We start from the raw sequence: 288358 nt of genomic DNA on the forward strand, positions 1-288358 counted from the left end.
AAATGCACATTATGAACCAACCAATAAACAAAAGAAAACACAAACATAAAATGCACTGGTAAATAACCCACAGTGTTATTCTATGATTCTCCATTTACTGCCCTACTTTTGCTTTGGAGATGGGGTCAGTGGGTGGGATAATCATAGATTTTGTTACTTCAAGGCAATGATGTGACTGGGAGGCAGATTCCACAACAAACATTTTTTTTTAATGTACCAAAAGCATTCATGTGCACAAGTGCTCTCAGCCGCTTCTTAAATGGCTCCAAGGCAGACAAAAAGGCCCTCTGTTTTTCTCAGTAGTCCAGCATCTTCTGTTCCATTCGTTTTTTAGTGCTATTGACTTGAATTCAAGCAGTCATTCTCCTTAAAGACATTTTCATTCTGAACGAGTCTTGTTCTTCCGGTGGCTCACTTCTTCCCTCCTCCTCCTTACCCAGCTATTAGGCAACTGGCTACTTATGATTTAAAGCAATGTCGTGCAACAAGGCGTGTGACAAGGAAGCCGGACTGGACAGATACTCAAGAGACCAGGGCCTTTGATGGGCTGACAGCCATTAAACGACTTAACGGGGTGGTGTGTGGGGGGGAGGGAACTGCACTGTTCTTATCTGTCAACAACAGCAGAATGCAACCTGAGCACAGGAAAACTTGCTTTCAGAAGGGCCACTGACTCTTAACAACGCAAATTGGAATGGAAACATGGAATAAAAAGAGCACAGTGAGATGACAACAACATGCCCAACAGTCCCCCAAGAGGCATTTTTGGAAATCTTCTGCCTCTTCCCTTAGTCTTCCGCATGAAAGGAACCAACACAAATATAACCATCAATGAAAGTGGCTCAGACAACAAATCTTCCTGAGGAAGAAAAGCCTAGCTTACAAAACCAGCAGAACTCTCAAGGGCTGTCGTAAAACCATAGAGAATCACCAATTCCTGCATCTACTCTATGCTACCGTGTTTCCCCAAAAATAAGACATACCCATAAAATAAGCCGTAGCAGGATTTCTAAGCATTTGCGCAATATAAGCCATACCCCGAAAATAAGACATGGTGATAGGCGTGGCTATGCAGTGTACCGGCGTGGAGCGGTAAGGCGCTGTTCGAGGCGGGTGACGCTGCGAGCTGCCGCCACCGCCGCAACCCCCCGGTTGAAATCCAACAGCTCGCGCTTTGGGGAGATGGGAACCTCGGGGTCTGCGGGACGTGCCTTGCACTGACTCAGCCCCTTCGCTGTTCGGGATCTTTGGCAGGGGGTGGGGGTGGGGAGAGGTTTGATTCCCTGCGCACCCCCCAAACAAAAGAGGCTTCGGAAATCACCTCCGCTCTTGGCGCGTTTGGGTTGAATGACCAGCTGGACAGAGGCTCTGGAAGACCCCCCTTGCTTGCCCACCCGCCCTCCGGGAGAGAATCATATCGTCGGGGGAAGGTGGGGATTATGAGGAGGATCGGGGCGCTCGCCAGCAATGGAACAAAGCCAGATCTTGGCAGCGATCCTTAAATCAGTACAATGCAGGAATTGGGCAGCTTCCCTCTCCACCTTCCTGACCCAGTGGGGTTCGGGTGAGATCCAAAGGAAGAAGAGCGAGGACTGCCTCATCAGGTAAAAACGGCTTCTTTTCTCCGTCTGCAGATGCTTCCCTTCACCATCTGTTTAAAAGGGAGGGAATTGTGTACGGGGTGGGGGGAGAACCGGGGGCATTTCTGTCTCTCAGTATTAAGTTGCAAGGGGGGGGGGACCAGATGCGTGCAGGTTCGGTTCTGTGTGACTGTAAAACGGGCGAGGGGGACCTGGGGAAACTCTCCAGGCTGTCTGTGAGAAAGTAGCCTGCGATCCCGAAGCCGCTTACGCCAGAGTCGGTGCTCTGCAGGGCAACGCCGCCCGGCAGATTCGGCTTGGCGGCGTCAGCTCAGGTGTCTACCACGGCGGGGTTCATTTCCCATCGAGCAGGTTTAGTTAAGAAGACGACTTAACTATCTTTGAATAAATGTAGATTGTTAAATAAAAATAAGACATCCCCTGAAAATAAGCCATAGTGTTTCTTCTTGAGGAAAAATAAATATAAGACAGTGTCTTATTTTCGGGGAAACATGGTACTTCCAGGCTTTCCCTGGAAGTGCTGTAGATAGGGAAGCCAACCACCAGGTGGTAGCTGGAGATCGCCCACTGTTATAACTGATCTGCAGGCGACAGAGATCAGTTCACCTGGAGAAAATGGTCACTTTAGAAAGTGGAATTTGCGGACCAGGCGAGGGGCGGAAACATCGCGAGAACGCACCCACTCATCCTGAGCAGAACTGAAATGCTTCCAGCGAACCAAATATTGGAGGGAACCATGATGGATATGCGAGTCCAGGATTTTTGCGACTTCAAAATTCTCCTCCCCCCCCCCATCACAGGTGCTGCAGGCGGTGGGTCAGGATGCCACTCCGGGGAGGGAACATGCAGTTTCAATAGACTGACATGAAACACGGGATGAATTCTCCTTAGAGACTTGGGGAGTGAGAGTTCTACAGTCACTGGGTTGATAATCCAGGAGAATGGGGAACAGACCCACATACTTGGCACTGAGTTTGCCGCACGGGCGGGTTGAACGTAGATTTTTGATGGACAGATAAACTAAATTCCCCACCCCGTACTCTTTACCTGGTGAACGGTGTTTGTCAGCTTGAGCCTTATATTTACGTTTGGCTCGTTCCAGATTTTTTATCAGCCACGGCCAGGTTGTCTGAATCGTGTGCACCCATTCAGCCACATCGCCACCTCCCTCCTCCCCTGAAACCTCAACATGGCTGATGGGGCCAAACTCTTGTCCATACACAGTTTGAAAAGGGCTAAATCCAGTGGGCTGGTGCACAGCATTATTGTAAGCATATTCAGCTAAGGGCAACAGTCCCACCCAATCATCTTGGTGGTAATTAACATAACAGCGCAAGTAGCATTCCAACACAGCATTCACCCGCTCTGTTTGGCCGTCTGTTTGGGGATGGAAGGCACTCGACAGTCCTTGTTCCACCCCAACCAATTTTAGGAAAGCTTTCCAGAATTTAGCCACATATGTGCTCCCGCGGTCGCTCACCACCTTGCGCGGAAAACTGTGCAATCAGAAGACATGTGACACAAAGAGGCGGGCCAGTTTTGGGGCAGAAGGGATACCTGCGCAAGGTACAAGATGTACCTGTTTCAAAAACAAATCCGTGATTACTCAAAGTACAGTTTTCCCCTCACTGAGGGATAGATCAGTCATAAAATCCATTGCAATTACATCCCAGGGTCTAGTGGGGGTTTTCAAAGGTTGTAACAGCCCAGGCGGCTTGCCTTGGGGTCTCTTGGCAGCAGCGCACACTGGGCAACTGCGGACAAACGAATCCACGCCTGATCGCATGCCCGCCCACCAAAACTGTCTCCTCAGCAAGTGTAATGTTTTGAGAAATCCAAAGTGTCCTGCGGTCTTAGCTCCATGAACTAGACCCAAAACCTCCCCCCGCAGCATTTTAGGAACATACAACTTTGAATCTTTGTACCAGCAACCTCCGCATTCAATCAAAAAATCAGGGAGGGTTTGGGTGGAGAGCTCTGCTTGGCAACTGCAATGAAGTGTTTCCTTGAAGGAATCACTAAGCCCCTCCACCTCCTGCATTCTAGGAACCATGCTGGCAGGCATCTCGGAGGTAGGAGGGGCCGGCGCCGTTGAGGGGAGCAGGGTGGATGGCTCGATTGGGAGGTCGGGTCCCCGCAACCCGGGACTCGCACCGGTAGGCTGCACGGGTGGAGGAGTCCGTGCCGGTGAAGGAGGCGAGGGGACTAGAGTGGATGGCTTGAATGACGTGGTCGGGCGTTGGGCTTCCCCCCCCTCCGAAGGCTGCAGCATTGGGAGCCGGGTCTGCGACCAGGTCTGAACTGCCAGGGTGGGCAATAAACCTCTTTGGGCAGGGGTGAAGAGAGACTCAGTGGGACGCTCGACCTTGGTAGGATATTGGGGAAGCCTGGACAAAGCATCGGCCAGTAAGTTTTGCTTCCCTGGCACATGTTTCAATATGAAGCAGAATTGGGCAAAGAAGTCCGCCCATTGTACCTGTTTTGCGGACAGTTCGCGAGCTCCCGTTAACGCCTCCAGGTTTTTATGATCGCTCCAAACTTCGAACGGGATTTTAGACCCTTCTAAAAACTGTCTCCACACCGTGAGGGCATGTTTAACCGCGGCAGCCTCCTTTTACCAGATCGGCCAATTAAGCTGAGATTGCATGAACTTTTTAGAGAAGTAAGCGCACGGATGCAGTTGACCCTCCCCCCTTCGCTGCAGCAGTGCACCTCCCATGGCTACTTCAGACGCATCTACTTGGACTACAAACATTTTTTCACCATCGGGGTGTTGTAAAACTGGTTCGGAGGTAAACAGTTGTTTGAGGCTGTCGAAAGCAGTTTGACATTGGGGGATCCAATTTACTCTGGCTGTAGGCAAGGTGGCCACGCTTCCCTTTTCTTTAGTTTTAAGGAGGTCTGTGATGGGTAACGCAATCTGGGAGAAGTTGGGGAGGAACCCTCTGTAGAAATTTGCGAACCCAAGAAATCTTTGAACCTGCTTACGTGTGGAGGGTGGTTCCCAATTAATCACGGCTTGCACCTTTTCTGGGTCCATTGTAAGTCCTTGGTGTGATATTATATAGCTCAGAAAAGTCAACTGTTTTTGGTGGAACTCGCACTTGGACACCTTAGCGTAGAGCTGATTGTCTCTGAGATGTTGCAACACTTCCCTAACCAGGGCGATATGTTCATCCATGGTCTTAGAATAAATAAGAATGTCATCTAAGTAGACCACCAACCCCTTGAACAGCAGGTCATGTAGGATCTCGTTAATGAGTTGCATGAAGACCCCCGGAGCCCCTTTCAATCCAAAAGGCATCACTAGAAACTCAAACATGCCAAAGCAACTGGAGAAGGTTGTGAGGGGCTCATCTCTTTCTCAAATTCTGATTCTATAATAGGCTTCGACCAAATCCAATTTGGTGAAAATGCGTCCCTCCTTTAGTTGCCCCAAAAGATCCGAGATCAGAGGAATGGGGTAGGCATTGGTTTGGGTAACCGTACTGAGTTTGCGAAAATCGATGCACAAACGCAAGTCACCAGTTTTCTTACGCACGAAGAAAGCTGGGGCCGAATAAGGCGCGGTAGAGGGTCGGATGAAACCTCGAGCCAGATTCTTGTCTAAGAACTCATGGAGCACTGTTCTTTCAGAAGCGCTCATGGGGTAAATTTTGCTTTTCTGTAGTTTTCCATCCCCCACCACCTCAATAGCACAGTCTGTCCTGCGGTGGGGGGGTAGCACATCACATTCCTGTACATTAAAGACATCCACAAAGTCCTGATACTCAGGAGGTAGTTGAGATGAACTAGAAGTGTCTGACGCCAGGGCAGGAGTTGATTGGATTACGGTCTTGACCGCTACGGTGTCGTTCACATATCGGGTTGGAAAACGTTAGAGTCTCGGCCTCCCAGTCAATGGAGGGGCTGTGTCCCCTTAGCCAATTTATTCCCAACACCACAGCATAACGAATATAACCAGTGTAGGCAGGAAAGATCAAGTTCTTCAAATTTGGCTTTATCTGGAGAAGTAAGAAAACACAGGGTTGTCTCCATCTTACGGAACTGTAAAAATCTGTTACTAAAATTCACCTTTGCAGCTGCTACAATGCTAGAAAATTTCTTGTAGATTTCCTGATGGCTTGTATGATTGTCTGCAAATGTTGTAGAATTTTCTAAATGCTTTTTTAGATGGGCGGGGCCCCAGACAAACTGAAAACGGGCGGGGGGCCCGACAAACAGCTGAGCTACCCCACAGCTCAGCTGAGAGGGGGGCGTGGCAAGGTGCTCGGCCACAGCCTCTCGGTCCAAACTGAAGACGGGCGGGGCCCCGACAAACAGCTGAGCTGCTCGGCCACAGCCTCCCCCGTCCAAACTGAAGACGGGCGGGACCCCTGACAAACAGCTGAGCTGCCCCACAGCTCAGCTGAGAGGGGGGCATGGCAAGGTGCTCGGCCACAGCCTCCCGGTCCAAACTGAAGACGGGCGGGGCACCCCGACAAACAGCTGAGCTGTAGCCACAGCTCAGCTGAGAGAGAGGGAGGGGCTTGCCCCGGGTGCAAGGAGAGGGAGGGCGCCAGTGCAGGCTTGGGGAGCATGGGCTTGGGGAGAAGGAGCACCGCCCTCAGCGCCCTCACCACGGCAATACGGCACAGCCCTAGGCAGACGCAACGGGTCCGTGCGTGCCCACAGAGAGGGCTCGGCATGCCGGCTGCGGCACACGTGCCATAGGTTCGCCAACACGGCCATAGGATTTTCAAGGCAAGAGATGTTTACAGATAGTTTACCATTGCCTGCCTCTGTATAGTGACCCTGGTGTTCCTTGGTGGTTTGCCATCCAAATAGTGACCAGCACCAACCCTGCTTAGCTTCCAAGATTTGGCTATCCTGGGTATGCTGCCTTAATTCATATACCTATTCTCCATGAATGTATCCATTAAAAATGTTGGGAGGACAGAAGCAGTTATTCCAGATTCTTTAACAGAGCTTCCCCTAGGAGTCTCAAAATTATTGCTGGGCCATCAAGCAACAACTTAAATTAGACTTTTAACGCCAAACATTTCACTGCAGAAGTGTAACCGTGTTGGAGGCAAAGTGCTAATGTATGCACAGTGTGCAAATCTAGTTTCAAGTGTTTGCTTTAACAAAAAGGAAGAACGATTTGATTTTCAGATGCAGAGAGCTCACATTCAACAGTGCAGATTTATTAATACAGGCTGTCATACATCAAACTGTAAGGAAGAGGGAATTTGGCAGGTACCGGTATATTCTAACTTTTGCAAGACAAGCTCAAAATGTACTTGTAAAAGGTACAGGAACCTATGTGCCAACTCTAATGCTGGAAGCCAAGTTACATGACAACACAATATTATTCAGAAGAACTGCACATAATTTGGTGTGTTAGTCCCCCCCTCCATGAAAGGCGCATTAAGTCCAGTTAATACAAAAGAAAAAAGCAAAACATGTGGAACCTTTAGGTTTATGTAACATCCAAGGATAGGTGCTGCACACCTTTTCTTTAATGAAGTCTATTCCCTCCTACAAATACACACTGATACATTACTACCCAGCTCTTTCTCGCCCAACAGGGTTGCCAGGTCCCCCCTCCCAATCGGCTGGAGGTTTTGGGAGGGGGTGGGGTTTGAGTGTTAAATTGGCTGCGGCGATGAGGCGCTTCCGGAAGTAAAACCAGAAGTGACATAATTATGTGCACGCGCACCAGATCACCGTTTTGGAGTGGCTGGGTGGACTGGCAGGCAATAGCCCACCAAAACCACCCGCCTGGCAACCCTATTGCCCAGGGTGGGGTCCATAGCCCTGCACCTTCCAGGTCCTCCTTTCTATCAACCATGCCTGAGGAAGGGTGTCAGAACTCAGAGAGGAGGGGGAGTTGGCAACACCCCTAGACCTCTCTGGCCAGCAACCTTTCCCTGACAGACATGGGATAGGTCTGGCCCTTTCTCCCTGGCCCTCACTGGACTGGCCTAATAAAGGTCTGTCTGGGGATTAGCTGACCCTTGACTCCCCCAATGCCCCGTCTTCAGGGGTGGGCTCATGGTGATAGAATTGAATCTAAGCCACTCACCTTCCTGGCTGGGCCCTCCCCTGTCCTTAGGGTTGCCAACTCTGGGATGGGAAATACCTGGAGATTTTGGGAAGGAGCCTGAGGAGGGCGGGGTTTGGAGAGGGGAGGGACTTCAATGCAATAGAGTCCAATTAACAAAGTGGCCATTTTCTCAAGGTAAACTGTTGGCCGGAGATCAGATGTAATAGCAGGAGATCTCTAACCACCACCTGGAGGTTGGCAACCCTACCTGTCCTGCCGCCATCCACTGAGGTTTCAAGGGTGGGGTTGCCAGCCTCCAGGTGGTGGCTGGAGAACTCCCACTATTACAACTGATCTCCAGGCCACACAGATCAGTTCACCAGGAGAAAATGGCTGCTTTGGAAGGTGGACTCTATGGCATTGTCCTCATTGAAATCCCTCTCCTCCCCTTCTCAGTTCACCCCCAAAATCTCCAGGTATTTCCCAACCCAGAGCTGGCAACCCTACTCTGTAGTGCTTGGGCAAAGCTGTCCCCTTATGGAGTCTCTTCTGGAGTAGATGAGTGTGGGGTGAGGGTGGCACCCCCTGGACAATACCAAGTTTTGATTTGTCCTATGGACTAGGAAGAGCGCCAGGCATGGAGCTATCAGCTAAGCAGCACAGCGAATACCCTATAAACCTGAAGAGTTTTGGTTTTTTTAAAAAATGCTTAGGGCAGATCTTTTCATAATCTTTTCATGGGTCTTTTGGAGGATGCATGAGATTATCCGTAGCAGCAGGCAAGTTTGCAGCTTTGCATGAGCTACCTGTTGGAGACCCTCCCCGACCTAAGACCTCTTCAGAGGTCCTTCTATTGACATCAGCAGCTAGGGTTGCCAACCTCCAGGTGCTAGCTGGAGATTTCCTGCTATTACAACTTATCTCCAGGCGATAGATATCAGTTTCCCTGAAGAAAATGGCCATTTGGCAATTGGACTCTATGGCATTGAAGTCCCTCCCCTCCCCAAACCCTGCCCTCCTCAGGCTCTACCTCAAATACCTCTCACCAGTGGCAAAGAGGGACCTGGCAACCCTATCTGCAGCCCAATACTGTTCTAACTTGGTATCCTCTGGACCCAGTTGCAGTGAAAATGCCAGAGTATAGACATCTTGGGTTAAAGGTTAAATTAGCACAACCTCAGCACTTCTGTCTTTGTTCCTTGTGCTCTGGGAAAATATGTGCTGGCTGGCATACTTATCTAAAATTAGCAAGTTTAGAGGAAAACACACAGTGTGCTAGGACTGAGTTGGTTGAGGGGGGCAATAACAGTACATGGAAGAAGTTACAATTTACAATTGCTTATTGTTAAACCAAAATCACTGCCCAAATATGGACATAAGGGTGTGTGTGTGGGGGCTTATAATAAACTAACCAAATAAGGGTACAAGGAGGTGGACTTAGTAAAACGTGATCCTTTTGTAAATGTTATATAAAAAACCTGACAGGTGGGTGTGCATTGGAATTCGGGTGTTTAAACCCTGACTTCCCCTTTATTTTAATAGTGTAATAAATCTTCTCTATTTCTGTAATAAATCTTCTCTATTTCTGGAGTCTAACAGGTTGTAAAAATTGGGAGTAGGGTTACCAACCTCCAGGAACTAGCTGGAGATCTCCTGCTATTACAACTGATGCCCAGCCAATGGAGATCAGTTCACCTGGAGAAAATGGCTGCTTTGGCAATTGGACCCTATGGCATTTAAGTCCCTCCCCTCCACAAACTCCACCCTCCTCAGGCTCCGCCCAAAAAAAACCTCCTGCCGGTGGCGAAGAGGGACCTGGCAACCCTAATTGGGAGTGGTACACAAGCCAGGCCTGGCCTATTTGGACTACACAGTCATGGGTGCCTAGTCTTCCTTTAGGTTCTAGTTTGTTCCTGGAAGGGGGAGGAGCATCTTCTTTCACATACCTTGTAAACGTTTAAAACCGAAGCCTTACAATTTAATGTTTTCTCTCTACCAGGAACACTTTCTCTGCACAGTAAATGTATACAGATGCTATGGGTAATACATTAAATACATGTGGTATCAACAGACCAGACCCTAGCGCTGTAAACTGCGTGACTCCCACTATTGAACTAATGCCTCTTTCTAGACTAGCTGGGGCCATAGAAGCTCCAAGCTGCAGCCTGAATTGCCAGTTATGTATTTGCCAAGTCATAAACTAAATCTTAGTGAGGCTTCTGTGGAGATCCAAGACACAATCCATCAATGCTGCAGCATTTTATAAACACAGCTCTTGTTACATGCTTTCATGTTGCTGCTTGCCTGGAGCTCACAGTAGCTGGTTTTCTAACCATTGTGTATAAGGTTACTCAAGGTATGTTTACTATCCTGGTTTCACAAATCCAAGAATACACTCTCCTAAAGATATAAGAGGACAAGGATTCCTCCTGTGCATTTAACAGTCCTACAAAAGTCAATTTGGCAAATGGAGCTTTTTTCTTTTTCATCCTGTGAATAACCCTACCCAATTATTCCTCCTCTGCACAACCAAGATCCACTAATTCACACATGCATTCAGTTTTACCCGCCACTTTTTTATTGCACTGTTCTCTAATTCTGGGATCCAGTTCTGCTGCATTTTTGTTATATGCATTACATGGTTTTTATTATATTTTTTAAAAAATTGTGTAATCTGTCTCGAGTCTTGGCTGGAAAGAGGAGCTATAAATGAAGTAAATAAATAAATTATAGGGAATTGTGTAGCCCTCCTTTATTCTTTTGTTTAAAAAATAACTTTAAACAAGAACTTAGGCTGCAGTATTTAAGTACCGCTCAAAGGGAGATGTAACATTAAAGTGTTTGCTATTTCTATAAAGTGTTTGCTATTTCTATATCTTGCAATCTGAAAGTATTTTTTCTTCTTTTCCTTCAGCATTAAATAGTGGGAAACCTTTATGAATACATGATTATTAGTGTTGGCAACCTCCGTGTGAGGTAGAGTTGCCAGGTGCCTGCTGGTGGCTGGCAAACCCCCGGTAATGTGCCCCTCTGCCCGCTGAGCAGCTGAGGGCCGGCGGGCAATCGTGCACGCGGGCACCGATGCGGCACTTACAACCGCAAGTGCCACCTTGCGAGGAGCCTTAGAGCACTCAAACACTTAGTTTGAGGGGGAAAGGGTCACTGCGGCCCTTTACCACTCAAACTCCTAAGGCTCCTTGCGAGGCGGCACTTCCGGTTGTAAACGCACACACACAAGATCAGAAACAAAACCTCCCACCGAAGGTGAGTGGGGACCTGGCAACCCTATTGTGAGGCCTGGCATTCTCCTAGAATTATTAGAGCTCTCCGGACTACAGAGAACAGTTCCTCTGGAGAAAATGGCAGCTTCAGAGGGTGGACGCTATGGCATTACGTCCCTGCTGAGCGCCTTCCCCCAAATTCCACTCTGTTTAGGCTCCACCCCTGAATTGCCAGAAATTTCCCAACCCAGTGTTGGCAACCCTATATTTTGGATCTGACTTACTACAAGTCAGATCAACTGGATTCAGAGATGGATCTGGTCCATGGGGTGCTGCATTGCCATCCCTGCCATGGTTTTAATACCTACATTGACAGTGTGTTATTTGCTAGAAAGTTCATCTTATATTCTAACAGCAAAGTCAGCCAAATCTGAGGATACTTAAATCTGGAGACTGGAGCTGTGAACAGGCAAGACAGACCTTTCTACAAACCTAAAAAACACCCAGGTTTGCAAAAAAAAAAACAAAACACTAAATAAACCAACACATTGGTGTTTTTTTTTTTTTAAAAAGCCCCAAAATGATACAAGGAGCACCTGTAGCTTTCAGGCAGTTGCTCTGGGACCAGCAGTGGTGGACACTGGGAGTTGGTCCAGGCCTGGCCATAGCAGCAGATGCCAGGAGCCTGTCCAGGCCCAGATGTGGTATTGGCAGATGTCAGAGCTGTTTTAGCCTAGTCACAGCAGCAGCGGACGCCAGGAGCCATTCTGGGCCTAGCCACAACAGATGCCAGGCTTGGAGCGGCTCCTAGGCAAGTTGGACATAGAAGGGGTGAGGGGAGAATGGGGGTGACAACAAACACAATCAAGAAAAAAAGAGAATTAAGAAAAGGGGAGAGCTCTTAGTTGCAAATACTAAACATGCTATATGTTTACAGCAGAGGTACACAACTATTGTGAATGATAGGTAATTTAAATTTCTGAAATTGAAAATTTCCAACAATTAGAAAAGAATGGTTGTCAAGCCATGCCTGGCAGCCCTAGAGATATTATTTCAGCATATCACCAATGTTGATGATAACCAATTCTGTTATTCTTTTACTTTTATGGTAGAGATGAGGGTTAATGAAAACTGTATCCTGGAAAGTCAGAAGCTTCGATTTGATGTGTTTGTTTTTGCAAAAGGGATCTATGGTTCTTCCCACCCAGCAAGTCTGTGGAAATTCCAGGCCATGTCAGGCAATGAAACCTACATCTTGTGAGCTAGGTGTAGGATTTGAGGATGGTTATAAAGTAGAAGGAGCAGCAAGCCTCCAGTCATAACTATGCGTTGAACATTGTCATGATCCATATTGCCAAAGTAAAGGAAGTAGAGGCAGTTTTTTTTAAAGCAGCATTCAGATAATAAAACAAAGCATTCACAATATTAAGTAATAGGCTGGATAGTGCAACAGAAGTACAATATCCAGTGATATGTGGATGGGGCCATGGTTTGATTAAACCCCACTTTCTCATGGGTCTAAAATGCATGGTCACTTAAGCCTCCTTAATTCCCTGTTTAAGCCAGGATTCAGCGAGGATTGAACGCACATTCGGCAAAACGGATGCGTATAATCCTGGCTGAATCCTGGCTGAAACAGGGAATAAAGGAGGCTAAAGCGACCATGCGTTTTTGCCCATGATGTCTGACGATGGGACCATCCCAACCGTGATCTGTAGGAGGGTGTTGAACCAGAGATGCTAAACCGCAATTTGTACCTGGCTGGTTGACTTCAGTTCATACTAACAGCGGTTTGCAGAAATTCCAGATTGTACAGTTGCCTTGCTCCTTGCATCCACTTGAGGACAGTTGTCATTCCCCACTGGCCAAAAAATCTTGCTGCTCCTGGTCATTTTGGCTGTCACTTTCCCAGGGCATCTCCCCCCTCCTTTTGCCCACATCTGAGCCTGTTTCCCATATACCACATGCCACCACTGTGAATGACTCACTTAATAGGAGTGTTTTGTCTGCAGGAAAATGTAAAAGGTGACAGGACAAAAGATCTCGCTTAATCACATGTTTTTATTCTGTTTGACTACCTTCACAAGACTGTCAAAAGCAGTCTGCAGCCTTCCTACCACCACACCTTTCTTCCCGTACAGATTGGGTCTTATTTTGGCTAGACTGGAAATGTGATCTGTTAGGGAGGGGATCAAATAAAAGTTGCTTATCAAATCAACCATTATTGAAAGCATAAAAGCAAGCCAAAAGTGGGGGTAAATGCAGCTGATGACTTATATGTGTAGTGTAGGGTTGCCAACCTCCAGGTGGTGGCAGAAGATCTCCTGCTATTACAACTGATCTCCAACCGACAGAGATCAGTTCACCTGGAGAAAATGGTCGCTTTGGCAATTGGACTCTATGGCATTGAAGTCCCTTCCCTCCCCAAACCCCGCCCTCCTCAGGCTCCACCCAAAAAACCTCCCGCCGGTGGCGAAGAGGGACTTGGCAACCCTAGTGTAGTGTTCTTCTGAAAGTGGAGTCATGGGTAGGCATGCATGGACATGCCTGGGGGGCACTTGCAACCCATTGGGGCATGTGTATGTGAAAGTTGTGTACCTCCCAGAATCCAGTAAAATTTCAGGGAAATTATACCCAGCTGCAACCTTCCAGGGCAGTTTGGGGCGACTTGCAGCCACTTCCACATTTGTGTTCAGGCAATCAAAATCTGCGTGCCATTTTTGTCTACTGCACTGACCTGTGCCATGGTTTCTCCCTCCAAGAGACAGTTCTTGAGCCAGGGTTCAAAAGGACAGAACAGCAAGACTCTGGTCTGATCTCAAGACCAGAGAGGGGAAAGCCGTGGCTCAGTGGCAGAGCATCTGCTTGGCATACAGAAGGTCCCAGGTTCAATCCCTGGCATCTCCAGTTAAAGGGACTAGGCAAGTAGGTGATGTGAAAGACCTCTGCCTGATACCCTGGAGAGCCGCTGCCGGTCTGAATAGACAATACTGACTTTGATGGACCAAGGGTCTGATTCAGTATAAGGCAGCTTCATGTGTTCAAGACTGGAATCTTCAGGAGCACTGGGTTGTAACTGGAAGGAGACCCAGAGTGAAGATACTTCGGTCAGCTCTGCAGATGTGGGCCTGGGATGTGGGGGGGAGGGAAAACCAATCCAAGGGCTGTCTACCTGTGCATCTCTGTCCAATGCCATGAGCAGGGGCAGCACCTCAAGAACAAAAGAGCCATTCTATCATTGCGAGTCCCTGTCTGACCCCCAACACACATCTATCCAAACACAAACTATTCCTTCTCATATGCATGCACCAGGTCACCCTCTTTGGCAGAAAGGGCAATACTTTCAGAGCCGGGAGAAGGTATCTCATTCAAGAACGCTGTTGCCAGGAAACTATCTTCTAACAATCATTTCCTATTAAGGAAACATAGCCATTACAGGAGATGAATATTCTTTTGTCAAAGGCCCAAATTCCCATCAGGTATCAGTTTAAGCAAACCATAGAGATTGATTCACCCCTAGAAATCAGACATCAGACTTATAATAATATGGACCAGGCTTCAGGCCATGTTGGTACATAAACAGTTTTGGTTACATTTGAAGAGGACTGTTTGGTCAAAATGAATTTAATTTGGTTTTTGCAACTATGAATGTGAGGGTAGTTTTATGCTATATAAGTAGATAACATTGGCTGTACTGAAGATCAGATGGCACTGGAGAAGAGATATTTGTGTGTGTTATGTGCCATCAAGTTTCTTTCTGACTTATGGTGACCCCATGAATTAATGACCCTCCAAATGCCCTATCATTAACGTCCTTGCTCAGAGAGAGAGAGAGACTGAGAGAGACTTTTTTTGCCATTAAGTCACAGCTGACTTATGGCGATCCCATAGGGTTTTCAAGGCAAGAGGACGTTCAGAGGTGGTTTGCCACTGCCTGCTTCCACGTCACAGCCCTGGTATTCCTTGGAGGTCTCCCATCCAAATACTAGCCAGGGCTGACCCCACTTCCTTTCTGAGATCTGATGAGATCAGGCTAACCTGGGGCTATCCAGGTCAGGGCCAGAGATCTTTACAATATTATTATTAGCTTAATTTATAGCCAATCTTTCTCACTGGTACCCAAGGCAGGTTACAAATATGATAAGATTTAGGCAATCAGCAAGCAAATTAAAACTGTGGTAAAACATTTGAATTTAACAGCAAAGATTCTTGATAAAAGAGAATAATGCAGGGGGCTGGGTGGATTCCAGATATGAAAAAAACTTCAATCATCCAGTGAGCTGAGTACAAAATATGATAAATACAATTCAGTTTAACAGCAGAGATTCTTAATAAAACAAAGTAATGCAGTAGGTCTGGGATTGAAGAACTGGAAGAACAGCCCAAAGGGGAAAAAAAACATGTATAAAATTATTGGAAATTAACACACACATGAAGCTGTCTTATACTGAATCAGACCATTGATCCATCAAGGTCAGTATAGTCTATTCAGACTAGCAGTAGATCTCCAATACCAGGGAATGAAAAACAAGGTTTCACTTACCTGTAACCCTTGTTCGTCGAGTTGTCTTCTGTGCAGGCACACATTGGGGACTGCGCACACGCAGGCCAGCCATCGGAAGATTTCTATAGCTTCTAGTCACTAGATAGGGGGCGCCGCGTCCTCCGTGCATGCGCACACTTTCCTACCAAAGCGACGCAACATCGGAGGTTGGCGCCCCCTATCCCTCAGTTCTTAAATTTGCCAGCCGCATGAACTCCTGAGAAAAAAACAGAACAAAATTAAGAAGCTCATAGCAGGGCAGGAGAGTGGGATGTGTGCCTGCACAGAAGACAACTCGACGAACAAGGGTTACAGGTAAGTGAAACCTTGTTTTCGTCTTTGGTCTTCTGTGCAGTCCCACATTGGGAGATTAAGTAGCTACTCACTATTGTGGAGGAGGGTATGAGCAACTAGTCAAACTAGGAATGTAAGACCGCTCTTCCCACATCTGCATCTCTTCTAGATTCAGCATCCACCGTGTAATGACGGATGAACATGTCGGGTGATGACCACGTTGCAGCTCTGCAGATGCCAGACAAGGGAACACCTCCACGAAGCGCTGTTGAAGTCGAATGCGCTCTGGTAGAATGGGCACGCAGGGAACCGGGGCAACAGACACCAGCTTGTCGATAGCAAAACCTGATTGTCTGGACAATCCACCTGGAAATAGACTGAGAAGAAGCCTGGAGACCCATCTTGGGCCCAGCAAAACAAATAAACAAAACAAACATTTTCTAATTTCCTTAGTACGCTGCATATAATAAAGCAAAGCTCTCTTTAAATCCAATGAATGGAGAGACCTCTCTGCATCTGAAAGTGGATTAGGGAAAAAAACAGGTAAAGATACGGACTGAGTTAAATGAAACTTGGACACCACCTTAGGTCTGAAGCTAAAACTAGGCCTAAGGACTGCCTTATTAGGGTAAAACTGTAGAAACGGAGGAATTGAACTTAAAGCTGCCAATTCCCCAACCCTTCTAGCCGAGGTAACTGCCACTAGAAAGCAGACCTTCTGTAATAAATGAGCCATAGAGGCAGAGTGCAATGGCTCAAATGGGGGCAACATTAGTTGAGATAGCACAAGAGACAAGGACCATTGAGACACATGTCTAACAACAGGGGGGGAAAGATTATATAATCCTTTCATAAACATCTTAGACGTGTGGTGCGAGAACAAGGAAACACCATCAACCCAGACATGAAACGCTGATACAGCCGCTAAGTGAACCTTAATAGAGGATACACTGAGGCCTCCATCCCCTAGTGATAACAAATACTCTAACACCGTAGGTAGAGGGCATGACTGAGGTGGAAAACCACGCTCTAAAGACCATTTAGAAAAACGTTCCCACTTGGTCGCATATGAAGTCCTAGTGGACAACTTTCTACAATTAAGGACCACAGCCAGAACCCTGTCCTTAAGATTCAACCCGGGGGGAATAGGAGCCAAGCTGACAGGCGTAACTTGTGAGGTTCTGGGTGACAAACTGTCCCGGCTAGTAAGAGGTCCGGAGCAGTTGGTAACTGGATCAGTCTGCCTTCCGCCATCTGATACAAGAGGGAGAACCAAACCTGCCTTGGCCAGAATGGGGCAATGAGAATGCAGTGGGTCTGCGATTTCTGGATCTTGTCTAAGACCTTCACCATTAAGGGTAGTGGCTGGAAAGCATAGTGAAGACCTTTGTCCCAGGGAATCAAAAAGGCATCCCCCAAGGAACTGGGATCAAGTCCCGCCCTGGAGCAAAAAAGAGGGGCTTTGGCGTTGCTCGATGTTGCGAATAAGTCTAGCACAGGAAAACCCCACCGCTGAAAAATTGGGAGAAGGTAATCCCAATTGAGGGACCACTCATATCTTGGTAGGAATACCCTGCTCAACGTGTCGGCTATACAGTTCCTGACGCCCGCTATATGAATAGCGTGAAGAGACACTTTGTTGAGTATTGCCCACTTCCAAATTCTGGTCGCTTCTCGGCAGAGTGACACAGAGACCGTGCCTCCTTGCCTGTTTAAGTAGTGCATCACAGTTGTATTGTCTGTTTGCACAAGCACACAACAGCCATGCATTTGGTGAACACCCTGGGGGCTGTAGATAAACCAAACGGGAGGACTCGGTATTGGTAGATGCTATTTCCTGCTACAAAGTGAAGGAATTTTCTATGTTCAGGGTAAATAGATAAATGAAAATAAGCATCCTTGAGATCGATAACAATAAAACACCAACCAGTCTTTAATAAACTCAACACATTAAGAAGGGTAAGCATACGAAATTTTTGCTTAAACAAGAACTTATTCAACTGACGAAGGTCTAAAATGGGTCTAAGACCCCCATCTTTCTTGGGGACTGCAAACAGTCTAGAGTAGAAACCGGGGTCAACAGTATCGATGGGGAGCTAGTCAACTGCCCCTTTCTGAACCAGGTTGGTCAGTGAGGAAACCAAACTTGGGTGCACCACAGAAGATGCTCGTGGGGGAGGGCCAACTGGGGGAGTAAACCTAAACTCTAACCGGTAACCATACTGAATAATGGAAAGAACCCAAACATCTGTGGTGATATTCTCCCAAGCTGGCAGATAAAGGACCAACCTATCCCCAGGCTAGCTTGGGGAACCTCCCTCAGTCAGAAGGCTGGTTTAGGGCCTTGTTTCTGCGGGGATTGCGAACCTGTTGATAGGCCCGGTTCTTGCCAGGTCTGCACCTATTGCCATGCTGATAACCTTGGTAGGCGCGATTCTGCTGCTGCTGTTGGCTATAAGCCCCAGATGGAGTTTGCTTCTGAAAACGGTTACGACGAAAGTTCTCCTTGTAAGGGAAGCGGTGTCTATAATACGGCACAGAGGGAAGGGCAGTGACACCCATGTACCTTGCAGTCTGCTTCTGCTTCTTGAGATTCTCCAAAGTGTCATTGGTGGCAGTAGAGAAGAGAGTTAAACCATCAAAAGGTAAGTCCTCAATTTTATTCTTTGTTTCAGGTGTCAAATTCGTAGAACGCAACCACGCAAAACGGCGAAATAGCAGCTGCCATGCCTCTAGCTGAACAATCCGCAGCATGTCTGCCTGCATTCATCTGGTGCTTGGCAAGCTTGGAGCCCTCCGATGCCACAATCTTAGCTAAGGATTTTTCTTCCTCAAGTAAGTGTTCAATGTAAGTAGACATCCTGTTCCACAAAAAGAGTTGGTATGCAGCTATAACAGCTTGGTAATTACCAATTCGAAACCCCAAAGCGTCAGCTGAATAAGCCTTTCTTCTAAGAACGACAATTTTTCGACTGTGCTTATCGACTGGGGCAGAGTGCCCTCCTTGTCGATGCTTAGATTGGACCTCTGCTGTGATTAGCGAAGAAGGTGCTGGATGAGAGAACAGGAACTCACAGTTCTCAGGCTGAACCCTATACAGGTTCTCAACCTTACGGGCAGTACATGGGATAGAAGATGGTTTTTCCCACACTTTTTTTGCCATGTCCATGAAATCAGAGAGTATTGGAAAGGCAACGGTGGTAGAAGATTCAGAATACAAGGCTGAAAGGATCTTTTCCTTTGGTTTAGGGTTGGAGGGCTGAATAGTAATCTCCAGAGCTTTAGCCATCCTCAGCATTTGTTCCGAGAAGGAACGATTGTTATCTGTGGGCGAAGATGCAGAAGCGTCGCCCACTACATCATCAATTGGTGATTGATTAGATTGCGTATCCGAGCCCAACTCTGAATAATAGGACCGAGATCCATGTTCTGATTCTGTGTCACTATCTTGAGTAGAAAAATGCGCCTCCTTACGTGGTGCCAAAGGTTGGGTGGAAGGCTGGATAGGGACTTGGGGCCAAGGACCCGGTTGCATCTGAGGGGGAAACCACTGAGGATACATCCCATATGCGGGCCACTGCTGCTGTGGCTGTGTGGGAGGCCACTGGGGTTGTTGTTGCAATGGCCACTGCGGACCCCACCAAGGTTGCGGGGGTTGAAATTGCTGCGTCAGAACCGATGGGCCCGGTACCGAAGAAGAGGAGGCTACTTGCGTCGGAACCAAAGGATCTGTTCCCCCAAGCTGCAGGCTATCTCCAATGGAGAGGTCAGGGAGGTCCAGTTCCGACTCGGAATCGAGCCCCACAATAGGTGATGGCGTCCGGGGGGGAGGGGGGTAGAAAGTCCCTCCACTAACATCGGTTCCGTAAGTGTCGGTGCCGAGAGTTTGGGAGCCAGACTCTTGGAGCTCTTAGGACCGCGTTTCTCTTCACGCTGCCCTTCTAGGTGCTTGGTCTTAGCCTTCACCTTTTTATGTGTCAGTTCCGAGGAAGCCCTCTTATGTGCCGGTTCCGAAGCAGATCTCCGCTCCTTAGCCTCTGGGGACCGAGAAGATTTTCTTTTCGAGCTTGGGGTCAGATCCGATCGGATGGAACCGACAGACTCGGATCTGGAGACGTGCTCATGCGTGGCCGATTGGGACGAAGCCGGCAAATCAGAGCAAGTCAGGGCTCTCTTATACAGGGCAGCCTGCAGGGACGCAGCTCTATTAGAGCGGGCTGTCGGTGTAAACTGGACGCATATCTTGCAGGAGCCCATCTTGTGACCTTCACCCAGACAGATAACACAGAGGGTATGGTCATCCGTCTTAGACATTTTCGAGTCGCATTGGGCACACCTCTTGAAAAGGGCGTTCTGCGCCATTGCCGCGGTTGCGGCGAAGAAAATATTTTTATTAAAACTCACGGTAGTTGTAACTATGAAGACGACTGAAGCTTGTAGAACCTTCCTTCAAGGTGGCAAAGAAAGAACTGAGGGATAGGGGGCTCCGACCTCCGACGTTGCGTCGCTTTGGCGGGAAAGTGTGCGCATGCGCGGAGGACACGGCGCCCCCTATCTAGTGACTAGAAGCTATAGAAATCTTCCGATGGCTGGCCTGCGCGTGCGCAGTCCCCAATGTGGGACTGCACAGAAGACCGAAGACGAACTGGGACCTTCTGCATGCCAATCAGATGCTGTTCCCCATAGCGCCACCCCTGTCTGGGCATGCTATAAATAATATGAGAGGTTTTGCACTCCATTGGTCCCAGGCAAATAAAAGATACCAAGATAAGAACAGCCAGCATGGTGTAATGGTTAATGTCAGCAGACTCTAATCTGGATAACCACGCTAGATTCCCCACTCCTCCACATGAAACCTGCTGGGTGACCTTGGGCCAGTCACAGTTCTCTCAGAACTCTCTAGGCTTAATTTGCTTCACTTACCTTGCAAGGTGCCTGTTGTGGGGAGAGGAAGGGATTGTGATTGTAAGCCGATTTGAGACTCCTTAAGGTAGAGAAAAGTGGGGTATAAAAACCAACTCTTCGTCTTCTTCTTTTCCAACTCCTTTTCCCCACACTTCTCAAGCCATTTCTCAAAAGTAAGCAAATTGGAAGCACAGACATTGTCAATGTTAATCTTCAATGTTAATCAGCTGCTTCTAGCTTTGTCTAAAATAGTATTTTTGTATTAACACAAATGCTTTGTGATGACTAATGGCTATGGGCAACAAACAAAGGGGAAACTGAATGCAAATGTGTTCAAACCACATTAATTACACATAAGGCATGATACCAGCTCTGGCTCAAGACATGTCACCCTGAATGTAAACAAACTGCTTACTCATTTACAAAAACTGGAGATACTATTCTGTGATCATTTTTCAAAATGAGTATGTTTTTTTTTCTATTGGAGTTTACGTCACTGAAATAATTTTCTTTCTCTTTTGCTGTTACTAGAAAATATTGCTGTTTGAAAACTTTGTTCCTAATTTTTACTTGAATATCATAATGTATTGCTGATCAGGAATTCCATCCTTTAAAAAAATTATTTTGCCCTGGATGACAAATCTGCATCTAGAAATGAGCAAGCAACACTGTTTCTTCTTTTGGACATCTCTGAAGCATTAGATACACAACACGTTCAAATTCTTCCAACTGCCAAACTAGATTTGAATCTTATCATGAGCTGTGATGCTTTGGAGAAGGGGCTGTGGATCAGTGGAAGAGCCTCTGCTTTGCATGCATAAGTTCCTAAGTTCGATTCCCATCATCTCCAATTAAAAACCAGGCAGTAGGTGATGCGAAAGACCTCTGCCTGCGACGCTGGAGATTAGTCTGAGTAGACAATAGTGACGTTGATGGCTAAATGGTCTACTTTAGTATAAGGTAGCTTCATGTGTGCATAGGGTTGCCAACCTCCAGGTACTCTAAATAAAGACCAGCACGTAGGCTTAATATACTATAACCAATGCAAAGTTCAACCAGTACAAATTCTCAACACATTATAGGGCTGTTGAAAAAAAAATTTGGTACAGTTCAGCTTCGGCAAAATTCGGCCCTTTTAAATTCAGGCCGTGCCGAAGTCTGAACTGCCCTGCTTCGGATCCCCGAAATTCGGGTGAGATCCGGAGTTTGGGGGAAAATTCGCCCCCCGCGGGCCTTCAGGGGGCTTCCCTGAAGGTGCGGGGGGGGGGCCTTTAAACAGATCTGCGCCTCCCAGCTGGGGGTGGTGGGGCTTCCCTGAAGGCACGTGGGGGGTGGGGGGTGGAACAGATCTGTGCCTAACAGCTGTTAGGCACAGATCTGTTTAAAGCCCCCCCCCGCGCCTTCAGGGAAGCCCCGTGAAGGCGCGCGGGGGGCCCTTTAAACAGATCTGCGCCTAACAGCTGTTAGGCGCAGATCTGTCCCCCCCCCCGCGCACAGATCTGTTTAAAGGGGGGGGTGGAACAGATCTGTGCCTCCCCGCCGGGAGGCGCAGACCTGTTTAAAGCCCCCCTGCGCCTTCATGGAAGCCCCGTGAAGGCGCGGGGGGGTGGCCGAATCTGCTGAATTTATTTGCCAAACCCCCAAAGTCGGCAAATTCAGCTCCCCTGTTTCCCGCCTTTTTTGAGTTTGGTTCATCCCGAACCAAAAAACAGCCGAATCGGGGGAAATTCAGCTGTTTTTCGGTTCGGGACGAACCGAATCAACAGCCCTAACACATTATAAGTACCACATAAATCATTTACTCCTTATATCAATCAATATATTCAGGCATTAACCTCATGCCTAAACTTATCTAAATCCCATACAATACACAAAATACACAATTATACAGAAGTGTGCTGGCTAGCTGCCAATGCTCAGGTCTCCACTTGTAGTGTCTCTAAGATACTGCTCCAGGTGGTTGGCAACAGCAGGGAGAGGGTAAAGCAGAGTCCAAAGAACAAGTCCGTTTGTCAAAGCCAGAAATCAGAGTCCAGTACTTGCCAAATCAGAGTTACTGTTTGTAGTCCAGGTAGCCGGTCGAGGGTCACAGAGAGTCAGAGGTCCAAACAGCCAGTCCAAGGTCTAAAGGCACAGAGAGTTGTTTAGGCATGGGAGGCAGCAGGTGCTCAGGTATGCACTGTGTTGCTTCCTCGGCCCTGGGCTGTTCAGCTGAGGCTTTTCTGACATCTGGCTTCTTTGTCAGTCCTCCTGCTGTGAGGATTCACTGTTCTGCTGCTATTCCAGCACACGTCAGTAGGCTTCCAGCACTATGTTGTTTAGCCACCAGTACCTTTCTCTGCTGCTGCCTCCGCCTGTCAGCCTTTGCTGCCTTAGTAGCTTGAGGGCTTGCAGCTGGACCCACTGGATCCAGGCTCTGAGCAGGACGGGGTTGGTTCTGCCATGACTTCTGACTGCTGTGGAGAGTCACCAGCTTCAGGGCTGTCAGCCTCCTCGCCAGGCTGTGCTGAATCAGGCCCCACTTCAGGCTGCGAGGTCAGAGGCAGCTCCATTGGGGCTGAATTCTCCTGGTAGAGTTCCTCCTCTGAGGAGGACCCATTCTCCAGGGACTGCCCCATGGCAATAAGCTTAACTAAGCTATTTCGCACTAAACCTAATCAGAATACAGCCATCAATCTGGAATGTAAATGCAACTGCGACTATTCCACAATTCCATTATAATAGTCAGGCGCACAGTTCGTCAGGTAAAGTCTACGGTCTTCAGCTGAGGAGCAACGCCCTCTAAAGTTCACAAGGCAAGGACATGCAATGGATCCCAAAATCACATTTCATATGCTTCATCAGCTTGCCAAAATGCAGGTATTTGGGGGGCCATTCATTTACAAATTGTTAATGATGCTCCTGGTCAGGCACCGTTCTCACTGTTGTAGAAATCATATTCATGCAAGCCATATAAACAACTACATTCCCTAAATTTCTCCACCCACTACAGAACCCTACTATGCCACACGCAACCCTCTTACATTATGTCTGTAGTAGCATCTGAAATTGACCAACTTTATGTCTATAGTAGCATCTGAAATGGAACAAGGTCTCCTTTCTTCTGCGGTGGTACACTAGTGGAAGGACACCTGAAGTTGGTCCATTTCAGATGCTACTATGGACATAATGTGGTAGGAGGGATGCGTGCGGCATAGTAGGGTTCTGTAGTAGGTGGAGAAATTTAGGTAATGTAGTTGTTTATATTGTTTATATGGTTTGCATGAATATGATTTCTATAACAGTGAGAATGGTGCACACTCAGACCAGTGGTTGTTAACTTGAATTTGTATTTATTATATTTATTTTATCTGCTGCATTGTGCCAGTCTGTGTGCTATTGTATTGCAACCTCCAGGTGTCATGGTCTCTGACATAAATATGGTATTTTGTGAACATGTGCAGAATAATTCCATGTAATTCCATATGTAAAAGCTTGAATATAACATGCAAACTGAACCACAAGCTACAGAGGCTTGTATAATGAAATGCTTGTGTAATGCAAATGTCTTTAGAACAGACTGACTGAATTCTCTCAAGGTCAGCTCTATCAAGAGCTAACTAACTAAGTTACCCAAATCTTATCCTTGAAGGGGAAGAAAAGAGCACTTTCCTTATCCATCAATAAGATGTGACTAAAATCACCTTTCTGACTCTGATGTCAGAATCTCACAAGCAGAACACTTTTAGCACATTAAGATATCTTGAGAAGGGTAAGAGTGCATTAATAGCTTAAACTATGCTTTTTATAGCTCAAAAGGCATTAAAGTTCTCTCAAGATATAGATAATGTGCTTTCTTGCTTTCTGTAAGATATGCAGCTGACCAGATGTTTATAAAGTGACAAATGTAAACAATAATTGTGTTTTATGAGTTATTCAGTTAAACATTGTGCTACAGATTTCTAAATGGTCTCATTTAATGCGTATTGTCCTAATGAAGAGGATGGTATAAAAATTAAGTATGTAACATGATCATGAAGATCAGAAATAAGTGTTTATACTTTAAGCTAAGTGGACTGAAAGGAAGTCCATATATGGACATAAGGAGCTGAGCAGCTGCTACTAAGCCATTTCTTCATTGCTCCTGATATCTGATAGAGGGAATAAAAGGTGTCCCTCTTGATGGATAAGAAAGAGGGGATAAAAGATTTCTCTTTACTCTTAATGAGTCTAGAAACAGTATAAATACAGCCCCAGTAAGCTCAGAGGTTTAGAACCTTCCAAAAGGCTCTCAGAAAAGGCTGAATGGTATGTATGGATTAAATACTTTACTCTAGACTTTGTGAATTAGATACTTTGAACTGAATCAGAATAATTTGACTGTTATATTTTATAAGTTGGATTTTGAAACTGAATAGTATGTAAGACTTGCTTGCTCTTACTGCATACATTACTTTTACTGCATACATTGCATATATTTACTGCATATATTGAAATACATACATTGTATTTTTACATGAGTTTTTATAGAAGTATTAAAGACTTGATAATCTGCATTTACATATATTTTACTAGAAGTATATCAATAAAAAGACTTGCTTTTTAAAAGTATGTAAAGTTGTTGAGTCCTTCTTACTCAGTGATTGGCTGAATAAGATACCTTCACTTCTCAGTAAGTTGGACATTCTAAGAGCCTGTCATTCGAACAGCACGACCTGCTTCACAGGTACTAGCAGGAGATCTCCTGCTATTACAACTGGTCTACAGCTGATAGGGATCAGTTCACCTGGAGAAAATGGCTGATTTGGTGATTGGACTCTATGGCATTGAAGTCCCTCCCCTCCTTAAAACCTGCCCTCCTCAGGCTCCACCCCAAAAATCTCTAGGTATTTCCCAACTCGGAGCTGGCAACCCTACCCCAATGGGCTAAATAGCTTGTGATGTCATTTTGGGTGGAGAAAATGCCATTTGGGGAGGCTTAAACAATATTTTCCCCTGGTTTTGTTCCAAATTAGCATTCTATGCTCTGGCTATTAAGAAAAAATCTAGGATCTTCACACACAAAACTAGCAGTGTCTCATCTTGTATGCCTTTACTTGTCCCTAATCCATTTCCCCCGTGACTGTCTTTGTGTGAATTTAATACAAATGGTGCTTTTAGACTTTATTTTCTTACTTGTCTGTTTACTGCCTGGAGAACAGGAAGGGTGGGATAGGAAGATAGGCCTGTCCCGGATGCTTAGAAAACAAAACAAAACGTTGTACTTTTGCGTTAGCATGATAGCACATGTGATACTCTGATATCTAAAAATATAGAGAAGCAAGAGTATGAGAGAAGAGCAAGAAATAAGAGAGAGAGGGAGAGTAGCAGTTTATAGGCTTTTTCTGTTTTAATACAGTCCTTTTAACATTAGGACATAATCAAATTACAATATCTTTAAAATGCTTAACAACCATCTCATAAAAGGGAATGCCTCTAGTTTCATGAACTTTATTAAAGCAACAGAGAATCAGAACTGGCAATATGGCATTGTGTCCCACATAATAACAGGGAGAAGGGGAGCAGTCAGCCTTGTGGTGTGGTAGTGTTACTTTAAAAAAGATTAGGGCTGACATGTCCTCCTTCTCTGAGGAAGGGATGGCATAGCTTTCAAAGAATGAACTGAAGTAAGAAAAAAGCAAAACAAGACCAAAAAATAAAAAAAAGTTCCAGGAAATAGTTGAGAAGAAACAATTCGTTTTGTTTTGTCTTGTTGAAGGGCACTTCTGTGCAGGAATGCATTCAAGCCATTACCAAAGTAAAGAAAAACAAAATTAAAATGTAAACCCTGTGACACTAAGCAAGCTTCCTCACCAGGAAAGAACAAGGATAAAGGCTCTTGGGTTCTAATAGCTGGTGCAGTGAATCCACCTGACATAATCTAAACTAGGAAGAAAACATTCTGAAAACTTGTTTAGCAAAACTAGAGAACAAACCATGTGAATTGTCTTTGTAGCTTTCCTGAATTTTACTGAATTGGTCTTACCCTGCACTTCCGGCATTTTATGGCCTCTTAACCCTACTGTTTATTTTTTTCCCTTACAAATATACGCATAGTGAGAACACACCGAATCTGTGTGGCAAAGTAGGCGCTAGTCCACAAAACCTTATGCTGGAATAAAATCTTGTTCGGGGTCCCCAACCTTTTTGAGCCCATGGCTGCCACAGGAGGTGGAGCCAACCACAAAAGAGGTGCTACGGGAGGTAGAGCCACACACAGAGAGGAAGCCCAAATGCAGGGGGAAGGGGGTAATTAAAAAAAACTCTGGAAAAGAGGAGTAAGAGAGAATAAAACCAACACTGTGATGGCAGCTGCTACTAAAACAACATTAGTTTAATTTGCCCAGCCAACTGGATCTCCAGTGGCCAATAAGAAGCCATGTTGGGCAAGTGCCCAACCTGGACCCACCCAGTTTCTAACAACACTTGGTGGGCACCAGGAAAGGCATTGATATACTATGTTGGGGTACTATGTTGGGGACCCCTGATCTTGTTAGCTTTTAACCTGCCATTCAACTCCTGTTTATTTTAATCCAAAAAAGAAATGTCTGATCTGGAGAACCAGGTTTGATTCCCCACTCCTCCACACGAGCAGCGAAGGCTAATCTGGTGGACTGGATTTGTTTCCCCACTCCTCCACATGAAGCCAGCTGGGTTACCTTGGGCTAGTCACAGCTCTCTCAGCCTCACCTACCTCACAGGGGGTCTGTTGTGGGGAAGGGAAGGTGATTGTGAACTGGTTTGATTCTTCCTTAAGTGGTAGAAAAGGTCAGCATATAAAAACCAACTCTTCTTCTTTATTTATCCCCCCATGCGCATACACTCCCAGACTTCTCAGGACATAGCTTTACAGAACAATTACAAGATTATTTCATAAGGAAAGGCCTTGTGATTATATCTATTGTACACACACACACACACAAAGTGTATGGATGGGAGATATGATTTTTACATGAAAAGGGACATGTAGGTGAAGTGCACTGAACCAGCCTTTGCTTCCTTTTCTCCTTATGTTCTGCAACTTCAGGAAATCATTATCCAGCCTGGCTTTGGTGCTGAAGTTAAAGTCAGAGCCTTTTCCATTATTTACAGCGAATGCACATACATCCTGCATGTGCATGTATACATCTGTATGTAAGAAAGAGCTGATAGGCATTCATTTTAAAAAAAAGTCTGGATAAGTGTGGGGTTAAAATTGGGTATTCAGCCATACACATACTGGAGTGAAATCAAATCATATTTCTCTGGTTGGTTATCTCCCGCCAAGCTTACAAAAACACGGTGAGAGTCTCAGAGTTGTTTCCAAACAGGGAAAGTACAGAACGCTGGCACTTGCTCAGCGATGCCCTGCAGAAGCTGAAAAATAACCCATTGCCATTGGGGGCAGAGGGAGAACACTGAGCAAAACCTCCACATGAAAGCAACTTACCGGTAGATGTTTATAAAACACTGCAGGAATAGGAATAGGTGTATTGCTCGTCAGCAGTAGGCATTATCATAAGCATTATAACAATGCTGATACCTCTGACTTAATGTGCTCCCAAAACACAGTGTGCACCCTAATAGGGAGGATAATCACATTTCCTACCCCCAGTAAAAAAAACGTGCAACTTAAAAATGCAATGGAAATGAATACTCTTGCAACAGAAGCACTTGCTTATGGGAAAGTGTCTGGTTTTTGTTGTTGTTGCTTTTACCACAAATGAGTTACAATTAATTATGCCCTGCAAAAAGTAAGCCGCTACACTGTAAAGATCATTTAAAGGAGGTGGGGGGGAGGGAAACCTTCAGCCCTACAGAAAAAAGTGCACCGGCTCCATCCAGTGGAAGAAAAAATCCCTACACACTTTCTGCTGTATGCTGGAGGTTCCCGAAGAAAAACACCCTGGTTGGTAAAGGCGAGCATAGTTCAATAGAGAAGCAATAAATACTGATAGTCTTACAAGGCGACTATTTACTGCAGGCCACACAATGAAGAAGCCCACAATCCAGATATCTGTAAGTAAAATAAAAATAAAAAGACGGTCAAAACAGCCTGGGTCATCTCCTTAGCCAAAGCTCTCTCTTCTGGTTCTGCTTGGCCAGAGACATTTCCTGACACTTAAGCTACAGTAGTTAAGACGCATTACCCTTTCCTTGTGGCAAGGGGATAGACTGGCTCCACAGTAATCAGAATCCAAGCATATAGGACACAACCATTTATAAATCCTGAACTCATTACATGATTTCTACACAAAAGAAGAAGACTTGGTTTTTATATGCCGACTTTTCTACCACTTAAGGAACAATCAAACCGGCTTACAATTGCCTTCCCTTCCCCTCCCCACAACAGACACCCTGTGAGGTAGGTGGGGCTGAGAGAGTGTGACTAGCCCAAGGTCACCCAGCTGGCTTCATGTGTAGGAATGGGGAAACAAATCCAGTTCACCAGATTAGCCTCCGCCGCTCATGTGGAGGAGTGGGGAATCAAACCCAGTTCTCCAGATCAGACTCCACCCCTCCAAACCACTGCTCTTAACCACTACACCACGCTGGCTCTCTAAAAAGCTCACGGACCTGGCAGATCCAAAGCCTAACTTGGGGAGCCATGTCCAAGCCCAATCTAAGCCCAATTAAGGTTAGCCTTGCCTAGTGGGATCCAGCCAATATCCTCAGGTTATCAAGTCTTATGCGCTGCAGGTCGTAAATGCATTAAAATTAAGGACGTTAGGATTGCTCACTGCAACATGGCGCAGTGATAGGAATGCAGATTCCTAGTTACCTAGTTTTTTTAACAACCCATCCCCCCAAAGTTTGGCATTTTGGACTGAACCTGTGGACTCACCCATTGACAGGATTGTTTTTAAATTAGAATGGGTAAAGTCAGAGTTCTTTTGGTGAGTGTTTATTGATGCATTTTCCACCCTTGGGCAGCACACACCAGGGCAAATCAGGGGCTCTGCTGACAGAAGGAAGCTGCCTGTTTTGAATACTTTCCTTGTTCAAACTGCAGACATTTCCCCTTGGGGTAGTTAGTCCCACAGGGCATGGAAATTTTAGGACAGCTCTTATCCTGTTCTCTGCAGAGTTAAGTTTGAAGATGCAAATTGGAGTTTTAGAAGCAGTGCTTAACATTTGCTTTGTGTGTGACATCCATTGACCATTTTTTCTATTTTTAAAAGGAGTGTTTTTTAACCAATAATTTCCATCTATCAGAGAGTGATGACTTTTAATAGGAGTCAGTGCTTAGGGATTTATCTGTGAGTATTACTGGAATAATTTTCCTATTTGCTATGTACAACCAGAATTTAGCTGGGCATTTTGTGCAACTGTGTGGTATATTGGCTCTCTGCTATGGTAAATTCCTTCTCCCTTCTCCCAAACACAAGTTTTCCAGAACAATCTTATTATGGTAGTCTTGTAAGCATCTTGAAAGCACGTGAACAGATGAAGCTGCCTTATGCTGAATAAGACCCTTAGTCTTTCTAGGCCCGTATTGTCAACTTAGACTGGCAGCAGCTCTCAGGGTTTTAAGTTAAGGTCTTTCCGATCATTTACTACCTGATCCATAACTGGAGAGGCTGGGGATTAAATCTGGGACCTTCTGCATACTCTTTAAATGAGCCCCAGCCCCAGCCCTGAGCCAGCTCAGTGTATTGGTTAGAATATTGAACTAGTAGCAATGTTGCCATTACTACGTAGCTTGCTACCCTCCCTTTGTTGGTTTTTTTGTTTACGGCCGCATGCGCTCGAGCAATAGATTACTAGATCGCTAGCGGGAAAAAGCCCTTATGTCGCCATACGCTTGAGTCCCTCTCCCCTGCAAACACTGATTTGTCATTAGCTGTAGCGTGTTTTTTTTTTAAATACGTCTCCAGCCCCATGGTGGGATTCTTTCATTTCAACTGAATGGAGTCGCCATTTTACAATCAAAGAGAATCACACAGCTGTCTGCGAAGTGCCACCAGATAAAGAGACAAGAGCAATGAACCCTCTGGAAGCCTTAACAGTGGCATTGCATGTTCTTGGGCTTTTTATGAGAAACTCTATCCCTTTGTGTTTGATCTACCTCTGTTGCATGCGGCTGAACCAAAGAGTACTATCTGAACAGAGATCCAGGCGAAGATGGATAGCTTGCCATTGCACCTCACAACATTTCTCCCACTGTGCATGGATGAACTGGTATGCCCTGGCTGGTGAGCCTGTGCCCTATCGCTATTGGGTTTACCATAGAAGCTCTGACTGGTGGGATAATTGTGTACTTGGAATTTGGGGCAACAAGCAGTGGATCTACAATTTCCAGATGACCCGTCATACTTTTATGGAAATAATGGGTGCAGTAACAGGAAATCTGAAGCGGCAGAAGACCAACATGCGGGAACCGATAACTGTGAAGAAGCGATGGCCCTGGGTTACCCGGCCAATGCGAACACCTATAGGGAAGTCTGCCATCAGTTTGGTGTGGGACTTGCACCGGTTGGCAAGATCATCTGAGAGGTCTGCTTCACCATGGAAATTGAACTGTACCAGAAAACTGTCTGCCTGCTTGGACACCGAAATCACAAAGGTAACTTTCCAAACCTTTAAAAAAGAAAAACTAGCGTCCCAGTTTGGATTGGATTTAGTCGGCTGGGGATGCCCCACTGTGTGGGTGCCGTCGATGGGACTCATCTGGCCATTCATTCACTGGGCGGAAAGGTGGACAAGTATGGGAACTGGAAAAATTACTTATCCATTCTGTTCTAGGCAACAGTAGACCATTCGGGGAGATTCATTGATACAGAGATTGTTTGGAGCAGAAGGACCCATGACGCTTTCATGTTTGCCAACTCTCTTGGCTCTGCAGAGCAATGGATTTCGGAGTTTTTATCCCAGAGAGTTTGCAAGTGGAAGAAAGGGTGGGCAGAGGGCTTTTCCTTTTAGCCAATGGATGAGTTTGGAGGTGAAAGAAAGTGTTTGCAGAGGGCTTTCCCTGCCTCCCCTCTGGCTGGACACCTGAATGTCAGAGTGTTAATTTCCCCCTCCCCATTTGCTATTGTTACACTCCCAAGTTCCAGCTTCTAAGTTCCAATGGTCAAAAGATAACAGTTGGGTCTTGACCCAGTAACCTGGAAAGATGCGGTGGATTAAGAAGTGTTGCTGGAGGCTCCAGAAATGTTGCTGGAGGCTCCAGAAAGATTTTGAGGTGAGTTGGCTGAAGCTGCTTGGGGATGTTGGAATTCCCTCATGTGGGAATCTGATGTGGGGTAGTGTATTGGCTGCCATGTAAGAGAGCCTGTTTGCCTAAATAGTGCAATTTCTGGACACACCCACACATCCCAAGTCCCCAATGCTCTCTCCTCCAGAGGTAACCAAGCCAGGTAGTGGTTGCCCTGGAAACTCCTACGACTTGGAGATGAAGGGCACACATAACAGTATCTCCTCATTGGAAAATGTGATTTTCACCTAGACCTCACTCCAGCAAGTGGAGAAGACAGAGCTTCTATCCCGGGGAACCCCTCACTCACTCTGGAAGGGTTGCCTGTGCCCGCCATCATGATTGCTGATGGGGTTCTGGCTGATGAAGCCGTTTGCACAACCAAGGGTCAGTATATTTGCATACACTGAATTTCCTTCTAGGCAATGGATGAGTTTGGAGGTGAAAGACAGTGTTCGCAGAGGGCTTTCCCTGTCTCCCCTCTGGCTGCCCACCTGAATGTCAGAGTGTTAATTTTCCCCTCCCCATTTGCCATTGTTACACTCCCAAGCTCCAACTTCTAAGTTCCAATGGTCAAAAGATAACAGTTATCAGGTCACAGCAACTCTATATGGCGCTGTGTGTTTTGTTTCTGCAGGAGAAAGGAAAAGGAAGATTTTGAAGTGAGTTGGCTGAAGCCACTTTCTTTATTTCTTGCATTTCTAACCTGCCCTAGAGGTTAGAAATTTTTATTTCACCCGGTTGGCCACTGTGTGAACAGACTGCTGGGCTTGATGGGCCTTGGTCTGATCCAGCAGGACTTTTCTTATGTTCTTATGCCCTCCCTGGCCAGAACCAGGCTCAGGGCGGGTATTGAGAATATTGGATTTTCCCCCTGAAGGGGTAGCCCTGACTGAGTAATGCCTTCGGTACCCTGTCTGGTAATGCAGGTGTTCTGAGGCAGAATACAGAGTTGGTACTGGGTCTCCCTATCTCCCCCCTGGCTGGACAGCTGACGGTAAGGGTAGAGGCAGGTACCAAGAGGTTGTTGCTCCCTCCTTTTCCATTTGTTATACTCCCAAGTTCCGACGTTCAAAAGTGAATAGTTGGGTCTTGTCCAAGTGCACAGGACACAGCAGAAATATGGTGCTGTGTGAAGAAACAGTTTTGTTGCTGGAAAAGGCAAACAGAGGAAGATTATGAAGTGAGTGTGCTAAAGCATCTAGGCAGGAGGTACAGAATCTTTCTTGGTGTGTTCTCCTTGTACTTTTCCGAATAATGCAGAATCTAGATACACACCTCTCCCCAAGGGGAGTGCTGGGCATAAGAATATCTTATCCAAGAATTTTTGGGCAGATTTTTAACAAAAATGAAATTTCTAATAAAACACAGTGAAATAAAAATATATTAAATATGGAAATTAGCTCAGGTATCATATCTGAAGTGAGCTTTGGTTTCTGCTTTGGGAATTAGCGCACAAGCAGAATGAATTTATGGGCCGTAGCAGGAAAGGCTTCTTTAGTTTTTGAAGGAAAGAGAAATATAATGGACTTGTATCCTTTCTGCATGCAAGTGGCTGATGTTGGAGGACAGGAGCTGGCGGCAGAGCCAACCAAAGGGCGGTGTCTGCGTTGCACAGTCAGCGTCCCTTCGGAAGGCCAGTTTTCTGAGATTCCAGCAGAGGGTGCTGCAAAGCTCGGTAAGTTGCACAGATTTAAAAATAAGCAATGCAGCCTTCGGAATTCAGGTTCAGGTTCAAGGAATGGCATCTGGTCCAACAGAGCAGTGATCACCATGCTTGAGCTGAAGCATGTTCATATAGGTCATACAGTGGCAGTATTGTCAGTGAATGAACGTCTGATAGCTCAGTTACTCCAAAGCACCAGGATTGATGTTAACGTTGGTGGAGTTCCTGTAAAATTTAAAAGTGTGTGTGTGGTGGTGGGGGGCTGCTGTCACAACAGTGTGCTTTTTTTCTTTTTAACTGGAGTTAAACAAAGATCCACAAACTGGACAGCTGATGAAGAAGAGCAAATACCAAAGAAGTAAAGGGCGAAGGAACACTGAAGAAAAAGCGAAGTCAGAACACATCCTCTACTTGTGGTGACGAGAAGAGAACTGAGGGAAAATTGTGCTCCTCCCTCACAGCTTGGGCTGTGTTTGAACATGAAAACACCGCCGCATACACATGTGGGGGTGCACCATTTCCATTCCATAAAGCTAGAAAGTTCTTTCCGAGGATGGCCTGCGCATGCACAGTCCCAATGTGGGACTGCACAGAAGACCAAAGATGAGCATTTTTTTTCTTTTTTGCTTGTGGATGCTGCCACCACCATTCCCCACTTCTGGCCAACCATGATGCACACACCCCTGCTGTTGGTCAGTCCTCGCACGCACTCAGCCCCTCCAGCCACTGGCTGGCCCTGGCATGTTCACCTCCGGGGGTACCTCTCCATCCTCAGTCCTGGGCAGGTGCAGCACAAGCCTCCTGCTATCCTGGGGAGGGGGTGTTGAGCCGCCTCCAAGCCTGCCAGCCTGGGAAGGCATGCCCCAAGCTACAGCCAGATGGCCCAGGCAGGTGAGCTACCAGCTGGCCTGGCAACTCAGGTGGCACCACTGGGCCCAGGTACATCACAGGGCTGGCCACTTTTGTTGCCTGTGGAACCCCCTACCCTTGTGCCATAGGCATTCACTTTGGGGAGACAACCACAATTAAAATGGCTTTTGGGAGATTGCATTACCTTGCAGGACTTTAAATTATTTATTTCAATAAAGTTTATCCACGTTAATTACCCCATACTTTCTTCCCTTCCTTTCCCAATGGTATTTTTATGTCTAGGTTTGTTCCCCCCCCAAAATTATTTTTGTTTTTTGAATATTTGTGAACAGTTTCTTGTATATGTACAAATACAGACACACTTAAACTTTAAACACTTTGGACTCTCCCTGTGTGTGCATTGATTAAAACATGGGACGAGAAACTTCAGTTTGCAGTGGTATCTCCAGTTTGTACCAGAAATGCTTATCTCCAATGCCAGTGTCATTTGGTAATAAACATCATGTTTGTTAAAACATTAATAATTGTGTGCTTGATTTTTTAAAACAAACAAACCAAACTGGATTTGATAACTACTGAGGAAAGCTCCCACAGGGACTTGAAGCATTCCTGGGGAAATTGCATAAGCTAAGAGGGGAAAACACAACAAAATTCTTCTCTCTGTTACAATGACCTACAAGCAAGCTAGCACCGATCCTAATCCATAGGCGGCGAAGAAGGAACTGACAGGGAGGGGCATAGACCGTTGGTGCGAATGGTCGCTGGGAGCACGAGCCAAGGTCTAGCACCGCGCCACTTTGGAGCATAAAAGCTAGTAAACTGCCCAAGGTAGGCCTGCACATGCGCAGTCCCCAATGTGGGACTGCACAGAAGATCGATGATGAATTCTGGATTTTGTAGTAGTAATATTATTTCTAAGAACAGTATTACTGTTCTTCTTGTTACAAATTCTAACATCGGAGAAGGCAAAGACCAGTCATCTTGTACTTTGTAGAGTGTCATGCACACTGGGAAGCTGTTTTGCAAATCCCATTCCCTCTTTATTCCAGGAGCTCAGAAAAGCCCTGCTGTTGTCCCAGGTCTTCTGCCCAGCGAGGCAGCCCTCTTTCCCTTACTCCTGGGGGTATCCAGTTCTTCCTGGGTAGTAACTGCTACCACCAACAACTGTGAAGATGTGTCTCCTGCTAGAAGGATTTGTACTTCTAGCACTCTGTATCTGGGTTGCTGTTTAAAGGCTCTGCCTAGTTACGACGTCTCCTGATTCACATCTACAAGCTAGTATAGGGATGATTATCCTGCTTTTGTGCCTTGAGGAGGGCGGGCTCTCCTGCCCCTCCCTTTTATGTGGGACTGAATTAAGCAAGGTGTGGGTACAGGGACCATGCTTCAGGCCTTCAAATTATACATTTAATAAATGAATAAACAGCATACACAGTCTGTAGAATCATCAAGGATAAAGAGAAATGGTGAAAACATGCAGTTCTTTAAATCCAAAACTATACTAATCCTAAATGATGTTAAATTAGGTTAGGCTAGTAACCTGAAGTTCTCCATTTCCTCGGTTCTCAGAATTTCAGACTTCTCCCCATCGTTCCTTGACACATGATCAAGAAGAAGAAGAATTGGTTTTTATATGCCGACTTTCTCTACCACTTAAGGCAGAATCAAACCGGCTTACAATCACCTTCCCTCCCACTCCCCACAACAGACACCCTGTGAGATAGGTGGGGCTGAGAGAGTGTGACTAGCCCAAGATCACCCAGTTGGCTTCATGTGGAGGAGCGGGGAAACAAATCCAGTTCACCAGATTAGCCTCCGCCACTCATGTGGAGAAGTGGGGAATCAAACCCAGTTCTCCAGATCAAAGTCCACCGCTCCAAACCACCGCTCTTAACCACTACACCACGCTGGCTCTCAAGATAGAGCCTCACTGAAAAGGGCTTACTCCTTAAATGGCTTGAGCGCCAAAATTCAGAGCTAAGAGAGATAAAAGAGACTTGTTCCTCTCCTCCAAGAGTTCCTCTCCCCCTTCTTTACTTTTATTAACAAAGCTCCGTCAACCTGTGATCTTGAACTGTAATTGGCCAGAGCAGTTTCAAAGTAAGTGTCTTGTGCTTGGGAATTAATGACTTAACCCACCACATTTTTTGTTCTTGTCAGCTGCACGTTTGTAGAGAGGCTCCTGTAACACAGATACTGCATAAACCCCAATTATTGAAATATAAATTTGATCTATAGGGTGCAGGGCATTTCTCTGCATACAGCACTCTGTATGCAGCACTTTCCAAAGTACAAAATGACAGCTCCCTGCCGCAAGGAGTTTACTATGAACATTTTTGCATAAGAGAGATGATAAAGGTAGAGAAGCAAGGTGGAAGCAAGGATAAATAGGGGAGGGGTGTTTATTTCACTGACATATTGGTTTCAGCAGGAATGGGGACTTGGGAAGCCTTTGGCACGTCAATTTTTTTGAAAGAAGCAAAAGATGGCATTGGACAGGTGTTCTGGGAGACAGTTCTAGGAATACAAGGCAGCAAGGAAAGAGCGGCAGAGTCATTTAAGGGAATGAAAGAGCTTTATGTGGCAGAGGGTGATGGATCAAGGGCACAGGTGAGCACAGAGAGAAGAAGAGTGGGAAGGGAAGGGCCATGAGGCCTTTGAACAAGGAAGAATTAATGCTGGATCTGAGATGGAATAAATAAGGAGCCAGTGCCAGGATTTTAGGAGGAGCATTGCTTGGTCAGATCAGCAAGACTATTAAGCTATTTTGGTGACCAAGTGCTGGATAGAGGTGAGGAAGTGATTTACTTCAACTCCTCCAAAACTAATGGCTTAGCTAAAAGAGCCTTACGAATCCACCTTTTTAATAACTGCAAGAAGATGAAGAAGAGAGCCAGAATGGTGTAGTGGTTAAGGTGTTGGATGGAGAAACCCATGTTCAAATCCCCACTATGCCATAAAACCTTGCTTGGGTGACCTTGGGACACTCTCAGCCTTAACCCTGACAAGTATTTGGATGAGAGCCCTCCAAGGAATACCAGGGGCGTGACATAGAGGCAGGCGATGGCAAACCACCTCTGAACATCTCTTGTCTTTAAAACCCTATGGGGTCACCATAAATCAGCTGTGACTTGAAAGAAAAGAAAAATAAAGATGTACAAATCCATTCCAAAGGGAAATATTGATATACACAGGAAAATTCATAAGCAGGAAGTTAAAGAAAAGGGAAATTGTTTCGGAAGGGAACATGCAGTCAAATGTAAGCCTTCATTTTTTGGTAAGGCACATCCGCTGTTTAGCTAATTAGGATTCGTGACTGCACTACTAGCTCAAAAATATTTGATGCACCGGAATTACTTTGATTGCATCTAAAACAGAATCTTCCTGCTTACTGGTTTGGGACTGCCTAAAATAGCACAACTGTGCAATAGAAAGGGGAGGTCAACACTTTGCAGTAGCCCAGGTGAAGTGCATTTTCGTGTCTTGTCATAGAAGTTGAAGTCACAGGGTTTCGTGTGTTATCATCATATAAACAGGAGCCGTGTCAAATGCTGCAAACCCTAGTATGTAGGGATTAATGACTCACATGTTAGTAATCCTACATGCACCCTTGTGTGTCTGTGTTGCAGTACATGTGCATGCGCTGAAAAGCTACAAGTAGCCAGGGTTGTCTCAGTTTTGTATGCAAGCAGCAAAATGCATGTGGTTTCTGCCAGCACAAGCGTCTTGGCTTGGGTTGCACAACAGTACCCAGTGCCGGATTTACGTATAAACTAAACAAGCTATAGCTTAGGGCCCCACTCTCTTGGGCCCCCCAAAATTTTTTAAAGGAAATAATAATTATTTCACTATTAATATACTTCTTCTTAATTGTATTTCAGTTTAACAATTACTTTGATAAAATACATATTTTGTTATGTGCAAATGGCTTTAGATACCTTAGGTCCATAAATGACCATATAGTATATATTCAACACAAAAAACTGCGACAATTTGTTGTTGACAAAGGACAGCTGGACATATAAAGGGCCCCATTACCTTCAATAGCTTAGGACCTCATCAAACCTAAATCCGGCCCTGACAGTACCTGTCCCCTAAAGTGCTTTCCATGGAGGGATTTGAAATGTTTGAAGCACCCACTGTTAGTCAATAGTCAGCACTAGCGTTGGGCTATATAAATTGATCCTTGGAACTAAACCTTAATGCAAACACATGGAGCTGCCTTACATTCAGTCATACCATTGGTCCATCAAGCACAGTACTGTGTACTGTGATTGGCAGTGGTTCTCCAGGGTCTTAGGTAGAGGTTGCTCACATCACCTGATCCTTTTAGCTGTAGATGCTGGGGATTGAACCTAAGGCCTACTGCATGCAAAGCAGATGTTCTACCACTGAGTCACTGCCCCTTCCCAGCTGAGCTGGCTGTGCTGTTTTTCTCATCTTCTCTCCTGCCTCCTTCCACTGGGAACTGACTAGTGCTGTGAATTCGTCTCTGCTTATCTTCCAACTATCCAAGAGGGAAACCATTTTCCAAGCATCCTTCACCATCTTCCCCCTATAATTACTAAAGCTTGTGAGTATATGGGTGGATGGAGATATTTTGGAGAGAGAGAGAGAGAGAGAGAGAGCACCACATGTATTTCTTTTGAAAATGCAGATAACTTTAAAGGTGGCAAGCGGTTATTTAGAGCAGACATAAAAAGGTACAGGCACGACCATTTTCCATAGCAATTTTTTTTATTTGGTTCTTCATTTCTGCCACCAAAGTGTGATTTTCAAAACCCTCTCAGTCAGTGATTTACTCAGCTTGAATGGAGTCAGCGCTGCTTTCCACAGTAATAATCTATAATTGCCATTTCTTCTGTTGGGATCTGTCGAGGTGGCATCTCAGTGAGAGGCTTTTGCTAGGCACATGTCACTCTGCTCTTGTTACTGATCGTACATGACCCATGTTAGCTTGAAGGTCCCTCTCGGAAAGCCCGTCTCAAGCAGTTTTTCCACCTGGGACAATTGGAAGTAAAAAACATTCCAGTAATAGCTGCTGTTGATTCCAGGATCAATCTTCTTTTTTAGGGATATGTCAGCCTTAACACATAAGGCCTTTTGAAACTAACTAGCCCATCCTTTGATACGGAGCTGAATTTCTTCCCATGAAATCCAAGAAGCCTAGGTGCAAAAACCAGAGACCTAATGAAGACTTGACCTCCCTCCACTTAGTGCTGTTCAACAAAAAAAATGGTACATGGTGGCTAGGATCTCAACACCCCCCTCCCCACCCCCCAAAAAATGCTTAGCTTGCAAATAGCTGCCAACCACGGCTTGGAAATAGACAGGTTCTGACCTTTCTATTTCTTCTCTTCCTGTCACATTGCCTGAGCTGTACACACACACACAACTGAATATAGACCAGGTAACTGGAGAAGCGTAGGCACCCCAACTTTGAAAACGCCTGTACTAGGAGCATTGGGTTGGTGTATCCCAAGGGTCTGGTTCCACTAGCTGTGGCACTTTCCTCCAGCATGAGAGCCTTTTGAATCAGAGGAAGGCTTCTTGCATTGAAGAAAAGGGGCACCACTAGCAGGATTGACTGCTGGATGCAACCCCATTGTCTATTGTTTTAAATGCAAATATAATGTTGACTGATAACAGTCAGGAAACCAAGGTTTGCACTGCCAATGTAGAACTGACATACTAGTGGAAAGCCCCATCCATACTATCCTATGCTTTTGAGCTGCTTTGAATGGCTCAGTAAAGGCCTGCCAGCTGAATGCAGAATTAGGGGATTCCTCAAAACAAAAGGAGATAAGAATTCATGAAGCTTGAATAATCACTGAGTTGACAAGGCTCTTTTGGAGGGGAGGGTTATGGATGGTGGCAGCGGTATCTGGAAAGTAGCCCCTATCAAGAAAATGGTAAGCTGTGTCCAGTAGACCCCAGTGCTACACTGGGTGCAGATTTTACTGGCTATTCCTTCCTTTCCATAAGAAATGCAAAGCTGAAATCAATAATCTCTTGTCAATTATTTCACTGGCTCCTCACCTCTGTAATGATTGGCTGAATGAGAGCAGAAATGTTTGCCGAGTCAGAGGAACGCAGGTCCACTTTCAGCACCAGGTACCCAGAATCTGCATTGAGAGAGCATCAGCAACCATGGACACATTAGCTGCAGTGCAGAACAACAAGGGAGTGATTTACACCAACCCTGCAGCCGATGTGTTATACAGGAAAGCAGTACTATCCCTCAGTCCTTATTTTGCTAACTCTGTGCCAAGAATGCATGTCTACTCCCTTCAGTCTAGGGAATTCACATATATTAGACCTAAATTATCAAACAAAAATGTCTACAGTAGAATAAAGAAAATTACCTCTAAATACCTGGCTGTGGTGGTACAGAATTCCCAGCATTAGCCTGGTTGTCACTTCCTCCCAGCAGACCAAGAATTCCGCCTATCCCTCCATTGACGATATTGTTAATGCCGTTTCCGATTTCAGGTCCAGTCCCATCACCAAGGATGCTACTGATTCCAAAACTGGCTTCACTTCTAATGCCTGGCCAAGAAAGACATTGGAAGGTGGGATTACTAAACAAGGACAGTGAAGGAGAATGTGGTACTGCATTCATATAGCATATTTCTTAAATTCACACACACTGTCAGTAACCTTTATGCCCTGCATATGTGCTTTTCAGAAAAAAATCTCTCAAGGAAGTAGGATGCTAGTCCAGGTGGGCCGGTGATCTGGTCCAGGTCACACGCTTTTAAGGTAGTCGGTACGATCATTCTCATATTGTAAATGCAGAGCTGAGGGAGAGTGGCTTGCCTAAGACCATCCAGTTCGTGGCTGAGGTATGATTCCCGAAGTAGATGACCGCGGCTTTACAGATGGAGAAAGAAAGAGCCAAGAAAACATTTCTTGCTGAAATAGAAATCTGAAATGTATTCCTTGTATGGTTCCGACTGGCTTCAGGTCTGGCCTTTGCAGTCCATTAGTTTAGTCTGAGTCATTTGCTTTGTACACAGCCGCTCTTCTGTCTGCAGGACAAGCGTAACATTTTCCTGAAATGTGTTGTGTGTTCAGATAGTTAATTAAAACCCTTCCTTGCATAACCTAATATTTGCAGGCAGGTAGTATGACCCCAACAAATTGCAAGAGTGATCATAGGATGGATGGATAGATAGAAAGGCAGGTGGTACAGGTTTTTTTTTCCTGGTGGGTGTGTAGTTCAAAAGATTGCAGGAGTGTACCTGAATCTTGGCCAACAGCCAGGATATTTCTTGATGCTCTGGAAGCTGAGAGTGTATGGTTGACAGAGATTCTTTGGTCAGCTGATAGACCAAAGTCAGGGCAATCTAAGAGACAAGTAGATTCCAGGTTTTGACCAGAAAGCTGTGCATGGTTGCATGGATGTTAGCAAATGCTTGGAGTGAAGCGGGAGCTGCAGAGATCAGGTTCTTTGGACTCATTCAAGGGTAGGGGCTTGAGATTTCCCCTGACGCCTGTATTTTACTCAGGTGACAGACCAGACACAAGAAACCCATTCTCTGAAAACTATTGGGAGCAGGTCATAAACGTATGATGACAAAACATGGGAGTATGATTAGGAGAACATTGATTGACTTAACAGAAATCACAGTTTGAACAGTTAAAACAGGAAATTAATAATAATTTATTAGGTCTATGACCGCAGTCTTGGACCAAAGAAAGAGGGAGGGAGGGGAACACAAAGGAAGGATAGGAAACATAAAACGTAGTAAACATAAAACAATATTAAATTAACAGTGCTAAAAACCAGGCGTCAGCCCGATAGATAAAATTCCTAACTAAAATAAACTAGGGGCGGAGCGAACTGACTAAAAGTTGCCAGAGGTAGGCATTGAAAGTTCTTTCTTCTTAAGTGCAGCCACTCTGGCCAAAAAACGAGCCACATTCAATGTTACCAAACCATTGTTTAGATCGCCAAGCAAAAATGGCAACACCCAGGCATGTGAAGGGAGGTTCAAGCTGATAAGAATTGGAGCAATAAAAACCTCTCTGTCCTGAGACCAGCGAGGACAACGGAGCATCAAGTGGTCCAAAGTTTCAATTACGCCCATATTGCATAAGCAGAGACGATCTGGGTAAGGTATCCCACTAAATCTGCCCAACATGACCATAGATGGAAAGGCATTTAGACGAGCTAAAAGAAAAGCCCGACGGTGTGAAGAAATTGGAACCATAGTATGGAAATCTGGAAGCTTCTCTGGTGGAGGAAGCCCCAACACCAAACCGGAACAAGTACGTCTGGCCCTGACAACCATGCTGGCCCAATCTAATGCCTTCAGCCTCTTCAAAATTGCCACTGATTGAGATGGCACAAGATTATCAGAGGGAGTAGAAATTGGAAGTCCCAATACTTTTAATTTTTGCGCTAGAAGAGTCAGCCAAGGGTTGGGGGCCGGATCCTTGAGAATAAGATGGAGAAACCCCGCCTGGGACGGAAGATTAGTGCCGGACAACTTGAACCTAAGCTTAATTGCTTTCCTCCATGCACGTGCCTCAAGCGAGGGTTGGGCCAATTCCATGCGGAGGGCTGTCCCAGCAAGACACCTGGGAGTTCCAGTAATTCTCCTGAGAAAGTTGTTCAAGTGAGAATCTAATTTATCATCAACACCGGACATCCAAATATCTGCTCCGTACAGAATTTGGGAGACCACCTTCGCATTAAACACTTCAATGGCGGACGGAAATGTAAAGCATAGAGAAAGAGGCTCTGTGAAGCTAAGATTGTTAAAAGTAGTACAGAAATAGCAGTAAATATTCTGCAGATAATTTTGCATCACATTATCAAGAAAACAGACGCTATTAAGGGTTGCTCAAGTGGTCAAAATCTGGAATCTTCCTAGACTACACTGACTAGGAAAAGTTAAAGGCAGGAGGAAAAGAGGAAGACCCAACATGAGACAGATTGACTCAATCTTATATTTATAATCTGCCTTGGGTCCCAGTGAGCAAGATGGACTACAAATTAGGATAATAATAATAATACTGTAAATATCACTAAGGCTGTAACAATAGGATGTTTTGGAGGTCATTAATTCACAGGGTCTCCATAAATCGGAAGTGACTTGAAGGCACTCACACACACATACAAGTCATTAATTGTTGGATACCGTATATACTCGCGTATAAGCCGAGCTTTTCAGCCCCAAAAATGGGCTGAAAAAGCCGGCCTCGGCTTATACGCGGGTCAATACGGGGGGGAGGAGGGAGGAGGGAGGAGGGAGGGGGGAAACTTACCGCCGCCGCCGCCGGGCCCGTGCCGCTTCCTGCCGCCGGGAGCAGCCTGGGGCAGCCTCCTGCAGCTGCAGGATGGCTGCCCCGGCCCTTCCCGGCCCCCACCGCCATTTTTACTGGGCGGGAGGGGCCTTGGGCAGCCTCCTGCAACCACAGGATGGCTGCCCCGGCCCTTCCCGCCCCCCCCCGCCATTTTTACCGGGCGGGAGGGGCCTTGGGCAGCCTCCTGCAACCGCAGGATGGCTGCCCCGGTCCTTCCCGGGCCCCCCCCCCATTTTTCCCGGGCGGGAGGGGCCTTGGGCAGCCTCCTGCAACCACAGGATGGCTGCCCCGGCCCTTCCCGCCCCCCCTTCCATTTTTACCGGGCGGGAGGGGCCTTGGGCAGCCTCCTGCAGCCGCAGGATGGCTGCCCCGGTCCTTCCCGGGGCCCCCCCCCATTTTTCCCGGGCGGGAGGGGCCTTGGGCAGCCTCCTGCAGCCGCAGGAAGGCTGCTCCGGGTCCCCCTGGGCCTCGCCGCCGCTTCCTCCCGCCAGGAGTGGCCTGGGGCAGCCGCAGGAAGGCTGCCCAGGCCCCCCCTGGCCGCGCCGCCGCCGGACCCTCGCCGCTGGAGAGCCCTGTCAGGTAAGCCTGCGGGGGGGAAGGGGTTATAAGCCGACCCTCGGCTTATATGCGGGTGCCTAATTTTTCCCCATTTTTGGGGAGAAATTAGGCACCTCGGCTTATACGCGGGTCGGCTTATACATGGGTATATACGGTAAATGGTTAAGATATGTTAAGGACTCTGAAATTGGCTGTTGCAATACTGGCTGTTACTGCACTAGGTATTCCCAGCGATGTATCAAGAGTTTGGAAATGTTATTAAAAATATCGCTTTAAAAGGGTTTTTGGATGCCACGGTTAAAAAATGGTTGGAAGACGTCTTCACAGCTAAAGGGGCCAAACAAAGTGCAAACAGTATTTTTTATAACAATTTCAAACTCTTAATACATCGGTGGGAATACATAGAAAGTGCGAACAGTATTTTTTATAACATTTCCAAACTCTTAATACATCACTGGGAATACCTAGTGCGGTAACAGCCATAGTTGCAGATCTGTTGTTTCATGATAAAAGAACTGTAATGGAGAATAAGTTCTTGGATATTAAAGGTTATATTCCACATGCAGCAGTACATTTCCTTTTAGGAATACAGAGACTCACTTCTTAAAGGCGTGGGCGTCCTGCTTTCCATATTCTGTTGGAGAACTGGCTTTTTTAATACATAAATAACTTTTGCAGGATCTAGTCTGCCCTATTCAGACTAGAGGCTGGGGTGATCTCTTTGGAGACACGTATGTGGTTACTGGCATTCAACTACCGGCTAAAACTATTTTCAATCCTAGGGGTCTAGTGCCCTTAATCCTTACAGACAGATACCGTTAAACCTGGCTAACAGCAATTGAGGGGAAACTCCAGGAGCACTGCCTTTCCTGCCAAGTTCTATTAAGCATTGGACCCCAAAAAGGAAAATAAACATTTAAACACCGGCTTTGGGATTATGCTTTGCAATCAGACAGGGCACAGATACAGAAATATCCAGTTATTCTGCAGCGTACCAAATGTTTTCAACCAGCAGACTATCTTAGGTCCTTGAGATCCCCAAATATTGGAGAATTTTTACACTGGCGCATTTTAATGTTTAACTCTCAGCCCTTCTGGAAGGCAGATACCATTGCTTTTTGCTTTCTTAACAACTCTGTCCATGTAATACTGGAAAAGTACAGTCCACTTAATATGTTCTGTTGTACTGCCATTTTATAACGATATTAGACATCAGTATATAAACTCAAGCTTTGTCAACCATACTAGGAAGATCTGAACAATTTTATGCCTCCTTTCTTCTTGCTGACTCTTCCCAGGAGATAACTTATAAAGTTGCTAAATTTTGGCTGCAGGCATGCAGGATACGAAAGTGGCTAAGTTTTAGCAACTCTGCCTGATGGGGGAGGGCTTTATTCTTCTCAATTTACCTCTCAATTTATGTTTACTGTCTTATATTTGCCACATTATATGTGTTAGTTTTTATTTTAACCATTTGTTAATCTTCTGAAGCTGATTTTGTATCAAAAATAAATTTTGATGAAGATGATGAATACAAGTCAGAGACTCACTTCTTAAAAGGCTTTTGTGCCCCTCTTTCCATACTCTGCTGGAAAAGAGTAAAAGATCCACTATCCCCTTTACTGCCACACAGAATATGGGAAACTTTGCAAGCATGCAGGATCCAGGAACAGAATGGGGCTAGGAGTGGTCAGACTTTCCATGATGAGCAATTTCAGGCTTCTGTGCTACATGATTCTCTCCCACCACTCTGCCAACATTACTCCACAATGCCTGTTATCATGATGGGTCAGATGTGCATGGAAGAAGGATTTGTATATAGGGTTGTCAGGTCCCTCTTTGCCACCGGTGGAAGATTTTTGGAGCGGAGCCTAAGGACGGCGGGGTTTGGGGAGGAGAGGGACTTCAATGTTATGGAGTCCAATTGTCAAAGCGGCCATTTTCTCCCAGTGAACTGATCACTATCGGCTGGAGATCAGTTGTAATAGCAGGAGATCTCCAGCTAATACCTGGAGGTTGGCAACCCTATTTGTATACTATATACCCTACAGATATCCTTTTTAGTGAGGTCGAGATCACCTGACACTGAGAGAGAAGAGGGCAAGTTCTATCCTCTTTGCAATAAGATTTCCAACTGCAGCGTTTTACTTTCCCCTAAAGGAGTAAATGCCAATGATTATTGTATGTGGACAAGAGATGCACATGGAGACCACTGGGGTGAAAGCTAAGCTTGTTCTGTGCCCTTGAACCCATGAAGCTGTCATACTAAATAAAACCCCTGGTCTATCAATGTCACAATTGTCTTCTTTGATTAGCAAGGTCTCAGGCTGGGATTTTTAATGGCCTACTACCTGATCCCCCCTTTTTGTTATACACTGGAGGTGCCCTGTATTGAACCTGGGCCCGTCTGCATGGAAGTTATGTGCTGTATCACAGAGCTGCAGTCCCACTCCCTGATGTTCCCAGTTCTAGAGAATCAAGCCAGCTCCTATCTGCACAGCCCCATCTCTTCTTTTGCATTATCTCTTCTTAGATTCTGCCTCTTGATCTGTCTTGACCGCTGGCAACAAAATGTCGCGAACTGGCTTTTTTTAATACAAAAAGGACTTTTGCAGGATCTCATGGAGAATGCAATCGTATTGGTCAAACTGAAGTGCCCACAATAAAGGTATTTTACCTGTGGCACTATTAACTGCCCCTGTGTACATAAACAGGTGCAGGAATCCTCCTTTTAGACATGACATCCATGTAGATAAATGCGTGTCAAGAACCACCACCCCTTCCTCTCTCTTCTCTTTCTTTCAATTTAGTTAGTTTGCATAACACACATAATACACTAACATTCCTCAATGTTGCAACCTCCCAAAACACAGCGGTTTCCTGTACTTTGCTAGCGCGTTATCTATTACAAAGACCTTTGTGTCCCGGCAAAAGACTTTGCTTTGCAGAATTACTTGTTGATCTCAGTTGCCAAGAATGACATCCATGGGAACAGCAGGATTGTATCGTATTGAAATCCATTGTTAGAAATGTATAAAGCTTGGTGCTTGGAGAACGGCAAGTGTTCTTCTTTCTTTTGCTTGCTGCTGGGGAAACTTGAACCCAGTCTGTATTGTTAAACTGGTATACCATTAAATAGCACAGCTGTAAAAGTACTTCCTGATCTCCAGTGTGTTATCCTTGATCAGATCTACCTGGGGTAACGTTTTCTAGGCACAACATATATTCTGCCTCTTGATCTGTCTTGATCGCTGGCAACAAAATGTCGCGAACTGGCTTTTTTAATACATAAAGGACTTTTGCAGGATCTCATGGAGAATGCAATCGTATTGGTCAAACCTCTCAGAGTATCCACCTAAAATTAAAATGTATCCCCTCTCTCATCATAGACATGTAGCTCTCACTGCAGTCTCTTAAATATCAGCTAAAGGTATATATTTTAAACACAAGCTTTTCAAACTCATTTGTTTTTTTTTTTATAAACGTTTAAATAATTTTAGTGGTTAAATCAAAAGCATGGTTACGTTTTGTATTTGCATTTCAAGTGTGAGCTGTCTTAAGCAAAGGAAAGTAGACAGCTGCCATATAAACGGCTGTTCTTGTTCCTCACTGTTGCAAATAGCAACCATAGGGACATGCAGAAAAACAGCAAAGCTGAAGGCCTCAGCCTGATTCCCCCACACACATGCACACCCACTCAGTGGCTGTCTTAGGATTGTGAGGCCCTGATACTCCATGATGGGGCCCCAGAATCTTGGCCTTCCCAGCCAGGCTCCCCTGTGGGGGCAAGCAAAAGGCAGCCATTGTCTCATGTGAGGCAGGTGGGAGCCCTCGGCATTTGTCTTTGCCTTCTTAACCTTTAATACGTGTGATGTTAGAAATTCCTCCACGTTCACAGACTCTATTTAAGGAGGTGGATATCATTAGGGTTGCCAACCTCCAGGTAGTAGCAGGAGGTATCGTGCTATTCCAACTGATCTCCAGCCGATAGAGATCAATTCACCTGGAGAAAATGGCCGCCTTTGGCAATTGGACTCTATGGTATTGGAGTCCCTCCCCTCCTCAAACCCCATGCTCCTCAGGCTCCGCCCCAAAAACCTCACGCCAATTGTGAAGAGGGACTTGGCAACCCTAGGATATCATGCATCTGGAGAGTGGCTAGGATATTACCCCTGAAGAAGGACTGGGTTATTTTTCTTTTTCACTCTAACACCCACAGACCTCTATTCTGTCCTACCTGCCGGGTACAGCAAGATGATCAGCAACTCCCACCACCTCATCATGCCAGTTTCTCTCTTGGTATGTCAGTAGACCAGGAAAGGCAGACAAGACATCTGGAGCTCAGTGTTTAAATAATACGAGTATCATTTGACTAATGCAGCCACACCTTGCACTGTGCTCCCTTGACAAACATCACCTCAGTTACTGATGGACCAGCCAAGTCACTCCAGCTGTGCTTCCCTTCCCTAGCTTCTCCCACTGCGCCCTTTGTTGGTTGATTGTGACTTTTGCTTCACCCTTCCAACTTGTCTTCTGCACTGTTTGCAATTAAGATTGTAAGCTTCTCTGGGCAGGAATCTATCACCCTTTGCTAATGAAAGTACCAGGGACATAGGCAGCATCTCATCTCTTTCAGTGACGGAAAGAGTCTTGGGGCTGGAGGAAGCCTTCAGAGTGGGCTGAGCAGAATGGTAGTATAGAAGCCAATTGTTATATATTCGAATGTGTCTACGTGAATGGGCAGTTATGTTTCACTTAGTAGCTGGTTATGTTGAATCGGTTGAATTGGCAGATCTGTTGTGTCTACTAGACTATCAGAAAAACACGTGGCAGCATTGCTGACTATTATGGGAGGAAAAACACACAGTCTCGTGCACAACTTGATTGTTCCAGGAAACCTACAAACAAGTACTTTAAAGAAACAGTGGAAATTGTTCAGCAACATTTATCACCCACTCTGCAGAAAGGTTTACATGTCACAAGAGGCACCAGTTGGAAAGGGAATCTGTTTCTTCATTTGTACAGAATTGAAACATTGTGGTTTCAAGAAGGAGCTTAACAATGTATTAAGAGACAAATTTGAATGGGGACTGCACAGTTGACGTATACAAAGGAAACTTTCAACTGAGGAAAACCTGACTTTCAAATGTGCAGTAGAAATTGAAATGACCATGGAAATAGCAGCTAGAGATGCAGTGGAACTTTGTTAAAGTTAATTCCGAAAATGGTTGTTACGCCATTAGCTGAATCAGGCAAGTCAAGTACGCCTCATAGCAACAGCATAGGCCTATCAGGCCACCAGTAGTTAACCAATCATATTCTAGCCCGCCTAAAATGTATGAAGACTTGTGTAACAAAGTGCCTTTTACCAGTCCTAATGATATGCCTGTATTATTGTATCAATTCCCAATGACAAAACACAGTAGGAGGTTGATAGTTCAAATCAGTTTGTTTATTAGGCCCAATATAAACACTGGGTGAAAATTGCAAGCACAGATATAATCTTTGGTAATGGGAGGTACAAAAGACGAAATACATGGCGTCAATATATAGAACCAATAATAGATATTTAAGGATTTGAAGACCCTATTAGAGATTCGGAGGCGTTACATAGAAATGGTGATCTCATTCTCACTAATGAGCAGTGAAGACCCACAGTCCCAGGTGCTCCTCTATTTGATCCTAAATTACTGCAGTTCTTCTTATCTTGGACCCTGGCAGCTGCCAAGGCTAACTAAGAGGGTTCCTAGCTGGTTCTTATCTCTGGAAAACCAGCTTATGCAAGCATACTAAGGCCATCTATGGATTCTTTAATTAGCTTCTAACTAAGGAGCAACAGTGGGCCTCTTATACTTGAGGCCTGTAACATATGCAAGTGCTTGGTGTAACTACAAGCCACCTCTAATATGCTGAGTGTGGCATGTTCATGCGTGCAGATATACTTCATTGAGTACAAAGAATATATTTCAAATCAGAGAATACGTTTCCAATACATTTTTAGTGAATGAATACATTTCTTCAGTGAAAGAATAAATTTTCAATAACATATAATGATTTCAGGCATTTCACTTATACATATACCGGTAATGTTAAAATTCCAGCAGGGGTCCTTGAGCCTCTTGTTCTTGGACCTGTGCACGTTAAATAACTTCTTTTTCTGTTTAAGGAGTCTCTAGTATGGGCGTGGTTGTTTCCAGGTTCAACTTTAAGGGTGACCTGGCGTGCCTAATAAGAACTTCCAGGACAAATTTACAGAAGCAACAGGGCTGAACAAAATGGCAGCTGAACAAAACAAGGACCAGATTGGTAGAGCCACAGGCCCATGCTATTGATGTGCAAAAGATTCCACTTTCTTATTGAGCGTAGATTCAGAGATCTATACTACAGAAAATGCAATGAAAAGGGACATATTTAAAGAGTATGTGGCATTCAAAAGAATACAGGAAAGCTCATACCATGGCATAAGCATAACAAGGCCAAATTTATCCTTTTGACACACAGTAGAAAATCAGACTGAGAGAGGTCTTAGCAACCCTGGAAATATGTAATAAGTGCAAAACAGCCATCAGATATTTGGTTGATACAATGGGTAGCTGGAAAAGTGCTCGAGGATTTGGCCAAAGGAGCAACAGTGCCCTTATTTCACAAACAGAATATAAAAATACTTTTTGCAGATATTAAAATGAACAGTGTTGTTAATTATTCACCCCCAAGTGGATGATGAATTGGATACTTGGAAAAGGAAGGCATATATTGCTCCTTCTTATGGAGGTGTTATTCTTTGATGCTGGAGTATGGTGAGGCAGAGGCCAGAGACTCCAGATCACACAGAGTTGTGCCCATGCTTAAGAATGTAAAAATTGGCTAAAAGCAAACAAATTGAAATGAAACACTGAAAACACAGGTAATGCTGGTTGAGAAGGCAGAGGTCTGGAAGGACATTGTGCTCCCCACTTTTGATGGGGTTCAGTTGACCCTTGCATACTCAGTTAAGAGCCTTGGAGTTATACTGGACCCAACATTATTGCTGGAGAAGCAAGTTAACAGATGCAAAAAAGACATTCTTCCAACTCAACCTAGCATGAAAAACAGTGACCCTGACGGCTGATCTGGCCACTGGAGGATTTACTAGGGTTTGACTTTGCTTGTTCCTGGCCACCAGGAGCCCTCCAGGGCAGCTGCTGACCAGGAACTTTCCTGAAACGTTAAATGGGTAGTTTGTTCAAGGTGGATGAGAGAGTGTGGACCAGTGATGTGCTCCCCCATTCTCATAGAGTCCAATGAGAGCAATGAAGGAAAGGAGGTTGGTTGATTACAGCTTGCTTTATTGGCCAAGAAGTCACAACTGGGTGAGCCAGGATACAGACAAATCGCTTTGCAATCCTGTCACACTGAGGCAGGGCAAATGCAAGAGGTTTTATAGACATTTGGCATTCCAATACAACGATACATTTTCTTAACATCCGATTTTAGCTTGTCAATGCAACGCCATTAGTTTCTTCAGCGCGTGCGTGAGCCTCGCTACATTAATGAATGGAGCCTATCTTATTGAGCAGTTCAGAGCGTTCCCTTGCAGGGTGAAGCGAAAGTATCAAAAAGGAGGAGTAGGTGGGAGGGAGGCTGTCAGAGCATTCCCTTATGCGAGAGGAAAGTTTCCAGCCTTTGGAATGTGTGTGCGTACGTGCTTGGTGCTAAAGGAAAGGGGGGCCACTGGGAAGCAGCTTCTGTGGTTTTGCTTGTAAGCAGCTTATGCGTGTAGCTTGCGTGTATGTCTGAATGTGATGCAGGTATGATTACTCAGGCACAACACCAAGATGCTGGTTCACTCACTGGCATGTGCAACAACCAAGAGTATTAAATAGAGGTCGACAAAGGTCCCTTTTCTTCTTTTCTTTTTTGAGATATTGTGAGCTTTGTCGATTTGTGTTGCCCTTTTTCGTTGCTGGTGTCCCCGAGTCCCTTCTTTCTTTTAAGCCGTTTCACACTATTTATGGACACAAAGTGCCCTAAATGGTGTACAAGGCAATGAACAATAGGGATATTTTGTCCTCTATGATGAGGTAAATGTTCTGACCCAAGAGGGGAGGAACCATGATGCCCTGCAGGTCATGTGCTGAAGGCTTGGGCTGTGCCCTCTGAGGCCACAACACGGAAGATTCCTTTGGGTGTCACACTTTAGTGGGGAAACAGCCTTTTGCTCATTAATGTACGATCCGTTTCTTATGGATGACTAGCCTTCAACTTAGTCATTGCGCTTAGTATCCTTGCACATTTACACACAGAGAGCGAAACATGTGTCTCTTGTCTCTAAGCAGATAAGATTCCAAAGTTCATGTGGGATTTTAATTATGGGTTGTATAAAGAATATTTACTTACTAACAAATATGTTTTACAGCAATTAGTATGCACCCTCCACTCAAGAACTGTGTGTACATCTAAGTGTTTATCATTATTATGACACACCAGAAGCTTTAAAATGCCCTTGAGTTATTTTATTTTTCCTTTGCAAGTTAACTTCCTTCATATATAGCAGTGGTTCCCAACCTTTTTTTGACCAGGGACCACTAGGACTTTTTTGTTCGGTGCAGGGACCCCAAGGTTCAAAATAAAAATTCAGAGAATTTGAAAATAAACTTTAATCATAACTGTTAGTTAAACATTAAACTTAGAATAATAGTTGAATATATATTTTTATAATAGAGAACTTTTAATTGACAATATAAATTTATTATGGGTTTATAAGTTTGTTTCGCGGACCTTAATTTAGTTCTCGTGGACCCCTGGGGGTCCACGGACCCCTGGTTGGGAACCAGTGATATATAAGAACCTTGTTCCTTCCTGCTTGCCCTTTATTTATTTAGATATTTATACCTCTCTGTTCTTCACAGTGGGGACCCAAAAGCTGCTTACAACATTTGTGACTGATTTCCTGGGACCCAAGCCCAGACCCCACAATATTTCCCCCTCAGTCACAACAGAATTTCCCACCTACCAGGGTTCTCAGCGGGAAATAAAACTGAAAACAAAACAAAACGTTTTTTTTGAGGGGACAGAATCTGGTCCTCAGTAAAACCCCACCCTGGCCTGACTGCTGGTTTGCTTTCAACAGTGAACGAGAAAAAAGTTTATTCAGAAAACCACTCAACTGAGGTAAATATTAACACTTCACCAGGACTTGTGGGGTGTTCGTTTTTACACAGCACATGCCTCAGGAAAACACTCCCTCGGGCTGGTTTATAACACATCAACCCAGCACTCTGCGCCCAACCGTTTATGCACGGGAGGTTTCGCCTGGGATTTGCCCCGCTCTATAATCCTCAAAACTCAACAATAAGCCCCCATGCAGAGTTTTGAGAATTCGGATGGGGGAAATGTGCGTCGAGAGAGCGGCCAATCCAAGGCCAAACCTCCCGGGCATAAATGGCCTTTGTTACACACTCGTTGGTACCAGCAAAATGCTGCTGGCATGTTGTAAGAACCTCAAATAGCCAGACAGCAAAAATGAACCAAAGACTTGCTATCCCCTCAGATCCTTAATCTTGCTAGACTTTAATCCCCTTCAGTCAACCCTCAAAACCTAACTGACAAAACCTCCCCCTGTCAGAACTTAATATCTCCAGTACACAGCTCCTATTGGTTGATTCGGAGCAGTGCTCTGATTGGCTCCTAGGTTTTTTTTTGGGGGGGGGCTTTTTGTGCCTTCATTGTCACAACGTTGTTCTTTCCTCATCCATTTTCTCTTTATCGCAAGAGCTTTCATAGACAAGGTCTATGTGAGCTTTCATAGACAAAGTGAGGATTCAAACCCGGGTCCTCCGATCCTAGTCTGACACTAACCACAAACTGTGCTGGCTATCAAGATCCTTACAAGATTACCACAAAATAAGATTGTTCTGGGACACTTGTATTTGGGGGAAGGGGGAGGCAATTTTGTTGAGTTTAAATTCTAAAAGGATTGTGTTTTTGTGAATTATTGTACACACACACACAAAGAAAGGACTCTGAACATGTCGCTTCTTTTAACTGAACAAATGTTTACTTATTATGGGGGGGGGGGTAAACATGGGATACAAGATAAAAACTGTCATGTTGCTTATAGTTTGAGGAATCTGTTTTTCTACATAGCCAGCTCTCAACTACTTAAGTCTCAACTACTTAAAACGGCAGTTTAACTGCTGTTCCTCAGAAAGCAGCAGAATGTCACACGACCAACTGACCAAATAGCACTGGCTAAGTGGCCAGCACTGTTCCCTGAGATCATGTATACAAATAAATCCATTTAACTAGCCCCGCTGTCCTGACCCAGACAAAACTTGCCTTCCAAGTCCCAACAAATTTCCCATTGCAAAGAGCCAGCACACACCACAGAGTTGCAAAAAGTGCCCAGCTGAATTCTAGGTCTGTGTGTGTGTGTGTGTGTGTGTGTGTGTGTGTGTGTGTGTGTGTGTGTGTGAAGTGCCGTCAAGTCTCTTCCAACTCATGGCGACCCTATGAATGAAAGTCCTCCAAAACGTCCTATCTTTGACAGCCTTGTTCAGATCTTGCATATTGAGGGCTGTGGCTTCCTAGGTTGAGTCCATCCATTTCTTGTTGGGTCTTCCTCTTTTCCTGCTGCCCTCAACTTTTCCTAGCATGACTGTCTTTTCCAGTGACTCTTGTCGTCTCACGATGCGACCAAAATACGATAGCCTCAGTTTAGTCATTTTAGCTTCTAGGGTCAGTTCAGGCTTGATTTGATCTATAACCCACTGATCTGGTTTTTTTTGGCAGTCCACGGTATCCATAACACTCTCCTCCAACACCACATTTCAAAGGAATCAATTTTCTTCCTATCAGCTTTCTTCAGTGTCCAGCTTTCACATCCATACATAATAATAGGGAATATGATGACATGAATTAATCTAGTCTTGGTGGCCAGTGACACATCCTTACACTTCAAAATCTTTTCTAGCTCCTTCGTGGCTGCCCTTCCCAGTCTCAGTCTCCTCCTGATTTACTGGCTGCAGTCTCCCTTTTGGTTGATGGTGGAGCCAAGGAATAGAAAGTCTTGAACAATTTCAATTTAGGTCTATATAGAAATAGGAAAATTATTCCAGTCATCCTCACAGATAAATCCCCAAGAACTGACTCCTACTCTACCTCATTGCTGTGTGGGAAATTAAAATTAATTATTAAAAACACTTTTTTAAAACAAAAAAGAGAGAAAATAGTCAATGGATGCCATAAACAAAGCAAATGTTAAACACTTCTGCTAAAGCCCCAGTTTGCATGTGCAAACTTAACTCTGCAGAGAACAGGGTAAGAACAGCCCTAAAATTTCCATGTCCTCTGGGACTAAATACCCCAAGGGGAAATGTCTGCAGTTTGAACAAGGAAAGTATTCAAAGCAGGCAGCTTCCTTCTGCCAGCAGGGCCCCTGATTTGCACTGGTGCGTGCTGCTCAAGGGCAGAAGAATCATCAATAAACATTCACCAAAAGAACTGACTTTACCCATTCCACTTAAAAAACCCCATAAATGGGCAAGCCCACATCTTCAGTCCAATTTATGCTACATTAGACACTAGTAAAAGTGTCGTGGGGCAGGCGAGGAGCGAGGGCTGTAAGTTGTAAGCGTAGTCTGGGGAACAGTCCAAGGTCATTCACAGTGAAGGCAGAGTCCGAGATATCAATACAGGCAAGGGAAGTCCAAGGCGTTAGTCAGAGCCAGTCCAAGAAGTCAGGGTACCAGGAATCCAAAGGATAGCAGGGAAACAAGGCCGGTACACCAGGAGGTTGGTGACAAGTTGCTTGCACAACAGCCAAGCCTAACTGATGGCTTCAATCCCTTCCCCTGCTGCTGTAGCACAGCCAGCTGATGCTGCTGAGGCTGAGTTCACAGGTGGTGCTTCAGCCCTGCTCTTCCTCATCACTGCTACTGGGGAGGTTCCTGTGTAAAGCCTTCAGCCTAGCACTCTGCCGTCTCTGCTGCATTGCCAGATGAACCTGTTTTCTTTTCTGCTCCAGTGGCCTTGGCGAGGCCTCTGGAGACACTGCATGTTGCAAGGTGTCAGGTCCAACTGGAGTCCTTGAGCTGGCAGGCTGCAGGCATGGCGAGTCATCTCCTGACTGGCTGATCCTCTATTCTGGCCTCTACTTCCTCTTCGTCAGAGGAGGTCTCTGCAGGCTGACTCTCTGCAGCTGACTCATGACAAAAAGACAGGCTGTTGAACAAGACAGGCTATTGCACAGCACAGACTTTGTGCAGTTTTTCTTAGCCCAGCATGACTACCTGCTCATCCTAACTACCTGCACATGCCCTGTGCCTTTGACAGCACCCTGGTGCACAAAACATCCACATGCGAAACTTCCTATACTGCTTGTTCCTCTATTTCAGGGAAAGCTTCACTAGATCGCCCTGCCAATAAACTTGAAATGCCATTTGCAGATATCTTTGATGCAGAGGGAGCAATTACTGTACAACTGCACATAAGCAGGCGGACTAGTTTATGCCTTCTGATATTTCACAGGGATAGCTTTGCACATTTGTATCTCCTGACAAGGATCACTGCATCAACTTTCCTCCCACCCCCTTATGCAGTGCTGAAGGTGCTTCTCCTGCTGCTGCCTGCTGTATTTCTTTACTCTGCAAATGGCAGCAGCATGTGAAACAGTTGTGTTAAGAAATGGTATGCATTACTGCATTTCAGCAATTGCTTTATGGCAGGTTTGTAGCTGTTTACAACAGGTGAATCAGCTGCAAGAGAAGCCAGTTTCCTGCAATTCTCTGCCATACTTATAGGCCCCAAATCTTTTTAACTTACAACTCTCTGGATTGTGGGATTCTTCACTGTATGATGCCCTGCGGGTACAGTAAATAGTTACAAATCCATCAATATTTTAATCAGCTGGCCGGCGGGAGCGCGATTCAGGCGGATCCAAAGGAGAAACCGCTCAGTTACCGTATTGACCCGTGTATAAGCCGAGTTGGGATTTTTCAGCCTTTTTTTGGGCTGAAAAACTCGGTTTATACACGAGTATATACGGTATATAGCCGGGGTTGCATAAAAATCTCTTGGGCGAAAAGGGGTCACAAGTGGGAAAAGTTTAAGAAGCCCTGATCTATACTGCTGTGGTATAGCTTGCTGAAACTAGGATCCCACTAAGTAATTTTTGCATCATTTAATTTGTCATGTTAATACTTAGGCTTTGCTTCCGTTCTGTTCTTTAAACTTCTGGTTGGTTCTACAACCCAAATCTTATTTCCTTGTTTACTGTTGATTGTATTGACTTACTCTGTAATCTGCCTTGAGTCCCAGTGAGACAGGCAGAATATAAATAGTGTAAATAAATAAACAGAAGTTTCTCATCTCTCATGTTTTAATCAATGCACACACAGTGTGAGTCCAAAGTGTTTTAAAGTTAAAGTTTATTTTCAATAAAAGACCTCAAATGTATCTATATTTGTACATATACAAGAAACTGTCCAAAAATATTCACAAAACAAAAATAAATCTTTTTTAGAACAAACCTAGACATAAAAATACAATTAGGAGAGGAAGGGAACAAAGTATGGGGTAGTTAACGTGGATAAACCTTATTGAAATAAATTATTCAAAGTCCTGTAAAGTAGTGCTGTCTCCCAAAAGCCATTTTAATGACGGTCATCTCCCCAAAGCCATTTTATGGATGGAAGGCTCCCCAAAGCCTTTTGATGGTGCTAAGCTCCCCAAAGCCATTTTAACAGTGGCTGTCCCCCAAACCTCACAGTTGTGCACTGATGGGTTTTCAACAGATGTTTTGAACAGCAGCCTGCAATCACTCGCCCAAGGCCCCCAACTATCACCCACCTCAGCCAAGAACCCCCAAAACTGCTAAATCATAAACGGCAGGAAAGGGCCCTGGCAGGCACAATCTGGCAAATCAGGAAAGCTGCTGTTAGCATCCCGCCCCTGCCCTTCTGAAGAGGATGCTGCAATTGTACAGACCCAGTTGATTCTCATAAGGATTCTCTTCTTCACCCTGTCATCAGCCGTCCTTAAGGCCAGTCCAAGGACTTTTGGTGCCCCAAGTGAACAACTTTGACTTCATTGCAGTTTCTGGTTTATTGTTTCAGTTTTTATAACAACCATTTAGGCAGCTGTTAAACAACTACTCCTCGGTAACACACTTTGTGCCTTTTTAAAGCTCTGTACATCTGGTGCCTGCCCCCACCCTATAGCTAACCCCTCCCCTACTCATGCTGCCCTCACTGGGGCCAGCACTGTGACTTGCCATGGTGTAATTCCTCCCAAATGGGAGGGACTGAGAGAAAAAAACTGCACTAGAAAATGGTGGGGAGAGAAGTCGTAGTCTCACTGCAGGCTATCCACTGGGGCTGGGGGAGCCGCCTGGGGTCCTCCTGGGGCTACTGCTTGTGGTGGGTAATGGGGCTGGTTTTGACACTCCTCCACCGAGGTGCACCGAATGGACATGGCTGCCCTCTCCTGCTCTTTTTGAAGAGGGCGTTGCACTTGGTGCAGGGCAGGCGTAGTTGGTTTTCCAGTCTCTCATGAGGATTCCCCACTGTTAAACTTTCCTCTGCTGTCCATTCATCTTTGAAGAGGGCATTCCGTTTGGGGCTGGCCCAGTCAATTCCTGAGCCTCTCATAAGGAGTCCCTGCTTTGCCCTTTGGGTTTTGCACTGCAAAACTTGGCTTCGTGAATGCTATCATCCAACATTATGCTTTCATATCAAATGTTAGACCAGGGGTGTCGAACTCATCTGTGAGGAGGGCCGGATATAACATAAATGTCTCTTGGTCGGGCCAACTCCCCCCCCCCTACACGGAGGCCAGGTCTACCACCTAACCAACCACTGGGTAGACCTGGCCTCCAGAGACCCATAGAAGCAAATGGGTAGACCTGGTCTCTGGAGGGGGACGTTTTTCCCCCCTCCTCAGAGGCCATGTCTACCCACTGGCTTTCTTGGCGGTAGACCTGGACTCCAAGGAGGGGAAAAACTGTCTACCAAAAACCTTCAGAGGCCAGGACTACCAATAGGCTTTTATGGTGGTAGACCAAGCCTCCAGACAAGGACTCCGGACAGGGAAGGGGAAATGACAGGGAGTACGTGCCAGACCCACTGAGGCCTGGCAGCACCCGGGGAAAGACCGGGGTGGGTGCGTGGGAGGGAGGGCAGCCTGGCCCCCGCAGGGCAGAACAGCGCCCGGGGAAAGACCGGGGCGGGAGGGAGGAATGGCGGCCTGGCCCCCACGGGGCCGGGCAGCACCAAGAGAAAGACTAGGACGGCCCCCCTGGGGCTGGGCAGCGCCCAGGGAAAGACCGGGGCGCAAGGGTGAGAGGGAGGGCTGCTCCCATAAAGGGAGGGGGGAGTTGGGGCTGGCTGCCTCGGCTTGCAAGCCAGTCAACAGCCCGGCCAGTCAACAGCCCTCCGGGGGCTGGATCTGGCCCGCGGGCCGCCTGTTCAACACCCCTGTGGTAGACAGTGGGCTTGCATCACAGTAAACTGCACTGCTAGTGGTGTCGCTTTCATCCAATGCAAGTACGAAAGGCATGCGCCACCCCACTGACCAGTCCAGGTGCACACACCTCCATTTGCAAGTCTGGACAGGTGCACCCCAAGCGCCACCCAGCTGCCTGATGACTTGCCAGCCCAGCAATATGGGGGCTTGATGGGTCTGCCCACTTTCAGTACCCCTGGCACCCCTCGCCCTCTGGTGCCCTAAGCAATATCCTAGGTCTGCCTCTGCATGGGCCAGCCCTGGGTGCCCTCACCTGTCCTTTTGAAAAGGGTGTAGTTGCATTTGGACCTGTTGCTTCACCAACCTCTTGCATGGATTCCCTACTTTGACATGTCTTCTTCTGCCCCCTTCCCCTTTGAAGAGGGCCCTGCATATTCTAGTAGCTCCGCTTCCTCCACACCTAGGTTGGGAGGGATTTGAGCATTCATGCTCAGGTGACCTGAAAAACACACCAGCTGGGGCTGGTTTCTCCAACACAGGATGCCTCTGACTGCCCCACCCCAGGAGATGCCGTGATCAATTCTAGTTGCAGACCGAACTATTGATTAATAAAAATTTCTGACACTAGTCTGTAGCTGCAGAATAAAACAGCAGTCCAGTGATACCCTGAAGTTTAATGAACCTTATTCAAGCTTAACCTTCCATTAATGAAAGCTTCGTCAGATGCGCAAGGGGTAAATCTATCAGACAATTAATATACAGACCAGAAAGGTGGTGCGGGAGGAGAGACTATTACAGAGTGAGGCCTGCAGGGGCAGCTCACCTGCTAGGCAATTGACTAGTGTGCCAATGCTGAAGGGGTGTCAACCAGCCCTCCGCCTGTTTGCATTAGGGCCTGCCCTGGGAGGCTCCTCTGATTCTAGTGAGTGGCCAGTTGGAAGCCTGCTCCTTCCTTCCTTCCCTCCATTGGGGTGCAGGGTGGACCAGGCCTTCTCCCTCATCTCCTCTGTGCCTTGCCTCCAGGGGGTTGAGGAGGGTGGGCACTGCTGCGCCCTGCTGCCGGGGGATGAGGAGGGCGGGTGGCAGCTTCTTGCCACAGTGTGGGCACACTTCTTGCCACACTGTGGCCTGGCGGGGGGGGAGAGGCAGGTGGACATCTTTGTGCCCCCCCTTGCCTGGTCACTGGGGGACAAGGAAGGGAGTCACCATCTTCCCATCTCCCTGTGGCATGGGGGTAGGGTCAGCTTGGACACCCTAGCCTAGGGAACCCAAAATCCTTAGGCCTACACTGAGAGGCCAGTCAAAGTGAGATTCAATCCATTTTAACTGCAGTGGGTGCAAGACCGACTCAACTGTTGTTACTAAGGAAAATATGTCTAGTGTAGGCTGAAAGAAAAGACATGCAATAGTAAGTTACATTGATAAGGGGTGGGAAATGCAAGATATTAGTACCTATAGTCAGTTAGGTATCCAAAGTCCATATTAAGCCATGGGAAGAGGTACATTGTTAATTAAGTAATTCAGCAATTTTGCATTGTACTCTCCCTTTGAAGTTGGTTTGTAAGAAGATTGTAACTATTAGATCACCAACAGAATGCCCTGGAAGGCTGAAATATTCTCCACTGGTTTCTGAATATTGTGATTTTTAAATGTCATATTTATGTCTATTTAATCCTTTGCATAGGGAGCAACCTTTGTTCTCTGAATTCCCAAGATTTCATTTTTTTTTAAAAGACTCAATGCTATCTCCCCCTCCCCACACTGTGAACTAAGACTGGGGTTTCTTCACTCTCTGTAGGCTCTCTGTGCTTCTGGGGTGTGGGAGTCAGAGGCAACCTGTGCTGGAGAAACACTGCCCCCCTTTGGCCTGTTTCTCAGGCCACCTAAGCATGAACACTCAGAAATCCTAGCAGCCTAGGTGAGGAAGTGGAAACAACAGAATATGCAATGCCATCCTCAAAGAGGAAGGGGGCAGCAGAGAAAAGGAAAAGCAGGGAATCCTCACAATGCATCAGGGAAGCAACCCGTCCAAATGCAACACCCTCTTTCCAAAGGGCAGGTGAGGGCAGCCAGGGCTGGTCCATGCAGATTTTCTAGGGCACTAGAGGACAAAGGGTGCCAGGGGCACCAGAAGCAGGAAGCCCCATGGTGCTCTGCTTCAGCATCACTGCATGGGTCACCAGACGGGCTGGTGGCTCACCTGACTGGGTTGGCCAGCCATCGGGCAGGTCAGCATGCATCTGGACCGCAGCTAGAGGTGGGTGGGCTTGTGGACAGAGGGGTGTGCATCTGGGCCAGCCAGCCAAGAAGGGATGCATGCACCCAGACTGATGAGTGAAAGAAGGCCTCTTACATGGGAGGAAAGTGGTTCTAGCAGCAGAGTGTATTGCTGGGGTGCAACCCCATTGTCTACCATTCTAATCCTTGGCCCGCAAAGTATCTGGCTGACTTCAAACAGGGCATTTTTGGCTCTGGCCCCGGATTGGTGGAAAGCCATTCCTAGTGAGATCAGGGCCCTGCGGGACTTGAAACAATTCCGCAGGGCCTGTAAGATTGAGCTATTCTGTCAGGCATATGGTTGAGGACAACGGCGTTTTCCATATTGCTGCCCTCCCCTCTCCTTCCCTTTTCTTGATAATTACTCTGTTATGTGGTTCCTTTTCCTCGCTATGTTTTTCCCGTCACTCTTTATACTGCCTATAGTCGAGGAGCCTGGTTTTTACTTTATTGAGACTTAATTTTAATATGTAAATTGTAATTTTAATATGTAAATATGTAATTTTAATATGTACTAAAATGGTTATGAGCCGCTCAGAGCCTGACCTGGTCAGGAATGAGTGGCAGAGAAATCTAACAGACAAACAAACAGACCAAAGTATAATGTTGACTGTTTTTCCTGATTAATCGCAGTCAGGAAGCCAAGTTTCGCATGTGGGTGCCCAAAAAACCCTCTCGGCCTAGGTGAGGAAGAGGGGGTAGACCTACTAGAATAGGCTCAGGATGACGCTCCTTTTACAGATGATAATGAGCTCTGTTTCACATTTCCCTGATTTTATGTTAACTCTGTCTATCTACCAAAAAATTCTTTCTCCTCACCCACTCTGAACGGACTGATTTCTCTTTCATTGGCTCTAGTTTCGGATATGGAGCGAGTAGAAGAAATAAGGAGTTGGCATGTTTGTCAGTGGGAGAAAATTGATATTAATGGCTGTTGTTCTTTAATACACTTTTCTCTGTGGTGGAAAGCTTGGGTGGCGAAGATACGTACACAAGACAACCATTCGCCATCCTCTGGCTGGTGTAAGAAGGCCAGCTACAAGAAACAGATGGACTGGCCACAGACTGCCTCCATTTGCCACCCCCTTGCTGGTGCAAAAAGACCCACTATCAGCAGCAGAAGGAAGGGCCATGATCAATCTCCATTTGCTGTTTAGGTTGTAGTCTGTTCTGCCCCTGGCCTGGGGGGTGATAGTTGAGGGACACCTTGTCCCCGATGTTAAAAAAGATATTGCAGGCTGCTGCCATGTTCAAAACAACTGAGGCGCATGTTGGAAACATGCACCAGTGCACAACTTGGGAGGCAAACTGTGACTGCTTGTTGTACCTTGGAAGGAGCTCCCTGGTGGCAGCACGCTGGGGAAAGGCCATCTTCAAAAGAACCCAAGGGGCAGCAGCCCCTCTTTCCCAGTCTTTCTCTGGTGTCCTGCTTTGAAGCAGGCATCTTTAGGGAGCACAGGGGGAGGCATGTGGCGAGGCTGGAGAAAGGAGAGACGGCAAGTTGTGGGGAGAAAATGGCTGTTAGCTGCTGCTTTTAAATTCCCCATTCTCCGTTATTGAAAGCTTCGTCGGGGAGATTCCGTTGCGCGTCTGCATGCTGTAATGATCTTTTACTTGTGTCAGTGCACTCATCAGACGGGTGTTGGCTGATTCTAAAGACTGGATCCTTTTTTCCTGCAAAGAGACACACAGCACAAGATCAGAACTGTCCACGTTCTCTGGCTGAACCACCCAAGCAGTGAGTGGAAAGGGGAGAGGCACCGGGTTGGCACACCCCTTCCTGGGAATGACCCACCACTAGCCAGGCGCAAACCAAGCCAGAGGGAGTGCATACCCAGGAAAGGATGGGTGTGCCTTGCTTGGGCCATCAAAATATCTTGAAACTGGCCCTTCTGTTCAGTTTCATTGTAGCCCAGCTCGCAACATCTCTGTCTCAGGATGGCCACCGTTAAGGAGACCTGCCCCCCCCCCCAGTTGATCCAGCCAGCCAAGCTGATGCTCAATGGCGCAGTGGAATGAGCCTGCCTCTTTCTGCCATCCAGCATGGTTTCTGTGGAAGCTGCCAAGCAGCTGTTATTGAAAGCTAATTTAGGGGCAGATCACCTTGAAATGTTGAGGCAGAAGACAGCAGTGAACTTCCTAGAGGTTTAAGGGCTTGTTTTGGGCACACAGGAGAACAGAAAAAGGCAGAAAGCAAATATGAGTGGATTTATTCTCACGTGTCGCCAGTGTGTATGGACCGGGATCACTGATGGTCTCCCGGAAGAAAGCTTGCAATATGCTCCGGTACACCAGAAATTATAACAAAAAACAGATGCCAGCAGTACGAGAGTGCAGCAGCAACACGGGCAGAGGTGTGTGTGGGAGGGGAGCAGCAGCCAGAAGCTGGAAATCAGGAGTCATGTGATGGGAGGGGAGGGGAGGAAAGAGGAAGTGCACATGGTGGGAGGAGGGGGAAGAAGATGCCATTGACAAGACACAAAAACCAAAGAGGGCGCCTGGCACCTTAAACCCATTCCAGCTCAGAGAACTCCAGGACCATATGGCCTCCAATAGCCCTGCCTCTCTGCCATTAATTCAGAAACTGGGGAATGGGGAGGGGGCACCAAAAGAATGGTTGGACATATTAACCACAGATGTGTAAATCATAGGCCCTGTGTGGGAGGAGAATCAAAGCAATGAGCCACAAGGACCTACTCTTTAACCTTCAGATAAATCTATATTTTTCAAAATGGCACCAGCCAAGAAGGAAGCACACACGGGGTAGGGCTGGTGGGCCTTTTAATGGGAAACCAGAGCTGCATTTTTGGCATTCCTGCCTTGACAGCAAACCTGGCGCTTCACGTGATGGCACTGCAAGGCACAATGCAAAAGATGGGAAGGAGAAATAAGGTACAGGGGGCACAAAACACTCAGGAATGGACACGTTGCTTCCTCTGGGAGAGGAAAGCAGCGAGGCAGCCAAGTGCTGCTGATGCTGCACGGTCTGGGCTCACAGGGACTGCACAAGCCCTCTGGAAACAAAGAGGAGCTGGAGAGCTGTAGGAACCATCCCCCAAAGCAGTGCATTCCCCAATGGTATGGGATTCCCCACACGGTGACTGTGTATAAGCACCCTCTTGACTTAAGCAGATGGCAGCTCCCCTTCCTTGGTGGGGCTGTCAAGTCTCACTGGAGATTTGCATTTGACGCTTCTAATTTAAAAAAAAGCAAAACCGCCCTTTCAGGAGCCCACTTCCTATATTGGAGGGTAGGTTGCTATTTCAGCAGGCACGTCGCTCTGCGTTTGCAAGAGCCTTTATTTAGTTAACGATTCTCAGTGTTTTCCCAGCCGCATGCTAATGCATCCTGGCCCACTGTTTGGGAATGTGTGTGTGTAAAGTGCCTTCAAGTCGCAGCTGACTTATGGCGACCCCTTTTGGGGTTTTCATGGCAAGAGACTAACAGAAGTGGTTTGTCAGTGCCTTCCTCTGCACAGCAACCCTGGTATTCCTTGGTGGTCTCCCATCCAAATATTAACCAGGGCTGAACCTGCTTAGCTTCTGAGATCTGACGAGCTCAGGCTCGCCTGGAATGAGTGATCTAAATCAGGAACCTTAGAGAGAACCTCACTCCAGAAAGGCATTGAAAAAAGCAAGTGGGAGTGACTTTGAGCACCCTCTCCCTAGATCCAGCCTGATGCAGGAAGATGTCTGTTACACTTCCCGCAGGTTTGGACAGAGCCTAGAACCATGTGGTGGGGAAATATGTCACTCAACTCTTTCTTTCATGCCATGCCCATGGAAAAGCCAAAGAGGATCTTGGCTCTGATATCCCTGAGAAAAGGCTCAGCCCATCATTAAGGCACATGCAGAGTCAATAAGGAGAATGGACAGCCACAGGTGGAACATATCCGGGCATATTTCCATCTCATGGCTTCCGTCAGCTGGGCAGGGATCTTTAGGGTGTGTTCTGTCTACCTAACTACAGACCATACATGGAGGAAGCCTGCCTAAAGCCAACATTTTCTAACAGAAATTCTCTTTCTCACTGGATGTTCTCCACTTCTTTGTTCTTCCTGCTAAAACAAATCAGTTTTTTTTCCTTAAGAAGAATAATCTTTCCAATATATCTGAGCAAATTCTTTAAAATACACTAAGCCAAAGTTTCTGAAAATGTCCAACACTGAAGGTCCCTCTGGAACCCAGAAACCTGATTCAGGGGTGGGGTCTTGATTATACTGAGTGTCCTTCAGAACCCCGGGATGCTCCTGAATTCACAAAGGGGCTCCAGTTGTCTAGCTTGCAGTGGGATCAATCCATGGAAAACTGGGGTCCTTTTTATTGTCCATGAGCCATCTGACTAAATTAGTCCATTTCTATTTTCCTACATCAGTTTCAGATAAGACTGAGGAAATTCACATGACATTCCTCCACTGAAATCTAGAGAGAATGACTGAAAAACTCTAAATGAAAAGATGTTGTTGTTGAGATCAATGCGCTAGATACTCATCATAATCTTCAAATGGCTTTTGTAATATGAAATGGGGATTAGTTTGCCCCTCTAGCTACTGCTTTGTAGCTATATGTGTGACAATCCAAATAAAACACACACACAAATCTTAAAGTGGTAGATATTATTTTTTGGACTTCAAGGGGAAGGAGGCCTTGATGACAGCTCCTTGCTCAGAAAGCAAGAGCATTGGTCCTCCAAGGAGGGTCCCATAATGCATCTGCATGAGGTGCAGGGAGTGGCAGGAGCTGGAATGTGTAGGGGGGGCAAGAGCGCCAGGCTGGGGCAGGGAGATGCTCAGCTAGAGAACTGATCAGGTGTTACTTGCCTGCTTGCATTATCTCATCCCCAATTAAGACCTGTAATTTAACACAGCGGAGATGTCACTTGCAACCACAAAAACCCAGAGTTTAGGGCAAGCTGATGTTCTTGGGAGGGAGAGTAGGGACATCCAGGCTCTCCCACCCCCACCTCGCTCACCCATCATAAGATCAATAAGTGGGGGGAAACCACCAGGGGCTATATCGAGAGGGAAAATGTAGGGTCCTTCAGCTCAGGACAAAAAAAAAAGTAAAATCTACATTGCCCCCTTCTCATTTTGTAAAGGTAAGGGCTCTCTGCTTTGGAGCAACTGGGCAGGACACAAAGTAAGGGCCACGCGCTTCCTAGTGAACCCATCAGGAAACCCAGCAGTAGGCCTTTGTTTTCCCCATCTCTGTTGCAAAGGTCTCTGTACTTTCAACATCACCGGGCTCTTGGTTGCTGTGGGAGAGTCAGGCACTTCAATGTGGCCCAAATTCCACTGGTTGCTGGGGCCACGGTCTGGGCCTGAGTGAAAGCCTGGCATTTCTAGTTTGATTTAAAGTGCCATGGAGCATGTATGAATAGGCAGCCAATGGACAAGCTCTGGCTTTTTTTTTTTAAGTGATGGGTGAAGGCAGGGGGAACATGGTTAATGCCAAAGACACTTAAGAACAAGACTACCCCATCATGATAAATGCTCAAGCAGGAGATTTCTATGCTCGGAAGACCAGCCCTCCCCAACAGAGCCGCAAAAGCACAGCATACAGGAAGTGATCCAAGTGATTGCTTCATGTGTAGCTTCAAAGCTCTTTTCTTCTGGCTGAACAAATGGAAGCACTCCAGGGGGAAAGCAAAGGGGGCCAGAGCAAAGCCTTTTAAGGCTAACTCCAAAAAGGCAAGTACAAGGACATGCGTTTAACTCCATAGGCACCTCTCTTTCCCCCATGCCAGCCGTGCCCAGTGCCAAAGGAGCACCACCACCCCACAGGCATCATGCCAAGCCACGGCCAAAGCATTCTCTATTTTCACATCAGATGACTTTCTGCAGCAGCAACTCAGAGCTCTTGGCTCAGATTCCATGATGCTTGTCTGTCAGGAAGGTACATGTTTGACAACGCATGGTTTAGGTCACCTGAGGCAAGAGTTACCCTGTCCTGAAGAGGCACACTGACTAGGGCTTATCCCAGTGAGATAGTTCCTGAGTTGGGCATTTCCCAGGCGCTACTTCAAATGATTTGCAATTGCAGGGCAGACTAAGGAGGGGGAATGGTGGTGGCAGAGTCCGCAAGCAAAAAGAGAAAAAGAAAAGAGAAATATTCTGCTCCTTACCTGTGCATCAATTATTTTCTGTTTAGTCTCTATCACGTCTTGCATCTTCTCATGGTCTTTTTTAAGCTCTGCTTCAACAGCCATTAGCCTAGAATAGAGAGCAATAATTAATTGGGGAGAAAAATCTGATTGTGGCTTTGGAGGTGGAGGGCAAGGAAAAGCAAAAATCAGCCCAGCACCTGGCTTATTCCATTCTGTTCCTCCATAACATTTTCTGCTGGTAAATCCGACATCATTGAAGCACCTATCTTCTTCAGGCAGGTTCATCTAGTTAAACAGCACTCGAAGACCACACAAATGCATGAAGCTGCTTTATACTGAATCAGCCCACTGGTCCATCAAATTCAATATTGTCTACTCAGACTGGTAGCAGCTTTCCAGGGACTCAGGCAGAGATATCTTTCCCATCACCTACTAACCTGATCCTGAACTAGAGATTCCAAGGATGGGACCCGGGACCTTCTGTGATGCCAGGCAGATGCTCAGCCACTGAACCATGGTCCCTCCCAAAGACTGGTTTCCAAGCACTTCCCCTGGACCTGCTACTGGTTCTGGCATAACCCTTTAGTGAGTGATCTCAGTCCCTTCCAACCAGTCTCTCCATGTGTATGATCCAATTCCAGTTCTAGTGCAAAAAGAGCACCACTATGCAGATGAGCATTTATCATTTATCAAACCACCTTTGGCGTATCTTCAAGGCAGCTGTTAAATATTAAACTAAAAGTAGAGTAACAGCCTTATCTTTACGAGACATCTAAACGGTAATCATGAGAACAAACAGGAGAGTGTGAAATCAATGGAGTGATAAACGACGATCTTAAAGAAGAATATGTATCACAACTGAATAAAAAATGGGCGTTTCTGTCTTTGCCTTTCTACCCAGGCAGACTCTCTGATCGATTGGACTGTCTAAGAATCTGCCAAATAATTCGTTGAGAGGTAAAGCATTATGTCTGGCCAAGAAGAAAATTTTTCTAAAGGTTGGAATAGTTAGGAATTTTAGATAGACTGGGAGCACTGGAAAAGCTGGGGTAATCTGTCCTCAGGAAGAGGGAGCACATTTCCATGTGTATGATAAAGACAACATTCTTTGTCTTAAATGCCCAGGTTGCAAAGTTAAGACGTCTCTTTGTACCATGCCAGCTTCTCCCACCCTGGCCAATGCTCTCCCCTCTCCTTACCTGCTGATGATGCTCTTCATTTGAGCATCCTTCTCTTCCTGCTGCCTTCGGAGCCGCTCCTCACTGTCTTCCAGCCTTGCTTTGTATGCTGTCAACAGCTGCTTCATTTGCTCCTCTTGAGCGAGGAGACGCTGTTCATATTCTTCCAGCCGGCGACTGGATACTGTTAGCCGGTTCTTCAGATTGGCTATCTCTTGCTCATACTGCAGACGGGAAGAAGAAAGGATACAGTCTGAGAGGTGTATTGCTCACTGTGGTCAACTTGAGGCAGAAACCAGACGAGAATCTACTGAGAGACTGTTAGGATAGGATTTAACTCCCCTTGCAGTCCCCATTCCCTAACCTTATAGCTTGTGGAGAAATACCTTGCACCCTAGAGCTCACATCTATATTACAGAATTGTGTCTGCACTTTACCCATGCCTCAGGAACCTGACTGCAGGTGAGCAGCTGGCAAGAAGAAAAGTACAGGAGATGAGTGTTTGATCCCTCAAGCACAAAGAACTTCAAATGGCTTCAAAGGATTGCATTTCCAATCCTTTAGCAGAAACTGTCCATGTGTTTTTCAAGGATTTTAATTCCTCTGAAACCATGAGATTGGAGTTTTTCTATGAAATAACTGTTTTTTGTGTTCCTTGTATAACTTCATCTTGCCCATATTGGCTGCTGCTCACTAGACTGGCGCATGTATTCATTGTTCAAGGCATGCAGGCTCCACAGGTATTCATGCTGGGCCTCCATACACTTCTGGAGTCCCAGGAACTTACACTGCCTCTGCCAGGGTTGTAAAATTATAAGATTCAAACTACAGAAACCACATCCTTCTCTTAATTTCCCCAATCTAGAGCCCTAGAGGTTATCACTTCTACCAAAAAATGGGAGTAAATTCTCTACAGACTACTGATCTGCAAATCCCAGGGTTGTTAACTGGGAGCAGTTGGGGGTGGGTGGGAGCACTTTGGGGTGGAGTCAGGGGGAAAATCACATCACATGATGCTCTGATGTTGTCTCCCCACCCAGTTTGTCTCCTGCCACTTCACTGAGCGAAGGTGGGGCCCGAAGCAGTAGAGGACAGAGGTTACCCAACCCAGGACATACCAAACAGACCTGCTCCCTCTCTACACCACCTTGAGCTCTTTGGAGGGAAGGGTAAAAAATAATAGCCATTAGCAGAACATGTGGCCACTCTTCTATGGCTACCCAGCCGCAGGCTCCTCTACTCCAGCTATAAGAGAGCTATAATTAGCTCTCTGTTCCTTCCCTTCTGTAGCACCACACTATGATCTTCATCTTCTGAGCAGAGAGGCTCAGCAACACTGAAGCTAGCACAGGGAATAATGGAGCTGGAGTGAGGAGAGACCTGCGATCCCTGATGTGCTGGCAACCACGCAGGGGCCACTCAGACCTGGGGCCCAGTCACCTTGCTGCTTCCCCCACTGAAATGCCTGGTGTGGCAGGCAAAGTCCAAGGGAGCACCGGGAGTCTCTGTGCCAGCTAACTCTATAAGACTCCTTCCATTCCCACCCTCACCCCCACTGTGCTCTAAGTAGAGGTACTTGTACAGTTGGGTTGAGATTTCACTCCCTTCTGTTAGTCTCCCCATGGCATGGTCTTGTCTATAACCTTGAGTCAAACATTATGGGAACTGACCTCTCTTTGGGAGTGTCTTCATTACAGACTTCAACAGGTTTAACATTTTCCTCTCCCCAGGGAATCCTGGGAACTGTCTTTCTATGTAGAAGGTCAACAAGCCCTAACCTATAGTCTCAACAAAACTATTATTTTATTGATTATTCCAAAGATTCTTTGGAAGAAACTGTAAAAGTTACACTAGTATAAATCAGTCGCATGTTTGTACTATAGTGACAGTACACCTAGGTAGGACATAAAGCAGTGGTTCTCAAATTTTGAATTGGCCCCCAAAGTTGGGCTGTGAGGCCAGGAGGGATGGAGAGGTTGAGAGAGAGGAGTGAGGTTACCAGCCCTGCGCTGGCAAACCCACACGAGCATTTGGAGGGCAGAGCATGGGGAGGGGGGAAGCCATGGCATCTGCAGCGCTCTAGGAATTTTACCAGTTTCTATGTTAATAACCATAGAGATTTGAGGAAGCTCCTAGCATGTGAAAGACATAGTTATTTCTTTCACCCCTCCCTATTATTTATCCTGCTGCTCCACTGAGTGAGCATAGGAGATGGAGCACAGGGACGGGAGGTCGCCTGCTGCTGGTTGGCAACTACTAAGCCTAGAGAGGAAATGTTGGGAGTCTGGATGGCAAATTTGGGTTTGCCTCTGCATCACATAGGAAATGGCTATGAAAGACAGCCGGTTGCTTAGTAATGCTGCCTATTAAAAATAATATTAATAAAAAATAAAAAGATAACTTGGAATGTTTCTATTTATTTATATGGTCAATCTGCCCTTGGAGTGTGCGCTGAAGAACATAGTGCCTCCTAAGGCCAATTCCTACCTTTTCTGCATGCTTGACTTCATCCTGGTCAGCATCTTCTTCATATTGCCCATTGTTGAGGACCCAGGCGGCTGTCCTTTCCACTGGTGACATTGTGGCAGAGTCTACCGGGGACTGAACCTGCAAGCAGAGCAAGAGGAAGACGTAGGTCACAAGCCTGTCAAATGGAGAATTATTCCACCCACTGGCTAACCAATTACTCTGTTCCTCTAACGTGTGTATGAAGAACACTCATGGGCAGGACCAATTACATGGCTTCGTGTTATCTGGATGTCGCTCAAGAAAATACCATATAAATATCAATTTGGTGGGCAGATGCATACAAGATGATTACTTAACTGTCAGTATGGGGATTTTCTTTCCCACTGACTGGGGAACATTGTACTCAATAATGACAACGTAAACATTGGACAGAAAAAGTAATCCCAACCGATGAATAACCTGTATTCATTATCCTTCTGCAAGAAAGACCATCCCATTTATGGAAAGCCAAGGTGATTACAGTGACAGATCTGGGAGATTCAAATCCCCACACTGCCATGGAAGCTCGCTGGGTGACCTTGGGCCAGTCACTCTCTGTCAGCCTAACCTACCTCACAGAGCTGTTGTGGGGATACAAAGGAGGGGATAATGATACTGTAAACCACTTTGAGTCCCCATCGGGGTGAGAAGCAAGGTGTAAATATCTAAATATAAACAAATAAGGCAGATTTAACATTTTTGAACAGGGTGGCTAGTTTGGAAGAGTTCTCACCACACTGACTACCTTTTCTGCTTTCAGTGTTGCCTCATGGTTCAGACTGTAATTGGGGAAGCCTACTGGGCAGGGGAGTCAAACTCAATTGTTACGAGGGCTGGATATGACATAAATATCACTTGGTCGGGCAGGGCCATAAGATCGCCAGTCAGATCGAGACGGGGGAGCTGCCTCGACTGCCTCGCAGGCCAGATAAGAGCTCTCCAAGGACCGGATCTGGCCCATGGGCCTTATGTTTTACACACCTGGTCTAGTGCCTATGGTACTGCCAGTGCACCTTCCCCCATCCTCTGAAACTTAGAGCAGTTTTGCAATGGCTTTAAAAACATTTGCCGCCCTTAAGAACACCTACATGGCAGACAGATTTGGATGTGTGAACCACAAAATGGTGGTCGGATGTAGAAATTATTAATCTGATGAAGCAATCACCAGCGAAACAAAGCTTAAACCGGTGGCTTGTCATATTGTTGACATAATTTCTGGCTGTGATTTTTACCACGGTGCTTGCTGCACACGGACAACAATACAGCCTTGAGAAAGAGAGAAAGAGACATTATTGGTCAGCCACCATCAGCTGACTACGGAGGAGCCCAGTGCTTATACAACACAGAGGATCGCAGCAAGTGAATGTGTTGCTGTAGAGACTTGTGTGACTCTGATGAACAGTAATTTGATCCTGTCTCTTTATAGTTATTTGATAAGCTTGTGTTAGTTGTAATATTACAAGGTTTCTTTGTTTATAATGATGATTCTGTGAACTGGAAGTACTTGTCTATGTGAGCATAAGAAAAATATTTATAAAAATAACAAAAGGAATTTTTGTGGCTGCGTGTTGAAATACTGTGTGATAACAGGAGATTTAGCCAGCCCTTAAGAACACAGCACGAAGGATAAACATATACGTGTGCTGTTTTAAAATACCGAAAAAGTGGCTGGCCTTGTCCGATGCACACATGGAAGTGCCAGAATGAGCACTGGCCAGTATATGACTTCCTGCCGTGTTACATTTGTAATTCAAGTTGAGGAGTTGAATGTGAACAGGGCCAATTAGGCAGTTGCCCAGTATGCCAGTTTTTAAGGGGTGCCAAATAGAAGTCAATTTCTCTCTCCCAATCCAGATTAGCCCCCACCCCCCAGCTGCTTGTTAGGGTCAAATTACCTGTCTAGTGTTCTAGTCACGGAGGTCAAGCATCTCATGCAGTCTGTCCCATAGTCATTTAATAATTTTAGAGGGGCATCCAAACTACAGTTATACTAGGGTTGCCAGGTCCCTCTTCTCAACCTGCGGGAGAGTTTGGGGGCGGAGCCTGAAGAAGGAAGGGTTTGGGGAGGGGAGGGACTTCAATGTCATAGAGTTCAATGGCCAAAGCGGCCATTTTTCTCCAGGTGATCTGATCTCTATCGGCTGAAGATCAGTTGAATTAGCAGGAGATCTGCTACTACATGGCAGTTGGCAACCCTAAGTTATACCCTTCTAAACAGATGGCTTTTCCATGGACTTTGAAGGGTTGTTACTCTGCTTTGGCTGGCACATTAGGCCCACAAACTGTACTTAGTCCTTTTTGCACAACTACTAAGTGTACACTAAGTTGTAGCAAGTAATGCAGGTAAGAACAACAAGAAAAATGGGGTCGGGGAGAAAGACTACTGAAAAAGTTTGTTCCTCTTCCTGGGGCCACCAAGAGTTTGCTAATAGAGGGACCACCCGTTACAAGGGGCCAGTAACTTCTGACTAATGCCAGAGAGAGATCCTAAAAGCAGCTGTTTTCAGAGGGAAACCAGCCATTGCTTTTTTTAAAAAAAAATTGGTATGCTTTGGCACAACCCAAGATCTTTTTGTACTGGGCACAAACTGAGTTACTCTGTAAAGAAATTCCAGAATCATCCTCAGGACTGCCCTTCCACCGCAGTCTTTACTACCAATGTTTTAAAACCTTTTCCTCCTCTTGTTTTCCTTGTCTTCTCTCTCTTTTAAAAAAAGGACAGCTAAGGAAGAGTGGTATAAAACTTGGAAGTAGTTCATTATCTGTGTCTTTCAGGTTGCCTGATAATAACGGTATGGCTGCCACTGGAGTTTCAATTGGTTCCTCTCCTACACACACAATAGATATGCAGAACACAAGTTGACCTCTTCAAACTCAGTAAAGAGCTCTCCTCTGTTCTCGGAAACAAATAGCAATTAATAAAAAACTGGGAATTCCACAACCATCCACACCCACAGACCAATTGCAGAAGGAAAAAAAGGGCAATATTTTTTTGGGGGGAAATTCCCGGCATAATTTGCAATTAAAAATATGCTGTGGCATTTGCTGAAATGCCCCCTTCCTTCAAAGACAAAAAGACCTCAGACGCCTGATGGCTTTTTACAGGGCCTGGAACAAGCTCCAAATGGACCAAAAGGCTGGAAGTAGAAAAGCTACCTAAGGAATCTGTTGAGTTAAAAAAAATGGAATGGAAATCCAAGTGGGCAATTTGTAAGTTATCTGCAGGTGCTGCTCAGCCAGGCCAATGGTGCTGACGGTTGCTTCAGGGACTTCAAAAAAGGAGAGGAGAAAAAAAAGCACAATTCAGAACACTTCATGGTTCACCACCACCATTTTGATGTAAGCATCACACACTCAGCCCAAAGCACGAGAAAAAGCAAAAAGGAGTCTTGTGACAATTTAAACAGTTATCAGACAAACTTTCATAGCTAGTGGGGACTTAGTCCATGAAATCTTATGCCACAATAAAACTGTTAAGTCTTTAAGATTACACAAAACACCTTTTTATTTTCGCTGCAACAGATTAATGCAGCTATCCCAAAGGAATTTATTACCCACAGGGAAACTGCAAAAATACAACCACGCCGGGGGTTTGCCAACCTGTTATCCTGAAGAAAAGTGAGGCTCTTTTTAATGTGCTTTCATCATAAAAGCTAGTCCTGTCAGTAGGGTTTCTGTCCTCCAGGTGAGGGCCTAGAGATCTCCCAGAATTACAACTGATCTCCAGACTACAGGGATTAGTTCTGGAGAAAATCTGAATTTGAGTCCAGTAGTAGCCTTAGAGACCAATACATTTTTCAGGGCATAAACGTTTGAGAGTCAACGCTCCCTCTCTGCATCTGATGAAGGGAGCCTTTGACTCTCAAAAGCTTATGTGCTGAAAAACGTGTTAGTCTCCAAGGCTACTACTGGACTTGAATCTAACTTTTCTACTGCAGGTCAACATGGCTACTCTCCTTAAACTACCTGCAGAAAATGACAGCTTTGGAGTGCAAACTATGGCATTACATCCCTGCTGGGCTTCCTCTCCTCCTCCAGACTCACCCCCAAATCACCAGGAATTTCCCAGCTCAGAGCTGACAACCTTACACTGTCAGTGATAGCAGGAAACTACTACTTAGAAAGACTCCCCCCCCTGCTAAAAAAAAAAACACAAAAAAACAAAAACAAAACCTGGCTGTGTATTTCTATCCTGTCTCTACTGCCTTTGAGTGAGTACGTGTTTGTTTTGCAGCCATTTCCAGTAACACACCCCTAAGGGAAAAAAACATACCTCAGGAGGATGTTCTATAAGGCGAGCCTTTATACCAGCAAAAACTGTAAACACGACATGCGTAACTGTCCCCGGAGGGAGGGGGGCACACGCCAAAAGAACAATTGCTGGACTTCCAAAGGGCAAATCCGTATTACACTGGTCTATGGATCTCTATTCTCTATCAGGTAAAACGTTCAGGTCCCTCGACAAAATCAATCTGAACAACTTAACTAATAAATGAGACAGAAGCCCCATGGTAAATGGGCAGCATATACCAGCATTCTTAGCAGTTTGGAATCAATTCTTCTAGCATCAGCAAGGATGCTAGAAAACATGTATGGCTGACTCCATTTACAATGCATGACAATGAGTTCTTAAAGCAGTCAAATGCTTTATAAGAATAATCTGCAGGAACCATTACAACAATCCTGTAAACGAAGCCCTTAATTATCCACCCCCATACTGCAGATGTTGGACCCAGAGAGAGTAACTTGTTTAAGGCTACCTACTGAGCTCATGGCAGAGGAACAGTATGGACTGGATTCTTCCAGACCATAACTGTAGCCACTGTGCTACACTGGAGTTCTCTTCCCAACTGTGGTTTGTTGGAAAAGGTGTCATTTTGAGAGGATTTTTTGATTGATGGGTGATTGCTAGCTTTATCCAGCTTTTAAAAGCATAGTAGACCCCCCCATAATGTGTGCTACATTTTCTCATGTATAGCCTTTATTTTTAAAAAGAGGACAGATTTGTAAGCAAGACAAACTGGTGGTCATGGATTCAAATGCAAATGTCAAGTTACACCTGCTGTTCCTATGCCAGTGGCAGCCATTTTTAAGCAATTACACCACAAGTCAAGCCCAAAGAATAAGACAGGACTAATCTAATATTTGGAGGACCCCCTCCTCCCCCTTCCACAGTGCCTAGAAGTGGTTTGGCCTCTAGTAAAAGGAGCTAGGGATCATATAGGACAGCAGAATTAGGGAGAACAGCAGGCCAGGCCTACAGGCTATCTTCTTCCTGCCCGGAAGTGTCAAACACTCCTGATAATAAGGACAGAGACACTGTCCTTCAGTGTTACTACTCTGAAGATGCCTGCCACAGTTGCTGGCGAAACGTCAGGAAAGAAAATTCCAAGACCACGGTTACACAGCCCGGATAACGTACAAGAACCAACTCCTGATAACCTTGCCCCTTATGGGACATGGCGTCGCATCCACTGTAAAAAACAAAAAGGACATCTGGCCTTAAATTTCACGGTACATGCACAGTGACTGTCCTACCTGCTGCGTCTGCTGCCGCTGGATAGCCCGCACTTTTGGAACCGGGCTTTCTCGGGAAGAGGAAGACAGCTGCTGTGACCGATTCCCGTTTTGGAGAGGCTCTGTGGTCATTGCAGCGGATGCCGCAGAAATGCTTCCCGTGCTTCTGACAGAGGCGCTGTGGGGAAGAGCCTTTGCCCTTGCGCCCAGCCCCGCTTGGTCTACTTTGTGGGCTGGCACCTGCCCAGTACTACTCTGCCGTGGCAAAGCGACAGGGATGCGTTTGTCTGCCAGCGCACCCCGCCAGGAAAAATCTTCACTTTTCACACTCCTTCTAGTGACGTCTTCCATACTGCCATTGCCAGGGCTGCTCATTTTTAAGTCATCACTATGTTGGCTTCGGGAGCTGGTCATGCTGATGTTTTCCAGGCTTGAGTCCACTGACATTGTAGACTTTGGGTGGGAGGGAGTGGGGGTTGACATTGGCTGGGGAGGAGTGGGCTGGGGCACTGGCTGGGGGAGGGTGGGAAGGGGCATGGAAGGATTGCTAAGGTGGTACACAGGATTTTGGAAGGACAGGGGTTGGAGATTGCCTGGCTGACTCACTGGTGACTTCAGGGGCCTTCGACTTTGGGGGGCACTCTGGGGCATGCCGTAGAAGACTTTCATGCCTGCTGCCTCCCCGACTGACAGATGACTCCCAGACGAACTTAGGGTACTGTCATGAATCATGCATGCAGGAAAGCCCTGCGGGACATTAGAATCCTGTAGATCCATCAGAGATATACTCCTGGCATTCGGCATGACTGGGTCATCCCCTTGATCTGATGATGTAGCACTCCTTGATGCTGAATGCTGGATCCAGAGCAGCTGGCCTTTCAGCGAATATTCACTTTCCTGGGCTGATGTCACTTTGCTCTCACTGAGGAGTGGAAAGGAAAAAGGTATTAATTTTTAAATGCTGGGGGGGGGGGAGTCTAGAAACTCCTTTCCTATAATATTGCAGTTAATCATCTCAATTTGTTCTAAAATTCAGTTCAATAAACCGTATCACTTAAATTCTTGTGGTATGATCCAGCCACAGCTAAAAATTAGTGTTTCACAGATTTCCAGGGAGTAGGAGCAAAGAGTAAAAGAAATGTGTACAAGGTATGTTAGTAAAACAATAGGACTTGTAAATGGATTTTGGCTGGATTATGCCACCACAGCCTCTAATGCCTGCCACTACCTAGTTGACAGTTTATCTGTGAAAGAACCAATAAAACTCAGACTTTTTTACAAAGCTTTCCTTTCTCAAATGATCCCTCCTTCCAGCTACAAAGTGCATTTCCAATTCCATTTATCTCAGAATTATACTGAAAACTGTTTCAGATTCCAAGGCCCTCTGCTGGGTCACACAGTTACCTAGAGGCCACTACTTTAAGACTCTCTTAGTCCCACAAGATAGTGCTGCATAAAAATATTACACAATAATGGCAACTATATTATACACAGAACTAAGAGTTCAGATACAGTGGATGAATTCTGGACTCTCCCACTACAGATTAGGTGGCGTGTTATATCTTTGAAGACTACCCCATATTAAAACAACAACAAAATATCTACACTTCTAATGAACTAGCACATCATAAACTAGCTTTAAGATAGGCCTGTCCTATTTTCCTAAATTCAGGAGGGTGTTTTTTTTCCTGTGGAAGATGATTCAAAACTGTGACTGTCCTTGCAGTGTTACATACACAGTTCCATCACTTTAGCTACCAAATTGTGTTCCCCTGGCCAACCAAGGTAAAGAGAATGGGTACACGAGACAGGGCCTTTTTTTGGTAGAAGCACCGAAATTGTGGAACTCCTTGATGAAGAGTAGATCATTTTACTCTGTCATCAAGGGTCTTGCTTCATGGAGCCTTTAAGGTGTTATGCTCATAACTTGGAGTCTTAATAAAAAAAAATAGAATGGTTTTGTGTGATGTGTACAATAACTCTTGACTTTTAGGGGGGAAACTGGAGCTTGGTGGCAGAGCACGCGTTTTGCATGCTGATGGTCTCAGTTTCAACTCCTATCATATCTCAGATAGCAGGACTGGGAAAGATTCTAGTAATAGACCTTAAGAGAGCCTTTGAAAGTCAGAATAGACAAGACTGGGCTAGTGGGACCCAATGGTTTAACTCAGTATAAACATATTCAAAGGGGCGGAGTGGGAGGAAAAAATGGCCCTGCCTTCTCTCCTCCCACATCCCCTGATGGAGGACTTGCTTGGTGAGGTGGCATCCAAACACATAACTTGCTCTCTCTGGAATGCCACTCTCTGTGGCCTAGATCCAGTGCATAATTACTCAGAAGTAAGTCACTGAGTATTAACAAGTTTACTCTGAATTAAGCCTGATTCATTTACAAGCTCCTTTCGGCTGAATACTGGCACACATCCTCCTTGGCACACACACCTGATCTCTTGCTGTCTCTCTCACCACCACCACCCTGCCCTGAAACATTTAGAATCACTGCTGTGTTTTGCAGAATTGTGAACAGGGAAGAAGAGAATTGCTGAGCCAGGGAAAGGAGAGGACATGGCAGGCTTTTGCCAGCTCAGAGACATTCTCTTCCAGGTTGTGGAGAGACTATTCCTCAGTCTTGGCTATGATCCTTTGCATTCCTCCCAAGGAATCCCGCTAAGACTCAGCGAAAGCTGCCTTTCCACTCCCTGGAAAGAGGATGATGGAGCCCCTATCTATGTATTTGGGAAGGGTGGACATCAAAGATGCCTCCCCATCACTGAAAAGCCTCTTCCTCTCTGTTGGAGAAAGCATTAATGGGAATCCTGATCATTCTCCTGGCAGTTCCTATCAGTTCTCCCTGGGGAAATCAGAGCTTTCCCCAGCTCCACTCCCATTGATCCAGAAAACAACCTGCTTCTTTTGCTGGCTCCCTTCCTGCTGCTGTTTCCTAGCGAGCTCCTCTGGAACTGGTACCCACACTACCAAAAGCTTCCTCATGCGTGGGAGGTGTGGGGTGCATGCTGTTGTGGCAGGAAGGGGGAGGAATAGAAGAGCACAAGTGCCCATCAGCCAGCATTCAGAGCACCAGGCAGGAGCCTGACCACACTCCAGAGTTGCAGCCCACTCAGAAGTCCCCAATGAAGTCGATGGCTTCTCAACCCCTAAAGGTCTCATATAGGAGGACAGTCAACCCTGCTATTGTGGACTCTAGCAGTCTTCATTTCGGATGTGTATGGTACCAGGTAGCCACTGCAACAACCAGCACTACGTACCTGTCAGTGGGGTCCTCGAATATCTTCTGAAGCCCCGAAGACAGGCTCACATTTGGGCTTGAACTATGCTCTGTTAACCGCCTCAACTGCTGTTGTGTTGGAATAGGGTTTGATACAGCTTTTGCGATGTCCGAAAGAATCCGTGGTAGAGGCCCAAGTTTTTCAACTGTTGCCTGTAGGAAGGAATTTTCACCCTGATTCGAAAATAAGCACCGTGCCATCCACCATTTCAGGTTGTTTGGGGGTTTGATTGTGAAAGTTTTTTTTTTTTAATAAAACAATGATGAACACGGGTGGAACAGTGGAGGTTGGAAGGAAAAGAAGGTGGTGGGGCATTTGTGTGTGTGGGTGTGGCATGATCACAATGCATTGTGATGGAGCAGCAGAACCATGACGACCGGGCAGATGGAGAAGACGAAACAGGGTGCAGCAGACATTGAGGAAAGAAAAGGAAATAGAAATTAAAACGTGACCCCCCAAAATAAAAACGTCATGCTCAACAAAAAAACAAAACAAACAAAATTCAACAAACTGAGGCCATTCCAATGCAAAACTGTCATGCAAAGCAAACCACATTCAAGGGTTGGGTGGTAGGATCAAGGGGGGAAATAACAAAAAAACTATATAACAGCTAGCCAACAACAAAAAAAATATATTCAGAGAACTACACAGTCATCTGCCTGTAAGGAAACTCCTCCCCCACCCCAACTAAAACAGTCTTGTAGTCAGGGAAATGCATGCTGACACACAGGGAGATTGGCATTCATGGGATTTGTGAGGGGACTGAAAGAAAGCACAGGAAGTGCTCTGTGTGTGCGTGCCTTTGTGTGCGGCTATGTCAACAAGCTTTTATAATTTAGCATTTCCCCCATTACCAATGTTATAATGAAAGAACCTACCTGCTTCTGATTAGTAATTTGATTACATCTGATTAATTTTCTTCTTTCCCCCTCAGCGTTTCCAGGTATCATTGACATTCATTCTTTCTCTCTCTCTCCCTCCCCTCAGCTTTTCCAGCTATCATTGATATTCATTCTCTCACCCTCTCTCCCTCCTCTATCTATCCATCTATCTATCTCTGTCACACCTTAAAAGCCACTATTGCTTGACTTTTGGACCAAAGGGAGACAGAAAGATCAGTTATACCAGAGAGCCCATCTCCAAGACCATATCGGCCCAAGACATTGTGGAGGTTTTCTTCTATCTTGGCTTAGAATTAATTATTTATAGAAGAAGACTTCTTTCCAAAACTCTTCCCATAATCAGCCTCCTTAGATCAGAAGAAGAACAGGTAACCACAACTAAAGCCATTCCTACCCTTAAAAGAGAATTTAAAACGATAAGTGACACACTTTAGTACTTCCTTCAATCTCAAGTGATCCCCAGCTATACAGAGCCTTGTTTCTTTGCTTACAGTGAAGCCACAAAGCAAAAGCTTTAAAAAAAACAAAAAAACTTTTATCTGCCTTCATGTCAGTCTATATTCATCACTCTTTTGGGAAGGAAGCACATGAACTTGTCATGGTATCCTACCAAACTCTCATTTTAAGTCAAGGGCCATTTTGGTTTTCAATGTAGCTCTCTTGCAGGCCACTTTTTCATCCTCAACCAAGATCACTCTTCTGTTTTTAACCAGCCCCATGAAGATCAATCAATGGGGGACTAGGATATGTCAATGCATGCAGCCATTCGACTGTCCTTTCTAACAAAAAAAGACAGTCAGCCAACCTTTCAAACAAAGAACGGCAGCCAACCTTTCTAACAAAAAATTGACTGGAGTTTCATTTGTGTGCGTGTGGGTGCATGTGCGAAAAGGTCTGGGAAATCCACAATCAAATCAAACCAAAATATACAAAGTTATGTTCCTGCACAGAATTACTTACACAGTGTGCAGACAGGAAATCAAAGTACATTTGCAAACACAGAATAATAAACCCCATTTCCATCACCACCCAACCAACTACCCAACAATCCGTTCCTGTCAGACTGATATAATCATAGAGAATTACGGACAGCAACATAGTACTTAAAAACTTGGGATTGTTATGTGAATTAGCCTCTGAAAGCAACACAGCCACATCAACATGTCAACAGCGTCGTTGCTTCATGTGTACCTTTAGCCTGGTACAGACTTAACATTTTCCAGTCTCTTAAGTATGGACTGTACATTCTCTTCCCCACCCTTCAACCTCCCTCTCCTGTTCTCCTTCCCCTGATCAGTTTTAATGATAGTGTGGGGAACTATCTAAGGACACAGTTTCTCAAATCAACAGTGTACAGGCGAAAAGAAGCCCAAACCAAAACAGAGACCAAACGTGTGTTTAAAACTTCAGATGTAAGGCCGAAAGGAGAACACCTCAGGCTATTCAATAAGAATTTTTGCAGAGTATTTTTTTAAGCATATGCAGAGGCTGAACGAAGGAAATTAACGCACTTCGCCCATATCTCCTTGTTCATCCTGTTGGACACCTCAGAAAAGGAGGCCTAAATCGACAGTTATGCAGAAAATGAAGGCTGACCTGACAGTCAAGTACCCGATTTTTAAAAAGTGCTAACTTTAGAAACATTCCATTAAGCAGTTTGCTGACACTCCCTGCATATTCCACACCAAAGTTTACTGTTGCCAGGAGACAATCACCGATCTAGCCACCCCTCTCTGCCCTCCAGCCTGGATTACCTTATCTAGTTGGCACACCACTTCCCACAACAGGGAATGCAAGATGGCAATTTCCCTCCCCAGATCTATGTATCCTTCAAATCCTGGCGTGTTGGAGATGGTGTCCGCATTCGAAATTTCCACCAGGAAGCGTTTCATGCCTCCCCACTCATGTTCCAGAAATTCATTCATAAATGTAATATATTCTTCTTTGTTTCCAAATCTTTAGAGGAGGGGAGAAAAAGAAGAAAGAGTCATAATTTGGGCAGGTAACTCTTGGAGATGGATACACAGTTTTCATGGGAAACGTATGAGTTTCACACTTTGGCTTATTAAAAGACCAAGTTTACTGTTGACTGCTTGGCATGCTCTTTATTTACATCTCATCTGGAGGCAATACTTTTTAGAGAAAGTTCAGAGTTATATGATACAGTAACTGCTGACCATTGTGTGTGTTATCAATTTTTATGCTGTAAAATGAAATAATTATTTCATATCCTATTAAGGAATTTCACAAATTAACTTTTGTGAAAATTATTTTCTTCAGCTAAATGACTAAAGATATATTGTTGGATCTATTTCAGATAAAAACATCTCTGAGAGAGAACTTATCTTGAATAGTACAATAGAGGGTTCTGAGCATCTTGAACCTCTTCCAGCAAACCAGACAAAAACTTCAGTGTGATAATTATCTTTTAGTGAAAAAAAGAAATAACTCTTCTTATTGCACAAGAAATTAAAAGATACACACTAATGCTAATTAACCGTATAAGTACTGAAAAACCACATGCAAGGAAAAACAGATTTCTTTGCATTTCTAAGCTTCACTGAATGTATGAGGTTTAAAGCAAATCATGTTTCAATTAACTGTGTCAGAATGCATTAGAATGTTTGGGAGCCCAATCCAATATGCACAGAGAGAAATCTCACCTATATCCTTTTTGCAGCCCTTCCACAGAAGTCTGATTTGCCTTGTGTATAACACTTTTTATAAGGAAATGATAGTTGCAAATTATGACAAATCTTTCTAACTTTAACATGTGATTGTTTTCTTCATAACATGATTGATCCTTTATATTGATGGTGAGATAATTGTGCAAATCTCATATTGCTTGTTAACTACTCTAGCAAGATTAAAAGGATAAATTTAATGTCTGCTTGCAATTAAAATAGGAATAAATCCTCCATTTCTTCAGGTACTTTCATTAACTTTCAATAGATAAAAGAAATCCTGCACATTCATCCTGAGCAGATGCTGAATTTATAGAGAGATCATAAAAACTACATGGGAACATGTATGATTAGCATGAGTATCTGTGACTTAATCGTACATACATGTTAGGCAAACCCTGATGTACACTATAATCTCTGGTCAAACAGGTACTGCTGATTTTCATAAGTATCAAAAGACTGTTGGACTACAGATGATAGTGGGGCAAAATAAGTGAGTGAATGGGAAAGATATTAGTTGTACCATACCATCTTCAACTCCTCTTCAAGCTATTTCATTTATTCACTTGTGTCCTGATCAATTAGTATTGCTGGCATCTCAAAAACAGGACTAGAATTCAAAAGCCCAGCTAATAACTTGCTTACTAACAGAATTAATCTACTTTAACACTGCTGAAGTCAATGAATTTTTTTTTAAAAAAAACACACGAATACTTGATGTATCTGCTAGGATGCACAAAATGTGGCAAATCGATATTCCTACTTCTGCATAAGAAACTAGAAGAGTATTTTTCTCTTCCCCCTTTTTGCTCCTCAAAATATTTCCCTGAATGCTTTGCAAACCCCAAAAGATTATATTCCATCACAAAGTTGCTTCCTAGGCAGAAAAACACCCAATTTTTCAACAGACAACACAGGCTTCAAAATATTCTGGCCCTTCACTCCCTGACTCTAGGGGCTACAAACATCAAACCATGCTAGCAACAAGCAGGGTAACACCTGCTTTATTTGGTGCTGTTTAGGTTTGGTTTTTACCATGCAGGCATTGTGGCCCCTCCTCCTCCAACGTTCATGGACATTAAAGCTATGATGAGGCAACTGCGCTGTCCTCAGAATACAAGGGTAGATTAGTTAGTTACAAAGGACCTAGTTAGGAAAACCAAAAGGTGTGGATTTGGAGAGAAAAGCCAACATACTGCAGTCATTCCCCTGAGAATGCAACAGCACCTTCAAATGCAGAACCTGAATAATCACTCCTTTGATTAAAAATAAGGATTTGCGTATAAGGGACAAAATAATGGGGGACACACTCAGGGACACCATTGAAACTGGGGCTACATCAGTCTCCTGACCAAGTGATTGGGAGCAGGGAAAGATTGAATCCCTTGTGAACTTTGTCCCAGAAAGCTGTCTTTTTACTTTGTCCTGTAAAACCTAATGGATGCCTGTGAGCTAACCTTGGTCTACTCAACGTGAAGGCTCCTTCTGCTCTGAGGTAAGGAGGGAATCTTCAGAATGGGTGATTCCCGTTGCTTGCTCAGGGAGGCAGGAACCAAAACTTTCACTTCCTGTCTCCACTGAGGAATCAACTCCTCCTCTTCAGTTCCAATACTTTCTGAGCTTAGAATCATAGAATCGTAGAGTTGGAAGGGACCACCAGGGCCATCAAGTCCAACCCCCTGCACAATGCAGGAAATACACAACTACCTCCCCCCCCCAAAAAAAACCCCAGTGACCCCTACTACATGCCTCTCATCATCTGCCTAAGGTCATAGAATCAGCATTGCTGACAGATGGCCATCTAACCTCTTCTTAAAAACCTCCAGGGAAGGAGAGCTTACCACCTCCCGAGGAAGCCTGTTCCACTGAGGAACCGCTCTAACTGTTAGAAAATTCTTCCTAATGCCTAGACGGAAACTCTTTTGAATTAATTTCAACTCGTTGTCTCTGGTACGATCTTCTGGGGTAGCAGAAAACAACTCGGCACCATCCTCTATATGACACCCCTTCAAGTACTTGAAGATGGTTATCATATCCCCTCTCAGTCTTCTCCTCTTCAGGCTAAACATACCCAGCTCCTTCAACCTTTCCTCATAGGACTTGGTCTCCAGACCCCTCACCATCTTTGTTGCCCTCCTCTGGACACGTTCTAGCTTGTCTACATCTTTCTGAAATTGTGGTGCGCAAAACTGAACACAGTACTCTAGGTGAGGTCTAACCAGAGCAAAGTGATACCATCACTTTGCTTGATCTGGACACTATACTTCTGTTGATACAGCCCAAGATCGCATTTGCCTTTTTAGCTACATCACACTGCTGACTCATGTTCAGTGTTTGGTCTACTAAGACCCCAAGAACCTTTTCACACACACTACTGCTCAGACAAGTCTGCCCCATTCTATAATTATGCATTTGATTTTTCCTACCTAAATGCAAAACTTTACATTTATCTTTGTTGAAGTGCATTTTATTAGTTTTAGCCCAATTCTCCAGCCTCTCTCAAGATCATCCTGTTTCTTCGCTGTCTTCTACTGTATTTGCTACCCCTCCCAATTTAGTATCATCTGCAAATTTAATAAACATCCCCTCTATTCCTCCATCCAATTCATTTATAAAGATGTTGAACAACACAGGACCCGGGACAGATCCCTGAGGAACTCCACTAGTCATTTCTCTCCAAATGGATGGGGAACCATTAAGAAGCACTCTTTGGGTGCAATCTGTCAACCAGTTACAGATCCACCTAACAGAAATAGGATCTAAACCACATTTTCCCAATTTGTCAACTAGTATACTATGTGGAACCTTATCAAAAGCCTTACTGAAATCAAGATAAACTATGTCTACAGCATTCCCCTGATCCAGCAAGGTAGTAACTTTCTCAAAAAAGATAAGATTAGTCTGACATCACTTGTTCTTGAGAAACCCGTGCTGGCTCTTACTGATCAGATCCATTCTTTCTAAATGCTCAAGGACTGACCTAAATTAGACAGGAAGGTTTTTCTTGTGTTTCTGGCTAATTTTAGCTCAGAATACTTTCTGAGCTAAAATTATACTTTCTGAGCTAAAATGATCCAGAAGCACAACAAAAACGATAAAACAGTGAAACTTGCAGAAGAAGAAACCGCTGCTAAGCTGAGACATTTGAAAAAAGGCACAACAAACAGTAGAAAATAGAAGGAAAAAAGTTGACTGAAGTGATCCATTGACCCTCCATCTTCCACCAACTCTTCTTATTGAATTCCCTTGTCTCTCCTCTCTGTGTTCCATGGTAAATAAGAGGATTTTTAAAAGTCAGTTTAGTTGACGGTAGAATCTTGGTTCCTGCCTCCCTGAGCAAGCAATGGGAATCATCCAATCTGAAGATGCCCTCCTCCTCAGAGCAAGAAAATCAAGTCTGCTGTTATCTGAATGGCCCATCTTGGGTCCTATTGTCCATTGTGAGGGACTACTGATCCATAAAAGTGTTAGCAGAGTTATGAACTAATGCTGCGATGTTTGTCCTTCAGCTGGTACAACCCAATTTTGATCGTAGGGTCGCCATGCACACAGGCATCCGATTAAGGGAGCTCTGACTCATGAAAGCTTATGCTGTAATACATTTTGCTAAGATTTTAAGGTGCCACCGGATTCCCATTTAATTCTGCATGCACATACAAATCCCAAAATATTTTCAGTGGAGAAGAAGCGAGTCAGCTCTGTGTTGTAGCTACTTCCACCACGGCACTCATGTGTAAGTATATCTTACCCCCGACCAAGAACGCAGATGCCCCTTAACTACTTTTGTTCGATCTCATGGAATTTTACCTTGTAAAGTTTGCCAGGTTTTGGATAACTTTTGCAATTAGGGTGAGAGTCCGAGAGGTACGGTCATCAGGGTACTCCTGCATGAGGTTAAAGAGACTCGGAGACATGATAGCTGGGCAGAGGAAACGGAGGAAAAGCGAGGCACTGATCAGGCGCTCACTGATATCCTGCTTCCCCCTGTTGAGGCACTGCTGCTTCCATGATGCAAACACCTCCTTCAGCTCCCGAGGAAAGACACTGCACAAAAACAAAAACAAAAAAGGTTTGGGCTGAAATGCCACTTGCTTCGGCAGCACAATCATTCAGTATACCAATGGGTTTTTTGTTTTGTTTTTACTTCTCTTGAACTCTCTCTCTCTCACACACACATACACTTTACATTTTTGCCTCTGTTATGGACAATCAATTTGCCTAGATGTTATGGTCAACTGGCAAAGAAGAAGGAACCTGAAACTGAATCTAGATGAAACAGGTAATGCTGGTTTGAAAATCGGACAGTTTGGAGGGAGTTGTGTTACCACCTTTGAAGTAGCCATGTCTTCAGCAGACTGCATGAAGAGCTTGGGGGGGGGGACTCTTTTAAATCCAGCTCTGCTAATAGATAGGCAAGTGGGTGCTGTTACTTTAAAAAGTGCTTTCTTATAATTGCAATTTATTTGGAGATTAGTTCTTTCCTGGAATCAGTTGATTGGGCTTTACTGATGCATGCTGCGTGGTATCTCAAGATATGCATCAAGTATAGTTATTTCCACTTTGAGTTTACTTGAGATTGGGCACCTTCTAAATTGTGTCCCCCAAGTGCAGTGCTTTACTTCCCCCCCCCCATTGGGATCACATGCTCATTCATTTGTATGGGGAAATGACAATGGATCCATCCTTCCATTTGTGCAGCCAGAAAGGGGAAGGACAATTTTACCTTCAGATAAACAATCCTAACAAACAATCCACCATTTGAAGCGTAACTCTGCCCCTACACTCACCAATAGGAGTTGATGATTTTGCAGAAGGCCAGCTCACAACACATTTTGAGGTTGGCCTGGTTATCGGACAGCTCGCTGGGTGAACTTTTGCTAGGATCCACTTCACAATTCTCATCCGACTCATACAGCGCCTTGATAAATTCACCTTAAGTTAGACAAGACAGAGGCACATCAGACGAAAGTCTTATTAGCATGTTGCTGCAGTGTTTCAGTCTTCCTGGACAGCTGCAATCATTTCACAGTATCATACGATGGTGCTACATGATCCTCACATTGGCTTGAAGCACAAGGCTGACCAAAGCAAGCCATGCCATTGATGCTTGGCCAAAAGCCACTTCTACAAAGGAAGCAACAACCTTATTCCTCTGGCCAATAATTAAGACAATCAGATATATAATGCTCTATTTGGGAGACAGAGTGGAGAATCCTCCCTTGCACATTCCTTTGTGAGAGAGGCTGGCACTGAGCAATAGTTCCCTTGTCCCTTCCCTTATCATTTGCTGCTTATTGCTGCTTCTAGGATGTCAATAATAGCAGGAAGTCAACTGGGAGCAGAGTAGGCCTGCCACCCTCAGCCTCCCCGCTCCCGCTTGGTGGAGCAGCAGGAGCCAAACAGAGGGCAAAATTGGCATTGAACAGACATGGTGTTGTTGATTCTGGTTTGGCATTGGAATTGATGTTGTGCTGTTGGTACAATGCCATTTGTTGTTACTCCATCTCCCAGAGGTTGCCAGCTCTGGGCTGGCAACCCCTTCAGCAGAGCGCCCAGCTGTTGGGCGTTTTCTCTGAAGTGCCTATATGTAGCAGGAATTTCTCAACTGCCCCTTATATAGGCATGTGACAGGAAGAAGAGGAACCAAAGTTGTGACCTCACCAATGGCAAGGGGAATCCATGCTTCAAGCATGTATAGAACATTAGAGGACTGATTGGTAGCAAAATGGGAGCTGGATCAGGGCAGGTTGAAAGTAAAAGAAGTCAAGGGAGAGCTTGTGTGCATGGATACTCTGAATGAAAACCAGAATTAAATAGATAATTTACATATCATCCTGTAGAAACAAAGCTGTGGGTGAGGTTTAAACACGGGGAGTAGCTAAAATTGATAGGTATCGGGGTAAGGCTTATGGATTTCATTAAGGGCCTCCCCACCATGATCCAATCACTACCCCATATTGTTTCAGTAATGATACTTAGGCCTGACAGACCCAGGTCCTAAATATAGATCCAAACCCTCACATTGGATTAAGGTTTCATTAGGCTCAAAATGCATAGCTAAAAGGCCGGGCTGAAGTCAGATGTAGATGTGGCTAGCATTCACAGCTTTGGTGGGAAACAGTAGATAAAGAGGTGCGAGAGGAACATCTGGAGTTTCAGAAACATCACTGAAAATCACAACAAGCTCAGGTCGACCTTGTAGAAAGTTACCTGGAGTTACTTAGTACAGTGTGCCAAAACACACCTCTTGGTAGCAAGTGATCCTCCTCTAAGGGTGAACACGCAATTGTAGTGGGAGTTTAATTATATAACAAATTATGCTGTAAGCATGCTTGAATAATAATGAGTAGATGAACCAATTAGTAACTTGATTTCCAAATATGTATACTGGAAGGAGAAGGGGAGTTGCTTTATATCAGGAGTGTCAAACATAAGGCCTGGGGCCCGGATCCATCCCCTTGAGGGCTTTTATCCGGCCCGCTAGCCAGCTGAGGCAATTAACCCCCCCCCCGCCGCCCCAGTCCTGATCTGGGCTGTTAAATGAAAGAGTGTTTTTGTTTTAAGCATGTTTGTATTTTAAGTAAAAAAATAAAGTTAAAAAAATCATTAATTGGTTTTGCCTATGCCTTCTATAAAGTTTGTAACTCCAATATCTGGCATTAAATTTTATGGTATACATGGCCCGATCCGATCAAGTGACATTTATGTGATATCCAGCCCTCGTAACAAATGAGTTCGACATCCCTGCTTTATATTGTATGTGATTGTGAGTGACAGTGTGCTTCTCTCTTTCACAGTCCTTGAGCTGGAGGGGCACTTTATTTGTGTGATCACAGAAATAAACTTTTTTCCCCTTTCACCCCCTTGGTGTGGTTTATTGGATCAACAGCATCAGGGCCTGGACCTGTTTATGGTAACAGTAACATGAAAAGTCTTCAGTTTCTAAGGGGAGTTACTACCAAGGGAAGGAAGGATCACATCTGAGCTTTACCCACACAGCCTGTAAAGTCTGACATTATTGGAACAGCACTGGGAGAATGCCCACTGTCACTTCCCATGAGAGTAATAACACCGGAAACAGCTGATAACCAGATACAAATGCCAGTATCAGTGGATAAACCAAATGGGAGTTAACAGAATGTCTGTGAACCAATTGTGCAGATACACTCCTAATTTCTGCAAAAAGTCACCCAGAAAGAGAGGCCAGCGCTGCCATACCAAGGGCATCTTGCAGATACTTCTGTCCAACCAGCTTGAGGTATTCCTCAATGGCTTTGGTGGCAAGTGTATTCTCCCTGAAGATCAGCACGTCGTGCTCCCCACAGCGATCAACCTCAGACATCACCAGATCGGTCAAAAAGTCCTGAAGGGGGAGTTAGATAGGAAGAAGGTGTTTCAGCCAAAAAGAAATATTGTACAGCACCAGGCAGTAGGATGTTCAGGATATGCTTCAGTCAACAACAACAAACCCCAGAAGAGAAAATCAGAAGCAAATCTGAGGTCTGACCTACAGTGCCTGGTTCAAAGGAACATGATGAATCTAGGAAGCGAGACACACTTTTATTCTGGTTCCTGATGACACTTTTTAATAGGTTCAATATACAACCATCTTATTCTTTCTTCAACAACAACAAAAAAACATGCCACACTGCCAGGATTTTTGATGCCATGCTGGTACATATGTTTAAGTGAAACAATCATAATACATGTCCTCAGTCACTAAAATGCCTGCTTGGAAAACAAAACACAGAGAGGTTCTCCCCATTTATTTATTTAGACCCTGCTCTTCTCCCCAATGGGGATGCAAAGCAGTTTGCAACATGGGTCTCTCTTCCTCCAATTTAACTCACAACTATCACCCTGTGAGGTAGGCTAGTCTGAGAGAGTGCCGCTGGCCCAAGGTCACCCAGCAAGCTTCTGTGGCAGAGTTGGGATTTGATCTTTGGTCTCCCACATCCTAGACCGATAACCCTAGCAGTACACCATGCTGGTTCTCAGCCAGCATATAGAGAAGATGAGTCCACTACTGGCAGCCCACTCTAGAAATTGCAAAAAAGCACAGAGGAAAAGTTAGAGTGTCCAAGTGGTTTAGGCCTTTGAAAAGTCAACACTAGAAATCTGGCCCTATTCCTCATGCAGACCTGAGGAATAATCACATGTCATCTGAAGTTCTGGAGAAGGCTCCAGTGTACCCTTCCCTAAGTGGTGTCCTGACACCCACTAGAATATAGTGATGAATTCCAATATGAGACAAAGGACTGCAGCCTGCTGAAAAGGCAAGGCGATGGATGGAGAAACTCCCCAGGTAAGGCCTCTAAACCCCGAGTATCTTGCAAAAGGACACAGCCCACCTATTAAAAGTGCCACCACCAGCAATACAACTTGACATATCCAGCTGAAACAGTTTGGTTCAGTGAGAATACGTCCCTGGGATATTACAGATAAATATTACACAAACAGTGCAAGCTATTAAGTTTTTAAAAAGAAAAGAAAAAGCAATGGGCCGCTTCATTCTAATCCTGCATGGTCAGCAGAATATCCTATCTAGAGATAGCACATGATTGTTTTACAGAAAAGTGGTTTTCAAACTACGTTCAAGGGAAGCTTCTCAGAAGCCCCTCAAGGACTCCTCAATGAGAAAGTAAGCAATGATTCATGCACCTGCTCACCACTATTCAGTTTTCCTTCCAATGTGTATGTACCATGGAGGAGCACTAAGAAAAAAATATTTATTTTATTTTATTCAATTTCTACCCCGCCCTTTCCCAAGACAAGCCGGGCTCAGGGAGGCTAACAACAACATAAAATTTACAACTAATCAATACAATAAAAACATAAAACAGATAGAAAGAGATATAACCTAACCGATTTAAAACGATGCCCAAGCAATGACACCCAAATAATGATTCCCTCCTATATACAGTTCAATTAATCTAAAGGAGGGACTCATCACTAACATGGGCAAAGGTTAGTACCAGGGAGTACAAAATGTGGAGACCTCACTGTACAAACAGGGAATACAAGCATAATACAGTACAGTATTGGCCAGCAAAGAGGCAAGGAAAGGAAAACAAAGAGAGAAGGCATAAGGGGGAAAGAAAGGGAAAGGAAAAGGAGAAAACTTCGGAACTGAGCCAGGTCCCACAGGGCCCTGGTCTCATTAGACTGAGAGTTCCACCAGGCCAGGGCCAAAAAAGCCCTGGTCCTGGTTGTGGACAGCTGGACACTTCTTGGGCCAGGGATCACCAAGAGGTTGTTTCCAGCTGAGCGTAATGGTCTTTGGGTGGTCCCAAAGATATGCTGGTCCCTGACTGTTTAGGGCTTTAAAGGTCAGTATCAACACCTTGAACCTGATCTGGTACTCAATCTGGAGCCAGGGCAGTTGGTGAAGCACCGTTTGTATATGTGGTCTCCAAGGGGTCCCTGTAAAGACCTGCACCACCGCCTTCTGGACCAGTTGTAATATCCAAAACAGCCTCAGGGGTAGCCCTGCATAGAGTGAGTTAGTCTAACCTGGAGGTGACCATTGCATGGATCACCATGACTAGATCAGGGTGGGACAGGAAGGGTGCCAACAGCCAGGCTTGGCGAAGATGGAAAAATGATCTGTACCTCCAAAGGAAGGGAGGCATCCAAGGTCACCCACAAACTCCTGACAGAGGAATTCTAGGGTGTGCTCTCAGATTCATGCAAATCACCAAAAACCAACATGCCTGCTAAGTGCTCCACAGGCACTGATTGCAGCACCCTGTAACATCTCACAGAATCCCCTTGATTATTGAGGGGTTCCTCAATAAACATGTAAATGTGGAAAGTGTTCTTTGAATGCAATGCACTGGAAAACCATGTATCTGAAGACAACACACTTGAAAATAAATGCATTTGCCCTGTCCATCACTTGGTGGTCATCAGCCTTTAAAAGCATTATAAAGCCACTTTCATTGAGGAAAAACAGGTTTTGAGAAACACCATGAGAATTCAGCATGTATTCTATGTTTGAGGTTTGGACCCAGGTGAGGAACAGGGAAAGGAAACGGATCCTCACAGGTGATGCAAAACCCCACTCTACCATGAAATCTCAGTGGATGGCCTTCAGTAGTCACTAGTTTCTGGCGAACTCATCTCACAAGGTTATTGGGAGGATACACTATTGTAACACCACATATGTTGCTCCTACCCTCAAACTGTTATTTACAGGGATCTATGTTGGGACCGGTGCTTTTCAACCTGTTCATCAATGACCTGGAGTTGGGGTTAAACAGTGAAGTAGCCAAGTTTGCAGATGACACCAAATTATTCAGGGTGGTTAAAACAAAATTGGACTGTGAAGAGCTCCAGAAGGATCTCTGCATACTGGAAGAATGGGCATTAAAATGGCAAATGAGATTCAATGTGAGTAAGTGTAAAGTGATGTATATTGGGGCAAAAAATCCCAACTTCACATATACACTGATGGGATCTGTGCTGGCAGCGACAGACCAAGAAAGGTATCTTGGGGTGGTAGTGGATAGCTCAATGAAGATGTCAACCCAGTGTGCGGCTGCTGTAAAAAAGGCAAATTCCATGCTGGCCATAATTAGATGAGGAATAGAGAATAAAACTGCTGATATCATACTGCCCTTGTACAAATCTATGGTGAGACCACACTTGGAATACTGTGTACAGTTCTGGTCACCACACCTAAAAAGGATATTACAGAGCTTGAGAAGGTGCAGAAAAGAGCAACCAAAATGATTAGAGGACTAGAGCAACTGTCCTATAGGGAGTGGTTAAGACACTTAGGGCTGTTTAGCTTGGAAAAAAGGCGGCTGAGGGGAGACATGATAGAGGTCTATAAAATTATGCGTGGTTTGGAGAGGGTGGACAGGGAGATGTTTTTCTCCCTCTCCCATAATACCAGAAAGCAGGGTCATCTGCTAAAGCTGGAGGGTGAGAGATTCAAAACAGATAAAAGGAAGTATTTTTTCACACAACGCATAGTTAAATTGTGGAACTCCCTGCCCCAGGATGTGGTGATGGCTGCCAGCTTGGAGGGCTTTAAGAGGGGAGTGGACATATTCATGGAGGAGAGGGGTATTCATGACTATTAGTTAGAATGGATACTAGTCATGCTGCATACCTATTCTCTCTAGTATCAGAGGAGCATGCCTATTATTTTGGGTGCGGTGGAACACAGGCAGGATGGTGCTGCTGCACTCATCTTGTTTGTGGCTTCCTAGAGGCACCTGGTTGGCCACTGTGTGAACAGACTGCTGGACTTGATGGGCCTTGGTCTGATCCAGCAGGGCCTTTCTTATGTTCTTATGTTCTAAATGGTCCAAATAACCAGGACTGGCTATAAACTGTTTTGTTATAATGAGATCTTTAGCTATTTTTATACCAGTAGATCTGTTAACGATAGGACACTTTGGAGGACATAGGGTCACCATAGGTTGGAAGCGACTTGATGGCACTTAACACACATATACCAGTAGATGCCTGTTCAAGCAGATGCCTTTGCATACTTATTTCCCTTTTTTGGTTTTACAAACAATGCATTGAATTATTGTTCTTTTAATCCATGCCTTTTATATGACTTCTGTTCTATGGCACCTGTAGGATTCTCATTGACAGATCTCAGTGAGAACCCAATCTCCATAATCTGCCAACGGTATTCCAATTCAGGAGCAACACTTGTGCTTACCTTGGCTCTGCCAGTGCTCTGAAGAATGTGAACCAAAGCACAGGCCATTTCCTCTTTGTTACGGACACTGATCACTGGCTCCAGCACGGTGCACAACAAAGTGTAATTGTTAGTGACAAATTCAGCGAATTCCTTGTATTGCTCCATGGGCAGGATGATAATGGTCTGGTATCGAGACTTGATCCGGATGGAAGGTCCTCCAGTCTTGCCTTTATTGGGAGTGGGTGTGCTGATGGGGTACCACTTTTCCACAAACTGACGGCCAGTCACACTGGCAACAGGGATGTTGACTAGACCAACATAGTTATTTTTGTCCTTTTTCTTTTTCTTCTCAACATCCTTGTAGATATGGACAGTGATGCTGAGTATTGATGGAAGTCCTGAGAATTCAAAGTGCTCACCCCAGAAGATATTGTCAGCTCTTGTTTTTCTTGTAGTGCGGGCAAATAAAGTATCGTCCAAGCACAATTCACAGAAGTACTTCTTCTTGGGGGCCAAGTCCTTGGCTTCAATGATCCAAAGACGCAATATATTCTCAGCTCGAAGACAGTTATCCTGAAGAGAAAAGTATTTAGTTTGGCTTAGCAGTGCTGATACACGATTCTTTGTAACAGTTAAATTCAGATCACACAATATCCTTTTTCTGTGCAGCTTTTATTTTTGTTAAATAATTCTTACATTAACTAAAGGTCCTGGCCCCAGTGACAATAACCAAAAGCAGCCCAATGGGGGAAAGAGGGAATATCTTGCATATCACAAAGAACTTCAGTGTATGCAGAAAAGAGGAGCAGAAATCCCCAAATCCTGCTGGTGACCCACCCAAGAATTTCAACCCACCCAAGAATTCCATCCCGTTAGTTTTCCTGAAGGCAACTGAGAGATCCAGACGAATGAACAGTGCCTCTCTCTATTTAGATTGTATATCAGGGTGATTAAGGAAGTTTCTATTCTAATTGAAAGCCAGATTGAAATGTATCCACTGTCAATAGAGGGCAAAATAAACCTTTATTAATGATAAAACATGGGATTTGTGGAGAGGGCCAGTAATGTAATAACTCATTCACTTTGATAAAGCTCTAACTTTAGAAAACTATTACTTTTTGAAATGCAAAGGCCAAAATCCATATATTGTCAGCATCTGCCTATTGGCCAACAGGGCTTTTTGCTAAAAGAAAAAAGTTCAAGGATAATTTACACTGGCTCATTTCCCAATAAGACAATGATAGGTCTTCCTAGAGAACGTGATCATTAGCATGGTGACAGAGGTCCACGTTTTAAAAGCTTAATATATTACACTTGTATAAAGCTGAGAAGAGTATCATCTGGTGCTACTGAGCAGTTTTCCTCCTGGGGTGGCTACACTGATGCCTTCAACCTAATTAAATGGGTGGGCTTGTTTGGGGAAAGTTGATGTATCACTTGGCCAGGAATGCAATTACTCTGGGTGCATTTTACCACTGGATGTTTCCCCCTTGTATAGTACCTTGTTAGGCTGAACCGCTCTCCGTAGGTTTTCCATCCACTTGTCTCTTTCAGCAGTGGAAGAACAGCTGAAGCATTTGCTGCCGCTCGAGTATGTTACCTAGGACATGTTAAGAAAAAGTTAAGATCTGCCAAGCTTGCACAAAACAGGAATGAGCACAGTACATTGAATACTTTACAACAAGAATCCTAAATTACTTACTAATGTAAAATAAAGCAAATAAGAGTACACATCTAACAGTGCAATCCTAAGCAGAGTTAAAAAAAAAAAGAGGTAAAGGTAAAGGTCCCCTGTGCAAGCATCAGGTCATTCCTGACCCATGGGGTGACATCATATCCTGACGTTTACTAGGCAGACTTTGTTTGCGGAATGGTTTGCCAGTGCCTTCCCCAGTCATCTTCTCTTTACCCCCAGCAAGCTGGGTACACATTTTACCGACCTCGGAAAGATGGAAGGCTGAATCAACCTTGAGCCGGCTACCTGAAACCGACTTCCATTGGGATCGAACTCAGGTCATGAGCAGAGCTTGGACTGCAGTACTGCAGCTTACCACTCTGTGCCACGGGGCTCAGAGTTACACCTTTATAAATTCATTGATGTCAAAGAGCTTAGAAGGATGCAACTGTGCTTAGGATGGCACTGTAATTCTGCTTTCTTTTGTGAATCAGATTTTTTAAAAAGGAATTTCTCTCTCTCTCTAACAAGGGGGACAGATGAAGACTAGGGATGAGCAGACTCCCCCTCAGTTTCATGGTTTTAGTATGGTTTGAGCTCCACTTTGGCTATCTTCTAGCAAGAAAGGAAAATTTCAGGAAGCTGACCATAGATTTCGCACAAAGAAAAAATATATGCTGTTATCATTTACAAAAACATTTTAAAAAATAGCGATGCTGAAAGAAAAATGTATTGTTACTGCCTATCTACTTGTGCAACAGAACAACATTCCTATGCAATAAAAAAAACAAAGAACCCCTTCAAAATGAATCCCCTTTGTGTGCCAAATTTTAAAACAGTCTTTAGAACATCACACAAAGGACTAGTATTAAAGAGACTTCTACTTTTTATGTTGCAGTAGGAGCACAGTTGCAGTTTTCTAAAACAAATCTTCAAAGCTACCCTTACAGAGATTAGTAGTGGAAGGCTTTATTTATTTTGAAAGCGCATTCTGGAAATACAGCTCCAGAAATTCTGGATTTCAACACTGAATTCTGCTCTGGCAATGGTTTCCAGCAATACTGACCTAAAATCTTTGGACAAATTCAGCAAGAGAAGGACTGTGTAAACATCCCTAATGGGGACTAGAAAGTGGTGGGCAGTAAAAAGCAGGATGTGTGTGTGTCAAGTGCCGTCAAGTCGCAGCAGACTTATGGTGACCCCCTTTGGGGTTTTCATGGCAAGAGACTAACAGAGGTGGTTTGCCAGTGCTTTCCTCTGCACAGGAACCCTGGACTTCCTTGGTGGTCCCCCATCCAAATACTAACCAGGGCTGACCCTGTTTAGCTTCTGAGATCTGACGAGATCAGGCTAGCCTGGGCCATCCAGGTCAGGGCAAATACGGGGCGCTCAAATAACACACCTTAAGCTCTTGAAACCCCACATCGTACTCCTTCCTCCCTATATGGACTTCACAGGACAGGGCCCCTTTACAGCCTGGTCTAACCAATATATGAAAATTTATGTTTTTATGTGACTCATTTGTTCATTTGCAAAGGTGACGTGATGTTTTGAGATGTTAGCCAGGCCCCTCAGGAATTCACCTGAAGAATTTTGAGATGATCTGACATGTTTTTGGCCTGTGGCATTTTGAATGTTTATATTATGCTCACACAGGGAACGAGGCATTTAATGATGCCACATATCTGTGGGCCAATGTGTGCTGATCCCAAACAGCCTAGCTGTATGCATTTTTATGGTTTTGTCCTTCAAAGCACTGGCTTTAGATACAGCTTCTAAACTTCCCATAGAAAGTTAAGCAATGACGTATTGGATTTGAAGCCTCCAGAGTTTTGGGTGGGGCACACGCACACGCACACACACCAATAGAAACTTTTAAAAAACCCTTTACACCATACAATGATTATTAACATTTACAACAATCAACACTTGTGGTAAATACACCAGACATCACATTACCAACAAGGAATGTGATGTGTACACTGAGACTAGGCCTCAGTTTTGCCCAAAGGGAACAAAAATAGCAAAAATATGCTTAGGAGGGGAAAAAACTGTTGACATTTTCAAGATGATAGATTATGCACCAGACCACCAGTGTAGTTACTAATTGGCAACACAAAAATACCCAGTTCTGGATTCAGAAAGCTGCCAAGGAATAGAAACCTCATTTTAAAGAGGATATAATGCAATGCAGAAAATTAAAAGGTCAAATCTAAAATGGAAAGAACCTCCATTAGTAGTGCTACAGAACCCAGGGACGGCTGGGCCAACCTGCTCAACTTGTCACAGAGAAGAGCAATGACCAAATTTTGATTTATGTTCTGGTGGTTTATCTGAGGACCCTCTCCCTTTAACATTCCCAAGAGGTTAGAACAAGGTAGTTTGTTTCTTTTATCACTAGGGTTGCCAGGTCCCCCTTCACCATCGGCGGGAGGATTTTGGGGTAGAGCCTGAGGAGGGCGGGGTTTGGGGGAGGGGAGGGAGCTCAAAGCCATAGAGTCCAATTGCCAGAACGGCCATTTTCTCCAGGTGAACTGATCTCTATCAGCTGGAGAACAGTTGTAACAGCAGATCTCCAGCTAGTACCCGGAGGTTGGCAACTCTATTTATCATGGCAGAGGAATGTTTCCCCAATTGCTTGCATATTTTAAATAGGAAGTCTGAGGAGCAGAGTTAAGTGACTATTTCAGCTCCCAGGTAGGAAACACTCCTTCAGCTCCCAGATTGGAAACACTCCTTCAGCTTCCAGGTAGGAAACACTCCAGAACTTTATTTTTCCAACTAGTTCACACACTGTGGAGCTGGCCGACCAGGTGTGAACTGATTATGTTCCCTCGGAAGCAAACTAAAATGTGCTTTCACCTAATGGAAATGCTGATGTGAATTGTGTCGTAATAATTCTGGAGTGCTTCTTCCAAAGAAATCAAGTTGCCGGCGTAATCTCTAAGGTAAACAACAGCAGATCTTTGCTTCTGTGGACTGAGGTGTAAGAATTTTTTTTATTGCCCTCTAAACTTCCAAGAACCTCCACACGGCAGCTAGGGACCAGCTCAGTACAGTCACCTCCTCCCTCTTTAGAAACCATTTCTAATTTTATTGTAAAAAGTTACACCTGGGATACTTTCGTTAATTTTTTTTAACAGCATGAATACCAAAGGAAAAATCTACAGAGAAATGGGGTTTTTTAATCTCATTAATCATTTAAGCCTTCCCTCACACAATCACTTGTAAAATCCTGTCCCCACATGTTGCTTCATGCACGGGATTCCTCTTTCTCAAATCTCCCTCTCTTGTTGGTCCCCCTTCCTAGGCACATGTAAATGACAGAGAGAAAAAATTCTCTCACACACACAGGGTGCAGACAGAATAATACTTAAGAGCTATGGAGTTAAACAACAACAACACATGCCAGGACAAATGTTTTTTTAAATATGAATTGGGCTCTTACAAAATAATGAACAAAAAATTACTTTTGATTTAGTCTCTGAAATACATAAACATACTGAAACATCTTGCCTGGTAGAATAATATTTTGTGTAAGAACATAAGAGCAGCCATGCAGGATCAGGCAACTGGCTTATCATCTCCAGTATCCTGTTCCACAGAATGGCATGGAGGCTGAAACTTCTCTCTGTTTTTGACCTCCAGAACCAGTATTCAGAGAGTTACTGCTTCTGAACATGGAGGATCTGTTTAGAGATCATGATTTATCACCATTAGAAGACATATCCTCCATGAAGTTGTCTAAAACATTGCCCACACTTCCACATATTGCAGCAGGCAATAATGTTATGCAACATTAACCAAACATTTCTTCCAAGTGAGTTCTCTCAGAACAAGAGTTCTGTTCGCCACAGATGCTGGGCACCCTTGCAACGTTTTGCACTGGCCATTGGTGCCTGGTACAATCACAGCTTTCTTTTAAAATATTTAGTGCACATTACAAGCCAGTGTGGTTACAGAGATGTTTCTGGTTCTATAACAACTGAATCATTAAATGATCACATATCAGTCAACGAGCAAAAAGAAGCCCGGTTTATCAGTTTTTCAGTTCTCACAAGGCCCATTTATGAAGTTTTCCATGGCCTCTCTCCAGCTGTCCACACTGGAAGCTGGCTTACTTTTAAAAAGATAATCTCCAAAGGAGAAGCTGGCTACAGAAATACCTGCTAAGATTACTGTGTGAACATACAAAACAGTTTGGTACTGTTTTCTTTCTCTGGCTCTTCTCTATACCTGCCACCTGAAACCAGAGATGCCAAAGATCCAACTATGACCCTTCTGCATGTGTGTAAGACATGTTCTCTACCACTCTGCCAAAGGCAAGGTCTTCCCTAGCGGAGTCTTTTCTGTGGTGGCGGAAGTGCAACTGTGGAATGTGCTCTTACCACAGAGGCTGGTCAGGTTAATTCTCTGGGAACATTCTGGAAGCTCGTTAAGTTTCTCTTGTAACTTTAATTAACAGGTGTTAGAAGCGGTTACTGATTAATTCACATAAAATTGCCATTATTTTACTGTAAGCTCCATCTGGGGTTGAGAAGCAGGATGCAAGCTACAAATAAATAAATATTGTCGAGAATATAAACAGTCAGTGGCAAAACATTTGAAAATAATAAGTGAATAAGGACTACAGAAATATGTAAGTTAGCAGCTGGTCTGCGTTGTGGAATAAATTGTGAATTCAGTCCTCAGAGATCAAAACACCTGCCCAACCCTGGTGCAGTGCTAAAGCTGATATACACCTACATCAACAGAAACTGGCTCAAAAACAGATCACGCCTCCCACATTTTCTCTTTCTCTCAAGCCATTCATTGTAATGTTCAGTTGAGGTAGCTTCACACAGTTGACGAAATTTCTTCTTGTTGAATGATTGATGTCAGTGGCCCCAAGGGCTTTAAAACTGTCTGATGAATACCTAGTCCACACCTTTGCTTTGGGTACATCTCAATTTGCTCACCCAGTTATGAAACCCAGGAAGAGTGAGATCAGCAACCAGACCAGGCAGGTTAAGCAATCTATGTATTTCTTTCTAAGGGGTGAGTTGTTTTGGGTTTTTTACCTCAAAGCAGAAGTCTTGTCCGAGGATACTGCTATGAAGGGGTTTGACCAAGACTTTCTCTTCAGTGGCAAGATCTAATGTCTCCACAGCACTAGCTGGACTCAACAAAGATTCATGGGAACGAGATTCTTTCAGCTTCGGTAAAGGACGGGACCTGTGCAAAGGACAGAGCAATTAGAAATAAGACACAGGGGGTGGGGGGAGGAAAAGAGAAGTTGGTCCAAGAAAAAAAGAATTTTTCCCCAAGCACTGGTGAAGGTTTGCCTCACTTTGATTGCTGGCTTTTGGAAATTAGATAGCCCTGACAACTCCAGGCAAGATGCAGCAGATCCAGAAAATCAGAAATATTTTGCTTGTTGGCATTTACACACTCTTAACAACTGGCTTTATAAACCTTACTAAAATGAATGCATGTGTCAACATCTCCTAAATCAACACTACCCACTTCTTTCACAGATCCCGAGATTTTATTAACAACCTTGCTGATACAATGAATCACTTATCCCTAGAAGCTGCCAATATTCCATCCGGTTATGAAGGGGAAATAGTACATCTCAAATGGGGAAATAGTACACTCCCTCCAATGTGCATGTCCTGGAAAGGAATTAAATACCTATTGCAAAAAGGGAAGGCATCTGGAATCCAGTATTTCTCTACCTCATTTATATCCTGCCCTTCCTCCAAGGAACTCACTATAGCATACCCAATTCACTGAGGCAGGTTTGTGTAAAGCAAAGCTTCTTAAACTGTGGGTCTCAACCCCATATGGAGTCGCGTAACTGAATGTGGGGGATCGCGAAAAATTTGGCAACAGTAAAAGGTTTCTGTATACTTATTTTAAATACCCGGGGTCACGTAAACATTTCTTGGGCGAAAAGGGGTCGCAAGTGGGAAAAGTTTAAGAAGCCCTGGTCTAAAAGACAGCAACCAAGTCAAGGTCACTCAATGAGCTTCAAGCTTCTGGGTGTCAGGCCTGTGTCTCAGTTTCGCTTTTCCACCAAGGATTGTTTTGCATTTTTGAACTCTTTGAAGTAGACAGTACTCCGTGGGAACGGAGGCATCTCTAGACTGTTTTGAAATAGTAATCTCTTGAGCCTGATCTGTGCTGCTGAATACTGAATGCTTTTTTCTATGCTTTTATATAGTCAAGTGTATCCCAGTGGCCCCCCCCCATTGCTGTCTTAGATCCTGTATGCTCTGCAACCCTATGCTGCCAGTAAACCATCTTCCTTGGACCAGTGTGTCTCCTGCCGTGGTTATTGGTTCTGAATAGGGACTAGTGCTGACATTAAGACAGCAATGGGGGGGGGGGGGCACTGGGATACAGCCAGTGTGGTTGTAGTGGTGAGAGTGTCTGACTATGATCTGGGTGCCCCAGGTTTGAATCCCGGCCTGCCATTCAATCTAGCTAGGGATCCTTGGGCAAATCATACACTCTTAACCTAATCTACTGCACAGGGTTGTTGTTAGGATAAAAATGGGAGGACAGAGTGATGTAAGCCGTTTTGGGTCCCCATTGGAAAGAAAGGAGGAGTATAAATGAAGTAAATAAACAAATCCAGTTTCCCTGGGTACAAGTGCCATACTTCACTACTGTGCCATGCAAGCTGTCCCGGCCCAGAGAGCATCCTACTGTTCACAAGAACGGACAGAGAAGAAGGATTATATTCTTTTTTTCCCCCAAAAACAGAGGTTCCCCCCTTTTCCCTTGTTGCACAGAATTCTGTCCAAAGCTTTTCTGAAATCTATAAATAACTCAGACCTGAAATAATGCCCATGCCAAGGAAAACAGGTAAGCATTATGCTGGCTGCTGGCTCTTTCAATAGAGCATCCCAGTTCCATTGTGTCTAGACCAGCAGCCTTGGCTAGTCTTAGAATATTCCTACAACAGCTTCTGATGAGCTGGCTCTATCACCCTTTCTGAGCTGATGGTGGTCTAGACATGGTGCGGCTGCGAGTAAGTCAGGACCTCTGCCATGTTCAGGCTGCTTCTCAGACGTTCCTTTCCAAATCCCTTTACCACTCCTTGGATTTAATTTCTGAAAAGTTTTTCTAGGTAAAATGTTCTCAAAGTAATATAATCAACCAACAATAAGATACATGGTGTTCAGCACAAGTCACTCCCAGGAAAACTAAAACGGAAAACTAAAACCTTTTCCCCCCACCCCCAATATTTACTAGACAGAGTTTCCTGAAACATACCCTGTAGGTTACAGCAAAGGAAAGTACTGGCGACAGATTTGATATATACTAGACCAATGAGTAGGGTTGGATTGATTGCCACTAATATGATGGTACCCCTCAACTTTTCATTAACTAAGTATCCAAGAGCAAACCATCTCTGTTATAAACCACAGTCACAGAGTGGCCAAGTGCACAAAGGGTGAACAAAGTGAAACTGAATCTAGATAAGACGGAGATGATGTTAGGGGAGGGGACTGATCTTTCTTCAATGGACGGAGTGAAGATTGCTCTATCCAATCAAGTGAAGCACCTAAGGATGCTCTTGGATCCCTAGATAACCTGGAGAGAGCTGTTGTTTAGATTCCTCAGACATGTTACTGAACTGAAAATGCAGGACCCCCACCCTCACAGCAACACTGAGGAGAGGATGGCACATTCTTCCCTTAAATTGCTTCCTTGACTGGAAAACCCCCTCACTTGCTTTAAGGTGAGAGATGGGAAAATATGTAGCTTTTTCCTCATCCAGAGCTAAAAGTCCTGAAAACATTTATCATTGGAGAAACAGCACAATGGAAGATTCCCTTCCCTAACCCAACAGCCCTTATCTACACTGGGTGCCCCAAGGCTGCGTTTTGCCAGCTCTATCACATGTAGTTTGGTCACTGAAGTGCCATTTATGCATACTCCCGACACACGCCTTCTCATCCCTTGAAGACTGATCTGGCTTGTTCACACTCATCCATGCACCTGTACACAGAGCTCCCCTTGAAAACAGCACTGGAGCTTTAACCAGCACACTATTGCTGCCCATTTATTAACTGGTGTGTCATAGCATATTCACACATGACACCTCTTCTGCATGAGTTACGCTAGCTGATAATTTTCTTCAGCATTCAGTTTAAGGCACTGGTTTTTAAGTTCAAGCCTATTGTGGACTGGAACCCACATTCTTTTTTTCTTTTTAAAAAAAGTCTTTCTTCATATGTGTCCTTCCATCAATTAAGATCAGGTCAACAGACTATGTTGACAGTCCCCTTCCCATTCATCCACTTCAAATATCTCACAACACTTATCTGATGATTGTTTACCTCCTACCTTAAACCATGATCCAAATAATCTGTATTTTAGTTTTAGAAAAGGATGCTCATACTATTATCTAACAAGATGATAATAATTAGTTGTTTAAAAATCAGGAAGCAATTTCCTGATAATTTCCCCTTCAGTCAGGAGTATGAAAATGATTCTGTCTCTACTTGAATATAACATCTCTTTTTGAATGCTATATTTATTGGAATCTTATACATTGGGTTGGCTTCATGGTTCTGATGAACTAGCAGTGATGCTCTCCTCTGATGCAAAGAGCTTTCCCCTGACACAAGAGGCTTCTTGATTAAGATGAAGTCTCCTTGGACCTGGAGGAAAGTTCTACTGCTAGCATAATGGATCCCTGGGATCTGACCCATTATATCATTCAATTAAAAATTCTTATCCTAAAAAAATAGTTTTACTGAAGAGTACCCTATGGGGTTGGCGTAAATCAGCTGTGAATTGATGGAGCTTTCCACCACTAAGAGAAAGCGGAATGTATTTTGCCTTCACTCCTTACCCTTTTCAGGTCACCACTTTTGTTCTAGTAGTTCTCCTGTGCTTTGAACAGACGTTGCCAGGGCTACTTTTCCAGGATAGACAAGACCTCATCTTAATTTAATTGATTTCTGAGTATAAATTCCTCAGAAGGCACAGGAGCACGACCAGTTAGAAAGGTAGCAGCTACAGGAAGGGCACCGTGGTAGAGTGTCTGCTTGGCTCAATCCCCAGTATCTCCAGTTAAAAGGTCCAGGTAGCAGGAGATAGAAAAGACCTCTAGCCAAGGCCCTGGAAAACCATTGCCAACCTTGATGGACCAGTATAAGGCAGTTTCATGTGTTGATGTATCTCCATCCTGCCTCCAGCCACTTCAGTACTAAACATTGCTAGTTAAGTCTGTTTAAGATAAATCCTTTAAACAGCTGGAAGAGCTGCTTGGCTTGGTTCTTGCCAGAGACCATCCTGATTTAGAAAGTGTTAATCAGAGAAACTGCTCACATTTCAACATACACAAGCAAAGAATAAGAAAACAATTTTCAAACGCAAGATGACAACCTGAGTGTAAATGTTTTGATGTCTCTCTGCTTCTTCTAACTGCTTGTATCAATGTAAATCTAGAACTTCAGCTGTGAACATTCAATCACTGGCTTTGATTAGACAAAGATTATCTAAAACACTGTTTTTAAAGCTACTCTAACACATTCCTCCATTTTGAATATCTCCAGCCAATGCACTCTCCTAAAGGCACTCTATGAATTTATTTTTTATTTTCTTGCCCACTCTCTCAAACCCAAGAAAACAGTAACAAACAGTGCTACCCAAGAATTCACATCTGTTCCAGGCTTGGATTTGTACAGTAGGGAACTAGCAAGGAAAAGTTAAAGGAATAGGCACAGCATTATAATGCTCAGCTTATCACAAACAGTTTGGATCAACTAGTTTCCTATGTACAGACAACTAATTGCTTTCATACCAGCACACCTACATGAAACAATTGTACAGCCACCTGACCGTGCAGCCCCAAATCATAGCGGCGCCATTTATCCTGGGTACCCCCACACCTCCTCCTCTTTGGCTACATCTCAGAAGAGGAATTCCTCAGCGCAAGGGCAGCCACGGCCAAATCCAGACCCAGACACGGTGCAGATGCTTCTATTGTAAAATTTCATAGTCAAGCCTCCTGGAAGAGCCAGGCCAAACGACCAGCCGGGACGCAAAACAGCTTCGTCTACACAGGCTAAGCCGTCACCCTCCTTCTCCTCATCTTTCACACACTGCATTCTGTCCCTCAGGTGACACAAACAAGGTTTCCTGGTGTGTGCCCAGCTCGCTCAGCCCTGGGCCTGTTGCCATGGAGCTGCATCTATAAGGAGATTAGAGGTGGAAGACAGCAGGGAGAAGCTGCAGCCGGCAGAGCTCGGGGAGCCCGCTCTGCAAACGCAGGAAAGGTGACCTTTCCGAGGAGAGGAAGGAGACCCCTCCCTCTCCCTTCCCGCAAGTTAACCAGAGAGTGGAGTCAGCCTTCGAATGGCCTCGTGGGGACTGAGCAGGATAGAAGAATGGCACTTCAGAAAAGCCCTATTTATCTTGCCTCATATATGATCCTTCTCCATTGGGAGGCATTTACCACACCCCAGTATGCAAGTTTAATTGTCCACTAGCATCTGTTCAGCTTCCTAGGCAGACATACCGCTAGTTTTGAATCTTGCTTTCTAAAGGCTACCATAATGTGGTTGGGTTCATATGTACCACACACAAACATATACAAGGTCATGTGCATTTCAACGGGCTGCTTTTCCCCCTCCCCACCAGATTCAGCGATAATCTCATTAAATGATAACGAATGCTAAAGGCCTCCTTCACATTAAATGGCAACCCATGTGAATTAGCTGCCACCATATGGTTTGTCTCCACTCCATCACAAGCACATTCTTGTGGCTGATCGCAGTGGAGTGGGGGTGGGGGATGGGGTGGCAGCAGTCTGGCTTTCTGGGTCTCTCTGGCAGAAAAAATGTCTCCCTGTGGAGAGCAACACCCCCAGTGTGGCTCCTTTTATGTGAAGTTTACATTCAAATTCTGAACACTGGGAAAATGCCACGTGGGTCCAAATGGAATGCTGATGTAAATCAGTGCACTTCAGATGGCAGGTAAAATCTCAACCAGATGGAATGGTCCTCCACACACGAATGTCCCCTACCTGTAAAAAAGTAGCATGTCAGGGAAAACAGCAAGCCCAAACCTCTCTCCACAACTTGTTGCTACTCTGCAGCCATTCCCATTGAAGGCTGACCCAACCACAGTAATAAATGCCTCGGTTCGATTCAGACTGGATTACTGCAACATTCTGTACATGAGGTTGACTTTGTAATCTGCAAATGGTTCAAAACATGGCTTGCAAGGGAACAAGGGTCTGATGCAGAGATCCTGTAACATCTGTCCTTTGCCAATTGTACTGGCTGCCAATTTGCTTCCAAGCCCAATTTAAAAGGCTGTTACTGGCCTTTGGAGCCAGCATTGTGTAGTGGTTAAGAACGATGGTTTCTAACAGCGGACTTTAATATGGAGAACCGGGTTTAATTCCTCACTCCTCCACATTAGCGGCAGATGCTAATCTGGTGAACCAGGTTGGTTTCCCCAATCCTACACATGAAGCCAGCTGGGTGACCTTGGGGTAGTCACTGTTCTCTCTGAACTCTCTCAGCTCACCTACCTCACAAGGTGTCTGTTGTGGGGAGGGGAAGGGAAGGTGATTAGCCCGTTTGAGTCTCCCTTAAGAGGTAGGGAAAGTTGGCATATAAAAACCAACTCCTCCTCGGCTTAGGACCACAGATGTCCTTGAGAATGGGAATGAGAATGACTTGGTTCCTATAAGCCTGTCAATGACAGAGATCAGCAATGTGTTACGTGCCCTGAATGACAGAGGTGAGGTTGGAGGGCTCAGGGAACACGGCTTTTTCAGCACTGGCCTCCGAGCTTTGGCTTCTGAATATTTGTGCCAAAAGTGGCTCACCTATAAGTGGTATAGACAAGGAATTCATTGGAAGTGGGAAAGTTGATATATTCATTTAATTAAATTATTTATATACTGCCTCAACATCATAAATTTATGTACAAGAATAAAAGCAAATACACTAAACATCTGTTTGTGGGGGGGAAACAATAAACCAGCAACATCACCAAAACAATAAAACCAGCTGCACTTAGGTATCAATTTAGCAGCAAGTAAAAGGTGCAAATACATAGGCAACTATAATTAAGGAGAACAATTTAGCAGCAATGAAACTCAACCAAAGAAAGGCCAAAAACTAGCCACCTAAGTATAAAAGCTACGGTAATCAAGAAAAGTGAAACTAAGAAAGTTTCCCTAGCACCTGAAGCTTAATACAGGATGTGCCAGGCGTACAACAGAGCCTCTGATACTGATCTTAATGTTTTGGCAGGTATATATGGGAGAAGAATGGCCTGAAGATACTCAGGTTGCAGTCCATTTAGAGCTTTAAAGGTAAATGTTAATATTTGGAATTGTGCTCAGAAATGAATTGCTGGCGACCAAAGTGAAGTTATTTACATTGGTGGGTATGATTTAAATCAACATTTTGTGTTATTAGATACTTTCTAAATAAAAGTACATTATAATTTCTTGCTGTTACAGTAAAAAAATATTGCTTCAAAATGGTACAGTGATTACAGCATTGGACTAGGATCTGGGAGACCCGGGTTCAAATCTCCCCCTATATTATGAAGCTTGCTGGGTAACCTTGCACCAGTCACTCTCTCTCAGCCTAACCTACCTCACTGAATTGTTGTTTTGAGTATAAAAGAGAGGATGGGAAAATGTTGTAAGCTTCTTTGAGTCCCCATTGGAGAAAAAAGCAGAGTATAAATGTCAAAATAAAAAAATAATAATAAATAGATTTTAAAAACAGAAAAGTAGAAGGCATCAGGGGAAAAGAAGACCCAACATGAGATGGAGGGACTTGATAAAGGAAGCCACAGCTTTCAGTTTGCAAGACCTGAACAAGGCTGTTAACGATAGCACATTTTTGAGGTCATTAACTGATAGGATCGCCATAAGTCAGAAGTGACTTGACAGCACTTAACATAACACATAATAAAGATGAAAAGTCTTTATGCAACCTCAGACAGTAATACATTTCTTAAACATTAATAAATTACTGATTAAAATTGATAAAATAACAGGAAGCAGAGAGTAGGAATAAATTGATAGTTCATGCAATCGAGGGAAGTGAACAAGGATCAGTACTGGGACCAGTACTATTTAATTCGTTCATAAATTATTTGGAATTGTGAGTAGCCAAGGATGCAGGTGATACCAAATTATTCAGGATGGTGAAAAGCAAGGCAGATTGTGAAAAGCTACAGGGGGGTTTCTCTAAATTGTGTGAGTAGGCAAAGAGGCAAATGAAGTTCAGTGTAGGCAAGTGTAAGGTAATGCACAGTGGAACAAAAACCCTAACTTTAAATATATGTTTGTCAGGGTTTGAACTGGGGGAGACTGAGAGGGATGTTGGGATTATAAAGTGTGCAGCACTGGCGAAAAAGGCAAACTTTGTGCTTGGGATTATTAGAAAAGCGTTTTAAAATAAAACAGCCAATATTGTAAATGGCCACATAGAGAGCTATGGTGTGGCCCATTTGGAATACTGTATACAGGTATCAGATCTCAAAAGGATTTTGCAGAGCTGGAAAAAGTACAGAAGAGGGGAACGAAAAATGATGAAGGGGTTGGAACACTTCTTCTATGAGGAAAAGCTAAAGAGTCTATAATTTTTTATTATAGAACAAAGTGACTAATGGGGACGATAGAGATTTATAAAATTATGCCAGAGCTTTTTCTCCTTCTCCCATAATACTAGAATTCAGGGGCATCCAATGAAGCTGATGGACAATAGGTTCGGGATAGACAAAAGGAAATACTTCTTTACTCATCAAGTAGTTAAACTGTGGAATCTGATACTAGTGGAGGTAGTGATGGCTACAAGTATAGGCTTTAAGAGGAAACTACACTGATTGATGGAGAAGAGGTTCATCAATGGCTACTAGCAATGGTGATTAAAGGGAACCTCCATATTCAGAGGAATCAGCGTCAAAGGAAAGTGTGGGTCTCTTTAACCTGTTTGTTGGTCCTCCAGGGTAACTGTTTTGGATGCTGTGAGAAACAGGATGCTAGACTAGATGGACCACTGGTCTGATCCAGCAGGACTCTTGTAACAGTCTTACTGTTTTCAGAAAATGATAGACAATACATTGCTTGATTTCAGGTAACTTAGTGCTCATTGCTTAGAGACAGTCTCTCTCTCTCTTTTTACAACATGTAACCATTACAGTTTTTTTTTACAGATATCAGTTGGAATAATCATACTGTTTCTCAGCTTTAGTCTGGTTTTTGCCCTTGTCACATATAGTGATGAGGGAAAGTAGAGTTCAGTATTTAAAATTATGCCCTTAGTTCCACATGAGAACAGGCGGGCATAAAACCGGAGTATGAAGTCACCCAGATGGATTTGTCCTTGGCTCCAGTATTAAGCCATAATATAAATGAATGAACTATTGTGCTGTATGACAGCTGACGAAGATGCTTTTTCTTACAGTTTCTTCCTTTATGAAGAAAATTAGTTATTAAAAGGTTGTAATAAATTCAGTTTCCACAAATTTCATTTCAAACCAGATTTTTATATTTTTATATTTTATTATAGATTTTTATATTATTTTATTATAGCTAGAAAACAAATTCAAGAAGCCTAATTTTTCATTTTTAAAGTCTACTTTTATCCATCCTGGCAGCAACTGCAGTTGCTTTATGACTGGATAAGTCCAGATATGCCAGTCAAATAACTCTGCCACTGTATTCTGCATTAGCAGGTTTCTGGACAGGTTTCTGGAAAGGAGAGACCTTGCAGGGCACATTGCAAGGACCAAATCTGGGCGTGATCAGAACGCGGACAGCTGTGCCCAGATCTCGTTTTCAAAGTCAAGAAGGCCTCTGTACCACTCATAAGGAAGAGGGGATCTGACCTAGGCTCCAGTTTGGCTCCCAGAAGGTTTGTGGTAGGGGTCCCACCTCCATTACTGGCCCAATCCTGAAGGTCTAGATTTCATAATATTTGCCTTATTGTGCATGTATCCTTTTACAAAAAGGAAATCGAAGTCGCAAAAGCAATCACTGAGCTGAGAGCCGGCCCCTGAGTTTTCCAGGTTCAACAGCTTTAGATATAATTAGATCATGCGCCTACAAATGCAAAGAGCTGTCTTTCTAGACAAAAATAACAATAATAATGGTCCTACTGCAAAACACAAACTTCATCCAATATTCTAGTGCTGCTATTAACAAGAAGGCAATTTGCCCAACCCCCTCCAGGTCTGAGCATACAGATAATAAGTTGAAACCACTCCACTTGTTTTCTAATGACCAGCAATGATGGTAGATTAAAAGAGCCTTTCCCGTATTAGAGGGGGAAGGTACTGGAAAAAATGAGTGGTGCTTAGCGTCTCTGCAAAGATGGCAGTTAATCACAGAGAAGCAAGATTACAGTAAACAGGAAGATCATGCAGGCACATAGAGTGGCAGGAAGCCTGCTGGAGAAGGAGAATGTTTGCCCAAAATCTGTTTCTTCTCAGCAGCTCCATTATCGCCTTCCCCCAAATCCCTATTCCAATTACACTTAACCTGGGCGATTAACCTTTCCCCTGCTATCCTAATGCACCAACAGAAGGGAGTCTTGGCTGGGGAAATTTCAGCCGGATTTAAAACTGACGCCAATAGTAAAAAAGAACGCACCATACAATGTTTTATTTAAACCATGCCAATACATGTGTAACCCCACTATATGTGCAACACTAGTGTACAGAATGTTCCATGCCTCATTTACATTGCACTGATACATATGTTCCTCCATTATATGTGCATCAATAGCACGCTAATGCAACACCTGCTGGGATATTCTTTGACATGCTAATATTGCCCTTTTAGCAGTTGTGGGGAAGGATTAAATAAAATTGTTAGAGTACCGGACAAGGATCTGGGAGACCAAGGTTCAAATCCCCACTGTGTCACAGAAGGTTGCTGGGTGACCTTGGGCCAGTAAGTCTGAGAATGAATGAATTAATGAATAAATGACGCTGTACATGTGCATCATATCATAATTAAGTTCCTCCTGCCTGCCAGCATCACATTTAAATTCCAGCGTGGTGTAGTGGTTAGGAGCGGTGGACTCTAATCTGGTGAACCGGGTTGGTTTTCCCACTCCTCCACATGAAGCCTGCTGGGTGACCTTGGGCTAGCCACAGTTCGCTCAGAACTCTCTCAGCCCCACCTACCATACAAGGTGGCTGTTGTGGGGAGAGGAAGGGAAGGTGATTGTAAGCTGGTTTGCGTCTCCTTAAAGGTAGAGAAAATCAGGGTATAAAACCTAACACTTCATCATCATCATCTTTTAGAAGCTCAGAATAGTGGTGTCATGTTGATTCCCAAATAAAACCAAAATCCACTGACACCTTACTAAAAACATTTTATTTAAATATGAGCTTTCTGTTGTCAGACTTGAAGGGGCCACTGGACTTTTGTGTTGCTACAACAGAGTTAACACAGCTACCTCGTCGCAAGCGTCCATGTGGATTCCAGGCAGAGTAGGTAATGATTACGGCTTCCACTGTCTCAACTTTCTTTTCCTAGTTTTTGAATCATGTCCCTCTTTATTTGATGCCAGAAACCTTGAACAACAGAGAGTCTGATGTCCTTTTCAATGATTACTTTTTAATCTGACCACGGCGGAGGTCTACGAAAATATTTTAATGCCCGCCGTTATGAGCTGGTGATGATTCCAAGATACTCGTCAGTAATCCAACAGCACCCTGAGTAACAAACTGAACCTCAGTCCCACCACAATTGCCCCAAGAATACTCACAAGCTATTCTGATTCCAGAATGCATGCCTTAAACATTCCACACAATGGAATAGCATCACTCTGTTCCAACAATGTCTCCTTTTTGACTGGAGAACTAAACAAACAAAAAATCTTGGACATCCAATAGCTGCCTGCTATGGTATTCTAGAGTCAAGCACGCACAGGGAGGGGAAAGGGTTAAGAAAATCAAATTCTCTCTGCTTATGAAGGTCTCCTGCTGCTTTTGACCTATTTAAAAGCTAGACTCCAAAGTGCACATTTCAATTACTGTGATTACTGCGGGGGAGGGGTGCGTGGATGGGTTGGATTGGCTCTTTAAAATAACTAATAAGGATCAGAAATCTCTCCCTAAAGCAAACATGACATAGAGACCAGCACTGAACCAACAAAAACTCACACTCTAATTCATTCAACATCTTATTATACAAAAGAATCAAAAGAGGCTAATTATGGAGTTGCATCCTCTCACACAGTTAGATTGTTCTCAGACGTAATGCACCTGATTAAAAACACTACAATGCTCTGCTCTCAGCAGCCTTCTTATTAGAGATATGCACGCGCTCCAACACCAACTAATATGTCTTGATTTGTGCCAGGTCAGTATAATTCAACAGACAGAAGGTAGGCTGCATCTAGCTTTAAATCTCAGCTCAGTTTATGGAGTCACTGGGCAGCCTTGGGCAACACCCCCCCCCCCAATCCTTAAAATTTCCCATCTGCAAATTAAGAATAATAAATATCTAGCTGAATGACCCAGGCTAGCCCAGTCTTGTCAGATCTTGGAAGCTAAGCAGGGTTGGCCCTGGTTATTACTTGAATGGGAGACCAGCAAAGAAGTCTAGGGTTGCTACAGAGCCAGGCAACGGCAAACTAACTCTGTTTGTCTCTTGCCTTGAAAACCTTACAGGGGTCACAATAAATTGCCACTTGTGAGGGATGGATGGGTATCTCCACTCTCATTTTTCACCAACCAGTCAATGACTGGCTACTGGGTCACAGCCAGAGGGAGTATCAGCCTAGTTGCCTTGTTAACAGAGGTTCTGCCCTTGTTGGTCCAGGCATCCGTCCTTCACTGGTATGCTTTCCTTTGCAAAAAAAAGTGCAAAGGTACCAAACCAAAAGGAGCTCACTTTGTAGAAGGCAAAAAGTATTTGCAAAATGCCCCCTTCGAGCCCCCTTGCTCCTTCATAGCTTTCATTCAGGTCCATTTGCACTCTAAAGCAACAATGGATAAATACTTTCTCATACAAAATGAAGGTGGGGGGTATTATGAATATTTTTGTTTGTAGCTGCCTGTAAGAATGTGGGGACAGCTGAGCTGAACCCCAAAGAAATTGGACACAAGGAGCATTTCAAGCCCTAGAACTAATTACAGGCACCACAAGCTGTGTGATTTTCTACCAGCTAGCTGGAGAAATCACTCTCGTCAGTTAGCAAATGGTTCTGCAGATTTCATTGCTTTGTTACATAAGTCAATTTTATTTTAGTTGCAAGATCAGGAAGGATTACCTATTTTTGAGTTCTTTTCATTTTCAGACTCCAAGCACAGGCTGAGCATACCTGAAAGACACTTCTAATTTAAACAAACCAACCAACCTAGAGCTAAGCTCCTGAAGAGAGTGTTTAAATATGGTATGTTACAAAGGCTTTCCCTGTGTTCTTTTTGTATAGGTTGCCACTCATTGTGAAGTGCTAAAGATGGAATCAGACCTCCCATCCTGCAGTCCCAATTTCTACCCACTAACAACTGCATTCAAGCAAGCAGATATACTTCCCTATCAAGTTGCAAGTGAAAGCTATTTTCAGAAGGGTACTCTGTAGGGTGGAGTCCCTCATTTTGAATGCCTAGAAGCAATATGCTACAGAAAGGCATTTGCCAATGCTTTTGTGGGATCTAACCAAACTGGTGCAGACGGCAGAGCAGCCTCTAACTTACCAGAAAATATCTGTTGAGAAGAGAGCAACCCACCCATCCCGCTTTGCGTAGAAAAAAAGCCATCCAAGCAGAGGCAAAAACACACAATCAGGAAAGCAGTTGATATTCCTTTTTGAACAGAGGGATTACTCTATTTACATCCCTAAAAGTACGTGGAGGGAAAAGGACCAGAAACATCTACCTTGCAGAGAAGACTCACACTCCAGAGTGGATTCTTATCTTATGAGGGCATTTAAAAAACAGTTGTACATTTTATAATTATCTCTCAATAGTTATACCCTATATCAAAGATACAGAAACATGTGGCATCAGAACTACAATACAGTCATTTGTGCTGAAGAACAAGTTAAACTGCTTTGGAGTTCAGAGGTGTCTAGGAAACACCGCCATAGAGTGCTGCAAACCTCACATATTTTAATGTAACGAAGCACTGTTATGACCTGCCAAGTGAGCAAATGCATTCTTAAAAAGAACCTCAAGTGCTTAGCAAGTGACAAACAATACCTCTTTTCTGCATGCACAAGGTCACAGTACTCTGTCTCACCCTCAGTGGGTTCGGAAATGGAGTATGCTAAAATAAGATGCAAATTCCCATGCAAGGAGAGCCATCAGCCGCTTCCCACCCATTTAATTCAAACAGGATCAAAATCTGCCAGCTCCACAGCCGCTACCTTCTGGAATCTAGGATGAGAAGGCAGGCAAACAAACGAGGGAGAGAGAAGACAACACCCTTTGCTTGGTTCATTTAGCTGACCTGCTACGATCATCTGCACTACAAAGAGGACATTTTTAAAGAAAGGACCCACCTATAGTAGAAAGAACTGGTGTGCGCACAGCGGTACCGCTTCATCATAAACCCCAAAGCCATGGCTACTCGATACCCCAGTGCCCGGGAGTGGCCATTCTCTGGGAATGAATTCTCTGACGTTCTACAGCTGTCTGATAATGCCATAAAATGACTTTTACTAAATCAGGAGGATTCCCACGTGGCAGCAAATCCCAAGAGGGCAAAACCCTCCCAGCTGTCCACAGTTTTAACTGCAGCCACTCACAGCATATGCATCTCATCTCAGCCATCATTCTTTCAGCCTCACCCTCCTACCCAATAAATAAAATGAAGGGGAAGGATTGTGAGGCCCAGTTAGGAAACCTTTCAGTTTCCTGGTCCCAAACCTGACATATAATAACCTGCTCGCCCTGCCTGGCTTAAAAGCTGAAGCTCTCCTTGGCTGTTTGTCAATTATTCTTCCGTTTTAAAACTCAGGAGATTTTAAAAGTGTGAAACCCTCTTAACAGCACATGCCTCAAGTACAGTTTTGTGCTCTGGAGGAGTGATTAAAATAGACAGCAGAATGGGAAAAATACAGAGACTGGTTCAGTACAGTGAGACCTCTTATAATCTCCATGGACCTGAGTAGAATCCTTCACTAAATATACAACCATTTTAAAATACGCTCAAGGCACAAGCTGGAACATGTCATGGACCATTGGATTTAGGGGCATATTTGGGTGTATCTCACCAAGCCAGATTTATCGAAAACTCTGCTGAGAAGGAATGAGCAGAGGGATTTCTAAAACACTGGAAACCACATAGGAAAGTGTTGGTGATACACAAATAGCTGGGAACAGCTGTTTTCTGCAAGTCAAAAACAAAAACAAAGCTAACAATGATGGAAGTGCATTTATCATTCTGCAGGCTCACGTCAAGCAGTAGAAGCACCACTTCTGTGTCTTACTTGGGATCTTGGGTCTGTAACCAGGAACAGGTCAGCCTGTGACACGACACCAGCAGGAGCTTGTGATGCTCCTAGAGAAGATCCTCAGGTGCATTTCATCATCAGCCCTTCATTATGAGTTTGGTCTTAGCTCAAAAGAAGCTTGTGCCTGGGTATGTGCCTTTACTTATTAGTTTCATTTGTTTTTTGAGGCCCCAGAGGATAGCTTGGTAAGTTTAACCCTCAAAGACTCTTATAAGGCTCCCTGGCTCCAGCATTTTGAACATAAGCTATCACTTGTAAATTGGAAGGTGGAAGACTTTTACTTTTCTTCTGTAGATCGGAGTAAAAAACATGTGGCCAAATTGATCTATGCTAGAGATCAGAGTTACAGTCATTTTGATGCTCAGAGGACATGTTCTCCTCTTGTCTTTTGTTGCTAGTTTTTTGGAGGCTGCAGAGAAGTGATACAGTGAGGTGTTTTTAGAGAGGGGTCTTATTTAAGTTTTATGGTTTTATTGTTCAAGACCTTGGTCTAAGAACAGGGGGAAAGAAAGAAAAAAAAATCCACAGGATAGGTCCCACACTGATGATGACTGGTCTCCAATGGCAATTTTTTGGGTCCGGTCTCTGAGTAATGATTTGAACCAGTCCAGTACACAACCCCTGATACCAGCTTCTGCCTCCCGACACCTTAACAAGATAGTAGATAAGTCCAACAAAAGCAAGAAGGAGGCATGGCCTTTGTCTACACTCAGACAAAGGTTGTCAACTAAAGCTAGCAGAAGTGTCTCTGTCCATATGCTCTCATATGTTACTGGGCAGAAATGAATCTACTTAAAATCATCAATGTATCCCCCCCCACGATAATATGTGAAGTGTCTCTGGGACTATGAAGGAACTGGGGACTCCATTTCCTGTTAGATCGCAGAGACCAAGCCAAAATTTAGGATATGTGAAGCACAGAAATTCTCTTCACTTTGGATTTTGGGTAAATTAGGATTATAAAAAAAAAACTGGTGGTGGTGGTGGTGGATAGTGATATCACGTTGCAGCACATTTATGGGAACCCTGTCGGGTTTTTAAGGCAAGAGACATTCAGAGGTACCGTAGTTGCCATTGCCTGTCTCTATGTAGTGACCCTGGACTTCCTTGGTGGTCTCCCATTCAAGTACTAAAAAGGGCTGACCTTGCTTGGCTTCCAAGATCTGCCGAGATCAGACTAGCCTGAATTTTGCAACTGGAACAAAATTATGTAGAGTTAGCAAATGTTGTATCACTGTTTGATGATTTACACATCCACGGGACATTGTAAATGTTCTATAAGAACATTCCAAGACCACGGTTACACAGCCCGGATAACCTACAAGAACCAATGAACTCTGACCGTGACAATATTTTGTTCTATAAGAACCTTTGTCTGTGTGCCAATTTTAAATGGTGAAAATAACATCTTTCGCTACAATTGCAACACTGTTTTTTACTGTCGGGGGGGGGGCAGATTTAAGCAACCAACTCTGTAAAGAGCTGTCATGGGATTCAAGAAATATTTATGAAGAATATTTTGTGACATTGTAAGACCCTCGATTGAGGGTTTCATGGGATGAGAAACTAAAGAAGAGGAGAGCATCTTGCATATAAGCCCTTGTTGGCAAAAAGATCCTTGGTACCTGGAGTACCTAATCTTGCCCTCTGGGACCAACATGCCAACAGGCTGTTTGATATGAGTGCTGAACAAGTTCAATTTTACTTTCAAAAAAAAAGAGGGGGAGAGGGGGAGAGGGGGAGAGGGGGGAGAGAGAGAGAGAGAGAGAGAGAGAGAGAGAGAGAGAGAGAGAGAGAGAGAGAGAGAGAGAGAGAGAGAGAGAGAGAGAGAGAGAGAGAGAGAGAGAGAGAGAGAGAGAGAGAGAGAGAGAGAGAGAACGAACGAACCAGGGGCACCTAAAAAGTAAGTTTGATGGGTGCATTAAAAGGAGACCACACCACTAATGCAGACGAGACTTCATTAAACATTCAGTCTCTTCAGCAAGAGGTGCTTCCCCAGTTGCACGTTATTTCTATGAGTGCCCATCAATTTCTCTTCAAAGAGGAGATATTTTTGCAGGCAACTAACACAGCACTTTCCGACCAGACGGCGGACTATCTGATGCCAAGTGGAGCCAGTACAAACATCAAGCAGACGGGTAATGCAGGCATGAAGTTAAGAATGCTGGTGTATTAGCACTACTGCTGCAGCAACCAGAGCGAGTTTTGCCATGGTTTAATAAGGCCTTGATATCCGTTCAAATCCTTGTCTCCATCCAAACTGGACCATTCTGCTGTTAGCAATTACTCATATCAGACCTCACTATTTAATCCGTTTCCATAAAAGCTTGTGATAGCTCTGCTAGAGTCTGTAAATACATGGTTCTGGGCATTTAACAAAAGCCATTTCAAACTCGGCAGAGAGACAGGACACAAGGATAACATTTGAGACAAAATACTGGCTGCTACTTCATTCTCTTTCTCCTGCCTATTGTACAGCCATAGGAACATAAGAGGGAGGGCACCTTGGGCATCTTCTAGGCATGGAGTAGGGGTCACTGTGTGTGTGTGGGGGAGGTAGTTGTGAGTTTCCTGCATTGTGCAGGGGGTTGGACTAGATGACCCTGGTAGTCCCTTCCAACTCTATGATTCTAAGAGCCCTGCCAGATCAGACCAGCGGGCCCATCTAGTCCAGCATCCTGTCTCATACAGCAGCCAATTTAGCTCTTCCTCCTTCTATCACAATCCCCAATTGTGCAGAAGAAAAATCATAATGAAAAAATAAGCCTGCTAACATAAAGCAAGCATGTTTCCATTAATGTTCATTTGCACAATGGGGTGCACAGAAACAGAAAGCCTGTTCGCACATGATTTAGCTCTTGAGATTCTGCTTAATGAGAGCTCAGCAGCAAGCCTTGCAGACTCTCATACTCCTTCTCCCAAACCCTTCATGGGGGTTACAAACACCGTAATACATAAAAGTGGGATCTCCAGCTCCCTTTTTACACTATAGACATTATGAAAGGGGAAAATAGTTAAGGGACTAGGGAAGCCATGCAAAAGCCCAAGGCCTACTCCTGAGCTCACCCAGTAGCCAAGTAATTCCTGGACGGAATGAGAATGTATTTGGAATAAGAACATAAGAATAGCCCTGCTGGATTAGACCATGGCCCATCAAGTCCAGCAGTCTGTTCACACAGTGGCCAACCAGGTGCCTCTAGGAAGCCCCCAAACAAGACGACTGCAGCAGCACCATCCTGCCTGTGTTTCACAGCACCTAAGATAATAGGCCTGCTCCTCTGATCCTGGAGAAAATAGGTATGCATCATGACTAGTATCCATTTTAACTTTTAGCCATGGATAGCCCTCTCCTCCATGAACATGTCCACTCCCCTCTTAAAGCCTTCCAAGTTGGCAGCAATCACCACATTTTGGGGCAGGGAGTTCCGCAATTTAACTATGCGTTGTATGAAAAAATACTTCCTTTTATCTGTTTTGAATTTCTCACCCTCCAGCTTCAGCAGATGACCCTGCTTTCTGGTATTATGGGAGAGGGAGAAAAACGTCTCCCTGTCCACCCTCTGCAAACCATGCATATTTTTATAGACCTCTATCATGTCTCCCCTCAGCCGCCTTCTTTCCAAGCTTATACTGTAATTCTTTCCAAGCTAATACTGTCATTCATATTGGGTGTTCTCACAAACTGAAGCATGATCAGACAAAGAAGTTTTCAATCACACTCTGTGCACGGAGGCAGGTGGGAGAAGAGAGCGCTCGTGCCCAATCTATATAATTACAACTTGTTGTCATGTCTGAATGTAGCCTGTGCTTCTCAGTATGGAAGATCAACATAGCAATTAATGCTCTAATCTAGCCAAAGGCCTCCTTGTTTATTATGTATAAACCAAAGCAAACCCATCACTGTTGCTGATATGTTACATGCTCTAACTACTCAGGAGTTCATAAGGACCTATGGCTACAGCTGCCATCCACTTTGAGAGTGGCACCCAGGACGGAAGCCTTTCCACAAGCTGCAGAACTAACAAGACTGCTAAAATGTCTGTAAAGCTTTTCTGTTGCCAAGATTTTACTTTGCCAAATGTATGTTCTTCCTTTTTATATGCCAATAAAGGCTTGTGTTGTGTTGTGATTTTACTTTGTTGCTCGGTAAACAAGAGAAAACAGTGCTATTGACTGAGGCAGTGCAGAATGACCAGGGCAAACAAGAATGCTGGCCTTGGTGAGGAGGAGAAAATAAACATGCAATAACATTGTAAAGCCAAAGACTGTCAGGACCTCTCCCCTACTCTCTGGATCATCATCACAAGAAAACACCTGAACTGGGAGATCCTACAGCTACTTGAACACGGAATCTTCCTCAACATTAGAAGATTCATCCCTCTTTAAAGAGGATTTCAGCTTTCAGAGTTAGAGAGATCCCACATTCCAATAACCACAGGATCTCTTAGTCAACAAATGATCTTAATGATGGCATGGACTATTTGTAAATCTCAGCAGTCTGAAGACTCTTGTACGTAGAATAGTCCCTGTGGCAAGTAGATTATATGATACAATTTGAGTGGTTCTGGGCAGCTGCTCCCTATCCGTGTTCTCCAGATGGCATGATATACCATGATCTCAGCGGGTGAGACATGCCATCTGGACCACTGACATAGGATGTACATAGCACAGCATCCTATAGTATTTCCCTGGGTCTCTGAAGGGGGCTATCATGCTGTATGTGGTCTGTTGATTGCAACAAGTACTATATTTCTGATAGAAAAACAGAAAGTAAGCTTTGTTTCAGCATGACTCCTCTCACCCAGTTCACTGTGTTGTGTGTATACAAACTGATGCAGGTTGCCAAATGTTTGGAAGAGGGCAGAAGAGGTTTCTTTGCTCTTCATAACAATTCTTACCTATCCTCAGCAGGTCGAAGAGATGGAAGACGGAAGCTGGTATTCCTGTCCAACTTCGACTGGCTCTTTGTTCTTTTTATTGAGCCTTTAAGCCTCTTACTGAAGAATCCCTAAAAGGAAAAGTAACAGGAAGTAAAACAGTGAAAATATTTGCTAACCAAAAAGCTCTGTCATTGGGTGCTGATTAAGCTGTTGATCACGGAAGGGACTCTGGTATCCATGACTCGGAAGGGAGTTCCTCGAGTCAAGGTACAGTTTGGTTTTCTCTAAATTTAGTGAGACCATGCCATAGTTTTTAAGACACAGAGAACCAAATAATTTCCAGAGTATCCACACATGGACCAGTATACTTGGCATAAGCAAAGAGATTTGCAAGATGTTAACTAATTTCATTGGGCTAACCCCTCCCCCCACATTCCTTAAGAAGACACACAAACTTTGTTGTCAGATTTGCTAGTCTGGCCCTACTCTCAGCTCAATAGATTGAGGGCAGATATTTAAGTGAAAACCTATTTCAGTTTATGGGAATTATTAGTAGAGGAAGGAGGAGTCTGTCTTATTCAGCCATTTGTTGCCTTACAGATGGTGTTCTGTTGCTTGAAGACCTCATGAGCTTCGGCACCACTAAAATTGAATTCCAGACACTTATTTGTTTTCAACGCCACACAGCAGAAGAAAGCAGAAACTGCATTCCAATTTGTCGTAAATTCAAAATTAAATTGTTTTGATGCTCCAAGTACTGCTGCTTTAAGAGTTTTGGTTTTCATTTCATATTTTTTTATACTTGACATTGCTATTAAATAACTGAATAGTTTTAATAGCATTTTATTCTTACTGTAAATCACTTTGAAGGCATTTTAATTGAAAAGGGTTATGTTAAAAGTGAAATAAAGTCAAATAAATCGGCGTTCTTTCACAGAAATCCAACACTTGAAGTGAACTTCAGAGGTTAAAATGGACAATGGTTTTGAAGGATCACTAACTGAATTTAGCCAACTTCTCAAATCAGTTAATGAGAGAAAATGAAGACATTAACCTCTCATTTTAAAAATGATAGGAAAAAGCAATAGGAATGAGGATAATGGGGGAAGGTTTCCTAGGGTGAGAATGAGAAGAAAGCAGCATTAATTGAAGTGTATTTACAGCAACATACAAATGGTTTGCTGGACCTGTCCACTGAGGCTTTAAAAATTGCTGTGATAATCATTTTTCCCCCCTACTGAGGGGACCCACACAGTCTCCTAAGATTTTTGAGGCTTAAGTTTGTTTTGAACTATAAACATTCCCCTCAGTTTCCAGGTGTTCTACAGGTAGCGAGTGTATATGCTTTGGGTTCCCTGCTGAGAGGTAAGTTTTGTGGTGCACAAAGAGATTATTGAGATCACTGAGGCTGGATTAATATATAAACACCTAAGATGATTTATTTATTTACGGGCTGGTTTTAAAGGAACAAACCAGCAGCACGGATCTCCAGGTAGACAAAGTAGCTTTAAACTGGTTACGACTTCAGAGAGTAGCTAGGCTTTTCTACAATGCTTTTAGGCATAAGCAGACTTTTATTGACAGGCCACTAGGTTGGATCCTCTCTCACACATAGGATTCCATCCACACCAGCCTGCCCTTTCCCCAGAGTCAGACTAAATTGTACAAGGTCTGCTCATGCCTAGTCAGGCCTAATAAATGGGGTACTCTATTCTGTCCCAGAGATGGAGCTAAACCACTCTGCCACACTACCAGGCAGAGCCACTCGTCACTGTCTGCTCTTTTTCCTGAGCCAGGTCTGAGCTGTCACTGCTTGCTCCCTGAGGCGGAACTCAGCTCTCCTGAGCTTCCCTCCAACATCCCATCCCCCTTCTGAAAGGTGACTGGATGCTGAAACAGCACTCCTATGGGCTCATCTCAGTGGCTTTTCTCCCCTTCAAGGGCATGGCAGCCTCCTGTCCATCACAAATGCAGAAGCAAATAATCAATACATGTCTTAGACTCTCTTGGGACCAGCAATGGAATTCAACTATAATGATCAAGGGGTACACATAGGAGACTCCAGAGACAAGATGCCAACAAGGGATTTATAAATGCTAATGATAGTTAATATGATACCTAGAGAGGCCAAAGCACTACACACACATTATCTTGTAGTGATCCTTGTAACTACTCTGAAAGTTAGGTCAGGTACCTATACACCTAATTCTAAACATGGCCCCAGACTGTGGATCAAAAATATGCACAATATTTACAGAGAAGGGGGATTTTTCTATAAACCTGAACGTTGCACCAAAGTTTGATACATGGCTTGGAAGTTACTACATCCAGACCAATCCCAAATACAGGGGGAATAATGGAGGTCTCTAAGTCTACATAATGTCAGCATTTTAAAAAAATCAGCATACATTTACTTTTAAAAGAATTAACATTTCATGAAAAATTTCGGCTTTAAATTCTTATCTCATCATATTTGACCTTCTTAAATGTCCTCTTTCTGGAAACACATCCTTTCCCAGAGCAACCGCTTTAGAAATAGTGAAATGTTCTTCAGATTTACTTTACAGCTTGAAATCAATGATTTCAAGGGGCTGAACCACTATTCAGTCATTTTTAGTGACTATTTGCTACTCTTCGCAGCTACTTTTGTACTAAGGCGGGCATTTTAAGTCTGTTTCTTTCCTATACAAGTGGATGCATTTGTAGCCTGGAGTATAGGACCACTGCTGAAGTTGCCATCAAGCCTAAAAGCTTCTGCACCTTAATAGCATGTTGGTACCTGCACTTTTTGAAAGCTGTTACCAATTTCGGAATAGCCCGAGCTCTCAAGAGCAGGGGAAAGAGCCTACCCACCTTGGAATGCAGGACTGCTCCAATGAACTCAATTTTTTGTACAGGTTACATTCTTGACTTTGTGAAATTGAGCACTAAGCCCAATGACTCCAGGAGGGTGACTGTAGCATGCACATTCTCAGCTAAAGCATCATAGGAACTGGCAACCATCAGCCAGTCATCCAAATACTGAAATATGGTACTATTATGTAGTGTTAGGTATCCCACTGGGAAACCACCAAGGAATACCAGGGTTGCTGTGCAGAGGAAGGCACTGGCAAACCACCTCTGTTAGTCTCTTGCCATGAAAACCCCAAAAGGGGTCGCCATAAATCGGCTGCGACTTGACGGCACTTTACACACACACACACACACACACACACACACACACAGGTATCCCATAACCTCCCCTACACATTTTGAGAAAACTCTCAGGGCCATTGCGAGCCCAGGCAGGAGCACAGTATACTCATAATGTTTGTTGGTACAAGAAAATCTCAAATATTTCCTGCAAGATATGCATAGAAATGTGAAAATATGCATCCCTGAGCATCCAACAAAACTCTCCATACAACCTCTCCCCACGGCAGCAAAGAGAGAACAGAGAGATGGCTGCTCTCACACCCTTCCATCACATAGCCATTTGAGCAGGAAGAGCCGTTGTCTCCGGCACGAGGCAGAGGTGGGAGTGACCCCTTTCTAGAAGCTTTCCACTAGAGTTTTGTGTGGCTGGCCTGTACATGCGCAATTTCCATGTGGGATTGCACAGAGACCACAAAGATGAATTCTAGTTTCTTTAGGCATCATAAGCAGAGGTACACCTTTCCAAGTCCATTGATGTCAACGGTGTAGCTCTACTTAGGATTGCAATATTCATTACTTTATTTACCAGTTTTACATCCCACTCTATCCTTCTGTGCTGCTGCCATACAAATGCTCACTCCTGCCCCACTCACTGTTGCCACCCCTACCCCTCTATTCCCTTTTCCCACTGAACCTGCACACAAGCACAGACATGGCAGTGATTTCACTGCTCCTTTCAACAGCACTGGACATCCCCCCCTTCCTCTCACATTTCCTTTCCCTTCCTAGTTGCACTATAATGGTCAGCAGGGGAAGGGGGGAAAAGACTGGGGTGGTGGTAGCACATGGTAACAAGCTGGCCCTTGACATTCTGAAAGTGGAGCTCAGCTCTGACCCTTCCCTCGAGCGCCGATGAAGGGACAGTCTACATGGACATCCCCCCCACAGCCATGCTTTAGACTTCCCTTTTACTAGATTAAAACAGGTTTACTTCAAATACAGTCTAAAGGGGATAGCCCTGAGAATGCCATGAGTTGTGCTCAGAATGAGCACTTCATCATGTGGAGTTCCTATTAAAAACCCACAGTATGGGCACAGCCAGTCTGGATGCTGCCCTACAGAGTATTTAGTGTAACAATTAATCCACTCCTACCCTTGGTTTCTCTCTGGTTCCATTATTTTTCTGACCTGGAACTACTCCCCACCACCACCCTATCTGATTTATGAAGCCTGTGGTTGAGCTTCTTGAATGTGACCCTGATTTGCATATTCAGAGCCATTGCTGTAGCTTTCTCTCTGCCTCCTTTGGCTAGTCTCCCAACAATCTCAAAGATTCTCCCCAACACATTAAGCATCTTGACTGTCACAAATCTCTACCCTACTGCATCTTCCAGACAATGCCTATACAGCTTGTGACCTAACAAGGAGAAGGCATTCCCTCTGTACATGCAGGTGAGCCCACCAGGCAGTCAATAAATCTGTTTAATCAAAAACAGCAGCAAAATTATGTAGCTGCAGAATATGATAGAGAAGGAAAATATTGGGGAAAGTATTCAAGAAGTCACTAAAAAGTGAACACCTCATAGGAAAAGCATGTGCTCTCTTGGGGAGTGAAGTAACCAGTTCTCAAAATGTGAGGAAGTGAACTCAAAGAACAGGAATAAAAGGGAGGGGAGGTATTCCCAGGGTTAAATGCCTCCAATGTTAAGCTGTATCCAGCTTCACCCTCTGGAGGTAACCGCAGGGCTAAAGAAATCTGTTTGGCACCAACTGATTTGGGGTCTGTAAAACTAGAAGAAGGCGGGGGAGGAAGCATCAAGTAAAAACAGCTGACCAGGCAAACTGAAACAGATGAAACTCACCGGCACATTTGGACAAATAGGAAATGAATTATGGAGACATACTGATACTCGGTAACAACAATAAATTCACTGAAAAGATTACTGAGAGGTTACTGTACAGATATCTATGAAACAGTCTGATCAATCCACAGCAGGGAAAAAGGAAAGGGAGGTGGATGCATATTTGAACAAAGGATGGGCCTAGAAAAAGAGACAGCAATACAATCATGTTTCATTCTAAGCTTTGTCTTTTATCTAAAGGGGGGGGGAGAGAGAGAAGGCTGTGTTTATACTCAAAGGAAAGTTAAAACAATTGAGAATTTAGCTTAGCGCTTCAGACAGCAGCTGGGCTCTGCTCCTCAATCTGCTTCATAACATATACGCCAAAGGAGAATGAGAGTGTTTTTTAAAAGCTCAGCAAAAAACACACACATCCCAGAAGTTTTTTCTTGAGGCAGCACATAATCAGCCTGTAGAATTCAGATGAGATGTTTGAGAAACAAATGTTTCGCTCAGCTTTCTGAACACACATGTATTTCTATAAGGAGGAATTTAAGAAGGAACAACAATTGCCGTTGCATTAGCCAAATTTAACAACAACAGGAAAGCAAGCCCTCTTACTCTGGGAGCAGTAGCACACTTTATGGCTGCAGGAGCCCCCCCCCCCAACAATTCAGTTTGAACTGTAGGTTGAAATCTTTGGGATTTGACATTTATGGAACTGCCCAGGAACCAGAGAACACGAGGAATGTTAACACACTAGCCCCCTAAGACTTCCTGCATCACCAGACAAGTGCTTAGAATGGAGAACACCAGCTGCTGCACTCATACAAGGTCCAGCTCTTAAATTCAATGCCAATAAGGTTGCCACAGAATGCTTAGTGCATGGGAAACAGCTTTCTTTAACTCAGTACTGGCAGGGAGGCCTTAGGCACATGCTCAGGGACACCATTTCGGCCATCCAGACAGCACCTCAGAGGCAGGAGCAACTGCAGCTAAGGCATGATATAGAAGGCTGGCTTCCTGACTGTGGCAGGCCACCCAGAAACAAACTGCCTCACAGGGCAGGACAGGCCCTTGGGCCCAGGGCAGGACAGGCCCTTGGGCCCAGCAACGAGACTCACCTGTTGGGTGAGCACATTGAGACCAAAGGCAGAAAGGTGCAGTGAGGATGGCCTCGGCAACAGGGCAGCCTTTGCAGTTTGGCCCAGGGAAGCTCAAAGGGTATAGAGGCAATAAGCCCAGGTGGAAGAACACCCGGGTGTTCTCTGTGCTCAGGTGTTTTGAGGCACGGCAGGGAACAGAGGAAAAGAGGGCAGAGCTTAAGGGCCCGATGTGAAGCTGAGGCTACAAAAAGGAAGAAGAAACGGGAGGAGGCTGGAAGGAGGAGAAGATGGCAGAAGTTAAGAGGCAGATTGCCACGTTGTGGCTCTTTGTCTATGTAGCACAGTGTGACCCTGAAGTAGGTGAAGTGCACCACATCTTCATGGGTCTAGATTGATAGATAAAGCAACCTGCATAAAGAATCATTGACTGGTCTCGTGATCTCAACACCCCATGGACTTCAGGAACAGTGTTCTCCTGCCCCCAGAAGGCACTACACTAACACAGAAAACTGATTCTGGGGCTGAAAAAGGGCTCCAGTTAAACTCTAGCAATGATGCAAAACACATCAGTTAAAACTGTTTTATAAACCTTCTGGAAAAAAAACTTTTTATAAACCTTTTTTTTTAAAGTTAAGTATCACTAAAATGCACAACAAACTTGAGCTCCTGATGAGTTGGCAAAGTAACAAAGACTATACTTTTACAAATCGGTATGAAGAGAACCAGCAATAACCATCTTTGCTGGAACTACAAAATTTTACTGAGAAGATATTCAGTGTTATAAAATCTTGTTGCCAAAACTATCAGCACTGACTTAACTTTCAAATGTACAGGATGACCATGAGTGGGCAAGGTGGACTGTCCCACTGGTTGAGCATCCTCTGTACCTGTGTGTCATCTGCCCCTTTACCCCCTACTCAGTCCTACACAGCTGTAGCCCATCTCTTAAAGCTGCCCTCCAAATGGTGGAGACATCTATGGAAATGGGCCTAAAGGTAGGAAAGCCTGTGCATAATTAATAAACTTTTCTTTTGTTTGGCTCTGGAGAATATGTTCCTATTTCCCTAAGTCCTATACTATCATCACACAGCTTTGCTTCTTAGATAGCAGCTGTGCTGGTTGTTGCTCACCCATGCATTTGTGGGCTTTTGCTTTGGGGCCTATAAAGCATGGCAACTTTTGCCCCGTTCCTATATTGGCACCCAGATGAGTTTGAGATAAGGCTGCAGATTGGTGTAATGATTACTCGTTTTACAAGGGCGCAACATGGCTCACCCAAAGAAGTGATATTTCCAAATGTTGTTCCTAGCAACAAGGGCTTTTGGGGTTTCCTTATCCGGTAAACAATTACCCAAAGACCATTTATTACTTTACCGCTTCCTCTTGGCTTTCCCAAATTACTGTTCCTTCCCATGTCACTGTAGTGATTCAAAGAAGGGAAGGTGGACAGAAGCTTCCAGGTCTGTGGGATGCTGGCATGGACCCAACCTTTCTCCAAGTTGCTCTCCTCCAGCTTAAGGAGACTTCCTCCAACTTAACTGGCTCTTCAGTGTTACGGAAGAGCTGAAATAAAGCTAAAGCATTAAAGGTGGAAGGGAAAGGCGTAAAAAAAAACACATATTAAGGTTCTAGAAGGCTGAAAACAAATAAGAATTATTAATGAAAGAATTGATTTTGGGGGGAAGGGCATTTTTTTATACACTATGGGGGGGGGGGAAGAACAACAGAAAAATATGGAAAACAGCACATGAATGTTATGACTGAATATGGCAACATAGATATGCTTTCCCAGCATTGTGAATCCAAATAATTATTAATCAGCTTTCATGTATGACAACCCCCATGCAGTTCAGAATCTCAAGGCCAGTGTGCTGGGGTAAATTCAAGGAAGAGCTTCACAAATAATTAAATAGCTAGGAAGATTCATTTGTGGATGCTGCGCCCTGCATAGTAAACTACGAGAAAAAAGGGACTTGTGATAAATTTCTGCCTTGGAGAGTATTTGAAAAGCACGAAGTCAAAGCAAGAAGATAATGTTAAGCTGAAACAAATTGGAACTGTGGTGCAACAAAGGAAAATTTAGACTACATGTCAGGAAAAATTTCCTAGTGCTGTGGTCCATTACATGCTGGCTGCTCCTCTCAAGAGAAGAAGAGAAAGTGCCTGTTTCCTGAATGTTCACTGAAGAATTTATGGAGGAGCAGTAAGTTGTATTGGCAGGAAAGATAAATAACATCATGTCTTCTGTATCTCTGAGAGTGTTGTTGTTTGATGAACAAATTGCATTTCAGAAGAGAAATTGCATAATATGAACTGAAAGACAGTGGGTTTTTTACCCGTATGACACTGGTCTGCGAGACCTAAAGGTTGGAAATTTAAAGATACTCAGCCTAGGGAATCACTTGGCAATTTTTCCCAAAAAAGTAATGTGACGGAATCCTCTGACTGGCTGCCTACATGCAAAGATTTAATTTCTGCCAGGTCTTTCTTTGTGAGCTAAGGGCACAAAGCCCTTGGTACTACTATATCTGCCCTGTACCTCTTTCTCCTTGGAACTGTCAGTGAGCAGGTGAAAGCCCAGGAATGCATTAAATGCCTTTAAATCTGGTGTTTCCTCCAATGACATGCTGTTTCTTTACCCTGGTAACAATGTAATGTAGTCCACTTCCTAGTCCCCCAGGCTTCACACATCAAAGCCAGGATGCCCACTTGCAAGAGAGTCCTTAGAGCAGGGGAAAACATATACCCAGGATGGCATTTATATTTGTTGTTTGGCCACTGCAACCTACAGGAATACCTCGGCCCCTAAGAACCCACCCATGCTCACTTAGATCATCTGAGGAAACCCTGATGAATATTCTGTTTACTTTGGAAGCATGTTCAGTGGCTGCCCATAAGAGGGCCACCACTGTTGTGACACCATTTTGTACGTTTTTCCTAAGGATATCCACATGTTCACCTTTCCTCCTTTAGTTTAAAAGGCAAAAGACATTCTTGCTTTCACCTACCCTATGGCAATAGCTAGCTAACCGAACTGTTACCCTTTTTGAAGCTGACTCACCTAGGGATGTATTTTTACTATTTTTTCTTGTGTTTGTTGCATTTGACGATCTGTTTAGCATCATTTTTTTTATCGTAAATTGCGCTGCGGAAAATATATTTTAAAGGGGCATTACATTTTTAATAGGAATAAATAAAATCACCACCATGTATTCTGGAAACCATTTTCACCCTATAATGGCTCTCTCCAGGAGAACTATTTGAAAACCTAAAGACAGAAACCATCAATGCAAAATGAACATATAGCGCAGAACTCCTCCAGACTTAAAATCTGTGCTAACTGCAGACCAGAGGAATAAGAAGACAGGAAAAGACCAGAAATGTCTTCTACATAAAGAATGCTGCATAAAGATCACAATATTCCAGAGAGTCGTCTTATTGAATGCAATAGGAAAACAAGTCTGGGAAGTTGTGAAATCCCACCCAGGTTTGACCTTCAATTAGGCTGGCTGGATTCTTTTTTTTTAATTTCACTTAGTATGCTTTGAAGAGCTAAGAGGCAGACAAGTGCTCTCCTTGTAACAATTCTGTTTTGAAATGAAAACCTAACCAAGGAAGTGAGCTCTCTCTCTTCCCGCTCAGCTTTGCCCATAGGGACTTCTAAATAAACATCTTCCTTTCGATTTCTTCAAGGATGCCATACTAGGCTTCCGGGCCCATTTTTATTTGCTACAGTTCCTCTTTAGATGGATGGAGGAGGAGTAGAGGGAGAAGGGAAGAGAGAATGTGAGACAGAAAGGCAAACTGAGGAGTCACCTACTGGCTCCACTTGATGGTTCTAAATAGTTGAGGAGATGGTTCAGGGGATGGCTGGTGATTAATTATCTTTGATAGCTCTCATCTACAGGGCTGCTAAATTTGGCTGTTCCCAGATTTTAGTACAAGCACACAAACGGGACAGAAAGCATTACAAAAGCTGAAATATTAGGAAAGCTGGTATTAACTCTACCCTTTTTTACCCCATGTCTGGTTTTAGCCATTCTTTCTTCCTCTTTATTTGCACCAGTGCTTATTTGATTTCCCCCCCACTTAGTATTTTGCTTTCCTCATCTCTTCTTCCTTCCTATATAGTGGGTGCTTCTGAATAATGGTGTAAGAAAAAGAATGTGCTAAAATAGGTGAAATTATCTAACACTGAAAACGGGATTAAAAAAACCCTGTTAACTCTTTGTCCAAGTTTTTTTCTTATGATTTCACATTATGGAAGACAACAGCTTAAGCATTTGTACAGAGTGTTCCAAGCTTTTCACATACTGTTTTGGTAATCCTTACAATAGCCCTGTAAGGCGGGTCAGTATTAATAGCCCCATATTCTAGATGGGATGAGGTAAGACTGTGAGTCAGTGGCTTGCCCAAGACTGCCAAGTAAATTTATGACTGAGATTAGATTTGAAATGAGGACTTTGTGGTTCACAGGTCAGTTTCAGTCACACTATCATTTTTTTTCTTAACTGACAAAACTAGAAGGTAAATATCACATTTTGGATATTGACTGTTGGATACAGAGGCTGGAAACTGATCCAACGAAGAAGGGGCTGGATAAAAACTGAACAAAAATGAGAGGCTCTAGGAAATACAAGATAATGTGATTGTGCAATAATCATCTTACTAAAAGCAGAAAAACTTAAATATCTGGAACAGCGAGGGAAGCTGAATTCCATCGGCTTCTAAAATAAAAGTGGCTCCCAAGCCCATCACAAGAGATGCTATTTAAAGACTTTCTTCCCTTCCCCCCCCCCTTGCAAAAAAGAAAAGAAAAAGCAGTACATTATGTAACCGTAAATAAAAATTCCAAGTGCTGGACAAAGGCCCATTAACAATTCTACAGCCGAGTGGCATTCACTGTACGGACAACACTGTTTGGTGCGTAGACAGACAACTACAGAGAATATACTGGAAGTGAATGCTCTATTTAGAAGTGAGTTTTGAAAATAGATTGACTGTAATTATTTTTAAAAGTCTTTATTTCAAGACTGCTAATCTGTTCCCGGCCATTACATCACACTTGCATACCCAGGAAGTGAGGGTAAGAAGAGGCTGCATTTCAGTTTACTTAATTTTTTATCTCATCTCTTCCCTTCAAGGAGGCTCAGGTTAATTCCATTTTGTGCTTACAACTCCTCTTGGCTGACAGGCAACAACTTGCCCAAGATCATCTAGTGAACTTTAGGGCCAAGCTAGAATTTGAACTCAGATCTCCCTGGTCCAATTCCAACATAATACCCACTACACTACACCGACTAGGAAAGGGGAAGTTTCCCCGTCCTATGGCCATTTTGAGGCAAACCATGTTTTAGGACCCAAAATATTCTGCCAGAACTCGTGAAGAAAGAGGAAGGCTACTCAGCACCTGTGTGGTATCTGAAAGTGCTGTTCCTCAGCCCAAACAAGCTGGTTCTCATTTTGTCAGATTTGTCCAACACGCTGTTATTAGCTATGTATCCAACAGTCAATATGCTATATTAAATGAGTATACAAGCAGGAAGAAAGGTTATATATCCTTTCCACACAAGGAAGCTCTCAAATAATTTTCTCATAACAGTTCTCTACGGCACTGGTCATATGTCATGGCAAACCACTATATCTCATTGCAGGAATTCACTTTGAGAAGTCCCCAGGGCTCACATACTCCCCCGCCCTTAGCTAATGGACACTTCCTGGTTTCCAATATGACATCCAAACCAAAGGAAACGACAAACCTAAATCTTGCAATCATGGCTTGCAGGCAAAGAAAGAAATCGCTGCTTGTTTTGTATGATTTGCATGTCGTAACAAACTGTGATTTGTTGTGACCTGAAAAGTGTTCAATATCCAAGCTGCAGATGAGGAAAGGAAGAAGGGGGAATGGAACGTCCAAAGCTCGTTCTTGTATAACAAACCCTGGTTTGCCATTAAAGCTGAATTCAGCCATTAGAATACTTAAAGTAATGGTAAATCCAGCCCAATCCTCAATCTCAGTTCAAGAGTAATTGCCTATCCCTATTTCTCTCTTGCCTAGATGAGGGCCCTTGCCAAGATGAAAAAATCCCATTTCAATGAATGAAACAGTTTTGAGAGCTATTTTTTACCTTCTCCTCCTGTAACCTGTCTTTAGGACATGATGTTAAACTCCCCTTGCAACATGAAACGTCAGAAATCTTGTCTTGTAGCTCTCCTAACCAACAGGGGGGAAAACTGACGAAAAGGCTTCCTTTTGAGACTAACTTAATTAGCACAGACATCGGAATTTTTCATCAAAGTTTCTTCTTTTCAATACCAATGTGCATCTGAATACAATTTCCATTGAGAACAAAAGAATGGAAAAGCAAATTTAATAAAGAAATGAATGTAAGGAAGTCAACATTATCCAGAACATGTGGCTGCAATCCTAAAGATCAAGTGCAAGATATTTGCTTGTGCTCTTGGGGGTTTTCTTCAGAATTTCCCAGCAGCAGCTCCCAACTGGCCTGAATTGCGTCTATCCATGTTTTGATTCTTGCGACTGAGCTGAAAACTGCGACTGAAAACTGTTGTCTTAGAAAACACAGCAGAAAACCCCAAGAGTATGCACACCTCTCTCCCACACAGCTTCACAGTTAATTATGGGAAAGCATCAAGAAATCAAAGTTATTTCTGAAGGACAGAAAACAGAAGGGAACAACCTCACCCGAATCCAAGAGACCCATGTTCCAGTTTACATGTCTGAAGTCTGCCAAAATGTGGGGTAAGGCATTAGGCCCATACCACAGTCACCATACAAGGTGGAGCTACATACAGTATGGATACCTGTGGCTCCACAAACTTCTCCCACATGATGAACTCACCTCCCAAAAGAAAGCTCATGGAAATATGGGGAATTATGCTTACAGCTGAGTATATCTTGTGTCCCATCATACAACTGATGAAGACTTGGACCAAGAAGCTGTTACACGTTTCTTCTAGATGTGGTCTAACTTATGCTAATAACACCTAAAACACAGCTGATATACTAAAGCAACAGGCAAACAGGTCAGATACAGCTGCCCTGTCAACAACCTCCGGGACTGCAATTTAGAAGGTTACCGAGGAACAAGTGAGCCAAACAATCATGTGTATCCAGTTGTAGGCACCTTCCTCTGTGTGGAAAACAAGCCACGTGAGTAGGTTTTAGTACTTCAAAGACTGTTTATGATATAGACAAACTGTATATTATAAACACCTTGACCAAATATATCTGGTAAACTGAACTTTGGAAACTTTGGGAACTTTCTGCCTTAGAAATTGTTACTGTATTAATTCTACAGTATTCGTTTCAGGATATAGTGATTATCAAGTCAGAGTTTAACAAAAAATGAGAGCTAAGGAATGCCTGCTCTACCAACTGAACATTAGATGTAAAGACCCGTCTCTTTTCCCCCTCAATGTTCATTCAAGCAAAGTGTATTCCATGGTTAACCTGGAGACATCTTTTATTTATTCAGATATTTATATCCTGCTTTTCTCCCCCATGGGGACCCAAAGTAGTTTACAAGTTCCTGCTTTGTGTGGAACCGCCATACCTCAATTTCTTTTAAAAAAAGAAAGCTCCAATTTTATTTGTGACCTAACAAATTATTATGCCTAAAATTCATTAAATACCAACCCACTTTATTGTACACAAACATATTTTTAAAAAATCTCTTGCTAAGAAGAATCTATTATGACAATTAATAATGTTTCTAAAACTCAACATTTTAAACTGGCCTAATGAACATGAAAGTGTATACACGTAATAGTGCTCCGCTAACAGCACTTGTATGCTTGAGGGATGGGAGGTGGAAAGAACCCTTCTTTTTCAAATGTTGGCAGCCTTATTTAGAGTTTTGTTATGGGACACTTGGCTTGGTTATTAATTTGTAGAACTGCTGCTCTAGTGTAATTTGTGTGATTCATATGTTACAATGTAAATTAAATTAAAAACCACAATGGTCAGCTAAAATACAATTTTCAAAACTGTGAATGAAGAAATATTAGGGAGGACAAAGCTCTGTTGAGAAGGTAAGGAAATTGGGAGAGAGGTGGAGAGCTTATGTTCATTAAATTAAAAAAAATAAGAATTAAGTGAACCAAAGGTCCTTTTCCCCAGCTTATTACCAAATATTATTGTAACACTGTCGGTGATATTTTTTTTTTTTGCTATCAAGTCATTGCTGACTTATGGCGACTCATAGGGTTTTCAAGGCAAGAGACATTCAGAGGTAGTTTGCCATTGCCTGCCTCTGCATCACGACCCTGGACTTCCTTGGTGGTCTCCCATCCAAATACTAACCAGGGTCAACCCTGCTTAGCTTCCAAGATCTAATAAGACTAAGCTAGCCTGGGCTATCCAGGACAGGGCAGTGAATGCTGCCTTTTTAAAAAAGTGTAACTCCATTGGCTGTACTGTTTAAAGAGCACTTCAGTTTTAACTTGATTTCTGCTGTAACCGAATCTACTTCCCTTGGTATATTAAGAATAATAGAAAAGCTACAGAAATCTGTGAGCAACTGTGCTGTCAATTTTAGTCCACTAATTACAGTAATACACACACAGAGAGGAAAGAAAATCCAGGCTATTTGGATTAAGAGTAACAAACTCAAGTAATTTACAGCCAACTATCAGGGCTCACTGTGGATGATGGAAGGCAAATAAACAGGCATCCAAGGTAAGTTCTTCTGCTGTTGAAACAACATATCAAGTCATATGATTGTTTATCCCCCTACTATGTTTGCCATCAGCTCACACAAATCCTAGACTTGTGAGGGACCCAAATCCAAGAGCATTTTGTTAATATAGACTGAAAAGACTTTGGCAAACCAGAATTTTACAGTTCGTTGAATCAGTGTGAAATCTTAGGTCCAGAACATATTGGACTTTTCTCATGACCAAGTTGTACATGAGTCACCTTGTGGTGGAACAGGAAAGCTGAACAGGAAGCATCATCTGGCCTAACTCCATGCTTTATCTGGCACAGAGTTTAACTAACTCTTCAAGGTTGACATGAGCAGTGAGCAGGATGGCGGTAACATAGATATTACTCCAGAAACCTTATCATGCACTTTGATGACAAATTTTTGGATAAACATTTTATATGATAAATTCTGACAACACATCTGCCTCTAGATAAGCCAGATGAGATCTTAACCCCAAATTGATAAGACTATTTAGCAAGAAATCTGAGTTCAAATGATTAAAAAATATATTTTTCCCTTAAGAAATATGTACTTACTGGTACTTTGAATGGAGATGTGTTTGATGAATCCATGGGATTGGCTTTTTCTGAGCCACTGGTCCCTGAGATGCTCCGTCTGCGAGGAGACTTCTCTGCTGGGACTTCTGGGTAAAGGAAGGGGAGGAGGGAAGAACAGAGAAAGTAGGTGAGAAAAATGGAAGAATTTCCATACTCCTATGTGCAGACAACCACAAGAAACCCCCACAATAAACACACATGTAACCTCCCCCCCAACACACACAATAAACAACACAGGTGCATTTTTCACCATTTACAAGTTATGGAGACTTTAGCCATTATCTGCAAAACCAAAATTAAAATCCATCTTTGACTTGCAGGCAATTCAGAAAGACTGTCTTTTGCTTAATAGTCACCTGGGAAAGTTACAGTGGACACACTTTACCCGCAACACAAAAGTACTCTGCTGAGTCAGGCATGCAAAGAGTTAATTCTGCAAAATGCAGTCTGCATAAAGGAGGAAGCTCCTTATTTTAAAGCCAGCATTGAACACAAATTTGACCAAGGTCAAAGTTCATTCTCATGCACACAAAGGTAATCTTAATTGCTAGTTCAGACAGAAATAGCCCACTCTTAGGCATGTTTACTTATGAGTAAGTTAAGATCACTGGGACTTCTCCCAAAGTATATACACATAGGATTGTCGGTTATGGGTGTCAAAAGATTCAGCCACAAGAGTGGAGATTATAAGACCTCTCTGCAGATGGGGGAGGGGGGGATAGGTCACTTTCTCCTTGTTCTGGCAGCACAACCTAAACCATAACTTTGAAGAAGACAGGATCCTACCACATTTCCCTCTATTATATGTACATCATTCACAAAAATAATACACATATATACCTTTATCACAAGTGCTGCCCATCTCCAGTTCAAACGCCTAAGCTTAAAGGAATCCAGCTTAAATAAAAGGCACTCAGCATCAAATAGGGAAAGCCACATCCTGAGAAAAAGTCCATTGTTATCTTGTAGGTTGAAAAGGAAGGCAGGAAAATATTACTCCGGAGGCTGGCATTTTTGGTTCCCGCTGTTCTCCTTTCGAGAGACAGATGCAGCTTAAACTTCCATTTCTGGCCTCCCTGGCCCTTTGGGATCCGTGCTACTTCCACTCAAGAGAAAGCCGGTTTTCTCCCACTCTTCCCCCTCCCCTCTCTACAGTTTGCAGAGAGCAAGAAAGGAAACGCACCGAGAGAGGACTGCAGCTATTCAATCAATCGTTCTGAATGCATATCCTCCTCATCAGTTACTTTCAGGCTATTAACAGATATCCAACAGCCAAGCTTTACTCAGTTACAGAAAATTTCTCTCTCTGTCCTGATCCCCAACGATCTGAGGAGATGCACAACCAGACAGGTTCCAGAAATGAAGGTTTTCTTCGCTAAAAACATAGCTATGATAAAACCTCACCAGCAAAACCTTCTGCAATGTTTCCCAGTTGGTGGCTATTGGATCTTGGTTTTACCAATTTTACTGCACAGCACATCCATGAAGGTGCAAAGAAAATAAAATTTAACATGATGGGTGGGAGGAGGAGAAAACAGAATCCTGTCGAACAGTCAAGAGCTTCACAGTGGAGGATGCTTCCTTCTCTTTTAAATGTAAGCAACTATGTTAACTCTCTAACTACCTTGCAAACCACAAAAATGGGGAACAAAAGACAACAATAACATTTGAGGGTATTTTTTTTAAAACCTGCCTAGAAAAGGAAATTAGGACCACACCAAGAAATGAGCAGGACAACCTGATTTAAAACTCTGAAGATGAAGGGGGAAAACACTCCATTCGTGGAGAATAAATCTACTGAGCACTACAACAGATTCTCATGCCTTTCACTAATATTTCAGCATAACCTGGCAAGTAACACATGATAGTATGTATCTCTTCATAACCAAAGAGATTTTTGACATTTCCTCATTTTAGGATTGCTGTTTTTTTAGACTTTCTCAAATCTTGTGCCAAGTTTGTTAGTTTATTCAAGGGCTCTTCTTCTTCCAAGAATATTCTTGAGAGAGAATACTCTTTTGGACAGCATAAGGTATCATTCTAACCATCATTTTTCCCTTTGGGGAAAAAATAGGGAAGAGGGGACACACACACAAAATAGTGTGTGTTTGGAGTAGAAGGGACAAAAATAACAGGTTTGGTTGTAATCATATACTGCAATAAAACTTGGTTTGTCCTACTTCACACTTGCTCAGGAAAATTGCTCCTCATCATCGAAGCATCTCTAGTCATTTAACACTGTCTACAGGGTTTTGCTGAGTCATACATAAAGAAATAGAAATCTGGATCCTCCTGTAATTCTCAGGCAAAGGCAGTCAATAGTTGGACAGCAGTTGGAGTGCTTTTAACAAAGTCAGCCAGCAAAAGAGCAGGGGAAAACCTGCACCTGCTTACAAACTCCTCTCTACAGGAAATAAGTGACCTTGGGGGGTGGGGGATACTGCAAGCTTCAGAGCACAGAAATGTGCACCAGAATAAATTTAAGAGAGGAGGAAAATGCTTCCGGGCAGTTGGAGGAAAGAGAAAAACTTCAGGATTTGATTTGGTGGATCAGGGATAGGTGAATGAGAAGGTTTTCAACAGCTGCCTTGGCTACTTCTACTTCTTGGCTACTGTGTGTCTCCATGCTGGAAGCACTGCAGTTGCGTGTGCCGCTTCTATGCCCTCAAAGCAGCTTTTCTGCTGAGTTGGCTGGAAAACCTATAGCGTTGCCACCAGACCAAAATTAGATTGTTGCCTTCGTCTCCTCCATCTCCCACCCTGTACACGCAACATAGTGCTCTTGCATCATTTTCACATGCTGTAAAAAAAAATCAATACAATTCTCCATCTTAAATATTAAATTACCACAATTTACAGCATGAGTCACTCATCAGAACTAAGGCAGATCACATCATCTCCGAATTAGCAACTGCCCCAAACCTTTACTCTGTTCTTTTTATACCAGCCAGGATGAGATTACAGGGTTGCTGACCCCCAGGTAGGGCCTGGAAATCCCCTGGAATTACAACTGATCTCCAGATGATGGAGATTAATTCCCATGGAGAAAATGGCTGCTTTGGAGGCTGGACTCTATGGCATTATACCCTGCTGACATCCCACCCCTCTCCTAACCCAGCCCTCCCCAGACTCCAGACTCCAAATCTCTAGAAATTCCCATCCCAGAGCTGGCAAGCCTAGGCGTGAAGGAGACTCCTTGTCTCCCCTCCCCAGCCCCTCCACATACATGCATGTTCCCACTACATAAACATCATAGAGAGATACACAGCCATATTTTAAAGATGCTTTGCTTAGCTGTCATGTAAGATTAGTAAATTGAAAACAAGATCGGGTCATTATTCATACCCGGCAGAAAAGTCGAAAGACAAATTACATAGAAATAACATACACCTTTCAATTAACATACATATTAAGATGAGTTATAACAATAACAGCATTTATTTTGCATTTTGAATGTTCGTGGTGCTTCATAATGCTTTCTCCCAGAAATTTATACAATAACCCAATAAGGCAGGCCAGTATCATTATCCCCTGTGGCAGGTGAGGGGCTGAAGTTAGACAGTGGCTTCTCTAAAACCACCTGTACCTTTCATAGCTAAAGTAAGATTAAAACCACAGAATTCCTCCTTCACAGCCTTGTTTCTTAGATGCTACACCCCAGTAGCTCTCCAGGAACAAGCTAGGTGGGCAGTGGCTTTCTTGAAATCAGGTGTTTAAGCCATATTGTGTGGGGGGCAATTCCAGCAAGAGGCAATGATGAAGGACAGAAGACACAGGCAATGGCGGTCTCCGGTTCGTGAACTGCATGTAGCTCTTTCACATGCCACCCAAAGCTCTTCTAATGTTGGGTTTCAGTGCTTTGTGTCATGCCTCCAACAGCACATCCAGAAGCAAGCAGGGGTGTGCCAGAAAGGAGCTAGAATTCAAACCATCGAGGAAAACCCTCAAAATGCAAAAGGGCACTGGAAGGAGGAGCTAAAGAGAGGATAAGAGGGATGAAGAGGAGAGGTACGGGAATGAACAGAATTGGAGTAGGAGACAGAGAAGCAGAGGCAGGAAGAATGAGATGGGAAAGAAGAAAGTAGTGGCTGACGTACAGGGCAACTGATGGTGACTGGGAATTTGGCTCTCCACAAACTGAAGGACAGTCAGTGAGTGTAGTGGCTAAGGTGTTGGAATAGGACCTGGGAAGCCCCGGTTTGAATCCCCATTTACACCATGGAGGCTTGCTGGGTGACCTTGGGCTAGTTACACACTCTCAGCCTCGACCCTGGCTAGTATTTGGTTGGGAGACCTCCAAGGAATACCAGGGGCGTGACACAGAGGCAGGCAATGGCAAAACACCTCCAAATGTCTCTTGCCTTGAAAACCCTACAGGGTTGCCATAAGTCAGTTGTGACTTGACGGCAAAAAACAAAAAACAAGCTGAAGAGTGGGAATCACTGCCTCAGGATCTAGTCCTTGGGGTATCAATGGATACACTCTCTCAACCCGCTTCAGTCAGAAGCTCAGCCTAGTAGACAGGCAAATTAGCCATGTTAGATCTTTTTAAAACTACTTATTTTTCCAAGCTTCCACAGAAAAACAGCTCTTATAAACCTCTGCCCAGGTATCAAGAGCCACTAGGCAGTCCTAAAATGAGACTGCATGGCGTGAACTGCAAAAAAAGAATACCCGACATAAAGTCCATCTGTAAAGTCTCAAGAAATGTATTCTTTTTTTACAACTGTACAAATAAGAGTTCCCCAGTCACATAACTTTCCTGACAAGAAAGATGACTGCTCAGAAAGGCTTAATACAGGTTAGGCTTTGTATTTTCCAGGTGCTGATAATTTGAAAGCAAGCTGTAATTCACTCAGCAAGGAGGACTCCCTGGGGCATTCGTCCCCTGCAGGATATTATGGCTGTGTGTTATTCATATCGTGGTTAATACTGATAACGTAGCAAACCTTAAAGAAGGGTTTCTTCACGGTCCAAACTCTCATAGTAGGTCTCCCTAATCAAGGAAAAGAAGCCTTCTGAAAAACAGGGGGAATACGATGTGGAAAAGGGGAGACCCATGATGAGATGTGGTTCTCTGTTGCCACAGCTGACAACAGAAACGTGTTCCGCAGGGCCTGCAAACCATAACTGTTCTGCAAGGCCTACACCTGAGGGCAGCTGCAAGTCTTTTCCGCTTTATCGTCTGCTCCCCATCCTCCCCCCAACCCGGTCTGGGGCTCCACTGCTGACCAGGCCTGTCTAGTGGCTGTGTCTGGAATAAAATGCCATCTTGTTTTTAGTGTAATATGAAGCATGAGTTTTAAGTATGTTTTGATGTATGTTTTAATTAGCGTTTTATGACTGTGTTGGGACCCGCTCTGAGCCTGGCTTGCTGGGAATGAGGGTGGGATAGAAATGCAACAAACAAACAAACAAACTCAGCAATGTTGTCCGAACTATTAAGTCCTCCCCTTCTCCAATGCAATATGTAGCAACATACTTACCCCATGTTGTAACATCATGACAGCATGCATTTCTCTACCCATGCCAATTTACAAAATGGAACAGGAGCAGGTAAATACACAGAAGGATGACGACACAACCCAAGTAAATATTCTTAAACGTTACAGGGAAGAACTGTATATAAGGATGGGGGCTGTTCCATAGTACTGCTGCATGGACTTTAATACACAGTCCCACCTCCTCGGCGATAATGCTGAAATATGGTTTATTTAACGCAGCCATCATTTCCTAAACACACTTTCTGTAAATGTACAAGCAAACCAGGTTTCAGCTTACCGAGTGGGGTTCTTCACCCACTGGTATTTCATTCATCCCACACCTTCCCAAAGAGTCTTGAGGCCATCCCAAAGAGCCCTGCCTGGGCCCTCTGCAACCAGGCTTAATGTACGAGTATAAAAACCAGCTGAGGGAATGATGAGAAACGTTTCTGGATTGAGAATCCATTTCTCAAGCTATATTTATGGCCAGAAATTACTGTTACTGATGTGAAATGTTCAACTCAGTTTAGAGAAAATAAACCAGGAATCAATATTATGCCAACTTGCAGGTGGGGCTTGGAGTTCTCTCAGAATTACAACTGATCTCCAGAGATCAGTTACCTTGGAGCTTCAGAGGGCATCACATCCCTGCTGAGTTCCTTCCTCTCCCCAAAGTCCACCCTACTCAGTCCCTGCCCACAAATATCCAGGAATTTTCCAACCCAGAGTTGGAAATCCAAATTATGGCATGTTTCACATGTATTCAAGCAAGTGCAGGTTTGTCATTACAAGACCTGAAGGAGATGCAGGCAGGGTTTTTTTACACTTGAATGAAGTGAGATAAATAGTAGCTTTTCTCAACAAACCATCATTTGCTAGTACATCTGAACGGGCAAACTGCAGTTTCCCCTTTCTCTGAAACCAAAGTCGTTTCTGCACTATTTTCAATGTTTAATGAAATGTCTTATCTTTGTGTGTTCGCACCAAAAACCTTCAATTTGGTCTGGAAATGATTTCAAAACGTTATATGTCCGTGCTTTCAACAAACGCTTATATGATGATGTATTTCCTTATCACGTTTCAAAGACGACAATCCAAGGGGTGCGGACAAGTTGGAGACGCTATTCATTTCTCCACCCCTCTGTTGACAACACCCACTGCAAAGCCTTTCTCCTCCCATTCACCTCCCCCCTCCCCTTGCCTCTCCGTCCACCAGTCATTTTCTTTGCTTTAAGGATTCATCAGACTTGTTTAAGCAGTGGCAAAACATGCATTGCTGTTATCTCTGAACCTGAACTGGGCCCCTGGCTGAATAAACTGAATAAAGACACCTATTCATGGTTAACTAAATATGGGCTTTGAGTTGTAAATGCAAATACTCCCCCATCCACCCACTTGCTGGAAATAGTTACATCCATTTCACTGCCCCTTAGAGGAACTTTCAGCTTAGTTACCGTTAGTTTTGGCTCTAAAGGCTTCCACACAATTCAAAGCAAAGAATTTATGGGAGAAGAACATTAGGGGGATGGAATGACACTGTGTATATTACATAATCCCTTGTACCACTTCCTTAATCCACAGCAGGGGGGAAATCACTGCACAAGTTTTTAAAGTAAACTATTAAACTGATAAGGATAGAAAACTCATAATGTTTCTTGAGCAGTATAAACTTTTAAGATGGCCACATAACATACTTCAATATTTAAGGACATTAATCCTTAAAATCAAACTAGTCACTTAAACCTCACAAGACATAAGTTCCGCAAGATTTTGGCTGGTCAGTCATACCCAAAATAAATACGCTGGTGAAGAGTGTTACCAAAGTAAACACTGAGTTACTGTTGGAGGGGAAGGTATGGGCTGATACATTAAAAGTGCAAGCCACTGGCTTGAAAGGTACAGTGGTGGACTTCAGACTGAAGAGATCCAGGTTCAAATCTCCTTTAGCCATTAAGCTTAATGGGTGAAGTTGGACCAATATGAGCATTTAAAGCTATTCTGAGTCATACCATGGTCTATCATAGCCTACATCAACTGGCCCTGGCTCTCCAAAGTCTCAAGCAGAGAATGCTTTCTGAGATCTTCGAACTGGAGATTGGATTTGGAATCTTCTGCATGCAAAGCACTGACCCTACTGTGGAGCTGTGGTCGTTCCCTACAGTGGTGCTTGATACTTACACAGACATATGAAGCTGCCTTGAGTCACACCACTGGTCAACATTTTTTTATTTTACAAAGTTTATACCCTGCATTTCTGCCCTCATAAGGGCCACCGGGGTGGCTAACAAACTAAAACATACATAATCAAAATCACATCTTAAAAACCATTAAAACAAAAACACTTTATAAAAATAATTAAAACCAGAGTTACAATATATTTTTAAAAAGCAATTAAAACATTGGGCAGGAAGGAGGGATCGCTGAGGGAACACCAAATGAAATGAAAGTCTCCAACCACTAATGGAACATGGCAACAGGAGGGGACAGACGAGTCTCCCTGGAGAGAGTTCCAGAGTTTCGGTGCCTCTACTGAGAAGACCCTCTCATGGGTTGCCACCAGCCTTATCGCAGAAGGTGCAGACACCCAAAGCAGAGCCTCCAAAAATGACCATAATGGTTGGGTAGGTTCATAAGTGCTGCCAGTACTGCCTACTTCAAGTGGCAGCAAGTATCCAAAATATAAGACAGAAGTCTGTCCCGGCTCTGCAACTTGACATCCTTTTAATCGAAAGTACCTAGGACTAAACCTGGGCAGAAATGCCTCAATTTAAGCATGCAACAAATCTGTTCTCTAAATTGACGGCATGCATTTGGTAGCATAGCCCAGAACAGGGTAAACAGGCAGTCCTAAGACTTACATTTTCTTGAGTCAAAATGTTTTTAAAGTAATTTACCATTGCTATAAAAAGTTTGAAAGAGAAGACAAAGTTAGAATGAAGTGAAACATTTCCAACTGTCATTGGCTGAGGAACAGCTGCTTAAGTTGGAGAAAGGCTTCAAGCTTTGTTCAGTGGACAGGTAGGTTACAGGCAGAATCACTCCCGCTGTTTTGTCAGAGCTCATGATTTTTTCTGGTCTCAGGGTCACTCCTGATATAATGCTTCACAACAAAGGAAGTTTCCTTTATGGATTTATTTTCTGTAAAGTGGGAGGGTTGCCAATGCTGTGTTGGGGAATAACTGGAGATTTTGGGGGTAGAGCCTGGGGGTGGAGGGGTTTGGGGAGGGGAGAGATCTCAGTAGGGTATAATTCCATAGAGTCCACCCTCCAAAGCAGCCATTTTCCCCAGGCGAACTGGTATCTGTTGCCTGGAGATGAGTTCTAATTCCAGAAGATCTCCAGGCCCCACCTGGAAGCTGGCAACCTTAGGGAAGAATCATCCATGCAACTTCCATGCAAACACACAAACCCTCACCACAGGTTGCACCACAAACAAACATATTACACATCTCACAGGCATACGTCCACAAGAGTCTCTTGGAAATTCAAACTGAACACTTGGTAACACTATCAAAAGACACACTCTGGGTAGATATTCATACAGCAAGGTTCCAAAGGAGAAGTTACAAAAGAAAGTTTTGAGTTTTTTAAAAAAAAAATTAAAACAAATTCTTGGAACATAGGTCTACCAGTAGCTATCAACTATGTATGGTCTATATGTCCAGAGGCAGAACAGGTGCTGGGGAGAAATCACAGGAAAATGCTTTTGAGTACCCGGAAGCACCAGACTGGTTAATTCTGCAAACAGACAGTGAAGTTAGGTCTTCCCTTTCACACACAGACAATTTAACTTGAATCACTTCCTTCTTGCAAACCTGCTTGTCAATCAAAGCTTACTAAAGACGGCACATGCCATTACCTTATTGCTTTATTTTACACACAGTACCTACATTTAAGAGGCAAGTAATAATGGAGAAGCAGAATGTTTGATATTTTTAGATGGGTCATTCAGAAATTTTAGTGGGGGGGGAGAAGTGTGACAGGTACTATATTTGATACATCAACTGAAAAATAAATTCTCAGGCGAATGAGTTCAAAGTCAGCCAGACTCCAGCAGGCCAACAGATCTGGATGCCAGCAGACAAAACAGAACGATTCAGTTATTTAAATAGTATAATTGTGCAAGCAATGTTTTATTAAGCACCCCTGTCACTTTATTTTTTGCCTATTTAACAGAGATGCTTTAAGTTTCTTGCAGCCGCACTTGAGAACGTGCGTCTTACCATGAGGGTGCTTAAATTCATTCCTCTGACTGCTCCTGAAGAGCAACAAAGCAAAACCCACCTAAGAAGCCTCTGCCAACAAAAACGTATGAAAGTAGTATTTATTCCAAGCCTACCGTACCAAGAAATGACAGAAGGCTTCTCTCATCTTCTGTGCAGGTATCCAGCCACTCAGCTGCGTCTCCAGGAGAAAGGAGACTCATTCTCCAGCCAGAAAACTTTTCCATACAGAAGACAATGGCTGAACGAAGAAGGGAAGGGCCGGTGGAAAGGTGCGGATGATCCTGGGAGTCCAGTACTTAGGTTATTGACTGGACCGGACAAAATGGAAGAGAAAAAGGGAAGGGATGACCTGGCCTAGCTCTTAACTCCCTAGCTGACAGCTGTTTCAGATTGATTTAAAAAAAAGCATGAAGGGCTCCCGGAGAGAAGACTGGGTGCCAGTTTTTCAGCTTAATGTGGAAGACCAAAAACAATGTGATGGAGGGCGGCCTAAGTCTTAAAACAAGAAAAGAGTATCTGAAAATATGAAGGAAACAGAAAGACGCAAGGAACTGACTCCAAAGCAGAAGAGATCGGCAAGCCACCCATGCATATTAAAAATAATAAATGGTAATATATCCCTGTCTTCTTTTTTTGGAGGGGGAGTAAACAAGATTTCAGCAGTTTTGTGTCTCCCCCCCCCCCCCAGTTTCCAAAGAAAGCTTAAAGACTATTTAAAGCCCTGTAACAACCCAAGAGACCTGCGCGGCCACCAGCCCCTTTCCTGCTTTGGCTATTATTACAATAGCATCCCAGCCTTTCTTACAATGCATTTGCTCATGCAATGGCAGGTTGATCAATCTGCGAAGCGCCCCTCCCCGCCCCTCTCCCCCTCCCTTCCCCTCCCGCATGGCGGCTGCATTGATCGACAATAATGGAATCTGTTTCTGACTGCCAGCAGCAGCATTAAGGATATTAGAACAGCTCCTCTTCATCAGAATGAGAAGCAGCAGCCAGCGGCCGGCCGGACTTTGGCCTCCTGAGTTAATAGGGCTCCCCTCATCCTTTGGGGAGGACAAAGAAGAGGGGGGGGGGTCAGGAGAAATGAGTCTTGTTAGTAGAAATCAAAGGAGCCACGGCTATGGACACAGAGTCCGTTTAATTGACAAAAGGACGGAGCATAACAAATCAGCCTCCACCCTTGTTCTGCAGCTGGACAGCGGGTGCTTGTTAGGGCCCTTTGCCGCTGCAAGGCAGGACAGGGAACTCCGCTAACAGCAGAGGATTTAGAAGATATGTTTTATATGACCTAAAGGGTCACTTTGCAGGTTTGTCCAAATGCAAGCAACTCTGAACCCTAACAAATGAGAGATGGCTGGGCCCCACAAATCAAAGAAATGCCTTTGTCCTCAGGCACTAGGCTGATGTTCTGAGAAAACTGCTCTCTTTAAAGGGACAGGTTCCCTTTTCCCCATTTGAAGCAAATCTACATTTTTTTAAACAGCCTCCTTTGCTACGCCCTGATTTTAGATTGTCTTTTAGCAGCAAAATAGGGAAAAGGGGTAAAGCGGGCTAAGTTAGTGGCAGGGGGTTAAAAAAACAACAAAATACGGATCATCATCAGAAGAAAAAAATTATGTTCATGCAAAGGCAGGGAGCAAGGGAAAGAACAGCATCAGTGTCAAACAGGCAAAAAGACCAATTACTTTGGCATCCTACAGTATACATTTTGATACAGGGCAAAATTTTATTTATTTTGTATAAAGCACCTTCCCAAAAGCCACAATTTATGAGGGAAAAGAGGGCAAGAATGCCACAAGAAAACATAAGCTTATTTAGTCGCTCTTTCTCAGACTAAGAAGTTCTGGCAACATAGATGACATCAAAGAGATCTTCCTGCCCTGTATTTTTCTAAACACTCCCCCCCCAAAAAACAGGACTCTCTTAGGGCCAAATTAGATGAGGCAAAACTTCAGCAAAAGCACATCTCCTTTGTCATTTGGCAAACTGTTTCTGTGACTAATCCCTTTTTAAAAAAGCAACACCTTTTCTTCAAGAGTAATTTGCCCAGCTGCAGTTTATAACCATGTTTTTAAATTTATATCTTTGATAGACTAGAATCTTCCACCTCTTTGCTCTGTATTGGTATGCCCATTGTTGGAAGATGGTGCTAAACAAATCTGTTTGGATTTTGAAGATTCTCTAAACACCATTCTTTAAATTAAGGCATTAATAACTTCAGAACATTCAGTTCCTTTTAATTTGCTCCAGTTCCCTCCCTTATAAAGATTTACTTAATAATGCATTGGCCACAGATTATGAAGAAAATAGCACAGAAGAACATCTTTTTCAAAAAATCTGCAGATTATTTATATATATCGGTCTTTGTCCACAAACATATTGTACACAACCTCAAATGGGATGACCTTTCTTGAATTCCAAAAAGTTGAGAACATAAGCAACCAAAGAGGACTTATAACCCAGAGTTCCTTTTTGAGTGCGTGAGTGTGTGTGTCAGAGTCTGCTACTTTGAATTTATCACAGAAATCCAATTCAAACAAACGATGGAATAAAACCCAAAATCTCTCCTTAAACCATTTATTTCCAAAAGCCCTTGCTCCAAAATTAAGAAAAACGCCTTTATTCAAAACAAAGCTTCCCAGAAAAATCAAGCCTTGGTCTCAGTATTTATTTTAGATATGCCTTAAGTAAGAATGCACTGGCTACATTTCCATGGATCATATCAATGGATATTCCTTTGCCCCTTCATTTGTTAGAACTGTCACCCCACACAATTACAATGCTGAAACCCATGAAAACTTAAGCAGCTTTTGCCACCCTAGAGATTTAGAATTTGCATCCTCGGTAGTCAAAGCTTCTCAGAAGTTTGGATGTGAACGTTTTATAAAGCAATTTAGTGAAATGATCATTCATAATGCATGCAGACTCCAGAGCAGACAGCCACGGAGAGAGCTGCTACACAAACACAAAAATACTACTATTATAAATCAAAATGCATTCTTATTCCATACATTAAGAAGCAGAGAGGTAGATCTAATGCATCCTATTCAGAGGGCCGTTACTGAACAGCCATGCTGTTAGTCACTGACTGCTTTATTGGCAATATCTGCATAATCAACAGTGGGGAAGTCTCTGCTGAAGTCATTCTCATTAGAATGGCTAGAGTTAATTGAGCGCTGCAGGTACACGCTGTACTCAGCGAGCTGTTTGTTTCCTTCCATTCCACAGGTAACAAGATGGGCTGCCAGAAGTACAGAACACTTCCTGAGATCTAAGAGTTCGAAACAGCAGCGACAGCTCTGCAAATCAAGAAATATGAAACCCAAACCCTTGGCTCAGATGCAGTCTGATGCTATGAGAAATATGCTTGGAATGAACCCAGGGAGAACTATACCTTGCTAGTTCAAATGTAATAGGCAAGCTGTGGCCTCTAAGTGAAGGGGTGTGAGGGATCACAGTGCACAGGGAGATGAGGGAGGGACAGAAGGGAGTGCACAAATCTGAGGCTCATTCACACAGTGCCAAGTCACGGTTTGGTATTATGTCTGAACTGAGCTGCTGTCCTGTAGCTCCTGTGGAAACCTGGTTTAGTTTCAAAATACATCCCGAAGTGGAATGTAAGAAGTCAGCAAATTTCCAGCTAAGAGAAACGAAGAAAAGCTTGAAAACATGACTCAGTACACCTGTTTACTACAGGGAGGTTAAGCGCAAGAAAAGTCTGTGCTTCAGACATCCTGGTCCCAAACCGTTTAAGACTTTAAAGTACTTTGGATTGTGCCTTTCTTGTTCTCACAGGCCCATGCTGCTATGTCATATTGCATCGACAATGTTTGCTATTGGATTATTTGAAAACCCAATCAGTCTTGAGGTATTCTGAAAACCCCACAAAAAGGGGATGTTGCTACTTTCTTCCAAATCTCTGTCTCCTTTTGCGGATAAACCAGTACAAAAAATCTGCTGACTTTCCGTGCACATAACCTTCCAGGGACAAGATGATTTTAGTGGCCACATTGTCCATCTAGCTCACTAGTGACTATCCTGGCAGAGACAGTCTCAAGCTTGATGTTGGACAGTCCTATACGTTTGGTCCTTAGGATGTCAAAAATCATGCTGGGTCCCTTCTAGTCTGGCCTAGCCTGGACATTATGGCTTCCTTGGCACTGTCCCAAGTTGTAATGATCCCAATGCATGAAAAAAAAATCTGCTGAACAGAAAACTGGTGATCTGGTAGAGGGGCTAAATAGGAAACTTGGTCAGATCACTAGCTGCTTCAAGCTTAGGGAGCACAGCATCATTCCGCTGTAAGGGTATTGGACTAATTAGGATGGTATGCCATCAACAAGAGCCCCGTGGCGCAGAGTGGTAAGCTGCAGTACTGCAGTCTAAGCTCTGCTCATGACTCAAGTTCAATCCCGACGGAAGTTGGTTTCAGGTAGCCAGCTCAAGGCTGACTCAGCTTTCCATCCTTCCGAGGTCGGTAAAATGAGGACCCAGCTTGCTAGGCGTAAAGGGAAGATGACTGGGGAAGGCACTGGCAAACCACCCCACAAAACAAAGTCTGCCTAGTAAACGTTGGGATGCGACATCACCCCATGGGTCAGGAATGACCCGGTGCTTGCACAGGGGACCTTTACCTTTTGATGCCATCAACATCTGATGGATCCAATGGATTTCCAGAACACTGTGTTCATTATGTTGGAGCCCTATTAGAGCAATGTTAGAGCAATATTGTTGATACTGCTTAAAAAAAACCCGTTTAGATATTAGATAGGACATTTTGGAGAACACTGATTCATAGGGTCGCCATGAGTCAGAAGCGACTTGACAGCACTTGAGGAGAAGAAGAAGAGTTGGTTTTTACATGCCGGCTTTCTCTACCACTTTAGGAAGAATCAAACCGGCTTATAATCACCTTTCCCTTCCCCTCCCCACAACAGACACCCTGTGAGGTAGGTGAGGCTGAGAGAGCTCTAAGAGAGCTGTGACTAGCCCAAGGTCACCCAGCTGTGAAGGAGTGCGGAAACCAACCCAGTTCACCAGATTAGTGTCCACCACTCATGTGGAGGAGTGGGGAATCAAATCTGGTTCTCCAGATTAGAGTCCGCCGCTCCAAGTCACCGCTCTTTACCACTACACCACGCTGGCTCTCCACACACACACGTACCCTTCCTTTCTCCCCAATGTGGATACAAAGCAGCTTGCAACATTGTTCTCCCCTCCTCAGTTTTATCCTCACAGTATCAACCCTGTGGGGTAGGTTCGGATGAGAGTGTGTGTGACTGGCCCAAGGTCACCCAGCAAGCTTCTATGACAGACTGGGGATTTGAACCTGGGTCACCCAGATCCCAGGCTGACACTCTAACCACTACACTACACTTTGTTAGGAATATGCTTTTGAACACTGCAATAAACAGCAACATTTAAGAAATAAAAATAATAATATTGCACTTCAAAACCCCTTCTCTCCTCCAGATCCAGTGTTGGTTAATACACTCACAACAAGTTAAACTTGCTGGCTTACTCTGAGTGATGTAGATGATGCCTTCAGCACTCAGGGTGGAGATGTCCTGTCAGTCATCAGCCCTACTGTGTACCTCTCATGTTCTTGCCTGCTTCTTTCCAGATGCTAAAGAAATTACAAGTTTGCTGGCATCAGCCGAGTGCTAAGTTCCTCCTCTGCTATGCTCTGATTGGCCTAAATGCAATGATGAGTTAGATACAGATTGAATCACTAGTACCCTACAGCACAGCAGCTTCTCAAAAAAAGCAAATGCTTGATGATAATCAGTTATAAGGACTCCAGTAGCCATGAAGTGGTACCATTAGCACAGGGGATTACAAATCTCACCATCTCACAAGCACTCCCAATTTCACTGCCTTGACAATTTAAGTATCGACTAATCCACTTTTTCATCAATCCATACCTTCTTAATGAGATCACTTCTTTTATTTCTGCCCTGGCTTTTAATCCAGAAGGATTCCAAAAGGTGACTTACGAAGAACAGTGAAATACAATAAACATGGGGATGCTTACTCTGATAGTGTGATGCTCCGGGGAGGTAATCCCACCCAAACCCTAGTCCTCATTAAACCATGTTGGTTGTTCCCAACCCCTTTCACCCAGCCTCACTCACTTGGGTCTGTGTTCTTTCCCCGCCCTGACAAAACTTAGCTAGATTTGCTTCTATATGTTCCTCTCTCAGTGTAAAATGTGGCTATCCCATATAGGCTTGCAGTTGCAACACATACAGAGAGAGCCACGCTGGGAAAGAATAATCTCACCAGTAAATTTCTTGTTCTAGAGGACAAGCACTACAAAGTCCCAATGTAATATGTGTTAGAGATAGCTCACTCTCCTTTGCATTTCTCCATGTTAATTATTTATTTGTGGGCTAGTGAGAGATTTTTGCATTGTCTCAATGGGAGAATGCCGTCATGGACTCACTACGAAACTCTGGGCAAGACATACTCCCAGCCTCTGTTTTAACAAGCATAAAGGGAGATAATACAGTGACTGATGAACTCAGAGCAGAGCAATGGAAAACTTGATCAAGATTGGACAGAGTCTTTTTTTGGGGGGGGTGTTTGCGTGGAGGTATGGACAATGACAATGCGAACACACTCTCCAGTAGAATCTTTGTGCTGCTTTCCTGGTGGATTTTTACAGAAACTGTTGAAATCCCCTCTAATGGGCAATAACGTTCAATGTCTTAAGCTCTGCAATGATATGGGTGAGTTAGCACTTTAAACATAATTCACAGTGGGTAGCCGTGTTAGTCTGTCCGCAGTAGTAAAAAAGAGCAAGAGTAGTAAAAAAGAGCAAGAGTCCAGTAGCACCTTAAAGACTAACAAAAATATTTTCTGGCAGGGTATGAGCTTTCGTGAGCCACAGCTCACTTCTTCAGATACAGCTAGAATGTGAATCCATCTGTCTCTCCTCTACTTAAAGACAGATGGATTCACATTCTAGCTGTATCTGAAGAAGTGAGCTGTGGCTCACGAAAGCTCATACCCTGCCAGAAAATATTTTTGTTAGTCTTTAAGGTGCTACTGGACTCTTGCTCTTTTTTACCACTTTAAACATGTATGTCACTCACTACAAACAATGGCTACATGCATCATCCTGGCAGACTAACCAGGGAGTTGGAATTGGCAGCATACCAAGGTTTGCTTCAATGTAAATGTGTGAAATGGCCCTGAAGCAATACAAGAAAGAGGCTGGGGGCAGTTATGTATCTACGGAGTCAGTCAAGTGTGCTCTCTTAATGAAAGTTTTGGGGAAAATATTTACCAATTTACCAATGCGTTCTTACAAAAAATGGTTGATGCTGCTTTTCTCCCAATATGAAATCTTACAATCAACCAAAATAATACATATATTGATGGCAAGCCCAGCCTCCAGCCATATGGCGAAGTATGATCCCACTGCACATACATTTCCTTGGACTTCTAAGAAGCTGTGAGAACATAACAGTGCTTCGCTCACTGTGTGGTTCATGGTTACTGGCAGACATCTCTCCACCTGGTAAGGACCACCAAGAAGTAAGTCTTGAATCAGACATAAAGGCATAATAGAGTGATAGAGGGTTTATTTACTTAATCAGCTATTCATGCCCTACTTTTCTCCCCAATGGGAACCCCAAAGCAGTTTACAATATTCTCCCCTCCTCCATTTTTATGAGCTTAAATGGCACCCCATCCACTCTCAGATGGCTCAAGACAATATGGATTTCTTACCTCTATGTCACTTAGTTCCATTTCTTTTGGGGCAGGTGCCCTCATTACAAAAATCTCTTTCATCTGCTCCATTTTGCATGAAACAGGTGCAGGAAAGAGGAAGGAGAAAAAAAGGGAGTGTCCAGGCTGTGTCATAACAGAAACTCCCATGGCTAATGAAGGACCAGCATTGTTAAAGCTATGAAGAGAATCCCCGCCCGACGTTGTTCATAAACAGAGAGGTCATCAACATGTTGCCTGGAGAGGGAGCTTTTAAAAGTCAGCCTTGTATATCTCAAAGCAGACAGTACTTGCTGACTGGAAATGCAGGCCAAGAAGCCACATGACTGGGATGAAAATGGACCGGCAAGAGGAAATTGCCACCAGGCAAGCAAAGGGCAAAAGCCTGAATAAAACTCTTTCATGCATGTTTCCTTTCATACAGCTAAAAAAAAAAAACTATGTTGGAAAGAAGAAACATTTTCAAGAACGCTAAAAAAATTAGGATGCCACACATTTAGAACTATGAACATGCGGACATTACATAGTGGTGTAGTGGTTATAGTGTTGGACGAGTGTGGGACAAGCATGTGGGAGACACAGGTTCAAATCCCCACTCTGCCACTCTGGATGACCTTGGGCCAGTCATACACTCCCAGCCTAACCCACCTCACAGGGTTGTTGTGAAGAACAGAAGAGGAGATAATGGTGTAGGATGCTTTGGGGAGGAGGAAGAGCCAGTGTGATGTAGTGGTTGGAGTCTTGGGCTAGGATCAGGGGGAACCAGGATCAACTCCCTACTCTGCCATGGAAGCTTGCTGTGGGCCTTGGGCCAGTCACACAGTCTCAAACCAAACTACTTCTCAGGGTTGTTGTGAGGAGGCAACAAAGGATGTGAGAATGTTGTTAGTCACTCTTGGTCCTCATTGGCGAGAAAGTCAGTGTAAAAAGGTAAAGATCCCCTGTGCAAGCTCTGGGTCATTCTTGACCCATGGGGTGATGTCACATCCCGACGTTTCCTAGGCAGACTTTGTTTACGGGGTGGTTTGCCAGTGCCTTCCCCAGCCATCTTCCCTTTACCCCCAGCAAGCTGGGTACTCATTTTACCAACCTTGGAAGGATGGAAGGCTGAGTCAACCTTGAGCTGAGTCAAACAGGGGGTTCTGCTTATAATGGGCGTAACCTCTGGCTCACACAGGCATGAAGATGTTCAGCCTCTCTCCCAGCTTACCAGCAAGTCGCCGAGTTGTGATAAGAAACAGAACTAAATTTTAAGAGGTCATCAGTTGCCTCAGCAGCCGCACCCAGCCACATTAATACCTAGCTTAGGTCAAGTGTCCTTTACCTTCGGCTACTACGCACCAGGGAGTGGCCTGTTTGGCAGAAGCAGATTTTATTTTTGCCAGAGGAGTAGGAGAAGCTGTCACTGTTTATACGGCATCATCAACCATCCTGGACCTTCAAAGGGCAACAAACAAGATGGCAGGCCCCTGCCCTGAGGCACTTACAATCTAAAATTCAACAGGGAGGAGACTATAGAGGGAGGGGAGGAAGATGTAAGCAGGAGAAACAGATGCACTTAAGCTCAAAAACAGGCCTTTACATTGTCTTTATACAGGAGATGAGGCTCAAGGGGTTCTTGCTAAAGGCTTTGTAGAAAGAGTGGGTTTTATGGGGAGGTTTGAAGCAAGTGGGGTAGCTCCACTGAGGGGCTCTGGGTGGGAGATCCAGGCATACGTGGCAACAAGGAAGAAAAGGGTGGAATGGGAAACCTTCAGATAGGTGAGTGTGCCATCACTGACAAGATTCAGGAACAGAGACAAACACACACACTCACAAACTAGCCCAACATGTGATGGCAGGACAAGTACTACCTGAAGACTTTATTAAGCTGGGCCTGCTTCCCAGGATACCCATAAGAAAGAAGGGAATTTTTAACGCAGAAGTGGACTTGTATAGAGCTGGTTTCAAAAAACAACTGTCTATTTCAACACCCGCCTGGGATGCTGTTTTGCCATTATTAACCAAAAGCATCTTCGTAATTGACTCTAGAAATATGGCAGGAGTTCATTTCTTTATCTGGCTCAAATATATCAAAATAATAAATTCAGACATATCAGACAGGGGAGTACAGAGATGTCCTTTGCCAGGATTTTCACAAAGCCCTCACTCTAACATACAAAGCTGAAATATTTTTGAGGGAGTTTCCCTTTGCCTTGTACAATACGACACCAATAACAAGTTAATCGTACCAGCTGCTGGTTGTATATTTTGAGTACAAATGCAAGTGTTCATAATCAAGGGGGGGAGTAAAAGAGTGCATTTTTATGTTTAAATCCGGGTCTCTAAGGAGCTTTGGGTTTTAAAATGCTATTCTGCAGGGTTGAAAGAATTAAGCCCGTATAATTATGTACCCCAATTTCTTTTTTTAAAACTCTCATTCGTTGTCTCAGAGTGAGGGCATTTTAGTCTGCAGCAGGAATGTTGATAATGAGGAATAGAAAGGAAAGAGCTGTTTTCATACTGAGACTATTCCGCATGAGTGTATCTTTTCCAATCAACTTACTGGAACAAGTTTGTACATTTACTACGTCTGTATCACCTGTAAAAACACTGGACAGTCAATGCCAGAGAGTGCTGCGTATACAATGCTTGCAAGGTGATATCTTCCAGTAGATCAGCTTATGTTTGCTGAGAAGGCACCAGCTTTTCAGTAACCGAGTTCTTCAAGGATTTCCTGCCTATGAAGCCTTGCTCCAGAATAATTTGGCCCAATAAAAGGGCACCTTCCCTTGCTTTGTCTGTCCCCTGAGATTCCACAAAAGTATCAAATGCCTTTGACTTCTGCTCAAAAAGAAGGAAACCAACTCTCCTCTCTTACCCTTTCCCTTAAGATGGAGGGGGGAAGAGAACAGCTAAAAGAAAAAAAAATATTTGCTTGGGTCAAAGATGGATAATTTAGTAAACCACTTAAAAAAAGAAAAGAAAAGGGAGGGGAAGTTAAACATTTTCTTCTTACTTAACTTTTCACAACACAGATTTACTCCCGTTGGATCAAATCCAGCCAAGAATACTGCCGTATTTGTTGAAGCAGAGTCTACCCGAAACAGGAACTTACCTGAAACCACCTGCATGCTGTGATCTTGCCAGTGCTTCAATCATGGTCCTGCTAGCATGCCAGCTACAGTCTAACGCCGCCAGTTTCGGCTGCCACAGTCCTTGTCCGTCCTCTGTCTCGGACGGGTTGCAATGAAGGAAAGCCAGCACACACACACAACACACACACACACAAAACCCGGAGGCCAGGCCAAGCCTCTTTATTCAGTAGCTTGGCTGGGGGGCAGTTAAACAATAGCTGCCCTTTCTCCTGCTTTCGTTCTCTTCTACTGAATGAGAGTGTGCAGGAATCCCTGTGTGTGAATGGAGGCAAGCTAACAGGGACGGACGCTTCATTTTCCGCTCCCAAAAGGGGTGTGTGCATGCCAGAGCAGGAGGTGGTTTTCAGGCAGCCAAAACATGAGCTCAGCTAATGAAAAACTAACGCACTTCAAAACTGCTGTACGACAATTCACAGAACGCCTTTACTAAACTATTGCTGTTTTTATTAGTTCCAATAGTGTATCATGTGTTTTATGTGTATCATTTTTAAACTTATTTTATATGCTGATTATACTGATGTAAACCACCTCTTGTCAGGAAGAGGTGGGATATCAGTTCAATTATAAATAAATAAATACATAAAATAAAACATTGTCACCACTAGTGAAAATCTGCATTAAGGAGCAGGCACCATATTTTTAAAGTACCAGAATTATTAACTGGAAGGCAAAACACCAAGCCAAAAAGGTTTCACACAAAACTAAAGCCAAGGGGAGAGAACTTTTTCCGCCCCGGCACTTTCTCACCAACTCTGGGAAACAAACAACTCCCACTGAAAGACACATAAAATGCAGGGGCTACATGTTTCACTTTATCTCGGGTTTCAAACTGCAGCTTCTAAAAAGTGTCACAAAACAGGCTGGGAACATTCACCTACCAAAACAAACACTGCACATGAGAATTTCACGCACAATGGCTGACACTGTGGAATGAAACCTTCTCCTTTTAAATTTATGACCCCAAAAAGGGGGGGGGAGACACCCTCTGAACTTTCCATTCTTTTGCTGCTCCTGTCCTGCTTCAAAGACATAATGCTACTGCCAAACACAGAGAATCCAGTCTCATAATTTTATTCTATTTTTCCTAATTATGGTTGGACCGTCAGCAGATTCCCACCACTGTGTATACCGTCATTAAAGAAGAAGATGACAGATCTAAGAAAAATGAGTATGGTGAGAAATTCCTTTTCCCAGGTGCCACAATTTAAATATGGGCTAAAGACAAAACTCCTCCTCCCCTTCCCCCACTTTCTGTGATTTTTCAAACTTTGGACATGCCTATTCCCTTTCTCCTAGTCCGGTGGTACTCGTTCCGTGGCTTGTGGAGAATCATATTCACAACAACTTTCAACCGAAAGGGACACATTTGCATCCGTCCCTGGCATGAGGCCTGCACTTCAGGAAGGATCACAGCTTACCCATTCCTTCGGCGGCAGATCTTTCAAGACGGGAACCACCTACCAATCACCAGGCAACGGCTTTGTCCATTTTATGAAACATGGGGCAGGTGCCACATTGGGTAATGGTGCTGCAAAGAGCCACAGGTAGCATTTCAAAGAGCCCCAAGGGGCTCTTGAGCCACTGAGTTAGTATCGCTGCCCTAGTCCTTTGGTTTGCAGTATAATCTCTTCCTCACTGTTTGCGGTTTCTCCCCTTTGTGCCCCACCATTATGTCTCTTCTCCCCCTTCCCCCACCTTTCTGATAAGATTATATTTTGCCTCTTATGAAACAGCCATAAAGACACCCCCCACCCCGAGAACAGCATCTCCGATTACCATATTAGCAAGAAACTGCTCTGGCTTCACAAGGGAAATCAGAATAAAAGCCCCAGAACAAATCATGCTGAAAGTGTCCTCATATAAAGTTAACAAGACAAGCAAAGACAAACTGTAAATTATTTGGTCTTCCTTACCAAAAACCCAATACATCAGAGATAACGTAGCACATTGGACTTTGATTGGCAAGACCTGGGTTCAAATCCCATCTCAGCCATGAAGTTCACTGGCTTTTGGGGTTAATAGTGGCAGATGTCAACTTTAAATGGTTCCAGTTCATGAAATGGGACACTGCAATCCTGACTTCCTGCCAGTTTTTTTGCTTGTTTTAGCTATCAAGTCGCAGACAACTTATGCGACCCCATAGGGTTTTCAAGGCAAGAGATGTTCAGAGGTAGTTTGGCGACCCTAGTATTACTTGGTGGTCTCCCATCCAAATACTGACCAACCCTGCTTAGCCTCTGAGTTCTCATGAGATTGGGTTAGCCTAGGCCAGGGGTCCTCAAACTATGGCCCGCGGGCCGGATCCGGCCCGTCAGGGTCCTGAACCCCGCCCCCTCCTCCCTCCGGAGCTGCCGCGCCCGTCCCTTCCCCAAACTAAGGTGGCCGTTCGCCGTGTAAAGCGTCGGTGGCAGCAGTGGAGCAGTGACACCCGTGCCGACCTGGGAGCCGCCACCGCCGCCTCTGCGCCTTCCCCGCTGTGGCTGCCCTGAAGAGCCTCCACCTTCCTTTCCCCAGGCGCGCACGCGGCTCAGGGGACGGGAGGCGCCGCCTCAGACTGCAATGCGCCCCTCACTGCCACTGCTCCTTCTGCCGCAGCAGCCGCCACAGCCCTGAAGAAGCCATGCCGGGCTGGAAGAAGAACATCCCCGTCTGCCTGCAAGCCGAGCGAGGCGAGCGTGGGGGGTTTGGGTGGCGGCGCCTCCAGGGAGGGGAGGGCTGAGAGACCCCCATCTCCTGCCGGCCTCCTCCCGCGCCCTTTCCCCTTCCCCTCAGGCCCTCTTTGCCAAGCAGGGGGCCAGCCCAGCCCGCCTCCCGCTCCAAGAGGTGGGAAAGGAGGGCGCACGGCGGCAGGGTCTCTCAGCTCAGCGAAGGGGGGAGTGTCGGCCATGGAGAGGCACCTGGGGGAGGGGCGGCACGTCCTCCTGCCGCAAGTTAACTTTTCTTTGCCTGGGCGCCTGGCTGCCTTCCTGTTTGGGCGGGGGGCGGCAGCCCCCAACAGTGTTTGAGGGACAGTGAACTGGCCCCATTTAAAAAGTTTGAGGACCCCTGGCCTAGGCTATCCAGGTCAGGGTCCTGCAGTTAGCCTACTACTATCCCCAAAACTTAGCTCCAAGCTAGTTTGAGCGACCGTACAAGCTCAGCTAGTATCAAAAGAGCTTTTTGTAAGTTGGAACAATATAGATGCATCACATAGTAGATACACCAAAGATATCATTCATCAAACAGTTTGTATCAGCAACTATTAACAGCCAGGTTCCCTTATACATAGATTAATCTTGTTGCACAGACAGTATGTGCCTTGGAAAGAATAAATAAATATGTTTCAGAAACTGAGTGTCAAGCATCTCTTTGTTGCTCCTTGCCTGTAAACTTAGTTAAACTGGTCATTGCTCAGCCCAGAACATTTTCAACAGCAGCCTCCCACTTTGTGAAATACCCTGCCCAAAAATGTTAGGAAGGTGTCCTCGCTGCTGACTTTGTGCAAGGCAGAGCTGTTTAGAAAGGCACTTTGATGGAGGATGAAATCTGAATTACTGTCCATGTTGGGAACTGACCTTTGTGGCAGTTGCTAGTATGATTTATTGTGCTAGTTATCATTTTAACTTATTGTTTTCTAAATTCGTTGTTATCCACCTTGAGCCCTTTTGTCAGAGAAAGGCAGACTAAAAGTGATGTCATGAAGAAATAAGAATATAAACCATTCTCACCCCCTCTGCACCTGGAGAAATTAGAACTATGTGGAATTTCATTTATCACATCTTTGTCCTGACCTTGCCAATGAACTCAGGGTGGCATTTTATCTTTTCAGCGCTGTAAAAAAGTCTGAGAAAGGCAGCGACATGCCTAAGATCACTCAAAGAAATCCACAGCTGATAGAAATATATTTTAAAACCCCGCTACTTACTTACAGAGGAAAAGGAGAATGCTACTCCTAAATTCACACTATCTTCCAGACATGCTAGGAAGGCAAAACTTGGCAGAGTTACGGTTTACTGACTGTACTTGACAGGTTCTCTATACTTTGGTCTCAGCATCACTCCAAGCAATGTTATCCGTCATCAATCCTAATTGGCTCTGCCTGGCATTTAAACAGCATTCCAACAACTAATGGCCAGCTACAAATGCCAGTAATTGCTCCTGCTGTCTCAGGGATGGAGATCATCAAATTTGGTGTGTTCATATTACAAGTTCCAGGAGAGAGGCTGCCACTCACGCTGAGGGATCTGGAAGACCCCAGTATGACTTTTCCAAGGCATCTATTATAAATACATAAAATATGTATCTGTCATAGCTTGATACTTCTGCAGAAAACATCTGCTTTCGTGACCCAGGAACCCAAGCTGACAACAGAGCAATATATATTCTACTTTACTTATGATTATTCTAATTTTTTTCTGTTGCTCCCCTCTGCAGCAGTTTTTACAATTTAAAAACCAAGAAAGTAATAAATAAAGTGAAATTATTCTCATTAGTCTAGCTGCTAGCAAGTGATGAATTTTATCTTAATTTTATCCTGGACTTCTTCCAAAGAGCTCAGTTATCCCATGCTGTGCTTCCACAGAGATTTGTAAAACAGGCTGTGCTAAGGAAAAGAATGGCTCCCTCAGGTCAGCCAATGAATTTTATGACTGACCAGTGGGAACTCATTTGATGCACATGGGTAATACTTGATATGCTAGTTCAGGAGTCAGACTCTCAGCGTTGTTGTCTTGCAGGCTGCTTTTCTTTTGATAGGATACATTTTAAACCACTGGATTTTTGACATGAGAGTAAGGAAACAGGGACAAAAAATGGCAGGGCATATCATGGGCAGAGGGAACTGTCTCCCAATTTGGGGTACCCGAGTTCTCCCATGTTTGAAGGCCACTGGGAAGGAGAATTTGGCTTTTCTTTCTTTTTCTTTTAATTAAATTAAAATTTATTGGATAATAGCAATAATAATAAACAATAACAGCAACTGAAAGAGGCAGAAAAGAAAGAAAGACAATCTTCATGATTTAAAATACAGTATATATACACACGATAACAGGATTCCTATGTTAAAGCTTATTTCTTTGTCTTCATATTCATCGTTCCGTCCTGACTGAGCACAATGCATTCCCCTTTCTCGCCCTTATTTATAAAATTCTCTATTTTATTTATAGTTTGTGACCATAACTCATCTATACTTATTGTATCTCTATTTTTCTGATATGCTGTTAGCTTAATTAAAACATAAATTTCTTTAACTTTAACCAGCCATTCCTCTATCTTTAGAATCGATTTTTGCTTCCAATGTCTGACAAAGGTCGTTATAGCAGCAGTTATCATATGTAATCCCATACAAAGTTGGTCTTTAGTTAGGTGAGCATTTGGCTTTTCAACTGTTTTTTTTAAAGAGAAGTTAGACACTCATAAAATGTAGGCATGGGGTGGGGGGGAGAACAGGCCGAGGCTGCAGTGGCCTGTGGGGAACTGGGATAAATTGTCCCCTCTTGCCTCTTCTGCCAAGTGGAGTAGTGCTTACACAAGAGGGAGATAATTTTGTCCTCAATCCTGTGCTCACTGCAGTCCCTTAAGCTATGTGGCTGTTTGTCCAGAAGATTCCTGCAACACCACAAATCATCTTCCACTCCTCCTGCTGACGCATTGCTACATCCAATTCCCTATGTATTTTTGCAGCCAACTCACCACGATTTGAAGAAATACCTTTTCTCTTCTCATTGTCTCCCTGAAAACAATACAGCAACAAAAAAGAGGAGGCTTGTAATGCACATCAGTAAACATAAACCTTTACCCAAAAGAAGCACTTTCTTGGATAACAAGTTTGCTCTTAATGGGTACTAATCATTGCTAGCACATGCGGACCTCTGCATCCTAGAGGCTTCTTCAGGGAAATGGGAATTTGTATGCGACTTGGAGGTACCTATTATGAAAAAGCTGACTGTGAATTGCAAAGAGGTTTCTGGATCCTGCTTTCCCTTAGCAGCTTTATTATATTAAGGCATCTCATGGTTGAGCTGTTGTAATGTTTTACATTTAGCTGATATAATCTATAGCAAGGTACTATTCTGTTAAGGAAAAGATACCACGTTTACACACCTATGGTCTAATTATGGTGGAAAAGTTTCTGCCTTGCGTTTCAGCAGTTTCACAAATTAAGGGCTTGCTCCAGAATTTATCTTCCAAATGAAGGGTGTTAATCAAATCTTCAGAGATGACAAAATCCAATAAAAAAATCACACGATTCCCTAAGACCTCTGTTTCTTTGACCTTTTAAGAACAGGTGTATAGCCCAGGGGATGGAAGGCAGCATGGTTTAGTTTAACTTCATCATATCTTGAAACTAAGCAGGATTGGTACTTGGATGGCAAACCACCAAAGAAGACTGAAGAGGAAAGCAGTGGCAAACCACCTCTGCTTCTCACTTGCCTTTAAAGTCCCTTGCTGGGGTCACCATAAGTCGGTTTTGACTTGATGGCACTTACATATGTGTGTACAACCCAGAGGCACCACACAGATTAATTAGTGTGTGTGAATATAATACAAAAACCACCAGGTAGGATGACCACCCATATATAAACAGGTGAAGCGGCCTTTTATAGTCTATTTCGGCAGTGGCGCTCCCAGTTCTCGAACAGAGGCCTTTCCTTGTAATCCAAGATCCTTTAAGTGGAGATGTCAGAAACTGAAACCAGGATTTTGTGCATGCAACACATTTGTCCTACCACTGAGCTATGGTCTCCCCCACAAATAAAATGGTTAAGGCTGTAATCCCATCCATACCTATCTGGAAATCTTCCTGATCTCAGTGGGACTTCAGAATAAACATGAGAAGTCCCTATCTGCTGGGCTGCACTGTTCCTTAGAGACTTCCACAGGAAATTGAATATATTTGATTCAAATGCATTTATGAACCCGCTTTTGGTCAAGATGCTCAAGAAGGTTTATGATGTACAATATGACAATACAAAACAATAAACAGTAGACACTGCCACAGACCTTTGATTGTTGTCTCAGCCATTTTTAGCATTAGTTTCAGAGCTGCCTCAGCTGGTTTCTCTCAGGCTCTTTGACGGCATCAACTCCCTGGCCTGGGCTTCTCTTCTTTTACACTAATGGAACTGCTTCCAAATAAGTTCAGGTTCCATTTGTACAGGGCAATGGTAGTTAATATACCCTTCAAAATAATGGTAGTGCTAAGTGTCATTGGGCTTCATAACCCTACGAAATGTTCTTATTTACCATAGATACTGATTAATCAAATAACTTGCACTCTTATTTAAATCCCATTGAGCTCACTAGTTGACTTCAATCCTGAAAAGTCTTAACAGCAAAGAAAGTCATCTGTAAGAATGAAGATCTACATTAACAGAGTGTGTTCATAAAATGCACAAAAATTAGGGGACCATCCATTTCCAGTCTATGAAGTCAATTTGGCCCTGCTTAGGAACTACCTCTCCTTTTGTCTCTCTGTGGTATATCTGGGAGGAAAACAGACATTAGTATTGGATGTTGGGGAGGAGGGGTGGTCAATATTTTTCTCCAGTTAAATGCATAACAAACAAGCCACCTTTACAAATGACAAAACTTTAAACCCTTCTAAAGGGATTTTCTTTACTGTGGGATTGTAAATGCTTTTCTAAGAACAAAAATATAGAGATTATGAGCCCATTGTACACAGAGTTAAGATTATATGTCCATACTCCAGTAAATCCTTGATCTATAGAGATTTATGATTTATACAGATGAATTTACCGGTACTTCATGCCCAAATTTAGAATTAGGTACAAAAGGACCTCAGCCAGAAATATTTATTTCTGCCGCACAGCAGTTAGGGGGAAAACATAATTGGGCTCTTTGTAACTTATTGGGGTGGTGGAATATAAAAAAAACCCTCCCACTGATGAAAAAAAGTACTGAACTGCTTATAATTATTAATATAACAATGAATAGTGCTCGAGACCTTTCACCTCTGTTATACATTGTTGAAGGCTTTACTCTAGCTACTGTATTCATCTGTTCTGCAATAAACTCATCCTCTGCTGGTTTAAAAGCCAAGACTGTACTTGTTCCTTTGGTTAAAAACACAATTGTCCTACAATAGTTCATCAACAGAACAAAACATCTTTCAGCAGGTACAGTTTGTAAAATGGCAGGCCAGGCACTGCACGGTGGCTTGGTGTTCATGAGAGTACACTAAAAACAAGATGTGCTAGTTCCCCAGAGGATATACCGCCTAGAGCCCTGCCCTCCACCCAAGGAAGCAGCTAGCAAAATAAGGCATCTCCCAAAATAGGGACAGTGATTTACTATGGACAGATATTTTGCTATGTATCTGAAAGGCTATTAAGTCAACAGGAAGGTCAGAGTGGTAAGCGGGTTGTGTGAAATAGCTGAACAACCTGATGCTCCAACACCTACCCTGATCCCAGGCAGCAGATCCCGTTCTTCATCCTTGCAGGATAAAACATACATACAGGTTGAGTATCCCTTATCCGGACTGCTTGGGACCAGAAGTGATCTGTATTTCGGATCTTTCCGTGTCTTGGAATATTTGCATATACATAATGACATATCTTGGAGATGGGACCCAAGTCTAAACACAAATTTCATTTATGTTTTATATACACTTTATACACATAGCCTGAATGTAATTTTAAATGATTTTGGGTACTTTGAACTATCACAAAGCAAACTGGCATGCTGCTGAGGGCCTGTGAGGAATGCCTCCAGGCTGGCTCAAAAAGTCTGGTTTTCGGGTCAGTGTGGATATTGGATGTCCGAATAAGGGATACTCAACCTCTATACTTGGTCAGACCTTCTGATAATAATGAAAGAACAAGGCCATTTACCTAGATATAAACTTGCACATTAAAATTTCACAGATTTTAAGATGGGCAACAATGTCCATCCTCATTTACACAGATTTGCACACTTGGAGAATGTACACACTGTCTTTATTTATATGATTTATAGCCCACCTTGCTGTTCCTCAGAGCAATAAATATTTAGAATGGTTTAATGGTAATTTACTTAGGAATGCTGGGAATTATAGTTCTTTAAAGGGGGGAATAGGAGTCACTAATAAGAGAATTCTCATCAAATTAGAATTTGCAGGATTTGTTAGGGAAATCTGCGATAGCTGAAGCACAGAATGAGTGAATACAGAAGGTAAAAAATAAGACAGGAGATTTGTACACCAAGCTAAAAATAATTTCTGCATTTGGGCAGTTCAAATTCTGAATCAAGAAATGAATGGTTTCTGTGACTGAATACATTATGCAAAGCAAGCAAGTTTCCATAATCTTTTATTTAGCAAAATTTATTCTGAACTTTTGTTATTTGGAATAATTTATTCAAGTTTTGCTAGCCATGGGAGGGGCAAAGAGATTGAAACTTCAACCACCACAGGAAATTTTATTCTCATAATTCAGCAGACATTTTCTACACATCTTTTTTTAGCCCAAAGAACTAGAAATTACTGTCTTTTAAAAATAAAAGCTGAATCCTGCACTCACAGTCACACTTTCTACAGATTTTCTCTGTGCTTGCAGAACTGCAACATGCACACAGGAGTTCCTGCTCTGCCACTAGGGTTGCCAGCTCCGGGTTGGGAAATACCTTGAGATTTTTGGGGTGGAACCTGAGGAGGGTGGGGTTTGGGGAGGGACTTCAATGCCATAGAGTCCAATTGCCAAAGTGGCCATTTTCTCCAGGTGAACTGAACTCTATCGGCTGGAGATCAGCTGTAATAGCAGGAGATTTCGAACTAGTACCTGGAGGTTGGCAACCCTATCTGCCACAGAGGATCAGTGGGTGAGTTTATGCCAGTCACTTTGCCTTATTCTAACCTACCTAACAGGATTGTTGTTGCGGGGATAAAATGCAGAAAGGATGGACAATGTTGTAAACCACTATGGGGCCCCATTGTGGAGAAAAGGGATGATAAATATATAAATTATATATATTATAGAAATATCTAAATTATAAATATCTAAATACACACATATTTGTAGAGTCAAAATGACCTGAATGGCAGTTTCACTGACCCTGCAATCATATTAGGAAACAAGATGAGGTAGCTTTCTCTTAGATAGGTGGGGCAAAGTCTAAATCAGCACTTTGATACTGTGCCTGGAAAATGACTGGAAGGTAATCTTAAAGAACCAAACAGATTACTGGTAAGAGCAACAGTATTTCCCCTTATGTTAAGCACCTGGTAAGATGGCTGCTTTATGAAACAAAGCACAATACAAAAATGCTACCAATGACATACAAAGATTAAGTTTAGGAATCCAAGCAGAAAACAGCAAACTGGAGAGTCTTGATTCCTGCACTCAGACTTGGAACCAAAATATCTGCTCCTTAAGTATACTGCCTGCACCTTGAAAGAAGCTTTAGTTTAAAAGACTAGCATAATTCCTGTTAAAAAAAAACAAACCTGAACATTGTTGGTTATTAGGAACTTTTATTCAACAGCGTATTCATTTATTCATTCAAGCGACATCCCACTTTTTAATTATTTAAATCTGATGCAGACATAATTTTAGCTTGCAGTTTAAATGTACATGTCTGAGCACCAAACATCATATTTTCAGAAATAGCAGACATGCAGAGCCAAAGCTCCACCGAGGGCATCCAAGCAACATCTGGAATAGCAGTCTTCAACCCACAAGTTGAGACCCGCAGGTGGGTAGAACGTACCATAAGATGCAACCCCCCATTATCACCTTATGGAAATGACCAAACAAGTAAGAAGCACGCTGCCCCCGCCCCAAACCAGAAGGATACCCAGGTCAATGGTAGCAAAAGCCACCAAGATGTCCAAAAGAATCCACAGTGAAGCGCCGTCTGATTTTATTGAGATAGCGCAGTGTGACCTAATACCGGTATTCACAGCTACCTTCAAATGAGTTTGACATTTAAACACAAGCTAGATGTTTTCCCCATGCTACCAATAAAACCGAAGGGCAACTTATAAAGAGCAAATTCCAACCCTCTAGCTTAACAGATACCTTAACTTCCTGCTCAATTTCTACACAGATCACTTGTGCAAAACATGGAAAGGTGCCCAATCCAGTTTTGTGCCATATACAGTTAATGAAACTGTTTCAAAAAGTTGGATCCCTCCCCTAATGTATGCTTTCTGCCAGCAGAACCAAAACTGGTGCATTGCAGATGCCTTCACTAACCCAGATGGCATCTCTTCTGATAGAAAGGGCTTGATTTAGATCAAGGAGAAGATGGTCATTTAAGGTTTAATTGTACTACACAGCAGCGCATCTTAGAACACCCACACAATAAATCTATTGCCTTGCAGGCTTTTTTGACCATAACATTAAGTATTCGCTTCACCTGGAATGAATGAGGAGTGCCGGTTTGATTAATGCAGGAACAGAGCATCTTACTGCTTCAGAAATATTGGTGAGGGAAACTTATTTACTCTTAAGAACATAAGAACATAAGAAAAGCCCTGCTGGATCAGACCAAGGCCCATCAAGTCCAGCAGTCTGTTCACACAGTGGCCAACCAGGTGCCTCTAGGAAGCCCCCAAACAAGACGACTGCAGCAGCACCATCCTGCCTGTGTTCCACAGCACCCAAGATAATAGGCATGCTCCTCTGATCCTGGAGAGAATAGGTATGCATCATGACTAGTAGCCATTTTAACTAGTAGCCATGAATACCCCTTTCCTTCTTCCAAGTTGGCAGCCATCACCACATTTTGAGGCAGGGAGTTCCACAATTTAACTATGCGTTGTGTGAAAAAATACTTCCTTTTATCTGTTTTGAATCTCTCACCCTCCAGCTTCAGCAATGACCCCGCATTCTAGTATTATGGGAGAGGGAGATAAACTTTTCCCTGTCTACTCTCTCCAAACCATGCATAATTTTATAGACTTCTATCATGTCCCCCCTCAGCCGCCTTTTTTCCAAGCTAAACAGCCCTATGAGTTTTAACCGCTCCTCATAGGGCAGTTGCTCTAGTCCCCTAATCATTTTGGTTGCTCTTTTCTGCACATTCTCAAGCTCTGTAATATCCTTTTTTAGGTGTGGTGACCAGAACAGTTAGAACTCTTATCTTTTGACTAGTTTTTACCTGAAGGAAAAGCATAGGCTCTTGGCTTCTTTGGTGCAGTCATGACCCCAGCCAGGAGAGCTTGGAAGCAGCTTGAAAAAAACGGACACACATTCCAAGATATAGGAACCATTACTTAAACCGGCATTTTTCTGTTGCTGACCCCCTTCTTCCCCGTCTCTGGATATAAGTCTCTCCCTCAGTATCCCGGCAGCCCTTCTGGTCACCTGACAGCACAGTAAACCAGTATGGATCTAGCAGCTCTGGTATTATTCTCCCCCCCCCCTTTGTACAGTAAAATTCACAGAAATGAGATTTGCATTTAGTGAATGAAGTTGGAAAACAGTAGCTCAGAACATTTATGCTTGCTGGCAAAAAATGCTTCCTTAGAGACATAAGATGTTGAATGTGCTTTCATATACAGGGATAAAGGATTTCAAGACCATGCCATACTCTTTTCTATTTTGTTCTGCATTTACACACACGTGTCTGCTATACTCCTTGACTGTGCAGCACAATTACGTCTCTAATGTAGCCCCTGCTATGATTTGCCCCTGCTATGATTTGATTAAGTCTCCTGCCCTGCTGGATCAATGGTGGGGAGACGGTATAAAAAACTAGATTCAAGTCCAGTAGCACTTTAGAGACCCACAAGATTTTCAGGGTCTAAGGTTTGAGAGTATAAGCTCCCTTTCTCAGACACAATATCTGAAAAAGGGAGCTTTGACTCTCAAAAGCTTATACTCCAAAAATCTTTTTGGTCTATAAGGTGCCACAAGACTCAAATCTAGATCTTTTCCTGCAGACCCGCACGGCTACCCTCTAAAACTATGTGAAAAAATGTAACACATGTGGAATGATCCTTGGATGGGGTATGGGGGAGGAGGTAATTTGAAATTTCCTGCATTGTGCAGGGGGTTGGACTAGATGACCCTGGTGGTACCTTCTAACACTGTTATTCTATGATTGGACTTCCGTAGCCCCATAAACCCGTTTATGGGGCTAGACAGTGCTGCCTAACCTCTCCACCAGTGCATCAAAGGTTCACCAATCACAGAATCATAGAGTTGGAAGGGACCACAAGGGTCATCTAGTCCAGCCCCCTGCACATTGCAGAAAATTCCAAACTACCTCCCCCCCCACACTCCCAGTGACCCATACTCTATTCCCAGAAGATGGCCAAGGTGCTCTCCCTCTCATGATCTGCCTAAGGTCATAGAATCAACATTGCTCCCACCCCTTCTGGAGTAATTTTATTCTCTACCTTTCTACAGCAAAATTCACAAGGGAAGAGAATAAAATCCCCAACACTTGTACCAATTTCATTTTTGGTTACAGCAGTATTCCAACTACACATTTTAAATGCTCAGTGAAGAGTTTAGCAAGCTATTGCAAAGGTTACACATTGTTTAATTTATTTAAAATATCAATATATCTCCTATATCAGAAGCTAAGCTGGGTCGACCCTGGCAAGTATTTGGATGGGAGACCTCCAAGGAATACCAGGGTCACGGCAAACCACCTCTGAATGGCTCTTGCCTCTACAACCCCACCAGGGGTCTCCATAAGTCAGATGTGACTTGATGGCAAAAAAATATGTTCTGATTGTGTTAAAAAGGTGCTATGTGCTGTAGGTATCACCCGAGAATTTGTTTGTGGGAGCAGATCTATAAGAAACCCCAAGCTGCAAGCTTTGCTCCTCAAGTGAAAGCACAACCCCATATAAAGTCGGACTTAACTTCTTGATCAGCTGAACCACAGGCCAAAAGCACTTCAAGTCTTATCTGGATTGAGCTTCAATTTACTGGTTCTTATCAGGAATTCAGGAAGAATTAGAATTAGAGCAGGGAAAGGAGGAGGAGGACCGTCTTTGCTGAGGATGGCACCCCCCTTTCTGTTTCAGGTACCTGACAAAGATTGGGTATAGCCAGAGGCACAAGCCAAAGATCAAGCACTCTTGGCCCTTTTGGCTCTTAAATCAAGGCTTGTAGCCTGTGTCTTTAAACAAGTCAGCCAATTAATCTAAGGCACCCTAGTTTTGTTTTGTTTGCATAAGGGTTTTTTTTCCTGTTAGATGCCACTTCAGGTTCTTAGAGGATAGAACTAATAAAAATTATTGCCTCCAAGCATCTGTTTAGGTAGTTCATTGCCTCACCTAGCTCAGAGGAAAAAGAGATATAAATTGCATGTCATCAGCATATCAGTGACACAAATCTCTGGATGACCTCTCCCAGCAGTTTCATATAAATGTTAAATAGCATAGAAGAAAAAAAAATTAAGCACTGAGTGATGATTCTGCAGCAATAGTACCGCAGCATCACCTTCTGGAACTGGTGAACCAGAGAGGATCTGAACCACAGGAACCCCCAATAGTGTGGATAACCAGTCAAGAAGGATATAAAATGGTATAAAAATATATGGTATAAAAAATAACCGAGAGAGCCAGAAGAACCAACAAGGTAGCATTCCCCGACAATCTCCCAGCACAAGACATCTGGCACAGTGACCAGCACAGTTTCAGATCCAAAACTGAAACCATACTGAAATGGGTCCACATAATTGGACTCATCCAGAACTGCCTGGAGTTAAACTAGTACCACCTGTTTCAACACATTGCCCAAAACATTTTATTTGAAACTACTCTTAAATTATCCAAGGAAAGCTTCCTCTTCTTGTTCTTGTTCTTTTTTTAAAGAGGGGTCAACACAACTACTTCCTTCAAAGTGGTCAGGACTTCCCCCCCATATCTCAAGAATGCAGTAAATATTTTCTGACTCTGGTTTTTAAGCCTTGTGCCCCAACCCCAAAATGCAACCTGGAAGAAAGATTATGGAAGAGACCCAAGACATTTTGGACCATAGATAGCCTTTCAGAAGACGTGCATATTTAAAAGATCCAAACTCTGGCACATAAAAATTAAAAAAGAACACAAGTCAAGATACAGCAGGCTGCCAAGATGGTGCCCTCCAATTTTTGGATTTTAATTGGAATCAATTCATCTCAGCACCCTCTAAAGCCCTTTTTATATTGTGCTCATTTTTTAAAAACTTCCCTTTTGCTAGCCCCAAATGCCAAGAATTATTGATTGAAAAGTAATAGGAAGTCTCACCTCTACATCACTTGCTGTAACATTTCAAATCTTTTTGAAGTGCCAATTTGTGTTCAATAGCTGATTTGAAGAAAAAGGTCATCACTATGTTTCTCCAATTCCCACTCTGAGCAAACTTTTCAAGATCTTTCCCAGCTTGATAGAGTCTTCAGCAAATCACAAGTAGATATTTAACATCAAAAGGGGGAATCCAAGACTTGAAAATCCAGGTGGTACCAACACTGCTATTAACTACCCCAGAGGTACAATTTTCTAGAAAGACCTACAGAGCAAGTCTTAATGAAATGAGTGGGATCTATGTAAGAGCAAGACCAAATGATCGTTTACAAAACTGTAGTCAAATGTTTGGATCTACAGTAGCATGGCATAGTTCAGGCATATAATCGATTGGATATTATAGGAACGCTGTAAGGGCATGGATTCCCAAATCTTGTTGAGCCTGAGAGCATTTTCAGAATTTTGAGAATGGGTTGCTGCAGCCAATCACCAAATGGCTGCCATGGGTGGCTGAAGTGAATCACAGAACAGATGTTTCTGAATGGTTGGTCCTTGCAGGCACAAAGGAGATACCTCATGGGGGTGCTGAAACACCTGATTTTCCAGTGAGGTGGAGGAAAGGCAGGACTGGCTATTTGCTTTGGGGCGGGGGGGGGGGGAGAAAGCACCTACCATGGTGACCACAGGTACCATGCTGGGATCACTGCCCGAGGGAACCCTCTCACACCTCCTTCCTTTCATATGTGGCCGGCTAATAAATGTCCTCCAGATCCATGCCAAACCTCAGTTTGTCATTGAGACCCAATCACAAACTACAGTTTGCACCCTTTCCTATAGTTTGATTTGGAATCCTAATTTGCAGGGAAGAATGCAAACTATGGTTTATTAGTCAGAAAGAACAATATAAAATGGTTTGCTGCAAATATGGAGGTCTTTGGTTAAATGTCTACATGTAAGAAGAGGTGGAAAAAGGACACGTGAGCCCCAGAATGTCTCATGCTTGTGGCTGTAATGGCCAAATCATGGTTTGATTGTTGTGTCCCAACTGCCAGCTACCGTAAAAACATCCAATGACTATTTTTAAACAATGGATGTGTGCAATGCTCAAAAGTGACAAGGATGCTACCACAAATAAATCAAAATTATCCCAGTTTAATCGCTACTACTGTTAAGAATAGCAGAGCTTGCATTTGTAAATAGAGTTTATAAAAATAAATTTATATCACTACAACACATGTGGGATCAGACTGACCGTGCTCTTTGGCAACAATTATAGATGTCCCTGCTAATTGTAGAGCAGTGTGCACACACAAGCTCACGTAAACCTACAACCTATAATTTACAAAAAAGAGATTTCCAGGAAATGTAGAATTCAAGGCGAGTACAGGAATACAATCTCTATCAAAATGGATACAGAAAAGGGCACTATGAGTAGGGTGATTAGAGTTGGTATGGAGTGGGTTAACAGACCCATTGAGGGCACTTGGAAGTGGCAAGTAAAAGCTCTGCAGAGCCTAGTCACACTTGCCTAGTATATAAAGTCAATACTGTTCATTCCTAATGAACGAGCAACAGTGAATATTGTAATATACAAAGAGGGGAAAGGTAAACTTCAGTAGGCCACAGTCAATAATTTATCTTCCCAAGCTGTAATTGTTGCAAATGAGGAAGAGCTGACTTAACAGGCGAAAATGCATGGTTGCTTTAGCCTCCTTTATTCCCTGTTTCAGCCAGGATTCAGCCAGGATCGAACGCACATTCGGCAAAATTCCTGGCTGAAACGGAATAAAGGCGGCTAAAGCGATCATGCGTTTTCGCCCATTGTTAAGTCAGCTTTTCCTCATTTGCAACAATTACAGCTTTCTGAAGCAAAAGGGGATACCAAGATCTTGTTTTGTCTTCTGTCCTATTAGCGAGAGAAGGAAAGCCTTTTACTAATTACAGCTTCACCCTGATACAGTATTTCTCTCCTAAAAACTGCGGCCCTGATTAGATAGATTTCTTGCTCATAGCTCCCATCCCTGAAATTTAAATAGATTATGGGAAGTAACATTTTCCCCATTAGTGAGAAAGTGCAAAAACATGCTGAAACGGAAACACTGAAATTAAAGTTTTTTTTCTAAAATGAGTGCAAAGTTCCAGGGATAGGATTTCCAAATCGTAAACTGTGGGTTTTTTACAGTAGGCTACCAAGATGGGGTACCAGGGGAATTTTTGGGGTGGTAGTGGTGGTGGGGGACTGGAAAGTCTCTAGTAAGGTACTTTCAAAAAAGACCAGCTGATATGTTTTAGTGAAAGTATGAAAACCAGACAACTGGTAAGACATATTAATGGATTAGGCAGTTTTTTTAGAGGTTGGCCTCCATGATCAAGGGAACCCCCATGACCTCCATGAATCTAATTATCCCATTTTTAAATCTGATCACCAATCTAGGTAAGCAAGGAGACTCTAACCTAGCCTTTCCACTAACATGCTACTTTTATGCAGGCAGGGGGACTTTTTTACTTGGCAGAGTACTGTAACAGGATCCTTGCACCCACACTTACCCCGTATTTTATGAAATGGCACACACCCAGGAAGGTGGCAGCAACGCCATCTTTCTGCATACCTATATCAACCCAAGATATACTACCTTTCCCAAGACAAAGTTCTGGGCTGAGAAGGGATCCAACCTCTTGGACTCTAAGGTCCAAACCAATCTGCACAGCAATTGTACCACACAAAATTATGTGCATAATCAACCCAGATCAAGATCCTCTCGGAGCAATAAGTTCAGTGACCATCCGTTACTAACTATTATACTTGCTTATTAAGCCAAGCCAGATTTTTCTGGGAGAGCTAAGCTCTGCAATGCAGTTTCGTTCCGGCTATTTTGTCTGCCCCTTGTGCTTTTCAGCATTTGGTGTCCATTCCAAAGCTATTTTGGGTACAGCTGTTGCCTTGACTGCTGGTAGCACATGCTGGTGGCTACCATCTGTTTCCTCTTTTCACTTCCATCACATCCAATTCTCTCCTTCACAAGATCAACTCCTATTGTAATTTTTTTTAAAGAAATGCTTACGCATTAAGCTCAGTGTAAAACAAAGCATACCCTTCAAGCAAAGACAGATGTTTTCAAGGAATATTTCAAGGATAGTTTCAATGGATCCTACAGCTATCTAAACCTAATGGAAAGTAATGGGTGTGATTCAAAGCCCAGATGTTGCCTTTGTTCATGGTCTCCTCCCCCACCTTAGGTGTCTGGGTCTCTTTCTACTCTAGCACTGTCACAGCACTGTCTGTTTAGCTACAAAATCTAGTAGCCACCGCCACATGGATTATTCCATCATTTCAATGGACTTCGTTCCAGGTAGACTATACATATTAACAAAATGATCAAGGAGGTTTAACAGGGGTCTTATGACATCCAACATTCATTCTCCAGTAGGGTACTGCATCATCAATAGAACCCACAAGCCAAGATACTAGCAGTGTCCTGTATAAATGGCTCCCAATACTATCTTCCCAGGTGTGAACTAATGCAAAATAAGTTTGGGGCTCAGACCACTGAGGACAGCTGCTGTATGCTCTCCATTCATTTCAGCAGATTTGTCTGCCTGACCAAAAAAAAAAGAAGTATGGTCAAATGCTCTTGAAAGCCAATCCCATTTGTCAGTTTAACAATGCATCTCACTGGGCAATTATGTTTCAGTGCCTCTTGTCATCTTTCATCTCCTTTGAAAGTCAAGATGACATTTCTTTCTCCTAACAATGCCTAGAATGTGGCCCTGAAAATGCTCAGAGAGACAAGTACCTTGTCAAAGGAATACAGAGCAGGTGCTTCAGAAATGCCGGCAGGATAACTATAATTGCAAGATGCTAATTACTAAGATATAAGTACACTTCTATTAACACACAGTTGTAGCTTGTTCATCATATAATCGCTAATTAAAGGTGCCTGGAAAAAGAAAATCCAGGAGCATAAACAACCTCTTACACATTCTTCTCACGAACAGGAAGTCATCAGTGCCTACTATGCTACCAAGAGATCAGAGCACCCTTTAAATTTATTTGAGATCATTTCAGGAGAGTCATAGTGCTGCCATTTCAACATGGCAGGGCCAGACAGAGCAACAAAAAGTACTCAAGCAAGTCAACGCAGGCGCAGAGATGTACAGGTGGGGAGCGCATGTGTGCCAGAGAAGTACCAAAGAGTGGTTGTCTGGTTTCCCTAGGTGATCGGTTGCTAAGAGCCAAATTATGACTGATTTTCCACATCAAATTAATTTTATTATTTAGATATTTATATCCCACTTTCCTCCTCAGTAGAGACCCAAAGGGGCTTACATCATTCTCCCTTCCATTTTAACAGCTACTGTGGGAGATAGGTTCGGCAGAGAGAGAGAGAGAGAGAGTGACCAGGCCAAGGTTATCTAGAAAGCTTCCATGGGAGGGTGGGGATTTGACCCTGGGTCTCTCGGATCCTAGTCTGACATTCTAACCACTAACACCACACCTGGGGAGCACAAAAAGTGCACACAAGTGAATTCTCCTCCTACTAACCTTCAGGCATTTTTCTCCCCGAATGGCTGACATCTGGTCTCAGAAAATTAGCATATTTGGGCCCTCAGAGTGAAGGACAATAAAGGTTATATAAGGAGCTTCAACCCAAAGCCCTTGGTGGGACTCTGAATAAGGAACTTGTGCCTAGGACAGCTGGAGACATGAGGTGGGGCTCTCCCAGCCAGAGAAGCTGCGAGGACATGGCTGTTCCCACCATTTTTGCTTCTGCTTAGATCTCCCTTTCCAACTCTTTTTCTTGCACACGTTCCCTTCTTTTCTTTGACGCCAGAGTTTTGTTTTGTTTTTAAAAAAATTTACCACAGAATTTTCCCATGACCTGGCAGGGCTCAAAACGCTTGTTACAGTAACTTGGGCAGGGAGTCTTCACTAAGCAAAAATACATGAAAATCATTGATCTAAGCACGGATTGCAGCCTGACAGAAACCGAGATCTTATCACATTCATTCAGTTCAAAAATAACACCAAAGCTGAGCAGCTCAAACCATAAGTAGAGGGCCACTGTAAACTGCCCTTAAGAAATGCTTGAACACTGACACAGACCGGGATAAACAGCTCTCAAATTCCAGGGCTGATTCATAAACTCATAAGCGCACAGTTGTAACAGTGCTGGAAAACAGCATCCCCCCGCCCCCTTCGCTTTTGAATTCAACAGAAACTTCACCGTTAACATAAATAGTGGTGCTTTGGGGTAACTGAGCTATGAGACATTCATTCACTGACAATGCCTTGAACACCCTTCAATTCAAGCACAGTGATTGCTGTTCTGTTGGACAGGAGGCTGTTGGTTGAATGCTGAACATGAATTCCGAAGGCTGCCTTGTTTATTGTAATTCTGTGCAACTTACCGAGCTTTGCAGTGCCCTCTGCTGGAATCTCAGAAAACTGGCCTTCCGAAGGGACGCTGACTGTGCGACGCAGACACCGCCCTTTGGTTGGCTCTGCCGCCAGCTCCTGTCCTCCATCATCAGCCACCTGCATGCAGAAAGGACACAAGTCCATTATATTTCTCTTTCTCTCCCCCTCCAAAAAAATAGTTAGGAGAAATAAAGATGACTTTCCTGATACAGCCCATAAATTCATTCCGCTTCTATGCTAATTTCTAAAGCAGTACAGACTGCAGAAACCAATGTTCACTTGATAGATGATATCTGAGCCAATCTGCACCCTACTTTTAATATATATTTGATTTAATTGCATTTTTGTTAAAAATCACATCACTTACAATATCCTTTTTGACAATAAGATATTCTTATGCACAGCACAACCCTTACGTCCAAGAGGCAAGAAGTTTCAACGGCCAGCATTTACCTGGGTAGGTCACGTTTGATAGAAAGAGCATTTGGAGACCTGGTGTGTGTGTAGAATTTGCATTATGTGGAACAGGATGTGGTGAATAGGCACTTTCACAGGGCTGAGAACACACAACCTCCATATCAGATCTACAAAGATCCTGCACCCCCTGGATGCTTCAGCCAACCAACTTCATACATCTCCTTTTTCTCCCTCTACCAGGGAGTGTTTCTTCACATAATGCCACGTTTCTGCTGTGTACTATATACTGGGTTAAGATTCTGTTTACTTTTGAACACTGGAACTTGGAACGTAACAATGGGAAAGGAGGTAGCTGCCTGGTAACTGCCATTGCCCTAACATTCAGTTGGCCAGCCAGAGGAGAGACTGGGAGGGTTGCCAACAACCAGGTGGTCGCTAGAGAGCCAGAGTGGTGTAGTGGTTAACAGCGGTGGACTCTAACCTGGAGAACTGGGTTAGATTCCCCACACCTCCACATGAGCGGCGGACACTAATTTGTGAACTGGGACTGTTTCCCCACTCCTACACATATAGCCAGCTGGGTGACCTTGGGCTAGTCACAGCTCTCTTCGAGCTCTCTCAGCCCCACCTACCTCACAGGGTATCTGTTGTGGGGAGGGGAAGAGAAGGTTATTATAAGCCTGTTTGATTCTTCCTTAAGTGGTAGAGGAAGTCAGCATATAAAAACCAACTCTTCTTCTTCATCATGTCCTGGGATTACAACTGATCTCACCTGGAGAAAATAGCTTTGGAAGGTGGACTCTATGGCATTATACCCCACTGAGGTCCCTCCCCTCACCAAACCCCAGCCTCCCCAAGCTCCATTCCCAACATCTCCAGGAATTTCTGGACCCAGAGTTGATAACCCTACTGGGAGACCCACTGCCAACCCTTCCTTCCACCTCAAAACTTCTGCAGTACCAGACAGGGTAGTCAAAGTATGCAAACGCTACTAAGTGAAAAACTTTATGTACCAGATTCTTGGGAGGGGGGGAGCCTTATCCAGAGAAATTTGAGACTGAAACATCAATGCTGGAAAGGGGAAGTTAAGAAGAGGAACACAAGAATGGGAATGCAAATGGCCAAAACAAAACCTAAAGCAGATGGCTTTTTTTCACCAAAGGCCCCCTAATGGTAGGGACTGGTGGGGGGGAGGAGTAGAGAGGCTTACTACGGTGGTACAATAAGAACCACTCAACAGGTTACCATTACACTTGGTCCATTGTAAAAACGTCTTCTCCACTAGCTGGAGTACAGTCCAGGTGAAAACCACATTTTCCCACTGAGGAGATATTGTTATGTGTGCCCCTCATCTCCAAGTGTTGGGAGGTTCCAGGGCAGCCACTACTTGGCTTAGATCCCTCTGGAGGAGAGGACTGGGGACTTGGGGGGGGGGGAGCAGAATTTGCACTATTTAGGCAAACAGGGTCTCTTACAAGGCAGCCAATACACAACCCCAAATCATATTCCCACAAAGCGGAAATCCAACAATCTCAAAGGGCTTCAGCTAACTCACTTCAAAATCATCCTCGATCTGTCTCTTCCAGCAACAAAACTGCATCTTTACACGGCCCCACATATTGGCTGCATACTGTGCACTGGGTCAAGACCCAACTGTTATCTTTTGACCACTGGAACTTAGAAGTTGGAACTTGGGAGTGTAACAATGGCAAAAGGAGGGGACAGCTAACACTCTGACATTCATGTGTCCAGCCAGAGGGGTATGATGGACTAAAGGTTAATGTCTATCAGTGACTGTATGTAAGTCGCTTTAAAGGTGGCAGAATTTTTGACAGAGGTTGTCAAGTCTAGGATCAAAGCTTAAATCATATCTATATGGGAAATGTATGGAATGAGAACTCTTGTGTACCGTCTATGCTATATTTCTGAGAATATGCCAATAAAGGTCATTTGATTTGATTTGATTTGACTGTATGTGAGAGGGACATCAGGGAATGGGCAGAGTTTAAGAAGGAAGACTGAGCTGCTGGAAAAAAGGGGGTTTTAAACTCTAGGTTCCGGTGTGACAGGTCGTGCCTAGTGTGACTGGGGGAAAAACTAGAAGGCTGATGAAAAAGAGGGTTTGGGAGTGGGGGAAAGGTCCCTACTCTAGTCACAGGGGGGAAGAATAGTCTCTGTGGAAGAGGCATTCCTGGCCTAAGTACTGTGAATTACTTTAAGCACTGTGAAGTAATTCAAGAGAGAGAGAAAGGAAGGAAGAATGGAGAATCTCCATATTTCCTAGTTTTAGGCACCAGAGTATACACATGAACCTCTGTGTGCGGGTTCTGGGACTAATCTACCTTAAAGAGTTAGAAGCCTGGGTTATGTTAAATAACATATGTGCTGCACTTGTTGAGTAACTCATTATTTAGATAGAAAATCTGTGCTTTTCCTTAATACTAGTTTTTCCTCCAATGCCTTTCCCCTTGAAGTATAATAAAATTCTGTTATGTTATTGTTGAACTGAATAAAGCCTTTGGTGTCTCAATTATCTGAGGTAAAATAAAGTAGGAGACGGGGGAGAGATTTCCCCCCCCCCTCCGGTCACATATATTGGTGGCAGCGCTGTGATACGAAATAAACCCACAACTAGTATGGTAGTCCCACCATAGATACTAAATAAGAAAAAGGAAAATATTTCAAAGATCTGAGTAATTTTACCTCAGACATCTCTGGCAGAAATGGCACCCCCACACAAAACAAAAAGAGGCACAGAGAGATACTCAGACAGAGGAAGCCTCCTGTGAGGAAAATCCTAGTTAGGAGTTAGAACTTATGAAAATGAAACTTGAAATGGCAAGAATAGAAGCAGAGAGAGAAATTCAATAAGCCAAAATTCAAGCAGAAAAAGAAATGGCAGGAAGGGAACAGCAGGAAAGAGAAAAAGAGAGGGAAGTAAAAAAAGGCACATGAAAAAAAAAGTATAATTTAAAAATGCAGGAACTACAGTTAAGAGCAGAGTTACCAAACCTCCCAGAAATGAAGGTAGTCCCGCTATTGAACAGAAAAGATTCCCTAGATATCAGAAGTGGGATGATGATGAAGCGTTCTTTCCCAACTTTGAGAGAACTTGGGAGAGATTTTGGGGTCCCTGATGAGGACAGAATGAAGTATATGAACCCACAAATTAAGGATGGAGAAATCTCAGACTATTTTCTCTTCAGAGAAAGAGTGAGGGTGAGATTTGGTCTCACTGTGGAACAGAGCACAAAGCCTGGAGAAACTTACCAGTACTCTCAATTGGATGTAGATTGGGCACAACCCTGACCAGATGGGTGGAAGGGAGTAAAGTCAAAACCTTTGAGGTATTAAAAAATCTAGTGGAACTGGAACAATTTTACAGCCAAGTTCCCTCACAGTTAAGATGGTACTTCAGAGACAAAAGGCTCAAGACAGCTGAGAAAGCAGCTGCACTGTTAGATGAAATAGATGAGGTCTTAGGAGGATCTCTTTTCCAGCCTCTAGTAAAGAAAAATAAAGGTTGGGGCGCCTCAGAAAAATCGGAAGCAGTGAAAACCAACCCAGCGAGGCGGGACACGTCTGACTCAGAGAGAAAGAGGGTGGTGGTGTGCTATAATTGCCAGGAAGAGGGTCATATGAAATACCAGTGGCCAAAATTACAAAAAGCCAAACCCCACACACCAGCTAAAACAGTCCATCTCATTAAAAAGACTGAAGCAGATTCAAACCTTCCACAGAAACCTGTATCTAATGAAGCGCTACCAGAACAACCAGGTAGAGGGTATTACAAGTTTGGAAAGTGCAAGAAGATCTGAACAGGAACTATATGGAAACTGTAGAGGTTAATAAGGAAGAGGCAATGGGCTGGAGAGACACAGGGGCAGAAATTACCCTTATAAAACCACAATTCGTACATTAGAAGCAGTACCTACCCGGTAAGACATATACAATTAAGGAGATCAGTGGCCCAGCATTTGAAGTACAGTTAGCTGAAATCCCAATAAGATATAAGGAATATGAAGTGAAATGGTTGGTTGGTGTCTGAGACGGTTTAGACATTCATATGATCTTAGAGAATGATTTAGCCTCTCAAGTAAAAGCTGTAAATGTGATCACTAGAAGTATGACACAAAGGGCGAAAACACATGGTCGCTTTAGCCACCTTTATTCCCTGTTTCAGCCAGGATCGAATGCACATTCTGCGAAAACGCATGCGTTCGATCCTGGCTGAAACAGAGGCTAAAGTGACCATGCGTTTTCGCCCATACTCAAGCTTCAGAACAGCAAACTAGGCCTGACGCTTCAGAGGTTGCTATGGATCCTAATTGTAGCCACCTGGAGGAGCCTAGTATGATTGACACAGGCAGCTTGTTTCAAGGAATCCATGCTACAGAATTCCTCAATGAGCAGAGGCAACGTGAAACTTTGTGAGTTGTGGCAAAGGGCTGAAACTTCACAGGGGGTGACAGTTGAACAACTTAGTCTGTTCCAAGTTCTGGAACAGAGACTCTGCCGAATCTCCCATGAGGCGTAAATGTGCTGCTGTCAGGGGAAGCGGAAACAGCTTGTGGTCCCTAGGAAATATGGAATGCAACTGTTACAGAGGGTGCATGAAACCCCTACGGCAGGACATCTAGGCGTACACAAGACTCATGATAGACTGCAAGCCAGATTCTATTGGCCAAATATGGGGGAGGATATATGTGACTTTTGCAAGACCTGTCCAGCGTGTCAGCTAGTAGGCAAGCTGGGGGATAAGGCAAAGGGACCTGTGCACTAGTGGCTGAAACATTTTCCAGAATCAGCTTTGATGTCTTCTTGGCTTTTTTTAATGGGGTTTTGTGTTTTTGAAAACAGTGCCCTTAGAATGGAATTTTTTTTGGGGGGGCAGCCAATATTTAAGAAGGTGGGCCAGCTCAATAACTGTGGTGTGTTCCAGCAGACTAACGAAAGATGTGCCTGGAGGGCCGCATGGTTTCCTACTCTGTCAAATGGAGGTGCTTCAAGAGCTGTTTTGTCGTTCTCTCCGGGGCCCTCAGTTTGCAACAGCTGCTTGCCAGTTCTGCAACTGAGGTGTTACTGGTGAGGATGGCTCAGTGCTTTTGCAAACCCTGTTACTCTAATTATATATTGTGCTGGAGAGAACACACTGTGGTGTGTGGCTTCTTCACAAAGGTTTAATCATCAGGGATTTACTGACTGCGTTATTCATACTTGTTGCTCATGTTCTCTCTTGACCAAATCATGGGATAGAACCTACCCCTATCCTGCCACTAAACTGAGCAAAGTTTAAAGCCTTCTTCTAGCCTAAGCAGCCTTTCTTCTACTTTAGTGCCTTTTTCCACTGAGCAAAAGCAATGTAATTTAGAAAAGGTGTTTTTAGGCTGGAGGAAGAATCCTTGAAGGATAGTATGATCCACCCCCATAACATGCAGATGAGTAAAATTTAGATGGTTCTGTTCAGCAGTCTCTAAGTACATTCAGTGATTAACAAGATCCCTTTTGATTTGACTGCAGAGCCAGCGTGGTGTAGTGGTTAAGAGCGGCAGACTCTAATCTGGAGAACCGTGTTTGATTCCCCACTCCTCCACATGAAGCCTGCTGGGTGACCTCGGGCCAGTCACAGCTCTCTCAGAACTCTCTCAGCCTCACCTTCCTCACAAGGTGTCAGTTGTGGGGAGAGGAAGGGAAGGTGATTGTAAGCTGGTTTGATTCTCCTTAAAAGGTACAGAAAAACCACTACAGTGAATCATTCCCCCACATGAAGGAAAAGTTTTCTTTTAAATGGAGTGGCATCAGGTCAAACCCTATCCATACAACAGGCAATTTGAAACCAATACTCTTAGGAAGAGAAAAATTATTAGAATTTTGTCAATCTATAACTAGTGAATTAAACATTTCTTGCAAGAATCTTTAAATAATTTCTAAAGTAACAAGTAAAATAACTGAAGATGGTTAATTCTGGGAGGCCAGGTTTATTATTTCAGTCTGATCTAGAGATTACCAGAGCATGTCAAACTGTTACCATATCAGCCTTCTCCAATAAATGCCAACTGCTAGGCCAACCTAAGAAAGCCAGCAAGGTGTAGTGGCTAAGAATAGTGGATTCTAATCTGGAGAACCGGGTTTGTTTCCCCACTCCTGCACATGAGCGGTGGACTTTAATTTGGAGAACCAGGTTTGATTCCCCACTTCTCCACATGAAGCCTACTGGGTGACCTTGGGCCAGTCACAGTTCTCTCAGAACTCTCTTAGCCCATGCAGAGCAGGCAATGGCAAACCACCTCCTAACGTCCCTTGCCTTGAAAACCCTACAGGGTCACCATAAGTCATCTGAGACTTGATAGCACTTTCCACCACCACCACCACAATATGGTTAGCCACCTGGGATGGGGGGGGAGGCACATAAAAACTTGGAGGGGTGTTGTGTTCCAACGGGAGGGAGTATCTTGTTACAAAAGAAGGAAGACACACTTTCTTCCCAGAAGAGGAAACTACCAAACTCATTATGCTACCAAACTCGTTGGAGAGGGGCTGTGGCTCAGTAGTAGAGCATCTGCCTGGCATGCAGAAGGTCCCAGGTTCAATCCCTGGCATCTCCACTTAAAGGGACTAGGCAAGCAGGTGATGTGAAAGATCTCTACCTTGTGGCCCTGGAGAGCTGCTACAGGTCTGAGTGGACAATACTGACTTTGATGGACCAAGGGTCTGATTCAGTAGAAGGCAGCTTCATGTGTTCATGTATGCTAACAACAAAAGTTAAGGAAAGGCAGGGAATAAATGGGAGCTTCTGACCACAGCATCTTCTCCACTTCCATTGCCTAGCTTTAGTAGGGAGTCTGAGATGCTCCATTTTTTCTCCTAATGCCAGCATACGCAACGATTCTGCATGATAGCAACCAAAAGAAGCTGCTGCCACAAGGACAGGAGAATCAGGAAATATACTACTGAAGTTCAAAAACAAATTTGAGAAACTGTGCCTTAGGGTGCATGGTAAACCAGAACTCTAGGAAACTGAAAGATTCTGAAAATGAACTTTTCTCACTGCCTGACTGAGGTAAAAGGCTCTTCTACTTCCCATTACATATGTGATAGAACTGGAACCAGTTCAAGCACTACCATTAGCCAAATAACTGTTCAGAAGCAGGACATTCTTGTACACTCAGTCTCTCACCTCCTTCTCTTTGTTCAGCAGCACAAGCTGGCTGTCGGTCAGAATGGAGTACTTGGTCTCCCATATCACAGTTTCAGAATCGGGGGACTGGCCACAAGACAGCCTGTGAGTTGGTGGTCCTTTCACATCTAGACAAAGAGAGGGGGAGGAATATAAGAGGATATGGTTAAACATTTCATCAGTTTTATTCTTCTTGCACTCAGCGGCTAAAAAGCTGTTTTATGAACTGGAAAACAGCATTTCTCCATTTAAAGATAAGGGGTTAGATCCCACAGAAAGCTTCCACTAATGAAAGGGGTGCAGTTATTGCTGATTCCCATCTCCCACTGAAGAACTCGGACCCCTCCACACGCACACTGCTGTTTGGGGAGGGATTCCCCCTGTTCACCAGGAACAACATTTTGAAGATAATTTTGGGTTGATGGGGGAAAGTAAGGCAGTTCTATTCTGCTGATGGAAATCCATTCTGTCAGTGGGGATTTACCATGGGATCCAGGCCATGGTATTATGACGTGGTTGATAAGACAGTGAAATGACCTGGATAGCTCAGGCTAGCCTGATCTCGTCATATCTCAGAAGCGAAGCAGGGTCAACTCTGGCAAGTATTTGGATGGGAGATCTCAAAGGAAGTCCAGGGTTGTGACGTGGAGGCAGGCAATGGAAAACAACCTTTGAACACCCCATGCCTTGAAAACCCCACCAGAGGTTGCCAGAAGTCAGATGTGACTTAACAGCAAAAAAAAAAAAAAGGACATTATGTGTCAATTATTCATTTATTGCTGATGCAAAAAGTTATAGAGTTTGTAGTAATATGGTACTAACTGCACCATCCAAACTTTGACCTGTAGCTGCGGCTAAGACTAAGACGTCGTGACAAGAAAGCCATACTGGCACGTATAAAACCTGAAGAAGTGCAAAACAGAATGGTACCAGTGTGACAATTACATCAAAGATGCTAAAATCTAAAATGTTAAACAAATTGTTTATTTCCCTTTCCATTGTGCCCCAGAATTGTTGGTTCTACACAGCGTTCCACAAAAAGAAGCAATAAGCCAATTTCTGCAGAGCTTCACCACTAGGGGGTGGTGAATCCACAGCCATAACAGTTCCTTTTTCTAAAACGGATCTACAGGAATAGTTAAAACACCAGAAGAAAACATTATGGGGGTCCCTGAAAACAGCAGTCACTGAGAAATAGAAAAGCATAGGGAGTCAAGCACCTCAAGTTGGCCGTTCTTGCCTGATGCATCTCTCCAGTCAAGTTGCCCCTGGCTAAGCCCCAACACTTTATTTGTGAAGGTAGTCACCATAGGCGCCTTTCTTGGAGCCAAAAAAATCAGCAATAGAAGGATTTAGTGCACATTTGGAAAGGCAAGTTGGGATAAAATCAGAATGTCCCCAGATCCATTCTCACAGCTGCTTTGAACTACTGGTAGCCTTAGGTTATGTAAGCCACGACTTCTCAGCCTCAGACCACAGTTTACCCCCTGGAGATAATAATACTGATCTACTTTCCAAGGTTGTTGTAAAGATTACAAGATAATGGCCTGTAATCCAACCAAACCATTAAGAAAAATGAAGTACCCTTTTCTTAGGGGGTGGGGGGCAGCATCAACCCCGGTAGGTTAGTGGGGATCTGCAGAGGAAGGCGGGAATTGGTAGACATCAGTTCAACCTTACGTATGAATACTGGCACCTTTTTTAAAAATCCAAAAATGCACTGTTAAGCTTTCTATTGGTCTTATTACTCCTCCTTTTTACATCCCTGGACTGGCTGGCTGCTGCATCTCCAATTCATGTCAAGGTTCTAGTCTTTTTTACTCTTTCCTGAGCTGTTTGTCATCTCCAGTTCCACTTTCACCTGGTATCAGCCCAGTGTGTCTTCTCCCACTCTCCAGTTTGTGCCTTTTGCCACACTGCTTGTTCCCTGTCATAATTCAGGTTGTTTATGCATGGGTAGGATGCCAGTGGTTTGTCCTTCTCTTGTCTCACACTTTTATATCCCAGTATCAGAAAACCTTTTGCATGGTGTGGCTTGTGGCAGGAGCAATACATAATTACATGCAGAAATCAGGAAGCGTCTGAGTCCCTGCCCCTTGAAAACACTGCTTTGAAATTGGCTGTAGTGCTTACTGTGATGATAATGTCACCCTGCCCGCCTCCTTTCCCCCCCCCCAAGAGTGTCCACTTCACAACCCATTTCTCAAAATTAAGGACTTTAGAATCACCAGCCAAAACCCATAAGAGTCTGTCCCCGCATCTTGAAAACAAAGTTCTACTCAGAAAAGGCGGGGGGAGATTCTCTGCTTGTGTGTGATTCTGTGAACACAACACTGTTGAAACAGATGGGAGAAGATGCTTTGGAGGGGGAGTTCTTCTCTGGGTGCCTCCCCCTCGGCTGGTCTGGTGGCATACCGATACAGCATTTAATAATCTAAAACACTAATCAAAATCACAGAGAGAGGCAGCAGAAGCTAGGATTGGGCGCTTGCTGGCCTGCCCCCCCCCCCACATTTGGGTGATGAGTTACCTGGGAGAGGGGTTGAGTGAGCAAACAATCCTAGCCTCCACTGCCCCTCTCTGTAATTTTTATTAATATTTTAGATGATTTATTGCTATATCGATATGCCATCAGACCAGGGGGTGGGGGGAGAAAGGCAACTAGAGAAGGAGGCAGCCACATAGCCGCCTCCATCTCCGGTATGGCTTCCCAGGTCATTGCAGATGGGATGGCTGAAGGTTGGCTGGAGGAGGGGTTGGAGGAGGAGTTGGAGAACGGGAGCATATTGGAGCATGGGAAGATTGACCCACGACTTGACTACGCACCTTCCTGTAACTGAGTTAAGATCAGAATAAAACTTACTTTTGGGATAAAACAGGGACTGGAAAACCCAGGGAAGTTGTGGGACGGAAGCGAGCTGAGCTCTCAGGGAGGAGAACATCATGCATAGCCCCCACAGAAAACCGAGGCAATCACAGGAGAATCGAGAGACAAACCTACCATGCATAAATGACCTCAGACTCTTCCCTCCCTTCAGGCTCACTTTTTAAACGTGGCCTTTATTGACCCCAATGCAGACTCTCATTTAACTCATCCCCCCCCCCCATTAGTACTGGGCATTTCCATCCCCTTTCCTCAGTGACAATCCAGGAACACTCACCCAGTCAAGTCTCTTGCACAAACTACCAGCCTTCTGGATACCACTGGCACTGCAAAGGAAAACTAGCATGCTCCTAGTGCTATCTACTGGACTAGGGTCTCCCTGCACTGTGCTTGCCAGCTATTCACAATTGTTATTTATGTGACAGCTGCAAGAATGTTCTGGTTAGGTGTTCCGTGGCTTCCTTTGCTTATGGTATTTCTGCTGATCACCCATGCTGTATCTAATGTACATTTTTTGCTTCCCTGTATCCATGAGTCTTGAAATAGGATAACTGACTTGTCTCTTGGAAATATAGAGCTTTCTTATCCTCACAGATTGAAAACAAGAAGATTACAACAGGAACCACAATTCTGCAGGTGACTGGGGCATTACCCAAACATTACATGGACAATACTGCATTCTATTTCCACCTATATCACAGGAAAGCAAGCAACATGTTTAAGGGTAGAAGTATTTCTCCTAGATTATGAAGCCATCTATTCTATTTGATGTAATTACATCAAATGTTCAAAAGTTGATCTGTGAAACTATCATTAGAGGATTGAAGTTCATATATTCACTGTTCCTACATTTTCAACAAAGGTCTAAGCCCTGTTCACCTCAACTTTCCCTGCTAAATTAAGAGTATGTATTACCACTGTTCTAGCATCACTTGATTTATAGCACATTTGAAGCTACAAGACTCACTGATTAGAGCTAGGAAATTACTTGAATTAGCTAAACCTGTAAGTATCAGTTTCTCAACACTAGATGGCACTTTAACTTTTCCCCTTCAAAATCGCAGTTTCTCTCTGAAAATCTCAACCATTATAACAGAGTACGTTTATGGGCTTTTAAAAAAATTGCTAAATGGAAAGTCGTGAACAAGCCCATGTGAACCAAGGGTGTTCTTTGTGAGGGTGTGTATGTGTGCCATTTGTCTTGTTACAACTGATCTGTTTGCCCACCACTGAGACTTTATATAATAGACAAATACCCCAGGCTTTCACCTCATTAAACCCTCCTGTCATGATACCAAAGTGTCATTTCTGAAACAGGTTCTCTTTATTTTTGACATTCAAAACAAAGGAAGCCAAAACTTTACTTCCCAATACCACCTATTAATGCACAGCCTCTGTATGAGGAAGCACTTTGAACGCATTCAGAAAGAGTGGCTTCTACTAGAAACCCAAAAATCAAGAAAGCTGACATGAACTTCCAAAACCATGTTCAGAGAAAAACAGATCTTGTGAATTGCAAACACTTGACTTATTCAGAAATCTTTCAAGCCTTATCAATGATTTCTCAGGTATTATCCTGTTATAGAACACAGATCTACAATGTCACACTCAACTCCAATCTAAAGAATAGTTTGCACATTTACATACTATTGTAAGAATGTGATTAGATGTTGTTGCCCGCCCTGAGCCGGGTCTGACTGGGAATGAGGCAGAAGTATAAATTAAATAAATAAACAAACACAAACAAATTTGCCATGCCATTGCCAAATTCATATTTTGCAACTGTAGGTTCAGGATTAGATACTACAAATAAGTGTCTATAAGAATCAAGTTTTTTTGAAAGTCCTTTGTATTGTTTTTCAAGTTATTTGTGCAATGAAGGGAGAATCCAAGGCAAATGGGTAATATACAAGAGACACCAAAAGCAGGTACCAAGACAGAACAATTGAGCAATAAGAACATCTGAAACATTGTCAACAAACCTTTTGATCACATGCTTGCTCAGAATCTGGTATAAATACAAAGGAAGAATTAGGCTAACTAAATCTCAAATTGCTGCACTGATTAAATAATTGGTTTATTATCCAAACAGTGAGCTGTAATAGTAGAGAAAACAGATACACATGCAAAGATAAATGAGATCAAACTCAAACCACATGATAAATATTCAGACACCTCTGTGGTCTGAGTTTTTATAAATAAAAAGTTTTATCAGAAAAAGTTAAAACAGGGGTCCCCAAATCTTTATGAGCCTGTGGGTATCTTGGGAATTTTGTGGTGGGTTCAACTACAAAATGGCTGCTGCAGGAGGTGGAGTTTAACCGCAAAATGTCAGGGAGTGAGGTCATGTATAACTCTAATAGTAACTCTCCAACATTTCAGGCAGAAACTATTTAATAGGATGCCTTTTAAAATGAATGCATTTTTTTGCATGCCCACAGCTTACCTTCAGTCATGCAGTGAAAATCTTTGTGCTATGGTGGTACCTGCTGCTGAAGCAACTTAAAAAAAAATCTTCACAGCCAATCAGATCTCCAATGGCCAACTGGCAGTTCTGCTGGGCAAAAGCCCCACTTGGCCATGCCCACTTCCTGAAAACATTAAGCGGGCTCCAGGAAAGGTGTGCAGGTGCTGTGGCAGCCACAGGCACCCCTGTGCTAGAACATGGCTGCCGGTTAAGAAATCGAAACACTGGAGAAAAGCTGTGGTTTCAAAGCACAGGAGGGATTTAGTTTCTAGAAAGTTCACAAGATCCTCCTAGGTTTTCACTGTGAAACAAGTCGTGCATGAAGAATCACATGATAAATTGGGGCAAGATTTTGAAAAGTCCATTAATTTTAATATTTAAAACGAGTTACAAAGATATAGCAATAACTTCATTGTACTAAATCAAGAGAGAATTAGTTCAAGTTAGTGTACCTGATGAGGGTATCATACCCCCCAAAAATTGAATATTGTGTGTAGATAAAATTATTTATGAGGGAAGTACCTAATTGGAAGCTTTCTCCCCTCATATATGTTGGAATTATTCAACAGCAGAGAATTTTTTTTAATAAAGTCAATATAGTGTTGAGGATTACAGAGGTAAAACTACAAGTGTATGCAATAATATTTTGTTACACAGTAGTTAAGATTATATAATTACTGTGTGTGAAATGACCATCTGCCTACAACAGTAAGAGTAACTTATGCAAAATATTGGAAAGTAGTATCTACTCTTGCCACAGCTGAATGAAAAAAATAAAATATGCTGTCATGTCAAAATTGGCAAGTTTTGTTATGATGAAAGATAGCCAGACAAGGATGCAAACCTTTTCTCAACATTAAATATAATTTATTAATTATTGGTATAATAAGCCAATGAAAGAAATTATGCATTTACATTCTTGTAACAAAACTGCTGCACATTTACTGAGATAAATATTTATTTAGTTCTACAGTGGAAATATCATGTATTAGAAGCTAGTAAATATATTTTATTAAATGCAAACCTCCAGTTTATTGAAAGTAGCAACACTATTTTTCAAAAAATATCTTACTTCACAATTTTAAAAAATGGGGAGGGGAATATACTAATCACCCCTAGTTGTAATAACTACAAACATTCCAGCCAAATGTCCTCATGTTTCTTGTACACATGTCTTAGCTACAGAAGAGTGTATAGTATTTTCCAAGAATAGAGCTTTTTTTAAAGAAGAAAACGGCCTAGTGGATTCTGGGCAAAGTCCATGTAATAACTTAATTGAAGCAACAGGCCATCGCATGCTAACAAGCAAGCAGTGACAGCGATTACCATTTCCTGCCATCGTCCCATCCCCCCGCCAATTAGATATACTACCACTGAACATGGAAGTACCATTTAGTCCTCAAAGCTACTAATAGATCTATTGCCCCATGCCTTTGTCTGGTCAGTTTATTAAGCTATACCAATCAGTAAATTCAGTATTTAAATACAGTGCCACTGCAAAGAAAAAACAACACAGAAGTATTTTGGGTTCCCACCCTCACCTTTCCAAACTTGATCATCTTTAAAAGTTTATTTCTACAACATTACACAGTAGACAATTATACTGAAAGCAGACCTAATTAAGACTAACATTGGAAGGGACAGAGTATTTTTGCTCATGTGAAAATACCTCAGATCTGTAAGAGGTTTGTATGAAATCTTGCTGTAGTTGTATAGGGTGATGAGTGCACAGTACAAAATCACTGTTTTATTTTTAGCACCACTATCAAACAATCATTACAGGCACACAAATTAAACTTCCTTCAGTCCTCTCCTATTGCTACCATAGTCAATGATAACAGACAGCAAAGCAAACACTGGGGGGAGGGGGGGATAGATGCCTGCCTGACATCTTCAACCAGCTGGAAACCGAGAAACAACTGTTTTGAGGCTAACTGTGCTATAAAGTAAAATTGAAGTTGGCAGCACTTACAAACAATTTGAACTCTCCATTTTACAATGTAAGGAGGACTGGAATTTATAGCCAACACTGTCTAGTGTCATAACTCACTTAAATTACATTCCAACAGTAAAACATTTACAGCTGAAACTATATACTGATTGTTCCAATGTCACATCTAAGAATCACTATCACCAAAAGAAAAAAAAATTCAATTGATGGGATTCAGCAAGCGAAGATAACTGAACTAGAAGTGTTTTATACCTGCAAGATGTCTAAATGGTGGGAATGTGTTTGAAAACAGACTGCAGATAAGTAGGTGAGCAATTGTGAGACCCAACTCCCTTTTTAGCCAACTTTGTTTCACAACTTTCGTTCCCTTGGTTCCCATTTCATCATCACCATGGATCTTTGCCTGGGCTCACAACCCCATTTTCCCCTCACACCTGGCCTCTTCCCAGTCATATCCAGCTTTAGGGCATCCATGTGGCGATGTTATTGGAGCCTTTGAGATTTCAACCCACTCCTTTGCCATTTTTGCTACAGCTGTAGGTTGCCAGTCTTTCACATGGTTTAAGCTGAAAGCTGGATGTTGGCATAATGGCTTCTGATACCAAAAAGACAATATTCTTTTACTTTAAAGCAGAAGACGCCACTCTATTCCTCTTATGCAGCATTCTCCAACCTTTCCAGGCCTAGGGCATACCTTTAATCCCAGCAGGAGACTGAACTGTAAGCATCTGGCAGGAAGTCATGTGATACCGCATTCATGTGACAGGAAAGAGTTTCAGCCTTACTAGTGGAAGCTCTAAGGTAGGGATGTCAAAAATAAGGCCCTGGCCCCTTGAGAGCTCTTAGCCAGCCCGCGAGCCAGCCAAAGCAGCCCCCCCCCCACTCTTTATCTGGACTGGCGAGGTATGGCCTGGCCCGACCAAATGACATTTATGTCATATCTAGCCCTCGTAATAATTGAGTTTGACACCCTTGCTCTAAAGCAGTGGTTCCCAAACCTTTCGGGCCACCACCCCCTTGGTTTCACAAACTCAACCCCAGCGCCCCCTACCCTATTCAACAGCACAGTTGAAGGGGCCCACCTCTAGCACCCCCTGCTGCTCCCTTGCCTCTTAGTGCCCCCCTAGGTAATCCCACCCCCCAGGGGGTGGTACCGCCCACTTTGGGAACCACTGCTCTAAAGTGTAAGGGTGTAATCTTATAACTAGCCTTAAACCAAACAAATCTCCTGGCTCTGACGGTATACCCGCGGGAACTCATCAAGAATAATAAGGACTGGTGGGCAGACCCCCTTGCTCGACTATTCACACTTATTGACAAATATGGGATTTTCCCAGATTCTTGGCTAAACTCTATTATAATTCCAATTTTTAAAAGAGGTAGCCTGACAGCACCTGAGAACTACCAACCAATAAGTTTACTTTCTATACTAGGGAAACTGTACTCTAAACATCTACAGTTAAAGCTATCTGAATGGATGAGCACTCAAAGGCTCCCGGGGAAAGAACAAATTGGGTTTTGGGGTGAACCATTCAACCTTAGACCACTGCATCACATTGTCTTTCCTGGCTGAAAAATACCTTCACTTCCCTAAAGGGAAGTTATATGCTGCCTTTATAGATCTTCGGGGTGCTTTTGATTCTATTAACAGGCCAGCCCTTTGGGAGAAATTGGAACAATTGTGGTAGATCAACACCTTTTATGGCTATTGCGTAAACTCCACCTCTCTAACACCTGTCAGGTTAAAGTGGATAACAATGGGTCCCTGACTAAAAAGATCCCGGTAACCAAACGAGTGAAGCAAGGTTGCATTTTAGCCCCTGCCCTGTTCAATCTATTTCTCTCAGACCTCCCCTCTCATATGTTTAATCAGGGAAACCATCCCCCCAAATTGAACTCCTACCATGTTCCCATTTTGCTGTATGCAGATGACGCAGTGGTGCTTTCTTATACTAGAGTAGGCATGAAGTGAGCTTTGTTAGCTTTTGCTGTTTACTGAGATAAAAACTTTTTAAACATTAATTATACCAAAACTAAAATTTTAGTTTTCTCCAGATCATGGAAATGGAAGATCTGGAGAATTGGGGATAGGGAAATTGAACAAATCAAAACATTTAGATATTTGGGGTTGCTTTTCTCCCACAATTTGAACTGATCTTTACATAGGGAGCGAGCCCTTGTCTCAACTAAGAGTAAGCTTTCAGCTATTACCCAATTGTTCTACAGAAAAGGAAACCAATTTGTCCCTGCGGCTATAAGAATCTTTCAGACCACAATAATTCCGCATTTATTGTATGGAGCCTCGGTGTGGATCCAGGCTTTTAAAAGGGGGTGGAACAGATAAATATGTCGTTTTTGCAGCGCATACTTGGTATACCCAACTCTGTTGGTTACCATATACTTTGTGTCTTCATCTTATTGAAAGTAGAGCCTGGATCGCTACTATTAAGTTCTGGCTGCGCTTACACTTTTGTGCCCCCTCAAATAGCCTTATAGCCAGTTTGGTTGCCAACCCTTATATATCTAAATGGTCTGAATTTATACAAAGGAAAATCAATACTTTTGGCATTGATATAGAGGGGTTGGCAAACTCCGGGGATGCTTATATTCTTCAGATGATTACAGGGAGAATTTGGGATATGGAATTGCAGAAAATAAATGCAGGAGCAAACAAGATCTGCTCACCTACATCTTTTGGCCTTTCCTTTCCAAAAAGATCAATGGTCGATTATTTTTTCAACTTAATCTACCCCTCCCAGAGCAGAGCCTTTATGTTAGCCAGATTAAACATATTCCCAACAGCTATCGTTTCTGGCAGATACAGGGGTATCCCCTGGAACAAAAGAATTTGCAGCTGTCAGATGACAGAACCAGAATCAGTTGAGCATATCCTTTTGTATTGTCCCCTGTATCATAAACAATGTCTAGAATTAATCAATCCTCACATTAGACCCTTAAAAAAACTTAACACGTGATGGCATCAAATTTTTACTAGAGGACAAGATACCTGCTGCCACCGAACATGTGGCAGAGTTTCTGATGCTTGTCATCAAAAATAAAACTAAGAGGGTAAAGAATAAACAAACAGTTTAAAACCAACCGAGATAATTTGTAGGCACTGGGCAACATCAACTGGAAGGGTGCCGGTGTTCGCTGCAGTTCATATCCGCTGGCTGGATGAATGTATTGTTATGGTTTTTAGACTGAAGTGTTTTAACTTGGTGGCTGAGTTTTGGTCAGTTGTTGTTTGTGAATCCTTGCGGGTGCCTATATTAATGCTCCCTTGTTGCTATTTTATTATGCCAATAAAGGTGTCTGAATCTGAATCTGTAAGGGTGTACCAAGCAATGGAGAACCTATTGGCAAGGGGAGGGGTGGTCACACCAGGCTGTGCCAGGAAGGAGAAGAGAGCACTTTTCTGTGGGGGAAAGGAGTCTCTGAACCTGCCTGGGCTAAAAAGGAATCCTGTCCATCACTGACTAACTTTGCCTCAGGGCCCTGCTCCTCCTCCCAGCAGGCATCAAAGAGAGGAAGCAGGTTTGGCACATTTGCCCTCTATGTACTAGCAGCTGGTCTTCCAAAAGGCAGCAGAAAGAGACACCTTTTATAGGCATTCGTGACACAGCTGAGTTTCCTGACCCATGGATTAAAGACTACTGGTCTAATACAACTGGAAGGAGGAAAAGGTTATTTTGAGGGTTCTCCCCCATGGAGAAGAGTATATGGTCCTCAAACACATCCCTCTCACCGGCAATTCTCCTGCAAGTGACCATGCAGTGGTTCAGGAAGATGGAATGGAAAGAAAACAGAACATTACATTAGGTAGAGCAACTTCTGGAGGCATTTTTAAGTAAAAGTTGGCAGGAATTTGCCGAAATGTACAGAAAAGAATGGTATAAAAAGCAGAGAGTACCTCATAACAGACTTACTTCCAGATGCAGCACTTCTATTCTATTTTTGATGAGGGTATAATTAGCCTAGCCCAACAATAATGTCCCAAGGACAAAAGAAACATGCATCATGTTCATGTCAAGACTTCTTGTCTGACATTTTCATTCCCTTAGGGCTTATTCCAGTTTTACAAAAATGGTAACTAGTTGCTCAAGAAAGAACTTTGTGGAGAACAATCCTGCTCCCACATTGATGTATAGGTCTTTACCTTGTCCATTAACTAATGTTAGCTTTACAAAGCCAACCCACTATTTCAGGAAGTTTAGTTTGCTTCCTAATTTGCACAATTTAAAAGACTTGCTGCTATAATCAAGCTATTTAACAGTTATCTGCTTTTTGTTATGTTAGGTTGAACACACTCCAAAAGGGCCAATATGGACTCACATGGAACCATAGACTGAACAATTTGACCTACAATCTCAGAAACCTTTACACCAAATGCCTTAACAATTGGACAAGTCCACCAAATATGAAGTGCCTCAGTATTTATTGCACCTCCAAAAATAGTGTGAGACAGCCGTGGACTTGTAAGAAAATCTTATAATAGTGAAATCCCATCTGTGTATGTGTGTGTGTGTGCTTGTGCATTTTTTTGGGTATATCGAGTTCTAAAAAACTACAATGCTGACATGTTTTCACTAATAATGAAAGACCAAGGCAGTCTACATGGAATATAATCTGAAAATGAATTAAACACATCACAGACCTGGCACATATAATCCAAGGATAAAAATTCTACATCCAGAAATACCACAATAGTATACAGTTGTTATAATAGAGACAACACGGCTGACCCGGGCAACTGTGACAATGTTAAGAGAACACACTGAACTCGCCCATGTATCATTCACAATAATATATTTAATGTACACTGCAAGTGACCACGTTGAGTCTAACACTGCAGCCAACTTACTAATGCACCAATAATTTTGTTTCTAACAGCACATTTTTAAAATAAGCAAAACTTGAAAGCGTGTGCTATAGGCATGACATTTGTTGTTATTAGTCAATGTGTACCAAACAAACATATATGCTGGGTAGGATTCAACAAAAAGAAGTAGCATAAGGGACCCTGACAACAGTGGGATTATACAGGCACAAGTGCACAATACAGACACACCCAAGACAGTGTGGTCAGGTGTTGATTTGAGGTTACCAACCTCAGGAAGATGGAAGTCCTGAAATGCAAGCTTTTATACTTAAATGTAATGTTCCCAAATATCAAGATTTCTTGAGAGCACAGTTGGCTGGATTACATTTTCTGGAAGTCAAGGGTTAATATACCCAGTCTCTGAGATCTATGGGATGCTTGGGTGCAGAGTGATACGCTGCAAGAAAGGAACTATCAGGCAAATCCTATGCAAGAGGCATGAAGGCATACAAGCTCACAGTCCAAGCTCCTGAGACAGGACCATTAGGCTCTACTTTACAAGCTTCTTTCAACTGGTCCTTTAAAAGGCTGAAATCTCAAAAATGGTTGTATGTCTCGACCTGACCAATATACAATCTCATTTCTAGCAAGCGAACCAGTGAAGGATGCAATAGCCTTCGTCGTGTCAAAGAAGAAGAACCCAAACTTCCTGTTTTAACGGGAGTATAGGAAAATGGTTGTGATCCTACAAAGACAGAGGGGTGACACCTGGGACTTGCATTTTTATTTTTTAAAATCCACGTTGTCATTCTCTGTGAGGTAAAATCATATCACTGATGCGCCCTAGGGAACTGCATACCTGAGTGAAATGTACAAACCATCAGATCAAATTTTTAAAGAGTTCAGGAAGGTTGACTTTGTTGTCAAGATGCCTCAGCGTAAATTTAATCAAATAGACTTGATCACAGCCAAGAACAGTTGAATGCTGCTGCTGGCAAAAAGAGGGGGAAGGGGGGTAATAACTGACATCACCAAAACAAACGGTGCATTGAGCAAATGGGCCCTAACGTACAATAAAAGGGCTTAAATAGCTGTGACACTAGATCATTGTCTGGAGCAGATTTTGATGATCTCATGCACAATGACTCAACCACTGGAAGGAAGATCTGTGATGCAAGGGATGATGCAGAATTACTGGCGATTTTGCAGACATTACATCTTTTTTCTGATGAGACTCCAACTCTTTCACAGAACAAGTGAGGACTTAGTAACAGCAGCTATTCAGTTCTGCTTGTAGTGCAGTAAGCTTAGGGCAAGAACCGCGAGAGAACTTTGTAAGAAGATATCCACTGCTCGTAACAAAAACGATAAAATCATATTTTCATGATAGAAAGTAACACAACAAAGTCTTGACCTTTGATTCATTGCATGCAGTTCAAAGGAAGACAACTCTGAAGAAGGAAGGGGTACTGAAAGTTTTCATGAATATAATTCAAAGGCTTTTGATAGTGTACACAGCTAGATGACAGGCAGAAAGCAACCATGAACAGTAGCACCTGTTATTATTACCTGTACCTACCCTATAGGAAAAAGAACTGAATTCAAGACATAAAACTGGGTTATCAGAACTATTAGCTTTAAATCTGAGTTTCCCTCAGCTATCTTGGCAGTGAGGCAAATAATCATCAATGGGCAGGAGATTGTACATGGAGTAGCATGGTGTAGTGGTTAAGAGTGGTGGTTTGGAGTGGTGGACTCTGATCTGGAGAACTGGGTTTGATTCTCCGCTCATCCACGTGAGCAGCAGATGCTAATCTACTGAACCAGGTTGGTTTCCCCACTCCTACTCATGAAGCCAGCTGGGTGACCTTGGGCTAGTCACAGCTCTCTTAGAGCTCTCTTAGCCTAACCTACCTCACGGGCTGTCTGTTGTGGGGAGGGGAAGGTGATTGCAAACCGGTTTGATTCTTCCTTAAGTGGTACAGAAAGTCAACATATAAAAACCAACTCTTCTTCTTCTTCTTCTCTTGGTAAACAAGGAGTAGCAACCTGAAGGAACTTAGCTGATGTATGCATTTTCTACTATTCATGCAGGTGCAAAATTCAGTTGCACTGATGCAGTCTTTGATAGCTAGAATGATGTATTGATTAAGGAAAGTAGGAGGATGAAGCATTCACGAGGAAAAAGTGGTGTCAAGAGGCTGGTGGAAGTCAGAACTACCCTATTACTTGTCAACTGGCAAAAAAAAAATTAATGTATGCAGAGAGGGGGGGAAGATGCTGCGAGACTCCTAATCAATAATCCTGTTGCTAAAGCGCCAAATGATGTTAGTCATTAGAAACTGACAATTTCAGTGATGAGAAGTATTCAGTCATCCCATCTGTGTATCAGTACTGGAGAACTCATAGCAAAGCGCAACAAACTGAACACTAGAACAGTCTTCCACTGTATCAATAGAGCATTACGATTTAGCTTCTTGTGATATTGATACCCATATTGCAAGAATTACTTGCACGCTTTCACAAGGTGTGCTGTAAAAGGCTGTGGATGAAAGCTGGAACATCTAAAATGAGAAGAGATATCCACATTCATTTTGTGACGGATGGCGTACAGGCCAACTGTATTATTCACTCTCCTATCTTTCTATGTCTTAATTGGATTCAACAGAACAACTTGCCCTACCAGAGATATTTTTAAAATGTGCTCTCTCTACAGAAACAGCCAAGCAAATAAAGTCCATGATGTTCTCTGAAAGATATAAAAATGCTTTTGATAAGTATGGGGAAAACGATGGCTTGAATAGTGGAAGGCGTGAGCTAATGGAGAGTGTGAAAGGAATAGTGTTGTGTGCGTGGAGTGTGACTGGTTGACAGCCGGAGGGGATCTGCTGGTGCGAGTGTCAAGGGTGTGTGTGTCAGAGGAGGAGTCTTATATAATATAATGCCTTATATAATATAATATTATATTATATAATGCCTCTGAGTCCACAGGGACGTGGCGCCATTTTAGAGTCTTGATTTTTTTACTTTACAAAACACTGTGAGGGCCCAACACTGCTGCAGACAATGGTAAAGGGGGCTGAAGGGCTTCTGTTTCTGCCTCCTCCCCCCACTCTATGCTGTGGTCCCATGGCATTTTGAAAACTAAAAATCAAGGCTCCAAAATGGCCCTATGAGCCCCGTGGCGCAGAGTGGTAAGCTGCAGTACTGCAGTCCAAGCTCTGCTCACGACCTGAGTTCGATCCCAACAGAAGTTGGTTTCAGGTAGCCGGCTCAAGGTTGATTCAGCTTCCATCCTTCTGAGGTCGGTAAAAAGAGTACCCAGCTTGCTGGGGGTAAAGGGAAGATGACTGGGGAAAGCAATGGCAAACCACCCCGTAGACAAAGTCTGCCTAGTAAACGTCGGGATGTGACGTTACCCCATGGGTCAGGAATGACCCGGTGCTTGCACAGGGGACCTTTACCTGTTAAAATGGCCCTACATTCCTGCAGTGGACTCAAGGATATGGTATCGTCTGGTTTGGCCCTGTGTCAGCGTGTGTAGAGAGTCTGTCAGAGTCTGAGGGATTCTGAATGAGTCTGTGTCTGTCACTCTGGTATATTTATTAGCTAACAGCCACACCTTATCCTTACCTTAAGTTTTATTCTCTAACCTTTCTCATTACATAAACCTGTCAAATAAAATTTGGTTAAATCATATGGAAATTTCCTCATATTACTGAGTAAATACATGGAAGGTGACAATAGTTTTAACAGTTCAAGCCTTAAGGCACTAGATGCCAAAGAGGCTGTAAATCAAATCACATTTTAAATCACTAGTCAGTAAGATAGATTTAAATCATGGTTTTCTACACAGAGACTCATTCTTGCTGCTATAATCTTAATATTTACAACCAGATGAAGGTTTCATTTTTAGAATAATAACTTTTCAGATTAGTTTTACAGTTACACCAAAAATTATTGGTTTGGTTATACTATTAGGAATACATAGATAATTATGAAATTACTGTGAGGTGAACTATTTCCAGTTTCATTAAGGCCACTGAGCCTTGTAATTCTTTGTTGCAGTGTTTGCATTTTTCACTCATGCCTGCCTTACCCATGAGTAGAGGAACTTAATTAAAAATATTCCCAAATTGGGTCTCTTTTACAGCTTGTTGCCATTATAGGTTTTCTCCTCCAGGGAGAGAATAATATGATAAACCTCAGGCTATACACACAAAGATCCCAAGACTTGTGGGATATTCTGTTCAAAAGGTTTCACTTCCATTTTTACTGCTTGCCCCTCCATCCTCACACTTAGTTCCTTGTGCAGATCTATTCCACTCAGAACAATCTTTTATTTATTGAACTTCTTGAAACCTAACACTTAGGGTTGCCACCTCCAGGTAATAGCAGAAGATCTGCTATTACAACTGATCTCCAGGTGATAGAGATCTGTTCACCTGGAGAAAATGGCTGCTTTGGCAATTGGGTTCTATGGCATTTAAGTTCCTCCCCTCCCCAAACCTGCCCTCCTCAGGCTCCACCCCAAAAACCTCCCACCAGTTGTGAAGAGGGACATGGCAACCCTACTAACACTTAAGAGGTAAGGGGTTGATTCTGTATACAAAGATTTGTAAAGGAACAATGGGATTAAGGTCTTTTTGTCAACTCTACATGTTTATTTTATAACAGACTGCAGTCACAAATTCACAGTTTTGAGGACTGCAAACCAAGCATCTGTGATAATATCTTCTAGATAGAAAAACTGCCAAAAAGACTCTTACAGAAACCTCTGGAAGAGCATGACATTGTGAATGGATTAATGGAACTCATGTACCAAAAATGTAAGCATTGCATGAATATACAGCCTCATGATAAATAATTAAAAGCTAATCCTTCTTTCATGATGAATAACCTTTGGACTATCATGTACCTTAATTAGAAAATTATAGACAGCCTTTTCCTCAAAAAGCATTGTATTTTTTTAAAAAATCCAATCTAAATTTTAAAAATTCTATTTATTTATTTATTTTTAAACAAAAACCATTGATTTTTATCCACCCAGAAACGGACCCTCTGTTGTGATTTAGAGATGTAAGGGGCTCTGAAGCTCACCAGAGGTTCCTTGGGACCCTGACAGCTACTTATGGTCCCAGGGAAGAGAACCATAAAATGCACCAAGAGGTCAGCTAGAGCAGAGATGCATCTCTGTAAAGAGATAGCCATTTGCTCTACCTGCCAGGAAGGGCAAGATGGATTGCTGTTGCAAAACACGATCTGGGTATTGAGATGTGTGGGATGTGCACCCTGGCTTGATTGGGGGTTGACCTTCCCAGGTGGGAGCGAGTTCCCTAAATCTGGATTGGTTCAGAGGCTTCCTGCCAGCTATGGCAGAAAGGGTTAAAAGGTGAGAAGCATCGGGTAATTTTGTTCAGATACTAGTAGTCAGGTTGCCTTGCATGGAGCAAGTGGGGGAGTCAGGATTTGCATTTGCTCCATGGGGGATGTTGGAGGTAAATCTTCTGTATTGTTAAGTTTAGCTTAGTGTTATATTTTCCTGTTCTTTTCCTTAGATCTGTAAATCAGTAGGCATGATAGTCATTTTCCCTGTTGTGCTCTAACTTAACCTGTAGCAATAAAGTTTCCTGTTTAAGAGAGTGATGGTTTCAAACTCCTCCCTGAGCGACCTTAGCCACTTGCTCACGCTAAAAATGCATGCACAGTGGAAAGGGTGAAGTAACTGGGAATCGTTGCCCTTTGTATTTGCTCAGAAGCCATCTCTACTAGTGTTCCCCTGATCACTGGTAATGGGGGAGGCTGGATTTTAACTTGGAGTGGTGGCAAGAAGAAGAGGAACATGCTATACAAATGTAATCATTCACAGAACCAGGATGGGTTTATTACACCCTCAGGATAGGTAACCAACCTGAATTGCCTCTAAGAGACATCCAGAAAAGGGAAATAGGACAATCACTAAGAAGAGTGATAGTGTCTAGTATCCCATAAGGAACAGAGGATACAGTAGCAGGTGGTGGTTAGCTGGGGTGAGAACATCCTGAACTAAGAAAGGGGTTCTGCCACAGGGAGGTACTAAAGGAAAAAAACATCTTACTTGACTGTGATGGGGTATGCCATGTAGACAACATGGGATGCACAAAAAACTCTCTTCAAGAAATTTGTAATATATGATAAACGTCATCCTATGAATGAAACCATGCCATTTCATATTAAGAGTATCAAATTGCTGCGTTCAGAAAAATTGACTGCAGCCATACATTCCTGGATGTATGAGGTCAGTGGCGTGGTATATCCCACCTGTACCTATGAGCAAAGCTAGCCACAGCTTCATATGTCTGAATAATCAGATGTAAACAATGCATCTGCATCGTGTTTCAAATGTGCATATTGTGCAAGCTCAGTGACTTGCAAAATAGATATTTTAATTATGACAGAGAGGTTGAGTGAATGTTTAAATTGTGTTAGGGAAGAAATGCTAGGTACACATCTCAGAGGCAATGAACATGTAGGAAACTGTGAGCTTGTGAATAATTTTCACTATTATGTATGAACTGTTTTGCATGCAATGTGTAATTGTTTATGTGCATATTAAAGTATCTGTAAATTAAAGCCATCATGAAAGCAGGCAGTAATCTCAATCTTCCCAATGCAGCACAATTTAAGAGCTGCCTGGTCCTTGAAATGGCAAACATGATTTTTGCATTGGATCAATATGGTGCAGCACACTGATGAAATATTCCTGGATCACACAGACCAGATCTGTACTTTATTCTTTCATTCCCAGTGCAAACATGCCACTTTTTTGGGGAGGGGGAGTTTCAGAATGAAGGAAATGAAACACAACCTGGCATTCAGCAGAGCTCAACTGAGAAACCCAATAACTCATACAAATGTCTTCCTACTTTGATTCAAAAATGCTTCCAGAGGTTTATGCAACAACATCTCCAGTTTTCAAGCTGCCTAGTAAAAAAGACGAGAAGGTGAAAGGAGACAGTGGACAAAGGTATTGGTGGGGGAGAAGAGGAGAAATAGAACCAAAAAGGGAAGCAAACAAGGTGAATAAGAAAGGTCAACTGTACAGGCCAAAGTAAAGCTAAATTAGGAAAATGAAGTGGAAGGGGAGATTGTTCCTTGTACAACTGATTCAGTCACAATCCTTCTTAATAGCAATGTTTCCTTACATATTCCCCAACTTTTAGTGGTCAGACTTGCAGCTGCTGTTTAAATTCTCATACATTATTTTTGGCTGCGTGCCTACTTTGGAATTCTCTTTTCTCCATTTCTTACACACACACACACAAAGAAAAAGACCATCATACACCTATTTTCTAAGCGTTGTGCAGAGATCACATTTTGACATACACAAGTCACAAAGGCTGGTAACTTGTTCAGGAAAAAAAGAAATGTCAGGTTTTTTTAATTGTGTCATGTTAAATTCCTAAACCTCCTGAATATGAAGCAGCATCACAGAACCCTGGTTTAAGAAAATCTTGGAAAACCAACTCAGAAAGCTATATCTGACAGACGTTCATCTGCCAATACTGACAAATCATTTCATGTTAAATTCTAAAAGTCTAGATTCTTAAAAGGGTGTAAAAACCTCAGTTACGAGCATGACAGTGCAATTTCAGCAGATTAAAAAAAACACCACCCCAAATTCACTATTGAATTTCCTTCAGTAAAAAGTGAGGAAGCTCTTAATAACAGTTTAAATCAGAGCAATTAGTCCGACTACTACTGAGCCCTGTAAGCTACTTACAATACCACACGGCTGCCAGTTAAACTCAAAAGAGCAATTGATCTCCATTTCTCATCAGCCTCCCTCAGAGTTGCAGGGCTGGCAAAAATCTGCACACACCAGCAGACGTGGAAACCAAATTCAGAGGACAGACTGAGAATATCCTAGACTGAGGATATAACCAAAAGTTCAGCTCAAGGCCCAACAAGCAGAACTCCAAAACTCTAAAATTGATTAAAGGTTTTTATAGCACAATGGCTAAACTACAAAGCAGAAGAGTCTCCATTCAAATCTTAGCTCAGTTATAACTCTCCGTTCTCTAGAGACAACCCCCCCCAAAGGGGAAAGAGCAACAGTGTCCTACTTTACAGGGTTGTTGTCAGGGATTATTGCAAAATCCTATCAGAATTTATTTTGCAACTGAATCGTGTTTTCTGCAATAGAACTGCTTTTGCAGCTAGAAGACTAATAAGCAGCCAAGAGAGGGGGTAGCACTTCAGGGTGTTTTTATTTATTTACTGGATTTCTATCCCACCCTTTCCCGACTGGGACTGGGCTCAGGGCCGTTCACATCCAGAACAACATTCAACAATATTCCAATCAAAATACAATACATCATAATACAATTAACTGTAATTAGAAACCTATAATATCCAAAAAAATTCATAGCTTAAAACCAGAAGATCTAGATGGCACCTTTCATAGTATTACCGGTAGCAGAACAGCTCAGGTGGGAAGGTGGAATAGGCAGAAGTAAAGATGGAATAAAGATGGCATAGGGAGGCCTATTTATCTCTACCCCCCACTTGTCTGCATACCCGATAATGTCGCCTTGGTATACACATCTGACATTCATGATCTCACGCAAAGCAAAACCATTGAGCTGAATCATCAAAACAAAAGAAGGTAACAAAATGACTTTTTTGGGGGAGAAAATAATTTCCTTTTTAAAAAACAAACAATTTTTTGGGCATATAAACTGCTAATTTTGAAGGGGTTTCACTTTTCTCCACACCCATCTCTAAGGCCTTCCCAGAAGACTCTGAAAGCTTAAAAATAAATTCCAGAAGACAGTCATGCTAGGAAAAGTTGAAAGCAGCAGGAAAAGAGGAAGACCCAACAAGAGATCGATTGACTTAATAAAGGAAGCCACAGCCCACAATTTGCAAGACCTGAGCAAAGCTGTTAAAGAGAACATTTTGGAGGACACTGATTCATAGGGTCGTCATGAGTAGGAAGCGACTTGATGGCACTTAACACATACACATTTTAAAATCCAACCGTAACTGTTCTTACGATGTACGTTTTATTATGCTTGCTTTAATTGCTAGCTGCCTTGGTGACCCTGATAGGAAAAAGGCGAGATATAAATGCTGTAAATAAATAAAAGATAAATAAATTTGTGCACTAGTCCCTCCCTGGAATGACAGCTCTTCCTCCCCATACAGATTGGAGGTACAATCAGCACAATCACCAACCACCATCACCCCAGTCCCTCCAAGCAGCGGCTTCTCCTTCCAGTCTGGCGCAGGTTTCACCATCTGCTCCCCACCTTCACCAGCTGCTTGCTCACCCCTAAAAACCTGCTCTCGTGGGATGCCCTGTGCCCTAGTAGCAGTATTTTGGGCTGCAGCTGGAGCCGAGAAAGTTGTGTTTCAGAGGTGGCAATCTGTTGCTTCAGGGAGAACAAACCCAGCTTAAAAATATGACATGAATTGGCCTTCAGCCAGTATTCACCTTGGTCTGCAGAGATTTCTCTGCCCTCTCATCACTTAAATGCCCTCCAACATGTGAAATACGCATTACAGAACTTATTCTCAAAGCAAGAGCGATTATTAAACTCACGAAAGGCTTAAAAGATTATGTGGTCCAATTCTTCAGAAGCCAAGCTCAAAAGGAGCTCACTAAGCATTGCTTCTAGCTGGGGCAAATCAAGGCAAGAAGCTTTCTTCTGAGGCTTAAAGGATCGGTGTAATACATCTCCCTAAGGGGGGGAAAACTCCAGAATTTCTGTCTTCTCTCCCACCCTCCACCCTCCCCATTCAATTGTTCATCCTCTCTGCACTCCTATTCCAGTTTCTCTTTTCTAGATACCCAAAACTTCATTACAGCACTCAGTGCTAAACTTGGCTCTGTGCATTGGGTTGGATCTATTTCATACTAGCAATCCGTACCAATTCCCCTCTGCAGACCCACCTTTCGTTATTCCTCAGGTGAAGCATTTCAGAGAGATCAGTGGGTTGCAGTGGGAACAGGGAGGCAGAAAAGTTCCACTCCTCTGATGGAAAATCTAGTCTGGATCTAACCCATTGTCATTTTCTCACTCAAATTACCGGGGGAAAACAAATGTTTCCACCAGAAGATATATTCACAAGCTCAATCTGTAGCTCTTAACAACTGAAAAGATGGAGGAGGGAAAAGTGTTCTGTTTCTTTGGGGAGCAAGGGTCTTAGTCAGGTAGGGGGAATGAAACTGATAGTGGGAACTGAACCCTTCCTATGGAATTCTTCCCCCAGGAATTCACACTGGAGTCAGTCCTACTTTTAGGAAATGGGTGAAGATCTTTTTGTTCCCCCAAACGATTGGTAGATAGTAATGTTTTAAAATTTTCATCTATATTTTTAATTATCTTGTCACGTCTTTACTGAATTAGTGCTTGAGCTTTTATATATGTTTACATTTGTAAGTCCCCTAGGCACTGTGGAAAGGCAGGATATGAATATTTTAAATAAAATACATAAAAATTTAATGCATGTAATTGTTTAAATTCCAAGGGACAGCTCAGGGTCTAACAGGGCTGAAAGATATACCTCCTAGTATATGTAGGGTAGGGGGAGCACAGAATGCCATATAAAATCAAGAATCATAAAATCATATAAAATTTTGCCATAATTACGCATTGTCTGAGAGCAGCAGCAGAAAGGCTTGTTTCAAAATTGTTAGGTTCTGATCCAAATGTGTAGGGTATTTTCTGGACCAAAACAGATAAGGGATAAGTGTTTGTTTTTAAGACCGGACAGCAATCAAGTCCTCACATTCCTCCTTTTGATGAGAGGCCCCCTCTCCAGCTTCTATTTGAAATACCTTTCCAGGTTTGGCGTCTTACAGAAAAAATAGAACCGGAAAACTGCAATGATTCTCCAGTTAGGAATGTGGTCCATGCAGATTTAATGCTCCTGATATGATCAAGGAAGCAAGGTGAACACACTCCCTGTGTGATGTTCTACCTCCTTTCCTTTCCACACTGTAACTATGGTTTCAGGTGACGTGGGGACTGATGTAACTCCAACTGAAGCCTGGGCAGGAGAATGGAGGAGAAGCAAGTGTACAGCCCACTCTTCTAAGCCCACTGATTTACATGGATTTAGAACTGTGTAACTGTGCTTTGGATAGCACAATCAGTCCTTTAACCATGAGGAATGTACATAACCGCATGGATTATATAGATTTACAAGAAGATGCAGAGAATGTGCACAAACTGAGAACACCCATGTGAGATTTTGCACATCATTCAAATCAATCAAGTAATCACCAGTGCATATTGGGGAATATGAATTGATCACAAACATTTTGCGCATTCCCAGGATAACATACACTGCAATCAGGTCTACTGCCTACTCTGCATTGTCATAAGAGAATACATTGTCAATGTGCATACTATTTGGCTGATATCATCCATTTATATCCTGCCCTGAACATATAGAATGTTAAGAGTATATTTTTAAGACATAAAGAAAAACACTGACCACAGATCATAACAAATATCACCGTACTAGTATAAGCGTTTCAAATTGTAAATAAAAACTGCAGCAATGCAAAAAGAAAATCATTATTAATAAAACTTTGGCAGGAAATGAGCCTATACACGTCCAGCTTACGGTCGATTGCACAAACATCCAAAAGACCTCAAAATAAAACTGGGCAGCTTTTAGTCACATCTAACATGGAGCTAACCACTAATCTGATAATGTCCTTAGAAAGCAAATCATCAATTACCTGAAAGCCTGACCCATGAGAACATCTTTCAGAAACTGATGGAGAAACACAACAAGCTTGCTCTGAAACTCAGCATGCCTACAGGTATTGGGGCATATTTTTCTTCGACATCCCATCCCATACATCAGCACAATCAGGAGACAAAAGGAATATAATTATATCAGCTGTTTCACACACAACACAAGCCTTTATTGGCATATAAAAAGCATCAGCTATTTAATGATAGCAGGTGGCATGAACTACATTTTAAGCAACATAAAAGTAGCATTCCTGCCAGTGAAAGTACCCAACTAACTTTGAATCAAGTTCCTGTTTAAATATAACAACTTGCAAAAGCATATTGCAGGCCGATTTTGGAGCTGGAGCACCTAAACTTAGGTCACTCTGAATAAGGAGTCACAACTATTCTATTCTACTCTACTCTTAGATAAACACACACACACACACACACACACATCAAGTCATACTTTGTTACAACTGAATTCATGTAAGACATATTCAACTGGAAAAAATATTAATTTCAGATCAACAGTAACCCCACCGCCATGGTTGGCAATGCCCAACCATCCAACGGTTTTGGAACAAAGTACTTATGGTGATTCATAAGATCTGTAATGTAAAGTTAAAACTAGATCCCAAATTGTTATTATTGGATCTACCTCTAGAAAGGATACTTATTCTCCAAAGCTTATTTCAGGTTATTGGCGACAGCACATTTGTGTATTGCAACAAATTGGAAGATAAACCATCTTTAACACCGCGGATCTCTTTAATGGGACGGTCTCCCTCCCCCACCCCTTCCCTCACCCGGCACTGATTTCTCCTCGGTCTGTAACCAAAGGAGGCAGGAATGAATCTCACCTGGGGAGTGTCGGTCAATCCTACGGATTCAGATTCTAAGTAATCTCACTTCCTAGACAAGTGGATGCCTTTTATTTCTTATTTAGAGGGAATGAAATGTTATAAGGAGTGAGAAATCCCCTCCAAATATAGGTTTCTTTTTTCATAATTGTCCAATTTATAGTTCCTGAAATAGTGTTTCTTACTTGCTTGGTTTAATGAACCTAGGATCTGACATTATGTTCAAAGTCTATTCTTTGTTATATGTGTGGTGTTTTATTTGAATTTGTGTCATTTTTACTTCTATAAAATAATACAATTAAAAAAGAACAGTACACCCAAATTTTTTTTTAGTAAATTGATCAACCAGCTATTGGTCAAATACTGCCAAAAACGTCAAATAAATGTCATGTAAAAAAAGGTATTAACTTAATTAGAAAAAAAAATCCTTTAATGGTCAAGAGGTTTCACGTTTATGCTAATTACAGAAAATTAGTTATGTTATATAAATTTTAACAATGTTAGGTAAGTTTTCTATAAATGTGAATATTCCAACAGTTCTAATTTGTTTTTATCCTAAGGTAAGCCTCTAGTTAAAAATTGTAAATCAAAATACTAATGGCATTTAAAAAGCAAAAGCCAATTAGGCTACCAAATGATACCATAATTGGGAAAAAAGCAAGCTGACGCTTATACAGAGACATTTCTGGCTACATAAACTATTTGTCTGTAGAAAATTCATAACTGAACCAAATATTTGATTGGTCAGTTGATCGGCTCACCAGTGGTACAGATCATGGACATTAACGTTTGTCACTAAGTTCTGAATTGTGGGAACTTGTTCAAACTCTTCAATATCACATAGACCAGTGGTCGGCAAACAGCGGCTTGCGAGCCGCATGCGGCTCTTTGGCCCCTTGAGTGCGGCTCTTGAGTGCGGGCTCCCGAGCCACTCCGCTCCTGCCCCGGCGCATGGCAGCTTCTCGCCTCTCCGCTCGGCTGGGCGCCTCTCACCGCGCCTGGGCTCCTCCCACCGCCGGGACCCACCCACGCCCGGGCTGCACGTGGTGGGAGGCTCCGGAGCCCTCTCGGCCGCTCCTCGGGCGTTCCAGCGAAGTGTGGGGCCAGCGGAAGGCCGTGGCGCTTGCCCATCGACTCGGCCTCGTCCCGAGCCGCGCCAGGTCTGCAGCGCCGTGTGACAAAGGCGGGCAGCGGGGCTTCCCTTGCGCGCGCGCGCTGTCCCGGCCGCGGCCCCCTCCCTTCCGTGAAGTCGCTGGGCGCGTTTGCCTGGCAGGAAGCACCCTCTGTGTGCTCGGGGACTCAGGGCGCTTCCGCAGGCGCCGCCGACTCGTGCGCCCTGCTGCGCCCAGTCCGCGGCAGAGGGAGGGGCTCATGGGACAGCGTAACGGCTGGAGGCCCCGGCCGTCGCCTCCGTCCCCCCCCCCTCGTGCAGACGGGGCATTCAGGCCTGGAGCTGTTTGCCGAAATGTCCATGTGATCAGCAAGCCCCATTCTCTGTTTGAAGGCCTTTTTTTAGGTGGTGGTGGAGCATCTTTATCTATTGGCTCTCAAAAGAAATAATCGTTGTACTGTTGATATTTGGCTCTGTTGACTAATGAGTTTGCCGACCACTGACATAGACATTCATACTAAGCAGGCAACAAGTGAAATTCCCTGTTCTTGTGCATTACTTCTGCCTTAGGTGAATGTGCACAACCACCAGAGTTTTTGTAATTGATTTTGGGGAGGGGCTGTGGCTCAGTGGAAAAGCCTCTGCTTTGCATACCAAAGGTCCCTAGCATCTCCAGTTAAAAGGACCAAGGAAGAGGTCATGTGAAAGACCTCTCCCTGGAGAGCCACTGCCAGTCTGAGCAGATAATACTGCCCTTGATGGACCAATGGTCTGATGCAGTATAAGGCAGCTTCATCATCTGCGTGCACAGGCACACTTGAAATTGAATATAGTTTCCATAGCAACCTTAATCTAGCAATAATGCAAATTCACACTTCACAATGCATTAAGATTAATTATGGCATTTACTGAAAGCAGGTCCAAAAAACAACAACCCTTTATTGCGGCTCTGAAAGCTTTCTTGGGTAGTGCAAGAGAATTTAGAACGCTCCTCAGTCTTGCTTTAATTCAGTTTCAAAGGGTAGCCATGTTGGTCTGCAGCAGAACAGTTAGATTCGAGTCCAGTAGCACCTTAGAGACTAACAAGATTTTCAGGGTATAAGCTTACAGACGTCAAAGTTCACTGAAAATCTTATTGGTCTCTAAGGTGCTACTGGACTCAAATCTAACTGCTATAAATCAGATCAGCTGAATTGGGATCACTAAAGAAGGTTCAAAAAATATTTCACAATTCTGCATAGCAAGAAAGGATCAGTTCTTCAACTTAAGGACTTCTTCAGAATATACAGATTCCAATCCAATAATTCCTGGTAAACAGGAAGTGACAAAGGAAACCTCACAATGGAACTCCACAATGAGGTGGAGTTAACACTATAGTTAAATGCTTTTTCCTTTTAAAGCAGCAACTCCCACTAACATGGAAAATACATTAAAGCCTCCTGTGAGTCTAAAGCAATCATTTACAGAAGAGGTAAGCCACTGCATCTCTGCATGATTCACTGCTCCAGCCCCGTCCTTTCCAATCAAGCTCCACAGGGGCAGGCAGTTCCATCACTTTTCTGAACTGGGTGCTATTACAGGTGGAGTAGAATTACCAACCGGACCTGGGGGCCCAGGCTAGTCCGATCTCATCAGATCTCAGAAGCTAGGCAGGGCTGACCCTGGTTAGTATTTGAATGGGAGACCTCAAAAGAAGTCCAGGGTCGCTACACAGAGGCAGGCAATGACAAATGAACTCTGCATGTCTCTTGCCTTGAAAACCCAACAGGATCGCTGTACGTCGGCTGCAACTTCACAGCACTTTTCACCACCAGAATTACCACTCCGCAAAGAAGGCTACTTGTCTCGCCTGTGTATGAGTCTGAGCTTACCTCCAACCAGTGTAGAGGCACAACCAGATCAGTGACTCATGCAGAAACACAGTAGTGTGCTCTTCTAAGGACAGCCAATTCTTGCTCTTGCACTCGAAAACAAAAACTTTTCAGCTGTAGGAATGCCACTTGCCTAGTTTTCATTCAGAAAATCAGTATGCCTTACTATTGAAAGGATATGGAAAAGGCCATTTCCCCTGAATCCATCACTCATGGGACTCCCATGAAGGTATTGCCACCTCTAAGAAGTCTCACTCCGTTCAAAGCTGCTACAAACGCAGAGAAAAAAAATCTGTGAATTGCTGTGAATCATTAGCTGTTCCATTTTGTGCACTTTCCGCACCTTTGAGGTGGCAGAGGACCCAAAACCACACTATAAACATCTCTTCACCAATGGGCTTTTGCAGTCACCCATCTTCTATTACTTCCCATAAATACCATTCGTCAAAGAACAAGAGGTGAGTCCCACCTGCTGAACACGGCAGGATGAAGCACCTCTTTGGGTCACACCTCAACTGCTATGCCACACAGTTATTATAAGGGTTTAGCGGAGAGTATCTGATGTAGGCATGGTTTGTAGCAAATGGAACAGAGCTTAGTTTCAACAAATGGAGTAGCTAAAGCGACTAGAAACTGCACCGTAGCAGTGGAAAGCTTTTGCAGTTTGCTGTGTTAAAAGTGAGCTATATGCCAATCCCTCAAATATGCCAATCCATTTGGTTTAGAAAAATAGTAGGAGGAGAGATGATACATGTTTAGTGCATAGTACCCCTTACTGGAAGAGCCCCGTGGCGCAGAGTGGTAAGCTGCAGTACTGCAGTCCAAGCTCTGCTCACGACCTGAGTTCGATCCCGACGGAAGTTGGTTTCAGGTAGCCGGCTCAAGGTTGGCTCAGCCTTGTATCCTTCCGAGGTCGGTAAAATGAGTACCCAGCTTGCTGGGGGTAAAGGGAAGATGGCTGGGGAAGGCACTGGCAAACCACCCCGTAAACAAAGTCTGCCTAGTAAACGACGGGATGTGACGTCACCCCAAGGGTCAGGAATGACCCGGTGCTTGCACAGGGGACCTTTACCTTTTTTTTTTTTTACCCCTTACTGTGCTAGGTGATCTCCATGTTCCACTGAAAAATAAAATACATTTTTTAAAGGCAGAAATCCTCTACAAATAATAGGAATTTAATCCAGTGTCGGCTGCTTTCACACACGCTGGATAATGGACTTCCAGTGCACTGTAGCAATTGTTTATTAATTGTTTACAAACAGTTATAAATAATTGCTAAAGTGCATTGAACATAAATTATCCAACATGTGTGAAATCAGCAATCATCTACAGAGCTTCTGCTGATCTAAGGAGCAATTAGTGTTTCTTGAGCTTTTCCCAGGGATAAATGATGCAAGGGTTGCTGAAGAAAGGCTCAAATTCACAGTTGTCTTCAGAATTCTTTGCCTGTATAGCAAAAATGGTATGCACATTTCTCCCATCTGATGGCAGAAACTTCTAGATCGAGTCCATACATGCCTTGACTCTGCAAAAAGCCTGGTAATGATAAGAAGTAGGAGGTTCCCTCAACTCCATTGACAACTAACTTAAAATTCCATTCCACAGCTAGAAGAAAAAGGGAGAGCAGACCTTTCATCATGGTTGGATCCAGATCTAGTTGAGATCTCCCATTCTCACTGCCAACTCTGTTATCACCCAGACCACAGAAACAAGAGGCAACAGCCAGGCATCATGCCCTGTGTATGTGTGTTAAGTGCCGTCAAGTCGCTTCTGACTCAAGGCGACCCTATGAATCAATGTCCTTGCTCAGATCTTGCAAACTGAGGGCTGTGGCTTCCTTTATAGAGTCAATCCATCTCTTGTTGGGTCTTCCTCTTTTCCTGCTGCCTTCAACTTTTCCAAGTATGATTGTCTTTTCCAGTGACTCTTGTCTTCTCATAATGTGTCCAAAATATGACAGCCTCAGTTTAGTCATTTTAGCTTCTAGGGTCAGTTCAGGCTTGATTTGATCTATAACCCACTGATTTGTTTTTTTGGCGGTCCAGAGTATCCATAACACTCTCCTCCAACACCACATTTCAAAGGAATCTACTTTCTTCATGCCCTAGATCCCACAAAAAAATTATATCTTAATGGATATTTTCATTGCTGCAAGCTGTCTGGGGAGAATTTTTTTTGTTCTTGTTGAAAAGCTAACTAAAAGTACAATGGGTCCATCCTTAAAGGACTGGCTTTACCCTGTAGCTGTTTAGGATAGCAGATTCCAAAGGGGGCTAACTTCTATCTCTGGACAGTATTAGAAATTACCGACATATCACAAATCATTTGATATTTGTTTTCAGGAACAAAAAGGTCAAAGGAGAAACACCACCCAGAAGTGAAAGATATATGTATATGTAAAATATGTACAGATATTTTATTCAAAATATGGTCATGTGGCAATGATTTTGAACCTCAAAACATGAAGTTGAACTCCATCCCACCTGCTCCCCACTTTTATAGCCTTTCTGTACACGGCACTGCAAACAGTGACACTGACCCCCAGAGATATCAAGCCCCATAAGTCATAATATCAGCCTTACTTGCCTAGCATTGGAGTCTGATACAATTTGAAAATTGTCTTGATATGCATGAGATGGCAGGATTAATTTTTCCCCCAGATGCAAAAAAATTCAGATGTAATTCTAGCAAAGAGGTAGGCTGCGTGGGTTGATTGTGTGACTGCTCAATATATCTCCAAGTATTTTAAGTATCAGTAATTGCCAGTTACTTTGCTGTCATTTTTTCCAATAAAAGCATTAAGTGCTTTTGCCTATTATTAATACGAACAACCCACGACTGTACACCCTGCCTTACAATCAGCCAGTCATTAGTATTAAAATGGGTTTGGGAAAGTAGTGGGAGTCCTCCATGGCAAAATATCCCAAAACCAGTGAAAAAAGCCTAAAAGGGTTTAATCAAAAGTAATTTTTTAAAATGCTTCATCCGTTATAATACACTCCATGGTACATATACAACCATACTTCACCTATAAACTATAGTGAAGTGGCAAAAATTAGTTTTTAAGACTGTTTCAAACAGATTATTTCCACATTTGTGTGTGTGTAAAGCGCCGTCAAGTCGCAGCCGACTTATGGCGACCCCTTTTTGGGGTTTTCATAGCAAGAGACTAACAGATGTGGTTTGCCAGTGCCTTCCTCTGCACAGCAACCCTGGTATTCCTTGGTGGTCTCCCATCCAAATACTAACCAGAGCTGACCCTGCTTAGCTTCTGAGATCTGACAAGATCAAGCTAGCCTGGGCCATCCAGGTCAGGGCATTTCCACATTTACTTCTCTAAAAACAGCAAATAAACCCCATAATCTACAACAATTAATTTCATCATACAGATTATATATAATACAATTAATAGTCTGAAAATGTGTTTAGTTGAAGACTGAGAGCGCTGTGATGATTTGAAGAATAATGTGAACACAGATACAGTTCTTCCTTGTTGGTCTATCCAATCCACCAACAGTTCCAAGAGAGGATAACTTCATATTTTCAGTGCTCACCTTTCATCCCACCTTCCTAGTCTGGTTCACCCACTTTGACTACTAATTTTACAATCTCTAGCCCTGCTCTAGCTGAACCAAGTCACAAGTAACTAGTCTCATAGAAGGTCTGAGCAGTTCGATCCTTAAATGATACATACATTCATTTCTTTGGGACTCAGATGAACATTATGATGTATTTGATTTTTACCTAGAGCTGATATTGTATCAAAATAAAACTTGACTTGACACTATCATGTAGACACTGCTGTGTTCCCCCCCTCATTTATATTTAAAACATTTTAATGCCATCTTTCCACCTGATCAGGGTCCCCAAGGGGGCACACATAAAAACATTTCAACAATTAAAAATAACAATTAAAATTATAAAACAATCCAATAAAAACACAAATAACACTAGAACCTGGGAGAAGGGCTAATAACAGTTATTGGGGGTAAGCCAGATAAAAATGTCTTCACCCGCTAGCACAGGGGTGGGGAACGTCAGGCCGGGGGCCGTTTAAGGCCCGTGAAATCATTTGGTCTGGCCCTTTGTGGGTCCTGGCAGATCTCTAGCTCAGAAGGATCTAAGACTGGTGATCCGCCCCCTCCCATGGACAGGAATAGCCTCTATTCAAGGCAGATGTTAGTTTGTTTTGCCAAGAAAAGGAACCTTTTTTTCCCCTTGCAGAAGAGTCGTTAGCTATAGAGCTGCTAGGACCACCCAAGAAACTGTGTTAACCCTTTCCCACCAGGGCCATGGAGAAACATATTCCCTCTGTACTACAAGAGGGCTGATGCCCAGCTGGTGCAACAGACCATCCTGTGCCACAAGTTGGGCGAGTGCACCACCGGTTGGATGCCTGACTGCTTGCCCATGCAGGGGGGTGGTCATCTGGGGCAGCTGCTTGCTTGGGGCTTGGTTGGCTAATTTTTAAGTTGATAATTTTGTATGGCCTGTGAATGATTTTTTAAATATCCAAATGGCCCTTGGAGGAAAAAAGGTTCCCCACCCCTGCGCTAGCAGAAGACACTGATAGAGGGAGATAGACAAATCTCACTAGAGAGGGAGTTCCAAACATTTGTTGCCTCAACCGTGAAAGCCCTTTCTTGGGCTAAGACCCATCTACCCTCAGATAGCAGGGGCAACCAAACCAGGTCTTCCAAAGATGACTGGAGTAAACAGGTAGGTTCATATTGGACAAGGCAGTTCCTGAGGTAGATTCATGTGAGACAAGGCAGTCCTTGAGGTATGAGGGCTTTAACAGACAATACCAGCACCTTGAATTATGCTGATATCGATGCCTTTTTACTATAAATGCAAAAAATCTAGAACAATGTAAATATACCAGGATGTCAGGACTCTAAAGATTCCACACTGGAAATATGTACTGGCAGTGACAAATTGAGAGCACAGTTGCCAAACTGCAATGAGCATAGTACACTAGCTTTATTTAAATAATCTGTAAATAGAACTTCAGGAAAGCAAGACTGCTACAGCAGCATTCAGTCCAGCTAAGGTCAAACCAAACAATAGACCCTGTTTAAAGGCAGCTAAGCTGTGCAATATTGCCCAAATGTGCATGATTTTGATTTCCTTTTGTCCTTGAGGAAGAAGAAAATATTTTCCAGGAAATACCCATCACAACATTATAGAGAAAATGCTTTACTTCGGCCAAAAGGAATCAGTAGATGATATAGCAGTGTTCTCCTCCCTCCAATTTCATACTACCTTAGTAGGATTTTTAAAAGTAATTCTGTTGAAGGGGAGTTTAAAAACATTGCTGTATTCCTATAGTAAAAAAGAAGAAAAAGAAGACAACCCTTTTCCTGGTTCCAGTGACCTTTGTAAAACAGCCAAGGACTACCGAGTGGAACATTCCAAAAGGCAGACAGACCAAAACCCTATCCTTCTGTGTCTCTTTCCCCATCCTGTTTCTATTGACCTGATGACTTTAGCTTCATATGGCAGCTCACACTTTCAGGGTTTGTTTACTGAAAGAAACTCTTTCCTGATCTGATGGACACACAAAGAACTTCCAATTGTTTTCTCCTCTTTTTTTAGGAACTAAAGATCAACGTGAAAACAGATACTAATCAGTACCTCCTAATTCCTATTAAGCTGAGCATAATCACTACTTTGGCTTAGGCCCAATGCACTGGTAAATTTTTGCCTGGGCTGTACTTTAGACTGCAGGTGGGAACTGATTTTTCCATGCATAAACCTTTTCTCTCAGCATTTCATCTCAGTAAGAACTACTGATATATGCCAGAAATGTATATGCCACCTCTCCAGAAGAACTGCTCAAAGCTGCTCACAAGTTAAAAAATTCCAACCACACTAAAATGGCACAAAACTGTTAAAATTAACATTTGTTTTAAAAGTAATTTAAAAACTCAGTCATAGCATAAAAACAGCATAACACTTTCAGCAGCATAAGAAGATCCTTGTAAAATAATACTCAAGCTCGGGTAGAGTGTAAAAATAATTCTGAAAGATCAAACCTCTTACTTAAAAGCCTGGGTTAAAAGAAATATTTTGGCCTGGTACCTAAAACAATGTGATAGGGTAGGTGCCAGGTGATCCTCAAGAGGAAGGGCATTCCACAGATGAGGTGCCACCACTGAAACAGTCCTGTCTCAGGTTGCCATCCACTGCAGACCTTCAACACATAGAAAACTCACCAGGAATGTGTTGTGCGCAAAACCTCGCTGTGACAGTTATAAACCAGGAAAAGTAGGAGAGAAGCACGCACCTCCCCATAACCATTCGGTATAAAATATCCAGGCCACTAGAGAAGGGGCAGGCCCTGCGGGGACAAAAGAAGACACACAGCACCTCTGGTTGTGAGTGAGCCTCTGAGACTTTTTGGTGGAAGCCCCATGACTGAAGGGACTTCCCCAGTCTAAGGGAAGTGAAGATGACAGCAGAGAAAAACTGTACCCAAGAATATGGTTAGAACATTTCCCTGCAGTTAAGAGCCAAACCTGGTAGTTGGATTGGAGTTCTGTAGTGAATAATCCTCATTTCTTTTATTTAGATTTTTATCCCACTTTTTTATCATCTTCCAAAGCAGCTTATGTCAGTAAAGAGACAGGCCCTGCCCTCAGGCTTACCGGTACATTCTAAAAAGAAAAGATGCACAAAGGAATAGCAGCAGAGGTGAAAAGTAGAGGGAGATCAGTTTGACAGTCAAAATTTATTTGCCATTGGGCCAGGCTGATCTTTCCAGGCTAACCTTCCTTTGATGAAAATGGTGGAAATATCCTATGGCCCTTATTCCTCTGGTCAGATGCAGAAGCCAGAGTACTGTTTCCTTGCTCAAGGCAACCAGCTATTGGAGCAGAGCTCTTTCTGGCATGGAATAAAGAAGCAAGTTCCGTGCATCTGTTTCTTTTCTGGCTGATGAGACAGCCAGGCTGGTCTTCCCTTGCCATGATGTTTTTTTCTCAGAAAGGAGAAAACGCAACCTTCCAGTGGCTCTTACTCCTCTAGCCAATGACAGAGGCCTTCTGTTTCCCAGAATGAGGGCAACTCAATCAAGTATCCTGGATTGAATGTATGCTGGTGGAGATTTAAAAGGATTTACTTGCTCACCTTGCTACACTTCCCCTTTTTAACTTGCATTTATAATCTTGTACAAAGACCTGTTATGTCAAAAGAGCTTGCATGTGAAAGTTTTGGGTAGGTCCTATGTGCAGCTAGGTCTCGGTGAAGTTTGCACTCATTAAGCACATCAGGGTTTCAGGTCAAAGCTTGAAAGAACAAAATTTTAGCTCACACCAGGGTCTGTGGGCAGAAAAAGAAATATTTGCTTTGGATCTCAAAGAATAACCTAGGAGCGTGCTCATTGCTTTTCTGAGTGCATTACTGACCTCTATGACCAATGCTAGGAAGAAGGCTCCTTAAACCCCAGCATGTACACATGTCACCTTACAAACTCAGCACGTGAAGACTAGCAGTTGAACCGTCACCTGATGCAGCCAAAGAGTACTTTGTCCAAGGCTCTCTGAGGCTTGTGGTTGAGCCGCCAAAGTCACTACCTGATGCTACAGTCATCAAATGATAATTTTGCACCCCATGAATTATCCTTTAAAAACACAGCAACAGAATGCCAGAAATACAGCATCGGATCAATATGTTGAGTTTTTCATGGAGAAATGCTTGGTCACCTACAAGAACCAAGCATCAAAGGCAGATCTGAATTTCATCCTGGAGGCAAAAAGGATAATTTATATATGTTGGGGCTGAGCAAAATGAATGCCATGGTGGAGAATCTGAACATGTCCTACTTTATAATCTCATCTTTGCCTCAATTTCAGCGGCTTATCTGAGAAAGACCAAGTGCTCTCTGCTAACATTTCCGTATTTCTTTTGCCTGATTATTAAAGATGAACTTGTACAGGATGAAAGAACTAAAAAAAATGAAGTTAATAAACAATGATACTACAACAGCACTCTGCTTGCTTTTTGGTTCTGCTGGCTCTTTGTACCTGCTAAAAGAACCCATAAGAATCCTACTGAAAGTAGGAAGGAAATTAGATTCAGACAGAGGATTTACACCTAACAGTAGCAGCTGAGCCAAGAAATGACACAGAAAGCAACTAGCATTAGTGGACACCACTACAGCAGAAGTTGATTTGGGGAAATATCAAGCAAGCTCTCTTAAGTCCACTTTATTTACAAATAATAAGATTTATACACTAATACATTTTCCTCACCGCTCCTAATTGTGGCCGCTCCTGGGTTAGAAGTTAAAGAAAAATCCAAGGGGGGCGGGACCTAAATGAGCAAGCTGACAATTCTTGTTGCCCTAAGATTTAGGCTCTATTCATACATTACTTTGGCATGGCTTTGATCCCAATTTCAGTCTGAAAGCTGTAATTCTCAAAAGCAGGTGAACCCCCATTTCCGGTAGCTCTGCCACTGCATCAGTATTCATGCACATGTCTTCTTCTCAATAACACCAGGACACCATCCTTCGCAGCCCAGTCTTGCCAGGCCAAGGAAAAGCTGCATTATATGCCACAGCATGATTCTATCAGTTGACTACATATCTAGGAAGGCGCAGCCTGAATAGCCTAATGTTGTCAGATTTTGGAAGCTAAGATGGGTCGGCCACAGTTAGTACTTGGATGGGAATCCACTAACGAAGGATTCCTTTCCTTTGCTATGCAAAGGAAAGCCATGGCAAACCTCCTCTGCTCATCTCTTGCCTTGAAAACCCCATGGTTCTGGAGTTGCCATAAGTCTGCTGCGACTTCATGGCACATACTTATTATTCCAGGATATAGTTTCTCTGCCACTAGATATCCATCTATTATTGACGCATTCTCTACATGAAACATAACAAGAGCCTGCTGGATCAGGCTTGAGAGTCCATCTAGACCAACTTGAGAGTCCATCTTGTTTTCAGTGATCAACCTGATACCTCCTGAAAACTTACAAGCCAAGCTTGTGATGTCACAGCTGCAGTACCTGCAGGTACAGGCCAGAGGAAATGCAAGCACCTAAACACAGCACTGGTCCAAGTCCAATGAAAGGGAGATACCAGCAAGACCCAATATCTTAGCCATTCAGATCTATGCAGATCATACTCTGATACTAAAAGAACCAAGTTTAACCTTGAGCTTTAAAGAAAAATGTGGCAGCTTTTATTTCAACCCTATACTCATCTTCCAAGGGGAAGGGAAAAATTTACAATGCCTTATAGAGGAACTCTATTTCTCACTAATAATGAAAGCAGCATAGTTTTTGCATGACAAGTTGCCATGAAACATTGGTTTTTTGTAAATGTCGTATTACCCAAATACAAAAGCACTCTAGGCTGTGATTAAGAGGTTTTAAATCCCCACGTCAGCATAGCTTGTTTGTAATAATCAGAGGGTTTTGGATTGCCCAGAGCCCAGTCCAGCAATGGACTCAATGGCTTCCAGATGTTTCCAGAGGTTTAGTGTGATAATCAGAAGGATTCGGAGAAGTTTTTAAAGGAAGAGTTTACAGCCTTTTGTTTTGTTTTCATTGTTGAATCAATGACTTAGAGCAGACTGACTGTCTACTCTAAGCAGGAACAAAACCTAGAGGATGTCTTTCTTTTTCTTATTTTCTCCTTTTAAAAGCATGATCATCAATACAGAAAGACTTAGCTGAAATCCCACTGTCTGATGGAAGGGTGTTTGCTGACCACAATCCCAACTGGCTAAACCTTTACTCTTCTTGGCAACTCAGCATGTACCAGTTTGGCTGATTGATTACACAACCATAAATCTCAAATGCTGACCTGGATCAGTTTCCTTGCCTGGGGTGCAGTTTAAAGACAGCTGTATTTTCCTCTTTGCTTTCCCAGTAGCCAGTTTTAAATGTCACATCATTAGAAATACCTGGCATTGTATTCTTTAGGATAGTGTGCTCTCATAACACTATTCGTTGAGCAAAGAACCACCTTTCCTCAGCTCCAGCTTTTTAAATTTTAAGTGTTTAAAACAAGTAGATGTCAACCCCTAAGCACTATCTTGTCTTTGTGTTTTAAAAAACAACAAAATACAACAGTGTTCAGCAGGGTGCATAGAAAGAATATACAAAAACAACAGTAGATAAGATGATGACAACTGAAAGATATTACCAGTTTTTTTGGGGGGGGATGCTGTAAACTCTTTAATTCACCATTTCCTGATCAGTCATAATTACCAAAGCAAAAACACAGCAGGCTTTATAACCTGGTGCAGCCCGGTCACCATAGGTTGGCTGCAACTTAGCATCACTTTACACACACAACCTCAAGGTCCTTGCTGGATAAATGGCTATTGTACCCGACAAACAAAGAAGAAAGAACTGAATGTTAACTGGACTAAACCAGAATTTGTTAGCACAGTGAGCAGTTGGCCACTACTAGTTGCCCCCTGTGCATTTCAGATGCCCACAGAAACCAACATGAAAATAGCGTAGGGAAATGTTGAAAAGGCAGGTGCAGTTTCAGTTCAACACTTTAAACTAATTTCGGCAATTGAAAGTGTTTACAGTGGCAAGCTCAAAGAACCCTTTAAGTACATGCCAGTTTCTCCCTCAGATAAGCATTTAGTTCCACTCAGTCGCAGTGGAGGCATCATTCCTTGCAGTGACCGCAAGAGAATGCAATGGTCTGCAGAGCCACCACTTGCTCTTCAGTGCCCAAAACTTTAAGAACTATTATCTAAAACATTTGCGTTAACTACGCCTTTGTTGTAACAGCAGCCAAAGAGCCTTAGGCCCAGACAACCAGAAGCCTGTGCCACATTTTCCCTCAGCACCAATTAAGAACTTACAATGTAAAAAGACGTCATATTTTTATACAACTAATTGGCTTATTAAAGAAATACCATTTCACGTATTCAATCTATGTAACACTGATGAGTCAGACATGGCTATAAACTATTATTGTGCATCACGGAACACAATGTCAGAATCTCCAAACTATTCTTAGGTACTCAAACTGCGTCATGGTTAAAACAGCAAGTGCAAAATAAAAAAAAAAAGCTTCCAGAAAAAAAATACTTTATGTTACCACAGCTCTCCCTTAAAACATTTTAGTAGAATCCAAATTAAACAATACCTGCGGTCAAATCCACCTGCATGTTCTCCATCCCTTCATTTGTCACTGATGCACTGTGCTCCTCTTTTCGATTAAGCACTTTATTAAAGCTGCCAGACAATGTAGAGAAGAAGCCACGGATGAAATAGTTCTCCTGATCACCACCCTCTGGCTGCGGGAACGGCTTGGTGATTCTGTCCCTCCAGTGTGCTGTGGGTTCAGATATAGACCTGCAGAAGGGAACCCGGAATGGCTTGGTGGCTGGCACGGCAGCCTTCTCTTCTGGATCTTCCTGGGAACCATCAGCAATTAAATTGTGTACCCTGAAAGGCCGTTCAGCTGTCTTCAGTGCATCTGCTCTCTTGCTCATCTTCCAATGAAATCTGGGATGAGTCTGCCATCTGTAAGTTCCTAGAAGCTTCCCTAAATCTGAATCTGCTTTTTCACATATCTTCTTACTTTTTGTTTGGCGGTTCCAATGGTAGTCCTTCAAGCTTGCTCTGACTCTTGTAGAGTCACCATCCTGCTCTGACAGAGACCTTTGAAAGCGCGCAGGAGAAAGACTAGAACGCTTCTTAAACACATTCATTTTCCCTACCTCTCACATTCATCAACAATTAACTTACCCTTACTTCAGTGCACACGTTCCTATTTCTCAAGATAGCAATCTAAGCCACATTCTTCTGTATAGTGGGATCGGATGTCCTTCCTTACATGACAGTTGTTAGCTGGTCTCTGAATTCCATCAGCTATGTATCAATACTGAAGCACAATCAGAATCGACATAACAACCATCCATCTTGAGACAGAGAAAGCTTTCAAAGATGATTTTCACTTCCTGAACTGTCACATCTCTGAAGCAGACTTTCAGGAAGTGACCAAAAAAAGAAAAGAAAAAGCAATCTCACAAACTAAGTGCTGGGCCAACCGTACTCCAGTTTTTCACTCTGTAATGCTGAATTAAAAATAGAATGTGAAAGAACCCTCAGTATCCACAGAGCTACACCATATAGAACTAAAGTGACAACCACAAGAGTCTTGACTTTAGAGACAGGATGCATCAAGAAGAAGACTTTACGGCAACATTGCCTGGGTACGTTTCAGCCCCTGCAATATATTGTATATTTGCCCTACCTATTCTCAAGTCCAGAACAGTATTCAGAAGTAAAGCCAAATCCATGAGAATTCAGTGGAGCAGTTCTTCCAGAGATGCATACGGATACACTGCAGCAGAAGAAAGGAAGCAGCAGCTGAAAAGGAATAATATTGCAAATACACTAAAGGAAAAATATGCACATAGGAGGAGCAAAGTAGAGGGGAGGTAGGTGGTGTTTAGTTAATCATTGACCAAAGCAAAGAAGCAGACCATTTTGAGGCCAGATCTTGTGGCAAATGAAACATGGAAACGTGCATATTTTCTTAGTGAGCAGGGGTTTTAGTTTTCATAAATCTAATTGGAGTCAGTAGACTGGAAAATAATATTCCTATCTAAGCTAAGTAGAAGAGAAATGACCACCTCGACAAGTTAAGGAACAGCTGACTATATTAAATTTGCTAAAGAAAACATATCTGCTAATAGAAGTGAGCCAAGTTTCAGACCAGATTGAAACAATGTGCTCTCAAAACCCGAGAAAATATCGGGTTTAAAATGGAAACACTGACAGACCTCTGGCAAATGTTGCCGCAATGACAATCAAAATGACTTTTGGTTATTTGAAACCATTATCTAGTCTGGCAGGGCAACAGCAACAGTCCCCTCTACCATAGATTCTTCTGCCCCTTTTATCATCCGGGTAACAATGAAACAGAACTGGAACCAAGTCTTCCGTGAGAAGTTTCCTTCAAGCAAGACCCCACATTATGTCTGAGTACAACTTCAGGTTAACACCCTTCACTTCTTTACAAAGAAACTAGGGAGAGCTACTTGCAGCTTTTCTGAGAAAAAGAGCACAAACATGTTTTTATTTAATATGGGCCATGTTACAGCTGTCCGAAGAGACAGATGAGCTACTGGGGAGAGATTTGGCCTGCTACTTCCTAGTTTGATCCTTGTCCAGCATTGCACATTATATCTCGAGTGCCAGACTGGGTTCAGAGAACAATAAACATCACAGTGAAGGAGGAGGAATTGTTCACCACCTTGAAGGAACTGACTATAAAATCACGTCTGAGTTAACTGATCTTAACAACTACTGTCTAGTATTAAGTTTCCATGTTAGGGCAGCTTTCACACATGCTGAATAATGCATTCCACTTTTAATGCACTTTAATGATTGTTTGCAAGTGGACTTTGCCATTTCACACAGTAAAATCAGCTGCAAAGGGCATTGAAAGTGGATTGAAAGTGCATTATTCAGCATGTGTGAAAGCTCCCTTAGTCTTCAATAGAACAGCAAGTTTCGAGTCCGGAAGCACCTTAAAGACCAACAAGATTTCCAAGGTAAAAGCTTTCAATAGTCAAAGCTCCCTTTGTCAGATCTGGAAATCCTGTTGGTCATTAAGGTGCTACTGGACTCGAATCTTGCTGTCTAGTAATAAATAACTCATGTCTGAGTAAGATGCTTGATCAGGCTGTGGAAGACTAATTCCCAAATGTCCTTGAATGAAATGGATTATTCTGGACTTTGTGAATCTGAATTCACTCCTGGTTTGGGGACGAAACTAAACCCCGAACCCATGTCATCTAGGGGCTTTGGAAATAAGAACCAACCCTTTAAATCTGGACTGGAATCAAATTGGTAGCTAATAGAGTTATCTCCTTGAGCAAGGTGTTTACATCCTGTCTATCAACTGAAACAATCTTCAACAGCCTTGAAGCTTTGCACCCCAATGTCTAAGACTAGGTGTGTGGCCAACAGAGACTGGGCCTTTTCCAGTGATAATCAGATTTTCCACACTTCTGTCCTGTCCTAAAGTTGACCCCTCTCCATTCCTGGGAACCTGTTCCAAAGACCTTCTGTCACAGTTTGTGAACTTTAACAAACAGAACCCCAGGAACAGAGAACAGCCCACTTGTTCCTCTCATTTTCCCCCAATACATTTCCTCCACTGTCTGAAGAAACCACCAACAATGAAGAAAAACAGGATGTTAAGTGCCATGGGAACACACTTGTGCAGTTATGCAATTTAGGAACCTTGTAGGGTTGCCAGTTCTGGGTTGGGAAATACCTGGAGATTTTTGGGACGGAGCCTGAAGAGGGTGGGGTTTGGGGAGGGGAGGGACTTCAATGCCATAGAGTCCAATTGCCAAAGCAGCCATTTTCTCAGGGGAACTGATCTCTATCGGCTGGAGATCAGTTGTAATAGCAGGAGATCTCCAGCTAGTACCTGGAGGTTGGCATCCCTAGGACTTTGCCAAATGTGCTTCCATAGCTACCCTAAGGCTCTTTAATGTTAGGGAAGTCAAGCAGATGCAAGTTACCAGGGTCTCTAAAGTTGATGGGCAGTAGATGCAGCATGGACAAAAAATTTTTTTACTCAATGAGTGATTAAAATATGGAATTCGCTGCCAGAAGATGGATTGATGGCCACAGGCATTGATGGCTTTAAAAGTACATTTAGACAGATTCATGAAAGATAGATCTATCAGTGGCTACTAGGCATGGTGACTAAGGGGAATCCCCATACCTTCAGAGGCAGTAAAAGTATGAGTACTAGTGCCAGGAGGTAATATCAAAGGAAGGCCTTGGCCTCTATGCCCTGTTGTTGGCCGTCCAAATGAACTGGCTGGCCACTGTGGGAGATAGTATGCTGGACTAGATGGACCACTGGTCTGATCCAGCAAAGCTCTTCTTATGTTCTTATTCCTTTCTACTCAGTCACTGTTAAATCCCCATCCCACCCCATACAACACACCACATCCCATGCCACACCATACACTGCATTGATTAAATATTAGTACTATATAATTTACCTTTACCTAGTATGATATTATGATGTGGTCATAGATGTCAACCACAGACAGAGCTTTTTCGGTGTTGGCACCTTGCCATTGGAATGCCCTCCCCTATGAAGGTCACTTAGCATCTACCCTTGCTTTCTTTTAAGCACCTGGATAAAACAGTCCTTTTTACCAAAGCATTTAACAAAGGGTTTTTTTATCTGAAACATGCTATTGTCTGCCTCTGTCCTGAGGTGCTGTTTAGGCTGCTCAATGTGTATTTTATGCTGCTGTATCAGCTTGTATTCTAATGGCTGTTTTAATGGTGTTGGCTTGTTTTTTTAGTGATTTCTATAATGGCTTTACTTTGATGGTTGTGTTTTACTGGTTTTGTTCGATTGTCTTAGTTGAAAGCTGCCTTGAGCAGATAGCTGGAGATGTGGCACATAAATTTACTAAATAAAGATGAACTGCTATTTTTATTTACTGCCATTTTACAGTGTATTTATTACTTTGTATTGTTTGATAAATTCTTAGTATGCTGCTTTTTAGCTGTTAGGTTTTTAGTAAATTTTAATTGGAATTATTTTGATTCTTTCTCTGTAAAGATGCCTTGGGAATCTACAAAAGAGACAGCAAGACAAAAGTTTTTAAAAATTATTTTTATGCATTTGTACTCAACCACTTACTAGCCTTCCTGCATGTACACAGGAAATGTTTTGGTCATCTGTTTCCCAAAAGAATTAACATTTTAAAGAATCTATGATTGGTCACCTGGAAATGGTTCTTACGTGTCACAAACCCAAACAGCAGCTTCCACTGAAACTAAATGATAACTTTTTAAAACGTGGAGAAGAAACCCCTACTCTAATATGGTTAAAAATGATATAAACCTTTCAGAAAAACATAGATTCCTAAGCTCAAGTATGTAACTTGCCTAGTCAGCTAGCATTTTAAAATCATATTCCAATTGTCAATTCCCCAAACCACATTCTGACTCAGAAAAGAAAGAAACCCTAGAATAATTGTACAGAGTAGGAAAAGAAAACCAGGGATTTAGTTTTGGTTCTCCCTTCAATAACTTGATAGAGTAAATGGTAGTATAGAATCTATCTTTTGCACATTGTAGGATAAACCACCACAGACAACATCTATCCTAAATAAAGCATGTCAGTAGTAAAAATATAAGAGACAACCATATTTACAGAGAAGACACTCATCTCAAATTCTACCAATTAACTATCAATTAAAGTCACAGGAGTGCTTGACAGATTGTACAACAACCACATAAGGATATACAAACATGTATACCAGCAGAGTTAATATTTTGCCCTCCACTTTCAGAATGTACACCTTCTGTATCCCGACCAAAAGAAAAAGAGGGAAACAGAGAGATGCTCAAGTTCACCAAATGTTACAGCATTTCTGACTAGTATTTTTTTCAAACATTGTATCTAGCTGGCAAAATTGGTTGCATGTTTAAAAAGTTAGAAGACACAGAAGTGAGTGAAGGAAGTTTGCTTCTTCCCCAGCGCCTGCAGCATGGCTATCAAATAAGGAAGAAAAAGATGCTAAACTGTGTACTTTGAGCTGCTAGGAAATTTCTCTTCCAAGTACTCAAAGTGATTCATACTTCTCAAAGGGATCCCTCGGCGGTAGATTACTCAGCAAAGAGTGATGCATGGAAACTGGTTAGTATAACTTTGTGAAGCAAGCTTGGCAGGAGTGCCTTAGACATTTGTTACATTTACATTAATTTATTCGGTTGAAGTTTAGGTATGCCAAATAAAAGCTGGTTCTCAGAAATCCCAATCCTGAGACCCAGGGACAGAGACTGATACCAGGTAGGGCAACAGGTTATATTTTTGCAAAAGAACCTCTTTAAATTGCAATTCTGGCTTATTCTGGCTTGTGTAATCGTTACAGTTGTACACCCTGGTTTTAGAGTACGTAAGGGGCAACAGACTTCAGAGATGTAGCAGAATTACTCAATCCAGTTATGGTTGGGTGGAAACCCAACGTTGTAAATCTTGTAGAGATACAGTAAACAGCCTCCTCTGTGCCTGGTTAACTCTGATCTGCAGGACTGCTTCATTATTTAAATATTTCTTATAACATGTTAGCAATTCTATTCCCAAACACTCTTGGAGAATTACGGAGGTGTTAGGTCTCACTGATTTCAAACTTTTCCTTCAAGTAAGTATGCCTCGGATTTTAGTTTGTCACTTTTAACTACTTTTGGCTTACTTTAATAGTGACAGCATGGTTAAGGAACATTTCAAAAGTGCTAGCCAAAACATTTATTTATCATCCCTGATGGAATCAGCTTCCTGTATCTTCATTTCTCAAGAGAGTCACCGTCTGGTGAATGGTTGCTGTCACTGCTGCTATCCAAGCATTTTATTACAATGGAAAGAAATACCTCCTGCCAGTTTCTAGTTAGAAAAATGAAGTCATTCTTTTCATACCAGAACAGAAATCAATGTGGAACTGTGCCTTTGCCAAGTTAGGTGTGCTCACTGTTCTAGGTGTAACTGAGTGGGGGGGGGGGAAGCCACTGGTTAATCAAGATCTAGCATTCACTGGAATAACTTGGAACCAAGAATAGAGTGGAAAAGAGTAGGAGTCTAGTAGCACCTTAAAGACTAACAAAATTTCTGGCAGGTTATGAGCTTTCGTGAGCCACAGCTCACTTCTTCAGATACAGCTAGAATGTTGAGTCCATCTATCCTTAAGTAAAGAAGAGTGAATTAGATACGCAAATGGCAATGTAAATGTCAAAAGCAAGTAGTTGGCATTAGCAGGCATGATTGGATTAGGTGTGATATGCAGAGGGATAGTAGGTGTGGAGAAATTAGTATTGGTAATGAGACAGGAATTCCAGATCTCAATTCAATCCAGGAGAATGCACTGTCTTGAGCTTCATTTTAAGTTGTAATTCAGCAGAATAGAGTGGTAACCAAACTTTCCTTCTAGCCCAGTCAAGCCTCCTCTTTCAGCAGCAGACTTTGGTGCAGATATCAAAATCTCGTAACTTCCATCAAGGAAGCCAAGAGATTCAGAAGCATGTGCCCCTGCTTTGCACTGAAGTGACTGCAATGTCAACAAGAGTGGCTGGAAACAGAGTCAAAATAGATGGAACCAATGGTCATTTCTTAATGCTTCTATAGTCTTTTCAGCAGTTCTACCTTAAATACAATAACTAGATAGCTAGAACAAGTTCGCTGTTTTTATATGGGAACAAGCACCCAAACCCTGCCTGTCACTACAATCAATCACTACAGTCCCTACAGGATTCCCTGCTTAGTCCATGATACTTCCTATCCCTTCTCCCGCAAAACCCAACTGCCCTATTTGTCTGTTGGTTGTTGACAGTTAAACTGCCTCAGGGTTTTCTCCCTCACTTCAGCATTCCATTCTGACTTTCAAATCCAATTGGCCCTCACTGAACACAGAAAAGAGGGCAGATTCTTTTGTTCACACAACAAACATCCTTTTTGCTCCCATGACTATGTAATAGAAAATAGGCAATAGTCTATTTCAACATTCAACTTTTTATTTACAAGTTGAGTATCCCTTATCCGGATGTCTGATATTAGGACTGACCCGAAAACTGACGACCACTGGCATGCCTGCTAGAAGCTGGTTTACTCTCTCTGCCTTAGGCTGGAGACCAGGTATTCCAAACTAAAGAAAGATCCGAAATATGGACCATTTCTGGTCCCAAGCAGTCCTGATAAGGGATACTCAACCTATATTTAGAAAAAAATATATTCTGCCTTTCTACCCTCACAAGGGCCACCAACTCAGCTCACAAGTTAAAACATACATAATAAAATCACATTTTAAAACTATTTAACACACACACACACACACACACACACACACACACACACACACACTATTAAAACAATTAAAAACAGACTAACAGCCCATTCCTGAGCTGGTGGCGTACGGGGACGGCAGGGAAGAGGTGCAGTGGCACCTCTTCCTAAGCCGATTCCCATACACCGTTAAACAAAAAAAGCCTTCTTGCGGCTTTTTTTGTTTAACCGGGGCTTTTCACCCCATAGGGAACAGCAAGGCTGCGCCTGCTAAAAAGCAGGAACAGCACCGCCATTCCCGGCTAGGGCTGTTGAAAAAACAAAATTCGGTAAAATTCGGATTCGGCAAAATTCAGCCCGTTTTTATTCGGGAAATGCCGAAGTCCGAACTCCCCCACTTCGGGTCCGTGCAATTCGGCATGAGATCCGGAGTTCGGGGGAAAATTCGGCCGAATAAAGCCATTAAAAACACAATTGAGCCTTTCCACGGCTCGGGGGGGCATTTTGGGGGGTAGAGGTACGAAACAAAAGGGGTCCCCCCTACTTAATGTGCATCTCTGTCAATGGGGGTTTGCAATTAGCAGAGCTTGCCGCCCACTCCCGAAGCTCCCAGCCCCGACAAACAGCTGAGCTACGGGGAGCAAGGGCAGAGCAGGTGCGAAGAAGTTTGCAAACCATGCAAAGCAACAGGTTTGCAACCATGCAAACCATGCAAAGCAACACGTTTGCAACCATGCAAAACAACACGTGACGCCTGGGAGTTTGCAAACCATGGAAAGGGATAGAGGCACGCTAAAGGAGCAGGAGGGGTGGAATTTCCCCTTTTGCATCGGACTCGGGACCAGGCAAATGCATTCTTTAAGTCACAATTGGAAAACCAGTTTTGAGCAAGCATCAAAATAGACCTAACCGATCTTATGAATGAGGGAAAACCTCAGGACCCACAACTGAAGCCCCCCCCTCAAACCAGGGAGAGAGAGACTCAAGGGGGCACACACCCCCAGGCAGAACGGGCGAAAGCCCCCTTTGGCTCCCCCACACACACACACAGGAGAAAAATTATAGAGAAAAGCCCCAAAATGGGTCTTACTGTGGATGTCTTCTGTTCCATCTTCTTCGCACCTACCCCGCCCTTGCTCCCAGCAGCTCAGCTGTTTGTCGGGGCTGGGAGCTTTGGGCGTGGGAGGCAAGCTCTGCTAATTGCAAACCCCCATTGTCAGAGATGCACATTAAGGAGGGGGGACCCCTTTCGGGGCCCATATCTCAGCCTCCCCTGACCCAAGCTTCACAAAACATGGGGGTTCTTGCAAGAAGGGTCCTCTGAAGCTATGCTGAATGTTTGGGGGCTCTACCCCCCAAAATGCACCCCATGCAGCCACGGAATGGTGCGAATGTGTGCTGTAAATGGAATAAAAATGCATATTAGGGGGGGACCCCTTCCGGGGCCCATATTTCGCCCCCCCTGATCCAATCTTTACAAAACGTGGGGGTTCTTGCAAGAAGGGTCCTCTGAAGCTATGCTGAAAGTTTGGGGGCTCTATCCCCCAAAATGCGCCCCCTGCAGCCACGGAATGGCTCGAATGTGCACACGCACACCCCCCCCCCAAGGGGGATCTCTCTCACACACAAACAGATACTCTCTCTTTCTCTCCCCAGGCCGCGCAGCAGCTGGGCTCATGCACTCAATCGCGACTGATTGGCCAGAAGAAGACCCAGCTTGGCCACCGATTGGCCGCGGGAGAATGCTGCTTACTAACTGACGGTTATGCTGCTGCGCCGAACCCTGAATTTGTCGAATTTATTCGCCGAACACCCTGAACTCGCTGAATTCGGCTCCCCGTTTTCCTGCCTTTTTTGAGTTTGGTTCCATCCGAACTAAAAACTGCCGAATCAGGGGAAATTCAGCTGTTTTTCTGTTCAGGACGAACCGAATCGACAGCCCTATTCTCGGCACCGGCGCACAGGGCCGAACAGGGATAGGAAGCCGCCTGTGACGGATAAGGGGTTAATCTGCAGCAAGAGCTGACAGACCAAGAGTGGGCGGAGCCAGAGAGCTGACACTCTGAGCTCTGAGAGACAGAAAACATTCAAAGCTTGGGAATCGGGACCCAGCCTGAGAGAAGGCTGTGAATGTATTCGAATGTATTCCACAGTATTCCATGTATTCGAATGTATTCCACAGCCTGAGAGGAGGCTGTGGAAAGGAGTCCTAAGATTGCAACCAGCCAGAGAAGGCTGTGATAGATTCTGAGCTTGGTAGCGAAACTGAGCAGAAGCCAGACTGTACTCTGTGAACCTGAGGGTTCTGTTAAAGCCGAAGTTATCGAAACACACAACCTGTGGGAGTGACAGGAGTGAGAATTGGGTTAGAGAGGTCCCATTCTCAGGTCACAAAGGGGAATTAGTCTCTGAGGTAGAGCTATTCCGGTAGCAGGGAGGTGTGGAGGATTACAGCCACTGGTGTGGGGTAGTCAGAGAGAACTGGAAGAGGGATTTTTGGATATTTCCCCAAACTTCTGTGAGTTCTCTGAGGAGAGAAAGGAACTCAGACTTCCTTCGCTCCTGTGAGCTAGGCTGGGGACAGAGTCTGAGAAACTGAATCTGAGTAACAGTTCTGAGGGACAGAACTAAGCTTGAAACTAAGAACGAAAGGAACTTGATTGAAGAAAACATTTAAGCTATCTCTCTGAAGTAATCTTGTGCATATAAATCTGACTCTGAGTTTTTCCTCCAATTCTGCCTTTTCCTTGAAAATCAATCCCTGCGAGTTCTGTTCAATAAACTTCCCAGTTTTGTCTGTTTAAGTTAAAAAGCCTCTTGTGTCATATTTCTCTCTGAGGTAATACTGGTGTGGTACTGGAGGAGAAGGAAAATAATCTCCTCACAAATATACTCAGGCCAACGCTTTTCCCTCAGCATATACGGCCGGGCTGAGAGAGTGGGATATTGAAGTGGTTGAAAGGGGGGTTCATCATGCCACTCCCTTACACTCACATATTGTCTAGGCATACTCTGGATCTGCATACAGATCCATTGAGTTGGGGTCAGAGAAAAATTTCAACTTGTGCTAAAGCCCTTGCGCAAGTGAAAACGCAAGAAAAAGACCACAGTAGCCACTTGCACTAAGTCAAATTTACTCTTTTCCACTCTGAGTTTTGGCTTGTGCAAGATTATTTGCAGTCAATTCCTCAGCACACTAGATATATACAGAGGAAAGCACTAAGAGTTCCACAAGGTTTTGCATGAGCAGAACTACACTAGGTTTAGGTTTTCACTTGCGCATCACTGGATCCAAGCCATGAAGTTTGATACATTTTGTTGAAAATGCATAATGTCTGTCATCACAGTACAGTAGTAGACAAGAGGGTTTTTAAAAGGAAATGGAAACTTGTTATTCTCTGTAACAAGCTCACAAAAAATACCTCATATGAAGTGGTTTAATGTTTAGATGTAAAGGGGGCACCATTATGATCAAACATGGCATTTAAAAATTGAGAAACTAATTCCAGCCCAGCTTATCAGCTCAGTCTAGCATGTGGTGATCCTTCCTCACTCTGATCTTGTGTTAACTTTTCGTAAAAGAGTCTGCCTCTTGACATTACCTTTGGCATTATGCTTTGTGGCCTTGGCATCTGACTTGTATGGGCTCAGACCATGTGTCCTGTGTTTTCTGCAGAAGCCACATCTGAAGAACTGAGCACATAGTTGGAACTATATATTGTCTCAGCTTGGAAACAGGAATGATAGCTCAGGGGTAAATCAGCGCTATCAACCCGTGCAATTATTCCTGCTCCCAATGAGAGACACTCAAAAGACCAAGAGCTTGCCACAGCCCAGATTTTATAATATTAAATCTGTTTATGTGCTCAGTAATTAATGACCTAACATCCCCTTCCTATCTCCTATCTAGAGATCCATCTGCTTCCTGCTGTGATTTTTTTCCTGGAGGTAAGACTGCTTCTTCTTGGACTAGTGTCTAGAAAAGTGCCCAAAACACGTGACTTGATCTGCTTGCCATTTAACAACAGCAGCAACAAAAACTGAATTTATACAGAACTAAATCATGGAGAGAAAAAACTGTCTCCTTTCAAGCCATACCTCCCATCATAATTGGCATTAAAAGGTCATTTCACAAGAATTAGACAGGTTTAAGAGCTAACACATAAAACAAAGGAATCCTGGATGAATATTTCTCAAGATAAAAGTTTTTAAGAGTGATTTTGATATTTGTGGCTAAGAAACTACATTCATAGACAGGATCAATTTATAAGCAGTCACAGATGTAACTCAGCATTTCTGAATAGATCAAGAATCTAAGCTGTTTCCAGGAAGGCAAACACGGCAGAACAGTAGTGCACTTTAATGAGACAGATGGTGGTATGAGTCTACTTCAGTCATCATCTTCTAATTATTCTGTTCCCTGATACCCAATAACAAAAGGCCCTCAATGCTTCACAGGGTGAATCTGAATTAAATCAAATCGATTTAAATCACTAGTAAGAAAGACTAGATTTACCTCATAGTTTTCTACATAAAGACTCATTCTTGCTGGTATAATCTTAATATTTACAACCAGATAACTGTTTCATTTTTAGAAAAATAACTTTTCAGATTAGTTTTACAGTTATATCAAAAATACTGATTTGGTTACACTATTAGAAACACAAAGATAATTATGAAGTTATTGCAAGATGAACTACAGTTTCATTCAGGCCACCAGACCTTGCATTACTTTGCTGCAGTGTTCGCATTTTGCACACATGCCTGCCTTACCCATGAGTAGAGGAACTTCATTAAAAATATTCCCAAACTGGGTCTCTTTTATGACCTCCTGCCATTATATGTTTCCTCCTCCAGGGAGAGAATAATATGATAAACCTCAGGCTATACTCACAAAGATCCCAAGACTTTGGAAGAATCCTGCTCAAAAGGTTTCACTTTTATTTTTACTGCTTGCCCATCCCTCCTCACACCTAGCTCCTTGAGCAGATCTATTCCACTCCAATCTATCTTCTATTCATTGAACTTCTTGTAACTTAGCACTTAAGAGGTAAGGGATTGACTTTGTGTTATAGATTTGCAAAGGAGCAATGAGATTAAGGTCTTTTTCTCAACTCTGTATGTTTATTTTATAGCATTTTTGCTGTGAAGAGGCATGTTATCCATGCAGACACAAATTCACAGTTTTGAGAACTGCAAAACCAAGCTTCTGTGATAATATCTTCTAGATAGAAAAATTACCCAATATAATGTTACTATATTTTTATTTTATATTCTGATTCACTATTTGGAATACAGTATTTTTGATTTAATTAGTAAATCACCACTTTCAATGAATACTGGTGTCATGGTTAGAGCGTTGGGCTAGAATCTGGGAGACTCAGGTTCGAATCACCACTCTATCATGCTGGGCGATTTTAGGCTAGCCACACTCTCAACCTAACCTACCTCACAGGGCTGTTGTGAGGATAAAGTGGAAGACATGAAAGTGACATATGCCACTTTATTTATTTTGCATTTATATCCTGCCCTATTCTGGCCAGAGCTAGGCTCAGAATAAGTTACAGCATAAAACACCACATATATAAAATACATAAGAAATAATTTATCATTTTAAACCATAATACTTAGATCAATACTAAGATCAGACGGCGCCCATCTTATGGGCACGGTGGTCAGCAGCCAGTCCAAAGAAAAGGAAGTTAGGTTCCCCCATTTTATACAGAATATGTAAATTAATCCGATGGTGGGGAGGAGAGGGTGGCCAGCCATGAAGGAAACTGTTGCTGCCCTCAACCATAGGAGTTGAAGAGAAAGGCAAGGTATAAATAATTAGTTAAATAAAGGTGTTTGAGAATTAATGCTACACAACAATGTAGTTAAGGCTGATGTAAAAGGGGGGGACTTGTCTTACAAAACATTTTGTCTGTAGAAAAGAATACCTTCTACCATCTACAGTTTTTCTGGAGTTACTCTCAAAGGGAATAAAAAAAGTATATTTTGCCCTCACTCTTAACTAACTTTTGCCCTTGGTGACACAGAATCATAGAGTTGGAAGGGACCACCAGGGTCATCTAGTCCAACCCCCTGCACAATACAGGAAACTCACAACTACCTCCCCCTCACACCCCCACTGACCCCTACTCCACGCCCAGAAGATGGCCAACATGCCCTCCCTCTCTTCATCTGCTTAAGTCATAGAATCAGCATTGCTGAAAGATGGCCATCTAACCTCTTCTTAAAAACCTCAATGGAAGGAGAGGTTACCATCTCCTGAGGAAGCCTGTTCCACCAAGGAACTGCTCTGTTAGAACATTCTTCCTAATGTCTAGACGGAAACTCTTTTGATTTAATTTCAAACCGTTGGTTCCGGTCTGACCTTCTGGGGCAACAGAAAACAACTTGGCACCATTCTCTATATGATAGCACAAGTACTTGAAAATGGTTATCATATCTGGCTTATTACCATTAATTATTGGTTGAAAGTGCACCTCAACCCAATTGGTCTATTAAGATATTTTTTATCAGCCACGCCGTGCCCACAATGGTCAGTTAAAATAATTCAAAAACTTTCCTCAATTGGCATTGACCCTGGGAGTTTGATGGATCTAGGGCTGAACAAAGCAAAAGCCATGGTCCATCAACGCTTGCGTGATATGGAGCTCCAGTCGGAAATTGCACAACTTTCTGGGGTATATAAGAATTTATTATCTGGTGGTGGCAAAGTCACAGCTCCATACCTTTCCAATATTACTTTACCCCAACTGAGATGGGCATTCTCGAGAGCACGTTTTGATGCACTCCCTTCAGCTGTTCTTCTGGGTAGATTTCTAAATCAACCCAGAGAGATGAGAAAATGCACGTGTACAGCAAGAGCAGAGGAGTCCTTGTCACATATTCTATTATATTGTGAACTCTATGAGGAATTTAGAAGATCTATAATCGAGCCCTGGTTACAACAATATGGATATTTGCATCAACCTATAATGGAAGAAAGATTAATTATCCAATTTCTACTTGAAGATAAAAACCCTGCTATTTCTTATGATGTAGCTAAATTTTGCTGGAAGGCCATTATTAAAAGGAATGATCAACCCAAAAAGGGTTATACTATTAGTGACATATCAGATGATGAGTGAAGGGTGAAGCAACGCACAATATATGTCCCGGGTCGCCCTCCCGCCCGGGCTCCCGGGCCGTCCCGAGTACCCCAGTCCCAGCCCTCGAGAAGGAGAAGGGCCCGGGAAAACCCCACTCACCGGGGAAAGCGTCGGGAGGGGCTGCAAGTGGAGGCAGGCCCGAGCCTCCTCCACGCGCCTCAGCGAACGGGCCGGAGGCCCCCACAACCGCCGACGGCCCCGCTTGTCAGCTGGTGAGTGGGAGAAGAGGCGGGGGCAGCCCACGCTCAGCGAGCGGGGCGCAGCAACAGCTGCAGCGTTGCGGGGCACCCAGGCCGGTTGGTGACCAGGGGCCCCGGGAAGGCGCCAGAGACCCCTCCCATTGGCTGGCAGGAGGGAGGAGGGCAGCAGGGGCCAGCGGCCCCAGGGCGGCGGGCGAACCGGCGCAACTCCCACCCCAGCGGCCGAGGGAATGTCGTGGTTGGGATGGGGGAGGGATCAGGCGTGGAGGAAAGGTGCCCGACGTGAAGACCCACCCGGAGCTTGACCGACTCGGGGCGGGCGGAAGAGCTCGGACCGGGCAGAGACGAGGGCCACGCCCGCTGACGGGATTCCCCAGGGCAGGGGAAGAGAGGGAAAAGAGGGAGGGGTCATTTATAGCCTCGGTTGGAGGCGAGTGGGGGAGCACAGGTGGTGGTGGAGTATAAAGCAGTGTGGGTGGAGGCCAATGAGGATGGCTGGTGACTGACGCTCCCTGTTTCCAGATAGCTAGCAAGCTGGCCAGCTCAGGGGAGGAAGGGTCGTCCTCCTCCTCTGAGTGGTCTGAGGCCGAGGAAACCCTACCTGCAAAAGGTTGGGTTCAGCCAGGCGATAGGGGAAGTCCCGCTCGACGGTGCAGCGGCCCCGGCAGGGACGCGACAATATATAATATACGTTAATCTGGTACCCTATCATGTTGATGGTGTGTTTGATCAGTTTGTTTTTGGTTGTTCTGCTGTATTTTTGTTTTTCCTTTTTATTGTTGTTTTTACTGGTGTTGTATGGGTACTTGCACTGCTCTGTTGTTTTGTGCTGGCCAATGGCCGTAACAATAAATGTATGTATGTAAGGTTATCATATCCCCTCCCAATCTCCTCCTCTTCAGGCTAAACATACTCAGCTTCTTCAACCTTTCCTCATAGGACCTGGTCTCTAGACCCCTCACCATCTTTGTTGCCCTCCTCTGGACATTAGCTGTGTTGAGCAGTGATGCCCTCGCATTCATTGCATGATTATCAACTGGCTGGGATTCCTAGAAGCCAGTGACCTGGGGGCGGGAAATGGCACTAAGGATGCTCACGCTGCAGCACAGAGGGAGAAATACAATAGCAAATAGGAATGAAAATAATGGAACATTGGTATAATTTAGTCTTCCTCCCCAGAACCATTTAACACATACCCCACGAAAGCATTACTTTCAGCCTGAATAATGATGGAGATAAATATTCAACGATGCCCTAGTAGCATATACTTATACAAACTTATGTACCGTATATACTCGGGTATAAGCCGACCCGAGTATAAGCCGACCCCCCCAAATTTGAGGCCAGAAAAAGGAATTTCTTATTGACCCGCGTATAAGCCGAGGGTCAATAAGAAATTCCGTTTACCGGCAATGCTGCGCTCTAAAATGGCGGCCGCCATTTTAGAGCGCAGGGCCCCTGCCCCAGGTCGCCCTCCCGCTGGCCTCCCGGGCCCTCCCGACCCACCCCAACCCACCCCGACCCCAGTGCCATCCAAGGGGGGGAGGGGGAAGAGCCCCTGAACCCCCTACTTACCGGGAGATGCGGCGAATCGGCAGCGGCGGCGGCGGCGCGGCCTTCCTGGGCTGGCAGGAGGACCCTGCCAGCTGAAGGAAGGCGCCCGGGCACGTGGGCGGCGGCGGCGCGGCCGGCCGGGGCCTCCTGTCAGCCCAGGAAGGCCCCTGCCGGCAGGAGGAAGGCGCCCGGGCGCCAGAGAGCTGGCGGAGTGGCCGGCAGGGGCCTCCTGCTGGCCCAGGAAGGTCCCTGCCGGCTAAAAGAACGCGCCCGGGCGCGTGGGCCGCGGCGGCGCGGCCGGCAGGGACCTCCTGCCAGCCAAGGAAGGCCCCTGCCGGCAGGAGGAAGGCGCCCGGGCGCCTGAGAGCCGGCGGCGCGGCCGGCAGGGACCTCCTGCTGGCCAAGGAAGGCCCCTGCCGGCAGGAGGAAGGCGCCCGGGCGCCTGAGAGCCGGCGGAGCGGCCGGCAGGGGCCTCCTGCCGGCCTCTCCAGGCCCCTGCCGGCCGGAGGAAGGCTCCCGCGACGGCGGTGCTGGCGGTAAGTTTTCCCCTCCCTCCTCCCTCCTCCCCACTCCCCTACCGTATTGACACGCGTATAAGCCGAGTTCGGCTTTTTCAGCCCTTTTTTTGGGCTGAAAAACTCGGCTTATACGCGAGTATATACGGTATGTCAAAGCAGCAAGCAAATACATTTGCACACTTGTGAGGTTTAGGGTGTATGTCCATTACATCTGTGCCAACATTTTAGGGGTGCAATGAGCATTAGAACTACAACGCACCTTGCACTTCCCCCCAGCACAGGGTTGCCAACTGCCAGGTAGTAGCAGGAGATCTCCTGCTAATACAACTGATCTCCAGCCGATAGAGATCAGATCACCTGGAGAAAAATGGCCGCTTTGGCAATTGAACTCTATGGCATTGAAGTCTCTCCCCTTCCCAAACCCCGCCCTCCTTAGGCTCCACCCTAAAAATCTCTCGCCGGAGGCGAAGAGGGGCCTGGCAACCCTATGGCCCAGCAATAATCACATCTCAATTACAGTGTAGCTAATGCTGGAACATCCAGTACCATCCATTGCTTCTGACTTAAGCATTGCCACAAACGTTTGTATTACATATTTCTCCCTTTGCGCACAGTGAGACTGCTTTCCTTCCTTCCTCTCACCCAACCAAAGAATCATGAATTTATTTTCAGAAGAGAAACCCAATAGCAAAGAACAGAACAGTTGCATAACCAGGGGCAGTGACGAGATCTTTAAGTGAACAAGAATAGATAGGCCAGGAGGCCCCAACTTTTTCAGCCTGCAGGCACTGCTGGAGTTCTGACACAAGGTGGGGGGAGGCGCAAGCACAAAACGGCTGCCACAGGAGGTGGAGTCAACCACAAAGGGTCAGAAAATGAGGTTATACATAATTCTCACTGTAGGTCTTCAACATTTCAGGAAGAAACTGTCTAATGGGATGTCTTTTAAAATTAACATACTGACTAAAAATATTTTCTGGCATGCACACAAAAATAAGCATGCATATTGAGAAAGCTAAGAAACCCTCATTCGGCAGTATCTGTCTTCATTCTGCAGGCAACACGCACAAAAGGGAAAAAGAAAAAAAATACATCTTCTCATAGCTATCCCCTTTACACAAACCCTTCTGTTATGAACCCAGCCATTTTTAACCTGCACTATTAGAAGAAAAAGAAGAGTTCGTTTTATATGCCAACTTTCTCTACCACTTAAGGGAGACTCAAACCAGCTTACAGTCACCTTCCCTTCCCCTCCCCACAACAGACAGCCTGTGAGGTAGGTGAGGCTGAGAAGGCTCTAAGAGAGCTGTGACTAGCCCAAGGTAACCCAGCTGGCTTCATGTGTAGGAGTGGGGAAACAAATCCAGTTCACCAGATTAGCCTCCACCGCTCATGTGGAGGAGTGGGAAATCAAACCTGGTTCTCCAGATCAGAGTCCACCGCTCCAAACCACCACTCTTAACCACTACACCACGCTGGCTCTTGTAGAAATGACAGTTGGTGCTGAAGGGCTGGTGAGAGCTCCTTGCACATGTGAACAGTAAGAGAGAGATTCTCTCCAGATTTTGATAAGAGGAAATTATTTGCAAAGCGAATAAAATTTGCTGTAGTGGTGCTATTATCAACTACCACCTGCAGTATAAAATATGTTACATTGGGAAGATCTGATTACTTCAATAGAAGTTCCAGCTAGATGCATTAAGCATTTTAGCCATGCAGCCCAATCATGTTTTGACAGAATCAAGTCCCCACTGTGTTTTTTTAACACTACCAGTCTGCTACTTGCACAGGCTAAGGGCTTTACATAAAGGCATTGTATGCATCATAACATAAACAAAAATTCCCACCTCGGGTGCCCCACTTTCTAAAACACTGGTGAGCAACAGGAAAGGTGCCAGCAGGTGCCACAGCACCCACAGGCACCATGTTGGGGACCTCTGAGGTAGACTTGTAAGAAGATTTGGGGACAGCTGCAGCAGAAAGCCCTCAGCTGATTGTGAACGATGTGGCAAAGGGAAGGCTGCAAAGAGGCGCAGTTGAAAAACCTCCAGGGAAACATCCAGGCAAAAAGCTTGACAGCCAGTGTAGTAGTCAAGACAGAATGTATTACTTTGACCAAAGAAGGTCTTCGTGTTTAGTGGAAGAAGAAGATAAGAGGTGTTGTATTCAAACAGTGGAAAGAGCATAACCATTTGTGGCTGGCCAACGTAACTGCAATCATCCTATGATTTGCCAGATGTTGGATCCAGCACAGTTATCAGTAGAAGGGGCATGGCTGACTGCCACACTCCCTTGCCCCAGGAGATCCTTCAAACTTTAGGAAAGTTGTTAAGTAGGAAGAAGTGGAGGCAAATTCACCCACTTTCTTCTCCTTACTGAAGCTCCCACCATCTGCATAGTTTCTAGTCCTGAGACCCCAGGAATCACTGACTTTCCTAGGGTTGGAAGGAACTTCTATGGGGAGAGGAATATGGCAAAAGACCACATCCACTAGCACCTTCTGATGATAGTTCACTAGACTGAACCTCATGTCTCTTAGAACACTGGTAATATGCAGCTCTTGTCTTTTTTCTCCACTGCTTCCTGTATTACTACCACAAGGTGTTTGACTGTTCCCTAGATTTTTCAAAGATTCTCAATCATACAGATTGGGCTCACAATAACTCAACTCCACATAGCATTTACACATGTAAGTTTTATTTCCCAAGGCATAGGTTATCAGTGGACCTAGAAAGACATAATTTTCTCAAAGGGCAGGAGGCTACACTATCACATGTCCACACTAGTTGTAGGGGGTTACCGCGGTTTGTATTCCCAGCGATGTATTCAGAGTTTTGAAAATGTTATAAAAAGCATCGCTTTAAGAGGGTTTTTGGATACCACAGCTTATAAATGGTTGGAAGATGTCTTCACAGCTAAAGGGGCCAAACAAAGTGCGAACAGTATTTTTTATAACGTTTTCAAACTCTTAATACATCAGTGGAAATACGTAGAAAGTGCGAATAGTATTTTTTATAACATTTTCAAATTCTTAATACATCGCTGGGAATACAAGTGCGGTAACCCCCTGAATGTATCTATTTTTTTAGGCCATACACAAATAGATTGATGTGGTATACCGTATATACTCGGGTATAAGCCGACCCGAGTATAAGCCGACCCCCCCAAACTTGAGGCCAGAAAAGGGAATTTCTTATTGACCCGCATATAAGCCGAGGGTCAATAAGAAATTCCCTTTTCTGGTAAAGCTGCGCTCTAAAATGGCGGCCGCCATTTTAGAGCGCAGGGAAGATCTTGCCCCTGCCCCAGGTCGCCCTCCCACCGGCCTCCCGGGACCTCCCAACCCACCCCAACCCACCCCGACCCCAGTGCCATTCAAGGGGGGGAGGGGGAAGAGCCCCTGAACCCCCTACTCACCAGGAGAAGCGGCGGCAGGAAGCAGCGTCGCAGCCTTCCCGGCCCTGCAGGAGGCCGCTGCCGGCCGGAAGAACCCTCGCGGGCCCGGCGGGGATGGCGGCGCGGCCTTGCCGGCCCTGCAGGAGGCCCCTGCCGGCCGGAGGAACCCTCGCGGGCCCGGCGGCGGGGGGGGGGGCGGCGGCGAGGCCTGCCTGCTCCCAGGCAGGCCCCACTGGCCGCTCCCAGGCCGCAGGAAGGTGAGCGGGGAGGCGGCGGGGGCGGCAGCGAGGCCTGCCTGGGAGCAGGCAGGCCCCGCAGGCCGCTCCCAGGCGAGCGGGCCGGCGGCGGGGGGGGGGCGGCGGGGGGGCGGCGGCGGGGCGGCGGGGGGGGGCGGCGGGGGGGGCGAGGCCTGCCTGCTCCCAGGCAGGCCCCGCTGGCCGCTCCCAGGCCGCGGGAAGGCGAGCGGGGAGGCGGCGGGGGCGGCGGCGAGGCCTGCCTGGGAGCAGGCAGGCCCCGCTGGCCGCTCCCAGGAGAGCGGGCCGGCGGCGGGGGGGGGGCGGGGGGGGGCGGGTAGCGGTGGCGAGGCCTGCCTGGGAGCAGGCAGGCCCGGCTGGCCGCTCCCAGGAGAAGGGCCGGCGGCGGGGGGGGGCGGCGGGGGCGGCGGCGAGGCCTGCCTGGGAGCAGGCAGGCCCCGCTGGCCGCTCCCAGGAGAGCGGGCTGCCGGCGGGGGGGGGGCGGGGGGGGGGCGGGTAGCGGCGGCGAGGCCTGCCTGGGAGCAGGCAGGCCCCGCTGGCCGCTCCCAGGAGAAGGGCCGGCGGCTGGGGGGGAGCGGCGGGGGCGGCGGCGAGGCCTGCCTGGGAGCAGGCAGGCCCCGCTGGCCGCTCCCAGGAGAGCGGGCCGGCGGCAGGCGGGGGCGGCGGCGAGGCCTGCCTGCTCCCAGGCAGGCCCCGCTGGCCGCTCCCAGGCCGCGGGAACGCGAGTGGGCCGACAGCGAAGGATGGCGGCAATGGTAGGTTTTCCTCCTCCCTCCTCCCTCCTCCCCCCTCCCCTCCCCTACCGTATTGACCCGCGTATAAGCCGAGTTGGCTTTTTTCAGCCCTTTTTTTGGGCTGAAAAACTCGGCTTATACTCGAGTATATACGGTAATACAATTGTGGACCTTCACATGTGACTGTATATATAAGGACGTATACTTCCGCCTCTACATTTTGTATACATCCAGTTACACAAGATGTTAAGCAAAAGAAGAAAGATTTTGCTTTGCTCAAACAACAGTTGCAAACAGATCCCGTTTCCTCCATGCCTCTGCCTCCACACAGCCAACCACATCCTCCACACACAGCCTACCAAACTTAAGAGGCCTTGCCAATGCAAGCAGCCTCCGTTTCAAGCATGTGCTATTAAAAGACAAAACACAGCAGGCTAACAGGACATCACACAGCTGACATCAAACACGCTGCAAGCAGGAAAGGAAAAGCTGAACTTCCTGTCCATAAGCAACATCTGTATGGTAATCTCCAGCTAAACATAGAACGCCAGGAAGTTGTAGCATTGCTTCCAAATGATATTTAGTTTCTAGGTGCAGTTAGACATTTTTCCCCTCCAGGTACTGTTGTACAGCCTTCATGTATCTGATAGCTAGTCACAGAAAGTTACCGGAACATTTATGTAATGTTTTCTAGTGCAAACTGGTGAACTGAACATCCATGATGCTCCACAAGCCATTCTGAAATAAATTCTGTCATCTGGGAAAACAAATTTCACCCAACATAGATTTTAAGTCATCTGCTGTGGACAACATGATCCCAAACCCTAGGAGTACAGCTGATGTTAATGAGGAATTAATCTTATTAGGGTCTAAAAGATGGAAATATTTCAGTCACATTTATAATTACGGTATATAATTATCAAGAATCTTTCACACACAAAAGAAATCCCCTTTCTGATATCATGGCCAGCTTCTGCACCTGAAAAGGCTAAGAAAGAAAATGAAAAGGATTACATCTATCTATATACCAATAGTCATTATTCAAAATCTCAGGGAAGGACTGTGGTGTAGTGGTACAGCATCTGCTTAGCATGCAAAAGGTCACAGGTTCAATCACTGGCATCTCCAATGAAAAGGAACAAGTAGCAGGTGATGTGACCTTGGAGAGCAGCTGCCAGCCTGAGTAGACCTTGAAAGATTAAGGGTCTGACTCAGTATGAGGCAGCTTCCTGTGTTCAAGCACTCTTGGCTACTGCCAAAACCTTGACAATCTGAGCTAGAAGAAGTTATGGAAATGAACTTGAGTAGCCAGAGGATGAAGATTTTTCAGATACTAGAGCACCCAGACCATCTGCTTCAGCTACTAGGATTCCAAAAATCCTAACCTTCCACCTCAACTGTGCAACAAAGATCCTATAGCAGCAAAAAAAATCGCCCCAAATTGTTGGCTTGACTCAAAAGATGCAACTGCCAATTTATGCCACTCTACATAACTTATTCACAGCATGGCATTTCACATCTGCCATTTCTTGTTTCTAAGCCATGGGCTGCAAAGTGAATACCAACCCATTATTCAGTAGTATTGTCTCTGGACTTGATACTCTGCATCCCACCACTTCAGCACAGTGGCCCAAAGCATATGACATGCCAAGAAAGTCATTTTGACTTTCACCCCTGCAGATGTTTAACAATGCCTGTTTCTCCCCCTTCCATGCCACATGCACCTGCATTTTGTTATTCTGCTCAATTCTAGCAAGTCCCAAAACTCAAACTCAAGGGTACTTGTGACCTTATTAACAGCATCGAACTTAGCAGATGCCTTGAGGCAAGAGGTTAGCTGTGGAAAATAAACTCGCTCATTAAAAATTGTGAAGGGACTAAATAAGGGACTATAAACCCACTGGATTGCTTTCTTAAAATGGGTGACAGATTTAAAAACACACAGAAGAAACCCTCCATTCAGCAGAAGATGCAAAATAACATCCAGACATATGTGACAGGAGAAACAGGACAACTCATAATATGAACTGGAGAAGCAGTGTACCTGCACTCATACACTCTTAAACCAGGATGCCCCAAGTGTTACCTTACCCCATGCATGCTGCTGTATCTCTTGCTTGGGATGGAGAATGCCTGGGATCATCATGAGCACTGGCTCTATGAGAGATCCCAGGCATGCAAGCGATGTAGGATCATGCTCTCCTAAAGAAATTATGCCCTTCTACTCCCACCCACCGCTGTGGCCAAACTAGACATTCACGGGTTATAAAGTGATTTTAAAATGCTGTGAGCCCACAACATTGTGGGCTGGTGCACTCATGTGCCCCCCCAGCTTTTCAAGTCCTGAAACCAGTTACGGGGAGAGGGTATTCCGGCACTTTAAAAGGTGCGGGGAGGGGAGCTCTTCTGCCTGTGTGCCATGGGCCTGATCAGGATTGGGCCCTGAAAGCATTTTTGAATCACTTTAAAATGGCGACAGTGTCCAGGGTTCAGACCCGTGGATGACATCACGGCTAGTTTGGCCCTGAACCCACTCATCTCAAGAGTGTAAAGCAGCACAAAATATCAAGAGACAAAAAATACCAACAGGAAGGAAGGAGGGGAGTCGGGAAAAAGGATGGCAAGCTTAGTGATGCAGGTGCAAACTCAACATGACTCAGGCCATGTTAAGGGCTCCTTTTTTACCACAGTGAGGAAACATGAGAACGACCACATGTAAACATGCACTGAAAATGTAAGGGGGATGGGAATATAAACTTTCACAAATCTGTGCCAATTATAATAATTAACAGGGATCCAAAGGGACTTACATCATTTATTTTCACTCTCTGTGGATCTGAAATCCAGCCTTTTCCAATAGTTGCTGCTTCCATACATTTTGTAGAGTAAACTGGCATGCCAATGAACTCTTTGTAGCTGGTGCAGAATGGCAACTTTTATATATGGGTACCTGTAATACTTTACCTGCTGTAATAGAAGACAAAATGCAGTTCAACAAGCCACACTCAGCCAGATGTAATAGAAAAGAGGGGGAAATCCAAAAAGGAACCTGCTCTTAGCAGTGTAGAAGTCCACCTAATGAGAAGATTCCAGCCATCAGAACAAACAATGAAAGGGGTCTCTTTCCCAAATATTTAATTTTAGCACACATTGCAGAGGGACCATTTAACAACAACAACAAAAAATCCTCACTAGTCAGAAAGAATTAAAGTAATTCATTTTTGGATAGAAAGAACACTGATGATCTCACATGGCAATACAGTGGGGTGGAAATACAACGTTTTTTAAGGTTGTTCAAAGGTCATCACTGTATTCATGGCAAAGCTATCAGCCACTCACCATGCTGAGTACACACCACGGTTCAGAAAGCATCTATAGAACAATAGAGTGTATGCCTGTGATATCATGCATTGCCATCCCAGACATTTTATTGTTAGACACTCTAAAGAGTTGTGTAATGGAAAATGAAGTCATGGGGCACAATCTACAGCCACCAATAAAACTTACATCAGAGGAGTTTAGGATGTGTTATCATAAAACCCACCTTGCTGTATGACTAAATGGTGGAAGTCAGTCGTTCCCATAATTCTGACTGCGCACTTTTCAGTCAAAATGCTGCTCTGCAGACTCCCTCACCTCAAAAAGCAATCATTCATTCAAGCCACTCTTTCCAGTTGTCTTCCACATGATTTCCCCCCCACTAGGTGTGACTAATGGGCATTACTAGGAAAATGCTGAATTATTTAGCTTGCCACATTAGTCCAATTTTTACCGATAAACAGGGAATTTATCATCACTGCAGCTCAAAAGGTGTAAACTACATCCTCCTCTTCTGTTACAAAAGTTCCTCTTAATTCATCATTAGCATTCTTCCAGAAACCATCAGGCTTGTCTGTCATACCTCTGACTCTGCTTTCTCTCCTGTTTCCAAGCTGAAGCTGTTCTCTTCCATGGAGCAATACAGCAATTCTGTATCTTTCCTTCCTGAGGTCCAATGCTCGTTTCTTCTAGAAAATGTAACATGTGGACCCTTTCCTAGCTCTCCTCATATTTTATGTGCTAATTTCTTAAGCTCAACAGAGGTACTACTCAGGGGTACTACTCACTCTTTCATGTAACTTGGTATTTTCGCTGCCAGTTACACCCTCCAGCTGTGAAGTTATTCATATTTTTCCACATAGAATCCAACTGTGAAGTTATTCACATTTTTCCTGGGCCCTTTCTTATACAGCTGAACTGGGGCACAGCTTACGTTTGCCTTTCAATAATATTCAATCACATTAGCTCCAGGTTTAGATTCTACTGGGGTACTAAATCTTTGTGTGTGTGTGCAAGAGAGAATATTTTTTTAATTGCAGAAGGCCTCCCGAGGGAATTTGTTTTCACAGATTTCCTTTCCAAAAACCATAAGTCTCAGTCACATCATGCATATGACCCCCACTTCAATCCAATCATTCTTCAGTATAGTATAGCATTCCCTATAACAGAGATATGAGTAGCCACACACAAGTAAAACCCACAAGAAAACTTGTATCTGATACAGTGTGTCTCTTATGGACACAATAAGTCCTTTTCTGAAAGAACAAAGCTAGAATGTTTAATATTCAACGCCTGTTCTTCACTACTAAATGTGGAGGTCTACTCAACAGTTAACTTTCACAAGAAGCAAATTTCAAAGAATGTATACTTCATTATTCTTCTGAGTTGATTATATTCCTTGTACAAAGCTGAACAAATCTGTTCGTGGAGCCGCGGTACCATACGTATGAAGGTATGGAAGTGTGACATAAGCCTTTCATAGACTTTAAATAAAAGTGAGGTTAAAAAGTATATTAGCATGCTTATATGAGCAAATTAAACAACAGCTATTGTAGTGGAACATCTTGATCTTGCCTTTGATCTCCTTGCACCAACAGACCATGCACTGTCAAACCTGTGAGCATGAGTTAGATTATACATCGTCTTTAATTTCACTGCCAAACGTGTGTATTACTGAGGATACTATACATTTCAGGAACAATTGTTGCATATTCTTAGCTAAATTTACAGGGTAGAGAAGTAGTCAACATGCATATCTCTGAACTAAGTCAACTCATTGTCATCAAACATGGATCTGCATTCTAACAAAAATCCAAAATATAAATTAAATAAACTACACTGCCAAGACTGCCGAACAGTAGTGATATGAGGATCTTGTCACAGAGCCTTCCCACTTTTCTCTCCCCTCAGCAGTCTCTTCCATCCCCACGAAAGCAGATTCCTGGAGCTGTGAGATCCACATGAATTCACACGAATGTCTCTTGTACCTGCGGAAGGGAACAGCAATACTGCCCCCTTCACCCCCTCCCTCAAAACAGTCCTCTAATCCAATGGGTTTAGGGTGCCAACCTCCAGGTACTAGCTGGAGATCTCCTGCTATTACAACTGATCTCCAGCTGATAGAGATCAGTTCACCTGGAGAAAATGGCCGCTTTGGCATTTGGACTCTATGGCATTGAAGTCCCTCCCCTCCCAAACCCCACCCTCCTCAGGCTCCGCCCCCAAAAACATCCCACCAGTAGCAAAGAGGGACCTGGCAACGCTAAATGGGCTACTAGTTCATTGCAAGGGCAGGACCTTGGGAAATAACTTTCCCAGGCTTGGAAGGGATGGCTGAGAGGAAGGGAATGCAGAAAGGATCTCAATTCCTTGTGCTCAAAGATACCAGGCTCCAACCCATTATGTTTACTCAGTTCCAATTTTTTATATTTTTAGTTAAAGAGACTACCATATATATGCTCTGCTTAACTTAACTGCACAAAACTATGTTGTTTATGAATAATGCTGTTACTAACCCTGCCTATCTATTTAAAAAGTACAAATTATGTTTTTTAGGCCAATATGAATGGGAAGCCCAAATTAACAGCAATGAACATATGCTAACAACAACTCTGATTAAGCATCCCTGCAGAATATCATGGAAAATTACTCCTATCAAATATTTAAGAGTTACAATTTCTACAGATATGAACAGTTTTTATAAGAACTTGCAGCTAATTAAATTGATGAAAGAAGTTCATGAGAAGAAACAACTACAAATTATTTGGCTTGGACACATCTGTAATCGAAATGAACAGCTAGACCAAACCACCTCTCTTTTCATAAAATGAAACATGCTGTATGCTAGAACAAATTTAATTGATATATGAGTATCAGGAAGGACACAAACAAGAATTTTATATCAAATGTTGCAGAGGAGGAGAGAAGTGAAACTTGAACTCTTGATTTTGTACAGCACTATGTCTTCAATCAAGGAGCTATACATTATTTTAAAGAAAACATTACCACCTCTGGAAAGGGACAAAATACTTCTTCCTGCCAAGTGCTTACCCAACGTTTAGCCCAATAAACAGCCAACTCAACTACACACTGAACTTATTCTTAAAATCCAACAACAATGGATCCCTGTTGAATGAAATAGCTGTGCAACAGATTTTTGGGACAAAAGTTGATGGTATCAGATTGGCACTAAATTTAATCCTAGCACAAATGGATATCATTTCTACAAGGAAAACCTCTGGAATAACATCAAAATGGCACAATATGGAAAACAGCAGAACAGTCTCAGCTAACATACTTAGCTAGATTCTGAGAAGGAAGTTTGATGGAAAATCTTTTTTCACAGAAAATCAATTTGATTCATTAGTCAGAGGAACAAATTTATGGTACAAAAGTTATTTTTCTATATTATTGAACAATATTAACATTTGAAAAGCCGTTATAAATAAATCTGAATTACTCTAATGAAAAAGCTGACATTCTAACACTAATTTATCTTTTCTTCAGCTACAGTCTAATTACAAAATGCATAAGTTTTGAGAACATTTCAGTAGCTGCAAGTCAGTTTTTTCTTGACATTTTCGTATTTTTGTGTGTGAATAAGTCAGTCAGTTAAGAAAAGCACATGCTATAAGCAGATGACCTCGTCTCAGCAATGTGAAAAATCTTGCTGCCAAGTCTAAAAATAAAGTAAAAAATAGGGGAAGCTTTTTATCAAGCTCCAGAGTTTCTCAGATTGTTCACTCCAATTAGCGGGCAGTGTCTCCTTCAGAGGCTAGAGTGGCATCTTTCACACTCCTGCCTGAGTGACATAGGCCAGAAGAATCCTAGCTGACCCAAGATCACAGCATGTCTTGGAACTGGAAGCTGCCAGTGAGTTTGGAAGGGTTTCAAACTGTGCATCACTCCTTGGGTATGTGTGCACTGATAATTCCCACAGACAGGCCCAAGGACTAAAAACACCAGAGAAACCCTGACTCAACTTCTATAAGACAGAAAGGCCTAGGGAAAGTGTTCAACAATAAAAAAAAACACCATCATCTGTTGCACAAGAATTCTGGTGTCACGACAGGATGTTTGGGGAGGGAACAGAGGAAAGAAAGAGCCCTCTGTTTTAAAAACTGGGATTCTGTTGGGAGGAATCTCACTAAAAGCAAGATAATATCAAGTGACAGCATGTAAAATTGCTTGAATTAACACAGCTTCTAAACCTACTGACATTTTATTGAGAATTTATGTTTTATATTTTGTACAATTGTAATCTGAAGTAGCTTTTCAGAACACAATATGGAAAGTTGCATGGATACTACCCAGTGATTGGTTATTTATATTATGCTCTGGAACTCTTTGTTTTAAGAACTAACAAGGCTGTGTTCGGACTCCAATAAGTAAATAAGCTAGTAAGTTTCGTTATTTTGTGCATTTTACTGTCACTGATCTATATGCCTTCTTTTTAATCTCTCTTCTTGAATTGCTAGAATAAAGCCTTCTTTAGCTTTATGGTGTATGTTGCTCAGGTAGTTACTGAGACCAGCCCCAGGTAAAGCTTGGTTATGTTACTGAACCAAGGCAGGGTAAGCCTTGACAATCATACCACCCCACTCTATGATAAAGACCACAGAGACATGGGGAAATTCCTAGAGCTTCTCTGTGGAGGCCCTTTTCCAACCACTTTTTATCCCACTCCTCAGTTTCTTGAGGGCAAGGGTTTACCCGCCATGGGTAGGCAAATGGCAAGTCTACTCAAGGGTCATCTGAACAGGGAGCCTCCCTGAGGGCCAAGGGTATGTGACCCTGGTGGGTTAGCAAACAGATCTGTGAAGGACAGGTGTCAGTTTTTCTTAGAGCTGTATATTTGAGCGAGGTGCTGAACACACTATTTTTCAAGAATATTGAGGGCTCGTCTCCTGATCCAGTGAACAAAATTTGTTCCGAGTGCAAACCCTTTGGGAAGGTGCTAATCAATCAACTAGCAATTGCCTTTGCAGTCATTATGCCTAGCCACAGCCCAACCCCAGTGCACAAAGGGGTGGAAGTGGGGGTCTGATGAGCTACTCAGAACCTTTGAGTGACAACAGTGAACATGTACCAAAAGGAAGCATGTGTAGTAATACAGATAAGAGCCAGACCCCCCACCCAGGATATCTCCATGCCAGGGCAACTCTGAGTGGGCCCAGCCTAGGCTTGCCAGGCCTCCCACTGGCAAGCTCCGTTGCCTGCCACCATAGTGGGAGGGAAAAAACATCACTGATGTCACTTCCAGGAACAACTGAGAAATGACAATGGGTAGCTTGAAGGATTACCGGAAACTCTATGGTAAAACTACAATGTTTCTGGCAATTCCTAGACTTACCCTTTGTGACGTCACACCCACCCTCCATGTCCCTGCCCCCACCTCTGCCTGACATCCCTAGCCCAGATCCCTAGCAGGCTGCCCAGAAGAGACAAAAATGTAAAAAACATATCACTCCTGTTCTAGGCTGTCTTGATGAATCATAGAGATTCCCATTTGCTTTGCTGAAAGCAATCAACCAAATGCAAGGCTAAAAAAAGGTTCAGCAATTCAAAAGGAAAAATTAGACTACAACAACCTGAACAGGCAGATTAAATAATCTATTTCTGCACAGTGACAATTCCTGGTGCCTCCTCATCTCTGTTAAGATTTCATTCTCGTGTTCCAACATTCTTGCATTTAATGTTCTTTTAGTTTTAACTAGCTCCAGTTTGTTACATTAATCTTCCATTACATATACTTCATTGCTGCTTTTGCACTTTGTAGATGTCCCTTTGTATACTTTATGAATACTACTTATCCTATTTTTCCATTCATCAACAGTTGGGAGTGGTCACACCCACTCTAATTTACCCATTTGACTAGAGCTCACTTTCATCTGCAGTGCAAAGTAGTATACCTATCCAGAAAGGCTGGACATACTATCTTTCTGTTCCTATCCTCCTGTTGTAAATATTTCACATCCAGCATGGTGCAGTGGGTTAAGAGTGGCGGACTCTAACCTGGAGAAGTGGGTTTGGTTCCCCACTCCTCCACATGAAGCCTGCTGGGTGACCTTGGGCCAGTCACAGTTCTCTCAGAACTCTCTCAGCCCCACCTACCTCACAAAGTGTTTGTTGTGGGGAGGGGAAAGGATTGGGATTGTAAATTGCTTTGAGACTCCTTAAGGTAGAGAAAAGAAAGGTATAAAGAAGAAACCTCCATGAATCTGATGAAGGCAGCTCTGCCACATATTAGTCTTCGAGGTGCCTCAACAGTCACCATAACCCATTGTTCCCTCTGGAACACATCTACACACAGCTACAACCTTGAAATCTGATTTATAATGAATATCTAGGACAAATCCCCACTCTTGCTGAACACATGAAACTGCCTAATACATGGAAGCTTACTGGGTGACCTTGGGCCAGTCACACATTCTCAGCCTAACCTTAACCAGCATGGTGTAATGGTTAAGAGCGGTGGTTTGGAGCAGTGGACTCTGATCTGTAGAAGTGGGTTTGATTCCCCACTCCTCCACAAGTGGCGGAGGCTATTCTAATGAACCGGGTTGGTTTCCCCACTCCTACACATTACGCCAACTGGGTGACTTTGGGCTAGTCACAGTTCTCTCAGCCCCACCTACCTCCCAGGGTGTCTGTTGTCGGGAGGGGAAGGGAAGCTGATTGTAAGCCGGTTTGATTCTTCCTTAAGTGGTAAGAAAAAGTTGGCATATAAAAACCAACTCTTCTTCTTCCTCCTCACAGGGTGGTTGTGAGGGTAAAATGGAGGAAAGGAGAACGATGTAAGCTGATTTTAGTACCCCCTGGGAAGAAAGGCGAAATATAAAATATAAATAAATAAATAGAGGTGGTAGCCCAAAGTGGGACACTTTATTACCTGTTAGTAAATGGGATCATATGGGGAAAGGCGGTACATCAGAATATTGAAAACCCACACGTATAGCCTTTGTGTCAATACCTTTAAAAAGCAGTCTGTCAGAATAGTTCACACATTTAATTAGACGCAGCAGGCTATGGCAAGCGACAGCCCAGTGTTCCCTACCTTCCCACTCTGATTGATGCTTTTTTTCATGCACAGTTAATAGGGAGCACTCAAGAGATAAAGGTGAAGTATTTGAGAGATGGAAAAAGCACAAAGGAATGTGTGATTACAGGCAGACAAGTACTTCGGACTTTTCTGAATGAGGATGCTATTTTTAATCAAGTGAATCATATGACGGGCTGCAGAAAACATAAGGCAGGGGCCCTCAAATGCCATACAGTACAGCGGGAAAAGACATACCAGCTCCACTTCCTCATAAAAGATTGAAGCCGAGAAGTGGGACCTAAACCAGAAGTTTCAATCCATCGCTGGATTCTTGAGAGTTGCTGATTTAAATAACCCCCTGCAGCTTGCAAATGGCTCAGTAATGAGCAGCTCAGAATTAATGTAAGATCTTCTATCTAGAGACTTCAGAAACAGAGTAAGGGATTGTGTAAATGTAAAAGTGTTTTTTACTGGGAAGTTAAATGCTGCCATCCTGCATCCCCTGGCTTCAGGAATAAGTATTATTTTGCTGTCAGGTATATAAAACCATCCACATGTCAACCTCTGAAAGCCTAGACCATAAAGTCATAACTTTTAAAGCAAATGTCACAGCCTTCCTATATGACTTCAATAACAGCTCCCATACAATTGGGTATTGTTCTGGAATTAGCTGCCAAATGGCCTGGAGGAGGGGGGGAAAGACAACGTGTTTATCTTCTTAAAACTTTAAGCCCCCAACTGGCACAAAAACCAGCCACAGAATTTTCATCAATTAAAAAAAAAAATTCAATCCTTAGAGTAATCCTTAACAAATAATCTTAAGAGTTTAACAAGATTTTCCCTCCTAGAGTATTAATGTTTTAAAGCTAATTTTAGAAACCTAATCTTCAGTTAGTAACAGCCTTGTATTATTATTATTTTTTAAAGAACAAAATTACCCTTGGAAAAGGGTTTTTAATTTACATGTATTACAAAAAAAACCCAAAGCCAGCTAGGGCTGAATGCCTAATCTTGTAAAAAATACATTTGTATATATATAATAACCGATAAAAAGACAATGGAAAACAGCAGAAAGAAGGACTAGCCAATGTTAGTATTTGGCATTGTTCCAGAGCGTAGACCAAGGGTAGAACAGCTAGATTCGAGTCCAGTATCACTTTAGAGACCAACAAGATTTTCGGGGTACAAACTTTCAAGCATGAATGCTCCCTTTTTTTGATCCAAGTACAGAAAAAAAACAGTGTCTGCCTGTGAAGACATTGGTGTGCTCGCAATCAAAATGCGGAGGGAGACTAGGGTTGTACTTGGCCATAGGAGTGATATATTTCCCCTCTTCCACAAATATCTAATTTACAACTGTGCATACTCCAGGAAAAATGCTTTAAAGACAAGAACATGACCAAGTCCTTAAGATTCAATATCAGCTAACATAGCTATATGTAGAGAGGACGATTTCCAGCAATTGCTTTATCGTTTTTTTTACCTTCTAGCATGATCATATTAATTGGGCTAGGAGAAGAAATGTTGGACCTGGATCCAAGGAGATATTAATTCGATCCCAAGTTCGCACATGGACTTTTTGCCGTCACCTTTTTCTCAGCCTTATTATTCCCTCACATGACTGTTGCCCACACCAGTGCCCAAGAACAGGAACTCCCCCCACCATGACTGGCAGCTACTCTGGGTGGGTGGGAAGGCAAGGTCACCATCACAAATAAGGGGGCCGTTAAGGTTCCACTAGCACATCTTACTTTACTTTTCTTTAAAGGGTAGGGGAAGCTGAGGGAGATGTTCTTGGCCATTTTCTCCAGCTGTGCAGGAAGAAAGCCGACAAGATGAGAACAACAAGAGCACCCATAAACCCTCTCCCAGTAGGGACCATGGGGATTAGTTCATGGCTGAGGGGATAAAGTCAGGATGAGAAGTCAGTGACTGGATGTTGTCCTCACAGATATTATGGTGAATCAAAAAACAGAAACTCAGTAAGAACAAATACAAAACTAATTCTGACTCACCAGATCAATAACCCCCTTGTCTTATCTCCCCCTACTATTTACATTTTTGATGAAAGAAGCTTAAGTGGAGACAGCACAGTGGGAAAAGTCAACAGTCACATTACTTAGGGTATTAGCAAGGAGATGCTTCAACCTGCTACATCTCCAGTACTTGCCGTCTATCTAACTGCAGAGAGAGGGTAATGCCCAATCTAGGGAATGCCATGATATGCATCACCTATTACTACCTACTGAAACTCCTCATTCTTTTGGAGGGTGCGAAGATACTCCATTCAAACAAACATGGAACAATGGAGACAGGCAACTGGAGGTCAAAAGCTTCCAAACTGGTCCCCAGAGTAACACCTGACTTTAAACACTACCCCCTCCACAAATGCGCACAACCACTACCTCTTAAAAGAAGAGATGGGGAAAGGGCTCCTTAACCAGCTCCACAGTCTGAACAGCACAAGAGTCCTTGCCAAACCCCTCCCATTATTTATTATGTACCTTAACTGCTCACTTTCACAAACCATAACACTGAGAAATGGTAGTGTGGAGCATAGGTATATACTCTTGTATAAACCTTTGCTGGCATCTGTCCTTGTGTGCAAGTGGTCGAAGCCGATGTAGCTGGCTGTTCAACTAATAAGGGCTCTTGCCAGCAAGCCTCCATTTTGCCATGTTTTCTCTTCCCCCTCCCCCATCTTGACATGGGACCAGCTGCCTATGGGCCAACAAACCAGTTTTGGTCCATTATTGCAACCATGGAAGAAAGCAAAACCATGTCTAATATCATCGCACTTACTGAGGGAAGCAGCTGTTCCTCTTAGAAGCTAAGCATCAGGCAATATTAATCAAGGCACCCCCTCAGTGATTAATCGGTGGGTCTTTAGCTGCAAAAAGATTCTGCTGAATTAACATTCAGTCAAAGAAAATTCCCACATTCGCATTTCCAAGAGATAGGTCACATGGACACATGAAACTGTCTTATACTGAATCAGACCATTGGTCCATCATGGTCAGTATTGTCTATTCAGACTGGCAGCAGCTCTCGAGGGTCTCATGCAGAGGTCTTTCCTGTCACATATAGCCTGTTCCTTTCAAACTGGAGATGGCAAGGGTTGAACCTGGGGCCTTCTGCATGCCAAGCAGATGCTCTACCACTGAGCCACAGTCCCTCCCCAATGCGCACATGAAGCTGCCTTATACTGAATCCAGTCCAATCCCTGGTCCATCAAAGTCAGTACTGTCTACTTCGACCAGCAGTGACTCTCCAAAGTCTCAGGCAGAGGTCTTTCACATTACCCTCTACCTAATCCTTTTAAACTGGAGATGCCAGGGATTGAAGACTGAAATGCTGCAAAAAACACCTGTTCCATGAGGTAACTAAGACTGCTGCCCACCCAGACTCAGGCCCACCTAGAAACTTCCCCTCAGCTTCCCTGCCTATTGCTGAACATCTGATATTCTTTGGATTGCTTGGGTGCTAAATCTGCCAGCCCAGATCATTGTATTACTCCCCTCAGTAAACTCAGTTTTCATTCTGAATGAACTCTGTCTGGATTCATTCTTTCAGGATTCGCAGTGAACTTTCAAACCCACATAAAGCTGCCTTATACTGAATCAGACCCTCAGTCCATCAAGGTCAGTATTGTCAGTCTGGCAGCAGCTCTTTGGGGTCTCAGGCAGAGGTCTTTCACATCACCTGCCTGCTCCTTTTTAATTGGAGATGCTAGGGATTGAACTTGCAACCTTCTGCATGCAAAGCCGAGGTTCTTCCACAGAGCCACAGCCCACCCCCTAAGATTGTAGAGTAGCCTGATCATTTCATACAAAATCTAGAACCACGAGTCACTGCTCAGACTGAGGCAGTGCCTTTCAGCTTGGTGGGGAGCCTAAGCCAGCAGCTCTTAGCATGGAGGAAGTTGAAGGCCGGTTTTCTTCCACACACACACACAGCCTTGTTGTAAGGCTTTGGAACTGAACTGGTGGAGGACCATATTCCCACTGACATGTGTCCAAGGCATACAAGTCTTTCTGATCAATAGGATGGTACAGCCTGGATTGGAAGTTTCTTCTTCCATGCAGAGAGGAAAGCATGAGAGCCTGAGACGGTTACCAGACAGACAACTGTTTATTGTATTTTATGCTCCAGAGGTTTTTCCGGTAACAAACGGGCATTTGTTAACCGAAAAGTACACATTACTCAACCCACAATAGTTATGCACACGGATGGCAATGGGAGACAACTGGGGTTGGTTTGCTTTAAAGATGAAAAGAGAAGGAAAAAGAGAATGCTCCAGTATGGGAAGAATGCCTCCTCCCGTTATTGTCCAGCCCATCAGCTACGCCCTTCCTCACAAGTCCTGCTCTCAGTGCCTCCCACCTTAGGAGGCAAGAAAAAGAAGAAGAGTTGGGTTTTATATGCCAAATTTCTCTACTTTAAAAGGAGAATCACACCATCTTACGATCTCCTTCCCTTCCTCCCCCCCACAACAAACACCTTGTGAGGCAGGTGAGGCTGAGACAGTTCTGAGAGAATTGTGACTAGGTCAAGGTCATCCAGCTGGCTTAGGGTTCCCAGGTCCCTCTTCGCCACCGGCGGGAGGTTTTTGGGGTGGAGCCTGAGGAGGGCAGGGTTTGGGGAGGGGAGGGACTTCAGTGCCATACAGTCCAATTGCCAAAGCAACCATTTTCTCCAGGTAAACGGATCTATATCGGCTGGAGATAAGTTGTAATAGCAGGAGATCTCCAGCTAGTACCTGGAGGCTGGCAATGCTAAGCTGGCTTCGTATGGCAGAGTGGGGAAACCAACCCAGTTCTCTAGATTAGAGTCCTGCACTCCTAACCACTACAACACGCTGGCAAGGTGAGTGGCATCCAGAGACAGACCTTTAGCAGTGGTGGTAACTTACTTGTGAAGTGCCCTCTTCCCCATGAGGTTCACCTGACACCTATGCTCCTCTCTTTTAGAAGCCAGGCCAATTTTTTTTCCTTTTTACTCAGGCTTTTAAATTAAAAGGGATGATCTTTTATTTTAACTTTTAATTTTATAGTCTGTTTTTAACCTGAAAACTGTAAAACTAATTTTAAGGAGCTCAAGGTTTTATGTATTTATTGCTCTGGCTGGGTTTTTAATGCTGAGTTTTAATCAACAGCTTTGAGGTGTTTATGTTTGTATTGCTTTTTATTTTGTAAGCCACCTCAGGGAACTTCCCTGAAGAGGCATCATAGAAACTTTCTAAAAAAATACATCAGTTATGCGAAAGCAAATTCCACACAAACCACCAGAAATGTGGCATAATAAAATTAAGAATAAAGTAAGCAGCAAGAGTAATAATGTATAATAGAAGATGAAAACCATCCGTTAATTAGAAAAGACATAATGGGTTGAACACAATCAAACTGGTAGCGCTGCAACACAAAAACCTGGTAGTGCTGGATTGCAAAAACTTGTAATGTGCTGAAACATTTCAACCTTTCTAAACTGACTGAAGTTTATCCGTTCACAGAAGGGAATGGCTCATTTCTTCCAAGGAGAGGAAGAACGCCTGAAGTATTTTATGTAACCAAAAACATTGTACAAAATGCAAGGCAGGAGAAACAAAGCCATACTAGCCACACAGATGATTGATCACCTGCAGATGTGATGCTGGCACCTAACTATTTTGAACCCCCCCTCCCATTTCTCCCCAGAGATGGTTCCTTAAAATTGGATTTAATACCTATGAATCTGAAATCTTTCTTCAATTCTGGTTCAATTATACTAATAACGTATTATTCAGTGCTTTCATACTGTTACAGATTGTTAGTGTGAAAATAAGGGAAGACAGTTTTACCTCAGCAAATTTGTTATTCAGTATCAGATGTTAAGCTGTTCTTAAATAAGACTTGTCTAATTCAACTTGAAACAGATAAATTATGTTCATGTTTAAAGCAATTCCTTTTAAAACAACTGTGATGAGAACAAATTACTCCAGCATGAGCTCCTTCACCTTGGGTTATCTCCATTATCCTGCCAAATGGTGATGAGGCTTTTACAACACACTAGGGGCTGGTGTGTGATAAAACAATCAACAGTATAGGTTCAGCCAAAATGATTTCTAGCTCAAGTATTCTATATCAAAATTGAAACGTGGACATGAAAGGAGAATCCGAGGGGCAGTTGAAAAATGACAGTGGTTCCCACATGGAGGTCCTAGGTCACTTTTATTCCAGAAAAAGCCTATGTAGTACTTTGGCTTTTACACAACAATAAGGGAAAGCTCCATATACACCATCTGCCCAGTGGTTCTAGCACATATAAATGATACCTTTTTATGAACAAGGTTGTGCTTATAAAAAGGTATCATTTATATGAACCAGCACTACTGCACAGGTGGTGTGTACGGAGCCACTGAGTGATTTTATTATTACGGCAATAGCCAGATAAGCTGCAAACCTTGTTTGTAAAACCGGTTACATAATAAAAATCTCTTTATACAAAATACAGATAAAATTATATCAATTAAAAATCACCTTGTTCACATAGGCACATGAGCCACTGTGAAACAGCAACATCATGGAAGTCTCAATAGCTATATTTAGCCATTTTACCCAAATGGCGCTTCTCTATGAAAAGCCCTATGTACTTCCCTTGCATGAAAGCTATGAATAAGTATGAACCGACCCTAAGATTTTTACCAGGTGATGCCCAATTATTTCAGCTGCTCAACATCCGCTTCATTTGCAAGCTTCCCGCCAATTGCTTTGACATACTTAGATTTTAAGGCCACGGGAAAGGAACAGTTATGTATAACTCCCTGCACAACGGTGCTGTTAGATAAAATAACATTAATAATTTAAACTTTGCACGGCAATGTAAAGTGGCTGATTTACTTTTCATACATTAACAAACCTTACAAAAGTTTTTTTGGGGTAGGTCATTATTATTAATTCCCATATTATACTAGGTGGATTGTAGCCAAGGCTTGCTTAAAGCCACCTATAGTGACCTAATGGCAGAAGGGAGATGAGAACCCAGGACATCCTGGTTCACAGCTCAGTTGCAAAGCGACTATGCTACACCAGCTTTTAAACCATCATCATCATCTTAGAGAACTCCAAACTTGAGCGAGGTAATTTACAACAATTACAGTTGGGAGTGCAGTTAATGCTCACCATGAACTCACTTCATCAGCTGAATTTTAAGGGTAAGCTCAGCTAAAATAATGAAACTCTGTTTTGGCTACAGACCCCCAACCTTTCTTCTTTCAAACAGCATATTTGTTGCAGAGTGTCCAAATTTCCTTTTGTGACTCACCTGGCGTTAGCTGGAAAGTTCTGTGATATTCTAGCTGTGTAAGCATTAATGTTTGCCGGTGGAACTTCCATTTCTTTCCAGGCCAGTTAGGCGGTACTCCCCTTACAGGTGGGCTAATATTTTTATTTATTTATTAATACATCCCAGCTCCCCCTAACTCTTGTTATGAGACCCCTTAGATATTGTTTTAGACAGCTCCAGAGAGTATGTGTCCCAGGAGAGGCTCCCACCCCCATCTCCCGGGCCTTGCTCCAGACCCCACACTCACCAGCAGCCCGGCGTGCCAAGCTCCATCGAGCCCTTCTCCCTCCCCGGGGACCAGCAGAGCAGGCAACCAGAAGAGACAGCGCCGCCGCCACAGCTGCCCAAACGGCACGCCCCAGCCTCGCTGCACTAACAATACCGCCGGGGACGCCCCACCCCGCTCCACAGCTGATGAGCGGGCGGGCCAGAATGGGGAGGAAGCATGCCGCCCGACCTCGCCCACGTGGCTGGGAGGAGGCTTCCTCCCCGCCAACCATTTAGGGACTGCTGGGGGGAGGGATGACAGCGGAGCTGGGGGAGGGGCTTCTCTGGCCAGGAGGGTATAAAAGGCCAGAGAAGCCGAGCAGCCGGAGGAGGATAGAAGCCAGAGCTGCCTGCAAGGTGTGTCCTACGGCAACCTGGCGACGTCTGAGGGCGAGTCGAGCTCTGACCCACCCTCGGGCTGGTCTGAGGCAGAAGAGACTGTCTCAACCACAAGATCCTCCTAGGCAGAGAAGATCTGAGGGCTGAGGGGACTACCACCCCGCTTGACAGTATGATTTGAGCCCCTAACGGTTAAACACAGGGGGGGGAAAACCCATGGCTTTGTAGTCTGGATCTCCTTGCCCTGCCTCTCTGTGATGATGTACCTGGCTAAGGAGGGGAGGTGGTCTCCAGTCCTCATTGTTCATTTATTTAAATATACCCAAGTTATGACCACAGGTAAGATTTTCTCTATTTAAACCTCTGGCTGCCTTCTTGGCCTTCCCCCCCTTCCCACACACACACAAGGTTTTGGTCAGATACCCTCCTGAACAGAGTATCTTACAAGGGGAGGGGCTGTGGCTCAGTGGTAGACCATCTGCTTGGCATGCAGAGGATCCCAGGTTCAATCCCCGGCATCTCCAGTTAAAGGGACTAGAAAAGCAGGTGATGTGAAAGACCTCTGCCAGAGACCCTGGAGAGCTGCTGCCGGTCTGAGCAGACAATACTGGCTTTGATGGACCAAGGGTCTGATTCAGTAGAAGACAGCTTCATGTGTTCATGCGTGTTCATTCCTCCTCAAAAAGGCCTTCCTATAAAACTAGTTGTTGACCCAAGCTGCTCATTAAAGCAAGGTCAATGACCAGAGTTTGTAGCTACTGATAAAAATTATATATAGGATCCAGATCTTGCAATGTCATTTCATTATGGCTTTATAAAATGCCTTTGTACTGATGTTTCAGTTACATCTCCTCAGCAGGAAAGACACACCTTTCCAAATAATTGAACTCTAGAGCCCAGTGAACTTATCTTTTCTATGCATTTGTAATCTGATAAATATCAAGTGGCCTTTTGTCCAGGGTGTTTTCTCCATTGACCTTTCTAGACGCAGCCTAAGAAAAAGAACCCAGCATATTAGGTATTGTCATTAAATATGTAAGTAATACAACTAAATGGCATACCGCACCTCTGGATTGAATTTCAGTTTCTCTTCAAGGACAGAGAGCTAAGTTCAAGGGCCAGATACATACTCTCGCTATAAAAATACCCAATACTACATTTCTAATAATTTGCATTTAAGTAAGGTTTTAATACAGCTTTCTCCAGCACAGCTTATTCAGGTTATTACTTTGACCTTTGAGCTGTGAAATATGTTCTTCCTGAAGTAATCTTTTACGAAAACAACCTGTGCAATTAAATTACTTAGAAATCAGAAAGCCAAGCAGAACATGTTTTAAGATCAGAATAACACATGAGTTGGAACAGTGCGTCCCTATCTTCTAAGAGCCAAGAAATGCTATTTTTCTAAAATCAGATGGGGAAGCATGCTTCGCTTGGAGCTGAAAGGGGGCATTTTAAGTGTATAAAATCAGAAGCTCCCACTCTGTACTTCTGCTTCTTACCAATATGCCTCCCCATGTGAAGGAAGCATTCCGGAGCAGTGATTCATCAGAGATGCAACACAAGACCTTTTCCCAAGGGTAGGTTCTTTGGTGCATCTCTACCTCGAGAGTCTGAATTTAGAAAAGCATCCCAGTTCTTCGGAATACCACCACCACATGGTTTGCCTGCTTATACTTATTATTTGACAACTCCTCATCTTTCTAGAGTCTTCTGCTTAGCTAGACTGAATGCTAACCCCTCTATGGTTATACAGGGCAAAATTTTGAATATACCATATTCAAACAGGACCTGTCCTTGCTCTTCTGGCTCTATTGATTCATTAGCTCATGCCCTCTTGGAATGCCACATTATATCTCTCCCCTTTTAACATATAAATCTAATGCCTCTGTATCTGACATAATGCCTTTTTTTACTAAGTGACAGGGATCCCAAGGCTACATTGTCAGTGGCAAGATTTGTTTCAGTCCTTATGTCCCTCAAACATTAGATATATGCTGCTCAAGATCAACGGATCAAGGAGCTTCTAAGGCAGGGGTGGGGAACCTTTTTCTTGCCAAGGGCCATTTGCGTATTTATAACATCATTCGGGGGCCATACCAGGCGTACCTCTCCCGGTGGAGGGGGGGTAGAAGCTAGGGTTGCCAGGTCTCCAGCCACCACCTTTGATATTGATTGTGTTATACTCACACTATGGTATATTCTCATTGATTTGGATTACTGTTAATGTAAAATATGTTTGCATGTGTTTTTTCACAGCTGATGGTCCACGGAACAACCGGCTCTTCTTAATACGTTTTTAAAGCCATGGTTGTCTCTGACTTGGAGCTGATGAAAGCCTTCTGAAACGTGCACAAAAGACTAGCCACACGTTCTCCTTTTCCTTCTTCCCTGTGTTGTACCTTTTTGGACTATTGGGACCGTGGTTGATTCAACTATGGACTTTTATGACCTATGAGCAAGTTACTTTGGGGACGTCTTTGGGTGAAAGTGTAAACCCTTCCCCCTCCTTCTTTTTGTTGGTTGGTAGTCGGGTTGGACTACATATTATTTGACGTTTTATTTGCATGATGTAATGCTTATATATTTATATTACATATAATTTTGAGTTATTCAGTGTGGTTTTCTATTTAATTGTTGAGCCTCCGTGCCGCCATTTTCTACCACCTGGAGATTGGCAACCCTAGCAGAGGCTATGCAGAGTAGGGAAGGAAGGAAGGAAGGAAGGAAGGAAGGAAGGAAGGAAGGAAGGAAGGAAGGAAGGAAGGAAGGAAGGAAGGAAGGAAGGAAGGAAGGAAGGAAGGAAGGAAGGAAGGAAGGAAGGAAGGAAGGAAGGAAGGAAAAAAGGAAGGAATGAAAGGGAGGCTTCCCCTCCCCAACACACACACATCCCTCATGGGGCTCTCTCCCCCCCCCCCCGGGCCACCCAGCAGCCCAGGATCACACACACACACTCACCCATGCGACAGGGGGAAGCAAGCACGGGGGGCGGGAAGAATGGAGCAAGGGGAGTTGGGCAGGGACCCTCTGGCGGCAGCGCGGCAAGCGTGGGGCCCGGGAAGAATGGAGCACGGGGGCGGTGGGCGGGAACCTTCTGGCGGCGGCACAGAAAGCGCGGGGCCCGGGAAGAACGGAGCACGGGGGGGCTCGGAGGGGACCCTCCAGCGGTGGCAAGACTAGCGCGCAGGCCAGGGGGAATGGAGCACGGGGAGGGTTGGGCGCAGCAAGCACACAGGGGCAGGGGGAAAGAATGGAGACGGGAGCTTTGGCCACCCGGGGAACTTTTAAGCCGCGGTGCGGCAAGCACACAGGGGGCGGGGGGGGAGAAGAAGGCAGGAGCTTCGGCCACCCCAGCAGCTTCAGACCGTGGTATGGGGCTCCACTCACCTGGAAAAAGCTGGCAGCGAAGGGGAGGGGTGCTGAGAGAGCTGGCCAGACACACATGTTCTCTCTCACGAGGAACCGAAAACAAGGAAAAGGAAGCCGGGAGACTTAGGGGAAACGCCCCCACAATCATCCAATCCACCTTCCGTTTTTTGTGCATGCACTTCCCAGTGAAGCCTGAAATGCCGAGAGGAGGGCCTGGCTAGCGATAGCTAGCTCTGTGTAGCTCCTGGCCTCGGCAGGTGGGCTGTGGAGCTCCCAACCTTGGCAGGCGGGCGGGGGGCCGGACAAAATGATCTCGTGGGCCGGATCCGGCCCGCGGGCCAGAGGTTCCTCACCCCTGTTCTAAGGGATAAAGGAAAGAATTTCGAGCAGTGGAACTGCCCTCCCCAAGAAGTAAATGACTGTATTGACCTTGCCTTTTTCGAGGGACCTAGCTGACAGTTTCCATCGTGGGCAGGTACTTTGGGCTCACAGGAGCCTTTGGTTAATTAATAGATTTCTTGAGGAACACTGCCTGTTCCTGGAGCATACCAGCATGCCCCAGAATACCAATTAGGAAACATCCATTGAAAGAAATGCAAACTCTGGTGCCAGCGATCTGGAGGAAAAACAGATCCATGTAAAGGTTTGTGGATAAATATCGAGCTAAGCAAGCATTTTCAGTTGTGACATGATCTGTCTAGAATACAGCATGCATCGAGGAGACTTCATTGCCTCAACAGTATCAATAATAAGGTTGAAAGCTTGCCTACAGAGGGAACAGACACTTCTCAAGTCCACCGCCTCCAACTTCAACAAAACAATACAGAAAGATACCAACATATCCGGCAGCACTTGAAAGAAAAATATCAAGGCTGGCAAAATGACAGCAAACCAGCAGTGGAATCCCTGAGAACAGAGGACAGTAGGAGGCTGCTTCTGAAACAGGAAAGAGAAAGGCCTTTAAAAAACAGGGAACTAAAATTATCCTAAGGAAACATCTCCATGATGAATCAATACAGGGCTACATTTGCTCACTCCCTTCTAGGAATGACTTGTGCAAAACAGAAAGCCCTAAGACTTTTGAAGAGCCATACATGTTAATATTTTAAGATAAAGATGGGCTGCGCTTGACCTCAGAGTGCAGAGAAAGATCTCTCTCTTCCCTGTTCCCGCCTGTTCTAGAAACTCAATGGTACCAACTGTCAGGAGGTTCATGACAGACAAGAAAAGAAGACCATTAAATTAACTTATGGAGTCTATACAAGGTATAGAATTTGCTATTTTATTTATTATGTATTTATCATTTTGACTTGTATACTGTCTCGGCCAAGGCTTGGCTCAGAGCGGTTAACATCAACTAAATTTGATACAGTACAATATGAAAAAAATGTATGGCTACTAATTTAGAGTGGGGCTTTTTAAAGATAGACAAGTTTACAGAAACAGTGCTATTAAATTTAGTCTTGATGGTCTTTGTTATCACACAGACCCTCTCTAAGGACAGCCACCAAAGGATAGCTATCACGTTGATGCCTGGTAGCTCTGCCTACTTATGCCACAAAGAACATGCAGAAAGGAGCAAGGGTGACCAAGGCCACCTGGCCCCTCCATCCTTAGAACATCTGCCCTCCACAACTGTGGCCGTTTTGGCTGGTGGCCAAGTTTGTTGACAGGAAGCAGATATGTCCCTTTGTCAGGCTAAGATTGGGGTAGAAAGCAGTGCCTGTCAGCAGCTTGATCCCTTTTTGATTGTGCCACTATTGCCATGGAGACGGTGCCCTCAAGTGGTACCCTCAAGGGGCACCAGAGGGTTTTGTCCTCCAGGAATATCCCTCCAACATAGATCTTCAGCCTTGATCATCTAGGTTATTAATCTGCAGAGTGGGCTAATAGTTGTGGCTATTATTTAAGTTCTAGAACGTCTTCGGAAATTTGGGTTATTTTGGAGGGTGCCAGGGAGTCTCTGGCTGGGGGTGGAGGTGACAACAAGTTATTGTTCATATTGACAGTATATGATACAGGCCCTTACCTGGATAGCCCAGGCTAGCCTGACCTCATCAGATCTCAGTAGCAAAGCAGGGTCGACCCTGGCAAGTATTTGGAAAGAAAACCTCCAAGGAATACCAGGGTCGTAATGCTGAGGCATATATATATGGAGTTCAAACTTAATGAGGTGGCACAGTAGGCAGGGATGTAATAATGGTGGGCAGAATGTTAACACTGTGGAAACAATTGGAGATATAAGTTTATTGACCTGTGTCAAAATTACAATTCTCAGGTAAAGCAATTGAGATAGACGTGATAGAGCAGTGATGGCGAACCTTTTAGAGACAGAGTGCCCAAACTGCAACCCAAAACCCACTTATTTATCGCAAAGTGCCAACAGCTGGGCGGCGGGCAGTCCAGGGAAGGGGGGGCTTTGAACTGCTCTACGCAGCACGGAGCAGTTCAAAGCCCTTGTCGCCCAGCTGGGCGGTGGGCAGTCCAGGGAAGGGGGGGGGGCTTTGAACACATGAAGCTGCCTTCTACTGAATCAGACCCTCAGTCCATCAAAGTCAGCATTGTCCACTCAGACCGGCAGCGGCTCTCTAGGGTCATAAGAATGTAAGGGTCTCAGGCAGAGGTCTTTCACATCACCTACTTGCCTCCTCCTTTTAACTGGAGATGATGGAGATTGAACCTGGGACCTTCTGTATGCCAAGCAGATGCTCTACCACTGAGCCACAGCCCCTCCCCCTCCTGAAGATGGGGGGAGCGGCTGCCTAAATATGTGTGTGTTAAGCTCTGTCAAGTCGCTTCCAACTCATGGTGACCCTATGAATCAATGTCCTCCAAAATGTCCTACATATAAATATGATGCCTACATATAAATAAATAGGTTGTATCCAGCCTAAATATTGTCCCAGTAACCCTTCCAACAACCCTGTAAGGTAGACCAGCATTGTTATAACCGTGTTTCAGGGACAGAAAGCCGGCTTGCCTCAGGAAATCTGGTGAGCTGGGGACCCAGGCAACACATCTGAACTTGGGTTCCGAGGTCAAGCCTAGGCATTTCAGGACCAGCTCTAACCATTGGATAAACTGCTTCTTGTCACACAGAGCAACCTTGCATTTTCTGGGGGGGGGGAGAAAATGGGGGGCAGGGGCAGCCCCACCCCCTCCTGTTCCTGCCAAATCAGATGCCATTCATTCTCTCTGCCTGCAGCGGCCAGTGAGAAAAACAAAATATGGGAGGGGGAGGAGACCAGGAGGCCGAGCGAGGCTGCAGAAGCGCTGCAGAGGGGAGCCCAGGGAGGAACCCCTGATCTCGAGAACCGCCCCGGCCACCCATCTCTCCCCCCCCCCCGCGCGCCCCAGACCGAAAGGCGGGTGGGGGGGCAGCTTTCGTGCTGGCTTCAGCAAGACTGGGGAGGACCAATTCATATTACTGGAGCATCTTGAAATTAGAGTGGGTTTGAGCGGCATGGTGTGAAAATGATTTCAGTCTTTGGTTGTACCCAAATGGTTTCAGTTTTCTGGTTGTGGAAGCTACAATTGGGGCAAAATGGGACAACTTGCCTACTGGTTAGACCACACAGATAAGACATATTACTCTCATCTTGGAATGACTACACTGGCTCCTAATAGGCTTCTGAGACCCATTAAAGATGCTGGTTTTGACATTTAAAGCCCTATGCAATCTGGAGTCAGGTTATTTGAAGAACCGTCTTTTTATTATGAGGTTTTTTTTGCCACCTCAGATCTTCCTAGGGCCTCCTCCTAGTTGAGATTTCATATTGAACTTTTCCAACTAGCTGCAGTAAAAACCCACTTTTTTTTACTGGAGGCCAAATGCCCTCTGTGACATGGTCTGCAGGGCAACAAACTGTCTACTTTCCATAAGAAATAAAAGGGCATTCTTTCCAGGAGGGCATCTGACAGCTAATATGTACAGAGGGTATTATTAGGGAAGATGTAAAAGAGGCCAATTATTTGTAGATAATGAAGAAATTATTAGACTACTTAATGGAAATTAAACACTATTTCAGGAACCAAAGACAGATCATTGGTAACTTTCTTTGAGAAATGGATTAGTTCATTAGACTTGGAAGTAGAATGAGCATGAATCTAGATTTTTTTATTACGCTCAAGAAGTGTGTGCAAAGATAAAAGACAGATTTTAATCAAGCTCTTCCAATGGGCTTAATAAATTAAGTTTTATGCAAAACCCTGAGATGTCTATTAGTTAGGCAATTAGTCTGAGATTCTGCCCCAAAATCAAACAAACAACCTGGTGTTTTAAGATTTGCTGCAAATCTTTGTCACAAAATTGATGTTTTTTTCGCCTTCATTTCAGCCATTTTTCATGCAGGTCAAACCACATATGCCCATTCCACAGAAAAGGGTAAGCTCTTTTTTGGAACTGATTAAGAAATCTGATTGTACTTATGGATGTATATGAGACTTTTTTTGATTTTACGTTATGCGGTTAGGCAAGTGGTTGGCAACTTAATCCATTCAGAGGACCTACATTAATATATCATACATCATGTGTTTGTGTGTACATGTGTGTAAAAATGCACTTGCTTTGTATGTTTCTGTCAGATGTAAATCTGTACATTGGTTTTCATATTGGCAGATATATCCACATCCTTTTTACAGTTCTTATTTTGAAATTCTCATATATCAAAAGTATGAATCAACTCAGAAAAGGATCGATATACAGAAATCATGCTAGTTGAGAGGCATAAGAAATATGCCTCCTAGTGTCTACCAAAGGCACTTTTAAAACTAATTTCTGCAATGATGTGCAGTAAAATTTTATTCTTTAAATAATAGCTCAGATATTCGATGTCCTGGTGAGACTCTGTGGGATACAGAGATATACCTGAGGAGCTACATATTCTGAGCCCATTCCCTGCACTTCCAGTCAGGAGTTAAAACCAATAGGCTAAGAAGCATGAACAGTACAGACTGATTCGCCTTATGCCATTTGATCAAAGCAAAGTTGAACATTTGAAGTATCCTGGGGGGACAAAATCCCAATTTGCTCCCTCTGAGGAATGGACATTGCCCCTTTAGAACAGCCATGTTCAACCAGCCAATCCAACTTTGTCCAAGACACCACCACGTGTGAAGATCTAATTTTCTAAAAACAAACATGTGTGTGTGTGTGTGTGTGTGTGTGTGTGTGTGTGTGTGTGTGATGAAGTGCCGTCAAGTTGCTTCCGACTCATGGTGACCCTATGAATCAATGTCCTCCAAAAGGTCCTATCTTTGACAGCCTTGCTCAGGTCTTGCAAATTGAGGGCTGTGGCTTCATTGAGTCAATCCATCTCTTGTTGGGTCTTCCTCTTTTCCTGCTGCCCTCAACCTTTCCTAGCATGACCGTCTTTTCCAGTGACTCTTGTCTTCTCATAATGTGACCAAAATACGATAGCCTCAGTTTCGTCATTTTAGCTTCTAGGGTCAGTTCAGGCTTGATTTGTTCTATAACCCAGTGATTTTTTTTTTTTTTTTTTTGGCAGTCCACGGTATCCGTAACACTCTCCTCCAACACCACATTTCCCATATTTCAAAGGAGTCTACTTTCTTCCTACAACACATAATTCCCACACATAATTCCCACAAACGTTATTTAGAGTAAAAGACAAATTTAACCTCAGGATAGTTCCCCCCGCCCCAATATGAAAAAATTATACTTGAATATTACACATTAAAGCTCCAAACCTCAGTTGTGACTAAAGCTAAACATAGAAATAGGGAAATAACCTTAGGAGTGGCTCAGGGGAGAAAAACAAAAGGAGAACAGTACAAATTAATCTCTCGCCAAGATGCTCAAAAGAACCTTCAGCTGGCACAGGGGCATTTTGTGTTCCAGACAGCCACATTCCAACCCCAGGCTACAAGGACTTTTCACTGTGCTAATTGCCTCTATTAAATGCCGTGGGAGCAAATCAAAGAGAAAGCAAACGGGGAAACCTACTGGAGGCCAACCAAAAGCGACAGGGCTTGGCTTTCTTACATTAGGACAGACAATGAAAAGGCATTTGAAAAGAGTCCATTTATTCCGCGCATAAGGGGAGCTCAAAGAAGCAGGACCATGGGTGAACAGGCCCCAGCATCTCGCTCCGAGAGTAACGACGTTATGCTTGAATGGAGAGCAGGTGAAAGAGCTGGTGACAAGACAATCTGACTCCTCTGGAAATTTTTTCAGTAAGATGGACTGGAAAGCGGGGAGGGGGAGGCCAGGGGCGCTTTTAAAAGCATCTCCTAAAACACTGTGAGTCTCACTGATTATATCCATAGTTATCCCTTCCCAAGCAGAAAAGACATGCCTGCTTATTCACAAGTTTATTTAAAATTCTTATAATCCCTAGTTAATCATAATCACCGAAGGCAGCTCTAAGCAACCACAAACACAATCTGCATGTGTGTGTATGTTACAAGCATATTCCCAATGTTTAAAAAAATTACTAATACAATCAAGCATTAAAAAATAAAGTAAAAGCAGCAGGTAGCTTCTACTGCTTCTGAAAGCAGAAGAAGGTTATTACATATCTTTAAAGAAACAGAAGCTGTTTCTCAGTCAGGAAGCAACCTTGCCTGACCTAAGCATAATTATCCTCAATTTCTTCTAAAAATGTATTACATTCCATTTAAAACAGACACATGGCAGGTCTATATACATACTGTATGCATAAGAACCAAAGAACCAGTGGACAGAACACTGGATTTAGACCAGGGATACCTTGCTGAGATATGACTCTCATGTTAGGGTTGCCAACTCTGGTTTGCGAAATCTTTGGATATTTGGGGGTGGAGCCTGGGGAGCGTACAGTATAATGCTATGTAATACAACCTCCAAAGCTGCCATTTTCTCCAAGGGAAATGATCTCCGTAGTCTGGAGACGAGTTATAATTCTGGGAATCTCTAGGCCTCACCTAGAGGAAACCATACTCTACAAGTGACTTTCTCTCTCTAAGCCAAACTTACTAAATGGGGTTGTTGTAAGGCTAATATGGTGAATGCGTAACCACAGTTTACTTGTCTTAACCATGGTTAGGTCTGAATATCTAAACCATAGCTAAAGCTTGGTCCCAAGGCCACCATGGTTAAGGCATCCTCCCTTCCTCTCCAGCCACTCTCCTTGTAGCATCCCACTGGTGTCAGGACGCTTGCTACGCCAAAACCGAAAATTAAGAATAAACTCTTTAAAGTAAAGGAAGGTATGTGTACCAAGGTAAAGGAAGGTATATGCTGAGATTAGTTCTCAAACATAATTATTAAAAAATTATTATTGAACTACAGACCTTAAGTGAGTTCACTCATGATGCCAAAGAACGCAACGTAACTTCATACCCATCCTCTAAGTCACTGCCGTGAAGAATTTCGGCCCTCCTCATTAGGACTACTCTGCCCATCTCTCTGTTTTACATTATAGTTATAATGAAAGGGAGAAGATGGTAGGATACGACAGAGTAGCTGGAACGGTGGAGTAAATGTAAATGCTAGTAGACAGCATGGAACTGGTAGACTGGGGAAGGTTTAGTATGAGGCCTTCTTCATATGAAAGACTTAAGAAAAAGCAGACTTAAACAGAAAATAGATGTTCCAAACACCATAATGCTTACTGTTAATGAAGGAGGGGGCTCAGGAGCTGTGAAGAGGTAAAGCTAGGAATCACACCTGTATCCAGTTACTCTTTGCAATGTGGCTGGGCTCTCTTCACATTTTATGGTAGCCACTCAGCAGAGTTGGTGCATATAGGATTAGTATAATTGTATATATAGCATTAGCATAATTACTATGCTGACTGCATATCTTTAGGAAATGGGGATCTTAGTTTTGGAGGTAGTTGAATGGCATTTAAAAAAATCTCTGAATTTTGCAAATGCATTGATTCAGAATCACTCCTTGTTTACTCTGTGTGGAAACTTCATGCTTCAGTGACTGGTGCAGTATTTGAAGTGAACCCTTCCATAAACAGATCATTTCTCATTAGTGATATCCATAAGCTTGGCCTTTGCCCTTCTTCCAATTTCCCCAGCAGCATCAACTTGAAACGCTGTTAATTCAATAGCAGCCGTAAGGTTTTATGTGGCTGCTGTGTTAATGCAGTACTTCAATAATGTAACTGGTGAAACTCTGATGGTGCTGAATTATGGAAACCACTGATCCTGCTCATTTCCTATCCATTTTGTCTTTTTGTCTCTGCAAGCTGATGATGGCATCTTACTTTGTGGAAATTTCAAGTGTGCAACTAAGGTATCTATTTATTTTGTGATTTATAGCCCACCCTCCCCGGCCGAAGCCGGCTCAGAGCGGGTAACATCATATAAAAGCATTAATACATCAATAATAAAAAATCTAAATTTAGAACAATAAAATCCCAATTAAAACTTAAAATTTCAAATGGCGCCTAACCACAATTCGTATTGCTGGATATTTGCAGCAGGTTACCCCTCTGTTGACATTAATAATATAACAGGAAGGGAGGTAATAGAGAGGCCAGCAGATTATATTTGCAGCGGTCCTCAGCCATAGGCCTGGCAGAATAGCTCTGTCTTGCAGGCCCTGTGGAAGACTTTCAGATCCCACAGGGCCCTGATGTAACCAGAAAGAGCATTCCAACAGGCCGGTGCCAGGGCTGAAAAGGCCCTGGCTCTCATCGAGGACAGCTGCACACTCTTAGGGCCAGGGACCACCAGTCAGTTGCAAAAAGGCTTGCACCAGCATCAAATGGGGAATTCCCTAAGTTCTTTCGGCCCGGCAACACCCCTTTTTGCAGATGCCAAGTTACGTCTGCAAAAAAGCAGGTGTAGCCCTGTGGAACTCAATGGACAGTCTCATGGGGGTTTCTTGAAAAATGTATTTTTGGCTTGCTGCACTTGGCAGCAAGCTGCTCAGGAGGTTGTGTGGCTGTGCCGTCCCTGGGTGCTTCTTAACTGCCACGCCTTAGGATTGCGCAGTACAGAATCCAGTACACTGTTGGCAGTAAAACAGTCAAGTTATTTACAAATTAAAGTTCCTATATTAAATCGCATTACACGGGCATGGGTAAAACCTAACCATCTCATTTCAGATTGGGCTTATTCTTTCTGAGGATATTAAAAACATTATCAGAAAAAAGCTTGAGATTTTCCTTAATAGTTGTGTAAAACCTTGGAAAGAACACCATTTGAAAGATTCCTGCCAGCCCTCAGATATTCCCAGCCTTTCCTAAAGCCAAATCTTTCCAACACAAACTTCCCAGTGCAAAGACTTCTGGGAATTGTCATTTTCCATGGCTCCCTGGTCTTTACTTAGGGGCTCAAAATCCCTGGCATTTTCCCAGAAAGCTGGGAACTAGGAAGTAATTACTAAGAAAACAATTCACATATATAGCTTTTATGGCCCACGAAGGCCCTATATGATCGTCCCCCCAGAGTCATAATTCAAAGGGATTTTGCCCTGATCAATAAATCCAGTATTGTCAAAGGGGCAGGTCATCTCTCGTCCCTCAGTTCTAAAACTCCGCAACATCACCACAATTTTGTCTTGGGTCAATGTAAAACTGTTCTATTCATTACACTAGAAATTACTTAATGTTATCCCACAATCTTTCAGAAACATTCTAGTATAGTATAGTATAGTGTAATTTTCCATTCTAGGATTTAAAGTCTCAGCACACTGTAGCACTGTCTTCATTCAATGAACTTTGTCCCAAAACAACAGACAAGTTCAAAGAGCCAACTGGGAACACAGTTCTCAATAACCTAGTGAATTTTTTATTAAACGAACCACTCAGTTCATACCAATCAGTGCCATCCTAAGAACAATTTCTTGGGAGTAAGCACCACTGAATAGACTTTAAGAGGATTCTAAGCAGATCTATTTAAGATTGCTAAGGGTGCAATCCGATTCATACCTGGAACTACTACTAACAGAGATTACCGTGAATTAGATGGCCCAGGCTAGCCTGATCTTGCCTGATCTCGGAAGCTAAATCGGGTTGACCTTGGTTAGAGTTTGGATATGAGACCACCAAGGATCACCATGGTTGTGGCACGGAGGCAGGCAACGTCAAACCACCTACAAAGGTATCTTGCCTTGAAAACCCCACGGGGTCGCCACAAGTTAGCTGTGACTTCACAGCAAAAAAGGGGGGCAATTAAAGGATGGGGCTTGAGTTTCTAGTAGATACCTAATTCTGAGCAATTAGTCTGACAATATTGACAAGGTCTGGGGAAATCCAAGCCAAAGTTCAGTCAAGACTTACTTGTGCACAAAATAAAGGGTTTAGACTCTATTACAGAAAGTATAATTAACTATGTTAGAAGGAATTGCACATTCCAAAATTAAAAGTGAAGCAAGTGGAGATATGCTACCCTCTTCCAGAAACAAAAGAATTCACAGGAAGACCGGAACAGTAAGAGACACTGTTCTTTAAAAACTGAGAAGATACGGCAAGGCAAGCAGAAAACATTTGCCCTAAAGAGGAACAATGTACTGAGAGCTATTCGATGAAGAGTTTATTCATAAACTTTCTGCAATGAAAAGCCACTTAGTGAGTTCTTCTTGCAATGTTTAGTATGGTGGTATTGGGCGAGACGGAGGCCTCATTATTCTTGGTACTCTAGGAGGTAGTCAAATGCTCAATCTGTAGTCTAATATATGGGAAAAGTCAATAGCTGATGACAAGAAAACAAGGAAGCAGTCCGGCTGAGCATAACCTGGGCTAATTAAGTCAACAAACAGGCAACAACTTAGATCCTTGACTGCCAGGCTATGCATTTGTTTCAGCTCCATTCAGTTGTTAAAAAGCCAGCCTTATTGCCCAAGGGTTGTTTTCCCACCCACTCCCCTTGCCCACTCTTCTTTTGGGATACACTAGGAGCAGAAAACAAGCTTCCATCAGACACCAAATTATTACATTAGCTTAGAAACAAAACCCCTCTTCAACCAAAAGATCAGAAACAAAACCCCTCTTCAACCAAAAGATCAACTGATATAATGTGCACCTCAAGAACTTTTGCTTTGCTGAGTTCAAAATACTGAGGATGTCAAATTGGGGGGGGGGGGTAATCATAGTATTTACTATTTTAAAACAACACCTTCCTTCGAATGCTGGTGTCCTTGTTTTATGGGCCTGACATTTTAAAATCCCACTCCCACTTCTGGATAAGGGCCCATACTAACTTCTCACCTGCTTGTAGGAAGCTACAAGATAAGGTCACTTTTTAATTGATTCCATATTTTGATAACTGTAGATACTCTTAATAATGATGGATCCAACTTATTCACCTTCTTCCAAATGGTACCCATGATCATCACACATTCTTATGGCCATGCCTCTCTCCAGTTTGAGTGAATGCTGCATTTTAAAATATGTCCTTTCATTATATCCCTATTGTGTGGTAGCTGCAGATCTTCTACTGGCCACCTGAAACCCACAAAGCATTATTTCTACAGCACATGGTATGGGAACATATATTTTCGTCAATCCTTTGGCCTTATCATTGTTAACTATCCTTAATGTGTGACAGGAAGCCCAGTAAGGTACAATACAGGATCAGAATAACATAGGGCCTATATAACCTTCTCCTTGCTGCTTCTGTTTCAATTATTTTATCTAAACTGACAGAGAGGTTTTTGGCATGATAGCTAGAAATGCCATTTTTAGCACATCTCTCATCCTCTAAATTAGAAACGGCAGTTTGGAAGAATTTGAGCCAGCTGTAGATTATTTCAATCCCTGAAGCATCTGCTGGGTTTTAACTACAGTAAGCAAAGATATCCTAAAACAAGCAGAGAAAGCCACAGCAGAATTCTATGTGGAGTTACCCCAGTCTAAGCTTACTGAAATTTATGGGCTTAGACTGGAGTAACTCTGCAAAGGGCAGCAGATGAGTGTGCCTAGTATAAATTCATATAAGCCACTTTGGGTACCATTTCAGGGAAAGTAGTATATACATGTTCTTTTAAAAAATCCCCAAGCCAATACAAAAAGTTTATGGTGCTCTTTAAGGCGCAGTCCATGGAGTGGGCTTATATCTACTTATAAAAGCTAATTAATTTTTTAAAGTTTTTTTCAAAACTTTAGTGATATAACATATACAATACAATTCAATACATACTGCCCTTCAACAACCGGTCAACTATACTCAACCTTACATTTCCCGTTTAAAAATACAACCAGTTATGATATATTAAATTTGAAGGAAGTTAATCAAGGTCAGCCCTTCCAGTTTTGTAGGAAATTGGTTTCCGATAGTTCAAAAACTAATTAAAATGAGCAAAAGCATTCACTGTACTACATCTTCTACACATGTTCCCTGTAGAGTCTACCCTTAATTTCCAGCATTTCAAAACCTACTTTGAATTATTAAACGTGAATGGCACAAGAAAAGGCCAAGTAACCAATCGTATGATAAGAAATATAATCAGAAATCTATATAATCCATCATGGTATCCAACTGGAGAGGTTGACTGAGTGGGGCATGGGGGGCACCATTCTTAAGTGGGTCATGCTCCTACTTAGTGGCCACTTTCAGAAAGTGGTGCTGAGGGACTTCTGCTCAGGCTAATGGAAATTTCAATATACGAGGTCATCTCTCAGAGCTCAGCCTTGCCCCCAAATCCCAGCTAGATTATGGCAATGTGCAGTAACAGGCTGCCCTTGAAGACTGTGATGAAGTTTCCATTGGATCCAAATCCAGTTGCTGCCTAGTGATTTCCAGCTATGACCATTCAAAATGCTGGTACTTACCTTTTATTTTATGTTTGTTAGCAGCCTTGAGCAGATTTTGTTGTGTATGTAAGTCCTTTAAATAAATGTTTTGAGCCTTTGACTTTGGGTCCCCAAATTTTGGGTGGAGAGAGAAGGTAAGATTTTTTCAATATAAAATAACTTAAAATTAATAATATGAGCCAAAGATATAGCCAGGCAGTCCTCTGTGCCTAAAGTAGTACACACTGTTGTGAATATTCATCTCAGTCCACAGTATTTAGGAGGCACTTATGACTATATAACCCTGAGATTTCACACTTCCCCAATGTATGATTCACATTCAATCAGGTGTACATTAACAAGGAAGAATATACTAATTCAAGGAGATTCACATTGAAAGGATAATGTTAACATTTCCATGGCAACAACTCTGAAAAATTATACACTCGTAATCATATATTGTTTCCAAGGACTTGGTGGGTATGGTCTTGCAATATGGAAGATCTTCCTTTCCCCTCAGCTCCTCCGGGCTACAAAGATACCTACAGAAAGGTACATTGTTTACTCACCAAGAAGGTTCTTTCTGCTCTGAAGTAGAAGGGCATCTTGATCTTTGGGTGTTTCTCGCCCATTGCTAGGGGTAGGCAGGACTAAACTAACAACTTCGTGTCTCCTGGCGAGGAACACCTCCCCTTCCAGTTATTCTACAGCAAGCTCGAGACAGGGAAAGGCATTCACAAACAAGGAGTACAAACAACAATAAACTGAACGATACACTTAGAACCATTCTATATGTATTGCTACAATATTATTAGGCCGATCGAATCCGTAGGCTAGTTTGGTGTGCTTCAGTCTACCCATGTAAGATGATGTTGCCATCTCCGGGTGGGCAAGATGCCCTTCTACTTCAGAGTGGAAAGGACCTTCTCAGTGAGTAAACAATGTACCTTTCCCGCTCTGAAGGAAGGGCATCTTTATCTTTGGGATCTCCAAGAGCAATGAAATAAAGGGTGGAAACTCAGTCCTCATCACCTTCCACCACGTGCTGTAAAATACGTCTGCTGAAAGCCGCTTCGGCGGATGCCATAGTATTGATTCGATAATGTCTAATGAAGGTAGTCACATTGGACCAAGTAGCCACTTTACAGATCTCTTCAGTCAAGGCTTGTCTGAAAAATGCGGCCGACGTGGCTGCGCTTCACAGTGAATGGGCTGTGATCCCATTCGGAACTTGGAGACCACTGGCTAGGTAGGCTTCTCTGATGCATTGTCTAATGGATGTGCTGATAGACTGTCGGGACATGCGAAGTCCCTTGTTGGGTGCAGAAATGGAAATAAACATAAATTCCATTCTCCTAATGGATTCAGTTCTAGATATATAAATATGAATAGCTCTACGCAGGTCCAAGGTGTGCCAACTCCGCTCTCTGGGAGTAGAAGGATTACGACAAAAGGAAGGGAGGTGAAGTTCCTGAGACTGATGAAACCAGGAACCCACTTTGGGGGTGAACGAGGGATCAGTACGTAGCACGACTTTATCTTTGTGAAAGATACATAAGTCTTTGCGAATAGAGAGGGCACCCAATTCTGAAACCCTCCTGGCAGAGGTTATGGCAACTAAAAATAAGGTTTTCATCCTTACTAATCGTAAGGGAACTTCTCTCATAGGTTTGAAGGGACTTTTGGTTAGAGCAGAAAGTACAGTGTTCAGTCTCCAGGTAGGGAAGCAGTGAGTCACCGGAGGGGTAGATTGAGCCACTCCTTTAATAAAAGCCTTAACCTGAGGGTGCGATGACAGGAATCCCATCAATATCCGGAAAGGTTGAGGCAATAGCAGACACTTGCTTTCATAAGGTTGCCGCTCTAAGGCCCTGCTGCACACCGTTCTGTAAAAAGTCCAGTAACTGAGGTAGCTTAGGAGAGATAGGGTTGATCGTCTTCCGGTGACACCACCTGGAGAAGGCTTTCCAGGTGTATTGATATATCCTTGTAGTAGAAGAACATCTGGCTTTAAGGATGGTCCCCACCACCTCCACGGAAAGCCCAAGGGCTAAGAGCCTTGCCCTTTCAACCTCCAAGAGGTCAATTGAAACCATCCTGGATCTGGATGAATCATTGGTCCCTGTAGAAGGAGAGCCGAGGATGTCAGAATCTGCCAAGGTGCCCTGGTGGAGAGCTTCATGAGTGCCAGAAACCACGGCCGGCGTGGACAATTGGGGGCGATCAGGATTACTTCCGCTCTCTCCGCCCTTATCTTTCTGATGACCTTTGGAAGGATAGGCAGTGGTGGAAAGGCGTATAGGAGACCCGGAGGCCACTGAGTCAGAAGAGTGTCCACTTGCTCTGCTTCAGGATGGTAGAACCGGGAGAAGAACCTTTCCACCTGACAATTCTGGACTGAGGCGAACAGATCCACCGTGGGCGTTCCAAACCAGCTGGTGATGGTTTGAAAGACTTGAGTATTCAGCATCCATTCCCCTTCCTGGAGGGTCTGACGGCTTAACCAATCTGCCTGAGTGTTGTGGATGCCCCGTACGTGTTCTGCCCTCAGGGACAAAAGGTGTTTTTCTGCCCAGATCATGATGGCCAATGACTCCTGGTGCAGGCGAGAGGAGCAAGACCCACCCTGCTTGTTGATGTGGGCCTTGGTCGCCACACTGTCCATCCTGATTAGCACGTTTGTTTCTGACAAGGTCGTGGAATTTGATGAGAGCTAGGCGTACTGCCCTGAGTTCGAGGAGATTGATGTGGAGAGATGTTTCTGACTGGCTCTATATGCCCTGAGCAAAGGAGTCTGCCACCATGGCTCCCCATCCCTCGAGGCTGGCATCTATTAACACCTGGACTGGCTGCTCGTGTATATACGGTTGTCCGACTGTTACATTGTCGACTTTGGTCCACCATAAGAGGCTCGTCCTGGCCACCGGACTGAGGGAGAGTGTCTTGTCTATCTTGTGTGTGATGAACAGCTGGAATGGACACAGCGCTGCTTGAAGTGGTCAGGAGTGGAAGAGAGCCCAAGGAATCAGGCCTAGACATGATACCATGAGGCCTAGGAGCCTTGTCAGAGCCATCAGTCGATGTCATGACGACTTTACCGTGGACTTGGCCAACGCGGCAATTTTGCGGGCCTTGTCTGTTGGGAGGAATACTGAATTGGTGGTGGAATCTATGACCACTCCCAGATGTAGGATCCTCTGCGATGGGCTTACCAAGCTTTTGGCTTTGTTTATAAGAAAGTTGTGTGTTTCAAGTGTTGTGATGACTCGAGTGGTGTACTGAAGTGCCAGGTTGTATGAGGGGGGGCATATGAGTAGGTCTAGGTAGGGATGTACTTGGATTCCTTCCTTCCTTAACATCGCCACAATAGCCACCATCACTTTGGAAAAAAACTCGTATGTAGCCAAGTTTTGGAGGGCTTTTCTCAAATTGGTGGGGGTGGAGCAGGGGCTGTCAAGTGTGTTTCACCCTCCGACCGATGGGCAGACCAAATGGGTAAATGCTGTATTGGAGTGTTATTGGCAGTGTTACCATCAAGATGACTGGGTCGATCTCTTGCCTTTTGCGGAGTATGCTTATAATAATGCTGTGCATCAATCTACAGGATTTAGCCCGTTCTATACAGTGTATGGGAGAGAGTTCGGTCCCCTAGGCAGTGTTGACGTTTCAGGGGAGGAGGGGGGTGCCGACATTACCAAGTGGGTCCACGCAAATTAAGATCACTTGGCCATGGTTGCAAAAGAATTTGGAACGGGCCAAACGAAAGTACAAGGCTCAAGCAGATAAACATTGTTCACCTGGCTGGGAGTTCAAGGTGGGGGATCTAGTGTACCTGTCCACCAAAAACCTAAGCTCTCTGCGACCGTGCAGGAAACTCAGTGAAAAGTTTGTAGGACCTTTTCCTATTTCGAGAATCATCAACGAAATGACTGTAGAGCTCTCCCTCCCCAAGGCTCTAAGAAAAGTACATCCAGTGTTCCATATTAGTCTTTTAAAACAACATGTATCCTTGCCCGAATGGCACCCAGAAGCTCCACCAGAGGTGCCTAGCATGGTGGGGCGGGGGAGGAACACTTCGAGGTTTCCAAATCCTTGACTCCCGTATCCACAGGGGGGTGCTGCAGTATCTGGTTCATTGGAAACATTTCGGTCCTGCTTACGATGAATGGGTGAACCATCACCACGTATCCGCCCCCCGGTTGGTTCGCCAATTCCATGCGTTATACCCGAACAGTCCCTCCCCGCCGGACATGGGAGGAGGGGGGATTTAGAGGGGGCAGAATGTCAGGCACGGCCTGGTACTCGGCGGTTAGGCCAGGTGGTGCTCCAAGGTCGAATTGTTGTTCAACTCTGTTATGTTTTGACTCGCTCTTCTCTGGGAACAAGGGCTATCTATGGGTTGCCATAGCAACCAGGAGTCATCCAGAAAGTTCATTTCAACTTTATATCTACTGTACTTCCATTCTTACCCCCATTAGTATCCTTGCTATTTCCAAGTTGGTTTCTGTATCTTGCTGTATATTTTCCATTAAACTAACTTTCTACGGAGAAACTGCCTAGAAGTCGTTTGTGGGATTTGTCTGGCGAGCCCAGAGCTGACATGCAGCTCCTTTCAACAGAGATTGCTTCCACTGCCCATTTCTTTAGGTTACCCAGACCTGCAAAGGGGAGGAAGGGGTTCCATTAGTAAGAGTGTTGCACATGGAAGCACTATGAGAGGTTTCAAGAAGCAGCACTTCCTTTCTACTGAAGTGCAGAGGGCTTCACAATTGGGCTGTTATCTATAAGCACTGAAAGATTATTATATGTCAGATCTTCCCCACAACAACCAATTTGCTGCAGGATGTAGCATGCCAAATACCACAACAAAGCAAATTCCCTGGGAATAGGCAGAAATGATCTAATGTAGTTACTCACACAAGCTAGGACTAGAGAACCACAGGCCAAAAAAACTTTATTGGGGGGGGGTTGCGGGGGGGAAATTCCTGTACAAAATGTATGGGTTTTGTGAGAATTACAATATATAAAAAGGGGCATACTGCCAAAAAGCAATGTAGTCACATGGTAAACTTATCATTTATATCATTCTGTCAAGCAGCAAGAAGAACTTCACCACACTTCTGTTGCAAGAGTATTATTAAGTGACTGTTTGCCTCCACCTAAAATCTAGGCTCAATTCTTTTGTCAATTATAGGCCAGTCACTTTGAAGTAATTTTGGCCTTAGGGACATGCTGGATCAGGAATCTTTTAATATGCATCTAACAACAACAACTCCACTCCGAACGATTATCAACCAAGCTGCATCTGCACACTTCAGGTTTCCGTTCATTGGCAAGAGCAGCTTAAGAAGTCATTTTCAAACAGACACAAACAAGAACTGAGGGTAGGGTTGTCAATCTCCAGGTAACACCTGGAGATCTCCCGCTATTACAGTTGACCTCCAGACAACCAATATCAGACAACCTGGAGAAAATAGCTGGTTTGAGGATATAATCTATGTATTATACCCTGCTGAGGTCCCTCCCCTCCCCAAACTTCTCCCTCCTCAAGCTCCACTCTCAAGATCTCCAAGTATGTCCTTACCCAGAACTAGCAATCATAGATTACACACCAGTAAGCATATATAGTTTCTTAGGACTTGGGCTGAGAGGTTTCAAGATGAGGCACTACTGCAGTGTAGAATAAAATGGCCCAAAGACAATGAGATGCCAAATACCACAACAGTTCTTTATCAGATTATTAAGGAGATAGGTAATTTAGCACAAACCTATCAGTAGGCTTACAAGCAGGTATTTTGAGCCAGTTTTCTCCTCACTCAGTTCTGATCCATACTACAGACTCACTAACACTCAAGTTGCTGTGGGACTTTATTTTCTCTTCTTCGAAGTAAACCCTCGAACACTGCAACAACAAAAGGAGGCATTATTTCGTCTCCTTTTTTAACATCCACATTAAGAATGATGCCAGGGTTACCAATGGCTCCCAGCCTAACAAAAAGTGATCTTGGGAAGACAGATGGGCAGGGTGTTACTTCACATCTAGATAGATTTATGTGGCATGGAGGGAAAGAGTCTAAAGGGAAAGCCCAACTCTGCAGACAGGCATTCTATTCACACTGATAGAGTGCATCTGTTCAAGGGAGCTGGCTATTGTTGCCATTAACAATGAGATTGAAGAAATTCTTCCCAAAGCTTAAGATTTAAGATTCCCCCTTTTTAAAAAAAAGTAATTATAAAAACAACGGGAGAGTTAAGAACATACTAGGGTGTTACAAAGCATAAACCAGCAGTTACTTAACTGTTATTCTACCAGTGTGTGTGTGTTGTCAAGTCACTTCCGACTCATGGCGACCCTATGTATAAAGGCCTCCAAAATATCCTATCTTTGACAGCCTTCCTCAGATCTTGCAAATTGAGAGCTGTGGCTTCCTTTATTGAGTCAATCCATCTCTTGTTGGTATTCTACCAATACCAATGAGCAAATCTGAATTGCACATTAGAGTGAGAATTAGAAAAACCAACAATGAACATACTAAAATAAAGTAATAATCTAAACCTGTAGGTGGATGCCATCAACATCATCTCTACATCTCACTGAGCCCCTGCACACGAAACAGCTCTCTTTCAAGCTGTCACAACAGCCAAAACATTGCACACTATTAGCAAGTTTGTGTTGGTCATGCATCCCCATGCTACAGACCCATGACAAATATACAGATGATACTTTCGAAAGAGTCGCTGTGTTGCAGCAAAGTAAAAACAGAAACCGAGAAGCACCTTTAAGACTAA

At 43.7% G+C, this 288358-nt stretch overlaps 1 protein-coding gene across 7 annotated transcripts; it reads right to left on the bottom strand.

Annotated features, from left to right (window-relative positions):
* Positions 1-63340: 63340 nt before the first annotated feature.
* Positions 63341-226291, bottom strand: RASAL2 (RAS protein activator like 2). 7 transcript variants are annotated; one of them, XM_056844393.1, is made up of 19 exons: positions 225724-226291; positions 186898-187025; positions 179294-179420; positions 138115-138221; positions 122786-122895; positions 102495-102648; positions 97261-97359; positions 95778-96332; positions 91313-91457; positions 88882-89026; positions 87902-88138; positions 83165-83366; positions 80488-80681; positions 77243-78143; positions 71684-71803; positions 69218-69420; positions 68037-68124; positions 66733-66763; positions 63341-63587 (listed from the first exon to the last, which is right to left on the bottom strand). In XM_056844393.1, the coding sequence occupies exons 1-19, from the start codon at positions 226289-226291 to the stop codon at positions 63448-63450; spliced, it is 4254 nt and encodes a 1417-aa protein (XP_056700371.1). In that variant the 3' UTR covers positions 63341-63447. The 7 variants fall into 7 exon arrangements, with proteins under 7 accessions (XP_056700371.1, XP_056700373.1, XP_056700372.1 ...); XM_056844395.1 differs by having other exon boundaries at positions 80488-80660; positions 225724-225769; XM_056844394.1 differs by lacking the exon at positions 66733-66763.
* Positions 226292-288358: the final 62067 nt, after the last annotated feature.

This window comes from Euleptes europaea, chromosome 2 (genome assembly GCF_029931775.1).
Source record: "Euleptes europaea isolate rEulEur1 chromosome 2, rEulEur1.hap1, whole genome shotgun sequence".
Lineage (NCBI taxonomy): Eukaryota > Metazoa > Chordata > Lepidosauria > Squamata > Sphaerodactylidae > Euleptes > Euleptes europaea.

Coding starts and splice junctions, on each gene's coding strand:
- RASAL2 (XM_056844393.1), bottom strand. CDS start 226,291: ATGAATGTGTTTAAGAAGCGTTCTAGTCTTTCTCCTGCGCGCTTTCAA. Junction 187,026..225,723: donor GCAGGTGGATTTGACCGCAG/GTATTGTTTAAT, acceptor CTCTTTGTCTAG/ATGTGAAAGGACCACCAACT. Junction 138,222..179,293: donor AGAGGGCACTGCAAAGCTCG/GTAAGTTGCACA, acceptor TCCTTTACCCAG/AAGTCCCAGCAGAGAAGTCT.